Source organism: Spinacia oleracea, chromosome 6 (assembly GCF_020520425.1).
Source record: "Spinacia oleracea cultivar Varoflay chromosome 6, BTI_SOV_V1, whole genome shotgun sequence".
Taxonomy (NCBI): Eukaryota; Viridiplantae; Streptophyta; class Magnoliopsida; order Caryophyllales; family Amaranthaceae; genus Spinacia; species Spinacia oleracea.
The window spans coordinates 122327447-122593644 of NC_079492.1; the positions used below are offsets into that span (position 1 = coordinate 122327447).

General features: G+C 36.1%; 17 protein-coding genes, 4 long non-coding RNA genes and 1 pseudogene across 26 annotated transcripts; 10 read left to right on the forward strand and 12 right to left on the reverse strand.

Moving 5' to 3' along the window:
* Positions 1-3969: 3969 nt before the first annotated feature.
* On the reverse strand, positions 3970-10241 carry LOC110788856 (protein IMPAIRED IN BABA-INDUCED STERILITY 1-like; annotated as a pseudogene).
* A 6568-nt stretch (positions 10242-16809) lies between these two features.
* On the forward strand, positions 16810-23850 carry LOC110788834 (uncharacterized). Of its 2 annotated transcripts, none has more exons than XM_021993468.2 (7): positions 16810-16964; positions 17242-17468; positions 19736-19975; positions 21689-21800; positions 21925-22099; positions 22574-22814; positions 23358-23850. In XM_021993468.2, the coding sequence occupies exons 2-7, from the start codon at positions 17285-17287 to the stop codon at positions 23645-23647; spliced, it is 1242 nt and encodes a 413-aa protein (XP_021849160.1). In that variant the 5' UTR covers positions 16810-16964; positions 17242-17284; the 3' UTR covers positions 23648-23850. The 2 variants fall into 2 exon arrangements, with proteins under 2 accessions (XP_021849160.1, XP_021849161.1); XM_021993469.2 differs by having other exon boundaries at positions 16926-17135.
* A 942-nt stretch (positions 23851-24792) lies between these two features.
* Positions 24793-29930, reverse strand: LOC110788835 (BTB/POZ domain-containing protein At1g03010). Of its 2 annotated transcripts, none has more exons than XM_021993470.2 (4): positions 29568-29930; positions 27085-27151; positions 25649-26857; positions 24793-25568 (listed from the first exon to the last, which is right to left on the reverse strand). In XM_021993470.2, exons 1-4 carry the CDS (start codon positions 29657-29659, stop codon positions 25026-25028), a joined length of 1911 nt encoding a protein of 636 aa, XP_021849162.1. In that variant the 5' UTR covers positions 29660-29930; the 3' UTR covers positions 24793-25025. The 2 variants fall into 2 exon arrangements, with proteins under 2 accessions (XP_021849162.1, XP_021849163.1); XM_021993471.2 differs by lacking the exon at positions 29568-29930 and adding an exon at positions 27248-27588.
* A 4513-nt stretch (positions 29931-34443) lies between these two features.
* Positions 34444-35475, forward strand: LOC110788857 (uncharacterized). The gene has a single exon (XM_021993493.1). It carries the CDS (start codon positions 34444-34446, stop codon positions 35473-35475), a length of 1032 nt encoding a protein of 343 aa, XP_021849185.1.
* A 9325-nt stretch (positions 35476-44800) lies between these two features.
* On the reverse strand, positions 44801-49199 carry LOC130463556 (uncharacterized). Its single transcript, XM_056832720.1, has 3 exons — positions 48558-49199; positions 45051-48006; positions 44801-45009 (listed from the first exon to the last, which is right to left on the reverse strand). Exons 1-3 carry the CDS (start codon positions 49197-49199, stop codon positions 44801-44803), a joined length of 3807 nt encoding a protein of 1268 aa, XP_056688698.1.
* Positions 49200-54105: 4906 nt separating this feature from the next.
* LOC110788836 (zinc finger CCCH domain-containing protein 32) lies at positions 54106-62211 on the reverse strand. The gene is made up of 7 exons (XM_021993472.2): positions 61819-62211; positions 61513-61655; positions 60605-60670; positions 60390-60509; positions 59987-60277; positions 59579-59896; positions 54106-54927 (listed from the first exon to the last, which is right to left on the reverse strand). The coding sequence occupies exons 1-7, from the start codon at positions 61889-61891 to the stop codon at positions 54556-54558; spliced, it is 1383 nt and encodes a 460-aa protein (XP_021849164.1). The 5' UTR covers positions 61892-62211; the 3' UTR covers positions 54106-54555.
* A 7743-nt stretch (positions 62212-69954) lies between these two features.
* Positions 69955-79585, reverse strand: LOC110788837 (uncharacterized). The gene is made up of 15 exons (XM_021993473.2): positions 79179-79585; positions 76807-76879; positions 76657-76678; positions 76491-76569; positions 76343-76375; positions 75662-75810; positions 75373-75529; positions 74852-75092; positions 74397-74638; positions 73371-73634; positions 72712-72822; positions 71347-71571; positions 70883-71086; positions 70622-70798; positions 69955-70509 (listed from the first exon to the last, which is right to left on the reverse strand). Exons 1-15 carry the CDS (start codon positions 79524-79526, stop codon positions 70318-70320), a joined length of 2517 nt encoding a protein of 838 aa, XP_021849165.1. The 5' UTR covers positions 79527-79585; the 3' UTR covers positions 69955-70317.
* Positions 79586-87849: 8264 nt separating this feature from the next.
* Positions 87850-102410, reverse strand: LOC110788838 (peptide chain release factor APG3, chloroplastic). Its single transcript, XM_021993474.2, has 15 exons — positions 102131-102410; positions 101964-102020; positions 99198-99278; positions 99048-99105; positions 98818-98921; positions 98640-98691; positions 96312-96361; positions 93709-93774; positions 93472-93636; positions 91040-91112; positions 90768-90900; positions 89133-89190; positions 88548-88595; positions 88262-88345; positions 87850-88164 (listed from the first exon to the last, which is right to left on the reverse strand). The coding sequence occupies exons 1-15, from the start codon at positions 102284-102286 to the stop codon at positions 88093-88095; spliced, it is 1257 nt and encodes a 418-aa protein (XP_021849166.1). The 5' UTR covers positions 102287-102410; the 3' UTR covers positions 87850-88092.
* An 18163-nt stretch (positions 102411-120573) lies between these two features.
* Positions 120574-125319, forward strand: LOC110788839 (DEAD-box ATP-dependent RNA helicase 15). Its single transcript, XM_021993475.2, has 12 exons — positions 120574-120739; positions 120878-120999; positions 121465-121565; positions 121942-122114; positions 122224-122455; positions 122571-122689; positions 123268-123324; positions 123412-123596; positions 123985-124129; positions 124213-124296; positions 124501-124564; positions 125053-125319. Exons 2-12 carry the CDS (start codon positions 120884-120886, stop codon positions 125061-125063), a joined length of 1287 nt encoding a protein of 428 aa, XP_021849167.1. The 5' UTR covers positions 120574-120739; positions 120878-120883; the 3' UTR covers positions 125064-125319.
* A 1656-nt stretch (positions 125320-126975) lies between these two features.
* On the forward strand, positions 126976-129691 carry LOC110788828 (heavy metal-associated isoprenylated plant protein 39-like). Its single transcript, XM_021993465.2, has 3 exons — positions 126976-127058; positions 127521-127596; positions 129171-129691. Exons 1-3 carry the CDS (start codon positions 127047-127049, stop codon positions 129482-129484), a joined length of 402 nt encoding a protein of 133 aa, XP_021849157.1. The 5' UTR covers positions 126976-127046; the 3' UTR covers positions 129485-129691.
* Positions 129692-131141: 1450 nt separating this feature from the next.
* Positions 131142-140389, reverse strand: LOC130463557 (protein FAR1-RELATED SEQUENCE 5-like). Its single transcript, XM_056832721.1, has 3 exons — positions 140321-140389; positions 138414-139388; positions 131142-131495 (listed from the first exon to the last, which is right to left on the reverse strand). Exons 1-3 carry the CDS (start codon positions 140387-140389, stop codon positions 131142-131144), a joined length of 1398 nt encoding a protein of 465 aa, XP_056688699.1.
* Positions 140390-140837: 448 nt separating this feature from the next.
* Positions 140838-142948, forward strand: LOC130463724 (uncharacterized). Its single transcript, XR_008923865.1, has 3 exons — positions 140838-141574; positions 141896-141957; positions 142597-142948. It is a non-coding gene; the product is annotated as an uncharacterized lncRNA (long non-coding RNA).
* A 2608-nt stretch (positions 142949-145556) lies between these two features.
* On the forward strand, positions 145557-147668 carry LOC130463723 (uncharacterized). The gene is made up of 3 exons (XR_008923864.1): positions 145557-146293; positions 146615-146676; positions 147316-147668. It is a non-coding gene; the product is annotated as an uncharacterized lncRNA (long non-coding RNA).
* Positions 147669-150275: 2607 nt separating this feature from the next.
* LOC130463726 (uncharacterized) lies at positions 150276-152386 on the forward strand. The gene is made up of 3 exons (XR_008923869.1): positions 150276-151012; positions 151334-151395; positions 152035-152386. It is a non-coding gene; the product is annotated as an uncharacterized lncRNA (long non-coding RNA).
* A 2608-nt stretch (positions 152387-154994) lies between these two features.
* LOC130462784 (uncharacterized) lies at positions 154995-157101 on the forward strand. The gene is made up of 3 exons (XR_008923569.1): positions 154995-155731; positions 156053-156114; positions 156754-157101. It is a non-coding gene; the product is annotated as an uncharacterized lncRNA (long non-coding RNA).
* A 2406-nt stretch (positions 157102-159507) lies between these two features.
* LOC110788859 (nuclear pore complex protein NUP98B) lies at positions 159508-173389 on the reverse strand. 3 transcript variants are annotated; one of them, XR_008923567.1, is made up of 15 exons: positions 173167-173389; positions 171659-172480; positions 171195-171401; positions 170831-170947; positions 170445-170510; positions 169357-169530; positions 168064-168207; positions 167618-167958; positions 167355-167403; positions 167147-167204; positions 166872-167010; positions 166646-166762; positions 166364-166541; positions 162737-164747; positions 160018-160155 (listed from the first exon to the last, which is right to left on the reverse strand). XR_008923567.1 is itself a non-coding variant. In XM_056831696.1 (14 exons), exons 1-14 carry the CDS (start codon positions 173174-173176, stop codon positions 159614-159616), a joined length of 2964 nt encoding a protein of 987 aa, XP_056687674.1. In that variant the 5' UTR covers positions 173177-173388; the 3' UTR covers positions 159508-159613. The 3 variants fall into 3 exon arrangements, 1 of the variants encoding a protein (XP_056687674.1); XR_008923568.1 differs by having other exon boundaries at positions 160021-160155; positions 164590-164747; XM_056831696.1 differs by lacking the exon at positions 162737-164747 and having other exon boundaries at positions 159508-160155; positions 173167-173388.
* Positions 173390-176779: 3390 nt separating this feature from the next.
* Positions 176780-180381, forward strand: LOC110788841 (UPF0664 stress-induced protein C29B12.11c). Its single transcript, XM_021993476.2, has 5 exons — positions 176780-177025; positions 179046-179151; positions 179601-179672; positions 179767-179978; positions 180063-180381. The coding sequence occupies exons 1-5, from the start codon at positions 176916-176918 to the stop codon at positions 180166-180168; spliced, it is 606 nt and encodes a 201-aa protein (XP_021849168.1). The 5' UTR covers positions 176780-176915; the 3' UTR covers positions 180169-180381.
* Positions 180382-187706: 7325 nt separating this feature from the next.
* LOC110788842 (cysteine-tryptophan domain-containing zinc finger protein 3) lies at positions 187707-202289 on the forward strand. Of its 2 annotated transcripts, none has more exons than XM_056831740.1 (14): positions 187707-188346; positions 191356-191428; positions 191533-191663; positions 191830-192210; positions 192317-193608; positions 193798-194138; positions 194228-195903; positions 196020-196177; positions 196951-197111; positions 198009-198169; positions 199979-200650; positions 200731-200810; positions 201023-201133; positions 201924-202289. In XM_056831740.1, exons 1-11 carry the CDS (start codon positions 188182-188184, stop codon positions 200171-200173), a joined length of 4734 nt encoding a protein of 1577 aa, XP_056687718.1. In that variant the 5' UTR covers positions 187707-188181; the 3' UTR covers positions 200174-200650; positions 200731-200810; positions 201023-201133; positions 201924-202289. The 2 variants fall into 2 exon arrangements, with proteins under 2 accessions (XP_056687718.1, XP_021849169.1); XM_021993477.2 differs by having other exon boundaries at positions 200748-200810.
* Positions 202290-210537: 8248 nt separating this feature from the next.
* On the reverse strand, positions 210538-211695 carry LOC110788845 (mannose/glucose-specific lectin-like). Its single transcript, XM_021993481.2, has 4 exons — positions 211543-211695; positions 211207-211413; positions 210853-211116; positions 210538-210757 (listed from the first exon to the last, which is right to left on the reverse strand). Exons 1-4 carry the CDS (start codon positions 211561-211563, stop codon positions 210740-210742), a joined length of 510 nt encoding a protein of 169 aa, XP_021849173.1. The 5' UTR covers positions 211564-211695; the 3' UTR covers positions 210538-210739.
* Positions 211696-215347: 3652 nt separating this feature from the next.
* LOC110788844 (mannose/glucose-specific lectin) lies at positions 215348-216564 on the reverse strand. Its single transcript, XM_021993480.2, has 4 exons — positions 216406-216564; positions 216054-216257; positions 215650-215913; positions 215348-215559 (listed from the first exon to the last, which is right to left on the reverse strand). The coding sequence occupies exons 1-4, from the start codon at positions 216454-216456 to the stop codon at positions 215542-215544; spliced, it is 537 nt and encodes a 178-aa protein (XP_021849172.1). The 5' UTR covers positions 216457-216564; the 3' UTR covers positions 215348-215541.
* A 9366-nt stretch (positions 216565-225930) lies between these two features.
* LOC110788843 (mannose/glucose-specific lectin-like) lies at positions 225931-227670 on the reverse strand. The gene is made up of 4 exons (XM_021993478.2): positions 227513-227670; positions 227160-227366; positions 226221-226484; positions 225931-226125 (listed from the first exon to the last, which is right to left on the reverse strand). The coding sequence occupies exons 1-4, from the start codon at positions 227639-227641 to the stop codon at positions 226108-226110; spliced, it is 618 nt and encodes a 205-aa protein (XP_021849170.2). The 5' UTR covers positions 227642-227670; the 3' UTR covers positions 225931-226107.
* A 4426-nt stretch (positions 227671-232096) lies between these two features.
* LOC110788860 (uncharacterized) lies at positions 232097-233122 on the reverse strand. The gene has a single exon (XM_021993495.1). It carries the CDS (start codon positions 233120-233122, stop codon positions 232097-232099), a length of 1026 nt encoding a protein of 341 aa, XP_021849187.1.
* Positions 233123-266198: the final 33076 nt, after the last annotated feature.

The window sequence follows — 266198 nt, forward strand, 5'->3', positions numbered from 1 at the left end:
GATTCCGGAATTTATTTCCGATTTCGACAATATTTCCGATTCCGGTAATATTTCCGTTTCCGGCAATATTTCCGATTCCGGCAATATTTCTATTTCCGATAATATTTTCCGATACGTACCATATTTCCGTTTCCGGCAACATCTACGACTTGGATAATATTTATATTTCCGATACGATCCATATTTCCGTTTCCGGCGATATCATCGTTTCCGGAGTATTCATAATTTGCCTTTTGACGATTTCAGCTCCCACTGGAACCGAGATCCGTCGATTCCGAATATCCATAAATGGAGTATTTAATTCACTTAAATACTTGATCCGTTCACGTACTATTTGTGTGACCCTATGGGTTCAGTCAAGAGTAAGTTGTGGATTAATATTATTAATTCCACTTGAACTGAAGCGGCCTCTAGCTAGGCATACAGTTCACTTGACCTCACTGAATTATTAACTTGCATAATTAATTAATACTGAACCGCATTTATTAGACTTATCATTGAATGCATACTTGGACCAAGGGCATTATTTCCTTCACATTTTTCTTCCATTGAGCTTTCTCTGACGGTCATGGCTAGGAAATTCAACCAAGAGAAGATGATTTGTCGCAAGTAAGTCTCTTGATTTTTTAACAAGCTTCTATGGTGATCGACATTGAGATTATCTATTGTGCATAGTTTTTTTGGTTCTCAGATGGAAATTCTCTCTTTACTAAAGACTCTATTTCTCTTGCAGAAGGGTAACATCGAATTACAAGTGTTATCCGTAGTATGATCATGCAGGCATTGTTATTCAAAGTCAACATCTTTAAGAGTAATAAGACATAAGAGATAAAACAATAAAACTAAGTATAGATGCACTAGAAAATCCATTCATAGTAATCCTTTCAGAAATTGAGACCTAGCAGTTGTACGACAGTTACTTTTATCTCCTTCTTTCTTTATCTTTGGGATGGAGAGAGAGACTACCTCACACAAAAACTTCCTCTCTTTATAGAAAGGATTTCTCTAATTAATTACCTGTTCACCATTCACATTTTGTTCCAATTTTTATCAAAGATGGTAGTGTAGGGCATAGTTGATACTCTTCACAAGCAGGCCCGCATTGAGTAAGAGAGAGAAAAGGGGGAAAAAGAAAACCTAAGGGAGTAAGGCATGGTTGAACTCTTCACACGAGCATTTCTTCTTATTCAGGTCTAGAATCCAGACTATTAACACATCGGAATATGTAAATTCTAGTGTAAGGTCACATCTACACTGTCCTCGATTCCCCATACTGTCATACATTTCTAACTTTTTATGAAAGTTTGTATTTGGGGTTATTCTCACATATAATCTCTTGATGCTTATAGTTGGATTGTTCTTTTGCACCTTGTTGCAGGCCAAACAACATGGCTTCCTTGGGTTTAGTTTGTATCTGTATAATTTTTGTTTAACCAATTTTTTATGATTGCTTTATTTAGTCCAAGAGTTTAGATAATTTCATTACCTCTCTTACACCTGTGTTGGAAAACATCTTTGATGAATATTATGTCTAACACGGTTGTAATCGCTCATTATTGAGTTTTCTCTTACATCCAAAGAGAACTTAGTTCCCTCAGTTCACGAGGTAAGATGTTTGCAAACTTTTATATGAAGTACTTTTTTGTTTCAGGAAAACTGGAGAACATACCAGAAATTTTCATGGTGAGATTATGTGAAACTTAACTATTTACTGTTTAAGTGATATACTACCTTTGTTTTCATGGTTCTGTTGGTTTGCTATTGAAAATTGTGTTGTTGGTTTGCAGTTGAGAATAAGTAGAGCGACCAATTGTTTTGAAGCTGATGTTCGGGCAACATTTTCTGTGAAGTTGATGTTTGAAAGAAGCTTTTTTACTATGGCAAGCAGCCAAGCACTAGTCTGGTTTTAAGCTCATGGTTTATTGGGTGAGAAGTAGGTAAGTTTTACTATTTTAGAAGTTAAAGGGTATGGAATATATGTTGCAGGTATAAAGGGTATGAGAGTAAAATGTTGCAATACGTTATTATAGGTTAGTTTAGTACGTTTAAGTATAAATACCTTTTTTTCTGAAGGGAACTGAATTAGTATCATTCTGAAGGTTGCAGCTTGTACAAACGTTATTTCTTGATTTATATATTTAATGTTTATTTATCCAATAAATAATACTCCCTCCGTCCCAGATTAGTTGTTACACTTTCCTTTTTCGTCCGTCCCAGATTAGTTGTTACACTTCTAAATTAGGAATGACCCTACAATTATTATATTGTCTCTCTCTTCCCACTAAATTATTTTTTGTCCCCACACCCTCTCTCATTCAATTAAAAAAATACCCCACTAACTCTTATCACATCTACTTTTTCAATAAAATAACAATTGATAACCACACTACTACTTATCGCATTAAACTGTGTGCCCAGGAGAGTGTAACAACTATTTTGGGACGGAGGGAGTATATGTTTTATTTTTTGAAAAAAAGGGGGAAATAAAGGATGGTTATCTAAGAAAACCGTCCTCTATTTTAATGTACAAGAGGAAGAATAGAGTACGCCTATCCAAGCAAGCTGTCCTTTATTTTATTTCTTTTTTGATATACCTGGACTTATTTTTTTTATATTTGGTGTACGGTTAACTTGTTTCAGTTGATGGATTCTGCAATCCTGTTAAGATGTTGCTCATAGCTGCAAGTTTAGTTCTCCTGCGATTACTTTCTAGATATGTCTAACAAGTAACAATTTAACTTACTCTTTTTCTGGCATTCTTCCACTATCTTTTCCTCTTTATGCTATTAAGTTGCTCTTTTCTTGTCACTTCAGAAACCAACAAAGAACTGATTATGGCCCAAGGAGGTGTCAGTTTACTATCAGAAGATGGTACTAATGTAACTGCTACTAATGCAGAGGATACCCAAACCTTTTGTATGATTGCTGGAGCGGTCCCTAATCTTTGTGGCAATGGTAAACCATGAATTTCATAAATGTTTGAGTTCCGAAGTGTCTTAATTGAGATTTATATATTGTTTTTTCTTCTTGTACTGGAGGACATTGGGGTCATAGATGTTGGATCTCAAGTAGTTTCAACTGTAATTCCAGCTTGTCTAGGTCTGCTAGTTCTTGTTTGCAGGCTAGGTTGAGGTGTTGTTGTTGCTTTGATGTTGTTGGTGAGGTAGATGTAGTTTTAATTGGATTAGCATTGTTTGAATGTTGAAATTCGGACATAGATGTGGTATCTTTGTTATCTGCGGTTGGATGTAGTTTCGAGATACTACAGTCGCGTTTTGTGAATATCTTTGGTTCATTTATTTGCAGCTGCGTCAAATATCAGTGAACTGCTGGATATGATGGTTATTGGTTGTGGTCCAGCTGGTCTAACTTTGGCGTCAGAATCGACTAAACTTGGATTAAAAGTTGGCCTTGTTGGTCTTGGTCTTACTTTCACGAATAACTACGAAATTCAGAGGTACTACTTCCATCTATATTGCATTGTAAAGAAATTCTTGATATTGTTTCATTGAAGTAGAGATTTGTTCTGTTTTTTCCATCGGCTAATACATATTGGTCATCTGATAATGTGATATTAGTAAAATAATGTAACATGACTGTCTTCGTTTTTGTTTTCACGAAACCGGTTGTCTGGTATTTCCCAAATTTAATTTAGTTATGCTAGCCAATGTTGTTCCTGGTAAGGTATGTTCCCTATCAAGTTTGAATGTGTATCAATACATCCTATTTCAGCATTGGGACTTGGAGGTTGTATCGAGCACGTTTGGCGTGATACTATTGTGTATATTGATGATGACAACCCTATATATATATATTGGTCGATTTTATGGAAAAGTCAGCCGACAATTACTTCACAAGGAACTAGTGCAAAGGTAAAAATCGCATCTGGTTATTTCATTTTCTGCTTGTTGGTCTTGATTTTTTTTTTCTTGCCTGTTATGGTTTTCCAGATTTAAGTAGTTATGTAATTCATACTGTTTGAAATGTTTTTAATCTCTCACGGAGTGAACTTTGTTAAGGAGTTTGAGGTTTAAACCTAGAGGCATGAGGCAACTTAGATTTATTCCAATATTCTTCTGGTGGTGACCCTGAAAGTTTGAAGATTTTATGCAATTGCTCAACCTCGGTTTTACCCTTAAGAATAGGCTTCCCAACGAGAAGTTCTGCAAAAGCACAACCCGCACTACACATGTCTACATACGATCCATAATTAGTAGACCCGAGTAACAATTCAGGAGGTCGATACCATAATGTTACTACACGACTGGTATTATTCAACAAGTTTTCCAACCCAAAATCAGCCAATTTCAAAATTCCATCATTATTTAGCAATATATTTGAGGTTTTTATGTCTCGATGCATTACACCTTTTCCATGGCAATAGTTTAGCCCGTAAAATACTTGTTACATAAAGCACTTATCTGCATATAATTATAAATACAATATTTGAGTATATATACTTTATTAGCTCTAGCTGGAACTTGGAAGTAGTTAAAGAAAACTGACATGTGGCTCGGTGAAGGTTATATCAGGGCAAGAGAGCAAACCAGAAAGATAATGCTCCATGTATTCGAACACAAGGTATATACTACAAGACACTTTCGAGGTTATTAAATCATGTAGCTTTATTATATTTGGATGATCAAGCTTTCGTAAAATTGTGATTTCTCTTGCCATAAACCGGACGCTTTCTGGGTGATAATTGTCGAATCTCACCTTCGTAGAATTATAATTTCTCTTGCCATATTCTTCTGAATGTTTTGAGCTCAGTTTCTTAATTTTCTCTCTCGTTTTAGGTCCTAAGTTCCTGACTCGTTGCTGCAATCAGATGATTTTGATGGATCATTTATTCATGGGACAATGAAAGTACAGCTGATGGGCCTGATGATGGTTATAATCACAATGATGCCGAGGAGGACATAGCTGTCATTGCTGCTGTAGCTGCTACTGTCACTGCTGCTGTAGCTGTTGCTTTCACTGTTGTTACCGATGTTGCCTTCTTCTGTTACTGCTGTTGTAGCTTTGATGTCACTATTGTTACCGTTGCTGCCTGCTCCTGTTACTGCTATTGTCGGCTGTTACTGAAGTCTGTTTGCTACTTGCTACGGTTCGTTGTTGCCTGTTTGCTAGTGCACTGAGTGTTATTGTTTTTTTCGGTTTTGAAATTTGGTGGTCTAAAGACCAAAGTTGACTTTCTTTTTATTTTCATTATTAGATTGTTTAGCAAACAAAAAAAATTGGTGTTTGTGGATGTTTTTTTTTTAAGAAACTACAAAATTATATCAATTCAAATTATTGTGTATCGTACATGTTAATTTCTAGTAGTAGTAGCAGTAGCAGTAGCAGTAGCAGTAGTAGTAGCAGTAGCAGTAAAAAAAAAAAAAAAAAACGTTACCTATTAATTAACAAGGTGTTACATTAGTTTGCAAAAGGTAATCCATAATGTCAAATGAAGTGTTACTTTATGTCAAAAGATGATTGAAAAATGATACATAATAATCAACAAGGTGTTACATTAGTTCGCAAACGTGATACATAATGTCGGATAAAGTGTTACTATATGATTGAAAAATGTTACTATAGATAAGTAAGTGTTACATAAGAAATAAAAAGTAACACTTTAAAAATGAGACGATCTATAGTAACACTTTTAAAAGTGTTACCATACGTTACCCAAAGTGTTACATTAACCTTAGGGAAAATGGGCGGATATATCACCCACTAAAGTGTTACCTATTGTCTATAGTAACATTTCTAACACTTTATGTATCACTCTTTGGGTGTTACTTAAGGTTAATTATGTACTAGTGTATTATTTTTTTATTTTTTTTGTTAGAGAACATTATAATTAGAGAATTTTGAATAGACAAGCTACACTAGTACATAATTAATTTTAGGTAACACCGAAAAACTGTTACATAAAGGGGGTAAAGTGTTCCCATAGATAATAGATAACACTTTATGGGTGATACATCTGCTCGTGCTACATATTCTATTAGGTAACACTTTTAATAACATATGATAACACTTTTACTAGTGTTACCAAAAATAATTTTATGTAACACTTTTCTATTCCTATTGTAGCACTTTAAAAGTATTACTCGTAATATCTTAGGTAACACTTTTTAACCATTAGTATCACTTTTTTACATCATCTTTTGATTTACAGTAACACTTTATTGAATCGTAGGTATCACTTTTCACCATATAACGTAACACCTTGTTCATTATTTAGGAATAACCAAACCAAAACACACACTCACACTCAACCACCAAGACCAGACCAAAATTTACAGAGTACCGAATAAAAAAATCAAACAAATTACCACTGCATAATAAACGTTCACAATCCAATCAAAAAAAAATTAAACAATATAATCTGTATTGCAACGATTCATAGAAATCTTGAAAATCAAATATTAAACAAACAAAAAAATTAAGAACTGCAACCACAACAAATAACAAAATACCTGAAATTGGAAGCGCGGATTCGATAAAGCCTGATCAAGAACAAGCTCAAACGATGATTAAGACGACGAAATAAAAGCGCTAATCCGATGAAACCAGAAATTGGAAGTGTGAATTCGATGATTGGAACCGTGATTTCCTGATTTTTGTTCGATTTTTGTTCGTGATTTCCAAAATACTCTGCGATTTTTGTTCGTGATTTCCTGATGAATTGGAAGAGGAAATTTTTTGGAGAGATTCCAGACAATTAAACCTAGGATTGACTTTTTCTTTGTTTGGCGGTTTCAAAATATTTTAGAAAATAAAAACGAAATATGAAATTTTGTCCTTGGCGGCACTTCCATCAAAATGGGACTTTGGGATTTGCGCTTTTTTTTTAAGTGTAAATTTTTTATTTTTGTTTTAAAAAAAAGGTAACACATTTTAGTGATATCATAAATGTTACTTATTTATTTTTTAATTGTAAATTTTTAAATTCTCTTTTTTAAAAAGGTAACCCCTTTTAATGTTACCATAAAACTGTTACCTATTTTAAAAGTGTTACCATAAAATGTTACCTACGTTAAAAGTGTTACCTTGAGTGTTACATTTTAGAAAAACTGTTACCAAAGTGTTACTTAAATATCTAGTGATTTTGCATTTCAAAAAGTGTTACCAACACGTGTTACATAAGCTCAATTATGTACTAGTGAAGCATATGTCCTTGCTCACTATTCCATTTCAACATCGTAATTAGTAATTAGACTAGCTTAGTACTCGTGCAACGCACGATTACTACTCCGTAAATATTTTTATGTAATACTTTGAATAATTTAATAATCATTTACAGAAAAGTTAATAAAATAAAATATATTTCGTAAATGAGTTCATCAACACCAAATGATTTAATTTTCCCTAAATAAATAATTAAAAAAAAATTAATTTTTTCAGACATTTTAACACACAAATAAGTTTATTTCAGTCAAAATAAGTTTTTTTCAGATAAAATAAGTTGAGATAATATAAGTTCAGGCAAAATAAGTCAAATAAAACAAAGCCTTAAGTTCACTAAATTTATCTAAACTTATATTCTTTGAAATAAGTGTTACAAAAAACTTTAAAATGTTGTTAAAATTTTTTGAAAACTATTTCTTATTTAAGTTAATCAATACGGAGTACTTTCTTTTTCAAATAATAATTTATATAATGCATATGAGAGATATGGACTACAATTAACTTTCTACAATAAGAATTGATAGTTATTACAAATTATTTTCTCCATTTTAATAAGCTTTATTAAAAAACATTTTTAAAAAAAAAAAAAAAACCTAAAGACTCACCAGGAGATGACACGTGGCATTTCTAATGTGTCTTTTAGTATACAGTTATTGATTATTGATGATTGAGGCTTAATTATGGCAAAATTTTAAGCCTTAATAGACTTTTATGTAATTTTTTTCCTAATGTAGATTATTTTTTTTTCTTTCCACATAAATATCCTTATCATATATTTTTAATTAAAAATATACAGAACGCACCAGGAGATGACGTGCATTGTTTTGCGTGTCTTTTTTTGAGGGAGTTTTGCGTGTATTTAAGTATATAGTAATTGATGGATTGATTGATAGTTATAGTTATTAATAATGCTAGTTAAAAATGTGCCACAAACATTCTCGCAAAGAAGAAACACGTAATATTTTGGTATTATTTAAAATAAAGTAGTTTAATTATTATTTTATTGATTGTTCAGAAATGAAATTGTAAAAAAATAATATTACGTAGTACAAAAGATGTATGTTGCTATATTAATATATTTTGAAAAGAATATACTCCGTAATATAAAGATATTTATAACATGCATTACAAATAAAAAAATTGATAAAAGATATCAATTAGATAAGGAATGATTTTCTATATAAAAAAAATAGAATGATGAGATTCTTTAAAATATGGTGAAAATTTTTCGGCAAAACAGAGAAAAAAATACAAAAGACTCATCAGGACGTGACACGTGTCATTCATGGTGTGTCTTTTAGTATATACTCCGTAGTAATAGATAGATTAATTCATAAATGGATTTCAACACAAAATTAATATACAAACTAAGTTGATCTCACAATTGTATTTTAGATATTAGTAAGAGAATATATATGAGAACACTTCTTATGCTGAGAACACTTTTACACTCTCTATGTTCTATATTTGTTCAACAATGTTCTAAATTTTCAAACTCATGTTCTAAATTTATTCAACCATGTTCTAAACTTATTTAACCATATTCTAAATTGGTTCAGCCATGTTCTAAATTTATTCAAGCATGTTTTAATTTTATTCAACCATGTTCTAAATTTGTAAGCTCATGTTCTAAATTTATTTAAGCATGTTCTAAATTTATTCAAGCATGTTCTAAATTTATTCAAACATGTTCTAAATTTATTCAACGATGTTCTAAATTTTCAAACTCATGCTCTAAATTTATTCAACCATGTTCTAAATTTATTTAACAATGTTCTAAATTGGTTCAGCCATGTTCTAAATTTATTCAAGCATGTTTTAATTTTATTCAACCATGTTCTAAATTTTTAACCTCATGTTCTAGATTAATTCAAGCATGTTCTAAAATTATTCAACCATGTTCTAAATTTGTAAGCTCATGTTCTAAATTTATTCAAGCATGCTCTAAATTTATTCAACGATGTTCTAAATTTGTTCAACCATGTTCTAAATTTGTTCAACCATGTTCTAAATTTGTAAGCTCATGTTCTAAATTTATTCAAGCATGTTCTAAATTTATTCAAGCATGTTCTAAATTTATTCAATCATGTTCTAAATTTATTCAACGATGTTCTAAATTTGTTCAACCATGTTCTAAATTTGTTCAACCATGTTCTAAATTTGTAAGCTCATGTTCTAAAATTATTCAATCATGTTCTAAATTTATTCAAGCATGTTCTAAATTTATTCAAGCATGTTCTAAATTTATTCGAGCATGTTCTAAGTTTATTCAAACATGTTCTAAATTTATATTTCGCAGCCACCAAATTGAACTTGATTTTAATTTTTGGAATTGAGAAATCAATTGAAATCGATTTTAATTGTTGAATTCAGATTTCAAAAATCGATTGAGAATTCCGATTAAAATTCGATTTTGAAACCTCCTAACAATCAATTGACTGATATTAGAATCAAAGAAATCAATTTAGAACATGAAACTGGATAAATTTCGGATTAATTTAGAACATGAATTCGGATAAATTTACTGATATTAGAATCAAAGAAATCAATTGATTTAGAATCTCAGAAAAACGAAATCGATTGATTTAAAATCGAAATCGAAATCGAAGAATCAAAGAAACCTAAATCGAAGAATCAAAGAAACCTGAGAGTTCGAACTCCGATTCGCGAACCACAACCACCGCGATCGGTGACGAATTTCTGCGAGCAGCGGCGAGCGGCGTGAGGAGAGAAGAAGCGGCGGCGTAGAGGAGAGAAGAAGCGGCGAGAGATGAGCAGCAACGGCGAGTGGCGATTGGCGAGTAGCGATTGGCGAGCTGCGGCGAGACGCGAGAGATGAGCGGCGGCGAGCTGCAACGAGAGGTGAGAGATGAGCAGCGGCGGTGATCAGCGGCGGCGATCAGCGGCAGTAGCGTTCGAAAAGGGAAGAGAGAGAGAGTAATTGAAGAGAGAGAGAGTAACTGAGGAGAGAGAGAGGAATTGAAGAGAGAGAGAGAGGAATTGACGGCGATGATTTCATAAATTAGGGTATTTGTTTATAAAAATTACGAAAATGCCATTATAGAAAGTGTTCTCACCGTAAGGAAGTGTTCTCACCGTAAGGGAGTGTTCTCACGATATATATATATATATATATATATATATATATATATATATATATATATATATATATATATATATATATATATATATATATATATATATATATTGAATGTAATTTATTTATTTGCACAAACATGTACAAATTATTTTTGCAAAATATTGTTTAACTAGTATTGAAGCCCGTGTGATGCACGGATTTGTCAATTTTTTTACATCTTTGTCTTATTATATTATCGTATACAAATAGGTATTTTATAAATTAAATTATACCTATAATACAAAGTTAAAATAGGTCATTTTAAAAGTTGGAGTACAAAGTGTTCTTAATATTTAAAATGCATAAGACAGTCATAGAAAACCCGAGTTATAAAATGGTTAGTTCAATAATAGAAAAACTCGAGTTCGTATATTATGCGTATGTTATTGTATAGAAAGAAACCTCTATACTATCAATTAGACTATTCTATCTATTTTTCTAGAAATCCATATAAATCAAAGTACTTTGTAACAAAAGATACAGAGCACTTTTTTCTTTTTGAGAATAAAAAACTTTAAATTTTGCATTTGAGATAACTCCCAATTTGTAATTTCATCTTATTTTTTTAAAGGGATTTTTTTTGAGTGAATTTTCTTAAAGGGGATAATTGTATATTAGTAGTAAATAAATAATACGACATATATATTATCGGACTCCAATTACGAAACTGCTATTCAACTACGTAGTCATGAGTACCAAATATCCAAAGTATGACCCCCAATTAAACCAATAAAAATAAAATAAGCGATTGTTGAAATTATAAGTCTCAGTTTTATACTTCTAAGCTATATGTTCCAACGTAAAATCACCATGTATTATCAAAATTATAATGGGCTTGCTTAAAAGAACATCAAATAACATCTAACTATCCAAGTAAAATCCTTCTTAAAATGAATATCGCTAACTGCTATACCCGGGTACAGCCAGCTCTGGCTGTACCCCCCAAAAACAACGCGCTCATATTGTTTGTTTATTCTTGTCGACTGTTTGTTCTTTTTTATTATACTGTTTGTTCATTTTTATTGTACTGTTTGTTCTTTCTTGTTGTACTGTTTGTTCTTTCATGTTGTTTTATAAATTCATCATCAAATTTTCATAATTGTTGTATTTTTTGTTCTTTCTTCTGGAATTTTATGTTCTTTTTTATATTGTTTGTTCTTTCTTATTTATTTGTTTGTTTATAATAATCATATGGTTAATGTTCATAATTAAACTCTTCATTAATCTTTTATTCTTTCTTTTTGTATTGTTTGTTTTTTCTTGTTGTATTGTTTGTTTTTTCTTGTTGTTTTTTAAATTCATTCATCAAACTTATTGTTGTATTGTTTGTTCTTTCATGTTGGTTTTAAAATTCATCATAAAATTATTCATAATTGTTGTATTGTTTGTTCTTTTTTCTAGAATTTTATGTTCTTTTTTATATTGTTTGTTCTTTTTTGTTGAATTATTTGTTCTTTCTTGTTTATTTGTTTGTTCATAATAATTATTTGCTTTATTGTTTGTTCTTTCATGTTGGCTTTAAAATTCATCATAAAATTGTTCATAATTGTTGTATTGTTTGTTCTTTTTTCTGGAATTTTATGTTCTTTTTTATATTGTTTGTTCTTTTTTGTTGAATTATTTGTTCTTTCTTGTTTATTTTTTTGTTCACAATAAATATATGGTTAATGCATGTTCATAATGAAATTGTTCACTTCATTGGTCTTTTATGTTTTTATAAGCGCCTTATAAATAAATAAATGTTCATTTCCAAAATAGTAAATATTCATTCCAAATAAATAAATAAATGTTCATTTCCGAAATAGTAAATGTTCATTTTTGTACCAGTATTTGTTCTTTCTTGTTGTATTGTTTGTTCTTTCATGTTGGCTTTAAAATTCATCATAAAATTGTTCATAATTGTTGTATTGGTTGTTCTTTTTTCTGGAATTTTATGTTCTTTTTTATATTGTTTGTTCTTTTTTGTTGAATTATTTGTTCTTTCTTGTTTATTTGTTTGTTCACAATAAATATATGTTTAATGTTCATAATGAAATTGTTAACTTCATTGGTCTTTTATGTTTTTACAAGCGCTTATATTGTTTATTTCCAAATAAATAAATAAATGTTCATTTCCAAAATAGTAAATGTTCATTCCAAATAAATAAATAAATGTTCATTTCCGAAATAGTAAATGTTCATTTTTGTAGTTTATTTCCACATGTTTGTTCATTTTTATTGTACTGTTTGTTCTTTCTTGTTGTACTGTTTGTTCTTTCTTGATGCACGACGATCTTAGGCTTTTGTCTATTTCTACATCTGGTCATCTCGGATTTGCGGTGAATGTTATGGTCACATGTGGACTTGAAACCCCCGGTTGTGTGTAGGTTATGATTGTATATCCTATGTCGATGTAATTTTTACACCTAAATTGTGATTCGTTGTGCCGGCTAATTACTACCGTGCTTTCTGTTGTCTACTCTGCTGTTCGTGCTGGTTCATTTCCGAAATAGTAAATATAATAGTAAATGTTCATTCCAAATAAATAAATAAATGTTCATTTCCGAAATAGTAAATGTTCATTTTTGTAGTTTATTTCCAAATAAATAAATAAATGTTCATTTCCAAAATAGTAAATGTTCATTCCAAATAAATAAATAAACGTTCATTTCCGAAATAGTAAATGTTCATTTTTGTACCAGTATATTAATGTTCATTTTAAACAACACAAAACGACATCGTTTTGGATGGGGGTACAGCCAAAAATTTGCGTTAAAAAATGATATATCGCTAACTGCTATACCCGGGTACAGCCAGCTCTGGCTGTACCCCCCAAAAACAACGCGCTCATATTGTTTGTTCATTCTTGTCGACTGTTTGTTCTTTTTTATTATACTGTTTGTTCATTTTTATTGTACTGTTTGTTCTTTCTTGTTGTACTGTTTGTTCTTTCTTGATGCACGACGATCTTAGGCTTTTGTCTATTTCTACATCTGGTCATCTCGGATTTGCGGTGAATGTTATGGTCACATGTGGACTTGAAACCCCCGGTTGTGTGTAGGTTATGATTGTATATCCTATGTCGATGTAATTTTTACACCTAAATTGTGATTCGTTGTGCCGGATAAAAAACAATCGTTTGTCCTCAATTACACAGTATGAGTCTACTATCATTTGTTGCAGCAATTACCCTCCTTAAACAATATCCTAACAATATACTCCGTATGCCCCTAAAAAAACCAACATATATATGGACACAAACTACACAACTCAATCACACAACTTTATGAAAGATGATATACATGCATATAATATATAGACACAAACTACACAACTCAATCACACAACTCAATCACACAACTCTATGAAAGATGATATACATGCATATAATTATATCTTCGTATATCGTTGGGTGCTTGATAAGGGTTGAGAACTTTGTGGAAGTTAAAGGCTTATACATACAAAAAGGTAGAAGAGAAATAGGATAAATTTTTATTGGAATCTATCTTTATCATATTATCTACCAATTTAATCATGGCAAGACTCTAATATTATTTTTTATTTTTTAATTAACCTAAAATATTAGTTAATTATATTCGATGACGTGGAAATCCTATGTGGACGCTCTAAATGCTCTCCAAAAAAACTCCCGACAACCTAATTACGACGGGTCAAAAATCCCGTCGCAAAAGCCTTTTGCGACGGGACTAACAACCAAACAATGACGGGAATAACCGTCGCAAATGTCTTTCACGACGGGTTTATGACGGATTTACGACGGAATTTCTATTAACGACGGCCCCCTTTTATGACGGGTTCACGACAGGAAATCCCGTCGTTAATTAACGATTATTGGCCTTTCGCGACGGGATTTCCCGTCGTTAATAGTACAATTTTTTGTAGTATATATATATATATATATATATATATATATATATATATATATATATATATATATATATATATATATATTTCTGAAAAATAAACATAAGGAGTATTTAAATCATAATAACTACAGGGAAAAAAGAAAATTAAATATAATAAAAGAAGAGTATAGGTTTATAAATTTACGCAGCCATGATCACAAAAAGTTGAAATTTTATGTTGACAATTACATATGGGATGAACATATAAAGCCATATATTTATAACAAAAAAAATATAACTTAATGTAAGTAAAATTCTAATGTAAATGTCGTAGGATAACATTTGCACACGTAGAATTAGAGTTCGACGTCTAAGTAAACGTCCTAAGATATTGCTACGTTTCAAACTGTTAATACGGAGTAATTGCGATTTGGATAGCAAGAGTGTTTACGTCTATCTTGGGTTTTAATTGATTATGTCTATCTTTTAAAAGGAGTGTTTATGTCTATAAGGGGTTTTCAATTTTTCATTGTTTAGGTCTATCTTTTAAAAGGGGATTTTCATGTACGGTAATCTATTTTTTATAATTTTTATTTTATTAATTAATTAATTTAATTATACTCGATGACGTGGAAATCCTACGTGGCGCTCCGAAAACTCTTGAAAAAACTCCCCTTTATATATATACTAGGTTAGGTCCCGTGCAACGCACGGATGAGACTAAATATTATTTTTCTGTTCTGAATACTTTATTTAAACGAAGTTCTTAATAAAATAAAATCAATTATTATCAATCGTTGTTGGGAAAATCAAAGAAAATTATTATTCCTTTGGATTGTAAAGTGATTAGTGCGATTTTAGGAGTTTAGCATTTCGACATAAATACTTAAGTTGGGAAAATATAAGGGAAAAAAAAACTTATCAGACAATTATTAGATATCATTTTCTTTTGGAAAATAATATCCGTAACCGTAACCGTACCCGTAACCTCAATCTATCCAAATTTTTGGATATGGTATTGATTTGATAACCATATCAGTTATAATACCGTATTTTTTAAAACTGGCTATATAACAGGATTTCAAGTTTATAAGTAATTTTGTTGGACCCACTTTTTAACACTTATTTTACATAAAATATAAAATAAATAATTATTTTTTGTTTGGGTATGGTCGTATAATAACACATTCCAGTGTAATTTGTTTATTTATTTATTAACTATTGTAGGTTAAGTGTATAATGCATTTTTTTGAAAATTTTATACGAAAATCAAAAAAATATTTTGCTATTTTGCTTTTACGGAGTTTCGGTAATAGCTCACTAAGTTTATTATATAAATAGTAATATAAAAAAACTAATCCAATCAGCTAGTCAAAACTGCTAATTCAACCAGCTAATCAAAACTGCTAATTCAATCCGCTGCAGCTAACCGCTAATTACCACACGGGGCCTTTATTTAGTCAATGTTAATTAGAAAAATATAAAGAGAAAAAAAATCTAAGACTATAAACTATTTGTCTAATCTAATCTAATATACATATATAAAGGAGGCATATTTGCTGAATTATTAGAGCGCCACCTAGGATTACTAATGGTTTCGGCCAATGAAAAATAAGATTTCTAATTTATTTTTGAATTAAAAAAATCGAGTGCCACGTAGATAATTAATTAGGTGCCACGTAGATATTTAAATTAATTAATTAATTACTAATATATACAATTCCATCCAAAATCAAACGCTCTAATAATTAAAAAATAAATCTAAAATAAAATTCATCCAAAATCAAACACTAATCTAAAATAAAATTCAATCCAAAATCAAACATTAATCCAATATTAGAGCGCCACGTAGGAAATCTAATGGTTTCGGCCAATGAAAAATAAGACTTCAAAATTATTTTTTAATTAAAAAGTCGAATGCCACGTAGATAAATAATTAGGTGTCACGTAAATATTTATTAAATAATTATTAATATTTCTTATATACAATTTCATCCAAAATCAAACACTATAATAATTCAAAAATAAATCTAAAATGAAATTCAATCCAAAATTAAAAAAATTAATTTAATCTAATTTATAAAATATAGCAGTTGATATGTATAGGAGTTTTATTTTAACGTAAAAATTTAATAGAAACCGTGCAACGCACGGGCTAAAATCTAGTATTAATAAGAAACAAAGTATATCAATGTCCTCAATGGTCATTTTACATATTAAACAGCTAACAACTATCAGCTAATTTACCAAACACTTTTACACAAACATCTAATACAACCAGCTAATCGCTAACAGCTAGTCAAACCAGCTATCAGCTAACATCTAACAGCTCCTAAACAAACAGGGCCAATATCTACCTGCTATTCAACCGCTAACCCCTGCCCAAATTAGCGGACAAGGCCTACTCCGTATATTAATTAACGTAGGCATTGCGTGTAGACAAGTAGAGTAGTAGGATTATAACAGCTCTTCCAAACCGCTAATTTGACCCCAAACCTCTCTTCAACGGAATACATTTGGCCCCTTCAACAATCTTGCTCCTATAGTGTTTCCACAACCGGGGCCAATATCTACCTGCTATTCAACCGCTAATGGACAAGGCCTACTCCGTATATTAATTAACGTAGGCATCGCGTGTAGACTAATAGAGTAGTAGAATTATAACAGCTCTTCCAAACCGCTAATTTGACCCCAAACCTCTCTTCAACGGAATATATTTGGCCCCTTCAATAATCTTGCTCCTATAGTGTTTCCAGAACCAACTTTACCCTTTAACGCTTAATCACAATCCCACGAAGGTTACTCTCCTCTCTCTCTTCAATTTGAAATTGCAACTTCTTGATCTTTTTGAGAAACGCGTTTTCATGCTTCGTAATTGAATTATTCAAAGTTGGTCAATCCCCAAAACAAAAGATATTGACGGATTTCCCCCCAAAATTAGGGTTTTGTTTGTTGATCAAAATTTTTAGGTTTTTCTTTTCTCATATTAATTTCAATTAGCGAGTTTACAATTAGTTTATCAATTTATAGACTGTGACTTGTATTCCGGATTTACATAATTCTGTAAATTTACAGGTTTTGCATTATTAATTTTGGCGCCGGAAAAGTATAAGAGAGGATGTGGGCAGCTTCGTGTTTAGCATCATGCTGCGCTGCGTGCGCATGTGATGCTTGTAGAACTGTGGTATCCAGTATCAGCCGTCGGTCGGCTCGGATTGCGTACTGCGGTCTCTTTGCGTTGTCATTGATTGTTGCCTGGATTCTTCGTGAGGTTGCGGCTCCACTTATGGAGAAGATCCCTTGTAAGTTCTCGTCTTTCACCTTCTTATGTGTTTTTTCTGTATTTGATCTTTAATAAGTTTTGAGTTATTTGAATTTGTGGGATTGTGTAATTAGCTTGTTGCTAGTTTACTAGAGGAGTTTCATGTAGAAAGTGAAAATCATTTTAGATGAATAATTTCTAAAGCTGGCCTGCTAGGTGCAAAGTGTTGATAGCCTACTTTCTTCAAGTGGCCCTAGTCATAACTATCAGAAAGTTTATGTAGGTGTGCCTATCGCACACGTCCTATGGAGTAGTCAGTGCACCACATTTTCTCATTGTTGTCCAAGATAGAGCTAGGAAGAATAAAGTGAAATTATGACTGAACTTTTCTTTTGTAATCAAATACTATGTAGTTCACTATGAGATGCAAATTCGAGCAAAAGTGATCACTTAATTTATTTGTATGAAACTGCTTAATTCAATTCTATCCAATCCGTAAATGAAAGCCCCGACCTTGCATAACTCCTTATTTGCTAGTATCTCCCTAAGTTAGAGTTGGAGGTTACCCTTCATTCTATTCCAGTCACAGTTCACTGGCGAGAGTTTTCGAATTCCTGTTTCCCATCGCTCATTAAAGCGCAACTATGCATAAGTTCTAATTTGCGAACGTCATGTCAAGTCAAAATTGGAAGTTGCCTGTTGTTCTGTTCCAGACACAGATCATTCATGAAAGATCTTTAGTGCTCCCCATTTCCTATAAGCCTCTGATTGATGTCATTGTGACACCAGTCATCCTTTTCATGTTCCCAATTCCTCCCTTTCTCTACCTCTTCACCCATTACCTGCCTCTCTCCCTCGTGTTTTTCTCAAGCTGTGGGAGATTACTTACTACTGTAGAATCAATTAAATGATCTCGTGTTCTTTTCTCTGATTGCTGACCCATTTTATACCAGTGGCCTTTAGGGTTCAGGGTTTTTGGACATCAGGGATTTTTTTAGGGATGTAAGATGAACCAGTTGTGTTATCTGCCATCTAGAGGTGGTCACTACATCAGCGGTGTTAAAAATTACCTTTTCCCCAAAGTCCAAAAGTAGATGACCTGTTTTAGATGGATGCCAGAAGATAAACAAGCTTACGTTTAAAGCATTCCTAGTCCTTATTACCCTCACCCATACTTAGGGCATGCCTGGATAGTCAGGAATGGGGGTGAAAAATTAGGGGAGTAAAAAGTCTAATGTCTTTAGAGGCCTAGAATGGGTATGAAGTTTTTCAGGGGGTAATATTTATCCAGGCACCAGGGTAATCTTCCTCCTTTATCGATTTCTTCTCAGCCCTCACTTCCTCCCTCTTCTTTCCCATCTTACCTCTACCACCATACATTTTTCCTACCACCACCGCTTCATCTCGATTACCGAAAAGCTAGCCACCTTCATGAAATGACAACTTGGTGTTTCTATCTCTTCCATTGTCATGAATAAGTGAAAATTTTCCAACCTTGACGCTTGAGGAGGTTTCACACAATATTGCGTGAAATTGGTGTTTCTCTCTCTTCCATCTTTGTGCATTTTTTTTTCAAAATTTGAGGAGCTAGATATTGATGCTGGTTTGCGAGGTGGCGGGTCAGGTTTTGAAATAGTGTTTGCAAGGTTGGGATGGGTTGTGGTCTTCTGTGAGGTGGTGTACTGGTGGGTTTGTGTTGTTAGTGGTGTGTTGTGTGAAGTTGAAAAATATCTTGCTAGGGAGGCTGCTGCTTGAACAGGGCCGTCGATGAGGGCGTGCAAGGAGCCCAACTGCATTGGACCCCAAAATTTTGAAATGGCCTTAAAATAAAAATAGAACGGTTGTCTTCCTTTCTTGTTGGACTTAGTAAATCACGCTGAATGCATGTTTTATTTTTATTTTTATTTTTGGGCCTTTCTAAATTCTGGGACCCTGTGTCTTACGCCTGCTTTTAGCATCTAGGCTCTAGGACCCTTATCTCCTTAGTGTGCCTTAAGGCTTTTCAAACACCGTGGTCGCATTAACTCTGTTCAAATGTCTCAAGCACTCTGGTTTTTAGCTCAAGTTCTATGTTTTAATCTTTTTTGTCATTTTTATGTGATATTTTGCTATTTGATTATTATTCAGCCTTTTGATACTTCAGTATGATTATTACATTGATCGTGTGTTGTTTCCATGTTCATTTAGCTGTATTGTTGATAAAACATTGTTGACCATTCATCTTAACTTTGCTATTTCAATCCTGTCGTTCCTGCCGGCATTGTGGTAAGCATAATGGGGCAACTGACACCTTCATTGTTTTTACAGGGATCAATTATTTTCAACAAACACCCGACAAGGAATGGTTCCAAACAGATGCCGTGCTGCGAGTTAGTTTGGGAAATTTTCTATTTTTCACCATTTTAGCTGTTTTCATGATTGGTGTGAAGAACCAAAAGGATCCTCGTGATAGCTTGCATCATGGTGGATGGATGATGAAAGTAATATGTTGGTGTCTTCTTGTAATCTTGATGTTTTTCCTTCCAAATGGAATTATCAGCCTCTATGGTACGAGTCTATTTATTTGTCCGTTTATTTCCCCTATCAGATGTATGCTGTTTGCGTTTGTTGTTCCTTTTCTTATGTTCAGTTATTCTCCTCCCCCTTTTCCTCTTTAAGCCTTTCAGTTTTTCTTCTTTGCACCAAAACATGCTGATGAAGAGTTGTATTTACAATTCTTTTCCAACAAAGATTTGAAAATTTGGGCCACAATTACAATTCTTTATGTTGCATGCACTATTATCTTAGACTACTTTTTTCTGTTCCTAAGTGCTGTCAACTTGAGATGTGATACCTGCCGTAAAATTTTGTGCTATTGTGAATCGTTCTGTAGTTGTCTTATATCAGCAAACAACTGGACTCTCTTTAAGCTCATGCATAGTTCTTGAATTTATTTTGTTTGGTCTTAAATTGAATCTACTATTGTTTTTGCTATGACTGGCAAGTTCTAGTTCATATGAAAGACTTAAAGGCCCATATGGTTTAGGCAAAAAAAGCCGAAGTTGAATAGATTTAAATAAGTGAAAGAACTAATTCCTTTATTTGTTACCACATGTTTGGTTTATTTTGTCGAATCATTGTTTATCTCTCCGTGCTCCAACCCTCCCCTTCACATCCTCCTGTGTCCTCCATTCTCTCTCCAGACCATCCTTGCTGATGCACACCCTGCTGCGGTGCCTTACCTTATTGCTACTCTTCAAACCAAGTTGAATCCTCCTTTTTCATCAAGTGCACTCCTTCTCCCAGTTTGCTTCCATTTTCAGCTATTGACGGGCCATTGCGCACCACCACTGCTGGCTTACACTTTGGCTGATATGTAGTGTGTGATGTCAATTTTACTGCACCTTATTTTTTGGGTGAGCCTCTCTCTCTCTCTTGAATTGTTAGTGTTTGTAACAGCAGTGGTTAGTGTGTTTGGTAGTGGAGGTTATGTGGGTCCCCCGGGGGTTATCTAGAGGAGAGAGATGAGTGTGTGGTGGTGCTTTTGTGAGAAATAGTTATAGGTAGAGGCCATGTGAGATGAGGCTGTGGAAGATGGCGGTGGTGGGTACGATGGTGATGATTTATGGCTTACACATTTACTCCAAACAATGGAATCTGCAATCCTTGGGAATGGTAGGTTAACAAATCAGGCGATTGTGATTAGGCCTCTATTGAAAATGAGGCAGAGTTATTTGAACCAAGCATTTGGTAAGGGAGCTGTCTTTTCAATTTGTTAAGTTTATTTCTGATTAGGAGTATGGGTAGGCAAACTCTAGCCTAAAGTGATTGCTAGACTAGGATAAATGACTATTAGTTTATTTTCCTAATTATAATGCCTTGGAATATAGCTTATGTTGTGTAAGACTGTAAGTATTAATGTGGTCTTAGGTAAACTTCCTTAGAACTGGATGCTTATAATTGCTAGTAATTCTTTGGTATTAATCTGAATTCCAATACTTAGCTATACCTGTGTCCAATATGAATCCAACACCTTAAATGGACTTGTAACTTGGTTGTGAGCCTTCTTTCAAGAAGTCTGAGGAACGCGTTGTTGCTGCTTTTCTGGAGAGTTCCATATACCTGTGTTCCCAACATTTGGGAGAGGTTACTTTGGGCTACTACAAGCCAACTTCAACTATCTGTGTCGTTGTGTTTATTGATCTAGCTTTGTCTGTCTTTTCATTTTATTTTCGTATTATTTTGTGTAAATTAATCTATGTTCATGATCTGTTCTTGCAGAGGCAACCTCGAAGTTTGGTGCCGGATTGTTTCTCTTTGTTCAAGTTGTGCTGTTGCTTGATTTTGTTCATGGGTGGAATGACAAATGGGTTGGATACAATGAGCAGTTCTGGTAGTTAGCCTTTACGTTTTTTATTGAAATCTTAATTGGTGAAAAGTTGCTTCTCTTGACAAGAATTTATAATTTTTTATGGATTTTCTTGACTTATGTATTGTGAATCTCTGTGTAATTTAAGGTACACTGCTCTGTTTGTCGTTTCACTCATTTGTTATTTGGCAACCTTGTCCTTCTCGGCTGTTCTGTTCCATTGGTTTACTCCGTCTGGACAAGATTGTGGGCTCAACACCTTTTTCATCGTGACAACCCTTATATTCGCATTTTTATTTGCAATAGTGGCTCTACACCCATCGGTGAGTTATTCTATGACCAAATTTTCTGTTTACAGCTATTTATGGATCTAGTGTAGGCAGTGTAGCATAAATTTCATTTACAAAAGGTAGATTCTTTAGTGGATGTCAGGACAAGGATTTGTTTCATCTCTCTACTTCCGTTTTCTCCTTTTTGTGTTTATTCTTTTGGTCCGGTGTTTTGGGTCTTTCATCAACAATTTATTTCATACATTGTTTTGTTCGTTATGCTGCTGAATGAGGATATAAAATTACTATTTCAAAAGTAATTGCTCCAGACACCATATTTTCTTGTTAGGGGGAAGGGCCAAAGGGGATTAGGGAAGGGCTGGGTGAAAAATGCGTAAAAAATAGCTTTTTATCAACTAAATTCACTTATGAATTAAATGTTTAATAGTGTTTCCAGGATCATTTTCATGTGGTGTAAACAGTTTGGATTCTGATTACAGTTTACTTGCGTTATGAACTATGTTGCAGGTCAATGGTAGCATTTTGCCAGCGTCAGTGATATCACTTTATTGTATGTACCTCTGTTATAATGGACTTGCTAGTGAGCCCCGGGATTATCAATGTAATGGCCTTCATAAGCATTCTCAAGCTGTTTCAACAACTTCACTTACCATTGGGCTAATTACTACCGTGCTTTCTGTTGTCTACTCTGCTGTTCGTGCTGGTTCTTCTACAACTCTTCTCTCCGCTCCTAGTTCACCCCGTGCAGGTAAACTTATGTGCATTTTCAGTTTGGCATTTCAAGCGTATTTTCTTCGTTTTCTTGGCTCTATATAATTTGGATTTTCTCATCATGCTGCATTTTTGTATCTCACATTTATTGCCTGTTGTTTGAGGGTTTATGTTAACAAAAGTAAATGTGTGACTTATTTCTGCAACAATTGTTTAGATGGGATGATATATATGTATTCTTTTGTATAATGAATTTGTACTGACGTCTTTGCTCAACTCTAGATTGCTGTTCCATTTCCAAACTCCAATTGAGCTAGTGATTTACTATTATTTGCTTTTGCATTACGGTGAATCAAACCACATTTGCTTGTTAAAATATTGCACTTTGTATTCATGTCGATGTAATGGGTAGTTGTTGCATCTTGTGTTAGCCTCTGTTTGGTCATTGTGCTTCTAAATCATGTTTATAATGGAGTCATGTTTATAATGGTGTTATAACTCTATTTGCAAATCCATTATCTGTTACAGAAACTATGCCTATCAATTTAATGTTTTGACGTTCGTTTTGGTTTCTGTGAAGGTGGTGGAAGGCCCTTACTTCCTCTGGACAAAGCTGCTGAGGAAGAAGAAAAGGAAATGGCTAAACCAGTCACATACTCGTACTCTTTCTTCCATATCATATTTTCACTGGCTAGCATGTATTCAGCCATGCTTCTGACTGGGTGGACAACATCAGTGGGGGAAAGTGGTAAGTTGATAGATGTGGGCTGGTCGTCTGTTTGGGTCCGCATGGTCACTGGATGGGCAACTGCTGCTTTGTACATATGGTCCTTGGTTGCACCAGTTCTGTTCCCTGATCGAGAGTTCTAATTTTTGGCAACTTGTATGATGTTATCTGAGAAGGCACGTTTCTAGTCGTTTTTACAGTCTTATCGTTGATGTTTTTCTTACAGGTTTGCGAAGAGTGTTAAATTTGGTTGGCATGTACTGTAAAATTGTATATCACTTTATTGGTACACATCAAGTACCCTTGTAAATAAGAATGCAAAAACTTGCAATTTGCTGACTTCAAACTCTTGCTTGAAGATCGTGTTTATATATGTTGTGTATTTTGAATATTAATTTCACTTCTAGATATTTATGATCAAAGGTTGGTGAACTTGTAAAAGTAAATAATTGATAATTGTTTTTGGTTTACAATGAATTGATAAAAGTTGCTATAATGTGACATACACTTGGTATCGGATTCGGATATGATTGAGACAAAGTGGTAATCTTAGACATTGCCCTGATAACATACTAGTTTAACTTTTTAAATGGCTACATTTTGCATAACTTTTTCTTAATTATGCCTAAATTACACAATTCGAACATGCATTTTTCCCACTAAAATCATTCTATTTGCTTTTTTGGTCACGTGTACAACAAAGGAACAAGGAATTGTTACAAATTCCACGCCTGCTTATCATAAGGCCACTTTGATAAAAGTTTACCCACAAAAACTCATCAACAATATGATTGAAAGTTTTCTAATTCAATCAGTTATCATTGTGTTTTCAGCATGCTTTCATATCAATTAAAGTTGTCAACTATTGTGTTCCTTTCGATCCTTAGATGACCAGACCAGCTAACCAAATGTTGTCCTTGAGGAAAAAGTTTCTTAATATATCTACAACAAGTGGCCTTTTTGACGCTATCAAATACCGAGTAAAAAAAATCTGCGTACACTTTCTTTGTTCGGAAATAATAGTCACATTTCTTACCTTTACTTCGTATATTCAGGATAGAGTAGGTGCGACTTTTCTGTGTTTTTTCTTTTGACAAGAGTTACAACGTTTCTTACCTTTACTACGATTGAAGTAGCAGAAAGAGTGTGATAATGATCCAACAGATTGTCATATCTTCTTCAGTTCTGAATAGTTAGAGCGCTATGGCTATTAATTCCGGACAGAAGGAGAATGTATTTTGGAATTACAAAGCATGTAATTTGGCTTCTTTTTTTTGTCTTACGACACTTTTAACTATTGGAAAAAGTTTCTGAAAACGGATCAAATACAGAAACAGGGCTACAGGCAACAAGGCTTAACTGAGACTGATCAGAGTTAGTTTCAGCCAAGCCACACGAAAAGAAAATAAATACAAAATTCATGACCACAAAAAAGGAACTATTTAGACAAAAGAAACAAGACTAATTAAGTATATACTATACACTCACATATGATGGATTAATATTCACACTAAAACAATGTCATCCTACAGAATGGCGCCTTCGCCTCTGGAAGAAGAATCTCGATTCTGAATTAGCCTTAGACCCTAATGGCTTAGCACTGTTAATCCGAAAAAGGGAATTAAGCTTGCTAAGTTTCTTAGTAAATGACTTGAACAACTTATTAGCAGGATGTGATCTTACCATTTCCTGTTTCATTGAAACATGATCTTTTTCTAAATCAGTTAGTCTCATCCTCATCCTTGCTACTTCTAACTTGAGTTCGCGGTTCTCTCTTCTGACTGAGGCATAATTGTCTCTAGGAGATATAGCTCCACTTCCTGCTCCACTGCTTGATCTTTGAGGGAAATTATGTCCATTTACTGATCCAAAGAAGAACTGGTTGTGTCCTCCGTTCATTGCGTTTCTCAGTCTGATTTGTTCAAAGTAGAGTACTTGGACTGCCATCTGTACTGGTAGTCTTTCATTCTGAGCTGCATGACTGCATGCTTCTTGTGAAAGTTTCTGACAATCTATGGTTTTGCATAGCCTGTATCTTTCTGATTCCTTCATATTTGGATGAACCTGAAATTAACAGGATGTCAGACTTCACTAATATTCAACAACTTGTGTAATTGTGTTATGTAATTTGGTAAATATGTTACCTTGAGGAAGATATCTACTGCTCGATATAGGCCATCAGTGACTACGCGAGCATGATCAGGCAGTAGCTCTGCAAGAGCTATGAACTTGGAAGGTGACAAGTTTGAATCCAAAGCAACTTCTGCAATAAAATTGTCCAATAACTTTGATACCTTAATAATCGAACTTTGTTTAGGAGATCCAGGGCTATCAAAAGTATACATCATCTCACTCTCATCCCTCATGTGGTTATCATTATCATCATCATCATCTTCATCTAAGTTTAAAAAAATCGAGAAAATCCTTAACACAGAATCAATATCATACATGGGACTATGATGATTATTCCCATGAGAACTAGCAGGAATAAGTATGTCTTCCAAGATTGCTTGGTCTAATTGTAAGCCGATCCTTCTCTCTAAATCGGTTCTACAAGATGTAGAAGCCAATTGTACAATTGCACTCTTTAACAAGCTTGAAAGGAATGCCATAGGAACCAAGCTTTTCCTTGATTGTGTAGGTAACAAACTCACCATTGTTTCAATAAGTACCCTTTGTTTCTTTTGAAGTTCTAAATCCATGTAATTTCCCTTTACAAGTTGTGGATCTCTTACAACGACTACCCCTTGAAGAGAAGTTTGAGCATAGTTGATCAAAATCTTGCTTATCAAATCTTGTTTAAGACCCTTCAACTTCACTGCTGTTAAAACCCTTTGGAAGAAATCTAGATTCAGAACTGCTAGTGATTTCCCCCACCAATCTGCAGGAGTTTCTGGCTCCAAATGTGATAATACTTTTACAGGGAAATTATGTTCGAGTTTTAGTAAACCCGAACAGAGTTGCTCCTTACATGCATTATTGGCAATTGAAGTAATCATCCGGTTAACCAGGTTAATATCTTCTGCTATAGGCAAGAGTGTCTCGCATTTGTGTAAGACTGATATGGAGTTTGATATATTTGAGAGGACTATGTCTTTTAGATATACCTCAGTTCTTGTTTCAAGGCTTTTCTCTGCAAACTCCTCTGTCATTTCAAGAAAATGCGCTGCACATCGCAGCATAGCTACGTTTGAAAGTGTGATTTCAACATTGATTCCATAGCAGAACTTGGCAGCTAGCTCAAATGCCTCTGATCCGCCTGGTACAGAAGGAAGACTAATCCTTGAGACCTTTGAATCCTTTGCTTCCAGTAAGAGTTTACGGATTCTTCCACTGCGCGAAACAAGAGGAAACTGCAGCAAAATGCATACTGCAAGTGCTTAGAACAAGATCTGAATGCAAATTAAAATCTCTAAACTTTGTATAACAAATGAAACAAAATCACATAAACTAGAACAGAAACAGTAATCAGATTGAAAAAAGACAGAAGGAAGCTAAAGGCAGTCATTGATTGTTAAAGTATGAACAAGGCATATTGTGCAGAAAATACAGTAGCATTGTCAGAATGCAGAGTGCTTACTTTGTGAAGTGCAAAGGAGGAAGCGCCTACTTCGATGGCAAGATCACTAGAAACATCAGATATTGGCCTGAAAGAAACAAAACCAGATAAGAAACTGGATTTCAGATGGACAAAAACAAGAAGCCAGAACTGAATCTAAAATACAAAATTTGCACCCCATTACATGATGAATTATTTAACCAACTTCTTCGTTTTTCGTCTACTGTCACAGGCTCACAGTCAGAGCATACATCAGACCATATTATGATTCGTTCAGAAAGTTAATTAGGATTCTGATAGATAGAACTGAAAGTTCCGGTTTCATTGATTGTGAAATGTCATTGACATAAGAGGTCCACAGAAGATAAAATTTAATTTTGGAGCAGAGAATTTCGCAGTAGGGTCAAATGCAGAAAAACATGAGGCTGAAGTCAGTGATATTGTTTTTGGTTAGTAGTACTAATCAGTAATCACTAATCAGTATGAAGCTATAAGATAACAAGTTTCTCATTTCTGAATGGAATTGCATACGATTAATCCGTACAGAAGTTGGTTGGCCCGCGAAAAAGAGGTTGATGGATTAGTAATGAGGACAAAAATAATATTGAACAGCTATCTAATAATGGAATATATTCAAGGATAGTCGATGGCTCGATGCAGGTTGGTGGCTAGACAGGTCAGGCCCCAGTCGCGTGATGCAGTCATTTTCGAACACTAAATCCAGCTCCAAGGTTAAGGACTTAAGGTTGAGGTTCTATCTTCGTGGCACCTTAACATAAAAAACGAGTGTATTTTGAGGGGTGGAACCAAAGGGTACGGTCACAGGTTGTCGCTCTCCTCAGAAGCTAGAATTTAAAAATCAGTCCCGAGTACTTCTTATGGTGTAGAGAGAGCCACAAGGACAATGATATAGACAAGATTGAGTTTTTGACAGTCATATAATGAAGTCAACACTTGCATTATTGCATGGTCAATGTCAACATTTAACTTGGAAAACATTACTGTTGACTAACCTATTCTACACGAAAACAAGAATTCAATGGCAAAACATTATTTGAATACAATATTAGCATGTATTGTGTTTTTCACAACTAAGATTCAACAAATAATACTACAATATGAACTGGCAACACAGTTAATTGCCGACCAATGTATTTCATTAGTCAAGGGATACTACTTGGACACTCCGTTGTATGTTTCTCTAGGCCATTTACAAAAAAATCACTTCTTTTAAGTTATTTTTCTTATCTTATAAAAAATAAATATATGGACATATCACATAGCGCGATACATCCATACCGGTCGTTCTCTAGAATATATTAAATGTACCCACTCATACTTTCTTCTTATATATGAGGAGAAAATGTGATAGTAACTACTAATGGACATAAAAATGTTCTTGGGTACACGGTGCACCCGGATGCACCTAATAATTTTTAGTCATTCTCAAATGTTTGGAATTAAAACACATGATCAAATACACTAGTACCCTTTATTTAAGAGTTGAAATTAAAGATGACCTATTGGTTAAGATTGGGGGTATGTGTGCGGTAGGTCTTAGATTTGAGTTCTCCCGCCCCCATTTATAATTTATTTTGTCTCTATGGCTCATTTGAACCAAAAAAGCCGGGATTAAAGAACCCTACTCAAAATGAGTTATAAGAAAAATAAGTTGATGTAATTATATAAGATCGGATAATTTTAGATACTTCGTAAAATAAGTTCATAAAAAATAAGTGTTACCCAAACACATCACAACTAAAATAACTAATTTGTAATAAGAACTTCAGATAAATGAAAATCATGACCAGGTAGTGAATAGACACTCTTATCCCTCCCTATATGTACATTTTTATTTTATGTTTTTTTAAAAAGAATCTTTGTGATACGGTTGGCTAAGGTTGCATTAATTTGTCGTTGATCTTGATTTGGCATAAATTATGGAAAATCTTGTGACAAAAAAGGTCACTCTTTTTTGACTTTTATTTCCCAAAATTACCATTCCTAAATAGTCACCAGCAACAAAAATGTCTTGTATTTCACACTAGTCTAGTACAGTACGCACTCCATTATTTAGCTGTTCTTGAAAATGACTTTCTCTTCAAAAAAAAATTATATTTAATTTTTTGTATCTATTTGGCGGTTAAAAACATCATACAATGTTCTGAATATTATATTCTTAATTTCGAATTCTGTAACTAATAATTCCTTAATAAATGTGCATGATTTCAGGAAATTAAAAAAAGAATTCACAACAAAACAAATTCCCTCAAGTAAGAATTGATGATCATCTGTTTTTAGCTCTTAGACAAAACTTCCGATCGATAAAATAATAATTTAAAAATGTATTTGTATTGGCATATTGTGCAACTGTTGTATGAGAAATCTTTTATATATTCAGTATATATGAAGATCGAACATATTGCCTATAGTAACATTTTGAATAATTACTTATAAGTTAGTCAAAGAAAGTAATTAAAAGATATATGAGGAGGAATAAATACCATTCAGTGACATGCCTTGTACTGGAACTAGGCCGAAAACCTCTCTTTCCAACAATATTAGGCTTCAAATCACTCATTGTCACCACCCCCATCTCGAATGCGCCACCGTGTTTTCAAACAAACAAACCTTAATTTGAAATTTGTCTTAGACTCTTAATACTATTAGTAGTCCATCTTAAGCCACCGGTTGCCGTGCCGTGCCGTGCCGTGCCGAGCTTTCTCTGTTTCTCTTCTTAATCTATCAAGTATGAACGAAGTGTGTGTTTTGTGAGAGAGGTAAAAGTTATGAGAGCCATACTTTTAGTTTGTGTACGTTGTAATGTGCAAGTATTATGTGTGAGTGTGTTGTTTAAGGGGAGAGATGGTGTTTATAATTATTTGATTAAGGAAAATAAAGTCAAGCGAATTGAGTTAGGTTAGACACTTTTCGGTGAAAGGTAGGGTGGGATTTTTTTTATTTATTTTTTTATTTAAATAAAAATTACAAAAATAAAGAAAATAGAAATTTGGAGACACCAGCCGGATTGGTGATGAGGTGCATTGCTTTAAGGGAAATGGTAATCATGGGTTTGAGAAAGCAAGCTAACAAAATTTAATTAGTACGGAGTACTACGTAATAAATTAAGAGAAGATTATGTGTAAAGACACTAACTTTAGGTCCTTAAGCATGGTGATGGTGTTATTGGGGTATATATGTTTAATCATCAACACCATTACATAACTTATTTTTAATCAATGCCCTATGTTTCTAGGTGTATGTACCTTATGTTAAGTTACTTAAATTAGCTTCATGCTTTTCATTGTTTATTTATGCAACTTCTAATACATTTTCGATTAGCTTATGTTTTTCTTTCAATTGAATTCAAACAACTTAATTATAATTAAGGCTACTCTTAAAATGATCAATATTATCTTCATACAAAACTAAAAGTTATATATGGATATAATTTAGCCGCTAACCCGTTTTATCATGATTTATTAGAATTTCATCATCTGCAGGTAATAGTTAGGCTCTTTTTGTAACATTCGTCTCTAAACACTCCCTCCGTACGTCCTGGTGAAATAATTGAAGATATATAATAAATATAGCATGTTTAATAACAATATGCGAAGTATGTAAATCGGTAGGAGTTTCTTATGTAATTGGTGCATGTGTCGTGTGCATGTATTTCATTATCACAAATTCTTATTTATAAGTGGTGTACAATAAATATTCTTTACCGGAATAAAAGTTGACTCAAAATGCGAGTTATCTATTTTTTAATGATACATTTTTTCATTTGAATAAAAATTATTTCTTCAAAATCAATAATAATGTATAAATAAATCATCTAACCCTTTTAAATGTTTATCTAACAACTTTTTATTTTTATAATATAAAAATTACAAAAAAAAAGTAGGTTAAAGTTAAAAAATACTGCATAAAAGTTATATCTTGGTGTACAATAAATTTATTGTTTACCTTATGCGCGCAATACATCTTGTTTCATTAATGAAAAGTATGTAGTTAAGTAGTTCTAAGCTCCGTTGCGTGAACAATTACACTCCTTTAACCTTGCGGTTGATTGTTCAAATCTTCCATGTTTCAAAATTGTTCTTTCTTAAAGGTCATTAGGGTGACTACATTTTAAAATACTTCGCCTTTATATAATATTTAAATACTAACATATATCAGAACACATGAAAATTTTAATTAGTAGGCAAAAATAACTGTTCTAATACATGGATCTGAATCTCTCGATGGTCAACCTAGCGATATTGACCCTTTAGTTGCATATGGTTCTAGCTAAAACTAGTGCGTGGTCAGGTATGCCAACATAGTAATTTTGTTGGAGTTGTTTCTCCAATATAATGCTTCAAAAGAAGAGAATTTGTTTTTGTTCCACATTGATAAAAACACACTTTCTACCTCCATTGTATATACCACTTCTCTATTAGTGCTTTCTTATACTAGTTTCAACGTTTGATATTCTTTTTAAAAGGTTACTATAGGATGACTACATTTTAAAATACTTCACCTTTATAAAATATTTAAATACTACTTCCTCCGTTTCTGAAAGTTCTTTACGCTTTGGAAAATGTGTCAAAATAGTAAAAACTTTGACCGTAAATTCTCACTATTATATGCACCAAAACGTTACATATAAGATATTGTTAGATGGTCTCGGTACGTATTTTCATAATATCAAATTTCTATAATTTTTTCACATACAAAATTGGATATATTAATAGTTAAATATTGCATTGGAGTTCGTGCAAATAGTAACTGTAAAGATTTTTTTGAAACAGAGGTAGTAACGTGTGTGTGTATATATATATATATATATATATATATATATATATATATATATATATATATATATATATATATATATATATATATATATAGTAAAAGTAATTGTTCTAATGCATGGGTCAATTGCGCTGGTCAATCCCGTGAGAATGACCCTTAAGACTTAAGTTGCATATGGTTCTAGCTAAAACTAGTGCATGGTCGGGTATATATACCTGAGGTTGATACTTTTAGTCTTTTACTACAGTACGGAGTAGTTTTTAGCTAATTAATTGATTTTGATTTATTTTCTTTTAAAATCTTGAAAGTGCCTTAGAAACAGTAACAAACACCCAAAACCGTAAATTACTTTGTATGGAGTACGAATTAATGCTCTTGTTCAAACACATTTTAGGGTTTTAGAGCCAGGGAATTCGAGGGGAAGTGATAAATTCAAGGAAGAATATCATTTCTTCCAAGGAAATCAACTATGAAAAAATGTGGATTTCTTTGGCAGAAGCAAAATTTTCCTTGGATTTATCATTTCCCGAATTCGAGGGATGTACGTTGGTGATATACATATACTGACAAGGGAGGTTGAAAGCTTGTAAATAATACTTCGTATATCATTTACATCCGTTTGAGTTACTATTACTCCCTCCGTATTTCAAAAAGATATACACTTTCCTGAAACGACCGTATTTTAAAAAGAGATTACAAACTTTTAGGAAAGACGGTCTAACGGCTAGACCACTTTTATGCATGCACTTTAACTAATTAATTAACCGCTGAAATCAATTAGTTAAGTTTGAAATTCAATTAGTTAAACAATGAGACTAATTAGTTATGCAACCGAACCTATTAATTAAGCATTAACTAATTAGTTAAACAATGAAACTGATTAGTTAAGCAATGAGATCAATTATTTAAGATTTTACGAAAATAATAACTATTCGACTCATAAATTTAACTATGTGTCTTTATACCTTAACTATTTTGTTATTCAATTAGTTATGATTTTATTACTACTTATAGTTATGTTTTACACTAGTTTAATTAGTACTCCGTACCAAAAAAGTGGTCTAACCGTTAAACGGTCTTACACAAAACATTTTGAAAAGAGATACACTTTTCTTTTTTGACATATTTTGGTTCCCACTTCCAATTATATTACGGAGTAATATTTTTCTCTTTCTTGTGGTCCCCACACTTAATTACATCATTTTTTTAACTACGGAGTATAATAAATAATCCACCCACTACCCCCACTTTCATCTTATTTTAATAAATTCAACTCACTCTCCTAAAACTATGTATCGATCAAAGTGTATCTCTTTTAAAAATACGAAGGGAGTACATTTTATAGCGAATTGGTGGACTTTTAATTACGTCTTTTAATCCATGTTATTTATTGTTTTTTCTTCGTTATGCTTAAATCTCTTTGATTGTTATTAAGTATCCTTGATCATAAAGTAGTTAACACATCTCTAATTCCCGAATCCAAACACACTTACACACCCACAACACCATACGTCATATTCATTATAGAATTTTCAAATATGTATAATTTGTGAGAGACAACACAAAAGAAGTTGATGATGATATAATATGAATTTAGAATTGGCATGCTTGAACATGAATAAAAGCCTCTCTCCCTCCAACCCCAACCGGGGGGGACCAATTAGTGCCTAATCACTGTAGTATTTGTATTAAAGCAAACAATTAAAAGTTGATTTAAAGGCTATTAAAAATAATTAACTTACTAGCTAGATTCACTGTGCTAATCAATGTTTAACCATATTCTGCCTATGTTATGCCTCAGTGCCTCACGTCACGTGCAACTCTTATTGCTCTTTCGGATTTTATTCGATCTCTACATTATTCACTTCTTAATTGGTTACCATTCCAAGCTCGAGAAATACTTACACTGTTTCTCGATACATGCCACTTTTTCGGTGTTTATACTTCCTTCGTTATTATTTATACTTCCTCCGCCTTTTAATACTCGCAACGTTTGGACTTTTGCCACTATTCATATAATCTATTTTGATTATTTGTAGTGTTTTTTATATGAGATTGTTGAAAGAAGTAATGGCGCAGTCAAGGTGTATAGATGGCATAAAGCCCATCCTTAGAGCTGCAGCCCAATAGGCAAGCAAACTGCAGCAAAGAATCAGTGACAAAATAGTCACATGATCCCGGATTTTTCCTTTTGTGTAGTACTATGTTATTTTGTCTTTTTCTCAGGAAATTTCTAGGAAATTGCACTGATGATTAGCTGTCCTTTCCTAGGGTAAAATGGTGGCTGAATAACTCTAAAGGGGCACCACTATATAAGCATTGTACTACACCTTAAAATCTCATTCAGAAATAGAGAGAAAAATCTGGTTGAAAAGAATTGTGATAAGCTGTTTTATTTTGTTCTTAAACTTGAATGAAATCAGCTTAATCATCATGGTATCAGAGCTACGGTTCACAAATCTCTATCTTTTCAACTAATCTTGGTAAGGAAAACACTGAGGAATACATCAGTGCAGTGAGTTTTTTTTTAAAAAAAGTTGTTAACTTTGAATCTCAAACAGAAAGAAAACAGCAGCTATAACAATGACAGGAATAGATCCTTCAAGCCATCTCTATTTGCACCCTTCTGATGCAACTGCTTTTGCTAACATTGAAAAGCTCCAAGGATCAACAAACTTCAGATCCTGGAAACGTTCTATGGAGATCTCATTAGCTTCAAAAAGGAAGCTGGGATTTGTAACTGGTGCTTACAAAAAGGATACAGATCCAGTGAAAGCAGAACACTGGGAAACCTGTAATAACACTGTGATTTCATGGATCATTGGAACAGTGTCTGACAACATCAAAAAGTCTATCATGTTCATGACTAATTCATCCCTGATGTGGAAGCAACTGGATCAGAGGTTCTCTTTGACAAATGGGTCAAGAAAATACAAGTTAAATAGAGACTTGTATGAAACAAAGCAAATGAGTAAGTCCATTAGTGACTATTATACAGTTATGAGGGGACTATGGGAGGAACTTGAATCCCTGAATGACTTTCCTCCCATTACCACCATGACTACAGAGATCAATGCCTTTGTGCAAGCATTGAACCAACAACAAGAAGAACAAAAACTTTTTCAGTTTTTGAATGGTGTGGATGATCATTACAGTCCACAAAGAAGCCAGTTGTTGATGATGTCTCCCCTTCCTTCTTTAGAAACAGCTTGCAGCTATTTGCAACAAGAAGAATCTCAGAGAGATATTCTGAGTCATATCAAGGAGGAAGGAGAAACATTGGCAATGTACAGCAAGGGAAATGATTCAACCTGCACAGCTTGTGGAAAGCCAGGTCACACAGGTGACAAATGTTGGAGTGTAGTTGGATACCCTAGCTGGCATGCTAGGAGCAAGCAAAACACCACTGGAAAAGGAGCATACAAAGGAAAAGGAAAATCACAGTATAGTGCACAACAGAAATGGAACAAAGGGAAGCAAGGTAGTGTCAAGATTGCTGCAAATGCTCAAGGGGGTGAAAGTTGTGAAGCACCAGTGATTTCTCATCAGCAAATAGAACACTTGCTTAGAATGCTACCTATGTCATCCAAGAGTTCTAAAACAGCAGGATCATAAACTGATGATGAGATAGACAACAGCTACTCAGGTATGGTGTCATGTCTTTTTGCTGATTCTGTAGCATCAGATTGGATAATAGACTCAGGAGCCTCAAACCATATGACTGGTAGTTATAGTGTGTTGTCTAATGCTGTGAAAAGTAAAAACAATCCAGTAATAAATCTGCCTACTGGTGAAACATCAAGTATCTCTCATTTTGGAGATGTAAAACTCAAAAGTGACTTAGAATTGAAAAGAGTATTGTATGTTCCAGCTTTCAAACATAACTTGCTGTCTGTAAATAAGTTGGCTGAAGATGGAAATTGCAAAGTAAATTTTTATTCTGGATATTGTGTGATTGAAGATTGTAAAAGCAAGGCTGTGAAGGGAATTGGTAGAAGTTTGAATGGATTGTACTATCTGGTAAATGAACCACTTAAAAGGACACTTCGAAGACTCAGAGGAGGAGATTTGAATTGGTCTGATCAGAAACATGACAAAACATCTGTAATGAATGTGACTAGTCTGTCAAATGTACCTACTGTGCTTAGTGATGTGCCAAAACTAAGTGAGTCAGTGTTGTGGCATCATAGACTTGGACATGCTCCTATGAGTAAGATAGAGAAGATAGAAGAGTTAGGGAAGGTGAAAAGCAATAATAGTGAGATATGCTTGAGCTGTCCACTGGCCAAGTTTACAAAAATTCCCTACACTCACAGTGAATCAAGGGCTGAAGGACCATTTGACTTGGTCCACATTGACATATGGGGGCCATATAAGGTTCACACCAGAGAACACTATAGATACTTTCTGACCATGGTTGATGATCACACAAGAGTAACTTGGGTGCACCTACTCAAAGCAAAATCAGATGCTTTTGAAGCCATCTTTACCTTTGTGAGAATGGCAAGAACTCAATTTGACAGAAAAGTGAAAGTGATAAGATCAGACAATGCTTTGGAGTTTGATGACAAGAAATGCAAGCCTTTCTTCTCTCAACTTGGAATCATTCACCAAACATCCTGTGTGGACAGACCACAACAGAATGGTAGAGCTGAGAGAAAGCACAGGAACATACTTGAGATGTCCAGAGCTCTAAGATTTCATGCAGGTTTACCTTTGAATTTCTGGGGTGATTGTGTACTTGCAGCTGTACACATCACCAACAAACTTCCTTCTGTTGTTTTGAAGAACAAAACTCCCTATGAAGCCTTACACAAAATCAAACCCAAATACAATCACTTGAAGGCATTTGGGTGTTTGGCTCTCTCCAGTAATCCAAATGGAAGCAAGGACAAATTTAATGCAAGAGGTGTTCCATGCATATTTCTGGGATATCCTAGTACTCAAAAGGGTTATAGGCTTTACAGTCTGATAACTGGAAAAGTGTTTGTATCAAGGGATGTCAAGTTCCATGAAAATGTGTTTCCCTATCACATATTTCACTCTACATCAGCTGAGAACAAAGAAAAGACTAACATAGAAGAACAAGCATATGTATGGGGAGACACTGATGATGATTGTTCTGTAAGACAAACTGAAGAAGAAAGAACTGAAAGTGTGCAAGAACCTGAGCAGAGAAGGTCAACTAGAACACACAGAACTCCTGCATGGCATTCTGACTATAAAGTGTCAAATGTCACTGTGACAGAAGCACAAAAGGTAGCTCAAACACCTGCAACACCTCAATTTTTCTGTTTTCTGTCTCATATAATCACACCCAAAGTGCCAGATTCAAAGCACTTTAAACAAGCAGTTCAAGGGAAACAATGGAGAGAAGCAATGAATGAAGAACTAGATGCTTTAGAGAGCAACAACGCATGGGAGATAACTGTTCTCCCACCTGGAAAACAAGCCATTGGTTCCAAGTGGATATACAGAACAAAATATCATTCTGATGGTGCATTTGACAGACATAAATCAAGGCTGGTTGTGTTGGAAAATAGACAAAGGTATGGGATAGACTATGAGGAGACATTTGCCCTTGTGGCAAAGATGTCAACTGTGAGATCTCTACTTGTTGTTGCTGCAATTAAGGACTGGCATATACATCAAATGGATGTAAAAAATGCCTTTCTGCATGGTGAATTGAAGGAAACTGTGTATATGAAACTTCCTCCTGGGTATCTTGGGCATGGATTCAGATTTACAGAATCATTCCAGGAGGAGTATGTGAATCAAAATCCTAAGAAAGTGTGTAGACTGTTGAAATCTCTCTATGGACTGAAACAGGCACCAAGACAGTGGTTTGCCAAGTTAAGTTCTGCTCTTTTACAAAATGGTTTCACTCAATCTAAGAGTGATTACTCCCTGTTTCTCAAAGAAGTGAAAGAAGACTTCATGGGCATTCTTGTCTATGTTGATGATCTGATTCTTACTAGCAACAACATGGAGCTTATTGATCAAGCAAAAGCATTCCTATCATCACAGTTTCATATGAAAGACATGGGGGAATTGAGACACTTTTTGGGAATTGAGGTTGATAGAACTCAACATGGAATATTTCTTTCTCAAAAGAAATATGTGTGTGACTTGCTAACTGAATATGGAGCCACTAACTCTAGAAAACTCAGACTGCCTATGGACAGTCACTTAAAGCTCACTCCAGACAGTGGAGAACCACTTCCAGATCCTGAGATATATCAGAAACTGGTAGGAAAGCTGATTTATCTGACACTTACCAGGCCTGATATCTCGTTTACAGTCCATGTGTTGAGCCAATTTATGCACAATCCCACTTGTGTGCATCATCAAGCAGCTATGAAAGTGCTTAGATATATGTCCAATACCACTGATCAAGGTATTCTCCTTGCCTCTAAATCCAGTGCTCAATTAACTGCCTACTGTGACAGTGACTGGGCAGGCTGTCCATCAACAAGAAGATCCACTACAGGATATTGTGTCCTACTTGGTTCATCTCCTATAAGCTGGAAGTCCAAAAAGCAAACTGTGGTGGCCAGATCTACTGCTGAAGCTGAATATCGAGCCATGGCCATGACTGTATGTGAAGTGTTATGGCTCAAACAGTTACTCAAGGAACTAGGAATGAAGTCCCTTGGCTCTACATCAGTGTTGTGTGACAATCAAGCTGCACTCTCTATAGCAGCCAATCCTGTCCACCATGAAAAGACTAAACATGTAGAGATTGACTGCCATTTCATAAGAGACAAAGTGACTGAAGGTGTCATTACTCCATCTTATGTTCCTACTCACAAGCAACTGGCTGATATCTTTACAAAAATACTTCCTGTTCAGCAGCATCAGTCACTACAAACCAAGCTGGGAGTGAGATCTTCTTCTTCACTCTCAGCTTGAGGAGGAGTGTTGAAAGAAGTAATGGCGCAGCCAAGGTGTATAGATGGCATAAAGCCCATCCTTGGAGCTGCAGCCCAATAGGCAAGCAAACTGCAGCAAAGAATCAGTGACAAAATAGTCACATGATCCCAGATTTTTCCTTTTGTGTAGTACTATGTTATTTTGTCTTTTTCTTAGGAAATTTCTAGGAAATTGCACTAATGATTAGCTGTCCTTTCCTATGGTAAAATGGTGGCTGAATAACCCTAAAGGGGCACCACTATATAAGCATTGTACTACACCTTAAAATCTCATTCAGAAATAGAGAGAAAAATCTGGTTGAAAAGAATTGTGATAAGCTGTTTTATTTTGTTCTTAAACTTGAATGAAATCAGCTTAATCATCAGAGATAAAACATAGTCACGTGAAATCTTGTTAGATTCGTCTCAATGTGTATTTTCAAAATATCAACTTTTTATAATTTTTGCATAAAGATAATTTAAGATATAAATGATCAAAGTTATGCATTGGTATGCAAGTGAAACTAACAAACGTTGCGAGTATCAAAAAACGGAGGAAGTATGACATAATTAAATTTTGCATACACTATTTACAAATGTTCACTTGACTTCGTTTTGTGATTTACTTAAAAAAAATATATTCGTGTAGGGTCTTATTAGTTTCTCCTCAATAAATAGTTTTTAAATATCAACCTTTTATAATTTTTTCGTATCCATAATTGAAAATATTAGTGTTTGAAATCAGTGGCGGACCCACGTTGGGGCCAGGGGGCACGTGCCACCCCCGGAAAAGGGAAAAAAAACACTTAAAATGTTATAAAAACAATTAAAACAACAATACATAAACCTCGCGAATAAAACTCATAAACAGGTCCTATTGTAGTAGTCAGTATAGTGAATCAAAAATAGAGTATCTTGGATGTCGCGAAATCTGGTGTTCGATTCCCTTCAAATGCAATTTTTGTTTCTCCTCCATTGCACATTTTATTTGTCTCTTTTTTTCCTAATTCTTTTAATCGTTTCTAATCAAATCATTGTTTGTATTTTCCAATTTTGTTTCTCCTCCATTTGCACATTGTATTTGTCTTTCTTTTCTTTTTTTATTAATCGTTTTTTTGGATGGATTCTTCAAATTGTTTCTAATAAATTCATTGTTTGTATCTTTAATTTTTTTTATCTTCTTAAATTTTTACACAAATTAAAGCATTTTTTTCAGTCCTTCATATTCAGTTGGACTACACTTAAAGAAAATTTTGTTTCGACCAGAACAAAATAAAATCAATGAGTTACTATTCTATGATAATAATAATCCCTAAAAAAAATATTTATGATTCTTTTACTTTTTTTTAGAACTTATAGCGAAATATTTTTAAAAAAATTCTCAATTAATTTGAACTTTGAGCGATCTACCATCTATATATTGATACAAAATTAACATCGTAAAAAAAATCTTCGACTTGTAGCTACAAGTTACCCTCTCTTCGTAACTACACTCTATTCCAAAACGTACAACATTTTTTTTTTTGTATATATTCTAAAACTACGAAATACTTGTCCACTTTTGTGCCACCCCTGGCCCAAAATCCTGGGTCCGCCACTGTTTGAAATCGTGTATTGACAAACGTGCCTAAATAACTGTATCATATAAAAAAAACACAGGAAATATATTTTATTTGCACTACATTTTATTGACTAAACTTTTCACCATTGTTTTTTTTGTTCTACTACGAGGAGTTCCCACCACCTTTGACAAGTGAATAACTTTTCACAATTGTTTTTTTTTGTTCTACTACGAGGGCTGAGCACGGATCGGATATCCGATCCGAAATCAACATTCGGATCGGATATCTGTATCCGAAAATTCAGATATTTGATATCCGTATCTGATCCGAAAATTTCGGATATCCGATATTCGAATATCCGATTTTTTCGGATCGGATAATCCGGATATCAAATATCCGAAAAAAGTCCTGTTAATTTCTTTTCCTGCTCATATTATAACTCACTCATCCAGATATCAAACTGACCAAGTTTAGGCTACTAATTATTTAATTTTGATTGAATAAATTAACAAATCCCATGATTAATAAAATAAAAGACAATGAGTTAACACAAACCCACACATTACCAAGTTTAATAAGTGTAATTTTTAAAAATGGAATTCAAGTCTTTGTTTCACTGTTTGCCGATTGAACTTTGAAGATTTAAACTCTTAAACCACAATACTCCAATACAGCAAATCGGCAATAACCATAAATAATTAAATATTCTAATACGCATCAGTATATCAATATTTCGATTCCCATGTGGATCCAAATTAAAAGACCAAGCTTACCAGGGAAGTAGATGAACTAAAAGAAATACAAAGTAAAAGAGTAAGACCAATTAAATTAGCGGTGAATTGCAACGAGATTGGAAATCAGAGATTGAGACTTGAGAGCGGGCAGCCGTGAAACCAGAGATTGAGAGTGGGCTGTCGTGAAACCAGAGATGGACCCCGAGAGGCCGAGACGCTGCCGTGAAACCAGAGACTGAGACGTTGAGAGTGGGCTGCCGGTGATAGATGGGAGTGGGCGGCCGGTGAGTGTAAGTCGCCGGCGAGAGATTGAGAAAGGAGACTAAAAGGCTAAAAGAGAGAGAAAGTGAGAGAAGCGGCGGACCGCGTGAGATACTGAGATAGGATAAGAGTTTGAGTTTTAGGGCAAAAGGGTTTGCTTGTTTTGAAACCTAAAAATAAAAACTAAAAGTTTAGTAAAGGTTTCAGATCTTATTGGGTCGGATATCCGATATCCGGTATTCGATATTTGACAATTTTTCGGATATCGGATATTCGATTTTTCCAAAATCGAATATCCGTATCCGATCCGTTATCCGAAAATTTCGGATCGGATATCCGATCCGAAAATAATTTCGGATCGAGTATCCAAAAAAATCGGATCAGATGCGAATCGGGTATTTGGATTTTCGGATTTTCAGATAGTTTTGCTCAGCCCTTGTACATAATAAATGTTACGAAGTACCTGCGTGATTTTACATTCCAGTAATTTACTAAGGTTGTATGCCATTGCCAATTGTTACCTTTTTATATTCTTTCTTTCGTAATATTAATAACAAAAATTCTGACACGGCCCTTCCTAAGATTTCAAAAGAACATTTATTTATACTAGCTTAATTAATTACTCCAGTTGATAAAAATTTAAGATGGTGTTATATAAGACGTGAAATCGAATCTCGTCTTTACCATTCGTCGGTTTGCCTTCGTGACTCCCTTTACTTAAAGAAAAAATGCAACACTAAATTTGGTATAAAAAAATTGACATTTGGTGAATGGTGGCTGCCTTTCTATTTATTTTTCTTTGAAATGGGATAATTAACTTACCATAATTAATGTTATATTTCAATGGACGGTTTGGGGACCAAAGGGGCCACGGTACCAATTATATAGGGTACTACAATTCCCTTTTTATTACGGTACATGTTGGATGAAATCATGACCTATGAAGTGTGTACAGATCACTAAGCAAGTAATCATGTTTTCATTAATCACACATTGGTGTTAAAAACTTTACTAATATTAATAACTCATATAGTCATATGTATACATTTCATTCCAATCTTGAGAAGCAAAAACTTTTTTGATTAATCAAATGGTTAACATGATTTAGTTTAATTAAATAGCCTTTCCATATCCTTATTTGACTTAATACAACATAAAATAAGTTTAGATAATACCAAATAAGGCTGCGTTCTATTCACCTGATTTACACTTATTTTTCCTAAACTTATCTTATCTGAACTTATCTGAACTTAACTGAAGTTATCTGAACTTATTAGAACTTATCAAAACTTATTTTAGTTATAAATTGTACTTGGCCAACCCTTATTTTTTCCGAACTTATCTTATCTGAACTTATCTGAACTTATCTGAATTTAACTGAACTTAACTGAACTTATTTTTCCTGAAATAAGTGAAAATAAGGTGAACAGAACAGAACCTAAGATAAGTTCATGAAAAGTAGGAGTTGCACAATTATAATTTATAACTATAATAAGTTTTTATAAATTCAGAAAAATAAGTGAAAATCAGATGAATAAACGCACCATAAGTTGTGCATCATATTTAATCAAAAGGTTGCACGCACTAGGCCGAGGTGTACAATAAATTTATTGTACATCGGGATATCTTTTACCCAATTTTGGGTAAATAGTTACATATTTAGTACACTATTAGTGATTTTGAAGGGGATAATTTTTACTAAATTGAAAATTTTTATGACTAAAAAATAGATAACTTTCACATTATACCGGGGCAACTTTTAAACATTTTGACTTAATTTTTACTCCGATTTACAATATTTATTGTACACCAACTTCAGATAAAAAAAAGTTGATATTTAGAGTACCCATATTAAGGCAGCTAATACCAAAGGAATACCTTGTGCCATGGAAGGGGACCATTTATTTTGGTGCATGTTTATAGTATTATTATGGTGTATATATATCTTACTTTGTCAGTCTAATGATATAAGGAGTATATATTATACATGATGAAGGAGTACAATTATGGATTTAGCAGTCACATTATAGTCATAATCTATTCCTAATTATATGAATTCATGCTATAATGATACAGCACAGGTAGCTTAGACTAGCTAATGTGGTCCAACGTTAATTTAATTTATCTGTGTTTAAGCTAGGCTTAATGCCTTAATTTGTCGTGGAGTTGCAGGGTTTTCGGGTTTTCACCGTACAACCACGACTACTTTTATTTCTCACTTGCTCAAAGCTATGTATGAGCACAAGCCACCGGAAGTAACTTTAGGTGTACCAATTACCAAAGACAAGGCACCATTACTCCATTAGATTTAGTTATTGTATAGGATAGTTCAATGGGCAGAGAGTTAAGGTCAAGTTAATAGAAGTTTTATTGGATAAATTTTATTGAACAGGGTTAATATAAGGTCAAACTTATAAAATAATAATTTTGAAATTAAAATAGTACTCCGTACTCAATTGTATTTGCATACGGCTCATTTTTTGTATGATACTTCCTCCATTTTTTTTATAATTGCACCATCTTATATTTCACGCTTGTCAATGCACTATTTTAACCATTAATATCTCTCATTATACATTTGAAAAAATTAGAAAAATTTGATAATTTGAAAATATATTTCAAAACGAATACTCGAGTAGTTGTCAATTTGTCATGTTACATTGTTTTTTAAATGCTACCAACTTTTAGTAAGTAGGCATCATGTTACGTTGTTACCTGTGTGTCTTAAGCTCATCAATAGCAGCCGCTAATTGGTGGGAAATATGGATAATTTTCCTTGATTAGTCTATGAGAACCTAAAGTAGTTCTAACTATGGCCTTTATGGGTACTCTAAGGAGATGAATCATAAATGTAATTGGATGAAATGACTATACTTAAAGTTTGATCTCATGAAACTTTAACGATAAACAAATATTTAATTATCGGCAACTTTTGTGTAAGACCGCCTTATCGGAAAGACCACTTTTGTTGCTTAACTAATTGGTTCAATTTCTTAATTAATTGATTCAATTGCTTAACTAATTAATTCCTTTGCTTAACTAATTGGTTTCAGTGCTTAACTAATTAGTTCAAGTGCTTAACTAATTGGTTCCATTGCTTAACTTATATGATACCAACGCCTTATAGAAAAGTTTGTATTTAATTATTATCTTTTTTTACTCAAGCCGACGACATTATATTAATCACATACTAAAATGTACATAGGGAAAACCCCTGCATAGCAAGGGTAAAACTATCAAAGTTGCAAATAAAATAAGGCTTCACCTCCATGATTGGAGCAACCCCCAAAGAACCAAAAACTTGCCAAAAAGGGGCATAAAAACTTAACAAACCATAGCCTTGGTAGTCTTACGAAAATTAATAACACAAAGTTGTAGTAAAGAAGCATCAAGCAAAGGAAGCATGAATCACCATATGATCTACAAAATCTTCCACCAAAAAGCTTGATCATCCTGCTGAAAAATACACACTTCAGTTGTTGGTAATCTCCCCTTCCTCTACTTCAACAATTTCAATAGCAGTATCCATTGTTGAACCACCAACAACAAAAGGAGTGAAAGCTGTCCCTTTACCCTTATCTTGATTCCTGTTATCAACATTTTTCAACTTGTCTCTGGCTTCCTTGATGTCAGTAACAATTGAACCAAACACCAGCTGCGCCGCTCCCCCTGATGTCCCCCCTGATTTAAAGTGACTGCATTATCAATTGAAGGATTAGCACCCACAATTGAGTTTGCTTCATCCCTTGCCTTTCTTCTAATTGTTTCAACATATTCTGGATTTGCGTTTTCAAAATCAGCTTCATAATCACTTTTTGCACAGGAAGGGATAATGTAATGCAGTTTGCTTCCTACTGCCATGATGAGAGAATGGGCAGCTAGAGAATGAGCCACTTTGTTGCAAAATTTCGGAATGTGAGTGAGATTTCCCACCCAAGACTGATTGAGAAGGTTGGCAACCTCCCTCAAAATAGGACCCAGCTCATGATGATCTTGTTCCTTAATCTTTCCCAAAAGCACTTTGAGGTTTAAAGCATCCGTTTCTATCTCCAACTTCTCAAACTTGAAATCTCTAGCAATAATTAGTCCTTCTCTTAAGGCATAAAGCTCTGCAGCAAGAGGAGAGCTAACTGTGAATTTACTGGAGAATCCAACAAACCACGAGCCTGTTGACCTTCTGAAGACTCCTCCACCTCCTGCCACTGCATTTGACTTCCAAGCATCATCCACATTTAACTTCATCACTCCATCTTTTGGAGGAAACCAAGTTTTCTTAGTCAATCCTGGAACCTGATTTGCACCTAACTCCTTACCATGTGAACAATTGTTAGCAGAAGTCCAATCTACATAAAAATCATTATAAAGCGAAAATGCAGATTTCATTTTGAGGTCAAAAACCACCCTATTCCTGGATAACCAAATCTTCCATATAGCTGTTATAAACAAACTTTTCCATTTAATTGAATTATTTAGGTTAAAAGTGATCCATGCACTCCAATTAGAATTGTAAAAAGTATAAAAATCAAACTTAGAGTTAGACCAAACGCGTTGAAAAATATAAGTCCATAAAATACTGGATTGGGGGCAATCCCTAAACAGATGCAAATGATTTTCAGAATTTAAACGGCATCTGGAGCAAGTAGGAGAGATTTGAGGTAAAAACTGATGTAAGCTCTCTGCTACAGGTAAAATCTGATGGGCACAGTTCCAAAGAAGCATTTTGTATTTATAAGGTCCTGGAATTTTCCAAATTTTGCGCCAAGAAACATTATTTAAAGTAGGGCAATGAATGGTACTGAATTGGCAATGATAAGCTGACTTGATGTTAAAGCAACCATTTTTAGAATAAATCCATCTTATAAAATCTAACTCCTTACAGTTATTAGAAAGAGGATAGGAAAGGATTAAGGATTTGATGTGGGATGGGATGAGATGCTCAATATCATTAAGATGCCAAGTTTTATTTCGAATAATATGGCTAACCAACCAGTGAGCCTTAGAATCAGGAATTGTAACTCCTTCAGTTTTATACAATGGTTGAGTGCCAATCCAATGATGATACCAAAGAGAGGTAGAGTCACCATTCCCAATACCAATAATGATACCTTTTTCAAGAATAGAACGACCTTTTAGAATGTCTCTCCATAACGGAGATTGATTGTTATTTGGAACACAATTGAACAGGTTTGCATGTTTGAGATATTTTTCTTTTAAAACTTTCACCCACAATTTATCTGGGTTGGTTAAAACCGCCCAACCCAATTTGGCCATAAAAGCAAGGTTCCATTCCTTAAATCTCCTAATTCCCAGCCCACCCTCATTGATTGGTCTTGTAATCTTGTCCCAAGAAAGCCTAGACATATACCTACTTTTTTCTACCTTATTCCATAAAAATTTCCTAAAACATTTTTCCAAGGCATGGGTGATGGAAGCAGGAAGAATATTAGTTTGCATAGCATAAAGAGGATAGGAATTTAGCACAGATTTAATTAGGGTACATCTCCCTGCCATATTTAGTAGCTTAGCTTGCCAACCCCTCACCCTATCCATTGATTTATCTAAGAGACCTAAATAATTAGAAATTTTCAACTTATTAGGTCGAATGTCAACACCTAGATATTTCCCAAAAGATGAAGAAATTTTGAAACCAAAATCTCCAGCAATATCCTTTCTGATAGAATGATGAAGATTGGAAGGGAAAATAAGAGTTGACTTAGTCATGCTAATTTTTAATCCAGACTTTTCTCCAAAGTAAGTTAAAGCATCCATAATATTACTTAAAGATTCTTTGTTAGCTGTACTAAACAGGAACACATCATCGGCGTAAAAAACATGTGAAATTTTTATGTTTCTAGTAATAGCAATGGGGCTCCAACTATGGGAGTTAACCTTTTGCTCAATGATAGTAGATAATCTATCAAGACATAACACAAAAATGTAAGAGGAAAGAGGATCACCCTGACGAATTCCCCTAGATGGTTTGAAAGCATTACAGATTTCTCCATTCCACAGAATAGAGATGGAAGGAGTTGAAATGCAAGACATAATGAGGCTAATCAGATTTGGAGGGAAGTTAAAGAATAGAAGAGTTTCTCTAACAAAATCCCATTCAATACTATCATAAGCCTTGGTGATGTCTAATTTCAAAGCCATAATCTTATTTCTTTTTTTAACCTTATGGAAATGATGAGCCATTTCTTTAACAAGGATAACATTATCCTCTATACCCCGACCATGAATGAAACTAGATTGGAACGGACTTATAATACGACCTAAAATATTTTTTAGTCTAGAAGAAATAATTTTAGTGACAAGCTTGTAAATAGTATTACATAATCCTATCGGTCTAAACTCCGCAATGGTAGCGGGGCATGGATTTTTAGGAATAAGGGTAATATAAGACTGATTAATATCTTCCGGAATTGTACCATTAAGAAAACAATCATTGCAAAAATCAAAAATAATAGTTCCTAGTTGAACCCAATGCTTTTGAAAAAAGATTGGTTGGATCCCATCAGGGCCTGGAGCCTTTATAGGATCCATTGCAAAAAGATTGTTACGAACTTCATCTATAGAAACAGGAGAATTCAACATGTCAAATTCCTCCACATTAACGGCCAAATTACTATGAGTATCACAATTTAGATTGCCATACAAACGAGTCGTGGTAAACAGATTCTGAAAATAAGTAGTAGCTATATTTTTCAATTGATTTTGATCGTAATCCAAACATCATTACTGTTTTTTAAAGCTTGAATTTTCCCTCTTGATTTTTTAATATTAGCTATCATATGAAAATACTTAGTATTAAAATCCCCATATTTTCTCCAATTCATGCCAGATTTTTGAGCCCAAATCAACCGCTCCTTATTTAGAATATCATTTAATTGTTGTATGAGTATTTTTTCCAAATTGATTAAATACTGTGAGTAATACCTACTTAAAGCAATCTGAATTCCATCAATTCTCGCTAGAAGGTTTTTCTTTTGGTTTTTTAAATTTCCGAATATATTATGATTCCACATAGGGATAGAATTAAGAAATTCGTTTCTTCCTTGTAAAAAAGAATTGTGAGGAAAGTTCCAATTACTAATAAAGTAATTAGTAAAATCTGGGTGAGTTAACCAGACTTCCTTACATCTGAAAGGAAATGGCCCAGTAGCAGTAATATTAGATAAAGTAATTAAAATAGGCGAATGATCAGAGAAGGTACGAGGTAAGTGATGAACCTTAGTATGAGGATAAGCTTCCATCCAAGGAGAGTTGGCTAACGCACGATCTAGCCTTTCCTGAATGAGATGATGCGCATCTCTGGCGTTAGTCCAAGTAAAAGGACAACCACTGAACCCCAAATCTACTAAACCAGCTTCGTCCATAAAATTGACCATTTCCTTTCCTTGATTGACACGAAAGGGTCTTCCTCCCTGTTTTTCAGATTGGCTGGTAATTTCGTTCATATCTCCCACCACAAGCCAAGGAGTATTCTTAGGAGGTAAGTTGGATTGGAGAGAATTCCAGTGATTGGATTTTTCACGAGAAGAACTTGGTGCATGCATGGCGGTGACAAGGCCCTCTTTTCCCAGATTTTTAAAATGAAAGAGAGAGTGAAAATATGTGTTTTCAGCATCAAAAAGAACCAAATCAACAGTTTTTTTCCAAAACAACCAAATTCCCCCTCTTGTTCCAACTGGTCTAACCACCCTAAAATCCGAAAATTTTAAACTTATCATTGTTTCCCTTGCCCTGGAACCATCAGCCTTAGTTTCTAAAAAAATGAAAATATCCGGGTTTTGATTAAAAACAACTTCCTTTGCATGAGGTAAAAACAAGTTTCTATTCGCCCCCCTCACATTCCACATGCAAATTTTCATTTGTAAATCGGGTTTAGATAAAGATGAGTTAACCTTAAACAAACCTTGCAAATTAGCTGGCTGTTTGATCAGATAACTCTCCCAATCCTTCCAGAATTGTGGAGCTCCTAGCTTGGGGATGTCCTCCAATCGAATCGGTGTTAGATATGTGAATATCTGGCGCTGGGCAAGGGGTGGGTTCCAATAACGGCCCTGAATCTGAAGACCCACCGCCTCCTCCCCTGACATGTACATTGCTGTAAGGCGTTCGTGGTGCCCCATGTCTTGACCTAGTGTTTCGAACCGTAAGGGCATTATTGGTACCCCTCTTGGCAGTGGTGGAAGAGGTTGTCTTTGTAACACCGGGCCGTGGACTGGTGGTGAGAATTCCCAATTTTTCGGGCTGTATAAATGTCGAGGACCCACTGCTATCGTTGATTTGGGTCCGAAGTTCCTGTTGGAAGGCTGAAAGTGGCGGTGTGCATGGAATGGTCGGGCTTGGTAATTGAGAGTATTCAACTTGGTCAGACTGCCCTTTAGCTCCTCCAGTGAATCCGTCTTCGATTCCGTAGTCTTGCATGTCATGATCGGAGATGTTGGAAACAGATTCATAGTTTTTGGAAGTTTCATTCCCCATGGATCCTCCGGCAAAGATGGTGTGACATTGACTGGGATTTGTGAGTGATCTTTCCGCTTCCGTAGTTCTACTGGTCTTCGTTGGTAAGTTATGGGTGGTGGTGAATTGAGAATCTCCGGCGTCTGTTTTTGATATTCCGGTTCCATGGGGGATAGAGAGAGAAAGAGGTTGAAGAATTGAAGAAGGCGAGTGTTTAGAAGAGTTGGGAATAGTAGAAAGTGAAGTAGAGGAGAGAGACTGAGGAAGTTGGTGGTTTGCAGCGGTATTTAAAACCGAGGCAGAATGGGAAGTCGGAGAGTTTAAAGAGGATTCCACCAATGGAGAAACTACCAATTGAGGAGAACTCTTCGCCACGTGTTGGTGAAGTTCTTCAGCTTCCTTTCCGCAGTTCTTAGTTAAGTTATCTTGTAAATCTTTATCATTATTGCTCTGTAAATGTAAAAGATTTGTTTTCCTGCTCTCCATTGATTGGCTAAAACTATTTATTGAATTGCCTTTCCCAGACAAAGAAGAAGAAGGGTTACTTGCTCCGGTATTTAAAGCAGCAGGTTTATGTTTTCCATACTCATTAATTCTCGAATTAGAGACCCTATTTCTAGAATTCTCCAATCTGTTTTTATTGTTGCTTTTCCTATTTGTGACAAGGGTCCAAGGCCCATAATTCCGATGCTCTAAACCTAAACCCTTCTCCCCACTTTCCAAAACCTTATCATTGTTTTGGTTTATATTATTAGATAAACCTGGATCAGATTGTTTTCCTAGGGTATGAGTGATATTATTAATGTTATTATTCGTATTTTGCATGTTGGTATCCCGTTCACCCGTATTGTGCTTAGTTGGACAATTAAAATGCGTATGGCCTATTATACCGCAATGAAAACAAAGCGTATCTATATTCTCGTAAAGAATATTCTGCCAATCTCCTCCTACCCAAACTTTAGTTACTAGAGGTTTTTGAAGATCAATCTCAATACAAACTCGAGCATATCTGGCCCTTGTTAATTTATCTGTAGAATAATCCACCCTTATCGGTTTTCCTGCAATCTTTGCTATGTTAAAAAGAGCCTCTTTATCATAATATTCAACTGGTAATTCCGTAAATCTAACCCAAACAGTCATTTTATCAAATTCATTAATAGATGGTCTAAAATTTGGCCTCCAAGTGGTAATCATAATATAATGATCTAGGATAAACCATGGCCCTCCAAAGAGGGCTCGCTCGTAATCCTCCTCCATGGAAAATCTATAGAAAAAAATCCCTTTTCCTACATCGATAGTTTCTAAAGATCCTTTGATTCTCCACATAGATCGAACTCTAGCATCCATAAAAGATTGTTTTGGATTAATTCCTAAACACTTGCCCATTAAAGTGAGCTTCCATGATGATCTTAACCTGCTCAAAGTGTTCTTATCGAATTGAACTACAAATTCACCTGGAGGAGCCATAGTTTCCTCGTCATCATTCCATTCTTTTGAGGCAACAACAATCTTTTTGGCTTCTTCAAACCATTGTGTAGATTTAGAAACAACTTCTCTAAAGGAAATTGAACTTACCTTGTTTGATAGCCGAACAATAGGACCCTCGTCTGACAATCCACTATTTTGCATGGTAGATTGTGTTGTAAATTTTGCTTGTTGAGTATTAATCCCTTCATGATTATCATCTTGCATCTCTACATCTTTAGGAATTGGCAAAGGAGGAGGAGGCGGTTCCTCCTCCATTGTCACTAGGGTTGAAAGAATTCAAATTGGACTTTGCTACTTTTCTCTCTAAACTTTTCTCTCTCTAAACGTATTTTTGTATTGTTCTTTAAAACAAATCCTTTTCTATTTAATTATTATCTAAACACTTGAATGATGCCATGACAAACGGTGAAACGGAGGGCAGTGTTGGACCTTTTAGTACAGTGTTTGGACCTTTTGGTAACACTGTTGGCTTAGCTTGATTTACGAGATTTATTCTGCTCATATTGTAATGTCTCGATACGATCACCATCAAGAAACACAACAAGAATAGATTTTGACAAAGGTATTTCACACTATTTGACTCGCCCTTCTCAAAAAGTATCCTTTGATAGTATTTCTTTTGATAATGTGTAGAGTATTTGAAGTTGCTATACCTTGTACTGATCCTCCCATGAAACTTGAGATTTACATTAGGAATGATGGGCTTTAATGTAAACCCCAATTCAGCTGCTGCAAAATGTCATAGTCCAAGACTCTGTCAAATATAACATATTTTTCATCATCATCAAAAGCTGATATTTTGCCATTGAGTTACAGATCGAGGAGAATCATCACAACCATAGGAACAGATAGAGATTGAAAAAATCTCCATACATGGAACGCGGTTACCGGCAACAGACACGTCCCTGAATAATCAAAACTTAGTTTCACACATTAAACTGCAATTATAAACTATACTCACAAATGAGAGCTTACAACTAGATATTACAATACAAGTGTCAAACTACATGTTTATGTAATTCTAACTTACTTGTAGAAAACTGAATCAATTTTAGATATGAGATAGCCAAGGTAATTAATTAGTAGTCATCCTAGTTTACTTGTAGCCTAATTATTAGGTTACTATTGTTTAATTAGTTTAATTCAGAAACCTACATGAACTAATATCATATTAGGGTTTTGGTGGAACGATCTTAAATTTATGTTGGTGCTCATTTCTTTGTTAGATATCTTTAATCTAGTATGTTCTCTGTTTCTCTTCTTAATCTATCAACGAATGTGTGTGTTTTAGTATATAGTAATAGATATTCAACTCACTATCCTAGAACTATGTGACACTCAAAGTGTATCTCTTTTTAATATATGGAGGGAGTAGCAAAACTTGTTGGGACTTTAAACAACCGAAGCAAATGTTTTTTTTTTTATGCAATCAAGGAACTTAGATAACAAAAAGAGCTTAAGGAATACAAACACAAGTTCAGGTAGCTAGGTCTATCCTCCAGTAAAACATCCACAATAAACTCAGGAGGTTGTTCAAAAAAACACCGACTATAATTAGCTATTACATCCGACATCCGTCCTACAGATTTTAGCTAGCCTATCCGCCACTTTGTTAGCATTCCGTAGCTCAAAATCAAGCTTGATCCCATTTATCCGCAAAATCAGAGCCTTACATCGATTAACGATAGTGAAATTCGCATCCCTAATAGGTTCCTCTTGCAAGAGCCCTGTTTATAGTCATTTGATAGTCCGAGGCTTAAAATCAAATTTTCTATTAACAGAGAACCAAGAGAAGATGAAATCTGGGGCATTAACATTCTGATTAGGCAATTTAATCTGTACTAAATTTTTTTAAGGATCCAATTTTTCCGTAGCATTATTTCTTGCCTGCCAAAAAAAAAAAAAAAATCCGTAGCAAAAAAAAGAAAGGAAAAAGAGATAGTTGTTGCCTCCTAATTTATGATTCTTTTAGCACAACAAAAAAAAAAAATACAATTGGTGTTGCATTTACAGCTCAATCAGAACTAAAACATCAATGCGAATGGAAGTTTTTATGTAGTAGCTAAAGATTAATTGATTGTATTACACAATAGAATGTGTAGCATAATTGCAAAATATGATCAACATTATTTCAATTATACACAAAAGTCATCCTTTCTAACAAGAGATGATCACAAAAGCCATCCTTTCTAGCAAGACGATTATTAGCACAAAAAAGATAAAAACTTGAATGAATAATGATTTCAGTATTAGAAACCATTGAATCGGAAGAAAAAAAATATCATTGAACTAATTTTTTCTGAACTGAACTTATCTGAACTTAACTAAACTTATCTTAACTTAACTTAACTTATTTTGTCTGACATAATTCAAAATAAGTGACACAAAACAGAGCCTAATTTACTTTACACAAAGAACAAGTTTTTTTTTTTTTTTTTCAGACAATACCCACAAATGAGCTTATTGAACACATAATAAGTTTATTTCGCACAACATTTTAAGTTGTACCAAAAAAAAAATCCAAATAAAGAAAGTTAAAACAAAAAAGTTCCCTTTGACACAAGTTCAGATAAGTTCAAAAGAGTATTGCATAAGTTTTGACAACATAAGACAATACGTCCTCAAAAGGGTTTCAAAGAAAGAAGTTACAAAATGGCAATGCACAAATATAGATCGTACATAGAGTAACCCGTATAAATATAAGGTAATGAACCTTCATTCACAAACTAGAATTTATCTTTATGTGTTTACCTTTGACACATGGGGCTTGGCATATCATGCAAAACTACACACAAAATACTTAAAACATAAAGTGCTTAAACGTACACAACCAGATCCAAATATAACTTCACAAGAGTTGCCAAAAGATACAGAAAATGTCTGGTAAATGAGTACTTATACATACAGTGTCTCAAACTCAGAGAAGCTCAGCTGAAAGGGCACGCTTCCGTTGAATTATTACCAAATAGCAATGACATGAGTCTAACTCTACAAAGCTATTTGCTACCATAATTTATTATGCATTCTGATCATCTATGAAGCTATTATTAACAGTAAGGATTATATTTCAGTCCTGAAGTGGGGAAGTATTCGATAGGGCTGTAGGTACTTGAACTGGATAACAATAGAAGTCACTTTGGACAGGTGACTTGCAAGCTATATATACGATATATATATTTATATTATATAACAGAAACAATGGGGGATTGGTAGCGTGGCACAGGCAGTTTTAGGGCAGGGCGATAAAGAGAAGACATCGGTCAAGAATGTACTTTAGCTTGATTGATGAACTTCATCATCTTCTCCCATGCTTCTGCTACTGCTTAATTGTGCAGGACTTTGACCAGATCGTTGGATGTTGTTAACAGAAGTTGTCGGTATGAGAGTCAAACCAGAGGACAGAGTTCTATTTGATTGATTATCCCTCTGTGGCCCTAAAACATATTCTGGAACGAGCTCTGTGGAAGATGGTGAAGGAGGCATAGTAACTAATGAAGATGCACCCATATAGGGCGCAACTGGTGTCTCAGCCAGAGATGAAGCTGATGGACTGTATTTCATCATACCCACTGGGTGATCAAACTTACATGTGGGCCCGAATTTGCAGTATCCATTTTGCATATAGAAAGTGCAAGGTTGTGTTCCCTGCTCAAATAAAAGGTAACGAGTCATCTTTTAATTGTAAATTGAAAAAGAAAAACACACTTGAATCAGACACATATTACATAGAAGGTGCATGTTCAAATAGAAGTGAAAAAGTTGTAATAGAATGAAAGGATGCAACTTCAATTGGAAATTTCAAGTCAAATTGAACAGATCAATGATAACAGAACTTCAGAGACATAGTTTACTTTTTCTGGATGTGTGTGTGTGAATGTCTGTGTTTGTTGGGAACGGGAGAGGGGCTGACTTGAACAGCAGTTAGCCTACCAAACTTCTGTACACAAATGCCTAGGAGTTGGAATGTTAGGGAAGATAACTACAAATCCATGAAGTCCTAGCAACAAGGTTGGCATGGGGGCTTAAATAAATTAACTACATGTCAATGTTAAACAAAACATATGCAAATAATAGTATCAAGTTTATAAGAATGATGTCTAGTGCTACTCCTCTCTTTAAGCCGTTTAGTAGGACAACTCTTATAAGAGATCTTTTTTCCTTGTATCATTCTGAGAGGGAAAAACTAAAAAGTATGCTAATGAATGTGACCGGTCGGATTTGTTTAACCACAAATAATTGGAAGTCATCTCACACATGGCAACATTATATTTGCATTACAATTCACTTTGTAGACAATGATTGGAAATTACACAAACGAATTCTTAGGTTTAGGGATTTGATACCCCCTTATGACGGAGTAAGCATTTCAGAAGACATATTGTTGTTTCTAAGTCAATGGAAGCTAGAAAACGAAGTGCTTAGTGTTACCGTTGATAATACTTCATATAATGATGCTATGATTGCACACTTGAAGAATCGTCTTGTGACAAAGGGGTTGTTAGTGAGTAATGGATGTATGTTTCATATTCGATGTTGTGCTCACATCATAAATTTGATTGTTCAATCCGGATTGAAGCATATTGAAGACATTTTGGATGATATTAGGAAGTTGGTGAGATTAATTACAAGATCTTCTTATAGAAGTAAGGATTTTTGTGACACCGCCGAAAAGAATTTCAATTTGGTGAAAAGAAAACTCCATTTAGATATGAAAATTCGTTGGAATTCAACATTTACCATGCGTTGATAATGTGTTGTATTATAGGGAAGTGTTTGTTTATTTGGGGTCCGTGAACCATTATAAGTCTTTTGTGCCTACGGATTTCGAATGGAGTAAATTGGTTGTTCTTCACAAATTTTTAAACATCTTTTATGACGTAACATGTATGTATTCGGCTTCTAAGACTCCCACTTCTAATTTATACTTTAAGGGTGCTTGGATGGTTCATCGTCACTTGTCGGATACTTTTAAATCTAATGATGTGTTGTTGGCTAATATGGTAGAGCCAATGTTAAGCAAATTTGATGAATATTGGTCCGAGTATAATGTTTATTTATCTTGTGCGGCTATTATTGATCCAAGATTTAAAGTTAAGATGGTTGAATATTGCTTGGACAAATTATTTGGGACGGATTTGGCTATGGAAAAGGTGGAAGTGGTGTTGAGCACATTAAGGTCTTTGTATAATGATTATAAGTTGCAATCATCAACTTCATCTATTGTTGTTCCCTCTCCTCTTAATATTGAATTTGGACATCATAATTTATTTGATGATTATCATAGTTATAGTCCAAAAAGTACTATGAGCCAAGTTGGAAAACCACAACTTGAAGTTTATTTAGAAGAGGAGTCTCTTGATATGAATTTGGAATTGGATGTGTTAGAGTATTGGCATCAAAATGCAATAAGGTTTCCGGAGCTCTCAAAAGTGGCTAGGGATTTACTAACTATTCCGGTTAATACGGTAGCTTCGGAGTCGGCTTTTAGCATTGGAGGGAAAGATTATTTTCCCAAATCGTAGCTCATTAAATCCAAAAACCGTGCAAGCATTAGTGTGTGTTCAAGATTGGGGAAGTAATGAAAATGGCGTTGCATTAGACTTGGAAAATGAAAATGACGAGGACGATGAAGAAATAATTGAAAATGATGAAGACAATGAGAGTGATACTTCCTTTCCCTTATAGGTAATTCGACCTATTACTCTCACATTTATTCATGAACTAATTTTTTTTTTACTATGTTTCTTATACTTATCTTTGTGTTGTTTCACATAATGAAGGCCAGCTCTGATCATGGGTTCTGCTGTAAGTTTCTGGTCATGGGTTCTGCTGTAAGCTTCTGATCAGTTAGACGATATACTGATTACTTCATTGGAATGACAATTTTACAGTGTTGAAAATGTAAGATGACAGATTACATAGTGTGATAATCTAGTTTGAGCTGCCATTTCAGACTTTTCAGTTACCAGGCTGGTCTGCTCATGTATTATTTTCATTTTGAATGTATGTCAAAAGAGATTACATAGTGTGATCTTTCAGTACATGGAATCTCAAACAATTTTGGTTAAAGTAGCTTATTTTGGAATATATTCAGCACTTCAGAAGCCAGCCCGTTTAATATACGGCCCGGCCTGAAAATATTACAAGCTACGCCCGGCCCGTTTAGTTCTGGCCCGACCCGGCCCTAACCCGGCCCGTTGAACAGATCTAGTATCAAAACTAACCACAACAGGGGCTCAGGGGATGGTAACTGGTGAGTGGTGGTGACTGGCAAGAAGAGTGATTGGAGAATTGTAATGGACGTTGGTGATTTTGGGTGTTTATAGGTTTCTAAAATCTAAATACTCCGTAGCTTTTGAAATTTATTTATTCTTTTATTTACTTTGCATAAAATGAATGATAGAAGAGTTAAAAGAAAACAAAAAGTAGAAAAAAAAAGGGGGCAACTGAGAAGGGAGTACAAGTTTCTAATGCCAGCAACAAACATATTTGAAACACTTAATAGGGAGTTGGAGTTAGTTCACAAGGGAAATTACTTCCAAGAGAAAAAACATTTCCCATTGAGCATATTTTTCAAATAAGACAAACGGCACATTATCAGCAAATAAAACCCTGTGATTTGGTTCAAGTTCAACAATGTCCTCATCAGTCAGTTATGATGGTATCTATAGTCACATCCCCACAGCTATCAACATTGTTTGCATCTTGCTGATAATTCTGGCAATCACCGAGGTTTTAAGACATGGATGGGGCATCAAGACAACTTTGGACATAGATCAATAGAGACACGTGATGCATGCGTCATGCTATAATAAAGGAGAATTTGAAAAGGCTTTTTGCACTGTGAGACTAATTTGACCATGGCATTAGCATTTTGGCAGTGAAATGGGAAGAGCACCATGTTGTGCAGGCACATTAGCAAAATACTTTGGTGTTAGGTGTTAGGTGTTAGGTGTTAGGATAAATAATATTTAAAATGTGCACTTGGCTATTCGCGGCTTGTGGTTATCTAAAAGGAAGGATGGTAGCTTCCAATATAGATACACTGATAAAGTTCTCCTATTGCATGCAGGAAAGGGGAAATAAGTTTGTTAAAAGTACCAACACTAACAAAAGAGAAGTATTATTAGACTCTATCGTTCAATCAGTGTATGCTTGTAATTAGGGGCGGACCTACATGGTCCTCAAAGGGACCAAAGGGAACCCCATTATTTTTGGAAAAAAACAACTGATTAAATAAATACTTTTAGTTTATGTCCATTTACGTGCACTAAAACCTGGCGTAGCTCAGTGGTTTGGCAGTCCGCATAAATCCTTTGATTTATAAGGATGGTGTCGTGTTCGAATCCAGACCACAATACTTTTTAAAGTTTTTTTTTTCCTGTTTTACGTAGCTTTGAATCCGTCTTTATTCTTTCGTGGTTTCTTTATTTTTTTCATGTCTTTTTTTTTTTTCTTTTACTTCCCCTCACTGATCTTTTCATTCTACTCTCCTTTTTTGTAGAGGCCTAATTACATAATACATTAATATCCCAATGCCCATAACTCCATAAGTGTTGAAAAAGATGTGAACTTCATTTTATTAGTCTCTTTTTTATTAGTTCAAAGACAATTGCACCAAGAAGAATTTCTTTAAAAGCATAAAGTATATATGAAAACAAATGTTAGTATATAATATATTGTTGGTTGAACTCTTAATAAATATTTTCATAATATTAATATTTTTATAAGTTTTTATAGTATGTAGTTAAAGAAATTAGTGGTCAAAGTTGTGCATTGGCAAACGTGTCCGGTCAAAATAGGTCGAGTATTAAGGGACGGAGGGAGTACTCCATTCAAATTTTTTTGGACCCCCATCTCTAAATTTCTGGCTCCGCCACTGCTTGTAGTCACAACCTTATAAAAGAACATAGCCTGGAAGTTGCATTTTAAATATAAGCAGTGGTAAACATGGGGCGATCTCACACAGAAAACTCACAGAGAATGATCGAATAAACTAAAGGAGAGGGTTTTACATGTTCCTAGTCCGGAATGATGGTAGCTTTTAACTATCATATCATGCAACCATAACGAAAGTTCTTGTACACAATGTCAACACTGTTTTCTAAGTAACTTGCCATGTGTAACTACCAATAGTCCTCAACAATACCAATTGATAAGCACCAAAATTAACAATGTTACTGATAAACTAAATATTTTTTTTGAAAAAGACAGGAAAAAGGCCTAGTACAAATTATCATCCTCTGTACAACAGAAATATTAAACAAATGTAAAAGAAGTTCAAGATCAAGCTTACCGGACGTAGAGGCAGACCTAGAGGTCCAAGAAAACATGCTGTAGCAGATGCACCTCGGTCTGGTGGGTGGTGATATCTACAAGAGGCACCAAATTTGCAATTCCCTGTTTTCAAATAGTATTGACACTCAGGTTCACCTGGCCTCTCTGGAAACTTATGGTCTGCAGTACCAGTGACTGACTTCCCAGCAGAATATGGCAGAGGAGCATAAGATCCAGCTAGACCAGGTGTAGAAGGTGATAGTGATGTCACTCCATATACAGAACCTCCTGCAGCAGCAGGTTGACCACCAGGCGATAAAACAGGACTTATAGGTCCCTGCAGGAATCAAGCAAACGGATCACGTCACCCAAGAGTTGAGTAACTCCAGCCAGTAACCCATACAACTATACAGTATTAATAACTTACTGAATAAGAACCCCAGCCTGCCATGGGAACAACTCCAGGAGAAAGAAGCACAGGACCATAAGACCCTGAAACATAAGAACCAGGTACAAGAGGTGGCCTAGCTACCCTATAGCCGGGGGACGACCCAGCTGCTGATTCATGTAAGGGAACTGAAGGTGACTGCACCGTCGGATAAAATGGAGGTGCAGCTGCAGGCATTGACATGCCAGCTGGTTGAGGATGATGGAATTTACAAGTTATTCCAAATTTGCACTGCCCCGTTTTCAAATAGTAGGAGCATTCTTTCTCACCCTATCCAGAAAATAAACGCATCATGAGCGCTACTTCTCAACTATGTAAAGCAGACTTGAAGAATAAAACAATGAATACGGTTTGATTGAAAGCAGGACAGATAAGTACGAACCGGTCGTAGTGGGCAGCCATTAATATTTAGTGGTGCATTAGTCAATGATCCACCAGCATTTCGTGGATGATTAAACTTGCAAGTAGTACCAAATTTACAAGTTCCAGTCTTTAGATAATACTGCACAAAAGGATATACTAGTAGATTATTATATGAAGCATTAAGAAACTCTATGTTTGACAACATTGAATAAAAGTAACAAAACTACATCTCACCTGACATATGGGTTCACCGGGACGTTCAGGGTACTCCCCTCCAACTAATCTAGCAGCCGCTACAGCCTGAACAGAATGGAACACCGGTTACTTGAAGAAAGAACAACATGATTTACCCCTTTAACACAATAATTTCACACCATAGTTTTCTAATTATATGCTCCGTAATGAGTTCAACAAACAAAAAGATAATCAAGCTATGCATTACCCCTGTACCTCCATTAAAACTCCACCTATGGTCAGGTAAAGACATGTCAAATATGAACAAAAGGTCAAAACCTCAACTGAAAAGATGCCCTGTGTAGCAGCGGCCGGTCCACATGTAAACAAGTGGGTGCACGTAAACCAACTTGAATAATTATTCAAATTAAACAACCAATTGAGATCACATTGACCGTTAGTAGCCTAAAGATTAGTATAAAAATTTGAAACGTTAAGGTCACAAGTCCAAATCTTGTGTATCCCGTTACTCTATTTCCACACGAAACAACCAAACTAAAACCCCAATTTCACCCCTCGTTTTACTTATATACAAAAATATAGTTCACCCACTAAGAAAATTTCCTCAACCCACTACTGCTTCTTAGATAGAACCTTGACCGCAAAGACATTGTCTTTCCCAACACAAACAAGAACTCCTCCGCCATTTGATGTAGTCTATGGTGTTCTCAGGCAGAAAATTTTCCTTGATTCTCTCTCAGTATCCAATACTACACTCTCAAATCCCCATTATAATTACATTCAAGCACTCAAAAAGCTCGAATTTCATAAGTTCCATACAAACTTAGGCCACAACTCAACGACACTGCGGTTATAAAATGACATTTCCCAAATCATAACATATAATGCAGCTCAAATTGAACACAAAACTCAAAAACATAAACAATTACAGAGATAGAGGCTCTCACCGCGGCACGATCACGAGGGTGGTTGTAACGACAACGGGTACCGAAACCACAGAATCCAGTACGCATGTAATAGACACAATCAGACACCCCAGGCCGCTCCGGGTACGTCTCCGGCCCCGAAAGACCCAATCTCCACATGGACTCTACATTTTACCAACAACCCAACCAACAAAATTCATTCAATTAATCAACCACATTACAGAAACCCTAAAAAAGTTGCAATCTTTTTTCCTTTTTTTTTTGGGAAAATCAAAAATAAAAATTTAGGGAATCAAAAACTGAAAACAAGGAGTGAGAAGTTGTTACCTTCGAGTCCAGTTTCCCCCCATTCAGCTGGCGGATCCACCTCCGAACCCTGATTTCTTCCATACAATTCCATTTTTCTTCACTCCTTTTCACTGAAAAATCGAGAATAAAAAAAAACCTCCTTTTTTTGTTCACAAATGATTCTACACAAAAGTTGATAATAAAAAGTGGTAATTTACAAATTCTGGAAGAATTGAAGAAAAATAGTATGAAATTAAAGAGGAAATTAGAGAAACAATGGCAGTTTTGCTACTGTCAGAGTGATCAAGAGAGAGATGCGGGAAATGGAAATGCCGTCCCTTTTTTTCCCTTTTTAATTTTTAATTTTTAATTTTTAATTTTTAATTTTGTGAGTTATTGCAGTTTGTGTTCCTTTTCTCTCTCTCTGTGAGAAGTGTGAGATCAGTGCAGTACGGACTAATTTTGTAGAGAGTGGGAGTGTGTAAGCTATTTGGTCCCCCCTTTATTAATTCCATTTCTTTTTCTTTTTCTTTTTCTTTTTTCCTTTATCGAACCTTTTATCGGGCTACATTTCAGCCTATGCTTTTAATTCATTTCTTAATATGGTATTTCCTCTCTTTTTTAAAATTTATTTTGTCCCAGGAGCCACAAAAACATTACAAGTGAGGATTAAAAAAATAAAAACCACACACACATTGCTAATCGGTCTAGTGGAGTTGAACCTCTAATGTCATAAACAAAGTCTTTGTCAAAAGGCCAAAGCCTTATTGTTTCTGATTCTTAGTTGTCAGTTTTTTGTTTGGTTTACATGGAAAATCATCCTAATATCTTCCTACAAAGTGAAAATTTACATTCATGTTTGATTGATAAAAATATGGGAAATCACACTTCTTATAATATGGAGGAAATTATTTACCTAGCCTCCCTAAATTAGTTCTCACGAGAATTTACTTTCTAGGTTTTCATGTTTAACCAAACAACATTTCATACTTCATACTCCATAGTTCATATGAAATGCTTATATATAGAATAAAGCTTCTTCCTAGCTATTTATACTTTTTGTGATTAACCAAATGACCCTGTTAATTGTTTCTCTTTTTTTTTTGCAATCCATATTTGCTTGTCTTATTTTGATTATATTGTTCTAATGTAAAATATTTTGCAATGTCTCACACAAAGTGTATTACGTATATCTTCAAAATAGCAACACTTCTATAAAAAAAAAATGGAGAGATCTCAAAAATAAAAAGTAAAAGATGAGTGTGTATTGGGCAATGTTTGGTTTAACTTATTTTTGTTTAAAACCTCGTCTAATCTGAACTTATACAAATTTATATTGTTATGAAATTATCTTACTTAAATGAATGGGGAAGTAGATTTTCTCACGATCTTACCTAATTTAAAAATAAAATGATTAACTGGATACACTTTCTATTTCTGAACAAGTATAAAAAAAACAATAATAAATTATACTAATAGACTATTAATGGTCAGAAATATGTATTAACACTATAGGTGATCATTTGTGGGCTTGAACATGTAGCGGTTGAGCTTAGCTTACTTTTTGGTCTTATAGGCGTGGAATGGAAAACCAAGCCATTTTTTACGAGCTTGACTTCTTGTCCATATCCGCCTAATAAACGGATTGGGCTTGTTTGCGGGCTTACGGGCCTAAAAATATTTTAACTTTATTTACTAAATATAATTACTCTTTTTTTATGTTTGTGATTTAAATTTTTGTTTTGCTTAAATTGTACGTCTCTAAATTTCCGTGTTCCATCTTATAAAACAAAGGTGAAAAATTAAAATAATGGGATATTCTTGTAAGAATGTGGGAAAGAATCACGTTATTTATCTTAAATAGATAAGTTAATAATGAAAGTGAGAATCTCTACCCACTAAAAAGTCGAGAATCCAAAAATTATCTATTACTTACAAAATAAATAAAAAATACAAGTATAACCGACTAACAAAATAATTATAAATTGAATTTGCTTTTTTTAATAAACGGGCATGGCGACATATATTTTCTCGCCCATGTTCGTCAATAAACATTAACAGGCCGGTCTCTGGCCCAAAATTTTATTTTATCCAAAATTGTTGTCTAAGCCCGCTATTTAAACGGGCCGGATGATCAGCTCTAATTCACACATATGTCGGTCAAATTCATTGCACTTATTAAAAAAACAGAAGGAACCAATGATGTCTTGGCCTAGTGGTTAAGATTGAGGGTTGTATACAATAGGTGTCAGGTTCGAATCTCCTTATCCTTATTTGTAATTTATATTGACCCTGTGGCTCATACGCATACAAAAAAAATAAAAAAAACAGAAGAATATTATTTTCTGTTAAATAAAAATCAATATGAATAACTAGTTCATGCATGATGAGCCCTCAAAACTTGGGCACCACACATAAGCAGTGTAGCTACAGTATCATATTCCTTTCTTTGTTGTGACAAAAGCTTGTAAAACGAAACTACGTGATACTATTCCGATATTATGTACATTCATTTCTGGCTATCCTCATCCTCATCCTCATGTGCCCTTTAAACTCATTTTCAATCCACCTCAAAAATTATGCATTGTTGACCGTCTTGATTTCTCCTAAGGTTCAGATAATAGGAACATTTAGACCCGATCCTTATTATAGGCTTGTTACGAGAATTGTCGAATATTTTCAGATCCTTACATCCCTGACGTTCCTACTAGCCGGCCACTAGGGGTGTAAATGAGCCGAGCCGGTCAATAAACTACTCGGGTTCGGGCTCGTTTATGTTCGTTCATTTATTAAACGAGCCGAGCTTGAACAACTTTTGAAGCTCGCTTAATAAACGAGCTTGAACATGAACATAGGTATGCTCGTTCATTTATGTTCGTGAACAAGTTCGTCTAATTATGTTATGTATCATATTTTACCATATATACGTTTTTCAAATTAAATAAAAATCATGTTTTTGACTTTTGAAATCTATAATAGAATAAAAATACTTTGAAATAAAATTTTAATTGCTAAATTAGTGCTCTTTGACTCTTTCTAAATTATTAGTTTGTTTATCAAATAAAGTAATGTACTTTAATTTTTATTATTAGATATGATTATAATTTGTTAGATTTTCAAGTGGTTGTACTCTAAAGCTCGTTTAAGAATACTCGTTCATGAAAAAAGCTCGTTTATAAACTCGGATCGATTAATAAATGAGCCGTTCACGAACAGTTCGCGAACACAAAATCTTTTAAACGAACCGAGCTTGAACAGATTTTTGAGCTCGGTTAAAAGCTCGGGCTCGAGCTCGAGCTCGCATAAGTTAAATGAACTTGAACATGAACAGGGTAAAGCTCGGCTCGGCTCGGCTCGTTTACACCCCTACCGGCCACCTAAGAGCTTCAAGTTTTCACCATTGTCAAAGTTTTTGCACTCTCCCCTCCCCATCTTGCCTTACATAAATTCAAATTGTTACCTTTGTTTTTTCTTATTAGTCCAATTTTTAGTCTGGAACCATTTTTAAATTGGACAACATCTCACATGAATATGTATTCCATTTTCTTCTTCTTATTAGTTCCATATGTATGATAAAAAGTTGATATTGTGAATGAATATTTATTGCGAAACGGAAAAAATAAGATATCAAAAAAATCTGTTTGAAAATATATACTCCCTCCATATTTTAATATGAGTTACACTTTTTAAAAATGACCAATTTTAATACTTCATCCGTCTTTTAATACTCGCAACGTTTGTTAGTTTCACGCATGCCGATGCACAACTTTGATCATTTATATCTTAAATACTCTTTATGCAAAAATTATAAAAAGTTGATATTTTGAAAATACACATTGAGACGAATCTAACAAGATCCCACATGACTATGTTTTATCTTATATAAAAAACACTACAAATAGTCAAAGTAGATTATATGAATAGTGACAAAAGTCCAAACGTTGCGAGTATTAAAAGACGGAGGAAGTATGAGTTATACTTTCTATTTTTTACTCCCTCCGTCCCGGAATACTTGATCTGTTTTCCTTATCGGGCCGTCCCTTAATACTTGACCTGTTTCTAAAAATGGAAATATTCTAACAATATTATATTATTTCTCACTCCACCCCTATTAACCCACCTACCCCCTACTCCATACAAAAAATAATTAAAAATTCAACCCCTACTCTCTCCCAACCCCACCCCTTCACACATTTCCCACTAACTACATTAAAATAATACCCCACTATCAACTACTACCTATTAAATTAAATAAGTCAATTCAAGTCCCTTAAACTCTGTGCCGGTCAAACCGGGTCGAGTATTCCGGGACGGAGGGAGTATATGTGATGGTCTTCATTCTTAATTATATTAATCTTTCTCTCCCTTCTATGGTCTCACATTTACTCGCATCATCTTTTTCTCAATAAATAATTCATCCACTATTAATTTCTTACAATAAATAATTATCCATTATCTCACTTCCATGTTTTTAATAAAATCAACTCACACTCCTAAACCACGTGTCGTTCAAACTGTATTCATATTAAAATACGAGGAAGTATTATTTGACAAAGTATATTTTATTTTCATTAGAATTCTAAAGATTTCAAATGAGACTAATTAAAGAAAAGAAAGCAATATTTTAATCGTTTTTGGTGTAATGAAAATGTGTCATGAAACATGACATGACAAGTTTAAAATAATGATTCCAAAGAAATGAATAAAATCGTTGAGATTGTTTGTTTGTTTGTTTGTTGACAATAGAAAATAGAATAGATACCCGCCAAAGCGTGGGAAGAGAAAAGGATTGTTTTTCTTCGAGCATTTATTATAACGCGCACCTCAAATTACCAGATTTAAATAATCTAACGTACCAAATTATAGTTTGAGATTCGTAGTACCGACGATTGTGTGAATTTATGTAATTGCCCCTCATTCTTTCTGTTAGGTGACAACTTTAGAGGGGTAAAAGTGTAAAAGCTTGTGTTTATGTTGGGCGCATTTAATGTGAAGTCTATGAGCTAGACCGGCTCACTGTTTTGGTTTCAAAATAATTCCGACAAAATAATTCAATATTCAGGGTTTGCCTGGAATTACTTCATTTAGGCGTTGTTCTCCTAATTTTATTTTGATTTAATAATACCACTTTTTCACGAAATGTCCCTAAAGTTACCCATAATTCACCAGCTATCCATCGGAATAACACATAAAACATCACTAAAACAAAAATTAATACCCCAAATACTCATACTTTTATCGCCCCTCAGTGCCCGTTAGCCTAAATTCACCAAATAACTCTATTTTTAGACCCTATTCTGTTCACCTTATTTCCACTTATTTCAGAAAAAATAAGTTCAGATAAGTTCAGTTAAATTCAGATAAGTTCAGATAAGATAAGTTCAGGAAAAATAAGGGTTGATCAAGTACAATTTATAACTAAAATAAGTTTTGATAAGTTCTAATAAGTTCAGGTAAGTTCAGATAAGTTCAGTTAAGTTCAGATAAGTTCAGATAAGATAAGTTCAGGAAAAATAAGTGGAAATCAGGTGAATAGAACGCAACCTTAAACTTATTTCACCAAAATCATATTCGAAAACTTAATTGACCAAATACTCATATCTTTAAAGTATCCATTTTGATGCTCAACAGCTAGTTTGTGTTTGAAAAAAGAGTCACATGTGCTATTTGCACTTACATACTCCGTATTGGCACTTGAAATGTTGTATCAGGTGACCAATTTGGTCACAAGCCACTTGACCAAAATGTTTACACAAATCTATACTAATATATTAAAAATCGTTGTGAAAAACGTCTAGCACGTAGTACTCTCCTCTTTAAGTCACATCATCCACTCACCAAGTGTTATGTCACGTTATAGACAACCAAAAATTAATATAGTGAAGTTATAGCATCCACTCACCAAGTGTTATGTCACATTATAGGCAACCAAAAATGAATATAGACCTCTTGTGCAGATGATAACTCTCATTACCATCCTAACCAATCACCAGTTGTGGTTTATCTCTGCACATTTATTTATAAACAAATGTTAACAAGAAGTCTAAACAGCTAAATGTTTATGTGCCGTTTTATTTTCCATGGACTATTTGGAAAAAAATAATTAAAGCAACAAGACAAACATGAAAACACATGTTGTCGCAAGTCTCATAAACATCAACTATTGAAGATTATTTGATATGATAAATGACGCATTGTGTCTGTATAGTTGACGAACTTAATAGATTTTTTCACCTTATGAAATATATGTATTTTGGTTAAATATTAAGCTCAAGAAAATTCTAATATTTAATGTAGTAACCGGGCCATTGCCCGTGCCACCCACTAGTTCTTGTTTAAAAGTTATGTACGATATTTATAAATATCATACTTTAGAGTAAAAGTTAACTCAAAATGATTAAAAATTAAACCAAGATATTATAAGAAGCTATCTATCATTAGTGAGAAATATATTCATTTAAAAAAAAGTATTCTTCAAAATCACGAATAATGTATAGAAGTAAACATTCAATCAAGTTTTTGTTTCAAACTATAAACTTTAATCAAAATAATGTAAAAATTACATAAAAGTAAATATAAATTAATTTATTATACATCTTATACATGCAATATCTTTGATTGCGATTAATTACTACGAAGTACGGAGTACCATATTAACATTTGTTGTTTGATACTTGGTACTACGTACTCACTTGCAAAGGCGGTGCTGGACCAGCCCAACGTGGGCGACCACAATACAGGCCCCTAAATAAAGGGCCCCAGAATACTTGATTTTCTTTTTATTTCGCCTTAATTACACAAAGAATGCAAGTGGATAAATGGCCAAAGCTTTGGGCCTTTGTAGTGGGAGCGGGGTTACCCTAACAGTTGCGTTCAAATGTGACCGTTGGACACAAACAGCCAAACACATTACGCTCGTATATCATTGAGAAAGGTAACAAATGGTCTTGCGCGCACTAGGTGTATAATAAATTTATTGTACACCAAGATAACTTTTACCTATTTTTTTTGTAACTTTAACCTAGTTTTGATTAACTTTTATATTAGTAAAAAAATGTTAATAGATAAACATTTTAAAGAGTTAAATGATTAATTTTATATATTATTAGTGATTTTGAAGAAACAATTTTTATTAAAATGAATAAATTTATCATTAAAAAATGGATAACTTTTACATATATAAGTTTAACTTTTAGACATTTTGAGTTAACTTTTACTTTGGTGTACAATATTTATTATACAACCATTGTAAATAAGAATTTGTGAAAACAGCTGCTCTCAAGAAATGGATTTTATAACCACACCTACATGGGCGTTACCTACATCTCCCTGGCACACAAGTTTTTCTTTATTTTTTTGATAAAACCTAAATGTATCTCTATTACTCATTCCGTCCCATAATTATCGTCTTGTTTGACCAAAAACACGAATTTTAATAAAAATGGAATATAGTATATGAAAAAGTAGAATAAATTACAGACGATGATTGAGTTGTATGGAAAAGTGGAATAAAACACATGTGGAAGAGAAAATAGTACATAGAAAAGTGGAATATAGTACATGGTGGGATTTTCAATTTATTTTCAATTAATATAATACATGAGAAAGTGGGGACCTTAGTCGCCAAAATTAGAAACAAGACTATAATTTTAGGACGCCCGATTTAGAAAACAGGATAATAATTTTGGGACAAAGGGAGTATATAAGTGAAGAGGTGAGGTTATATTAGTAAATCCACTTTTAGTGTCCCCTTATATTCCTAAAATACTCTCTACCTTCATAGAATAGGAAAAACCCAAAGAAATTTTTTAATCAATCTACCCCCTTAAATAAATTCTTACTATTTAAATCAATATGTTTATATGTCGGCTCTATCTACCTTATACTTTCTCCGTCTTTTAATACTCGCAACGTTTGTTAATTCCACGCATGCCAATGCATAACTTTGATCATTTATATCTTAAATTCTCTTTATGCAAAAATTATAAAAAGTTGATATTTTGAAAATACACATTGAGACGAATCTAACAAGATCCCACATGACTATGTTTTATCTTATATAAAAAACACTACATATAGTCAAAGTAGATTATATGAATAGTGTCAAAAGTCCAAACGTTGCGAGTATTAAAAGACGGAGAAAGTATATTTCTTATATATATTCGCACGCATCCATACATATAAGACTAGTTAATAAGAGAACAGATGAATACAACATGAAATATTCTTCTACAATTGCGTCACTCTCATAGTCTCATCAAAAGATTCAGAAGACCATATCAAAAGGGATGAGGAAGTACGATCAAAAGCACCAGACACATGATGCATGTACACTGTACACAAACCCACACCCAACCAACCACTAAAACTAAATCTGACATCTCCAAACCGAAAGCAAAGCATCATTAACACACGTTCGAACACCATAAACAACATAATTAATCTGATCTCCTGTTATCTGTGAAACACACTTATTTACACCACAAACTTGGAAAAACTAGAAACCCCTATTTCTTTAAAGACATATAAGTTGGAACTTTATATTTCCTTCAATAGAAGAGCTTGAAGAGAGGCAGGATCATATACAGGAGGCTTGCAGGTGAAGTTTTGGCATAGAAGACCAACAACTTTATCCTCCGAGAAGCTACCTTTTGCCATACCTGCAATCTTCTTATTGTTCGCTTCCCAGAAATTCATCTCATCTGAATTGCTTGGATCAATGTGGATCACCTGCAAGCATTCCACCATTGCAAGAAAGGGTCGCTTAATAGTTAATATCGACCGAAAACAGCAAAAGCTGGAAGGAATCAAGAACATGGATTCATATTGGATATATACATACTGTTTTGTTTTGATCATAAGCTGCATGAGCAGCAACCAACATGCTATCAAACTGTGTTGAAGACTTGTGTCCAACCAAAACCACCTGTTTTCTAGAAGGTGTGGCAAGCATGTCAGCTGCACAACACATCAATGGCACTGCCATTGGTACATCTTTCAGTCTAGTTTGGAATGTTGCCTGAAACCAGAAATTACCTGAATTAAAAAATTTGATCAGCGAAAATTATATACGACTTAAATAAGGGGAGTATAAGGTTTTTACCAGAAGTAGATCAGCGTTCTTTATGTAAAGATCAGATTGGCTGTCAGAAAAAATTGAGGCCAACCTGACAAGGTTGATTGCTGCAACTGAGTTTCCGGAAGGCTCCGCACCATCATGATCTTCTTTTACACGCAAAAGAACAGAAGGGTCTTCCCCCGGGGTATTGAAATACCCTCCACCTTCCTTGTCCATGAATAACTCATCCTGAGATACAAAATTCATGATTAACAATAATAACTTACCAAAGAATCCATGTAAAGCATTGGCATTGAATCCTTAAGATAGAACTGAATTCAGATTTTTTGTTTTTGATAACTTGTAATTTATCTAGTTTGGCTGAAACACCTAAGTTAAAGAAAGATTTCCCCCCCTTCCCCCGTGGAAGTATTATTGAAGGCATTTTTTCTGACATGACTATGTCAGCATTGATATTGGTAATACTCGTGAACTTATGTTGTACTCACCTGGGTGTTTTGCAACTCAGCTGCCCATTCAAGCCACTTGGTCCTGCCGCCACACTCATAAAGATCTAGCAGTCCTGATATAAGGAAGGCATAATCGTCAAGAAAACCAGGAGCTTTAGCCGGCCCATTCCTGAAGCTGTGTTGTAGTCTATTCGTTTCTTCATTGTATAAATTCTTCCGAATGAAAGATGCCGCCTTCTCAGCTACTTCAATGTATTCCCTGGGCTGAATAAATTTTAAAAAACTATAAGGTTACTTCAGGAAATAAAATCTGAGCATGCAAAAGCTCATTAATCAGTCACTAGGCAATGCAGCAGAGTCGCAGACAGCATGTAGGATATATTATCATCTATAGAGTATTAACACTATCTAATAACCACACTTAGACAAGCTCACAAGCATCTAGACATATCCATGACAGTGCTCATTCCTATGTTGACTCAAACACATCAAGAACGCACTGTTTTTAAAACAAAAAAATTAACCGCTTGAAAGTTGACACGCAAAAGAACAGAAGGATGCTGTTTATGTATCCACAAGATGCTGGGTTTTTCTAAAAAAAATGTGTCCGACAATTTTTCCTTTCTTATAGTAAAAGAACAGTCAAGATGATGCATATATTCTGTGTGTCCCCCCCCCCCCCCCCCCCCCCCCAATGTTGCAACTACAAGTATATGTGGAAATATGTCTTAGGGTTACTAACATTTTTTATTAACTATGAAACAGACGCCCCAATGTTGCAACTACAAGTATATGTGGAAATATGTCTTAGGGTTACTAAATTTTTTTATTAACTATGAAACAGACGCACAAAAGATAAATCAATCAGTTCACATTCAGGTGATGAATAATTTGAAATTTGTTTGAAGAGAAAAAATGGGTGTGGGGGGGGGGGGAGTGGGATACATATTCATTGTCGATATGTCTTCTAGTCCAATTCCAACTATGCTCAACACCATTCCTAGAGTTGAACTTTCAGCAATCTACTCCTTTTTTTTCCCTGCATCTAGTGGACCTGTCCCTCCCCATATATTTACTCAGGGAATGTAAATTTGTACAACATTCATTTATGATCATCAGGTTCACCCAAAGTGACGAAGAACAACAAAATTATCAATCCACTTTTCTTTTACAAAAGATAGGAAGGTATAGAATCCCAATTTCTTTTAATGTAACAACGCTAAAATATCAACATTTGTCCTTCAAGAAAGAGTAAAGACAATTATGTGACATTTGAAAAGCTATTACAGAGAAAATAAAATAACAATGGATTAACTCACCGTAGACGAATGAAACAAAACAAATTAAGTGTTTTCAATAAGATGATAAAAAGACAAGTTAAGAAGTTATTGAAAGAGTTCTTACATCACTGCCAGCAACAGGGAAGTAATATTTGAGTCTATCAGGTTCTCCCTTGAGAATTTTAGAAGCTCTTGCAAAAGATGAAATAGTGAGTCCATTCCACGACACTATCACCTGCAAGAAGTGGCATACTACTACATGGTAAAGGAAAATAACAGCAGTGTCATATTTGTGAAAACTGGAAACTGTGACACACAGGTATTCCATGTTCTTGAATTCTAAGTCTGTGTTGACACCTGTTTTGGTGCGTCAATGTGTCTGATACAAGAGGTTGCGGGAAAATAGATAATCAGAACAATACATGCAGACTTACAATTATGCTGATATACCGTGAAATCGTGAATAAAGGGACAGTTATTCTATTTCAATTCCGAAGAAATTAATATTCAAGGACCATGCTTTAAAGAAGATTAAAAAGAACACAGCTCTGAACACTGTCGGAGACAATGTTACTTGGACTCAGGTATCCAAGTCGGACCGGTATGTATCCAAACGTCCAACTCAACTATTTTGTGAAAAAAATCATAATTTTGGCCCAAAATTAAGTGTCAAAGTGTCCTTACCTATGTCCTAGTGTCAATTGTCAAGAATCCGACACGGGTACTTGAGGTAAATTGAAGTCCAAGTACATAGGTCAGAATTCTATGAAATTAGAGAAGTACCTTGTCGTCCAGATGTGGACGCGGTCGCTTACATCTCACATCAAAAAGTTTTTTCCTGCACATCCCTAGGATATCAAGATACTGCTCAATAGCCATGCTTTGTTTCTTTGCCAATGCTTCCGTGCTGCTCCTCTCAATAAGCACATTCTTGCCCTTAAATTCATTGTGTGGGTCACTCATTGTAGATAGATCACAGTTCCCAGTAGGTTTTACATAGTAATGCTCCTTGAATAGGGTAGCATGCTCTCCAAGGATATCGTCAATCTGAAAATATTGTATAAAAAGTAGGTGCATCAAACACTAAGGAAAAAAAAGAAATTGTCACTACCAGATATTGTCACTGTATCAAGGTACACATATTTCAAAGTCAAGAGAACAAGCTCTAAAGTTAAAGTCAGAAATTTTGAACTCTAGAAGTCACAGTTTCTCAACGTAACAGAAACCGAAAGGTGAACTAATACATGAAAATGGTTCATCTCTGGCCTAATTTACAAACTAGGTAACAAATGGCATTCCTATACCCAATCTTTTAGTAGCAAATTAAGTAACACTGCCATAACCAGCTTCCTATCAGAACATCGCCTACAGCCCCTTAGCATTAGTTTACATCAAACTCAAGAGTCCCTGTTATTCCCCAGCTACTTCACTTGTTACTTTTCCTATATATATATATATATATATATATATATATATATATATATATATATATATATATATATATATATATATATATATATATATATAAATCCTTAAAGTAGTAGCTTTTTTGTTATTACAACGAGAAAAAATGCTTATACCCAACCCCCACATCCCTAGACCGCACCCATTATAAACTGTAAAAGCCATTTTGAAGTTTTAGGGTACATCTATGTATTCCTAAAAAGCACTTCCACATTGGAGCCACATGGGAGATTTTGCCTCCCTCAAAAATTCCAAATAGACATTTTACCAGCAGGTTGTTACCTGTTCACGTAAACAAATGACAAACTTTGAAACGGAGCACAAGATATCAACAAATTCACCTACCTCCCCACTGGACCAAACATAGAAAGCACCTTCTGTCTTCCTTCCTGCACCCTCTGCCTCAGAACTATCAGCATCCTCTGCAGAGAAAATTTCTCCTTCTTTTCCTATCATGTCTCTCCTTAAGTAATCAAGAACATCCCTTGCGATATCCGAGTACTGAGAGTCTCTTGTGATTGCAAATGTATCAAGATACACATTTACTAACTGCCCTTGGTCATACAACATTTTCTCAAAATGTGGAACTGCAAGTGAAAACCTTTATTTTATCAAATAAACATTTGTTGATTGCAAAACTACACATAATTAAGTAAACAAAAAGGAACAACATAGCTATAGATTTGCACACTATTCTGTACAATACCAATTATAAAGTTGTTAACAATCACATTCTCTAAAACTTGAGCAACAAAAGAAGAAAGTGATACTGTATTGAAGCAAGTTATTGCAGATCTAACCATGCCAATACTCATCCACGCTATATCTGTGAAAGCCACCCCCAACATGGTCATGGACGCCTCCCCTAGCCATAGATTGCAGGGTATGATACACCATTTGAAAACCTTTATTTGCTTGACTAGATTTTCCAGAATTTTTCATCTTTTTGGAATGATAAAGTATCAGTTGGATCTCTACAGGTCTTGGGAATTTTGGAGCAGAACCAAACCCACCATTCTCTGAATCATAGGTTCCAGAAAGCTACAAAAATGCAATCATATTTCAGACAACGGTAAGTTTGTTGGCATGTTCAATGAGCTCGTTATGATGTTATACACTTTCTTCGGTTAAGGGGTTCTTATTACTTTTGAAAACAAGTGATAGAAGAGGTTTTAAGATATTCAGAACGGAATCATCACGAAACAGATGACAACTTTGGTCTTGGACTATAATTGCTTAACTTCCTACTCGATCTGTCGATCAGTTTCTGAGCTATGAATATGGTCATCAACATAACTGACAAGTTCAATAAACTGCGTACCTGCTCTGCACACAGATCCAAGGATTCTTGTGGTTGACCATCTGGTAACTTATCCAAACTAGCTTTGGTAGATAAAGCTTCTGATAATTGTTCAATAGCAAAAGATCCACTTTTCACAAGCACATCCCTTTTACTGCCCCAAGCTTCTTTAACTTTTCTGACAGAAGTAGACAACTGGTAAATGGTTGGACGAGGAATAACAAAGTAGGGCTTTTGTATAAGATATCTTCTAAATAAAATCACTTCTGAAACCATGATTACAAAATTGCTGCAAGTGTTCAAATTTTACCTAAGCACTGTTTTAAACCCAGGTCTCCCATACTTGTCATCTGGTGGGAAATATGTTCCACCCATCAGTGGCTTAAGATCTGGTGAAAGGAAGACATTCAATGGCCATCCTCCACCACCATATAAAGCTTGAACATATGTCATATATACCTGGAAGCAGGATACATTCTTTAAGAAGCACATCACACCTCCATACCAATGATACTATAAACGAGTAAAGCAGGTGTTCTACAGGTGTTTTACATAGATGATGCCTGTTACTATTTGTTGGTGATATTACCAAGGTTATATATACACACATGAGTTGATTTCAGTGTAGTTGACACGACAAAGCTTTATAACTTGTAGAGGTAAAGAAAATACAAAGTTATCTACATGACATAAATTACTCATGATGTTCCAAAGGAAACTAACAATGATCTATATATATTACAATAAAGTAGTAGCCACTGCTACAAATCAGTCTCGTGGAGGCTCGTAATAACATGTTGCATTACTAATGCTAAATAATTACTCCCTACCAATTATTAGAGATCATATAAGACCTTTTTTAATTAATCTCAGTAGAGGGTCTGAGGAGGTCCACATGCATGCAACCTTGCCACTACTAGTTAAAGACTGCCAGTTTATACTATCTTTCTTCAGACGGTCTTACATATGCCGGAGAAAGGTTTTCACATACCTTGTCAACATCCGGCCTTTCCTCCCTGTCAACCTGGTATGAAGACAATATATCGTTAAACAGATATAGTTCCAAGGATCTCAATGCCTCCAGCAAAACAAATAGGAATCTACAGAAACAAAAGACTTGAATCAACAATCAAGCCGACCTTGATACTAATAAACGAATCATTTAGCAGCTTTGCAACTTCTTCACTCTCAAAGGATTCCACCTCCATCACATGACACCTTCAGCAGAAAAAACAAATTACCATCTCAGAAACAAGTTCTACACTTGTTGAATCAAATTCAGAGGTAGATAGACTGATGTCTCACCAGTGACAGGTGCTGTAACCAACTTCAGTCAACAAAAATGTCACGCCAACGATGAAACGTTATCAGTGCAACATACATTTGGTAATCCAGAAAAGTAAGATCAAAGAAAATATGAAATACAATAGTTGCTATTTTAATTAGTGGATTTACTTGATAAGAAAATAGGCACATCCCTTCTTCTAGCTTCCTGAAATGCTTCGTCACCCCAGGGGTACCAGTTAACCTATAACCACAATGATTGAATCACTTTCCAAGGTTTAGGAGGGAGATTGATAGATATAAATTTAAATAAGCATCAACGAATACTGCAACCATCCCTGCTACTTTGCACATAAACCACATACTGTAGCAACCTATCTGTACATTGAAAGTTTTGCAACCCAATAATTTTGGGTCCAAAATAGAGAAAGGAAAACAAAGAAAAAAGGAAATGGACTCCCGCAGTCCTTGGAATGTTTTACGAGGGGGCCAGTAGAATAACTAAGCAATATAGTATGGAATTTACACGATTATATATATATATTTTTTGGGGGGGGGGGGGGGGGGGGGGGGAACTAAAAATGCACTACAGAATTTTTCGCCTGGGGCCGGTCCTACCTAGGCCAGAATAAGAATCGCCACTGGACGCCTAAAGTAGATGCAATGCGGATAAAAGCAGACGGAAATAATAGATGTTGTTGAACATAGTTGCTACTTTTTCATGCAATCCTTGAGGGTTTCATGTCTAGCTTAGGGTACATACAGAAATTAAACAGGAAAATTTTGCACTAAAGGGCTAAGTGGTCACCAGTCACCACATAGAGACACTCCTAAAGATTTCATTTTCGGTGATCCTTCTAGTGCACTCTCCCCGTCTTTGTATCGCTACAGATCCTAATTAATATAATCCTTCTATGCGGATATAATATTTCTCCTAAAGATTGAGGACTTCATCATACATTCTAACCATGATGCTTTAAAGCAATAGTCATCAACCAATATAGGGACATTTTTCCAAACATGTCAAACGCAAAACTAGATTTGTATCACTATCTCTAATTGCAGGCTCCTTTAGCCTGTAAAATTTTTCCGATTTTCTTAGCCTGTAATGTTTGTGCCAATTATTCTCTTTTTGTTCTTCCTAGACTGACTCTAAGCTAACTAACCATTAGTCTAAAGTGCATCCAGGACAACAATAAGAATCAAACATTTAACCCTATTCCTGGTCGAACAAGAAAAGGAAACTGAAGAAGATAAATGAAGAAAGAAACATCTACGAAAATCAATCAGTTTATTTTATCGTTTTGAGCTTCTAATCGATCATTTGTTTTCAACTCTCAAAACTTATCGTCAATTACTAATTCTCTTTGAAATGGCACATATTCTATTGTAAGATGTTGCAATGTAAGAAAGTTACTCAATTTCACCTCATGAGCCATGAGTCTATCACCCTATTATTGAGTAAAATCACCATGACTGATAGCAATAAATAGTCATCCTATGAACGAGTAAAACTCACTCTTGGACTTCATAAAAAGTTACCCGGGATAAACTTCATGATTCTGTGTTTGAAACCGCTACCTACCTCTTGTATATGGATCACAATAATCTTCACGTATACATCTAATGAACGACACCCTACTAAACCTATAAAAATGGCAACTGACAGCCAAAAAAACCAAAACAACAAAACATGATTCCAAAAATCAGGTTCTAGTTTAAAAAAAACAAAATTTGTGAGCTCCTAGCTATAACAAATACTCCTAGTTAAAATATTATGGATGCTTCCCAATTACATGGATTTCTTTAAGCTAATAAACACTCCCTCAGTCTGTATGAGTGTATGTAGTTGTCACATTATTAGTTCAAAACTTCAAATTACACTATCCAATTGACATTGAATATCTCTACGGGTAGAGCTGATCATCATCCCCCCCCCCCCCACTGGCCCGGCCCGGCCCGAAAATTTACGGGTTTGGACTGAATATTCCAAACCGCTTTCCGGGCCCAGCCCGAGCTTTTAAAAAAAATTGCGGGCTTTAGACAACGCAAAAATAACAATTTTAGTTATAAATTTGACCCAGCCCGAAAATGGCCCGAAAGCACGCTAATTTTGGCCCGAAATAGCGGGTTGTGGCACAAAAAGTAACCTGAAGCTTGGCCCGACCCGCCCACCCAACACATATTTTTATTCGCTCGGCTCGGCCCGCCTTTTGATCAGGTCTATCTACGGGTAATATTTGAACTAAACTTAGTACTTGTGTAATTAAGCATAACTATTTCCCAGAAAATTAAAAAAAAATGGGTCAAGATAAAATAATTGCTCCCTCCACCACAAAGCGAAGCTGACATATGGATTGGTCTCTCGGTAACAATTTATTTGTCGCGTTACTAGTTCAAATTACGCGTCACTAGTTCAATTTATGCTATCGAACAATTCCAAATTTTTATTAATTCCGAACCCAAAGAATACTACCATTTCGATAAGTTTTTCCCGACATATGGAATTGATTGAATTAACATAATTAAAAGACGAAACATACAGGGTTATGAGCGTGCTGAAGAAGGTAAGGGCTATGCTCCGAAGCGAGACGATTAGTGTTTTTTTGCAAAATACTGGAAGCGGAGGAAGCAGAATTTGAGGAGGAGCGGTCCGCCATACAAACCACCTTGTCGGATGAAATGGATCTTCGACACTTTACGCTTGAGGAGAGAGAAGATGGGAAAACTTGAGCAGAAAAAGGTAATTTGGGGGAATTTCGGTGTTGGTGAGAAATGAAACGGTGGAGTGAGAGGGAGACCCGCCTGTGCATGGAGTTGTTGACGGTGGAGAGAGAAGGAAGAATGTAAAGAGCGGCGGGAGGTGGAGATATTTGGAGGAGGATTGACATTTGGAACAGGAATTTGTTGAATTGTATGCCACGTGGATGATCTGTGGTTCGACTTGTGATTTATGTCTAGCCACGTGGTCGTGATTTTAGTGTTATTCACGGGTATTTTAGAACGATTTTCCTAAAAATACAGTAAATTGAAAACTAATTCCCAATTTACATTGCTTTAAAAATTAATTCTCATGGTACTGTTCATGTATGATCGGGGTAAAAGCTTTGTATATTTTTTTTTAAAAAAATTTAACATAAAATCGCTAACGGTATTAGCGGTTCATATATTAGAACTGCTAACACCATTAGCGGTTTATTCTAAAAGACCACTAACAGTGATAGCGTTTCTTTATAATAAACCGCTACCCACATAATAATATGAACCGCTAACAGTGGTAGCGGTTCTTTAGAATAAACCGCTACTAGTGTTAGCGGTTCTAATATATGAACCGCTAACACCTTCAGCGGTTTTATGTTAAATTAAAAAAAAAAAAAATATATACGAAGCTCTTACCCGATCCTACGTGGACGGTACTATGGAAATTAGTTTTTAAACCAATGCAAATTGGGAATTAGTTTTTGATTTAGCTATTTCTAGGGAAATCGTTCGGTATTGTACGCAGTTGTTATAATTCTTCTGTTTCGAAAATATTGCACCATGGTTGACTTTTACTCTCATAACCATTATTTTTACTCTTAATATCTCAAATCGATCGTATGAAAGTAAAAATTATAAAATAATATTGTGTAGAAAACATATATCGATACGGATCTAAGATGACCCCACATAAATTTTCTTTACGTACGAATCACAAAAAATGGTCAAAGTCGTAGTATGAATAGTGTCAAAAACACATGGTGCGATATTTTCAGAACGGAGGAAGTATTTTTTTACGCAAAATAGACGAACTTATCTCTTACGGAATACGGAGTATTGTATAAGTGAAGAGATGAGTTTATTTCCGTAAAAAAACCACTTTTAGTATCCCTTTTGAAACAATCAATTATACCCTTGGTAATTGAAAAACAAATTACTTTAAAATATATATAAAAAAAAAACGGCTATCCTAATTAACCCAAAACCTTCGGATCTCCGCAAACCCAATCTCTCTCTCTCTTCATAAAACCCTCTCTCAAACAACCCTCAATCTATCTCTCCTCCACACCCACCAGCAATGCTGATCTCAGAAGCTCTGTTTTTACTGGATGTTCGGGGATTTGCAGAAATTTGCATCCCCCATAAATCAAAGTTTTGTTCTTGGAGGAGGGTTTCATTATATTTTATGAGGAATTTTGTTATTTTAGGAAAAAAGGGGAAAATTCAAAAAATGGGGAATGAGGAATCATTAACGCCTAAAAATGGAGAAATTGAAATCGAGGTGAGTGATGAATGTTTATGACCTCACCCCTCTTAATCAATACACCTACTGGTTTGCTTTTAATCAATTTTTTGTCTATTCATTAGTTTTAATAATCTGAGAATTTGTAGGTATAATTATATTTTATTTTTTGATGATTTTGGCAGCTTATTTGGATGATCAGTTCAACCAATGGCAGAAATTAGCTGACGTGAGTAGCCCAAATTTTGTTGTTGAAGTTATAACCCTTTTCTTTCAAGATTCTGAACTTTAAGGGTTAATCTAGCGCTTGGTTTTGATTCTCACTGAAATTCAAACTCTTCAAATCCTATCTTATGGTGCGCTAGAAATTTCTAGCGCTACAATTTCCAGCGCTCGCGATGCGAGTGAGACTTTTTTCTGGCGCTCGAACTCTTCAAATATCTATCTTATTTCGACTGCCTACACTATAAATACAGCCCTTCTGCACCTCATTTTCAATCATCAATTCAGTCTCACTCCTCTGATATTCTGAATTCTCTCTTCCCTCTCTGGTATACTAAAATTCTGTTGACGTCCCGCCCCGCATTCGTAATAGTTCTGCCGTATTAACTCTTATTAAGCAGAATATTGTCCTACAAGTATTCAAACCATCCCAATTAATACCAATGTTCTAGAGCCAAAACCAAGGAATCTAAGAGGAAACTTTGCCGGAATTAAAGGAAGGATAAGGATCTAAAAGTCAGTATAAAGGTTGTTCTAAAGCTAAAAAGAGGCTTTGAAGCTCATTCGGGTTACACTTTACGTTGATTAATATGTTATGTTCAAGGCGACTCAAGACTCAACACAAAGCATAACATACTAGCAATTAAGCAATGACACTTTATTTTAATCCTTTAGGACTTGTGATCAAACATAGGACTCAAGTGATATTACTCCCATTGTTCCTTCTCAAAACACTATTGAGATAACCCGACAATGCCAGTTAACAAGCGGGGTGTGCCCATAGCACAAATAGTCTTTAGTTCAATTCACATAAATTCTCAAACATATTCTACTCGGCAGTAGAATAAATAATGCACTGGGGCATATCCACTAGGCTCAAAGTATGCTAGACATCCCGTACAATAGCATAACCATAACAACTTGCATGTGAAATACTCATACATGCATATAAACTTGAACAACATGCTTGAAATAATTCAACGATTATAAAAGATCACAACATGATTGTTCACAAAAGCTTCATAAAGCAATAAGAGATCATAACATGCTTGTTCACACATCAAACATGAATTCTCAACACTTCAAGTTCACATGATTCACAATTAATAAACATCACATAATCCTCATGGAAAAGGTGGTCACCCTAGTCATGTACGTACCTTGAATACCTAAGTACGGGGGCCACTTTGCGAATCACGACTCAAAGCTAGAAATCACCTCCTATAATTAAAATAAGGAAACTTAATTATTATCCATGTTTACTAAATTTCCAGTAACTATTATAGATTCTAAAACCTTTTTTTTGATTAGTAATTAATCGTTCATTAATAAATCAATAGTCTCAATTGGTCAATTAAAGTCCTAATACAAAAACATTGACTTTTGGCGTTTAAAATCATTAAAAACAACACTTTAAGGCTCTACATTAAATCTGAAAATTAAGTTTGATTCCCATAATTTAAATCATCATTAAATTATGTAAATAGATTGCCTAATACGTTGGGATTAAAACCCTAGTAATAAACAACCATAAAAACCATGTTTTGATAATAAAAATTGACACTTTATTATTTTATTAAATCTGAAAATGATAACTCTTTTAATTAAAAACATCCTCATGAATTCAAATACGAAAAACATCACAACACAGTCTTCATAACCGTTCCCGGCAATTTAAATAATCAAAATCAATAATAATAATATAATTTGAAATATGGAATTGAAATGGAATAGGTAAGGAAGAAGAGAATTATACCAAACCGACCTATAACTAGGGATGTCAATGGGGCGGGGCGGATGCGGATGTAGGTCCCTCCATCCCCATCCCCACCTAAAATTTTCATCCCCATCCCCGCCCCATCACCCATGGCGGGTACAAAATTCATCCCCATCCCCGCCCAAACGGGTGTAAGCTAAAATCCATCCCCGCCCCACCACCCAACTGGGTATCCATCCCCGTCTTATCCCCGCTTCATACCCGCCTAATTTTTATTATTTAGCAAACATTTGCTATATATACGGAGTAATCAAAGTTAACTATAGAAAAAAAATACCTTATGACTAAAGTAACCTATATAATCGTAAAAAATACTCGTCATAACAAAAAAATCCAAACAAAAAACATAAAAATCTCACCTAAATTTATACGGATTTTTCATGAAATACCCCTCAATTTTCACGAAATTCACCAAATGCCCCTCAACTTTCAGAAATTCACCAAATGCCCCTCACCTTTAATATAATACCCAAACTACCCTTACTAATGACGCGCCGTTAGTCCGCCGTTAGTCCGCCGTTAGCCTACTTTTCTAATTCACCAAATGCCCCTACAATGTAACTTATTTCACCAAATACCCCTATTTTAAAATATAATTTACCAAATGCCCAAATGTAAAAATTACCTTTTTAAAGCCCAATGGCTAGTTTTTTGGGATTGAAAAATAGCCGTAGCTTATTGTTTTAGTCACCAAAACTTTCCAGTCATTTGAGAGTTGAGACTATGGAAGATATAAGGCAGTGTGATGATAGATACTGTGGCAATGGTATGTTACAGTTTAGAACTATTCGGCCCGAGTTAATAAGTAAGCCCCTTGAGTATAAGAGGATACTCAAGGGAAGGGAATCCTCACCCCCAAAATACAACTTTGAGGTTGTAAGATACAATCTCAACAACTAGGTTAGGCCAAGTACTACTTGGTACTTTGTATATGCAAGCAATACACTTGATACAAATATATAATGCCTCAATTTACTTATTTACATTTCTTATAGAGTGGCATATGAAAAGAGCGATACAATTAAGAGAATGTCTCTAAAATAAAAGACCAACCAAATGAAACTCTACTCAAAAGACTAACACCACTTAATGAGTTTGATGCGTGTTTGGTTCACGGTTATTTGAGGCCACGAAACGAAATTAAGAACATGACTTTCTTCCCACTTATGTGCTTGGATAACAGGAATATGATACTCCATTACTAGAGGTAATAGAGTGTAATATCAATTGGTTATCTGCAATATGGAGGCCCTTTTTTCCTTTCCTTTCCTTTCCTTTCCTTGAGTAGTGATTTTAACTTATATTCATGCAAAACAAGAGGTAATAGACTCATTATGTGTGGATGATGATTTTGAATGATAACTCATGACACAAAACTGAGATGAAACTACAACAAAACAATTTGGTGACTAAATAAACCCTCAGAACAGGGTTATTTATACTAAAACAATAAGCTACGGCTATTTTTCAATCCCAAAAAACTAGCCGTTGGGCTTTAAAAAGGTAATTTTTACATTTGGGAATTTGGTGAATTATATTTTAAAATAGGGGTATTTGGTGAAATAAGTTACATTGTAGGGGCATTTGGTGAATTAGAAAAGTAGGCTAACGGCGGACTAACGGCGTGTCATTAGTAAGGGTAGTTTGGGTATTATATTAAAGGTGAGGGGTATTTGGTGAATTTTTGAAAGTTGAGGGGCATTTGGTGAATTTCGTGAAAATTGAGGGGTATTTCATGAAAAATCCGAAATTTATATTATCACCTAAAGATGCAAATAAATCCAAACTCACCCCATGACCCATGGCGGGTATGAAGCGGGGCGAGTGGGGATGGAGCGGGGCGAGTGGGGATGAGGCGGGGCGGGCGGGGATGGGGCGGGTTCAACACAAAATCCACACCCGCCCCATCATCCATGGCGGGTACGATTTTTATACCCATCCCCGCCCCATCACCCGCCAAACCTACCTCCAACCCCGCCTACTTGGGGCGGATGCGGGGCGGGTCTCCCTCGAAACCCGCCCCACTGACATCCCTACCTATAACACGGTACAATCACGAATTTGATGTTATTGGGCGAAAAAGGGACAAAATATACGGAGTATACGGAACACAACAACACACACGAGGGTGTGTTGCGTGTGCGGACAGCAACAGCGACAAGCAGGGGCGCGGGCAAGGGCTCGCGAGGAGCAGCGACGAGGGGCGAGCGAAGGCGAGGGCCTCGGCTGGCGCTAGCGAGCGCTCGTCGTAGCAACAATGCGCAGCACAGCAACAACCGAGGGTTGTGCTTGTGCGACTAGGAGACGAGCGAGGCAAGAGAAAAGGAGAGAGAGGGTGAGCGAGTGGTGTTGTGCGAGCACACATGAGCACACACACGAGTACGGAGTGTGCGGGCTGACGAGGCAAGGCACGAATGCTCGTGCTTGCTTGCGGGTGAAGGCACACGGACGAAGGAGAAAGAAAAGAGAGGAGAGGGAGATTTCTGGATTTTTGTGAGGGGATCAAGAAAAGGAAGGGTTATATTTATAGGTTTCAAATCCTCATGGGCTTAGGGTTTGGGGATTTGAGTTGGGCTTGCAATTGGGCTTGATTAGAATTAATTACTAGCAAGCCTAGTTGGGTTTAACAACGGAATTGGATTGGGTTCGAAATATAATTAAAATAGTTTTGAAATACGACCCAAAATTCCCAAATAAATAAATTCATTTAATTTATTTAATAAAAATTCGGTTTTCGTAAATAATCAATAATTAAATTATTTAAAATAAAATACATTTAAATCGCATTAAATGTAATTAAATTCATAAAATCCTTTATAAATTTCGAAAAATACGAGGTAATACAGCAGCCCCATACCCAATCATTTTCTCCCCCTTCCGACTTGGCCCAAGATACCCCACTCAATTCCATTTTGGGAAGCCACGCATGTCAGGAGCAAATTAGCCCAATTCAATTTACTTTGGAAGGCCATAACCCCACATCACCTCAATTTAGGTACACTCCTCCACCCTTGCGTGGCACAACACCCATACGGCCCACCCGCCCTCCCCCGCCCTCACCAAGTATCACGCGTAGTCAACATGGAATTTTCAAACCCAATCCCAAGTACGGCTTAACAGTTTCCCCTACTGGCCCCATTCTAACTCGTTCCCCCATTCCTAAAAATCACAAGCAAGCCTTGTCTGACCATAATTGGAATGCGGCGATGCAAGATGAATATGGTGCTTTAATTAATACTAGGACATAAACCTGCGGGGGAAAATATTGTTAATTGCGGCACAAAGCTAGACTTGTTTGTGATGGCAGGTCGCGGGAAAAGGGAGTTGATTGTGATGAGACATTTAGCCCAGTGGTCAAACCGCCTACCATTCGCACATTTTGGGTCTAGTTATGGCTAGGCATTGGTCTATTCACCAACTTGATGTAAAAAATGCTTTCTTACATGGTGATCTCCAGGAGCAAGTTTATATGCATCAACCTCCAGATTTTGTTGACAGACGTGTTCCCAATTATGTCCGCTTACTCCGTAAGGAACTATCTGGCCTTAAACAGGTTCCTCGTGCATGGTACCAACGGTTTGCTCAGTTTTTATTACAAATGGGTTTTGACTCATCCTTGTTTACTTTTAAGCATGGGGATGACATGACTTATCTTCTACTTTATGTTGATGATCTTATTGTATGCACATCATCTGATGCTTTGCGTGATAGATTAATCTCTCATTTGAAAACAGAATTCCTGATGTCTGATTTGGGGCCCCTGAATTACTTTTGGGGAATTTATGCCTCCCGTACTCCTTCTTATATGCTTCCTTCTCGGCAAAAGTATGCATAAGAAATTTTGGAACGTGTAGGCATGGGGACTTGTAAGCCTACTGCCACTCTTGTTGACACTAATGCAAAACTTAGTGCAGATTCAGGTCCTCTTGTGGCGGACCCAACTCAATACCGCAGTCTGGCAGGTGCTCTACGGTACCTTACATTTACTCGTCCTGACATTGCCTATGCGGTGCAACAGGTGTGTCTTTTTATGCATGATCCACGGAAGCCTCATTTGAATGCATATAAAGCGCATCCTACGTTATATTCAGGGCACCATTGATCACGGATTACACTTATATCCTACATCTACTTTGCGCTTGATTACATATACTGATGCAGATTGGGGTGGGTGTCCTGACACCCGCCGTTCAACTTCAGGATATTGTTGTTTCTTAGGTGACAATCTTATTTCTTGGTCTTCTAAGCATCAGCCTATTCTTTCTAGATCAAGTGGAGAGGCGGAATATAGAGGCGTTGCAAACGTCGTTGCAGAGGCGTGTTGGCTACGTAACCTTCTTCTAGAGTTACATTGCCCTCTACGTCAAGCCACCATTGTTTATTGTGATAATGTCAGTGCTATTTATTTATCCAGCCACCCCGTCCAACATCAGCGGACCAAACATGTGGAGATAGACATCCATTTTGTTCGCGAGAAAGTGGCGTTGGGTCAGGTACGAGTGTTGCACGTTCCTTCGCGATATCAGTTTGCAGACATTTTCACTAAGGGTCTTCCTCGACAATTATTTTTGGAGTTCAGATTCAGTCTTAACGTACGACCTCCTCCCGCTACGACTGCGAGATCAATGAAATACACTCCAATTCAAGGAGTTTATCATAATCTAACAGGGTCGTGTACTTTGATGTGCTTCCATGACTTCACATGAGATTACAAATTCTCCACGAAGGCATTCTTGGCGTTACAATGCCGTGTTTTATTGCTTAATTTAATTTCTTGTACGAGGCTACCACTTTAGCGTCAAAAAAAATTAGCGTTAAACGCCGTCTTTGATTTAATAATAAAGTACTACGTATACATTATGAAGCAAGAACACATGAAATACTCGTATCAATCTTATCAAAAATGGTACTTTCAGACTTTTTATGCCCTTTTTCATTTTAGGAAGATCAAGCAATACAATGATGTAAAATTGCTGGCAGAAGTGAGTAGATGTGACAACAATACTTGCAGCATTAAAGCTAACACTACAATTGGAGAGATTGGTAAAATTGCACATAGACTATTGTAAATTCAAAGATTGGTCAAGATAAAACAAGCAAAACTTACAAGAGATTATGTTTTAATCAACAGAATTACTATCTTTCATCCTATAACAGCGGCTTCAACCTTTGTTAAGCACATATCACATGTATAATCAAGCAGATTCACCAAAAGTGCTCATCGGACTCGACCTTTTTAGCTGGCTGTTGCACCTACTGATGCAGCAAGTTCTTCCAATAACTCTTTTTGTTCCATAGTTGTGCAGGACTGCAGGAGAAGAACCAGAATGCAAATTAACAATCACTTTTCCAAATGATTTCTAAATTTTTGCAATCAATAAGCTCCCAGCAAGAAGATGCTTTACCTGGACAGCTGTCTCTATGTCGCCATCCAGAAAAGAAGTGAGCTCAAAGTTCATTTTTAACCGGTGATCTGTCACCCTATTGTCCTGAAGAAATTTAGATTCGGTAACGTTAAATGAGATCCAAATGCAACTCCTAGGAATATTTCGAGCTCTTCTCTTATCTTTTAACATACTCATATTGAAGAATATTTACAATGTGTCTCAGCTAAGCTTGACAAGGAAAAGTTAATATGTGCCTAGAAAAACAGAGCTATATACGGTAGCTAACATCAAACTTGATTCATACCTTGTAATTGTACGTTCGGATTTTTTCAGCACGAGCACCAGTGCCAATCTAGCATGCAGCAAAGTCACATGAGCATTCCGAAAGAAAAGATGATGTGAGTAAACTGTTACCGGTTAATCTATGACGTCTAACTAGAATACCATCTACTCAATTCAGGAGATTCAACATTTAGGGTAACTGTTACAGGTTTGTTCCCCAGTTCAAACCGCAAACACAGATAATAATGGCGACAATAAACACAATGCATGACCTATATGCTGAATATCCTTCCATTTTAAGATAAATATTAAGGTCTTGAGCAGCTTTCCAGACTACTAAATTTGTCAGTGACTAAAGTGTGTACTTGACTAGCTATCAGTAAACCAATCCTTAGTAAACTTAAATTAACCTGGAAGACATCACGTAAGTTTCATATAGAGATTGTCATATTCAAAGGATTCAATCCATGCTAACTTTATGCAAATAAAACTCAAGCACATTTTACAATGTCGTATCAGTGCCAGTAGTCTATATACAATTTCGCATTCACATGTCAACCAAGCATAAGAAATTCCAACTTGCCAGGCAGTGATTCAGATATCAAACCTGTAACTTGCGCTGATTCCTTATCTCTTCTTGCCGCTCACGCGCCTTGATTTCATACCTGCAACATTATTGCGTCAGTATGCACACCAGCCTAAGAAATAGGCGTTAGACAGCATGCCTTAGAACACTTGAACAGAATATTAAGTGATGTCAAAATCTTGGGTTTCAACAATTCTACACAAGCATAGATGATGGGCGTGCTCCTTGAGAAAACAATGCATATAACGTAAGATGGTAACGACTTAATCATATTCTTCTTTATGATGAAAGAGTAGAATACATCTAGAAATTCTTTAAACAGTCACAGACAAGGATAACCTCTTATTGAGGTGATGATAACAATCTACTTAAACAATTGCTTTTCCGACTCAAACTTCTGTTAATCTGTAGGATCCTAGAACAAAACAATAATACTTGGGAACTTGGGGTGCTATTAACAGATCAATTTGACCAACTATGTCCCTGTGATTTTCAATTTACCATAAATGAGAATTACAGTTCCTACTGTATTTCCATGAGTGCCTTTTAAGATATGCAGGAAAAAGTTATATTCTCGCCTTTTCAAGACCTTCTGATCCTCAGATACATTGGAAAAATCATGTATGGAATATGGTCCTTTCATTCGCAAAGAAATACAATGTTAACTTACTAACGAAAAAGCAGAAAGTAGAAACTCAAGGTTGATGGATGAAGGAGGTAAAGGAATCGGTTGGAGAAACAGGGTCTATCCATGCAATACACAAAGAAAATTCTAAAACCAAATCTTTCCTATGCAATTTTTATCAAGTATTCGGACTGGATATTCAGCATCTTCGGTCACCATCCTAGAGTACATGTAATAAAGGGGTCTTCTAGATAAGTCAAAGGATATCCAGTTGCCCTTCCCCGCAGTGTTACTTAAAACTTATCCAAGTGTCAGACTCAGTCATCGAAGGAAATGTCCACCATACTCACGACGGATTATGGGAGTATCTAATGGGTACTTAAGGTGAAATAACAAGTCCAAGTAACATATCGTGCATACACAAGGTATGGAGGGGAGGAATCTATACAGAAATTTAGCAGCAGTCAATTCATTTGTAAGATAAAGCTAATGTTAATAAGCTGCTGCACCGGTAGTTAGTACTAAAAGCAGAGCCATTTTCCATCAGACAACAGGCCACAGGCTGGCTACTTGATTTCTGTAACTTGACAAATAATGAGTCACTCAAACCAGCAAAATGGTCCAATAATTCCTATCCTTTTCTTACAATGGTAACCAAAAGTTGGCTTTACAGCCAGCACTAAGAAACTGATAATTAATATGATTAAGATCATCACATGGTCCATTCACATTTGCATTTCTATTCAATTCGACATATCCTAACTATCAATACTATGATCCTATAAACCCAAAACTCAAAGCCTGCAGAAGTACATGGCAGTCTGCTGCTAACAATACTTGTAAAAAAGTAATCAAAATCTTTCACCTTCTACCAATAAGATCCCAGCACAAACATCTCATGTTTTAGAGTACATTCGCACAAATAAAAGGTAAGAAACAATAAGGTAACTGAACACTAGGTGCAGTGCATGTATAATTTAATACTTCTATATTCTTCCATGACAGAAAACATCAGTAGTTATGTCTCTTACAACTTTGCTCGCAATAATTGCAATGCACGACTTCTGTTTCGAAGTTGTGTCCTTTCTTCTGTACAGAAAATACGGATTCCAGTGGGTTTGTGGAAAAGATCCACAGCTGTTTCAACCTTGTTTACATTCTGACCTGAACAATAAATTAATGCATGAGAATAGACTTCAGAGTTAAGAGCATAAACTCTGCTTAGGCAATTAAGCAAGAATACACTTCTAAAATTGCAACAACATTACTGACTGTGTGTCTGTTTCTACTTTAAGATCCATACCTCCAGCACCTCCAGATCTTGCAGTGGTAAGTTCAATTTCTTTGGGATCAATAACCACCTCGACTTCATCAACCTGAACACCGCACAAATATAATGAGACACGACTAAAATCTCAAGGAAATATGGTTTACAAGAGAGAAGACTGAAGAGTGTTAAAATTCTGTGACTGACTAATGTGTTGTGTCGCATGGAAAAGGAAACAGAAATCAAATCGAAAAGGAAAAGGAAACGAGAAAACAGAAATTCTCACCCCAAAGAAAAAGTTAAAATGGGAAGGCTCAAGTAAAAAAAGCAACATATAACAAAGGGCTCGTGTGCATTGCACGACATAATATTTTTTTCTGGAAGATGTCAGTCATTACTCTATACTTGGGAAACATGTAGTAATAATTTCATTATTTTTCTAATGAAGCACTTTCTCAATCTTGGAACTTGGAATGACACACACAAAAAAAAAAAGATGATATCATAAGTAGTTTAGGCAGGAAAAGATTTCACGAGAAATTGGCATGTGTACAACAATGATATAAGCATGCCCTGTATTAGTTATAGCTATATATAAGTATGGAAAAGCTTAAGAAACCTGGCCTATACACCAAAGCCCACGAATTTGAGTAATGTGAACCCCAGAGGCCCAGATTGAAAGTGATACCTACTAACAACCCCCCCTCCCCTCTCTCACGTCCACTTATTCAACAATTCCCCACCATCGTCATTTTTTTTTCAGGTAACGGAGGCAACCACCTCCTACTACACCCTCTCTGCCCCATGTTTCTTATTTTCTAAGAAACATGGCAGTAGCCACTCAACCGGTTCCATATTCCACAGTGTCCAAGGCTTATAACATCTTTAGACTAACTTCGCGATCATCAACCCTGCATGTGCACGAGCAAACATGGGGTATGGGAAATAATGTTTACCCAACCCATGAACCCAAAGTCCAAACCTTAGTGGAGAACGAAAATCATGCCCATCAGTTTGTAGTTCCCGAGAACCCTCAATATCAAATCCAACGGGGTGCCACCATCATGTCATTAACTGTAGTCATTGAACGGGTGCACACCACCAATCCTTGCACATGCATTTGACATTACTTGCTCTCTAGCCATCTCTAAGTACTTGATTGGTTGCAACTTGCAAGCAAATAGATGGGAAAGTGTGAGTTCCTAGGAAGCGCATATATGATAGGTTGTTTGGTTGGCATGAAATGGATGAAATGGGGGCAGTTGAACTTCCTTTGGATGTTGAAATTCCAATGGAACCTGTAAAGTGTCTTGACCTGCCCTCCCCTTGGTAAGTCACAATTCTCATGTCAATTCCAACGAAGTACAAATGCCAAAGTGTCAACAAAAATTATCAAGCTATTTCCTACGAAGTTCACAAGGGAAGTAACTTCCCATGAAATGAAACCTCCGATCGGAAGTTAATATCCATGTGAACCAAACAAGCGCTAAGTGTGTCTACGCACTAGGCTCATTTCAACATTGTCCCACCATTGTCCAAAAGGTTCTCAAGGCTCACAAAGTCCCCGTGGTTTTAACCATGTCCAAGGACTTGCTTTTACACTTTTAAGGTATGTGACAGTGTGATCACAAACACTTTTAGTGCAACATATTTTTTTCAAGGTGGATTTGAACTCAACCAAAGTCGTGAACATCATCCTCTCCAAGGCGCTCTCAAAGGCATAACCTCACGATGCTTGTGGTCTCTCCAAGACACACATGTGGACATTGTGTCATAGACACCTTGTCATGTGAAAATGATGTTTGCTAAAGACTCGTACATGGGTTGGACAATTGGTACAATACCCAGTAGCATGGTTACCACTAGACAAGAAGTTCTGACCTAGTCACGGCAGTGACAGACTATTTTTGATGTTTTGATAGCTCAAAACATCTTTTCGGCCGCCAAGATGGTGTAGTAGGACGTTTTCTACCATTTCTTGACGTTTAGAAATGTTTACATTTAGGACACCTCCAAAAGGAGACTGTAATAGTTCTGTGCTTCATAGGTGATAAGTAGCAAGAAAATTTGATGATTGAAAAAAGTATGACACTGCACACAGGAGATGACTGACACAAGTCAATGAAAAATGTTTAAATCTACAATTATGGGTGTAGTTGAACAAGATAAGACATTTTCAATTTGGATGATGGAAGTTGAAAGAGCAATGTTCAACGAAAAGACTAAGGCATTTGAAGCATGGTGTATTGAGCATCAGAAAAGACATAGCATATTTTAGATGCCAGAGCTCTCGCCAAAATGCTTCATGACATGCCTAATACAATGGTCAAAATATGCAGACAAAGCAATTTTAGGCATACCAGCTTAACAAACTTTGCACGTCATGAATAGCTGTCCAGTTGTCCAGTAAATAACATTATGGAACAAGGACAAAATCCCTCGTAGTTGTAAGATGATAAAGAGTATACCTCAGGCATTATGGCTACAGTTGCAGTAGATGTGTGCACACGGCCCTGAGTTTCTGTCAGAGGAACACGTTGAACCCGGTGTACGCCAGACTCGTATTTCAATTTGCTATACACACGTTTTCCTTTTATCTCCATCACAAACGTTTTGAATCCTCCTTTTTCAGCCTTTAGATAATCAAAACTTTGTTAATGTGCATCAAAAACTATATTGTAATTTGGCATGTAACAACAAAATACCTCTGCACTTGATATTGGGGTAAACTTCCATGAATTCCGCTCACTGTACTTTTGATACATGCGCACCTACAGATTACAACAAAATATGCTAACTAAGATAACAACAAAAGACATTATATCCGCACGCCATAGTGAGTTACGACAACTACAGCAAGTTGTTGATTGTGCGTGCTTGAGGCGGCGGGGGAGGGGGGGGGTGGTCACCGGATGACTTCAGAAGTACGTTATAGTAAAAGAAACTGATTTACAGCAACGAATCTGATTTTCTTTTTTAGTCCAGATTTAAACAGGGGAAACTCAGGGGTTTTAATTAATTCAAAATAAAAAAGAATGAGTAGTACTCCCTCTATCTTCAATTAGTAGTCTTATTAGGCTTTGGCATGCATATTAAGGAAAATAGTAGCAGAGTGTAGTCTTTTTAGGAAGATAGAGTAAAAGTAAGAATTAAAAATTGATTTGGAGTGAGAGTTAGTGGGAGCTCCATATCACATGGGGTAGAGAGAGAGAGAGAGAGAGAGAGAGGGGGGGGGGGGGGGGGGGGGGGGAGGTCATCACATGAATTGAAAGGGTTGGGTGAGGTAGACTGTCTACTTCAGGTAACAAGACAATTACTTAAGGGTTAACGAAAATAGTTCATTGGATAGACAGAGGAGTATGATAATATAAAAATTGTAGAAGTAAATTTTGCAGAATTCTACTTGTATGTAAAACTTATGTTATTATGTTTTATTTTAGTTTCAGGGAATAAAATAAAAAATAAAAAACAAAAAAGGGAGAATAATTAAACTTCATTAACATCTAAAATTCTTAATTCTTAATCATTTTAGTATTTGAATACTTGTTTAGCCATTGGTAATTTAATGGTTGAGCATAATTATAATGTGATACATAGTACTCGCTATCTTTTTTAGTTTTCATTCTTTTGAACTTCTGATCTATTGATTTTAATCCAAGAAATTGGCTAAAAGTCTAAAACTAATACAAATTACGAGCAATACATGCGAAATAATAACGAGCAGGAGAAATTTCTGTCGACATCGACTTCACTTGTTCCTTGAAGATCTTCTGGTTATTGTAGCCACAGAAACCAAGGAAGGGAAGTGAGACAGCGTGAAAGTATGTCCTAAATTGCTGTTTGGGTAGAACAGAGAATAAACACATAACAGAATGAACGCAATAACCTTTCAATTGAAAAACATTTGAATGATAATAAAAAGTCATTTCTAATGTAAAAGGGAAAAAAGTCCCATTCCCACAATCCCACCTTCGCGCCACTCGCCCACCAAGTCAAATCATTAAGTATTCATGGTCGAGAAAAGCTTAACCTTCTTAAAGTTGACTAACTTATCGGTATGTTATGTATGCAATTTGATGGCAACATGTGCCTAGCATAGCATGTCAATTATTTTAAAAAAAAGATGATTGTACAAACAAAAACAAAAAAAATCTAAAGAGGTACTTCGAGAAGTTCAGAGAATTTGCAGAGTTTTTTCTCTGGAATGGAGACTCGGATGCTCCTAAGAAGGCCGCTGTTTATTGGGATTTTATGTCCTTACCTAAGAGTGCTAGTGGCTGAGATTTGAAGAATATGGAACTGAAGAATAGAGCAGCTATTTCTCTAAACACTTCTGGGCTGTTTCAATGAAGCAAGATAAAATGTGGGTTACATGGCTACATGCCTGTCATATTAAGAAATAATGTGGGAGATGGCTGTCCCCAAAGGCATCTCTTGGACTCTAAGGAAGGTTATGGAGGGGAGGAGTGCTTTGGAGCCTTCATCAGGTTTCTAAAGAGTTTGTTAAACGTGACAAATTCAAAATTGTTGTTCTGTACAAGCATCTAGGAGTTGATACTACTCAGGTGAGCTAAAAATGATTAATTTGCAACGATTTGGCTAGTCCAAGGAGCATATTAATTGCATGGCTTGCTATTCTCAATAGGCTTACTACTAAAGACAGATCAAGGAAGTGGAACATGATGACTGATGGTAAATGTGTCCTATGTGATTAAGTCAATGAGACTGTTCCTCGTCTGTTTTGTGTGTGCTTTTTATTCTGCTTCTATTTGGAGTATTCCTACAACTGCTAAGCTGTTCTAGGGAAATCGCTCCACGCAGACATTCAGTGGGCTGCTAAACGTTGCAGAAGTAAGAATCCAGATCAGAAGCTGTTGAAGCCATTTATAATATATGGCTGAAAAGAAATCATCAGGTCTCGCCTAGCTGACAGTAGTAATTTGTTTCGGTCTATTATTTTTAAAGTAGCTTGCAGGAGTTCTGAGGAGATGAAACAGTTGCTAAATGTATAAATTTAGTTGCTGCATATGAAAGGTTAATCTGCTCACCCTTCCTAGAAGATGGTTCACTTTAAACTCCGATGCTTTGAGCAACTAGATTTGTAGATTTCCATTAGCTTCTAGCTTTGTTGCTTTGTGGTTTGGGGGGTTGATGTTGTAACCTTTCTTTGGTAACAAAATATGTATTTGCCGAAAAAGAAATGATGGTTTTTATTCTAAGACAAACATAATCTCTATCATTAGGTGCTCAATATCGTGTTTTGTAACATGTGATGATTCAAAAAGCAGGAAAAGAGATATGTACCTACAAGATCACCAACCCAGATTCCTGCCTCGTCGCCTCCTGTACCAGCCCTAACTGCAAAAACACGACACATTACAGTCTCAGTATTTTATTTTATTTTTTTGAGGAAACACGTAATAGTGTCATTATGAATAAAGATAGGATGTTAATTTTATATGGGAATTATAAATGGTAAGTCCTTATTTCAATCAACTCTATATGACAGCCAAAATAACTAAATTCACATGGCAACCCCAAGGTATACAATACATACTCAGTCCGTCCCTTTTTGTTTTCCCCATTTTCCTCTTTGGGGTGTCCCTCTGAGATTGCTCTGTACCTTAAATGGAAAATTTCCCACTTGCTCTCTCTCTATCTCTCTTCTCATGGGCCACTTTACCAACCCATATGCTCAATATACACCCAATACTTAATAAAGTGAATATTTGCTATGGGGCAATAAAAAGTAGCGGAGGGAGTACAATGTTGACCAGTTGACCACACAATTCAATTCCATAAGAAACTTAGGTTTGACAAACTTAAACCTTCGTTGTTTTGTATTTATAAGAACTTAACACAAACAAATAGAAGAATGTAGTATTTGGAACTCTGACTCATTTCCCCGCCCCTTTTCGCACCACACTACCAGATGCACAACAACCAACTAGGTAGCGACCATCAATCCATTGTAATCCTTTGCTGAGCGTCATATGTTCTCAAATCCAAATGTAGAGTGGTTACATATTCACAAAGTCCATTATCAGCTAATGCTTGGACACAATTAATGGATTTCTCCAAAAAAATCTGTTAATTGAGTGGCGTAAAGGGACAATCACCCCTTCAAAAGGCAGCATCTTTGTCGAATTCTAATTCAAGCTATAACAATATATAGTATGCTCCATTAATTCACCGATTTCACCCTTATCAGAACAGAGGGTAAGAGGTTAGAGGAACCATGAAGAAACAAAGGTACGAAGGGGCCAAGAGATTGAGGGGGAAATTTCAGGAAAAAGGATAGTAATTCCTCCACCCCCCTGAATTTATGGTACAAGAATAGTAAAATGAATAGCAAAATTTATGACTGAAAGAGCATGGAAAAAGAAAGAGAGATGATCAGAAGCACAGCAGTAGCAGCAGCAAACATCAACTCCCTATTTTCTTTCCACCCAATACTCTCAGTCCTGACTCCTGAGATAATAGAAGAAGCCTAAAATTCTTTAAATTTTTTATCAGAATATGGTCACTATTTCTCAAATTAAGGGAAAAACAAAAGAGAAAGAAAAGAACGGAAAGCAGTGATACTGTGCTGGAGTGGAAGGGATGAAAAACTACCGTCATCCGCTTTAATTGCTTAGCGGACATCAATAGCTACCAGCACAGTTCTCACGCAACACGGCAACACAAAATTGAGAAAAAAGAAAAGGGAAATTGGATTTTAAAAGAAAGCAGCTTGTTTCTAGGATGATTAATTGGCTTGAAGATGGAGATAGCAATCAAAAAATTAATACAAAGTTGATGCGCAAGGTTGGAGTGGTTCAAGATTTTCTTTGGCTTTTTCCTTTTCTGATCGGTGATTTTCTTTCTCTTTTTTTTCAAAGCAATAACAAAAGATCCAAGTTTCATTTTATCTTACATCAAAACAGAAAAGTAAATGCCACATGAACAATTAATGGAAATCTAGCAGAATGGCATAGGCTAAACCTAGGCTAAAATCAGAGGTTACCATGGGAATTTCAATTTTTTGACCATATGGGAAATATGGAATTGATCAAAAGTCAGAACAGGTGAATACTCAAATGGAATATCTCTTTTTGAACAACCATTTAAACAATAACTGAGATTGCGAAACGCATAAAATGGTCAACCTACTGACTTTTAGAATTCAAAGTACAAATTTCCTTCTCCAAGCATAAGCATGTACTAAATCTATGAAGCAGTTTCATACTTCCATACTCTCAACAATTTTGAACAAAATCGTCAGTAGTCCAATGCATTTTTCTTCCTGTTTCATTTGTCTTCACAGTATTACAGCCACTTCAATCTCATTGTTCATTCCCTCACCATGAAATTATAAGCTTCTAAAGTTCTAGCACATGACAAAAATAACCTAGCTTGAAGTTCAATCTACTGGGCTATACAATTTCAAATTCTCAATTAAAGGAGCATGTTTAAGTGAAAGCTGACACAAGATTTTTTGACAAATGAAGGAAGGTATCTCGTCAATGACTAATGGTTATCTCGTCAAAAAGTTCTTCCACTTGCCCTTTCCCAAAGTCCAGTATCTCCTCTGGACAGCAGGGACTACTGTACAAAAACATTTTAGGGTAGTAACTGGAAATAGATCATTTTTTACCTTCAAGCAATATATTCCGAGCATCAAGAGGATCAGCAGGAAGAAGCAGCATCTGTCCATATTGGAATTAAATTAAGGTTCCCAGTGAAACCAAATGTGTGTGTGTCTTCTAAATAAATTAAGGAAAATAGAAGTAGACACGTCGTGGAAGAGATGGGGCTAGGGAAGAAAGATTTACCTTTATACTCTCCTCAAGCCCTTTAAGATTGTTGGTCAAAGTTTCAACTTCACTTGCAATCATCTGCTCCATATCCTCATCCATGCCTTCCTCTTTTGCTAATGCTGGCAGAAAAAAAAATTATAGACCTTTTAGCATTGTACTCAATGCAAGGACAAGTCCATAAGAAAATAAACTTTTTCAAGGTATCTGACAGAAAGTATTATACAAGAGAAAGGAAAAGAATCAACTTTTTGCTTCTTCTAATTGCTTCTCACACTCCTTAAATCTTCTATAAGTTGAGACCACCTAATAAATCATTCAATTCAAAAAAGAGAAGTCAACAACCTATTATATCACATGCCAGAATTAGGAAGGGCAGCATTACGAATCAGGAATACCTCATTAAGCTCTGACACAGACTGTGCCAGTTTTTGGTATTCACTCGGATTTGAGACAACATCTGGATCACCAAGCTTGACCTATCACCAAAATAGAAATTTCATCACAACGAGAGATTTACAACTTAATAGCATTAAGCAAACTAATAGGATACACCATGCTAAACCCTGCATCACTCCTTCTTTCAATCAATTTTAACTTGTTCGGTTTTCGCACGTTGTAAATTTGTAATTACGGTGTCAAGACAACAACAAAAATCAATAAGTTTTTTACACTTTCACAGAAAAAAGAAGGTATAATCACTATGTCTCAAAAGTCAAGACATGAAAAATGTCTTAAAATAAGCACACATGTATGAGCGCATACATAGTATTACATATTCTAAATTGATTCATCAAGCACTAATGCTTTGTTTGGTTCACCTGATTTTGACTTAAATTAACATATCCAAACTTATTTTTCCTAATTTATTGCCGAGAACACTTTTTGTGTGTTAAATTGTCTGGAAAAAAAACTTATCTTCACAGAAAAGTACTTATTTTTGCTGAACTTTATATGAACTTATTTCGTCTGAAAATATCTTAATTTATTTTTTCTGAAATAAGTCAGTTAAAATAAGTTGAAACAAACAGACCCTAAGTGATGGAACTCACCCTTCTGGATTCTTGACGCATGATTAAAAGAAGAATAAACAACCAAATTTGAAATCCCCACTCACTCCTGAATATGGTTGGGCTTGTTCAAATTATTAATTTAAAGTTTCCTAACAGTTAATTGTTTAGCTTCACTCACTAAACAATTGGATAAACTCTTAAATTAACAGAACCATGTAAAGTCCTTTGAAAAGGAATCTTCTGAAATATATTTCTACCATCAAAAATCTCTATAAAAAATTTACAAATTTGAGGAATAGAAGCGCCTAAAATCAATAAAATTTTAAGCATTAAATGAAATCTAATTCTGAAATCATGAAGTGCTAACGTTCCTTGAATATGCGCTCACATTTTTCCTACGAAAATCTAGGATAACATAAAAACTAACTAAACCCTAGCTAGACCGAAGCAGAATACAATTGGGGATGTCTCATTGGCATGTGATAAGATACATTTTTATGCAAAACAACTCTTATATGAACTAACCTAACCATATCTGATTAATCTCTAAAATGACAACCTAACCATAAAGAAAAACAAGCAAGACAAAGGCTGGGCGCACGGTGCTTGACAGAAATTATTGGAAACACTGCATATCTCTTCCATCCAATGCACATCCATACATTTGTCCAAAACCATGTAAATGCCATGTACACATACAAAATCCAAACAAATGCTTCCACCTCACACCCCAATAGCAATAGAGTCACTAAGGTACACAAGGGATGAGTCGGATGACTCAAACTAACATCCCAAAACACGACCTTATTCGACTACTTACAAGCTCGAATAAGGTTTCATCCCAAAACCAAATAGCAATAGAAGGAGAAAATTCCAAAGTGTATAAGGTGGTATGTCTCTCTTTGTCACTAATATGAAACGACAAACATTAACACATGCATATATGGAGCACAACAACCCCTTCAGTTCAGAGTCCCATATACTATAAACTTGAGCAAACATGAAGGTAAACAACAATCTTCACCGGGGAGAGGGATATCCTGTAGGAGACAAATCCTTCTACTAATGGTTAATGGTCTAGATTTTGTTGTAAACAAAAACACAAGTCTTGGCTTTAATACCATGTTACTTGTTCGAGGAAATTCTGAAGTGAAAATTTATGGGTTTCACCCATAAAATAAGAGGGGTGATGATAAAGGTCGCAAGTTGCGACAACATTTAGTTGTCGCAATCTTACGTGTCGCAGTTTAATTGGTACACATAGGCGCCACGTAGGCTATGCGTCATCAGAATATTTTTACTATCAATTCAATATTTTTACTATAAAATTATATAAATAAGGTAATCAATTTAAAGAAGGAAACAAATTAGAATATTAAGATTTTCCTACCTTTTTTTGAAAGGTATATAATAGATTATATAAGTTAAATATTTTAATTTCCAATTTAAATCATGACACATAAGCATGCCATGTCATCATTGTGACACGGCTTAAAGGTCGCATGTTGCAACCTTTATCATTTTCGAAATAAGAGATAGAAAAACCACTTAAAAGCCCAAGATACCATTCAAAACCAACAAACAATGAAAGGACAAACTCCCTTGGTATATGAAGTAGTTATTTTCTCCATAATTCTAAATTGCGGGACACCTAACATGGGCACATACATATATGGGATATGAACAAATCCTTTTATGTCTAGAAAGAGCTCCTGAATTTCATTGTGCACCCATTTTTTTTCAAATTCCTAAGTTTTGAGGTTCTATTGCATTACCAAAATGTCTAATTATCCTTTGCACAATAAACGCCCACTTTCCGGTCATAGCAAAGTGAAACTCTCTTTCAAGAGCATATATCTTCTTATTCACCTCATTAAGGAACATGGAAACTCTCAACATTAGTGGAAAATGTTATCTTAGAATGATAAGCATGTTTTTCATCCCCAATTATCTTTAGACCTTCGAATTGTTTGTCAGAAACTACTTATTAGTTTTGGAAATAACTGGAGTACTTCTAAACACCAAAACCTTTTTTAGTATTATTCAGCACACTTATCCACAGCCAAATTCCACCAATAATTTCCAACATTTCAAATCAACAAGACAACAAACTGGCTCAAACTAATCGATGATTAACTACGGAATACTTACAGACAATTCTTTCCACGTTTTCTCAGCGGATTCAAGTTTAGCAATCAGATAAGGTTCCTGCAAAACACAGCCGGAAAAGAAACACAGTTAAATTTCAGAAATATCTCCGAAAACTGCAAATTAATTAAATTGAGGAAAAGTGGAGAAAACGGAAAGAAGTGTCATACAGCCATGCAAACAATGCCGGAGCTACGGCGAAGCTTCGGAGTCGGCCATAGAAGATAATTAGGTGTTCGCCGCCGGTGAGCGGAATCCTGCGTAGAAAGGAAGTGATTTGAAGGTGCGGAGACCCGAATATTGAAGTTCGCCATTAGGCCATTCATGGCTGTTAAGAGTGAGTGAAAGAGATAGAGAGAGTAAACTGAGGAGGATAGGGAAGTTCTATGGCGCGGAATGTGAAAGTGTGGATAAAGGGTTGGAAAAAGAAAGAATACCAACCCGAATATGATGTTTTTAGTTTTCAAGATTACAGTTTGGTACTTTCTTTGTAAATTTGTTTTGAAGGAATCCATTAGAACCGACAAATTTCAAAACAATCCTCTTCATTGGTATATTAAGTGGTATTTTTGTAATTATAGGAAATAATTATACAATTAAAAAATTGCAATGTACAGTCCGTTTGATCATTTTAAAAATAAAAATAAAAGAAAATAATTTTAATATAAAAAGAGATTGTATATTTAAATATGTAGATTGTATATTTTGACAATTTATTTATGAAAATACCCTTTGATATGTTTTGCTCGCCAATCATGGAGATTGACTAGGCGGAGCTCCATTAGAACCTGTTCTTCTAAGCCTTTTTTTGTTTTAAAAAAAAAGAGTATCAACTCAAATAAGGAATATGTTGTTTTTAGTTTTCAAGACTACGGTTTGGTAAATTCTTTGTAAATTTGTTTTGAAGGAACCCATTAGGCCCTGTTCTTTTGAGTTTTGTTTGGCTGAACTGAACTGAACTTATTTGAATGGAGCTGAAATGAACTGAACTGAAATGAACTAAACTGAATGGAAGTGTGCAGACGCCTACATTTGGTTTCCGGCTAGAAGCGATAAGTTCAATGATGAAACTATAACCCATTTGTCAACAATGCACTCTGATTAGCTGAAAAACGACCCTCGGCTGACTGCAGAGACCATCTGGAGTAGAACTTGTTAAATGTAGTGTAACACCCCAACAATTCTCTCTTTTCTAAAGTACCCTTTTAATATAAAACATAGAGAATTATCAAGGCATTATCGGCCATGTGAAAACGTCCCGGCTTATTCAGAATTTTGCAGCGGAAAACATAATAATAATTTTATAGATAAAATAGTCAATCATAATTCAACTCCAGAACCAACCAATAAAATCCAAAGTCAACTTAACAAACCAATGTCAACTTAAAACAAACCAAGGTCAACTTAAATAAATCAAAACCAAAGTCAACTTAATATAGTAAGGGGCCGTTTGGTTCACACGGGGTAAAGGGAATGGAATCATAAAATGGTATGGAATAGAATAGAAAGCACAACCCTTTCCTTTCCCAACTTGTTTGGTTTACAAAAGATAAAAGGAATGCCCATCATCCACAGACACCCCTCTTCCCTTTGATCTACAACCACCACTCCTCCTTCAATCTAAAACCCCCACTACCCCCCCCCCCCTCGTCCGCAGGAACGTCGTCCCTCCTCCTCGCTTCTCCGTCGTTGTTGCTCCGATCCCCTTCCCCGCCGTTGCGCCTCCACGTTATCTCTTTCCTTTGTTTTTCTCTCTCTTCTCCTTTATCTCCATCTCTTAGATCTAGTGACTTTGTAGGTTTTTATTTGCAATTGATGTTGTTTTTAGGGTAGGAGACATGATTTTTAAGTGGTTGAAGTTATTTTTGGAGAGAGTGGAGTTGTTTTGGGGGGAGGTTAGAGTTTAATACGGGTGGTTGAAGTGGTTTTTGGTGGTGGCTTGGTGGCATTCGTTGGTGGGTTGGTAGTTTCGTGGTGATATGCTAGATTTTCGGTGATAAAAGGGGTGAATTCGTGGTGGTAGGTGAGTGTCTGGTGGAGGTTGGGTGGTTTTGAGGGAATTAGAGTAGGTTTTTGGTGGTGGTTGTGTAGTGTTTGAGGTGGCTGGGTGGTTGTCGGAGTGGTGCTAGCCGGGAATGTGGTCGGAGTGGTGTTAGCGGGCCGGTGGTTGACGAATGTTGTGGTGCCATGAATAGTCAAAGGTGGTTAAAGTGGTAGTTAAGGTAGTTGGGTGAAGAGGACTTTGGGGGTAAGGATGATTCCTTGGGGGGTGTGGGGAATCATAGGGGTAAAGGGAATGATTGATTTGGCCTAACAAACAACTTAAAAGGGAATCAAGGTAGTTGATTCCCTTTCCCTTTGATAAAGACCACGAACCAAACCCCCCCTAAATAAACTACACAAGCTCTCCATTCCCGAACCCAATGATGCATCATCTTCAAACTTATAAATGGACAACGCTTATTGATCCCTAGAGACTGCTCACCAAAATGGGTCATCACATAATCAACAAGGGCATAGCCATGATCAACATACACAAATAAAAGCACGTAATCAGCAAATCTGAGTACTACATACTAAATAATTAACCATCCTAACATGATACTAATAAAGAATAAACAATAATAAGTAACAACATAAAGACTCACATATAACTTTTACTAGACTAACTTTGAATAACAATTCATTTAAATGGATTAGTCAATGGACTGAGTTGTCTAACTGAAATAGTCTTCCTTTTGTAAGACAGAATACAGGCGCGACTAAGTATTCCTATGACCTACGATATCAAGGAACCTTTTAATTAAAATAGAACACGGTGATCAATCCGATCCCAGAAAAAGTCATGGGCTACCACCATGAACTCCAACTCCTAATTGTCCATCACTTCAGACGTGCATAGTCTAAAGGTATTAATATCCGGTTTCAATTTACATGATTTACCAATTATTATGGTTATGATTCACCAACAACATAAATAGTGTAATCAACAAATTATCACAACTTCTTTTTATTTTGGAATTAAATAAATGATCACACAACTTTCAATCTAGATTTAATTCCAATTTATTCAATCTTTCCTTTACCAATGATCAACTACCTTTCATATGTATAAAATATCAACTTACTAAACAAGGTCCACGGTCCTCATAAAGCAGTGAAATACTAAAAAGGAAACAACAATCAATCACGATCCATGCCAATATATAAATAATATAAAGTTCCCAACCAACATGCTTCTTGCATTAATCAATCATGCCAACATAATATAATTCTCATGCTCAACATGTTTGTACAACATCGTCAAACATGCAAATTCCAACATAACCAAGTCATACATAAATTCAACATGGTTTCCATTCATAGTACCACATCCATCAAGACATATGTATGTACGCACCTTGTGTAAACAAATTGAGAGACCACTTTAACAATCTCAAAAGTCGCCTACAGAGAACTCTCCACCTAAAAACAACCAATATAAGTTCATATCAAACCTACTTGAATTTACATCAATATTAGAGTACTTCAAACTCAGCCTAGACATATTTGGAACATTCTCCAATATTAAAACTTAATTACTTAACCTCCTAGCAGTACTTACTACTCTAATGACCACAAATCATCATTAACTCCATAAAACATCCCCTTTAAAATTTCCAGCAATATAAAATAATTTAAAACCTCTAATTCACATGCTTAAAATCATAAAACAATAACTTTCATAATTTATAATGATCCTACTATGATTTTATAACTATTAAAACCCTAAAAATTAATGCTTTGATAATTAAAACCCTTATTTAAACAAAATTATAGAATCTGAAAATGAATAACTTTATTATGCAAAACATATACTCTGAAATTTGTAATTAAATCATAAAAAACTATAAATTTAACTCAAAAAAACATAAATTAAATTGGTAGCATAATTAGAACATTAAATAGTTTAAGGATTAAGAAATAACCAAAGGGGAGAGAAAGAGAGGCGTTGGCCGGAAGGGCAGGGACGGCGACCAGCTGCAGGCGGTCGACGGCACAACGCAGCGCTAGGTGGTGGCGCAGGGGCGGCGCCGGAACTGTGGTGGTGGCGTGCGAGAGAAGAAAGAAGAGAGGAAGGAGGGAGTTGTACGTGGAAGATGACGAGAGGAAAATAAGAGAGAGTACCGTGAGTTTGAGTGAGGGGGGAAAGATAAATAATTGTGTGGGTAAGTTTGGGGTTAGGGGGTTTATTGGGACTTATTTATTTTATGGGCTTAGGAAATATAACTGGGCTAGGATTAGAATTATTTTTCCAATTGAGAGTGTTTCCAAATTCAAAAGTATTTCTATTTTTCAAATCCTTTTCAAAGTATGATTCTAATAATTATTTGATTTGCATAAGTCATTAAAATACTTAAGATATATTTAAATAAAATTAAATATACATTATATATATTTATATATATATATATATATATACATATATATACATATATATATATATATATATATATATATATATAGAATTCATAAATTTTATTTAAATATAAATAACTATACGCTAAAATACATTAATAAAATTTACAAATTTACGGACATATAGTAACTTCCATAAATAGAAAGCATCCTAAAAATACACTGGACATGTACTTAGTCGCATTCGCGTCCAGGTACGATTTAATATGTGGTTACATCGATAGAAAGATAGAATATAGTTTACAATACACATGTGCGCACCATGACAATCTAGTGCTGTAATACCCCGAATTTTTTAAAACTCGATTAATATGCTTAATTATTATTATTATTTTAGCTTAAAATCGTTTTAAATCCTAAAATTCGAACTTTATTTTTTTTAGTTAATTAACGAAGTTTTATTTCGCTTGAATTTTTAATATTATTACACGATTTATTAATTTTTAGATTCTATGATTAAATTTCAAATTTTATGAGCTTAAGCTACTTTTTAAAAATCTAAATTATTCCGTGATTTATTTCGGATTTTTAATAATTTCGGAACGTTCTTATTCGAAAACTAAATTTATTTTTCGTTAACGATATTTTTATAAATAATTATTTTAAAACTTGGTTTTAATTAAACTTTTCTATTCCGATTAGTTTCCTAAAAATAGAGATCAATTTTCTGAATTTTGGCCTAATAATGTGAAATTACGAAAATGCCCTTGAAGAGCAAGATTCCATTTCACCTCTTCTCCTTGCTCTCCACGTACAAGCAAGAAGGAGCATTTTTCATTTCTTTCTTCCTTTCCCTTGAAATCAGTCCAAATGCATGCCTTAGAGACCAAGGACTTCTCCTTGTTCATCACTCTTCCTATTTACAAATTCAACATTTCAGAATTGGAATTCTAACATGGAAAACCAAAACCAATTTCAATATTTCCTCCTCTTTTCTCTTTTCTGATTCGAACCATCAACACTCACCACCACCATTCTCTTCCACCACCATCTTCATCCATCTCCGCCACCATTACCCGCCTCACCAACCTCCCAGCACCACCACGCACTCCCTTCGCCACCCCCACACCACCTCCCCTGCCTTTCCCCTTCTCGGCCTCCTCTCTCCCCTACCTTTCTCCCTCCCTGCCTCTCTTTTCGCTGCAGCACCACGCCCACCATCGTCAAATTCGCCCCCTTTTTGTCCCCTTCCATTTGTCTCACCGCCGACCAACCACCCAGAACCACCGCAGACATTTCCCCCCCCCTCGCCGTCCTTTTCTCCTCCTCTCTCGCACTGCCTTGCCTCCCTCTCTCCTCCGCGTTCGAGCAGCAGCCCAGCCACCAGAACCACCCTTCTGGCGTGCTCCACCTCCCTGCCCAGCATCGCGCCGGTGCGCCGCCCTCCTTCAGTCACGGACCGCCGCCCAACCGCCGCTCGCTTTCCTTCTTCCTCTCTCCTCCTTCGTACCCTGCTCTCCTTTCTCTGTTTCTCGCTCGTAACTCCCAGGAACAAAATCCCCACTTGTTACTTTGCTGCTTTTAATTCCTTAGCCCACTATCTAAAGCAAGCCCATTTCTATTTGTAAGTAAGCCCAATTCTATTTGTAAGTTGCACCTTTCATTCAAATTCAGATTTTTGCAATTGTTATTTTATGATAATAATCGTGTTTTATAAAAGTAAATAAATAAATAATTTTTAAGTATGTGCTCCTATCATATTACGAATATTACCAACTATTTATCACTTTTGGAAAAATGTATTATTAAGTTTGTTTTTAAATAAGTTACTAGCTTGATTTAAAATAGAATTTAATAATATTTCAAGAAAATCGATTTAAGAAAATTATAAAAGATTATTAGAAAATATTGTTTTTATAATCGTTTTAATAACTAATTCAATAATTTGATACCTTGAAAGAAATCGAACTCGGAGCTCAGGACGAACGAACCAAGGAAAAAGGCCTGGCAAATCATGGAATTGAGGTAACGGTTATTGCTAGTACCCGCAATCCCTTCGAAATGTATTTATGACTGATGTTATGAATGATTGATGTTTTATAATGATGTTTTATGATTTGCGGGATTACAAGTATGATTTGATTGAATTATTTTATGATAATGCAGCTTTATGCAAAGTATTGATTTCATGAATTATTATTCCTGAAAGAAATGATTTTACGAAATAACGAGATTTAATGATTTTACTGAAATATCCTGAATGAATGAGATTTTCCTGATTGATGTTCTATTAAAAGAAATGTAAACATGATAAATGAAAGTGTAAGAACTGGTCAAGTTCCCTTGTTATGGAGCCCAGGCTCCCCCTGATAAGAAGCATTGGCTTCCCCTGATATGGAACCAAGGTTCCCCCTGATAAGAAGCACTGGCTTCCCCTGATATGGAACCAAGGTTCCCCCTGAAATGAAGCACTGGCTTCCCCTGTTATGGAGCATTGACTCCCCCTGTTATGAAGCACTGGCTTCCCCTGTTCGTAGAATACGTCCTACCATGTTTTCCTGTAAAATCCTGACGACCAGAATAATACTGTTAAAAGGAAAATGTTAAAGAAATGATATTCCTGAAATGATGTTTCTGAAATGACGTTTCTAAAATTATGTTTCTGAAATGATGATGCTTCTGAAATGATGATTTATTAAATGTTTTACTATATTCTATTCTCCCTGTTTATTAAATAAAATGAATTGAAATGATGTTACGATGCTAGGGTAACTCGTTAATGAGTCTTCGGCTCACCGTTTTGTTTTCCGTTTTAGGTACTGCTGGGGACCACGGAAACGAGTAGTGGCGAGGATTTCACTATTACCAAGTTCACCTAAGTTAATGTTAAGTTGTAACAAGTTTAAGTAAAGATTCTTGATTAAGTTACGTACTTTTGTTAAGGAATTATAAAGGATTTATTATGTTAATTTTGGAGTTTAATAGCTTATGATTGATGGTTGCCTGGTAACTCCCAAGAGGGAGTTACGGCAGTAATGTCCCGACCGAATTAGGTTATTTTCGCTGCTAATTATGCTGTAATAAGTGATTTAGAGGTCGGGGTGTTACAAGTGCTTGCCTTCAGGCTCTAAATAACGTAGCTTTACTGATAACACTTCCCGAATTCATGTTTTTTGGGCACAACACATGTAAATGTTAACCCATATTACTTAAAGTCTTAAACATGCTCAGAGTGCATAGAATACGCTTGTTAGCTTGTTAGCAAATGATATGTCCTTATAAATTCAAAGTTAGTCTTATAAATTATGATTTGGATCATGCACACTATATGGTTGTATAGGTCTTGGAATAAGATTTCTATAGACTTATCATAAGCCCAAATCCGATTTAAAATGAATAAGTTATAAGACGTTTACTTGGACTTTGCCAAAACGGACAAACCTCCACTTTTTGGGCCATAACTCGAGATTTACGAATCCTATTGATGCAAGACCGGTGGTATTGGAAAGCTGGTCTCCGTAGCTTTCCAACAAGATATTATTTTCTAGAATCCAAGTTTGCATGAAAAATTTATGAGCCATTAAAGATCGAAATATATGGAAAATGCGAATCTGGGCAGCGCAAGAATATTCTTGCGCCCAAAGACCAGCGCGAAAATATTCTGGCGCCGAAAGACATGCGCGAGATTTTCTTGACAGTTTCTGATGGATACAAATGGGATTTAATGGTTTAGGGTCGTTCGATATCATTTTTTGTTTCCATTTTCCTATTTTTTTATAAAACTAAAAAACAAAATATGAAAACCACAAAAAGTAGTTTCCAGTTTTTTGTTGTCAGTTTTCAAAATCAACCTAATTACTATAGGTGTGACTATTTTTTGGTTCATGATTCAATCTAAATCATATGACTTTCAAAATAAAAAAACCAACAACAAAAAACCGGCAGTGATACCGAACGAGCCCTTAGCGATCCTAATTTTATCGGAATTCTACCGGTCTCCACTATAAATACAACCCATCTGCACCCTAATTATAATCGTCAATTCAGTCTCACTCCTTTGATATTCTGAATTCTCTCTCCTCTATGGTATACTAAATCTCTCCTAAAGTCTCATCCCGCATTCATAATAGTTGTAACACCCTAATAATTCCTTGTCTTTATAAAACATTTTCCAACTTAAAATAAAAGAATTACTAAAGTATTACCGCCACCGTTATAACGGTTAAGGCTAGTACCAGAATTACGAAGCGGAAATAACTAACTTTCAAAACAATAAATAATAGTTAATGGTCTTACTACAAGTTGGAACCATAACGGCCCACCAAAATACTTTAAATCAAATCCATTAACTAACTTGAAATCATTATAGTCTAGACTAAATAAAATAAATAGAGTTTTAAACATCGCAAGTAAAGAAACTCTCTCATTCAACCCCTTGAAAGATTACTTGGCCTACAAGTCACCTCTAGAAACCTGCTTATTAATATTCTAGTCCCCAACAATGCAAGTGCAAATGATGGATCATCATAGGGTCATTACGGCAAAGCCATGACCAAAACACAAAGCACGTAATCAGCGAAAGCTGAGTACAAACAAGCTAGAATGAAATCCTAGTCTAACATGGTTCACTCACAATAATTAATCCACATGCAAAAGCCATGTAAATAAACCATTAAATCCATATAAGTAAATGATTAATCATGGAGACAAGACTCGACTCTTGGCACAACTCTTGACTCATAGATTAATTAAGAATAAGCTTCGAACGGGCCCAAAAGAAATATCCATAAAAGGAAGGGTGTTGGGAGTCAACCAAACACCAAAATAAATAAAAGTAAATAATTGTCGGACCTTGCCGACTGACGCACCATACCGACCGAATTCCAGCGCATAAAAATAAAGAATGAAACAACGTCTTGTATCATTCGTAGGAGTACAAGTTTTTCGGAAAGACTCCCCCCATTGTTCATACTCAAGGTATATACGTTCCAACAGTTTTGAAGCTTGTTCTGTTTGCACTTTACGTTAATTAATATTTTATTCACAAGGTGAACTCAAGACACAACAACATGACATCAAATAAAGCAACCAAACAACACTCTTTTTAATTCGTTAGGACTTGTGATTAACATATATACAAGACTCAAATGATATTACTCCCATTTTTCCTTCTCAATAACTATTGAGATAACCCGACAATGCCAGTTAACAAGCGGGGTGTGCACAAAGCACGAAAAATCCTAAGTTCAATTTACATAAACTTCCCAAACATACCCTACAGACGGGGTAGAATAAATAGTGCAACGAGGCACGAATACTTGGCTCAAAATATGCTAGACATTACGTACAATAGCATAATAATCATCCCTTGCATGTGAAACACCCATACATGCATAATAATACTTGAACAAAATGCTTGACATTAAATTTCACGACTATAAATAATCACAACATGCTTGTTCACATATAATTCATAAATTCAATAATAATCCATAACATGTTTGTTCACAAGATCAAACATGAATCCATAATAATTCAAGTCACATGATTCACAATAATAAAGTAACACGGATGTCCTCATGTAAACGGTGGTCACCCTAGACATGTACGTACCTCGAATATCTAAGTACGGGGGCCACTTTGCGAATCAAGGATCTAGATTAGAAATCACCTGTTCATTAAATTTCTAGCAACTTAATTAATATTTAAATACTTGAATTCATTAGAAATTGTTCATTATTAATAAAGTAATAGTCTCGTTTGAACGACTAAAACCCTAGCATGAAATTAAATTATTTTCGTGCATAAAACCACTCAAAATCGCCAATTTAAGACTTTAAAATATTCTGAAAAATATAATTGATTATCATAATTAAATTAGTCATCTAATTATGCTAATCAATTAGTCATTAGTCTTAGACCAATCATAGTTTGTAATTAAAACCATTAAAAGTAATAAACATTGAAGCTTTACTATATATTTCAAATCTGAAAATTATAATAATCAAACCAAAATATCCTTCAATAATTCAAACATAAAAATCATCAAAATTCGGTGTTCATAACCGATCCCAATATTTTAATTAATAAAAAACCAATAATAATAATAATAATATAATTTAAAATACGGAATTTAAATAGAATAGGCAAAGAAGAAGAGAATTATACCAAACCGGCCTATAGCACGGTACAATCACGAATTGAATGTGATTGGGCGCAAAAAGATCAAAGGAAAACGGAGTATAACACTCAGCAACACACACGACATGTGTGCATGTGGGTGTGGTGCGACGCGGGCAACAAAGGCAGGGGCGAGGGTTGCTTGCGCGCGAGAGGGAGCACGGAGTGTGCGAGTGTGGTTGGCGTCGAGGGCAAAAAAGCAACAACAACAACAGCAACAACACTCGGCGAAGGCACGAGTGTTGTGCGGGGATGCAGCGACGAAGCAGCGAGAGAGGGAGTGAGGGTGTGCGAGCGCTGCAACGACGAGAGGAGGGAGTGAGGGAGTGCGTGTTGTGCGGGTGATACATGAGCACCGGGCACGAGCAACGGCGAGTGCACGAGCAAGGTGCTCGTGGGCACGGGGCTGTGAGGACGAGAGCAAAGAGAGGGAGAAGTAAAAAGTGAAATATTGCTGCATGATTTTAAAACAGCCATAACTCCTAATCTATAACTCTAAATCAATAAATTCTTGAGGCAAAGTATAAATCAATCAATTCTTGAGGAAAAGTTCAAGATCTTTTCGAGATCTACAACTTTGAATAAGAAACTTTTGTCTGAAAATGGACGAAAGTAGGAGAAAAACGGCTAAACTGAAGTTTGACGAAAGAAAAAGGGATTTAGGGTTAGGGTTTTACACTTTTACTTTTAGGTTTAATGAATAATAGTGAGGGATTTTGAGGATGATCGCCTATATTTATAGGTTTAGGAAACTCCAAGATGGGCTAGGCTTTAGGATTCCCTTTCGGGGATTCATTAAACATAAGATGGGTTTTCTTAATTTGTTTGGACTTGAACTTTGAATTGGAATGAGCTAGATTAATTTAAAATCGTTTTACTTTTGAAACCCAATTAAATTTTCAACTTGAAATTTAAATTCATTTCATAAATAATTAAAATAATAAATATTCTTAATTAATAAAATACATTTAAATAATATTTAAATGCGATTTAAATTCTAAAAATCATAAAAATGCTTTATACAAATAATAAAAATATATTTATAAATACAGAAAAATACGAGGTATTACAATAGTTATGCTGTACTAACTCTTGTTAAGTAGAACTCTACCCGTATAAGCATCCAAACCATAACCACTTCATAAGCCTAAACCAAGGAATCTAAGGGGAATCTCTGCCGGAACTGAAGGAAGGATAAAGATCTAAAAGTCAGTACAAAGGTCGTTCTAAAGCTAAAGGAGGCTCGTCTAAGGCGAGTGGTAAGTGCTCGTGCTAACCGCAATATAGCCAAAACTATATTGTAACGTGCCATAACCTGTTTTATTTCTTTAATCACCATTATAAATCTGTCAAACTTAATCTGATTATTTATAACGCCTAAAAAGATATTATTTGGATACTACAGATTATTGTTAGGTACCTTAAATCAATCTAAATCACCCTTTGATGATTATTAGTTAATATTTTTGCATTAAAAGAAACTCAAATTAGTAATGTAGTCTTACGCATGCATTGAACTAGTAAGGACCGCTTCATGGGCTAATGCGTGGCACTCCCCGTATTAGTAAATGTCACTCGAAACCTCAATCTCTACTCCGTTGGATGTATGTTGAGCGATTCCCACACCAGGAATCACAAGGGAAACTAAGGCCGTTGTGGTCAAATACGTTGAGCCTGGGTCTCACAAGCTTGCACTCACGTATCACAATAATCGGGTTTTGTCAGTTTTGTAAAACTAAATGGCACTCCATAAACTAGTAGAAAGAGACCAATTAGTCAATTACCCACAGTTAGTCTGATTTTACTTAATATTGCTTGCCACACATCCACGGGGGAAGAAGTAAGGAAATGCCCTAAACCCGTCTTTTCCGACCCCCCTCACAGTGGCGACTCCACTGAGTAGTTTATTGAAATACTCGCGCAAGTAGTAAGGGGACCTAGCCTAAGGGAAAAATCTACCGTTATCCCGCTTTTATTTCCGTATTAAGTTGGGACGATATGAAATTTCAATGTATACGATTAAACCGGACAGACCGACACTGAATTCTAACTTCCTTGGCATGTTTCATCTCAGAAGTTGGGACTAAGGACACCTACTAGCACCGGGGATGCACGCGCGTCGTATGTCGTCCACTCGGCACTCCATATCGTAGCACATCCACCCAAATCAAATCGCTTATATCATAGGTCTATTCTCAACACGCGCCACTCCAACGTTTATCGGATAGGCCTTGATAAATTTCGTCATAACCCGACTACTTTGACAAAGATCCTGTCGGGGAATTGGCGATAGGTTTGGTACCTTTTTGACACCCAAACCTATTATTGACCATAGATACTTACATAAAACTAAACACGCATATTTAAATTCCGCAAAATTATGCTCGTTGTTAGTTTCATGTAGAAATTATGTGTTATGTGTTAAAGTAACTAGCTCTTGAGCCCGTTCAAAGAACGGGCCGTTATATAGTAGTAGTTGTTTATTGGCCTTTTAAAGTCCTAATGCTATTGGAGGTTTTTAATTTTAGTAGAAAAATATGATTTAAATATTATAGGTGGAATTTGAAGGTTGAAATTTCAATATATAAAAATTAAATGGAATATTGATATTGATTGAGATGAAGTGGAAAAGATTGAATGAATATACATAAATTAAATGATGAATTGATGTTGAATGAGAAATATGAGTAGAAGAGGCGTTAGAAATATAACAAACAACAAAAAAAACCAAAATGATGGATGAGTTGAGGGAGGCATGACACATGTCATATTATTAGCTATGGTTTTGCTTTTTATAGACTAGGTATAGATTAATCGAAAACAAAGTTTTGAAGTAAACGATATTAAAACGTTGAAAAGCAAATAATTAGCCACAAATCGATTAAAAACAAAATTAATAAGCCTAAGGTCGGAATTGAGCGCAAGAAATCTTCCACGCCATTCCGGTCAGCGCAAAAGAATTCCAACGCGCACACCTCAACGCAAGAATCCTTTCACCGCAGGAAAATAATCTTCTCGTACATAAAAAATAAAGTAATCCTGTAATTGGACATGAAAAATCACTCGCGTCAGCAGGCAAGCGCAACATCCTTCTTGCGCCCAACTTTGTGTGCGAAAAATCTCTAACGCACAGTGATTTGTGCAAGAAATTAATAATGCGTACTTTACTCTACCAGAATTAATTTCGTATGTTTGAGAAGTCAAAAAAAAATATATGTGTGTTCGTGCAACTAATTCAAACGACCAAAACACATTCGTGCTAAACGACTCGTTGGTTTACTTAAAAATGTCCATAAAAAAAAGGTGCAAATTCAAAATTGTACCAAAGACATTTTCATGGAATTACGTTAATTGAACAAGTCATAAATTGATCCAAATAACATTTACAAACTACCCCAAGGCTAATACGCACAAATTATACTTTTGTGTCGGAACACTGAATGTTTGAGTGCATGTACGCTCAAGAAAAAGACCTAATTCAGTAAAATATAAGCTATGGAGAAATTGGAATGACAAAAATAAAACTCGTACAAATTGACTTCTTAAAACATACACAATAACTAAAATCGATTCGTAAGTCATTATTAGCTTCTTAATAACACCAACTAGTCTTTGGGCCCGTTCGTCGAACATGCTTGTTGTATGTTGGTTGATCTTGGTGTGTTATTTTGAAGTTTGATCTATTGGAAATACAAAAATGCAAATTTTGTTTTTTTTGGTGTTGGCCATATTAGTAGTTGTGTAACTTTTGTTGTTTAAAATAAATTTATTTGTAACTAATTGGAATGTTTAAAGTCATTGGTCTAACTTGCAGAATTGCAAAATTTCCTTGATAAACCAGAACATATAATCCACCAAATCCCAACATATAGTTTGAGAGAAATAGTTATTATTAAAATCCCTAAATAACCCATCCTTCGCATGTGTGGTTGGTTTTTTTCTTTGGCTCGTGTTTCAGGTAGTTGGTACATCGTCCGATAGCTGTATTGGGTCTTGATTTGTAGTTCTTGGTTTGCTTGTTGTCGGTATCTCCTCTATTATTATTGTCCTGTTGTATTTTACTAACATGTTAGTATAACATTATCTAAATAATAATTTATTTATAGTAATTAGTATGTATTTGTTGTTTTGGTTTGTGTATAATTTGGGTCTTGATAAGGACATTACCTACTGATTCTGAGTGTTTTGTTTGGTTCACCCTCCTTTTTGAATTCTTTTAGTATCTCCTTCATTTGTGTTTTGTTGCTTTGTTTTCATCTTCTTCAACATGGAAGACCTTAATAGCAGTTAGCTCTTGTATGTATCCTTTGTTGTTGACCTGTAGCTTGAGTGTACATTTCTTTCCAATGCATTGTTGCAGCTCATCTGAGACTTTCTTTTAGCTTTGTAGTACTGTCTATAAAGGGGGTCTAGGAAGACCATACCTATCAACAATATGTTTAAGCAACGTTGTGAAGCTGATACTGAAAAGAGTTTCCTGCCATGCTTCATTTTCCTTTTTTTTTTTAAATGTGGAAAAGCTTACACAATCAATATAATAAAAAAAATTAAGTAATATTTACAAAATTTTCAATCCTAATCTTTTTAACTCAACAAATGAAATCAACTGATTTTAGAATTAATTAAGATTTACCCGAACCATAATATTCTTTCTTTGTGGGGTCCCAACAACCCAACTATATCCAACTTTACCACTCAGGAATCAGGATCATCCACATTAGAGGGGGTTGATCGATGGTCTTTCTGAGTGTAAATCAATAATATAAAACATAGTGTTCATGTATTCCCGATCAAAATGTAACATAGACCATCCCCCCATGTCAATATAGATGGTTGTTAGTCTTGTTAGAACAGAATGTCAGCTCACTTCTTGATGTAATATAAAGAATTCACTATGCCTAGGTGGAATCATGACCATAATTTAAGAGTTCACTTATTTAGTCTCACAGAGCAGATACAGTAATCAAGGAGATGCAATTTAGTTGAAGGGTATTGCTCGTAGTTGTTTTGTGTCACAGGCAGGATATTTATCGATTCAAACAATTACGACGTGTCCCATTCCCCAAAACTAAAGTTATTAAAGCAATACACCGAAAAAAGTCAATAACTTGCTATATTTAGCCTAGTCTCCAAGTGTAACTAATTAGTAATATGGACATCCCAATGCATGACTAATATTGCAAAGGGTGTCATCAGGCTTGAAAATTACATACCAGCACAAAAGCTATTGTATCACTGTTATGGGTTTAATGGATGCTAGTACATAATATTGTTGTTATTAATCATCCTTTAAATTCTCTTTCTTTACATGGTAGCACTACTACTAATCCTTCAATTCTACCCATTCATTTTTTCAATATAATTCCACTATGGCAGAGATATTTTAATGTAACCAGCTTAATTTTCTTCCTTTTTCCTTGACTAATACTGCCAGGAACATGAACTTGGGAGGACTTGCAAGTCATAAGATCCATTTTTCTTTTTGAATATTTGTTTTATGAGTCAAAATTGATTTTGTTGTGATTTAAATAGTTGATGTAAGTTAGATACACCACACATACTAAAACGTTTAGCATGAAAGTGATTTGACTAAAGTTGCTTAAATTGTTCCACTGTTGAGTATGGGTCTTTGAGATTAAGAGAAAAGGGTGGTGGGGACAGACTATTATCATGGGAAAATAATCAGCTTCCTAATACATAGGCAACAAATTTGATGAATTAGAATTAGAGATATCTGTAAGTCTGGCCTCTAGAATAAATGCAGGTGACCATTTCATTACTGTGTTCAACTTCTCCCATCTCCGTCACATAAGCTTGTTCAACATCTGATAGCGAGGTTGATAAATGCAGGTCTACCCCTATGCCTAAAGATGATTGTACTCCTAGTCTTAACTCCATCATAGGTTCTATTCTGTTATGTACACTAAAAAAACAATTATCTCCTACAAATTAAACACCTAAGCAAACCCATACAGTAAACACTCCTGAAGACTATTTATACCCACTGGACCACTCATCTTCCCTTCAATCAACCACCTTCATATCAACATTCTTCTACTAAAAACCACATCTTTATATCATAAGAATTTTTATATTTATTTTACTTGGATGATTTTATATTAAGTTGCTTATTTGTAATCAAGGACTTACTCGTTGATGATATTATAAGCCTTAAGGCTTTGAGCTTATCTAACAATATTATCCCAAATGACAATACCATGCTGTTGTGTGGTTGCTGAACTATATTAATACTCCTTCCCAGCAACATTGATAAACCAACTACTACTACTCCTTCCATTGTACCCATCCCCACACTATAATTCTGTAATCAATATGCATGATGAGCCAACCAGAAGTTAGTTCAGAAACCCATCAGAAATACAAACCAAGACCAACACCCTTGATGTAATATAAATAGTTCTCTCCCTTTCAATTTCTTATTCAGTCAGTTTATGTAAGATAACTCTCACTGTAAACTTTCTCTGACATGAAGCTTTATTCAATTATATAGTTTTATGCTTGAATCCAAAAAAGTAGGACAATCAAGGCAGAAATCTGTTGCGTTTTTTAGTTCTTCAATACATAGAGGCATCATTATTAAAATACAACAGTATATTAAACACATCAATTTGGTACAAATCAAGTGGAAATCTATACCTATTAACAAAGGCACAACAACTCAAAACTGTAAATTAAACCAATTTTAATCAGGCATTAAAAAAACGGGAACATACCTGTCTGTAGCTATGGGGCATATCATTACTCATGGAAAATCTAACTGTGCTAAATAGACTTAGGATAAGATTAACATATGAGAGATGGAATGTCAATGATTGCTCGTGCAAACAAACCGTAACCGACACGAGTTAAGAAATTGGAAACATTTTTGGGGGAAAGTAATTTGTGTATGAAGGCTATAAAGTTAGGGAGAAGATGGTGGGATCGAATTGAAGGTGAAATTGGAGTTTGATTCTGTTTCGAGGACCAATTGAAGGGTTTTGGGAGGATTTTAGCGATGGTGGGATCAAATTGAAGCTAGCATTGAAGACGGTAGATTGTCAATGCTCGTAATTTGTAAGGAGACCTCATCAATTTGCAATGAATGATGATTAATGCCGAGGAGGATGAAGCGGAGCTGCAGAGCTGATAATAACAGTAATGGGGGATAAAAGAAAGACGATGAATGATACCAAGATGGGCTTGTTTTGGGTGTTTTATTTTTATTTTTAAAAGGAATATATGCTTGGCCACGTGTCTTTTAAGTGGTGATGTGGTCGCCATGTGTCTTCAAAATAGTGTTGCTTATGTGTCTTTAAAATAGAGCTGGTTTTCTTTTTTAAATACTAGGTATTGATGTGCGGTCTAATACCGTCATGCTAACGAAATAATCTTAACGTTCACAAAGCAAAAAAGAGAGAAAAGGAAAAGAGTATGTTTTCTAAAACCACTTAAAAAAAAGTAGGTTTACACCAAATTACTCGTTATAATCGCTTAATAATGTTCGAGGCAAAGGACGAGTCGAGTCAAATCAAAAATCCTGGTCGAGTCTGTCACCCTTCATGTGAGTCATACCTTGATTCCATCATGTCCATTAAAGCCAAAGTCAACCTAGCCTAAATCCACCTAGAGTCTTAAACAAAATTGTCCCTTATGAGTTTAAACCAAGTTAAAGTCTACCAACTGAGTCATCATTCACACATGATTACCTTCTAGAGAGTCTTCACACACTTAGGTCATGTTATCTTAATTCACCTTGTCATTGTCACTTATTAGACCAGATCTTATTAAATCAGACCAGACCAACAACATTCAGAGCAGATCAGACAAGATCATGACTTTTTAATTATTTATTATCATTCTTATTTTAATAATAATTTTAATTTTAATTATAATAATAAGAATAATTATAATAATTAATTATTAATTATTAATTATGACGGAGTAAATTTTAGTTTTTTTAAAAAATTTTGTGGATATTTTGATCATTTTAATTTTTTTTTATTAGAAAATTAATTTCTGCATTAAGCAACACCTGTTTGCGGTGCTATTTGGTCTACCTATAGCGGCTATTGATTAGTAGTTCCCCTCTTTCTCACTCCCCTCGTTATCTCTCTCCCCGATATCCCCTTTTTCGTCTAACCTTTTCCTCTGCAGACATTCGTATAAACCCTAACCCTAGCTCTCGATTTCTACTCTCGAAGGTGAATTTTGTCTTCGATTTTGTTGCTTGAATCTCCATTCTTTGCGTTATTGCGTTGGATCTTGTGTAATTATTATTCGATTTTGATTTCAAGAAAAACCCTAATTTGGTTTATGATTTGAATTTGTTGTGTGTATAGGAAACTATGGGAGAAACCAGAGAAAACGATGCTTACGAAGAGGAGCTTCTCGATTACGACGAGGAGGAAGAGAAAGTTCCAGATCCCGCTGTCACCAAAACCAACGGCGAAGCCGCTAAAAAGTACGTTTTTATCATTGTTATTTCTGATTTAATTGTTTTTATGCGAAATCTGCTGCTTGTTTTATTCTTGGATTGATTGAGTATTTTAATTTGTGATATTTAGTAGATCTTATGAGGTTTGTGATACAAAAGGCGAGTGTACTATGATGATTAAAAACAATTTCAGTAACGGTTTATGGTTTTAATCTTACGATTAAGTTGTTGAAATCATAGTTGATTATGTTGTCGAGTATTGATTTGGTGAACTTGGTGTTTCGATTGTGAACTTAAGCCAGCACTATATTGTTGTTCATGTAATTCAATTGTTTTGAAAGAATTGTAGTTTCAATAATTGTTTTTGGATTTTGTGCACAATATGTTAATTCATGCTTTGGGGGTTTCTGTGAAGATTGTTCTTTTACTTCGGCTGTATGATGGTTCAGAATTTTAGGAGTTGTTTTGCTGATTGAGTGTTCGTTTTCACAGGGGTTACAGTGGCATCTACAGTTCGGGATTCAGAGACTTCCTTTTGAAGCCAGAGTTATTGCGTTCAATTGTCGACTGTGGGTTTGAGCATCCATCAGAAGGCAAGGGTTCCATTATGACTTTGTATTGCTAATATTCAGTTGATTCTTTTGTATCACTGAATGGAAGTGCATTAGTGTTTTTATACTGAGTATTTATTTTTGAACTTTGTTGGAAGGGTGATAGTTAGTTGTTACCAGCGTTGGCTTCTGGCTAGTTAGGCTATATGCCATGTGGTGTTGCTTTCTGCTTCTAATCGCATTTTGTTTTTTTGGGATGTTACTAAATTTTGTTATGGATTGATTTACCAGGTAATTCACTTATTCACTCAACTTGGAGATGTAAAATGGTCTGGTAAACCTTAAAATTACAAGGAACAGGAGGTCATATTTTACTCACTGCGGGTTCCCTCGCTCCAATTTTTTGGTATTTCCTCAGTGCAACACGAGTGTATTCCTCAAGCAATTTTGGGAATGGATGTCATATGCCAAGCCAAATCTGGTATGGGGAAGACCGCTGTTTTTGTTCTTTCAACTTTACAACAGATTGATCCTGTGGCTGGGCAAGTTGCTGCACTTGTTCTCTGTCACACCAGGGAATTGGCTTATCAGGTTCGTATATTTTGAGCATTTTTCAAAGTATTGAACAGAAATTTGAATTTCAAAGCTTGCTATAAAATTTGGCAACAACAGACTAATCACTGATTTGTTGTTGCTGTAGATTTGTCATGAGTTCGAGAGGTTCAGCACATATCTGCCTGGTGTGAAGGTGGCTGTCTTCTATGGAGGTGTTAATATCAAAATCCACAAGGACCTGCTTAAAAATGAATGCCCTCACATTGTTGTCGGTACTCCTGGAAGGATACTTGCATTGTCAAGAGACAAAGATCTGTCATTAAAGAATGTTCGACATTTTATTCTTGATGAATGTGACAAGATGCTCGAATCCCTTGGTATGAGTTTTATGCACGTTCGTTTTTGTAGTTCCTACTAACCCAAGTTGCTGCTTTTATGTTTTATTAGTTTACTTGTACTAAGGGTTTGATTTTTTTCTCTTTTTAATTGTAGACATGAGGAGAGATGTGCAAGAGATCTTCAAAATGACTCCCCATGACAAGCAAGTGATGATGTTCTCTGCAACTCTAAGCAAGGCCATCCGTCCGGTTTGCAAGAAATTTATGCAAGATGTAATGTCCCGTGGCCAGTTCTTATTGAATTTGAAGTCTTCCATTTTCCAAGCTTTCTTCAGACGATATCTACTTAGGTTCATAGATGTTATGGTCTTAGAAGTTATGTTTCTGTCTCTCAGATGTACCTCTCAAGTACAAGATAGGATCGGGTAGGCTAGTCTGAGCGCTGTCTAGGCTTTATTGGGTTGTTCTCTGTTTCGTGGTTTGGTATTACTCCATCAGTTCAGTCCAGTTTCTTTTCATTCAGTCTTGTGTTGTTTTGCGGGTGCTCAGGTGTCTTTGAGTTTGATTGGTACTTAGTAACTGAGTTTGTTTAGAGTATAGTGGCGGTGTGGTTCTATGGATTTCCTGTACTAATGCCATACCTGGGGAAAAAAAATTCTAGTTTTATAGATGATATGATCCAAGATGAGTTAGTGATTGGTTGTAAAGCGATCGTAGCTTTGTGATAACAAGTATCTTCAAGGAGACATCTGTGGATATGAGAGGGATCTTCAACCATCTTCATATTGATATGGATTCCTTTCGATTGGAGATGCCCTAATATGCTTTACTATGCCATTTCTTCATTTCAGCCGATGGAAATATATGTGGATGATGAAGCCAAGTTGACCCTTCACGGTCTTGTACAGGTATTTAAAACTACTAATTGGATTATTGTTTGGAATGAACTGTGATTATTTTTCATTATATCTTAATTCTGTTGGTTTGCATTGTAGCACTTCATCAAATTGTCTGAGTTGGAGAAGAATCGCAAGTTGAATGATTTGTTGGACGCTCTGGATTTCAATCAAGTTGTCATCTTCGTCAAGAGTGTCAGTAGAGCTGCTGAGTTGAACAAGCTTCTTGTGGAGTGCAACTTCCCTTCAATTTGCATCCATTCTGGCATGTCCCAGGAAGAAAGGTCTCTGTTTTTTTACTTTGTTTTTTACAGCCAGATTATGCTGTGGTGTTGCAGCTTAGCTTCAGAATCATGTTGGGCTTATTTATGTTTTTGTATGAAGCTTTTCTGTCTGCTGATATACAGAGATACACTTGCTGCATGTTTAATTGAGTTGAGATCTGTGGTTGTCTTTCTTATGTTGTTGGTATTTGAAACTAGTTTCTTACAAAGGCATTGACTCCCATTTTGTTAACTCCTTTTTAATTTTTTTTTTCTTCTCTGATAATTGATAATTGTAACTCGCCTTCCCGGTGCACTTTTTTGCGCCTCTTGTATTTTGTGAGCTCGGCAGTTAGTTGTTACTTTTGGTTTTCTTGCTGTGTCTCATTTAGAATTGTAATTTGTGTAGATTGGCTCGATACAAGGGTTTCAAAGATGGAAAGCAAAGAATCCTTGTCGCTACTGATTTAGTTGGTAGAGGAATTGACATTGAAAGAGTTAACATTGTTATCAATTATGACATGCCAGATTCAGCTGACACTTACCTACATAGGGTATGGAATTCTTTATACCTTTATTTACTCAAATAGCTTATGCAGGTATGCATTTTTTATACCTTTATTTTATACCTTGTTAGGTTGGCAGAGCTGGAAGGTTTGGGACAAAGGGGCTGGCCATTACGTTTGTCTCTTCTGCCTCCGACTCTGATGTTCTTAATCAGGTGAACCTTGTATATTAAATAGTGTAACATGTGGATTTTTTTTAATCTTTTTGCGACTTCTACATTATATTTTGTTTATTTTTCTTTGAATTTGTAGTAATTTAGAAGTTGGATATTGCATTTTATATTTTGTCAATGTTGATCATGCACTCTAAGGTCTTTATCTTTTCTAATCTAGCATGGAAACGTTTATTGACTGTATAGGTTCAAGAGAGGTTCGAGGTTGATATCAAGGAGCTTCCTGAGCAGATCGATACCTCCACATACAGTATGTATCTTTACTTTATCGCCTGAGTGTTCTTTCTGGGTGTTCTTTTTGTTTATTTGGTGACATTTCATACGGAGTAGTATTTAGTCTTTGTGTTTCTTTCATTGTGCTCTTGCTTGCATTGTGTTTTTTTCTCATCCTAAAACAATATGGTATTTTTTGCTTGGTGTGACTTTTGGTTTGAAACTTTCTGGGTATGTTTGGTCAGTATATAGTCACTCTTCCATATATGGATTATTGTGATTTTCTTTGGCATAGTGTTAGTACCTCTCCAGTGTCCGAAATCTTTACCTGGCCTAATATTTTTGATCCCTTTTTGTGGTATTTTCTTTGTATTTCCTTTCTGATTGGGTGGTAGGTTGTTTTGCATTTTATCTTCGTTTACAGATAATCTCCTTCTATGCATGATTTTGAATTTGAGGTTTCAAATTTTAATGTAGTACTCCGTAGTGTGAGTAATGCTAATTTTCTTATTTCTTGTGTTGCAGTGCCATCATAGGATATTGCTTCAATGCGCAAGCTTTTGATCCATTTGGTGGATGTGTTTGTGATCATGTGGTGGATGTGTTAGTGAGAATGCCAATGATAGAATTACAAATCTGAAGAACCTTGCGGTTGTTTTGGTTGAATCTTGGACGTCAGATTTCATTGTACTTTTACATTATGTGCGCAGTACTCAAATCACTTCTATTTGTAGCGTCTCTTGCTCACAAGTTATGAGGATATTACACTTTTTATTGTGGTACTTCATAGAATTTTGTTAGCAGCAAGCATGTTTACTTCTGTGGATGAATTAGTAAGGAAATTTTTGGCCATTGTTGTAGTTACTAGGTGATTCAATGAGCTCCGGTGGAGAAAAATTAACCGCTAAATCCAAAGAACTACGACGGTCCAAATCTTTATCGAGTTTCTAATTGAATAGTTCACGGAAGTTGGGCATATACTTGAAATGAGATCTCAAATTGAAAATGCATTTCAATAGAACTGACTATTGAATCTGTTTGCATTGTAAGTCTTAATTCTGTTGGTTTGCATTGTAAGTCTCGACATTGGAATTAACTCTGGTACAAGAATGATCACTGCATAATTGTGCATTTGAATCACTTGAATTTCTTTTTCTTCCGTGTTTATTGTGCTTGTTTTTTACCCGAGGTTGGCAAAGTACAGAGATAAAATACCATTTTTTTTAAAAAAAAGATCTATTTTTTTTCAAAAAAAATACCATTGTTTCTTTTTTTTAGTACCAGTATTTCATTTTTCAGTCCCTTTACTTAACTAAAACAGTAAACATAAATTATTAAAGTGAGGTAGTGAGTGAATTATTCATTATACGGAATATTTTACATCTTACTTGATTCTATTAAAGTGAGGTAGTGAGTGATTTATTCATTGTACGGAATTCTTTACTTCTTCACTCGATTCTTGCTTATCTATTACTCTATTCTTTATAGTACGAATATTTCCTATCTTCACTTGATTCTTGTAGAATGTTTCCTATCTATATAGACGATTATTACAAAGTATAATACATTGGAATATGTACATTGTAACGTCATCTTATACCTATACAAAAATGATAGGAATATTTTTTCTATATTTTATTTTTCTTGCGAATGAGCTATCAAAACAACATAAATTATAAATGGAGGAGCAGATCAAATTCGAATATGTTACGACCTCATTGATAAACAATGAGAGATGTATTATTCTTGTTAAACATAGTAATAATAGTAAGATATATAGGGGCACTTAACACGTACAATGTATATGCTACTCCGTAAATCCATTAACGTCACACACTCGCACACAGTGTACATATACTACTCCGTGTTTGAATTGTTGTTGCTAGCTTATACATAGTACAAGTATTTATATTCATCATCTCATCAACAATTCATAAACTTCTAATTTACACGAAATATGTCTTTTAAAATATTGCACTCATAGATTGATATATATTCTTTAATTAATAAGAATGATTAACGTTGCTAATTTCGATTATGAAAGTCCAATGTAGCCTATTAAATTTCCCCGGCGTTTTTGATTTAATCAAGGAGCTAGTAAGGAAGTTACGTACATGTAGTACAAAAATTGCAAAGACTATGTAAGCCAAGTCAATCGTTTAGTCAAATGACCTCATAATCACATAATTAACTTAAAATTTCACCAAAATAAAAATAATTAACATAAAAGTTAATCTAAATTAATAACACTTGTTAGAAGAAGTAATTGAACAACTTGTAATAAATGTTATAGTAAGTAATAATTTTACGTGTTAGAGAAAGCATCTTGTGGAAAAGTCAATGCAGTCAACGGGTCGTTGCATTAAACTTTACATGCATTATATTAATATACCACATTGTTCAATTTTGATATTGGTTTCTATTTATAAATACCTTCCTAATTATTTCACTTACTCAAACCAACACATTCTACTTTTGTTTCCTACTCAGGCTGCAACTTCGATCCTTATACTCAAACAATGGCTAAGAAGGTACAAATTTAATACTGTGTATAATACTTCGTATATTTATATTTCTTTTGGTTGATAAGATTACGAAGCTCGCCTTGAGGGGAATAAAGGGAAAACCCCCCGCCCTCAAAGTAAGCTCGGTAGGAACCAGCGCATGCAACTCTAGTCTTCGGGCGTACGCCTAAAAGTTTAGAGAGTTTACTAATTGCCTGTTGGTTCAGTGGTGATTGAGACTGAACTTGGTAGGGAGGACCCCGTGTTCGATCCCCAACAATAATTGGGAGGGGAATGAAAACTATCCACTCAAAACTCGCTCCGAATCCGGATTAGCCCTAAAGCTGAACCGGGTGGTGCACCAAAAAAGAAAAAAGAGTTTGCTAATTGCGCGCCCAACTTCAATTCCTTTTTTCTTTTTTTTCTTGTGAATGTAACTAATGTTTGATGCTCTTAATTCATGTTTACTAACCAGATATTATAACGCAGAAAACCGTTATAAAGGTCGTCATTACATGCCAGAAATGTCAAACCGATATTATGAAAGCTGTGGCAAAAATTAACGGTACATACTTTTTTCTTTGAAATGCTACTCACCTTTAGTAAATGGGTTATTTTAAATTATATATTTTTTTATTAACGTAAGCAACTTTTTCATTCATGTTAATTATTGCATGGGCTTCAAGAGTTGGAAACTTTTGATATGGAGAAATGAGATGGTTAGGATGCATGGATTTCCCAATTCTCTTTATGACTCAATTTCCTCATATTCACCGAGGAGTACGTAGTAGTGTAGTACGAAGTAGTATGTGTGAAAAACTAACTAAATTTTGCCTAAGTGTTGTGAAATAAGCAAGTATTGAACGAACTCTTATCTAACTTGTACTTCGTAGGATTTTTTTTTCCCTCGAGACTTGTATTTACGTACAAGGGGAACTAGGAAGATAGGCCTAAGTATTTGGGCGAGGATGGTTAATACTACGTATATCATGATCTAAACTGCAAACTGTATAATAAATATACAACTGCAAACTGTATAATGAATATACACAACCAATCTGGTTTGTGGTAATTTCCATTACACAATAGGGTATATCGTATACTTAATGATATCATTTGCACATTTTCTCGTACGTACGGGGAGAGCTTAAAATGATCCAATGAGGAAAAATGAGTGTGGATTACTGGATCGCAATGATACATCCTACTCCGTATTAATTACTATTACTATTACTATTACTATTATTATTACTATTATTATTATTATTATTATTATTTAATTACACCCTGATTTAATTTTGTGTAGCATATTTGTGTTTAATTAATAATTATACATTATGGTTGTATTTTAACTTAAAGCTTGAAAACAAGATTTAAGATTTTAATTACAACTTTAATAAATTGCAATTTGCAAAATCTTGTTTTGGTAGGTATACCCAAAACAAAAACTTTAAACCAAAATCAACCCATAAATCATAACATATTAACATGTGGTTTAAGCAAATTATATTCAAGTACGATGTATGAAAGAGACCTAGCTTATTGTTGGTTTATTTAAAGGCAAATTTGCCAAAAAGGACCTTTTATAACTCAAATTTTGCAAGAAAGGACCTTATATAATTTTTTTTGTGAAAACACACCTTAAAGTAATTTTTTTTGCGAGAAAGGACCTAAGGAAAGTTTCTAGCATTGACTGAGCTTTTCCGGCAATTAACTTGCACGTGAGCAGCACGTGTGGCTTACGTTAGCTAAAGACAATGATTTTCCCGACTCTTGAATTTTCAAACTTGATTTTATTTCGGTTTTTTTTTTCAACTTTAGGTTTTAAAGCTTAGAATTTTGGAGGAAAATTGGGTGTGATAAGCAAAATAATGCCACACGTGCTTCTCACGTGCAAGTCAATGGCCGGAAAAGCTCAGTCAATGCCGGAAATTTACTTTTGGTTGTCTTTCGCAAAAAAAAATTACATTAACGTGTGATTTCACAAAAAATAAATTATATAAGGTCTTTTCTCGCAAAAATATTTACATTAAGGTGTTATTTCACAAAAAAAATTATATAAGGTCATTTCTCGCAAAATTTGGGTTATAAAAGGTCCTTTTTAACAAATTTGCCTTATTTAAATGGTTACACTTATAGGTGTAGAGAAGTTGGAAGTAGATGCAAGCAAAGGCACATTGACCATAATTGGAGAAGTTGAGCCAGTTCCAATATTCAAGAAGCTCAAGAAGATTGGCAAACAACCTGAAATCATTAGCGTCGGACCACCTCGCCCCAAATATTGTCCACCACATTGCATTTGTAACTTTTGCCGTCCTTATTATCTTCAATGTTCCGAACCTCTTCCGTACCACACCGTCCCCTCCTATAGCAACAACCATTGTCAGTTCGTCGCGGTTCAATACCCTTCTTGTTCCTATGATGATGGTCCGGGCCAGTGTACCATCATTTAAAATATCGGTGATATCATGTTATGTACTTTATTTGGATTCAGTTGTCACATTACTACTTCTCGTTTTCATGTTAATTTTTCTTCAGAAACAAGCGTGTTGATAAAGATTCTACGTTGTAATGTAAAATATTCATTATTATAAGTTTTAAGTATAATTTTGTACGTGTAATATAATCTAAAATATTCATTATTATAAGTTTCAAGTGTATAATCCGGAGTACTACGTAGTAAATAGTTATTATGGTTAGCAAACTCTTATTCAAAGTCATGGAGAAGTAGTAAGTTGCAAGTGAAAGCAACGGTTAGCAGAATTAGTTGAAAGTTTCGCTTTCGAGGTCGGGCGAAATTTCTTACTCTTTTACTCCCTACTAACTACCAAGCTGCCAAGCTCGACCATGGGAATTAAGAATGTGTTATAAGTTATAACAGATGTAAGAAAAAATAATTACGAACGTAAATTAAGAATACAAAATTTAACATGGTTCACTATCTAGCTAACGTACGTATTAGTTACATACACAGGCAGATGAGAATTTTTTTTTATCGATCTCGAGAAATACAGGTTATTAAAATACAAACCCAGGATTACTTCCTTCACTACAAGAATTTGTATCTTTAACGACAACCTAATTACGACGGGTCAAAAATACCGTCGCAAAAGGCTTTTGCGACGGGGCTAACAACCAAACAATGACGGACATAACCGTCGCAAATTTTTTTTACGACGGGTTTATGACGGATTTACGACGGGATTTCTATTAACGACGGCCCCCTTTTATGACGGGTTTGCGACAGGAAATCCCGTCGTTAATGAACGATTATTGGCCTTTCGCGACGGGATTTCCCGTCGTTAATAGTACAATTTCTTGTAGTGCTTGTTCTGGAAATATATATAGCAAGCTTAGTCACATACTCCCTCCGTCCCGGAATACTCGACCCGGTTTGACCGGCACAGAGTTTAAGGGACTTGAATTGACTTATTTAATTTAATAGGTAGTAGTTGATAGTGGGGTATTATTTTAATGTAGTTAGTGGGAAATGTGTAAAGGGGTGGGGTTGGGTGAGAGTAGGGGTTGAATTTTTAATTATTTTTTGTATGGAGTAGGGGGTAGGTGGGTTAATAGGGGTGGAGTGAGAAATAATATAATATTGTTAGAATATTTCCATTTTTAGAAACAGGTCAAGTATTAAGGGACGGCCCGATAAGAAAAACAGGTCAAGTATTCCGGGACGGAGGGAGTATATTAGTTCAGGATGTACCGGAAAACGATCACATTTCAACGTAACTTTAGAACTTGAGAAGTAAAAAATGGTTAAATAGAGTGTGTAAAGTAAAATAATAGTGATTGAAAAGAGGTTAATACAACATGGCAATTTATTTTGGACGAAAAAAATTAGTTTTGTGAAATCACTTTTAGTATTTATTTACACTATACTAAACCGGGTCCATGCTATGGACCAGGGTATTATAGTCTTTGTGGTTTCGTGTGTGAGAAGTTGCGTGTTGCTATTTCTGTAACTGCCACGTGATTTCGTAATTATATATATTTTTTTTTTTAATTTCCTTTTTCCCGGCTTTTGAACTTCTCACTCAACTTCTTTCTCTAAACTGCTTTCGAACTTCTCTCTGAATTTCTCTCTCCATTTCAAATTTAATTTCAGTGATTATTTTCATCCATTTGCATCAAATTACTCTTCCGATCTTCTTTTTCGTAAAAAATGGTGAAGAAAGCGGCACCGAAGAATCCGGCAGCGAAGAAACCTGAAATACAATCTGTACACCATTTTTCTTTAAGACCATACAATCTATTGGACCAGTCATCCTTTTCCAGCTTAAAAGTGTTGATCATAGATTTCCAAGTTTCTTCAAAATCATTTGGTGTTATACACCCACTTAAACACTTGTAGAATGCGTTTTTGAAGTTTTTATCAGACTTCAATAAACCAAACCTACTGTTTGCATTTTTACTCAAGTGCCACAAGCATAACCTGTGTCTTGAAGAAGGAAAAACCTGAAAAACAATAATGAATATATATAGTTCCACAAAATAGTAACTATATTTTATAAAGAGTTACTATATTGTCAAGTATATTGTATTAAGAGTTACTCCCTCCATTCCTTTTTGTTGTACCCATAAGGAATGTTGGGGGTATTTTAAGAAAATTGAATCTTGGGTTGTATTGGGATATGGGTAATGATTGGGTGTAAGAATAATGATTGTGTATAAGAAAAAGAATAAAGTAAAGAGAGAGAAAGTATTAAATTAATTGGGGAAAAAGTAGATATTTATTAAAGTATTGAAATAAATCAGCAAATAAATTCAGTCACATGGGGCCATGGGACCCATCTGAGATTACATGGACCAATAAGAAAGCATCAAACAATGAATCACGTTTTTTTGGCTGGAAATTTTGGCCAAACTGTTGACTTTCACGTTTCCCTCCAAAATTTTCCCAAAATAAAAAAACAGGGGATTACATTTTTCCCTCCAAATTTTTGAGGGGTTGTAAAAGTGAATTCCCTTTATAAATAGGGTCACTTTCTCCCACAAAAGAACAAAATCTGACTAAAACCAAGTTCAATAAATACACCAAAAATTCTTCCTCAATTCAGCATTAAAGAGCAAAAAAACAGGGGACTTAATGGCTTCAGATCAAGAGGATGACGATTTCCTCGGTTTTTCTGATGATGAAGGCGACGACATTAACTCCGATTCTGACTCGGAGGAAGGTGATGATGCTGCTGACTTGGTACAAGCTTCTCAAAATACTGCTGCTGAATTTGGGGACATTGGGTTTAATGAAGATGTACCAAACAGCACTGAATATGTACAGCAAGTACCAGAAGTAGAAGGGGAAGGGCAGCAGCAAACTACCAACTTTCAAGAGGTACCCTTTCTTTTTGATTTGAACTTTCCACCACCATCAGAAAATGCATCACCTCATCATCATCAAACAGCAACACACACAACAGATCATCACAAGCCAAGGACTCCAAGAATAAATAATGAATTGAGGCTAGAAATATTGGTGTTCCTGCTCAATAGAAAGATTCCAGATTCAGAAACTTTGTTGTATGGGGCAATAAGGGATGCAGTCATAGAATATGATTACACCAGAAAAACCATAGGCAAAATATGGGACAAAGCAAAGAAACAGAAGGCAGCAATGAATTCATATATTGTGCAAAGCCAATATCACAGATGTGGAAGGAAAAAGGTTCAAGTCTCCTATGACTCAATTGCAAAAATAGGCATGGGGGACAGAACATGCATCGTAGATCTTGCAAGAATGCTGAATTTGGGACCAACAACAGTATGGAGGCTCATCAAGAGGAAAATTATAAAGCCACACTCAAGTCCCTTGCATCCAGGCATTTCAGAAGCATGCAAAATGGCAAGGATAAGGTGGGCAATCAGACTGATAATGGACTACACTATACCACAAGAACCAACATATTACAGCATGTATGACTTCATTCATATTGATGAGAAGTGGTTTTATTTGACTCAAAAAAACCAGAGAGTTTATCTTGCAAACAATGAACCCTATCCACACAGAAGTGCAAGTTCAAGAACCAAGATACCAAAATTCATGTTCATGGCAGCAGTAGCCAGACCAAGGTGGGGTGAAAATGGGGAATGTGAATTTGATGGTAAAATAGGCATATTTCCATTCACAAATGCAATTGCAGCCAAGAGGACATCAAAAAACAGACTCAAGGGGACCATTGAAACAAAGCCAGTGAAGTCTGTAAATCAAATAGAGACAAGGGCAATGATGATCAACAACCTACTTCCAGCAATCAAGGCCAAGTGGCCACCACATGAAGGGGAAAAGGTCATCTATATTATTCAAGATAATGCAAAGGCACATATATTGCAAAGTGATCCTGAATGGCAACTACACTACAAACAAGATGGGTTCACTTTTGTGTTGACTCAACAGCCAGCAAACAGTCCAGATTGCAACATCTTGGACTTGGGATTTTTCAGGTCAATACAATCACTTATGCACAAGAAAATGCCTAAAACTGTGGAGGACTTAAGTGGAGCAGTGTATGATTCTTTTAATGAGTTGCATCCTAAGACATTGTCTAATGTGTGGATGACATTACAGTTTGTTTCTAATGAGATTCTAAAACACAAAGGCAACAATGATTACCAACTTCCACACAACAAGAAGAAGATTTTAGAAGATGAAGGCAGACTGCCAGAGCAAGTCAAAGCACCTATATGGGCAGTTAATGAATGCATGCAACTCTATGATGAATGGAAAGCAAACCAGTGAAGCAAAGTGAAAACAATTAGATAACTTTTTGTGTTTTGGGGACATGTTTTTAAATTGACAAGTAAAACCAATGTGTCACTTTTGTAAGCTTAAATGCAAGCATAACATGTAGGCAAAACATTTTGTAAGCATATCTTTTGGAAGCATCAATGAATGAATCTCATGTTTAAGTTTAGTAAAGTTTTTTTTCTTCATTCTTATTCACATCAATATAGAGTAATCAAGGCAAGGCAATAAACAAGGCAGCATTGGCAGAAAAAGTACAAGGCACAAGAGGTAAGGCAGCATTGGCAACACTATAAACAAGGCAGCATTGGGTTCTTAAGAACAAGGCAGCATTTGCAATATCACAACTCTAAACACATCGGCTTTAAAATGGAAATAAATAATAATATCACATCATTTTCAGATGGAAATTATTCCCATTTTGAAACCGATGCGTCAAAAGATGTAATTTTGACAAAAACAATCAATTCATCATTGATAACACATGGAATATGCCTCACATAAACAGAGATTCATAAATATCTCAGAATGTCCCCAAAAATCATTGAATCAAACCCTTTCCAATTAAACTTAGCTCCTGAAAAACATCATGGATGCTAATGGTGCATGAGTTTGATTGAAAAACAAAGGGTTTGACACTCATAAAATGAAGACTCATCACAGATCACAAGGCATAAGTACAAAAATTTTATCACATCACATCTCTAAACACATCGGCATCCAAATGGAAAGAATGCATATCACATCATTTTCAGATGGAAATTCTTCCCAATTGGATGCCGATGTGCCAAAAGATGTAATGGACAAGGAAACAAGAACAAAGCAGCAAAAACAAGGAACCAATGAACAAGGCAACATCATTGAATCTCAGTTAAGTTGTTTTACATCATTGACAGATTTGTTTCTAAATGATTTACAACCTCACCACCAATTCACCAAAGGGGATACTAGATCAATCAATGATGTGACATGATCTGTATTCCCTTTGGTGATTGGTGGTGAGGGACATGTTTAGAATCAAATATCTCAGGTTATCAACACATACATCACAGAATATCAACACTAACATCATTGAATATCAGAAACACATTATACATGTTTTGCAATACATGAATTGCCTCTCCTGTCTAACCTGACATAAGATCTCAGAATGTCCCCAAGCATCATTGACACAAACCCTATCCCCTAACACTTAGCTCCGGAAGAGCATCAATGATGCTAATGGTGCACAAGTGTTATTGGAACATTGGGTTTGAGTCTCAGCAAATGAAAGACTCATCACAGATCAAGCATAACAATAACAATCAACAATGCATCAGATCACCATGAACTGATCAAAACATAGGGTTTGAACCTCATCAAATGAAAGACTCATCACAGACCTCCACTGATTCATGGGACATGAAGCATTAAACAGATCATTAACATGTAGGGTTTCATTTCTCAGACATATTGACACACATCATTGATCAAGTAGTTTCAATACTATCATATCTTTAACATTCTTCTGCCGAACGGAATGATTGATATTCACATTCCATTGTGTGAAATGACATTCACTCCGTTCGACAAAAGAAGTTAAAGGACAATTATCAAAACAAAGATCTCAGAATATCAACAATCACATCATTGAAGATCACAAACCTCCTAATATTGATCTCAGAATGTCCCCAAGCATCATTAAAACAACTCCAAACCACAAACACTTAGCGCCCGAGAAATATCATTACTGATACTAATGGCAGCACGAGCATTTGTGGTTAGTTGGACTTGTTCCTCAGCAAAAAAAAGACTCATCATCGATCACAACAAATAAAGGGACATTATTGTATCCTAAAGGGACATGCTTGGACATTAAGCATTCAACACCAGGCCACACTGAGAGGACTGAAATAACCCAAACCCTATCCCCAAATTATGTTCATTTCATGCCTTTACTAATCCAAAACATAGTTATACTGATCAAATCTCATACTCACCAAAGCATCATATTTATCATACACAAAACATACCATAAAACAGGGGACATTAAGCCATCAAATCATGTTCATCACACAGACAACATTCCACAAAATTTCATAACCATATGGAAACACCATCATCCAATCATCATTATCAATATCAATTTCATAACATCATTATCTAACATCAACATCCATACAACTAATCACAACATCATCATCCAAACAACAACACCCCTGGCCAACAACAGATCACAGTTGTTGGCATCCACCTTATGACTCCACAGCTAGCCAGCATTCAATAAAATGAAAAAAGGGAGAAAGGAGACAGACTTATCTAAGCATCATCAGACGCTGAAGCCGATTTTTTTCCCTTTTCTCCTTTCTTTGAGGAGGGATAACCAGATGAAAGTTGTCCTGGAGACCCAACAACATCACCATTCTCATTTTCACACTCTCCAACATACACCAGATCAAATGAATCAGATCCACTTGGTTCCTTGCAATCAATAGGGGACAAACAACATGATTAGTGCCCTCATAAAATAACAGGGGACCATGAATTAAAATCAGATTTAATCAAACAACTCAAAATAAAGTTCCAAATAATTTCAGATCACCATGGTTACCACATGCAATGAGATAAATGAGAGCAAATCACACAATAATTCCATTAAAATCCAAATAATTATCCGAATACATCCAGATCCCATTTTTACCCAAAAAATGTGAAATAATATCCCAAATACATCCAGATCCCATTTTTAACCACATGCAATGGGAAATCAGATCAACAAAACACATGAATATTCCGATTTTCTTCAAATAATTTCCAAATAGCTCCAAATAAAATCAGAACTCAATTTTAACAACATGCAATGAAAAAACAGAGCACAAAATACAATCAGAACTCAATTTTAACAACATGCAATGAGAAAACAGAGCAAAGAATAACATAAAAAGCCCGAATGAATCCAACAGATCTCCAAAAAATTCCCAAAAATTTCGAAATAATACCAGATCTGCATTTTTAACACATGCAATGGGAAATCAGACCAACTTATCCAAAAAATAATCCGAGTTTAATGAACAATACTCCAAATAAATCCAACATTAATCAAATCCCACTTTTTTAGACATGCAAACAATCATCAAACCATTTTAATAAAACCGACATCAATAACCCTAAATAAATCGCAAAAAATCAAAAGTAATACCTCATCGGAATCTCCTTCACCGAAAAAACGCAGATCTGAGGGAGTGGGTTTCCGATCGTCATATTTTGACTCAACCTCCTCTCCTGGCTCCACTTCCCTCTTCCGAAACCAATCTTCCAAATAGTTTCGAGTACTCGTATTTTCTTTTTGGGCCAAATACAGATTGTTTTTATATTCGGCGGAGTAGGAATGCTCGTTATTGGGACAGTTGCACTTGGATCCCCAATCACAGTTGGAATCGGGGATTCTTTGACCAGAAGTTCCCACCCCAGAATCACCTCGAGTTCTAGACAAAGAAGAACCCATAAAGTACCAGAAAAACAGAGATCAGCGACGATTAGGGACCAAAAAGGGGACAAAAATAGAGGGGATCTGATCGGAAAATGAATCCGAGTAATTTTTATGAACGTTTTTCGGCGAAAACGTTTCAGATTTGTGAGATTTGGAGAGGAAAACCCAGATCAGAGGCGGAAAACCTAGGGTTTTCTCAAGAACAGGGGAGGGATTTTAAGAGAGAGAGAGAGTGAAATAAGAGAGAGAGAGAGATCCGAAGAGGTGAGAGAGAGAAATCAGAATGAGAGGTGAGAGAGGGATTGTGAGATAGGGACGGGTTATAAAGGGAGGGGGGTGGGGTTAGGTTAATTAATTAAATAAGGTGGGTGGGGTAAAAGTGGGTGGGAAAGGGTAGAATCTTAGGGTATTTTTTGTAAATAGTGGGGAATCTTAGGGTAAATTGGTAAAAAAACTATGGCCAAAAATAGTAAAGATTCAGTAGGGGAACAACAAAAAGAAACGCCAAAAAAGGAAATGGGAACAACAAAAAGGAATGGAGGGAGTACTATATTGTCAAAACAGTTACTATATTTTATAAAGAGTTACTATAATTTCAGAATAGTAACTATATTGTATTAAGAGTTAATATATTGTCAAAATAGTAACTAAATTTTATAAAGAGTTACTATATTGTCAAAATAGTAACTATAGTTTATAAAGAGTTACTATAATTTCAGAATAGTAACTATATTGAATTAAGAGTTACTATATTGTCAAAATAGTAACTATATTTTATAAAGAGTTACTATACTTGCTCTCAAATTAAGATATAGTATTTTCTGAAAGAGTAACTATATTACATTAAGAGTTACTATATGTAAAGAAGGGTAACTATAAACAATAAATAGTAATTTTATGTAAAGTTATAGTTATAGTTATTCTCGATCAATATATATATATATATATATATATATATATATATATATATATATATATATATATATATATATATATATATATATTAATGTTTTTAATTGTACTCAGTAACTATATTATATAAAGAGTTACTATTTTCAAAAAAGGGAAACTATAAATTATAAAGAGTTATTATATGTAAAAGTTATAGTAATTACAAATAGTTACTATATGTAATAGACAGTAACTATAATATATGAAGAGGTACCTGTTCTATTCCAGCAGCAATAGCTGCATCTTGATCAGTGAAAATTGATATAGGGTGCTTTCCTCCCATAGCCTTCAGAAAAGTTTCAAACACCCAAACAAAAGATTCTGTGGTTTCATCCCCAATGAAAGCACAAGCAAACATTGTGTTTTTCCAATGGTTATTGATACCAACAAATGGAGCACATATGAGATTGTACTTATTTGTTCTGAATGTAGTATCAAAAACTAGAACATCTCCATATATTTTGTAATCTTCTCTCATCATAGAATCCCTCCAAAATAGACACTCAACTTTTCCTTCATCATTGAGTCTTACTCGGAAAAAGAACTCAAGATCTATTGATTTTAAGTCATACAGTTTGTTCACTAGTGTTTGTGAATCCTTGCCATCAATTTGCTTCATTTTTAACTTGTAGCAGTAGTTTAGATGATCAATCATTGTATGACCTACACAGTCGTCTCCACCAGTTTCTGTTGACATATATCTATAAGACTCCATTGGTCTTAGACCACATTCTGACATTGCCTCAATAGCTTCTTTTTTGGGCTCTGTCATTTGTCGTTCCGATCGGTGGAGATAATTACTTATTTCTCTTGTCAATGGGTGATTGTGTACCACTACATGCTTTTCTATTTCAAAATCTCCATTTTGGTTCATCTTTGCAAATATTTGAGCTTCACATTTTGTTCTTGTTATCATAACTCTCTTTCTCCTTTCTTTCTTCTTTGCATCTGATTGATCATCTTCATTTTTGAGTTCTTTGTTTTTAGGAGGGTCTCTTATTCCAGCAGCAGAGCAGTAGAAGTACTTTCCATTAACAATTGTGGTTCCTTCTTTATATCTATTCTTCCCTTTTCGTACACTAAAACCAATAATAGCAGCATGTTTGCAATATAGATCATAAATCTCATCGGTTGTTTTCCTTGCTTCTCCAATTAAATTGCCATCTAATTCTTTATCAATGTTTTGTTCCTACTCATTATTTGGATTTTCAAAGATGCTGTGGTTTGTATCAATTGAATGTATTATTGAACCTGTACAAATACCAATATTAGCTTAGTAATTCTTTATAAGTTATAGTTACTGTACTATAAATATAGTTATTATTATATGTGATAGTTACTCTTCATTTTATATAGTTACTCTTTATATGTTATAGTTACTCTACAGTTAGTAAAGTTCCTCAGGATCTATTGATGGTAAATAAAGTTACTATTTATATGTTATAGTTACTCTACAATTAATAAAGTTTCTCAGGATCTATTGATTGTTATAGTTACTCTACATTTAATATAGTTACTCTTTATATGTTATAGTTACTCTATATTTAACATAGTTACTCAGGATCTATTGATTGTAAATAAAGTTCCTATTTATATGTTATAGTTACTCTACATTTAATATAGTTACTCTTTATATGTCATAGTTACTATAGTTTATTTCTTATATAGATTATTTCTTTATGTGAAGTTACTCTATAATTAATATAGTTACCTTTTATAAATTATAGTTACTTTACTGTAAATATAGTTATCATTATATGTGATAGTTACTCTTCATTTTATATAGTTACTGTTTATATATTATAGTTGCTCACAGTTAATATAACTCCTGTTTATATGTCATAGTTACTCTACAGTATATAGTTCCTCTTTATATGTGATAGTTACTCTTCATTTTATATAGTTAGTCTCTATATTTTATAGTTACTCTACAGTTACTATAAATCCTGTCTATATGAGATAGTTACTCTACAGTAAACATAGTTTCTCTTTATATGGTATAGTTACTCTACGATAAATATAATTCCTCTTTATATGTTAGTTACACTACTGCAATTATAATATGTTAACTTTATCAAAATAACAGTTACTATATATTTATTAAGAGATACTATATCATACCTTCTTCAATACAATGATTTGCAACCATAACTTGCTGAGATGTGCCTTCAACTTCATCTTCAACTTCATCTTCAACGTCGTATAGTTCTCTATGATTCTCTAAATTTTCTAAAATATTAATAATTACTCAATGAGTATGAAAGTGTAATACCCCGAAATTTTTAAACTCGATTTATTAAAATTAATAATATTGTATTAACGTAATTTCGTTTTAATTATTAGAAATAATTTAAAAATTTCGTTATTTTAAACGATTTTACGATTTATTTTAAACGATAAATTTATAAACGAAAATTTATTTATTTTTCGTTAACGATATATTTTACGAGACTTTGTTTTAATTAAACATTTCTATTTTTAGTAATTTCCAAAAATAGAAACAGAATTTCTGAATTTTAGCCAACCATGTGAAATTACGAAAATGCCCTTGGAGCACCAAGATTCCATTTCCCTTTCTTCTCTTCCTTGCTCCCCACGTACAAAGTAAGGAGGAAATTTCCTTCCTTCCTTCTTCCTTCATTTCAGTCTCCATTCAAAACAAAAATCAAGTTTGCTTCTTCCACTTCAATCCTTTACAAATTCAACAATTTCAGAATTTCCATTTGCAAAAACAAGAGACCAATTCCACTTCTTTTTCTCTCTTCTCTGATTCAAGCAATCAATCACCACCATCACTGAAACCACCGTGACAACCACCGTCCACCACCACCATTATCTGCTGCCCAGCACCACCATCTCAACCACGCACCAACCACCATCCCCTCCGCCCTCTTCGCTCTCCCCTGTCCCTCTTTGCTCACTCCCCTTCTCTTCCCTCTCACGCACACCTCTGCCTCCCTCTTTCTTCGCCGCTGCCGCACCACCCAGCCACGAAACCACCACACCCAGGCCACCGCACCACTTTCTATACCCACCTCCGCCTCACAAGACCCGGCAGCTGCTGCTGCGCCGCCCAGAATCGACCGGGAAACACCCCTCCCCTGTTTCTCTCCCCTGTCTCGCCCTGTTCGTGCTCCCCCTTCCTTTCTCTCGCTGTCGCAGCACCCACAACCACCATCACCGGCGCACTTTCGCGCCTCCGTATCGCCCAGGCATCAGCCATCCAGCCGCCACCTCCCTTCTCTCCGCCCTTCCTCTTCGTCCGTCCCCTGTTCCTTCGTGTTCTGTTTCCCTCAAAGGAAACGAGTTCCAGTAATTGGAACTTTGTTTTGTTGCTCAAGTTAAGCCCACATTCCCTTGGCCCAAATTCCCAAAGTGAGTTTTGTTATTTTGCCCAATTATTTACCAATCTAATTATTTTGTAAAAATAAACGGTTACTTAAACATTTCAATTAAATAAATTCTTAATGATAATATTATAAATATATTTCGGCAGAGTTTTGGTTTAAATAATATTCGTATAAAATCGATTTATGAAATATGAATTTAGATTGAAATTTTGATTAATAATAACATTTTCGTTAAAACTATGAAATTATAATTCGTAAATTCAATTATTTATAAACTTATTATAAATTATTAATTTTAAAATATTAATCGTTTAATAACTAATTGAATGATTTAATATTGTGAAAGAAATCGAACTCGGAGCTCAGGAATAACGATCCATCGAACAGGAAGTATAAACTACGGTTGAGGTAACATCTATTGCTAACACCCACAATCCCCTTATAAAATGTGTTTATGTGATTATGAAATATGTTTATAATGATGTGTTTTTATTGGACTGTGGGATATGAAATGTATTTATGAAGTGTGTTTTATGAATGATGATATTTAAATATGTTTATGAATGATTTTATAAGATGATGTTTATGAGTTACGAATAAGATACGAAACATGATAAATAAAAGTGTAACAGGTTCTGGCAGTTAGTGGGGTTACTATTTCTAGGTCGTGCACGTACCGCCGTACCGCGGGACACCCAACAAGGGAGAGTGCTCCTTGAGGGTTACCGCAAGCTAAAAAAAAAAAAGAAACTAATTAGGTACGGGCGTATGTCCAACAAGGGAGAGTGCTCCTTGAGGACTATCGCAAGGTGGGAGACGTCCCGCAAGGCTAACTTGTCAGTTACCAAGTAAAAAGAAGGTTTTAAGAAAGATAATGGGAACTATCAAAGTTTCAAGTTATAAATGATGTTTTATTGCATTTATGAAAATGTTTTACTATGTTCTATTCTCCCTGATTGCAAAGTAAATAAAATGAATTGAAATGAGTTTACGCTGTTAGGGTAGTATGTTACTGGGCCTCGGCTCACGATGTTGCTTTTGTTTTAGGTACGAAGAAGATCATGGGATGCCTTAGAGTGAGGATGCAACCATCAAATTCACGATCGATGTTTAGCAGAGACAATTATGTCATTAGTAATAAAGGGATGTATTAATTAAACTCTAAGTTTGATCTCATGATTTGAGTTAGATTTTAATACTAATATTAACCAAATGCTAAAAGTATTTATTATTAAAGTATATTTAGTAATTGAAAAAGGTTATGTCGCCTTGTATTTTCCACGAGGGAAATACGGCAAGTGACGCTCCGACTAAATTAGGGTTTCCGCTGCAAATTAAAGATAATTAACCTAATTAATGGTGTTTAGAAGTCGGGGCGTTACAGTTTGGTATTCAGAGCCAAGGTTCTGCGACCATAAGTGCTAAACTTTACGGGTTTTGCACGAAATAAAATTTATTAGGTTTTAAGCAAGAATTTTAAGGAATGAGTAAAAAGAATAAGTTAAAATCATGCTAAGTTAAAATGAAATGAGTGTGAGTGATAGGACGGGGAACGCAACGGGAATGTTTTCTTTATTATGATTTGCCGGATTTCTTAGTCTAATTTCAAGAAGAAAAGATTATCTGAAGTGTTGTATCCTTGCGATCAGATCGGCGATGACTTCAAGCGGAAATATTCCTATTGACGGCACTAGAAACGATAACGATGTTAACGATGGCAATGGTAATCACAAATCTGCATTAGCGCTGGAAGGAATGCAAGAAAGAATTGAAGAATTGCGCAAGGATCCCATTTTCGGGGACACTCCAGGAGAAACAAGCGATAATCGAATGGATTTGATGAGATTGATAATGTCGGAACTTCTGCAAGGAAATCGTCAAAAGCCAAGGTCAGAGCAAGAAGAATGCTCCAACATGTTCAAGAAGTTCGCTTCTCATAAACCCCCTACTTATGATGGCAAGCCAGACCCTACTGAATTTGAAGAATGGATTAGCGATATGGAGAAGTTATTTGACGCAACTCAATGCCCCGAGAAATGGAAGGTCAACTACGCCGTCTTTTACTTGAAAGGACAAGCCAACCTGTGGTGGAAAAGTGTTAAAGGAATCCAAAACGAGCCTGGTTTTGGTTGGGAAAAACTGACAGAAGCTATGCGGGAACAATTTTATCCCTATTCTCTGCAACTGCAAATGGAATCGGAATTTATCAAATTGAGTCAAGGAAAGAAGAATGTTCTGGAATATGCAGTGAAATTCAATGAGCTTGCTCGATTTGCCCCTGACCTGGTGACTACTGATAGGCAAAGGATGAATCGATTTGAAGGAGGATTAAACATTGAGATCCGTGATCGTCTTTCGAGTTCTAGAATTTCCACTTTCCAAGAGTTGTACGATCGAGCAATTAACGTCGAAAGAATTATCAAGCTTCGAGAAGAAACATATGGAAAACGAAAAGGGAGCTTCGAAGAAAATCAACCGAACAATAAGAAACAAAATGTCAATATCAGCTATCAAGGAGGGAATAACGGAAACCAAAGCTTCAACAAGAATCGTGGATGCGCCAAGTGTGGAAGATGGAACCATACTGAGAAAGAATGTCGAATTGGTACGCGAGATTGCTTCAAATGTGGTAGCAAAGATCACCAAATCAGAGATTGTCCTCAAATACATCGAGAGCAAGGTGATAGGAGAAACGATGAAAACAAAGGAAATGGTGGCACTACAAATTTCAACCGTAATCCCCCACGTGGAGCAACTTCGAATGGAAGAGTGTTTTTAATGCAAGGAAAAGGCGATGACGCAAATGACAATGACGACTTCGCTACTATGGAGTAAAGAATGAATGATCTTTTGAAAACGCGTGATCGAACATCTAGAAGAAATAGTCTAAACTAAATGATGGAAATTTTGAAAGTAATATGCGTTAATCAAGTATCAAACTAAGATGTATTACCATCATTAGTTATATGAATGTTATGCTTATGTATGAAATTTTCAATTAAAGAATTATGTGTTTAAGATATGCTTTATGAATTATGTTTATGCTGACATGATTGTATTGGTAGTAACAAATCGTTACGTATGAAAGTCGTCTTCGATGGAGGTTCTCCTGAGCTCAGAGTATGAGATTGTTATAATAAATGACTTTTACAAATTATTTGAGTATTTGTTAGATAAATATTTATTCTCATTTTCAAAGTCATAAATTTTGCATTAAATATTACTATTTTTGGTAAGAAAAATATTTTCAAACAAGATATCACAAAGTAAAATGGGAGCCTAGTCTAAGCTAACAAGTTTGCCCCTTTTATGTTCTTTGCTCCTCGATCCTATTTTATGAAGTAAAGTGGAGGTACGAAAGATGCTGGCAGAATGTAATTGACCTTAATGACGATTAAGGGTCGATATATAATTTTGCCCCTTTTGTATTCTTTACTCTTCGATTCTAGGTCTTGAGTTGAAGCGGAGTCATTAAAGAAGATGGCGGAATGTAAGCTAGACATTGTCGGAACTGGAATGAAATCGTGAGATCTTGGTTTTAAAATAAAATCTCGTACTTTTATTCAAATATATTCGACTTTCAACAATCAATTCAAGTTTCGAGGACGAAACTTTTTTCTAAGGGGGTAAGAATGTAATACCCCGAAATTTTTAAACTCGATTTATTAAAATTAATAATATTGTATTAACGTAATTTCGTTTTAATTATTAGAAATAATTTAAAAATTTCGTTATTTTAAACGATTTTACGATTTATTTTAAACGATAAATTTATAAACGAAAATTTATTTATTTTTCGTTAACGATATATTTTACGAGACTTTGTTTTAATTAAACATTTCTATTTTTAGTAATTTCCAAAAATAGAAACAGAATTTCTGAATTTTAGCCAACCATGTGAAATTACGAAAATGCCCTTGGAGCACCAAGATTCCATTTCCCTTTCTTCTCTTCCTTGCTCCCCACGTACAAAGTAAGGAGGAAATTTCCTTCCTTCCTTCTTCCTTCATTTCAGTCTCCATTCAAAACAAAAATCAAGTTTGCTTCTTCCACTTCAATCCTTTACAAATTCAACAATTTCAGAATTTCCATTTGCAAAAACAAGAGACCAATTCCACTTCTTTTTCTCTCTTCTCTGATTCAAGCAATCAATCACCACCATCACTGAAACCACCGTGACAACCACCGTCCACCACCACCATTATCTGCTGCCCAGCACCACCATCTCAACCACGCACCAACCACCATCCCCTCCGCCCTCTTCGCTCTCCCCTGTCCCTCTTTGCTCACTCCCCTTCTCTTCCCTCTCACGCACACCTCTGCCTCCCTCTTTCTTCGCCGCTGCCGCACCACCCAGCCACGAAACCACCACACCCAGGCCACCGCACCACTTTCTATACCCACCTCCGCCTCACAAGACCCGGCAGCTGCTGCTGCGCCGCCCAGAATCGACCGGGAAACACCCCTCCCCTGTTTCTCTCCCCTGTCTCGCCCTGTTCGTGCTCCCCCTTCCTTTCTCTCGCTGTCGCAGCACCCACAACCACCATCACCGGCGCACTTTCGCGCCTCCGTATCGCCCAGGCATCAGCCATCCAGCCGCCACCTCCCTTCTCTCCGCCCTTCCTCTTCGTCCGTCCCCTGTTCCTTCGTGTTCTGTTTCCCTCAAAGGAAACGAGTTCCAGTAATTGGAACTTTGTTTTGTTGCTCAAGTTAAGCCCACATTCCCTTGGCCCAAATTCCCAAAGTGAGTTTTGTTATTTTGCCCAATTATTTACCAATCTAATTATTTTGTAAAAATAAACGGTTACTTAAACATTTCAATTAAATAAATTCTTAATGATAATATTATAAATATATTTCGGCAGAGTTTTGGTTTAAATAATATTCGTATAAAATCGATTTATGAAATATGAATTTAGATTGAAATTTTGATTAATAATAACATTTTCGTTAAAACTATGAAATTATAATTCGTAAATTCAATTATTTATAAACTTATTATAAATTATTAATTTTAAAATATTAATCGTTTAATAACTAATTGAATGATTTAATATTGTGAAAGAAATCGAACTCGGAGCTCAGGAATAACGATCCATCGAACAGGAAGTATAAACTACGGTTGAGGTAACATCTATTGCTAACACCCACAATCCCCTTATAAAATGTGTTTATGTGATTATGAAATATGTTTATAATGATGTGTTTTTATTGGACTGTGGGATATGAAATGTATTTATGAAGTGTGTTTTATGAATGATGATATTTAAATATGTTTATGAATGATTTTATAAGATGATGTTTATGAGTTACGAATAAGATACGAAACATGATAAATAAAAGTGTAACAGGTTCTGGCAGTTAGTGGGGTTACTATTTCTAGGTCGTGCACGTACCGCCGTACCGCGGGACACCCAACAAGGGAGAGTGCTCCTTGAGGGTTACCGCAAGCTAAAAAAAAAAAAGAAACTAATTAGGTACGGGCGTATGTCCAACAAGGGAGAGTGCTCCTTGAGGACTATCGCAAGGTGGGAGACGTCCCGCAAGGCTAACTTGTCAGTTACCAAGTAAAAAGAAGGTTTTAAGAAAGATAATGGGAACTATCAAAGTTTCAAGTTATAAATGATGTTTTATTGCATTTATGAAAATGTTTTACTATGTTCTATTCTCCCTGATTGCAAAGTAAATAAAATGAATTGAAATGAGTTTACGCTGTTAGGGTAGTATGTTACTGGGCCTCGGCTCACGATGTTGCTTTTGTTTTAGGTACGAAGAAGATCATGGGATGCCTTAGAGTGAGGATGCAACCATCAAATTCACGATCGATGTTTAGCAGAGACAATTATGTCATTAGTAATAAAGGGATGTATTAATTAAACTCTAAGTTTGATCTCATGATTTGAGTTAGATTTTAATACTAATATTAACCAAATGCTAAAAGTATTTATTATTAAAGTATATTTAGTAATTGAAAAAGGTTATGTCGCCTTGTATTTTCCACGAGGGAAATACGGCAAGTGACGCTCCGACTAAATTAGGGTTTCCGCTGCAAATTAAAGATAATTAACCTAATTAATGGTGTTTAGAAGTCGGGGCGTTACAGTTTGGTATTCAGAGCCAAGGTTCTGCGACCATAAGTGCTAAACTTTACGGGTTTTGCACGAAATAAAATTTATTAGGTTTTAAGCAAGAATTTTAAGGAATGAGTAAAAAGAATAAGTTAAAATCATGCTAAGTTAAAATGAAATGAGTGTGAGTGATAGGACGGGGAACGCAACGGGAATGTTTTCTTTATTATGATTTGCCGGATTTCTTAGTCTAATTTCAAGAAGAAAAGATTATCTGAAGTGTTGTATCCTTGCGATCAGATCGGCGATGACTTCAAGCGGAAATATTCCTATTGACGGCACTAGAAACGATAACGATGTTAACGATGGCAATGGTAATCACAAATCTGCATTAGCGCTGGAAGGAATGCAAGAAAGAATTGAAGAATTGCGCAAGGATCCCATTTTCGGGGACACTCCAGGAGAAACAAGCGATAATCGAATGGATTTGATGAGATTGATAATGTCGGAACTTCTGCAAGGAAATCGTCAAAAGCCAAGGTCAGAGCAAGAAGAATGCTCCAACATGTTCAAGAAGTTCGCTTCTCATAAACCCCCTACTTATGATGGCAAGCCAGACCCTACTGAATTTGAAGAATGGATTAGCGATATGGAGAAGTTATTTGACGCAACTCAATGCCCCGAGAAATGGAAGGTCAACTACGCCGTCTTTTACTTGAAAGGACAAGCCAACCTGTGGTGGAAAAGTGTTAAAGGAATCCAAAACGAGCCTGGTTTTGGTTGGGAAAAACTGACAGAAGCTATGCGGGAACAATTTTATCCCTATTCTCTGCAACTGCAAATGGAATCGGAATTTATCAAATTGAGTCAAGGAAAGAAGAATGTTCTGGAATATGCAGTGAAATTCAATGAGCTTGCTCGATTTGCCCCTGACCTGGTGACTACTGATAGGCAAAGGATGAATCGATTTGAAGGAGGATTAAACATTGAGATCCGTGATCGTCTTTCGAGTTCTAGAATTTCCACTTTCCAAGAGTTGTACGATCGAGCAATTAACGTCGAAAGAATTATCAAGCTTCGAGAAGAAACATATGGAAAACGAAAAGGGAGCTTCGAAGAAAATCAACCGAACAATAAGAAACAAAATGTCAATATCAGCTATCAAGGAGGGAATAACGGAAACCAAAGCTTCAACAAGAATCGTGGATGCGCCAAGTGTGGAAGATGGAACCATACTGAGAAAGAATGTCGAATTGGTACGCGAGATTGCTTCAAATGTGGTAGCAAAGATCACCAAATCAGAGATTGTCCTCAAATACATCGAGAGCAAGGTGATAGGAGAAACGATGAAAACAAAGGAAATGGTGGCACTACAAATTTCAACCGTAATCCCCCACGTGGAGCAACTTCGAATGGAAGAGTGTTTTTAATGCAAGGAAAAGGCGATGACGCAAATGACAATGACGACTTCGCTACTATGGAGTAAAGAATGAATGATCTTTTGAAAACGCGTGATCGAACATCTAGAAGAAATAGTCTAAACTAAATGATGGAAATTTTGAAAGTAATATGCGTTAATCAAGTATCAAACTAAGATGTATTACCATCATTAGTTATATGAATGTTATGCTTATGTATGAAATTTTCAATTAAAGAATTATGTGTTTAAGATATGCTTTATGAATTATGTTTATGCTGACATGATTGTATTGGTAGTAACAAATCGTTACGTATGAAAGTCGTCTTCGATGGAGGTTCTCCTGAGCTCAGAGTATGAGATTGTTATAATAAATGACTTTTACAAATTATTTGAGTATTTGTTAGATAAATATTTATTCTCATTTTCAAAGTCATAAATTTTGCATTAAATATTACTATTTTTGGTAAGAAAAATATTTTCAAACAAGATATCACAAAGTAAAATGGGAGCCTAGTCTAAGCTAACAAGTTTGCCCCTTTTATGTTCTTTGCTCCTCGATCCTATTTTATGAAGTAAAGTGGAGGTACGAAAGATGCTGGCAGAATGTAATTGACCTTAATGACGATTAAGGGTCGATATATAATTTTGCCCCTTTTGTATTCTTTACTCTTCGATTCTAGGTCTTGAGTTGAAGCGGAGTCATTAAAGAAGATGGCGGAATGTAAGCTAGACATTGTCGGAACTGGAATGAAATCGTGAGATCTTGGTTTTAAAATAAAATCTCGTACTTTTATTCAAATATATTCGACTTTCAACAATCAATTCAAGTTTCGAGGACGAAACTTTTTTCTAAGGGGGTAAGAATGTAATACCCCGAAATTTTTAAACTCGATTTATTAAAATTAATAATATTGTATTAACGTAATTTCGTTTTAATTATTAGAAATAATTTAAAAATTTCGTTATTTTAAACGATTTTACGATTTATTTTAAACGATAAATTTATAAACGAAAATTTATTTATTTTTCGTTAACGATATATTTTACGAGACTTTGTTTTAATTAAACATTTCTATTTTTAGTAATTTCCAAAAATAGAAACAGAATTTCTGAATTTTAGCCAACCATGTGAAATTACGAAAATGCCCTTGGAGCACCAAGATTCCATTTCCCTTTCTTCTCTTCCTTGCTCCCCACGTACAAAGTAAGGAGGAAATTTCCTTCCTTCCTTCTTCCTTCATTTCAGTCTCCATTCAAAACAAAAATCAAGTTTGCTTCTTCCACTTCAATCCTTTACAAATTCAACAATTTCAGAATTTCCATTTGCAAAAACAAGAGACCAATTCCACTTCTTTTTCTCTCTTCTCTGATTCAAGCAATCAATCACCACCATCACTGAAACCACCGTGACAACCACCGTCCACCACCACCATTATCTGCTGCCCAGCACCACCATCTCAACCACGCACCAACCACCATCCCCTCCGCCCTCTTCGCTCTCCCCTGTCCCTCTTTGCTCACTCCCCTTCTCTTCCCTCTCACGCACACCTCTGCCTCCCTCTTTCTTCGCCGCTGCCGCACCACCCAGCCACGAAACCACCACACCCAGGCCACCGCACCACTTTCTATACCCACCTCCGCCTCACAAGACCCGGCAGCTGCTGCTGCGCCGCCCAGAATCGACCGGGAAACACCCCTCCCCTGTTTCTCTCCCCTGTCTCGCCCTGTTCGTGCTCCCCCTTCCTTTCTCTCGCTGTCGCAGCACCCACAACCACCATCACCGGCGCACTTTCGCGCCTCCGTATCGCCCAGGCATCAGCCATCCAGCCGCCACCTCCCTTCTCTCCGCCCTTCCTCTTCGTCCGTCCCCTGTTCCTTCGTGTTCTGTTTCCCTCAAAGGAAACGAGTTCCAGTAATTGGAACTTTGTTTTGTTGCTCAAGTTAAGCCCACATTCCCTTGGCCCAAATTCCCAAAGTGAGTTTTGTTATTTTGCCCAATTATTTACCAATCTAATTATTTTGTAAAAATAAACGGTTACTTAAACATTTCAATTAAATAAATTCTTAATGATAATATTATAAATATATTTCGGCAGAGTTTTGGTTTAAATAATATTCGTATAAAATCGATTTATGAAATATGAATTTAGATTGAAATTTTGATTAATAATAACATTTTCGTTAAAACTATGAAATTATAATTCGTAAATTCAATTATTTATAAACTTATTATAAATTATTAATTTTAAAATATTAATCGTTTAATAACTAATTGAATGATTTAATATTGTGAAAGAAATCGAACTCGGAGCTCAGGAATAACGATCCATCGAACAGGAAGTATAAACTACGGTTGAGGTAACATCTATTGCTAACACCCACAATCCCCTTATAAAATGTGTTTATGTGATTATGAAATATGTTTATAATGATGTGTTTTTATTGGACTGTGGGATATGAAATGTATTTATGAAGTGTGTTTTATGAATGATGATATTTAAATATGTTTATGAATGATTTTATAAGATGATGTTTATGAGTTACGAATAAGATACGAAACATGATAAATAAAAGTGTAACAGGTTCTGGCAGTTAGTGGGGTTACTATTTCTAGGTCGTGCACGTACCGCCGTACCGCGGGACACCCAACAAGGGAGAGTGCTCCTTGAGGGTTACCGCAAGCTAAAAAAAAAAAAGAAACTAATTAGGTACGGGCGTATGTCCAACAAGGGAGAGTGCTCCTTGAGGACTATCGCAAGGTGGGAGACGTCCCGCAAGGCTAACTTGTCAGTTACCAAGTAAAAAGAAGGTTTTAAGAAAGATAATGGGAACTATCAAAGTTTCAAGTTATAAATGATGTTTTATTGCATTTATGAAAATGTTTTACTATGTTCTATTCTCCCTGATTGCAAAGTAAATAAAATGAATTGAAATGAGTTTACGCTGTTAGGGTAGTATGTTACTGGGCCTCGGCTCACGATGTTGCTTTTGTTTTAGGTACGAAGAAGATCATGGGATGCCTTAGAGTGAGGATGCAACCATCAAATTCACGATCGATGTTTAGCAGAGACAATTATGTCATTAGTAATAAAGGGATGTATTAATTAAACTCTAAGTTTGATCTCATGATTTGAGTTAGATTTTAATACTAATATTAACCAAATGCTAAAAGTATTTATTATTAAAGTATATTTAGTAATTGAAAAAGGTTATGTCGCCTTGTATTTTCCACGAGGGAAATACGGCAAGTGACGCTCCGACTAAATTAGGGTTTCCGCTGCAAATTAAAGATAATTAACCTAATTAATGGTGTTTAGAAGTCGGGGCGTTACAGTTTGGTATTCAGAGCCAAGGTTCTGCGACCATAAGTGCTAAACTTTACGGGTTTTGCACGAAATAAAATTTATTAGGTTTTAAGCAAGAATTTTAAGGAATGAGTAAAAAGAATAAGTTAAAATCATGCTAAGTTAAAATGAAATGAGTGTGAGTGATAGGACGGGGAACGCAACGGGAATGTTTTCTTTATTATGATTTGCCGGATTTCTTAGTCTAATTTCAAGAAGAAAAGATTATCTGAAGTGTTGTATCCTTGCGATCAGATCGGCGATGACTTCAAGCGGAAATATTCCTATTGACGGCACTAGAAACGATAACGATGTTAACGATGGCAATGGTAATCACAAATCTGCATTAGCGCTGGAAGGAATGCAAGAAAGAATTGAAGAATTGCGCAAGGATCCCATTTTCGGGGACACTCCAGGAGAAACAAGCGATAATCGAATGGATTTGATGAGATTGATAATGTCGGAACTTCTGCAAGGAAATCGTCAAAAGCCAAGGTCAGAGCAAGAAGAATGCTCCAACATGTTCAAGAAGTTCGCTTCTCATAAACCCCCTACTTATGATGGCAAGCCAGACCCTACTGAATTTGAAGAATGGATTAGCGATATGGAGAAGTTATTTGACGCAACTCAATGCCCCGAGAAATGGAAGGTCAACTACGCCGTCTTTTACTTGAAAGGACAAGCCAACCTGTGGTGGAAAAGTGTTAAAGGAATCCAAAACGAGCCTGGTTTTGGTTGGGAAAAACTGACAGAAGCTATGCGGGAACAATTTTATCCCTATTCTCTGCAACTGCAAATGGAATCGGAATTTATCAAATTGAGTCAAGGAAAGAAGAATGTTCTGGAATATGCAGTGAAATTCAATGAGCTTGCTCGATTTGCCCCTGACCTGGTGACTACTGATAGGCAAAGGATGAATCGATTTGAAGGAGGATTAAACATTGAGATCCGTGATCGTCTTTCGAGTTCTAGAATTTCCACTTTCCAAGAGTTGTACGATCGAGCAATTAACGTCGAAAGAATTATCAAGCTTCGAGAAGAAACATATGGAAAACGAAAAGGGAGCTTCGAAGAAAATCAACCGAACAATAAGAAACAAAATGTCAATATCAGCTATCAAGGAGGGAATAACGGAAACCAAAGCTTCAACAAGAATCGTGGATGCGCCAAGTGTGGAAGATGGAACCATACTGAGAAAGAATGTCGAATTGGTACGCGAGATTGCTTCAAATGTGGTAGCAAAGATCACCAAATCAGAGATTGTCCTCAAATACATCGAGAGCAAGGTGATAGGAGAAACGATGAAAACAAAGGAAATGGTGGCACTACAAATTTCAACCGTAATCCCCCACGTGGAGCAACTTCGAATGGAAGAGTGTTTTTAATGCAAGGAAAAGGCGATGACGCAAATGACAATGACGACTTCGCTACTATGGAGTAAAGAATGAATGATCTTTTGAAAACGCGTGATCGAACATCTAGAAGAAATAGTCTAAACTAAATGATGGAAATTTTGAAAGTAATATGCGTTAATCAAGTATCAAACTAAGATGTATTACCATCATTAGTTATATGAATGTTATGCTTATGTATGAAATTTTCAATTAAAGAATTATGTGTTTAAGATATGCTTTATGAATTATGTTTATGCTGACATGATTGTATTGGTAGTAACAAATCGTTACGTATGAAAGTCGTCTTCGATGGAGGTTCTCCTGAGCTCAGAGTATGAGATTGTTATAATAAATGACTTTTACAAATTATTTGAGTATTTGTTAGATAAATATTTATTCTCATTTTCAAAGTCATAAATTTTGCATTAAATATTACTATTTTTGGTAAGAAAAATATTTTCAAACAAGATATCACAAAGTAAAATGGGAGCCTAGTCTAAGCTAACAAGTTTGCCCCTTTTATGTTCTTTGCTCCTCGATCCTATTTTATGAAGTAAAGTGGAGGTACGAAAGATGCTGGCAGAATGTAATTGACCTTAATGACGATTAAGGGTCGATATATAATTTTGCCCCTTTTGTATTCTTTACTCTTCGATTCTAGGTCTTGAGTTGAAGCGGAGTCATTAAAGAAGATGGCGGAATGTAAGCTAGACATTGTCGGAACTGGAATGAAATCGTGAGATCTTGGTTTTAAAATAAAATCTCGTACTTTTATTCAAATATATTCGACTTTCAACAATCAATTCAAGTTTCGAGGACGAAACTTTTTTCTAAGGGGGTAAGAATGTAATACCCCGAAATTTTTAAACTCGATTTATTAAAATTAATAATATTGTATTAACGTAATTTCGTTTTAATTATTAGAAATAATTTAAAAATTTCGTTATTTTAAACGATTTTACGATTTATTTTAAACGATAAATTTATAAACGAAAATTTATTTATTTTTCGTTAACGATATATTTTACGAGACTTTGTTTTAATTAAACATTTCTATTTTTAGTAATTTCCAAAAATAGAAACAGAATTTCTGAATTTTAGCCAACCATGTGAAATTACGAAAATGCCCTTGGAGCACCAAGATTCCATTTCCCTTTCTTCTCTTCCTTGCTCCCCACGTACAAAGTAAGGAGGAAATTTCCTTCCTTCCTTCTTCCTTCATTTCAGTCTCCATTCAAAACAAAAATCAAGTTTGCTTCTTCCACTTCAATCCTTTACAAATTCAACAATTTCAGAATTTCCATTTGCAAAAACAAGAGACCAATTCCACTTCTTTTTCTCTCTTCTCTGATTCAAGCAATCAATCACCACCATCACTGAAACCACCGTGACAACCACCGTCCACCACCACCATTATCTGCTGCCCAGCACCACCATCTCAACCACGCACCAACCACCATCCCCTCCGCCCTCTTCGCTCTCCCCTGTCCCTCTTTGCTCACTCCCCTTCTCTTCCCTCTCACGCACACCTCTGCCTCCCTCTTTCTTCGCCGCTGCCGCACCACCCAGCCACGAAACCACCACACCCAGGCCACCGCACCACTTTCTATACCCACCTCCGCCTCACAAGACCCGGCAGCTGCTGCTGCGCCGCCCAGAATCGACCGGGAAACACCCCTCCCCTGTTTCTCTCCCCTGTCTCGCCCTGTTCGTGCTCCCCCTTCCTTTCTCTCGCTGTCGCAGCACCCACAACCACCATCACCGGCGCACTTTCGCGCCTCCGTATCGCCCAGGCATCAGCCATCCAGCCGCCACCTCCCTTCTCTCCGCCCTTCCTCTTCGTCCGTCCCCTGTTCCTTCGTGTTCTGTTTCCCTCAAAGGAAACGAGTTCCAGTAATTGGAACTTTGTTTTGTTGCTCAAGTTAAGCCCACATTCCCTTGGCCCAAATTCCCAAAGTGAGTTTTGTTATTTTGCCCAATTATTTACCAATCTAATTATTTTGTAAAAATAAACGGTTACTTAAACATTTCAATTAAATAAATTCTTAATGATAATATTATAAATATATTTCGGCAGAGTTTTGGTTTAAATAATATTCGTATAAAATCGATTTATGAAATATGAATTTAGATTGAAATTTTGATTAATAATAACATTTTCGTTAAAACTATGAAATTATAATTCGTAAATTCAATTATTTATAAACTTATTATAAATTATTAATTTTAAAATATTAATCGTTTAATAACTAATTGAATGATTTAATATTGTGAAAGAAATCGAACTCGGAGCTCAGGAATAACGATCCATCGAACAGGAAGTATAAACTACGGTTGAGGTAACATCTATTGCTAACACCCACAATCCCCTTATAAAATGTGTTTATGTGATTATGAAATATGTTTATAATGATGTGTTTTTATTGGACTGTGGGATATGAAATGTATTTATGAAGTGTGTTTTATGAATGATGATATTTAAATATGTTTATGAATGATTTTATAAGATGATGTTTATGAGTTACGAATAAGATACGAAACATGATAAATAAAAGTGTAACAGGTTCTGGCAGTTAGTGGGGTTACTATTTCTAGGTCGTGCACGTACCGCCGTACCGCGGGACACCCAACAAGGGAGAGTGCTCCTTGAGGGTTACCGCAAGCTAAAAAAAAAAAAGAAACTATTTAGGTACGGGCGTATGTCCAACAAGGGAGAGTGCTCCTTGAGGACTATCGCAAGGTGGGAGACGTCCCGCAAGGCTAACTTGTCAGTTACCAAGTAAAAAGAAGGTTTTAAGAAAGATAATGGGAACTATCAAAGTTTCAAGTTATAAATGATGTTTTATTGCATTTATGAAAATGTTTTACTATGTTCTATTCTCCCTGATTGCAAAGTAAATAAAATGAATTGAAATGAGTTTACGCTGTTAGGGTAGTATGTTACTGGGCCTCGGCTCACGATGTTGCTTTTGTTTTAGGTACGAAGAAGATCATGGGATGCCTTAGAGTGAGGATGCAACCATCAAATTCACGATCGATGTTTAGCAGAGACAATTATGTCATTAGTAATAAAGGGATGTATTAATTAAACTCTAAGTTTGATCTCATGATTTGAGTTAGATTTTAATACTAATATTAACCAAATGCTAAAAGTATTTATTATTAAAGTATATTTAGTAATTGAAAAAGGTTATGTCGCCTTGTATTTTCCACGAGGGAAATACGGCAAGTGACGCTCCGACTAAATTAGGGTTTCCGCTGCAAATTAAAGATAATTAACCTAATTAATGGTGTTTAGAAGTCGGGGCATTACAGTTTAGATGTAACACCCCGTATTTTCAAGCCTATTTTATTATTCTGTAATTACGATTGTTAACGTAATTACGTCCCAAATTTTTTTTCCGATCTATTTTAATTATCTTATTATGTCTACTTTTTTTGTGACATAATAATAGAAGCCCAATCTCTTTTTCATGTGTGAGTTATCTTTCAAGCCCATCTATTCCCAAAAATCTGATTTTTATTATGGGGTTTGGAAATTTCATTTTGACTTTAAGTCAATTAAAGACCAAACACCATCTTTTTCTTTGTCTGCCTTCTTCTTCCTCCTTTACACGTATGAGAACTTTCTCATCAAGCTTCTTGACTTTTCATTCTTCAGTCCAAGAACAAAGCAAAACTCATTTCTCATTCTTTCTCCTTTATGCGTGGCAAAACCTTGTTAATTTGAAATGCCAAATGTCCAATTTATTTATCAATTTCATGACTCACCATGTCAAGAAAGCTTATAAATAGCCATTAAAGTTTCTGTCATCTTCAAGCTTACAAATCCAACTCAAATTTGAGTAATCAAATTAAAAACACCATTGTTAAAGGTTGGAACTTTTTACCCCATTAATTTTGACCACCATTTTTCTCTCTCCTCCGTTGACCACCGCGGCACCACCCCTTGACCGCCGCCGCTGCCACCACCATATTCCAGCAACTCCTTCCTTCGTTGCCCAGAACCAAGACCCGGCGTCACTGCCCGTCGTCGGCGTCCACCGCAACCCTGCTGCACCGTGCTTGCTCCCCCTGTTCTTTGTTGTTGTTGCTTCGTTATTTCCTTTCTACTGCTTATGTTTCTTTTTTTTGTCCAAAGCCCAAAAAGATTAAAGGGGATTGTTATTTAGTGGGTTATGATTGGGTAATTATGGAGCAATTATTATGGGTTTTGGTGAGTGGGCCGCAAGCTTCAAGGAAAAATGCAGCATGGTTTTGAGATTTTCCAGTTGTTGGAGTTCAACTACGATGATTCGGGATTATGGGTTTGAAAGCAAGAATTCGACATTAAGTTAAGCATTCGGATTTTTACGACCGAGGTAACTATTATGTCTAGCAATTATGTTTATATGTCCGTATATAAAAGTATTATATTATGTTACTGTAATTATTATGTCTAGCATTTTATTCTACATGTCCGTATACGTTATGTAATACTTATGTCCAGTAATTATGTTTATGTCCGTATGTGTACTATGTGAGACTACATGATTTTTATGTGATTTATGTGCTAAATGATATGATATATGTTTATATTTATGATTATGATCATGATGATATGTTAAAGTATTTTATTATTTTATGATGTTAAAGACGTTGTTCGGAAATAATTATGATATTTAAAGACGATGTTGCTTTTGTCGGCCTGGAAAAGTGAACTGAACTAGTAAATGGGCAAGTTACAGGTGGAGGTAAGTTAAAGTCAAAGTTAAAGTTAAAGGGAAACAGTTCCCCCCTGAAAAGATGTAAGAAAAGTCCCGCCAAAGCCTGTACTTGCCAATGAGTTGTAAAGGAAATGATTCCTTGCCGACACAGTTTTCAAGATAACGAGATTGAGTTAGTTATTTCCGAACAATAAATGTTAATGATTGATATGTGCCAAATGATTTTCAAAATAAAACCGTTTTGACGGGCTGGAGTAATATTACTGAGTTTTCCACTCATTTTTGTATTTTCTGTGTTTTTCCTGTTTTCTATTTTTTCGATGATGTACAGGTTCGATTAAGGAACTCAAGTTGCTCAAATGAGAGTTATTACTGGAGTTGGTTATTTATTATGGAGATATCGAGACGAGAATTTATTTATTATGGAAATCATGTTACTGAGGTTGTTATAAGAATAATGATTTATATTAATTTTTGGGAAAGTTGTATTATTTATGGAATGTTATTAAGGATTATTTTATTTGTGGGCCCATACCCACAGGTCCCAGGATTAATTAGGCCTAATTCCGCTGCTAATGATCAATTAAGTGCGGTTTATTACCGATAATTAAGGAGCCGAAAAGTCGGGGCGTTACAGAAAGTTACTATAATTCTTCGTAGTTATTAGGATTCGAATATTACCGTCATGATTATACAATTTCTCTTCTATTGCGCGATTTAAATCGATATTCAAATCGATTAAATCGTCCTCCATTGTTGAAGCTCGAAGAGAGAGAAGCTGTTGGAGGAGAGAGAAGCTGCTGGAGGAGAGAGAAGCTGCTGCTGGAGGAGAGAGATTTCAATTTTAGGGTTTCTCGCATTCTGTTATTTTGGATCACGTGATTTCAAACGGTACATCCTAATCAGCGCTGCAAAATTACTTAATTACCCTGGTCCATGGTAACCTTATGGTGGGCCGGGTCCATACAAGCGGAATTGTTTAGTATTTGATCGCTCGTGTTTGACACATCATCAACTTTCAAGACCTTTGAAAAAAAAACCATACTTATTATTAATTAACCTATAAACAACCAGTTAAGGTAGTCGAAATTCTGAAACTAAGAAAATTAAATACTGGTAATTTATACTGTGACTAAAAATGCTGTACGCAAAACTTCCACTCTCCTTTAACAGGATCGTAGGAGACAAACTCAGCACCTTGCTTCTGAGCCACCTGCTTCAGCTTCTCAATGTATTTTTCAACCATTTTCCCACTGGTATACTCTTTTCCAGTCTTGTCAACGCATTTAACGTTTAGGAGAGTAACTTCAGCTGACTTGTTAAGGCCTTGTCCAACTGGAGGCTTCTCATCTTCATCAGCATACACTATCACCTCTCTATAATTGAACTCAACGAGTGAGTCAAGGTTTAGTCTAACTACATTTGTCTCCCCATGAAACTTCACCCAACCATAGTCATTTCGTCCCACTACGAAGTCCTTTACACGGCAGCAAAATCCTGGATTAGATATTTCAATTGATGCTAACATCTCAATTTTGGGCTCTGTGTAATAATCAGCGCGTTGAAGCTTTGGAATCAACAACTCGTTCATCTCTTTTGCATTGTCAGAAAAATCATCTTTGTGAGAGTTGAGTGCGGAACTGCTGATTTGTGCTTTCTTAGCATTGTCTCTACCTGAAACAAATGAAACAAACATCACTAAACTAAGTGAAATGATTACAGGTAACAGGAAAAATATTGAAAAACAGAAAATCCATAATACTAGAAATAAATTTATTGTGACACGTAACAAATAAGTCACCCCTAGAAATAAAACAAGTCAAAATCAGCAGTAAACAACCAATCTTGTGTTGATTTTACTCGAAACTGTTTTCCCCGTCTTTAGAATTACCTTTCTTGTTCCAATTTTCCATGGGACTATCAATAGGTAGTTTCTGAACTATTGTTAATTCCCGTTTATACCTTGGTTTCGTATATAGTGGACATGTATGATGCATCAAAAGATTGAGGAGATATATATGTACATATATCTGCGAATGACATTCTGGCATGTCATTCTTCTAAAGATCTAAGAACAAGGTAGACAAAAACTCGGGAAAGCTCCTAAAGAAAGAGAACAAGGTAGGCCGAAGTACCAGTACTTGATTGTGCAATGCAAAATGTTAGGAAAGTGTTTTCCCTTGCCTTGTATTTCTGTTTAGGGGTGTATATATACACGTAATTACAATATACTAGGCCTATTCATTAGGCCCATCTAACTACATATTTTATGGCCTAACACCCCTCCTCAAGTTGGAGCATGCAAATCACAAATGCCCAACTTGGCTAGCAAATACAAAAATTGTCGCTTTCCCAAGGCTTTAGTGAAAATATCAGCAAGTTGTTCGCCCGTCGTCACATGAGTAGTGTCAATAATCCCTTCCTGTATAGCGTCCCGAACGTAGTGACAATCAATCTCGATATGTTTCGTACGTTCGTGGAAAACCGGATTCTGGGCAATATGCAAAGCGGATTTGCTGTCGCAGAACAATGACATTGCGCGGGGATGCGCGACCCCTAAGCCTTCGAGTAGAGCTTTGAGCCACTTTAATTCGGACGTAACCGCAACCATGGACCTATACTCGGCTTCCGCAGACGATCGAGAGACGGTGTGTTGTTTCTTAGTTTTCCAAGAGATCGGAGAAGAGCCGAGAAACACTAACCAACCTGTAAGCGAACGTCTGGTTAAAGGACAACTGGCCCAATCCGAATCACACCAACCCGTTAGCTGTAAGTTACAGTCTGCACGTAATAAGATACCCTGACCCGGACACCCCTTCAAATAGCGAACAGTACGAAGAGCCGCATCCCAATGCTCCTGCCGGGGATTTTGCATAAATTGTGCCAAAATATGCACAGTGTAGGCCAAATCCGGGCGGGTAAAGGAGAGATATATTAGGCGACCCACAAGCCGTCTATACATTTCTGGGTCGTCGATAGTCGGACCAACCGCAAGAGCCAGAGTATGGTTTTGCTCGATGGGAAACCCAGCCGGACGTGCCCCTAGCATACCTGCTTCAGCAATAATATCAAGAGTATACTTCCGTTGGCATAGAAAAAGACCTTCCGGACTCCGGGCAACCTCAATACCAAGAAAGTATTTCAACAACCCCAAGTCTTTCATGTGAAAACAATCACCCAGATACTTCTTAAAAGCTGTAATTGCGGAAGAATCATTCCCCGAAATAATCAAGTCGTCCACATAGACCAGCACACTAAGTTGTATTGCGCCGTGAGACAAAGTAAAGAGTGAGTAACATAGATTGAAAATGCGGTATCGGTCGCGGTTGCGGTATCGTCGCGGTGATGCGGTAACGGAACGGTTGCGGTTGTCGCGTATCGGATAACGGACGAAATTTAATTTTGAAAAAAATTCTGGAAAAGAAAAATTGATAAAGAAAAAAACAAAGAAAGAAATATATGGTACTTCTCTTATTTTTTATATAACGAAATACATACCCTACTAAAAAAAACAGCTAGTTTTACACAAATATAATAAATAAAAGAAAAATATAATATTAAAAGATTAATATAAGGGGAAAGGTCACCAAACGTTCTGTTACTAACACTCTAGTACTCTACAGCTTAACAGTTGTAACCTTTCCTGCCAAAAAAACAGCTGTAACCTTTTTTTAAAAGACTCTAACAGCTGTCAGCTGGTCTCATAAATAAATAAATAAATTTGACCAAAAAAGTTAAAAGAAAAAAAAATAAAGACTCAGCCAGTGGAGAGAGACGCATGTGAGAAATACAAAAATAACATGCCTTCTTCTGTTCTTCATCTTCTTCAAAACGCGGTCTCCATTATCGAAGAAGCTTCAAGTTTCAAGTTTTCAACCTCATAGAAACCAAAAACTAAATCAAGCAGTACTCAATAAATACAAACTCTTTAGGTTCTCAGATAGTCCGATCTACCATCTAGTTCATCACGTTCGATCGTGAATTTGGTTCTTCTTCTTATTCGTTTTATTTTTCCTTTTATCTACTAATTCTCTAGGATGCGGTCGACTCGTGAGTGATATCGCTTGTCTCGGCCGATTTTTGACCGTATCGGTCGAATCGGGCGAAATATCGCTCTTTTGTAAAAGGGCGTGATAAATCGGCATATCTCGGATCGGCAAACTCAAAATCCGAGTTAACTCGGGCGATACGAGTTAACTCGGGCGAGTTTTTATACCATGGTGAGTAATCGAAATATGATTGAGAGAAACCGTACCGTTTGAGAGAGCCTGCTAGCTTGGCAAACCAACACCTAGGAGCTTGACGGAGGCCATATAAAGACTTTTTCAGACGACACACCATCCCTTCTTTATTACCACGGTAGCCGGGGGGAGGTTTCATGTAGACCTCCTCATCAAGGTCCCCATGTAAGAAGGCGTTGTGGACGTCCATCTGATGAAGTTCCCAGTTCTTGGCGGCCGCCACGCCCAAGAAAGCACGAACGGTGACCATCTTTGCTACGGGGGAAACGTCTCATTATAATCAATCCCCTCAACTTGATGGTTCCCAAAGATGACTAGGCGTGCTTTAAGCCGTTCTATCTTCCCATCAGCATGAAATTTAATTTTATAGACCCAACGACACCCAAGAGCCTTCTTACCCAGAGGTAGTTCTTCCATTACCCAGGTTTCATTATCTTCCAACGCATCAACCTCCTTTTCCATAGCTTCCCTCCAACCTGGATGCTTCATGGCCTCATTAAAAGTACGGGGTTCAAGACCTGCCATTACAGCTGCAAGAAAAGTACGGTGTCGCATTGAAAAATTATTACAATTCACAAAGTGTGCTATAGGATAGGGAATACCTGAGGAGCTAGGAGGCAACAATGAACTGCTACATGGACTTGTGGGTACAGTATGTGCAACATAATCTCGGTGCCAACCAGGGGGTTTACGTTCCCGAAGACCACAACCTAAGGCAATAGTTGCGGGCGAGCTGCTGCCCGGAGCACACTCAGGGGACGGTAGAACAGGAGTAGCAGTAGGCGTGGCCACTATACTACCCGTAGGCGTAGTGTGGCCAGAGGAGCAGGAAGACGCTGGGCTAGGCATGGTGGTCGTGTGAGAGGGTGATGCAGACATGGGAGTGTGCGGCACCTCATTGGTACGGACCTGGTCTTCCTCGTCGCGGCTGGCAGCGATGTCCTCATGGACGTCCAAAACAGATTCTAAGTCCAACAAAAAATCCATATCCACCCCAACATTATTCTCACTTCCCATATTAGGAGTTGCTGCATTTGTAAGTAACTCATCATTGAGAAATGGAAATTCGGTTTCATGAAACACAACATCCCGAGACACGAAGATTTCACCCGTTACAAGATCGTACATTTTCCACCCCTTTTTTCCATGAGGGTAACCCACAAAAACACATTTCCGACTCCGTGAAGCAAATTTGTCACCATTTGTTTTTTGATTATGAGCATACCCAAGACACCCAAAGACGTTCAAATTATCAAACTAGGTTCTTTTCCAAACAACAGTTCGTAAGGAGTTTTATTTTTCAACAATCGAGATGGAGTACGGTTAATCAAGTAGACTGCACCAAGAACACATTCACCCCAAAACCGAACAGGAAGGTTCCCTTGGAACATTAGAGCACGAGCAACATTTAAGATATGTTGGTGTTTCCGCTCAACTCGACCATTCTGTTGCGGAGTACCAACACAAGATGTTTCAAAAATAATTCCAGACTTATCAAAATAAGGAAGCATGCATTTGAATTCGGTTCCGTTATCACTCCGGACAATCTTAACAGATGTCTCAAATTGCCGTTCAATCATGGAAAAAAAAAGAACAGAATGCGGAATAAACCTCAGTTTTAGATTTCAATAAATAAACCCAAACTCCACGTGAAAAATCATCAACCAATGTTAAGAAATATTGTGCACCACAACTAGAAGGAGTTCGATACGACCCCCATAAATCACAATGAATCATTTCAAAATTACGACTAGCTCTACTATCACTATTAGGAAATGAAAGACGAGATTGTTTCGCTTGAGGACAAACATCACAAGCTTTATTCAAACTTTTACGACCAACACTATCACTAACTGCAGGTACTAACTTGACAACACGATCAGACGGATGTCCCATTCTCCTATGCCAAAGCTCAAAATCTGAAACTCCCGGTACCGTCACCGCACATACTGTAGGGATCCTCCGAAAGTAGTAAAGTCCATCCAAACGTTCACCGGCTCCAATCAGGCTCCCCGATCGTTGGTCCTGTATAGCACATAAAGTGTTAGTGAATTGTACAGTACAATGCGAGTCATCAATCATTTGCGACACCGAAAGTAAATTGCAATGTAAGGAAGGAACAAATAAAACATGTTCCAAGACTAGAGCGTCTGACAGGACAACTCGGCCCTCCTTGGTGGCGAAAGCCTGTGAGCCGTTAGGAAGCCCAACGGGGTGGGGTGCAATAGATATAGCATCAAGTAAACAGGAGTCATTGCCAGTAACGTGGTTTGAAGCACCGGTGTCAAGAATCCATGACATAGTAGAAGACTCACCAATCATCGTGTCCTGTGGAGACTTATTTACCAAATTGAGCAGGAGCTGAATGTGTTCGGGCTTGAGATCGGCTAGTGTAGCCGAAGGTACGCTGCTACTGCCATCCCCGCTGCTGGTGTTCGCACTTGTCAAGCCAGCCCCAGCCAAGTCCCCTACACCGTGGCCGACAGCATTAGCTCGCACAGGTGGTCGGCTACGGTCAAGTACAACACCTCCCTCCGAACCATTCCCCTTGCCAACACGAGTCTTATCCGGCCACCACTCCGGATAACCATGAAGTTTGAAGCACGAGGAGTTATCGTGACCCGTTTTCTGACAATAGGAACAATGCAACTTTGATTTATCACGCCGCTCCACACTTCCTTTCCACCGTTCAGTCTGTACAGCAAAAACATGAGTGCCTTCAAGACTTGACTGAGCTGGACCACGCGAGTCCTCCTCTTGAAGCAATGTCGCATAAGCATGGTCAAGATCAGCCGGAGGTTGTTGAGACAAGAGGTTGGAGCGAACAACCGCATATAGGTCGTCGTCCACTCCTGTTAAGAATTGATGCAACCTTTCTTCTTCCTTGTCAGCCGCGTATTTCCCGACTACTCCGCACTTGCATTCGCCACACTCACAGCCATGTGGGGGCTTGAGTTGGTTAAGATCATCGAACAACCCCATTAAGGTCGCATAATACTCCGCAAGACCCATCCCCTTCGTTTGCTTGCAAGCAATAATGGCGGCACGCAATTGCTGAAGGCGTGGGCCATTAGCCTTGCGGTATCGCTTCGTCAAATATTCCCACAGTTTTCGGGCTTCATCAAAATACGGAATTGTCGAGGCTACGTTCGCATCCACGGTCTTCAAAATCCATGAAACGAACATGGAGTTAACCGCGACCCAATCTAGTAGCTTTTTCTTGTCTGTAGGTTTGGTAATGGTGCCATCAACAAACCCAATTTTCCGGCGAGAACCTAGGGACAGAGTGATCGCCCTAGACCAAGCAAGGTAATTCTTATTGCCCTTCAAAACTACGTGAGTAATTAGGTTCCTGATCACCCGCGCCCAGGTAAAACGGAGATGAGGGATCAATTTTGCCGTCGTCCATAATAGCAGCAGTACGTGAGATGTGAGAGAGAGAGAGAGAAAAAAATGGGTTTTAGGTTTAGGGTTTTAATTTTGCTCCGATACCATGTTAGGAAAGTGTTTTCCCTTGCCTTGTATTTCTGTTTAGGGGTGTATATATACACGTAATTACAATATACTAGGCCTATTCATTAGGCCCATCTAACTACATATTTTATGGCCTAACACAAAAGGATCAAGAATATATGACTTACACTCCTCATAATCCACAGCAGATGAATGATTCAGCGGAGATGCCTCGTTTTCGGGAGCACTGACATGGGTCGGGCCAGTGGAAGCAGCAATTACTGACCTGGGATTCTCCCTCGGAACTATATAACTATATGCCTTGCTTGTATATTGAATATCATCAGCCGGATCAAAGAATGGCACCTAGATTAGATAATCAACAGAAACTAAGACTTTGACAGGGGAACGGAAAAGGAAAAAAACAGAGACAATAAATTAAAACCATTCTAACATAACATCTCCCTCACCTTTGGACCATCAGTGCTAGGATGATATTTCCTGACATGCAATGCCAACGGCTTGAGTGAATGGTGCCTTGATGTAAAATAAGATGAGCCTCTAGTTTTTGCAGGTTTATTAGACACCTATTTGGCATGATAATGAAGCTCGTGAAACATCTAAGAGAAAATCTTGCAATATAAAGAGAATCACAAAGTCACTTGTTTCCAATGTGAATTGCGTGGAAATACTCACAGGCATGCTCGAGATTCCAGGATGAGCGAATGGCAAACAGGCAGAGTGTCCAAAAAATGGCCAGGATCTTGCAGGTTCAGATCCGAAAGGATCTTTCACCGCTATAATGCTGTCCATGACCTTGCCTGGCGCAGTCAACCTGTAGGTTTATTAGATGATTGCCACCAGGATAGTCAACTAATCTTTTTTTAACTGCATGCAGCATAATGCATGAAAGGAAATCATGATTCTATTTAACAGATTTTGTGAGAGGTGAAAGTAAGACATGAACTTACTGTTGTTGAAGACCGATCCGGGGTAAACCAGCATCAAGTGAAGCGCCCCCATTATTCCCTGAAGGTAACAACAAAGGACGATAAATGATACGCAGGAAATACTTGTTACTAATATACGTAGTATAACAGATGTTGGCTGTTGCAAACAGAAACAAAAGATATACGAAGTATTTGCATTTGGATCATATTGTCAGCATTTGCAGACTACCTGTTGAGGCAGGACTCACAGGAGGTACTGTCCAGAGAGATGGTGCTTGCTGATGAGGGACGAAGAAAGGAGGTTATTAAACAAGAAACTATTACAAACGAGGAATTAAGACATCTGAGAGACAAGTATAAAACTATTAACATAATCCAACACACAAGGAAATCGTGTATCCAAATTTTAACTAGATTGGATGAAAAATGCCTGATGAGCAGCACAAAGAAAGCAGAGATAAAAGATTCAGAAAAGTACAGGGTATTACTTACAATCGTATGGCTCGCTGAATTTCCATTGTACGGTGAGTGGGTTTTTAGTACCGATTCTAATAAGTGATTAGGCTGCAGTCCTACATCTTGAGTTGGTAACTGAGGATTCTGTAGCGGCTGTTTATTTAAAACACTTGCAGTGATTTGGTGACATCCATGAAATGCAGATAGATTTGGTGATGGGTCTGGACTAGGTAGACAAGGGAATGAGAAAGTAGAAGTACTCATATTTGTGGGGGATGGACTAAGGATATCCAAGGAGCTAGTAGCTGAAGGAAGACAGAAGTCTAATTTCTGGTTGTTAATCTCTTGTGCCTGGTTACCAACTGAATTCCACTGGCCTGGACCAAAACAAAATCAAAAAGTATTTGATCGCAACATGTGACAAGGAATGCAGAAGAGAACAAAAGGTAGAAAAAAACTTGTAACAAATGAAGGATGCATACTTCCATATTTCAGCTCATAGTCCTCCCATCTCAATTCTTCATGGCTTTTACTTTCATAAAAAGGCATGCCTGATACTGACATTAGTTTGTAACTTTTGGAATCTTCCTTTATAATAGTATGCTTATACTGTTTATTTCTGTATCCTGTATTTCGACCAGAAAAAGGTTGCAGGAATACATCACAAAAAAAAGTTAACATAATTTAACATTACAAAGCTGTAACAGGAAAATAGTATAAGAACATTAACTACTAAGAATTATGCATCTGGAGAGGTTGTACAAGGTACAATTGTTTGAAATGGCTTATTACTACCTGACCTAAATGTAGAAGCAGTTGCATGTGTCCCCAAGGCAGAAGGACCAAAAAAATGATGCATGAGATACATACTTGCAAATAAAAGGACCAATTAAATTACTTTATTCTTCGTCGTGCCCTCATTTTCTTGTTGAAGGCAATGAGGTAATGATATACATGATGGGTAGAAAGAAACTAAGAATTTGTACAACTTATTGGAACGTCTTCCTGCTTATTTATAGGTTGATGATTGGAAAACAACTTCAATTAGGCAGCAGATTTACTAATTATCAAAAAAAAAAAAAAGGCAGTAGATTTACTATCACTGCAATCCTTCACTAATCTGGCATTGTCTCCAAAGTTTCCAGCATACTTGGTTCATGCATGAGAGAACTTTATTGCCTCACACCCCAAGTACAAAAGTGTTGAATGATAATTTTGATTAATCCAAATTTCTATTTAAAGTTTAGAAGTTGTATTGCTTTATAATACAAATCAGATATTCAGCATATCAGGAATTCAGGACCAATGGATTATTCAGGTTGTAAAGATTTTTAGCTAAATGCTGGTTATTCTACATTACTGTATCGCGAGTTCCTGAAGGATCACCAAAACCAACCACAAGTATCTCACCCAAAATCTATATTTCATCTTCTCACTTGCCATTAATTAGAATTTTGAAACAATAATGTACGTCAGTCAGTCAATCAAAAGGAAATTTTATAAGGACTCTAATAAGTCACAAAATGTATTCCAGAAATTCTTTAATTTTACAAATTAGTACTCCAAGTTATAGCCATACTGATTTGTTTATTCACGTAAATGAATACTCCGTATGATTTTTTTTTTTTTTTTTTTTTTTGAAGCTAAAAATGATGAATATGAAATTGGAGCTAAAGAACCAAACATAGGTGCAGGAGTTCCAACAGTTTAAGGACAAAGTACTCAATACTGAAAATTAATGCAGACAACAAAATAACAATAATAAAATTTACTACCGTCTCCTGCTGGTAATGATGAGGAAGCTGCAGAACTGGAAGTTGAAAATAGATTGGCATGCGTTGTTCCAGGGAAATTTGAAGTTAACGGCATAACCGCAACATTGTTACTCTTATTACTGGTAAACCCAACCTCTGCAGATGGTCCGGAAGTACCTGCTTTATTCCCAAACCCTAAAGCATAATCGTATATATTGAAGATTATATTGTTTGCGTCAGTTGTAAGATGTTTGAAATGGGAGAAAAAACTGTACAAATTGAAACACTGAAATGAAACTTATGATCATGGAAATATCCAGAGAAAGTAGATACAAGTAAAGTAATTACGAGGATCTGAAGCAGAAGCATGAAAATTTATAGTATCCATAGTGAAAAGAAAAGGCAGATATGTGTCACCCAAAGGGGTACAGAAAACATGCAAGACACAAGAGCCAGCAGAAAACTACAACTTCTTTAATAATCTTGAGCGAATAGCGGGAATCGAACCCGCATCTTCTCCTGGGAAGGAGAAGACTTACCATTTTTTATATCCGCAAGTATACAGTATCTATGTTAAAAGGCAACAGCATATTTCCCAGACAAAAGATGCAAAAAATAAGCAAAGCACAGGTACCAGCAGAAAATAATAACTTATGTAGTAATCTAGAACGGACAGCCGGAATTGAACCTGCATCTTCTCCTTGGGGGGAAAAGATTTACCATATAGTTAAACCCGCAGCCGCAGTATTTTACCATTTTGTCAAACCCGCATCATCCAATAGAGAAGACGGATTACCAAAATTGGTATTAGTAAAATACGAAGTATGAAATTGCAAAGTGCCTAAAGGACCATATGACCATCAAATACAAATTCATGAAATCCTCAGCAAAACAACACATTAAACTAATAGACTCATTTTAACAATAATTGCCCTCTTTCCAGACATTCGTCTTCAGATTAGGCTGCATACAGCATAAAGCTATGATAAAGAGCATTAATTCAATACCAAATAAGTAAAACTATCTTCACCTGTATAAAAAAAAAAAAAATCCAACTCAAAAAGAGGAAAGGGGAGACAATCAGATGAAAGTGGACATGATACACTTACAGAAGGGGGCAGGAGAAGTCAGAAATGAAGTTGATGATGCAGAGGAACCAGAACCTTGTCCAAACACTGCCACATTAAAGAAGAAAAAAGGAACATTGAACAGGTATTATACCAGGAAAATCTTCGTTGAAAAAAAACGACAGATAATGAGAGCGCAATCAAAGATATGCACTAACAGTTGCTATACTAAAAGGACCAAGTAAGATAGGAGTATTTTCAATAATGTGGATGCAGATAGAAGATGTCTTAGTTATCAAACATGGGAAATACTTAAAAACACTAACTACTAAAATTTAAAACCAACTCCTCATGGAAACAGATTCTACAAGTATGTTATTCAAACAAAACAAAATAATGCTTCACTGATAGATGGTACATAAACAGACATGAAGAAGATGGCCCTCTAAATGCTCCCCCTGATGTAGAGCCGTTTGGACCATGACTTCCAATGCTTGTGGTTGCAACTGTTGATGATTTAAAGATAGCAGCTGGTTTCCCAAACGCTGGCACACGAAAGTAAACAGAAAATATCAGCACAATCTCACCGGGAGCTTACAATTGACAAATATGACAATTAAAATCATTAAACATACATCAGAATTTCTTTTTGGCCCATATGCAGATAGTAAAATTCCAAACAATGGAAAACCATAGACTATTCATATGGAATTTCAAGGGAAACTGTTAAAAGATAGCAAAATGATCCTCAGATACATTAAAAAATTCCTGCATGAATCACCGAGCACTTACTGAAGGATGGGGAAGAAGCCGACCGCACACCAAATTCACCTGTTGAATTCCCACCAAAAAATGATCCGTTGCTTGTGAAACTTGGGGAAGTAGTAGTCCCGAATGTACTAGGAGCAAATGGATTGGAACTCGGACTGCTAGCAGCCCCAAATGCATTGAGAGAAGCATTATGATTTGAATTGGTAGAACCAGATGTTTGTCCAAACGCTGGCACAATAAACACAATGAGCAATAAAATAGAGAAGAAGAATTCAGTCACTGTTTCTTTCTTTTTCTATTTTCCAGCGGCAGGTAGTTTCTTTTCATAAAAGAACAATCCACAATTGTATTCAAAATTTCAAATTAAAAGACATAGTATAATACAATTGTGGATGTGTAATGAGTTATTCAAAGTATGTATTTTAATTGAAAAGCTGATTACACATAGTATAATAAAAGCTGGAGAAGGATATGCCTACACTTACAGAAGTTTGAGGAAGACGATGGTGCTCCAAATACATTGGCCGCACCACTCCAAAATGACCCCTGATTTTGAAGAGAAAACGGATTACTCGAACTGCTAGCATTTCCCTCACGTGATGTTCCCAATGAAGACGATGACACTCCAAACACACTGACTGTGCTACCCCCAAAAACTGATCTCTGGGTCGGTAAACTTGTGAAATTTGTAGTCCCTGCTGTATTAGGGGCTAACAAATTACTAGCATTGCCAAACGAACTAGATGTTGCTCCAAATACACTGGTTGTACCACTCCCAAAGCCCGACCCTTGGGTTGAAGAACTTGGGAAATTTGTAGTCCTCGTTGTATTAGGGGAAAAATGATTGCTCAAATTGCTAGCATTGAATGAACTAGATGTTGCTCCAAATACATTGGTTGTACTGCCCCCAAAAACTGGCCCTTGGGTTGAAAAACTTGTAGTCACAGTTGTATTAGGGGTAAACAAGTTAGTCGGATTGCTTGAATTCACAAAGGAACTAGATGTTGCTCCAAATACATCGGCTGTACCACCCCCAAAGCCTGACCCTTGGGTCGAAAAACTTGGGAAATTTGTAGTCCCTGATGAATTAGGGGAAAACGAGTTACTCAAATTGCTAGCATTCCCGAACAAACAAGATGTTGCACCAAATGCATTGGTTGTACAACCCCCAAAGCCTGACCCTTGGGTCGAAAAACTTGGGAAATTTGTAGTCCCTGTTGTATTAATAGCAAACGGATTGCTCGAATTACCAGCAGCATTTCCAAACTCACTTGACGCCCCAAAGGAACCAGAAACTTGCCCGAACACTGCAAAATTGAGAATTATACCTCACATGTTATCAGCCATTTGAATAGGAAGCACCACATTCACAAACAACAAACTAATGAACATGTAAAGCAAGCATGATTATTCCATAAAGTACATAGAAAAAGATTAAGCATCAGTACAAATTCTGGGTAAGTCTTCCTGCTTATTCATAATTTGATTATTGCAAAACGCCAAAAACAACATCAACTAATCCAAATTTCCATTTAATACTGAATGATAATTAAGATTAATCCAAATACTGTAATACAAAAAAAAATCCACGAAGCTTATTCTTCGACCAATTAGAGAATCAATAAAATGTTTAAGCAAGCATTATTTTAAGGCGCTTGGATTTGAATCGTACTCCGTATTTCTTAATCACAAATTCCTCAACTAAACCGCATATTATTCAAAGAATTTCCTTTTTGTTTTCTTCTCTTTTACGATTTCTCAAATGATGAGTACAAAAATTAAATTACACGAGTATGATCGAATTGATAAAACAGTTACATCCACACAAACAAAAAATCTTACAAAAAAACAACTAATTGATCAATTTCGAACCCTGGACGACGAATTGATCAATTTTGAACCCTATAAAAAGAATCGATAAATTTCGAACTAAAACTTATGAAGAAAATCAACTGATCATAAAATTTTGATAAAAAAGACATCCGAAAATTACCTCCCGCCATTAATTAGGGTTGAAATCTGGGTAGCGATTAATTAGGGTTGAAATCTGGGTAGCGAAATTCTTCAATGTATTATGATGAATGTAACGATTTTGATTTTAGGAATACGGAAGAAAGTAAGATGAAAAAGAAGGGAAATTGGAAAAATATATTTATATTGAAGAAGTTAGCTTTATAATGAAGCAGAAATAATCTCCTCGGCGTCAGAAGAACGCATATGAATTCTCCAACTCCCGCGTTTTATTCTTCTGTGCCTTATAATTAAATTAATTAGATTTTGGGCTCGGGCGATGTTCCGAAGGCCGAGTCATCACTTGAATAATTGTAACTATGCCTATTTTTCTGTAAAAAAAATAAAAACAAATCATAATTAACTCATATTTTTATTAAAATCATTTTTCTTTCTTTGCTATCACTTTATTATATATCGTTTGCAAAATATAACACGTAAATTTGCATAGCCAAGTGGATAAGTCATTAGTGGTTCCAATCACCAAGTGGAGGGCGCCATGTGGCATTGCATACTTTCTTACAAACGCCTTTTAATATATTAGTATAGATTTTGTAGGAAAGCAAAGTGTTGGACTCATTGACCTTGATATAAAAATCACTAACACGGCAAAAAGATATATAAAATAAAAATCACTAACATGGCAAAAAGATAAAATAGAGAAAGTAAAAAAAAACATTTTACTAGCAATTTTAATGGTACGTACTTTTTTTTTAAAAAAAATGGTAATTTTTAAAAAAAAATGGTACTATTAAAAGGAACAATGGTACGTTAAAAAAAATTGGTACATGAAAAACAAAAGAACAGGTATATACAAAAGAAAAATGTTACAGTACATAAATAAGAAAATGGTACATAAATAAGTAAAATGGTATATACATAACCCTGTTATTTATGACGCGGGTACCCCTGTGGTGTATTACGCTACGCCAACCTCCTTGAGATTTGAGATTTGAGATCAGGTTTCATAGCGGCCAAATAGGCCAATTTACACATAGTATGTTTCTAACGTTGAAAACCTTACGGAGTACACCAGAAGTAGGTTAGTTGCAAGCTTAGTACTTCCTACTCAGTGAAAACTTTGAGGGATAAAATGTGGTGTCCATTCATTTAGGGGTGAATACGAGTCGGGTACCTGAACCGATAGCATTATCAGATCGGATAACCGATAACCAATAATGCTAAAAATGGATATACATGAACTGAACCGTTAAGTTCGGGTACCCGTACTTTGGGTATCCAATCTTTCGAATCGGATACGGGGTAGCCGTTATGATATCCAATTGGAAAAAAATAGACTTTATAACTAGATTATTGTAATATCACTCAATACTAAACACCAACAATTAGCACATGATTTTGACTACATTACTAGTGAATCACAATTTACTCAAATTATATATTGATTTAACATTTACAATTTTGAGCTCTTGAAAAAATATTTAAATTGGAAAAAACTTAAAAACGGCTTTTCGGATTGTTATCGGGTACCCATCATTTGTAAAACGATATCCGTAACCATATCCAATACCCGAATTTCGGATTAGGTACCACAAATTCGGGTATCCACTTTTCCAAATTGGATACCGGATCGGGTTTCGGGTTTTTAAATCTTCGGATAGTTTTGCTCAGGGCTACACTCGGTTCGAATTTGGGGTCAAACTATCATCGGACTTAAATTTTGTTACCAAAATTGTCACTGAATTGTTTTTTATTTACTAATTTGTCGCTTAAACATTTATTATCACTAAATTGTCGCCCAACTACCATTTTTTTACCAAATTGGTCAATTGGTCATTTCATAGAAGAACACTTGTTTATTTCACTGGAGCCGACAAAAGTTGATATGACGCGATAATTCAATGTAAGAATTGACAATAGTTGATTTGACGCGAAAATGCAGGACACGTTTTAGATAAATAACTAGTTTTTGGGCTCGGACAATGCGCCGGATTACAACATAAATTTTATATTTTATATCGACATTTATTAGTACGTATTTTATGTTTAATGTTTAACATACAATATTGACTAGCATAAGGTTAAAGCTTTCATATTTTATTCATGATGTCTCAAGTTCAAGCCTTATGGAGAACACTTTTCAAATATTTTAAATGAAAGTTGATGGAATGAAATGATTGAGGGAGAGCACCACGTGACACGTATGCATTTTTAGAAATGTCTTTTAATATATTAGTATAGATAGACTAATGTTTGTGTTCGGATGATGCCCCACATTATTACGTGAATAACAATTAGTTATACTCCGTATATTCTTTAGTGAAATTAATGTTTGAATTATTTTCACGTACAAGTTTTTTTTTTTGTATTATATTAATATTTAATTTCGCAAAGATAACATGCGTAAACTCATAGCTCAATTATATTGTACTCCATAACACTTTAGTATTGAAACTGGAGGTAGCATGTTCGAATCGTATGCAAACCATATTTCTAATTTTTTAAATGAAAGTGGATTGATAGCATGGATTTATGGATTGTGGGAGAGCGCCACGTTGCATATAAACGTTTGTAGAAACGGTTTGAGATGGATTGGGTAGTATAGATAGATAACGGTTTGAGATGAATTTATGGATTGAATAGTATAGAATTATAGATAGATAACGGTTTGAGATGTTAATACTTTTAATAATATAGTATAGATAGATAACGGTATACGATCTTATCAAAAGATTAACTTATGGCAAGCAAGTCATTAATTTTTTTTTCACAGTTACAATTGCTTTAAGTGTCATTTCAGTGAACTTATACCTCACTAAAGTCTCATACATCTTCGCCACCATCTCATTGCATCTCCCACTATCTAGTATCTACGAGACTACAACCCTAACTAATGCCCCACCCTATTCTTCCGGACCAACCCTTAGGAGAGCCTCGGATTTATCTCTCCTAAGGGTAGCTAAAGTTTACTTAAGAAGGGATCAACTTCAAGTGTTAAAAATATGAGGTAATCTTTAAGAAACAACCCAATATTAAAAATGGGGGCGATCTTTGTAGGACAGAGGGAACATCGTATAATAGCTATTAGTGTACTCCCTCCATTCGATAAATTTTTTACTTAAGTTTCTTTGGATCAAACTTTAAAACTATTACCCTGAATTAAAAAATTTAATACAATTATTTGCAAAAAAATGTCTACCACATACCAGTATACAACACACCACACACATCCTATGTAACAGTTATATTACTGAGTACTAAGCATGTTATAACAATATGACAACTAAATATTAGACGGTCTGAAACGAGAATAGTTGGAAAAATAACATAGTAAAGCATAATATTATTAGATCGTATTTTACACGGTGTATATTTTTTCAGATTTTATGATTGGTACACATTATCAATATTTAAAACATGTATTAAAATCGTAAAGAAGTCGATTGAAACAATCTCCTATCATCTATAAACGGGTGCAATTTTTTTACTCATCCCCGCATCTATCACCCGCCAACCCGCGTACTTGGCCACTCGGCCCACTCGTGACGAATGCGGGCGACGAAACCCGCCCCACCCGGTCAAGAGTACTCCATATAAAATTATAAATACGTCTAATCAATAAAATGCGGTATTTCAAACTGCAAAGAGGTAAATTGATCTGTCCAGAAGCTGGTGGAATCTCCCCAAAACAACCCAAATTGTTCATCGAATCAACGTACTCCGTATTATCACAAGAGAGAATAATCATCAAAAAATTAGAATACAGAAAAAATGGCTCAAAACCCTCAATTGTTTCCTAATGGTATGCCTGTCCCTTTTTATGCCGAATTGTTTGTGTTGGCTAGAGATGGCGTTGAGTTTGAGGTCGATAAGATTCCTGGGTTAGCATATTCTCTCTATATTCCTTGCTTAATTTTTCGTATTTGTTGCTTTCTGACAAATTTGATTGTTTTTCTTTCGAATTTTCAGTTTTCTTCTAATTTGATTATTTGGGTTTATTTTTTTAAATTAGGGTTTGGTTTATTTGTTGCAAATTGCTGTGATTATGGCATCAAATTGAGCATTTTCATTCAAATTTTCGCTCAATTTCTTGTTTAATCGTGCGAGGTTTTGTGTTATTCTGTTTAGGTATCGGTTTTTATGTTGCGAATATGCATGATCACATTGGTTTACCCATTTTTCTTTGGTAATTTAACGGACTATATCCCCTTTCTTCTGGGTTTGGTATTGAATTGGGAGTTTGATTGGTCTCTCGTCAGCAGAGTTGTTTATTGTTTGAAGAGAATTCAAAATTTTAATTTTCTAAACAGTGGACTTTCTTCACTTTTGGAGGATCAAAATTGGATTAAGCAATAGGAGATAAAATATGATAGGTAAACAGAAGGGGTTGGATGAAGAGTTAGTCGAGTTTACTTGTGTGCTTTCAGCTCTATATTCGGGGGCGATTTTGAAGGTGATTCGCTTGAGCTCCAATGTGGCATTATTCCAAAGTCATATTTTAGGAGATATCCTTCAGAAGCATTTCTGGCTAGCAAAATATAAGTAGTACATTGGTGTTTCAGTTTGTATATGGATTTCCTTGAAAGACTTTGTGAGTTTTTGTTATTCTTAGCCTTATAAGAAGAATATTTTAGGTTCACACGTCTAAGTTCTAACTTTAGGATCTTAGTCATGTTAGTAACCAAACCATTAATGCAGTGGAGTGATAACTTAATATAGTCGTCCTGTTTGGATTGTAACCTTCTCTCCAGAACTCGTGTTTTGAGCTGTTTGTTCCACCTACAGTAGTACAGTGTACCATTATTATTATTCGACTTAGACATTTACAAACAATCATGTACCACAATCAAGTACCTAGGGGCATCCGGTAGAGCTAAAGAACAACGCACTCATTTGCATATGTGCAGGTTCATAATCAGGTGTTTGTGTCATTAGTTTCTGAGTGCCTTCGTGATATTAGTAACTAAATTTAATCTTATAATCCTGCCTTCAAACTTCTTTTCTGGACATCTGAAAGAATTTGTTATGGCTTTAAGCTATGAATCAGCATAGTTTAGACATCAAAATGAGCAGATTACAAGGAAGAAGGTGATGCTTTTGATTGATGATCTGGAATTACAGCAAAATGTAAAGATGTTCAAGCATCCGAGAGGCTTGGTTTTCTCCCAATTGAACTCTTAAAAGTTCAATACAATTCTCATTAGTATTCAACATAACTTCCCCAATTCACTCTATAATATGCTCTATATGTGTAGTGATAAACTCCATAGCTTATTCCCTTAACTATCCATAACTAAGTTATTACCTAGAGTCCCCCCTCCCCCCCCCCCCCCCCCCCCCCACACACACACAATATCAGTTCATTGCATTTTTAACGGGTGCTACTGTATGTAATAGTCTTGGCAGTTGGCTCTTAGGTACAAAAACTTATGAAGATCCCCTCACTTTATAATAGAAGATGTATCCTTCTGGCAAAAAATAATAATAATCATACTAGTGATGTCTGGAAAAAATTCATGTTTTCTAAAACTGTAGTGCATCATTTTAGTGGAAGGCACAGCTGTTAGAAAATTTTAGTAAAACCATGTTAAATCCTTCAATAATAAGGTCTAAGAAAGTGCGACAATTACTTTTAGGTGGAGGGAGTAACATTTATTCACCAAGTTTTTATCTGTACATGCACAGAACGGAAAGAGGTAGATGGAATTATATTTTGATGTTTGTTATGTAGGATTTGCTAAATTGATGGATAAACAACGAACATAGCTTTAGGGAAAAGTTATCCAGCTTTAAAATTGTAGGCTCTTTTGATTCTGCAACTATTACTCCGTGTTCATGTTGTTAACAATATTGATTATGCATTATTGTTCGTCTCACTTGTGTTGTACTCCTGGCTTCTAGGAGCGGGAAAGTGAAGGCTAAGGGGACTGTCTACTTGTCAAATGTGCGCATGGTATTTGTCGCAAGCAAGCCCGTTGGGAATTTTTATGCATTTGATATGCCTCTGGTATGCATCTTTTCCATTGTCAATTATTCGTGTTGCATTCTCCCTTTCTAGCTTCATCCGAAAAAACAACACAAACTTACTTTCTGTAAGTGTCCAGCAATGTCTCTTATCTTTCTGTAAGACATGCCAAAGCAATGTCTTGTAAGTTGTCACAGTAGACTGTCTTTGGTACAGCTTTGCTATACCAATTTCAAACCCCTTTTCTTCCGCCCCCTTAGAGATTTTTGTAGTGGATTCAGTGCCAAGTGTTTCTCCCTTGGTAAACTAAAGTAACTTATGCTATTAACGTATATGCAAAAAGAAGCATTCTCTTTTTGATTTGGCATTTAAAAGAATATGACTTATCCCACGAAAAAGCAGGAGACTTATTATTTTTTGTATTTTATACTCCGTATTTTGCTGGTTTACACTTTTACCCCATGGTGATGGTCTACATTGCCTTTCTGCAGTTGCATGTTCATAGTGAGAAATTCAACCAACCAATATTTCATTGCAACAACATTTCAGGACATGTGGAACCAGTGAGTTTTCAAACTATCAACTTCCACGATGGTTACACTCTTTGGAGTTAGGAGTTTTGGACATTCCTTGATATTTGAATGTTGAAACTTGCAGGTTATTCCTGAAAATGAGAATAGGGCTCTATACTCAACCCACTCATTCAAGATTTTGTTCAAGGAGGGCGGTTGTGGTACCTTTATCCCCCTGTTTTTTAACTTAATCAATTCTGTAAGGCGGTACAATCAACAGGCTGCACCTGCCCCAGAGCCTCGTGTTGATCCTCTACGTGCAGCACAAACTCCTGTGGATGAAATGATGAGACATGCGTAAGTATATTGTCAATTTCTAAGCTTTTAAGATAACTGAAGGACTTTGTGGTTGTTTACAAAATGGGAACTTCATTTGTGCAGGTATGTTGATCCAAATGATCCTACAAAGATCTTTTTGCAGCAACCTACACCGGAGTCAAACCTGAGGCGGCGTACATACCATTCACAAGGCGACAACACCATGTAGTACTACCTTGTTTCTTCTGTTGTGGAAATCATACCAAAGTAAAGAAAAGAACAATATGTTTTCAGTTTGTATCCATAGATAAGATGCTCTCCTGGCTTGTCAATACCTTTTTTATACATATTTTTATTTTCATCTTTTTGGTGTCTGAACCTTGTATTATACTCAGATTGTAGGCTCTAATATAATAAAAGTTGTCTTGTATATTCTGTTGTACGAGTTTTTAGTTGTTTGGATATGAACTGGTGATTCAAATAAATATGATCTTCTCTACTAATTGAAGACGCCGAGAAGTTGCGTCTGCTTGGCATCAGATAACACAAGTCTGCGCATACGCATGAGGTTGTATGCTTCTCAAACACTAAAAACAGTACTTATATTACAAATTACAAAATCCCTGAATTTGTGGCTGTACTGTAATGTTCAGTTTTTCTGTTCTACAATATTTGTTTGCTTGGCGTTGGTGTTGACCATCCTAAAATGGTATACGTTGAATTATAGAGGAGTTTGTTTGTAGTTTTGTTACGGCCTTTGATCGGCAAAATGTTTCGGCAGATTAATTGATTGGGTAGGCGTGGTGGTTTTGTTGGCATCTGCGGATCACCCATCGCCGTCTCTGGTGATTTTTGTCGCCGCTAGGGTGGTACCGCTATTTCACTGCCGTTTTCAGTTTGCCATCCAAGTTAGATTTGTTCAATTTCTCCTTGTTTTATATATGTTGTAACCTCTCTCTTTGAGGGGTTTGTTTGGGTTGTGCTTGGCTTGGGAGGGAGTCCAATTTCTGGTTTCTTTCATCTTGTCCTTGTTCTTTTGTTCCTGTTATGTTGGTTCCCTACAATGTTTGGGCTAATATGTTGTTTTTTTGCTGCCTCTGGGTGTGTTGGTTTTAGGGATTTCTTTCGTTGAATATACTTTCTGTCAAAAAATAAATACTGTAAATAAATAGAGGGAGCGTTGTTACGTATGAAGTACAATGGAAGAAAGGTACGGAGTATTAGTTGATGTGAAACACGAAGTATTAGTTTATACAAACACTGAATTCAACCTTTACATTGGCCCTAGTTCAGAACTCTCATCGTCATGATCCCACTTATATAGTCATGGAGCTTTTTGTTAGGTAGGTAAAATATGTCTCATTGTGACTGTGCTTGTACATGTATATATGACCTATGTTAGCGGATTAAGTCTTATGAGTTGGAAAAGAGTAAGGGATCTTCACATAGGTCTTAGAGATGGCAATGGATCATAGATCCGTCCGGGTCAAATGGATCCAGATCCTTTTTACAAATTTTGGATCTTCAAATTTTGGATCCTACGGATTGAATCGAATTCGAATCCATTTTTGGCGGATAAGATCTAGATGTGGATATTGTTTTTGAGAGTCGGACCCGATCCAGATCCGGTCCATGAATTCGTTGTAAAAGTAATTATATTGTTAATAAAAAAAAAGTAACATAAACTTTTAATGGTTTTTATGATTTCAATATTTTTTGTATTCCATTATATGTTGCGTCGTTTGTTGAATGTATAATTATAATTTTTTTTTTTTTAAATACGAAGTAGCATAAAATAATATTATTTGAAGGAAAAAAATTGCATATTGATCCAAATCTTGCTCGCGGATCCGTTAGATCCAAAGGGTCTGGATCAAAAATTTTGGACCCGTAAATCCGGATCTAGATCCATGTGTGAAAGACATATCTATATCTGAATATAGAAAGATACGCTCTAGATCCTATCCGTTGCCAACCGTATTAATAAGCTCATAGTTGAACCCCTAATTTGAAGGAACATATTTATGTTAAATTTAAACTAATCAAAGCTATGTCCACTCGAATGAGTCTACAGTACATGTCATGTACTACTATGTACTGCAGATGAAATATACTGATATGCACCGATAATTAGTAAAATTAATTAAAATAAATAAACTTAATTCATCCCCTTCTCTTTTCACCCTCTACGCAACGTACCTCTCTGTCATATGCCGGAGATTCAATTGATCGCAGCAGAACCATGTGAATAGGCAAGGCAATAGTCGTCATCCATCATGCCCATGCTGGTTAATTCTTTATTTAGCGGTCGATTGCTAAATAGTCTGAATCGGTATCGGAAGGAGATTTCTTTATTAAACGTGATTTATTTTTATAAATTGTTGATTCTGAAAAGGTATTCATATAATTTGTTATTAGTAATTTCAATTCGGCAATTTAATTTCTGTATTGAAGTAAAGGTAATTATGAACTCTGTTTTTTATTTTATTTTTGAGATAAATTAGCTCTGGATTTTTTTTTGGGAATCACAAATCTTTATAAATCAAAACTTTAACCTCATAATTGAATCTTATTTGCTGCAGGAATAAATAGTTTGATTGAGAAATTAGAATGGTATTTGCAGATTTTTATTTTTTTATTTTTTTAATACTTCATACGAAGTATATCATTGGGGGGAAAACTGAGATGGGTTCCTAGTTCTACACTAGCAGATTGCTCAAGGAGACAATTAAGGAGAATATGACTTCTTCCTCTGTCTCGCTGTGTGAAGTTTATGATAAAAAAAAACACATGCCTATTCATTTAGTGTAATAATGAAAGGTATTCCATAATAGAGAAATAATATAACATCAAAGAATAAACATAAGGAAAAAATGAAGCGGAGAAATACGATGGAAAAAATGAAGCAGAGAAATACAATGGAAAAAAAGTTAGATGTTCGAAAATAGGATCACAAAACCTCCAACAAACTTTATGGAGTAATTAACTTGTAAGATTAATTTTAAGATTATTGCAGAAATTTATTGCACTAATTAAGCTTATTAAAACTAATACATAGCGGTACACGTCGTTTATTTTTTTTTGGTGTACCATCCGGTTCACCCTTAGGGCTAATCCGGATTCGGGGCGAGTTCTGAGTGGATAGGTTCCATTCCCCTCCCAATTGTTGTTGCGGGGGATCGAACACGGGTCCTCCCTACCAAGTTCAGCCTCAATCACCACTGAACCAACAGTCAATTGGTGGTACACGTCGTTTATTCAATTAGTGGTAAATAGCGATACACGCCGTTTATTGTAGAATTTTCGGTCCACTCCCCGTTATTCTTATTTTTATTGTTGTTAAAATCATTCACCAAGATTTGACCAATTTGGGAAAGAAAATGGCAGTTGGGCGGAAAATTGGTAATAAATTGTAATAAGGGACAAGGGTAATAAAACATAAATTCAATGATAATTTGATAATAAAAAGTACGTCTTGCGACAATTGGGGCCACAAATTCGAATTGAGCTTGCAAAAGCTCACACGTGGACTCCCTATTTCATCAATCTTAATTTTTTTTTCCGAGTACTAAGCTTGGAACTACCATACTTTTGTTGCTTTCTTTGTGTTAGCTATTTACTTTCAAAGTTAATAACATAATACGTGTGATTAAATATTTTTTGGTGGTGCTTAAATTGATTTTATTTTCATGGCTAATATATAACATCCAGTTCTTGTATGTATTGAATGAGCCATCAACGATTATTCTGAATCATTTTATACATTTATTTACGCTCATCGAAATCAAAATTGAAAAAGGCAATGGAGGGGAGAAAGGAAAAAAGAGAACAAAATCTAAAAGTCAATAAAAAAATTATGTTAGGAAAAAAATAAAAGTGTAGTTTTAAGTCTCCATTAAAAACTTACAAACCCAATCATTTATGGCCTTATCGTAGCCATATTTATTTTATTATCAAATTGATTTTTTTTGGTGAATGAAAAATAATAGAAGAGGCAAGGGATTTTGCTTGCCGAAGTGAGGAGTCGAACCTCTATCCAAGGGTACAAAAGGATACTATCATTTATCACTGAAGCAGCTTAGGAAGTATATACGTTTATTATCAAATTGTAGCGTGTACATTTTTTATAACCACATTATCGCCAACCACCAATTTTATTCACCAATTTGTTTAATTGCCTGACAAGCATGTAAACTTTTGTAAGGTCAATTCGAATTTGAGGCACAACTGTCGTGGGATGTAATTTTTATTAAAAATTGTTACCAAATTTGGTCTTTTACGTAGTATTTACTAATTTGTTGCATGAGCAAATTTTATTACCAAATTGTCGTCCAACTCCTTCCTCTTTTTCCTTTTTTTTCTTTTTTTTTTCTTTTTATTTTTTTTATTACCGTTTCGGTCAATTGCCCTAACATGCATATCAAACTTTCTTTTTTCTGTGTGCTTGTTGCCATGGTAGTCCTATATGCAAGTGATAGATGAGTTGATGTATGAAAATCAATATTGTTAGAAAAAGTATATTTAAAGTATCAATGAATCACTAAAATAATAACATTTCAATATTATAACATATGACATAATTAGCAAACATTTTAAAAGTATATCCTTTAAAAAACATAACAAAATATTAGACTAAGAAAAAAATTAGTAAAATTATGGAGGAAATAAAATTAGTAGAATTGAAGATATGAAATGGAATTAATTGTAAAAAGGTAAAGTTACAATTTTATAATTATTTTATATATTTATGTTCTATATACCACAACATCACCTTCATTTTTTCTATCTTTCTAATGAACATCACTCATTATCCAATTGAAGACATTTAAGGATTAATTTATTTCAATTTTCGAATTTTTAATTTTGAAATTTACTAATTTGAGGGTTAGGTGTTTGGAAAATCGTTTGTAAATTTCTTGCATGAATTTTTCTCACAATACAAAGTAATCAAACCCAAAATTTTAATTTTGTTAATACTAAAGAGACTTACTCCTTCCGTTTTATAATGATTTTATAGTTCAGAATTTTGTCATTATGTTCACAGTTGAAGATATGAAAAAATATATTCATGTGAGGTTTTTTTTATTGCTCACAATGAATATTTTAAGAATATCAAAATTTTATAATTTTTAATAATGTGTAATTAAATATAAAAATGATATGAAATGTGCATTGACAAAAGTGAAAAAAGAAATTAGAACATTATTATGGAGCGGAGTGTTCTATCAATGAAATGATGTTGTGATCAATTATCTTTGATTCCCCCCTTTACGGTCCTGCAATGATTATTCAATTTTTTTTTTGTATATGTGGTAGATTCCCCCCCCCCCCCCCCCTAATTGAATAGTGTTTGAGTTTTCTTTTCCAGCTTTTTACTTGACAATTGTGCTTCATTTTTTTTCCCAAATTTATTTGTTTATGGTTGTAAATTTAAAATTTGCTCCCAAATTGTAATTATCAATTATTGTCAAGTTAGGCAATTGTTATTATTCCTTATTGTAAGCATCAAATTCCTCAATTGTTCCTTTATGTAATAGAGATGTGTTTAATTATATAACACCAAGAATAATCTAACAAGATCCATTTGATAATGTTTTTTCTTATATGTAATCATCGTACAAATATGGTCAAAGCTCAATCAAATCAGAAGATCACACTAGATCATAAAAATTCAAACAAAGTGCCACACTAGAAGATTAAGATTCGGTAAGAACTCAGAAAATTCAAATCATAACAACTTATTCCAAGTGAATAGAACAAAGTCTAAGTGGTGTCATTTGGTTGAGAATTCAACGGCTAGATAATATGTTTGTTTCTAACAATGATTATGGCCAAAGACATCAATCAATACCTAGTATTTTAAAAAGAAAACCAACTTCCTTTTTACGACACGTAAGCAATACTATTTTGAAGACACGTGGCGGACACATAATCATGACCACTTAGAAGACATATGGCCAATAATACATAATCAATTCTTCATTTAAAACATAATAAGTCACCTTCACCTCAACCTTTCATCCTTCGCTTTCCAATTTTAGACATTGATGAATACATTTGCGGTTATGGTGAATCAAGAATGAGAAACGTTTCAGATGGTTATAATTCTCTGGTTAATGAATTTGACTATTTATTAAATCTACATGTTTACAATTTTTTATAGACCGATATTCCACCCTGACTTATTTTGCTAAATTTCTTCATTTTGAAGAATTTTATTATTTTTCTATAGGTGGGTGGAAGTTAAAATTATGTTATGAACTTCTAATTCATGTCCACCCCATTGTTTTTGGGAAAAATATTTCTTCTAATGAGGTTGGTATTAGTTAAAGCTATCATTATATTCTATTTTTTAGCCCATTTAAATCAACGACGCATCTTCTTTGCATCCCGTTGCCTGACTTGCCTCAAGCGTCATCATATTTCAAGTTATTTTACAAACAACTTAAAAACCGACAAACATGGATGCATTTTTTTTTTTTTTGAAATCTGTATGACATCTACTATTACCACACCCCCAACTCTATAAGCATAATTTCGAGTTTTAAAAAAATGGTTTAATCTTTGATATTTTCCAGAATTTTGACATATCACGTGTCGTTCTTGATCACAACTCTTAATTCTTAGATCATTTTCCTTTTGGGTATTTTTCTTGATTGTGATGCAAAGGATAGGGTGCGAAACTTCATATATACTTGGCAACTGAAACATAGTTTTTAATCCAGCAAACAACAATGGTGAATTTCTTAGCATATTGAAGATTTGTTGATTTCTTTGGTTTAATTCAAAGAATACATATGCTTAACTTAGTTACTCCGTACTAGCATATTTCTCTTATTCTCATTTTTTTAAACCCGGCCCCTTGGATAAAAAGAATGTATTTGTGGTCTTGGGGAGCTCATAATATATTCCATAAAAGTAATGCTTGCACCCAATATATCTTGGGAATTTTAGTATGTCTACGTACTATCAAAATTATTAGTGAAAGTTTTTAGTGAAGTATATACATTTATACCTTTAACATTTTGGTATGTTAATTTATCATTTTTTTAAATTGAGTTTCTTAAAATATAGCTCGTGCGTAGAACGGGCCAAAAGCTATATATAGAAATAAAGAAACAGAAAGATAGGGACGCGAAAAGGTAAAAGACAACGCGCGTGTAAGAATCGTCTACCAATCCCACAATAGTTTGACGGGACATACATGTACACTTGAGAACTTTGAGATCACGTATGGACTATGAACTAGAGTTAAAATTTCATAACCCAGGGTTAACCTGATCGATTCAACCTTTATATAAACTCAAGAATTTCCCAACCAAAACTTGGTCGTTAACCAAATAACGAGTTATTATCAAACCCAACCTTGAACTCGAAACAACCGCTCAAATTCACCCATTTAACTCGAAACCAAACCGAATGACCTAAACTTGGTTTGAACCAAATCTAACCAGGACACGTAATGATAAGTTTGAATCCAAACTTAAAGAGTACATTGACTCAATTTCTGATGACACTAACCGAACCTTACTCGACTCAAAAATATATAAAATCTACAATTCGAGGTAACTCAACATGAACCTAAACCAAATACATAGCAAGTATAATGAACTTGGTAAATGCCAAAATTTAAAAGACACAAATTATGAAATGATATTATTACAGGAACCATAATTTAGTTTTCTCCTCTCTCTAGTTCAAGTTGGATCGGCCCACTTCTGACAAATAAGAAGATAGGAGGAGTAGTATTATACTTACACCTTCAAACAATTAGAAAGTGGGGCATAAAAACTAAATAAGAAAAAGGCAAAATAAAAAATAAAAAAAACGCGGCTGCTTTACACCAAAAAACCGTAGTTCATCTCTGCTAATCAAATTCCAGCTCCTACAGATCGTCAATTTTACGATCCACAACTAAAAGGGGTTTTCAAGACTCCTCAATTTTCGATCAATTATAATTTAATCACCCCTAAACTTTCCCAGATTTTTTTTTAATTCTTTCTCTTCCTAATTCAATTTTATTCATCGATTTTATTGAGTTTTTTTTTGGTTTCTTTCAATTTGGTGGGGTTTTCTGGAGTTTAGCTATTGATCTTGATCTATTTAGGTGAAATATCCAATGGGGTTTTCCAGATTTCGAAACTCTTTAATGGGTCGAAGAGAATTTGTGATTTTGTTTTCTGGGGAATTGTAAAAAAGCTGCATACTATTTTTGTGAATTGAAACGTTTCCCGTTTCGGAGATGATTTCTTTAGGAAGAAAGGGATTTGAGCACAGATTTAGCAGTAATAATAATAATAAGACAGAGATGGAAGAAGAGACTGAGCTTGAAGAAGGAGAAGCTTGTTCTTACCACGAAGATGATGATGATACAACCATTGACCCTGATGTTTCCCTTTCTTATATAGTAAGGCTCTCAGTTTTGATTTTAATTGGGTTTTGGTTTAATTTGATTTTATGGATTAATTTTGTAATTCAATTATTTGGTGTTCTTCTCTTTCAAGTTGTTTTCAGATCAGGAGTGTTTAGTAAGCATTGAAACCTTGCTTAATTGGTTCAATTTTGTTTGTATAATTGTAGCTTGGTTTGTTAGGAATCGTTTTTGTAGTGGCTAGCTAGTAATGATACTTACGTTTTCGAGTTCGAGGTGGGTGCATTTCGAATTGTGTTTTGTAAGTGGGTGAATGATGTTATATTTAGTGTCATGTGGGTAATGAAGTCAAAATTGTAGGTTTGAGATGCTAGTTTGAATATGGGTGATTGAGAACCTTTCTTTTGGATGTGAAATTCGGAACTAGCCTGTGTTATGGGGGAAGAGGTTGTGAAGTTTTGGTTTGAGATGGAATTTAATGTGAAGTTTGGGTTTTTCTCTTGTTACTCGACTGGTGTTGATGTTCGTTGTGAGAGCTGAAATACTTTCCTGAGTTTCTAAATCACTTAGAGTTGGAACTTCTCGAAGACTTACTGGAAAATAGTTGTGGACAACTGAAGAAACAACCTGAACTGTATAAGAGCTGTCCTACGTGATCCGACCACATCTGAGACTTTATGAACTCTATTGTTTAATTAGAATCCTCTTAATCTTGCTGAAAGTGTTTGGGATATCAGTATTTTCTTTTCTTGTATAGAATTGATGGAATACCTTCGGCCATTTTTCGTGCCTTGTGTGTGTGTGTGTTGGGGGGGGGGGGGATAACTCAACTTTCTAGTGATTCCCATACTAAATTTTAGAATGGAAGTAACCCTCAAGTCCAGATCTGTTATGAATGTTACTCTACATTCTAGATCTGCCTGCTGCACATTTTATGACTAACCGTTTCTTACTGTATTACCACTCTTGTTAATCACAAGAAGCAAACAGAAAGCTCTTAACTCTACTTATTAAGTTTATGGACTCGTATCAATTTTAATTTCGTCTAATACTTTTCCAACAGCTTCCTTGATCAAAGTGTCCTTTGATGATAATATGATACTTTCAGATTTGTACAATCGAAGTTTATTACTGTCTAGTAAAGTGATACCCCGCAACTCACATATCTTTGGAACTGGTGTTGCTTCGTCACACCCTACCAACCACGAAACCCTGTTTGTTGAAGGTCTCTGTTTATCAATAAACAAAGTTGTCCGGGTAATAATTATGGATTGCATATTTTCGATTCCATAAAATTTTTATAACCGACAAGTTGGACTAGATTGTATAACTGTGAAAACTTAAAAAAACTCTCATAAGAGCAAGGATGAAATGGATAGAGAATAATTCTTGCCTTGTGTGCTCAGAGTTTTTCAAGAGGTGTAATCTTTTCTCTTGAAACAACTGCATGAACTTAGTGGTAGGAAGATATATGAGATATCATCCCCATTTGGAAGGGCATTGTCTTGCCAAAACAAAGTTATCGTTCATTTCCTGAATGAATTGTAATCTGTGTAAAAGAAGGAAGATGAAGAGAGCTAACAAAATATAAATGGTACATCAAGAATGTAATCCTGATATACTATGACTATATTTGCTATCCAATGCAATTTTGTGAGTAAAATAGTAAATAGAAGGGACTTGCACATCACTTCTTCATTTCTTGATATCTCGACTGAGGAAGTTACCAAAAACTAACCAGCAACTAAGACTCTTACTACAAGTCATAGGAAACAGTACTTTTTTGCTTTCTTGAGTATTGAATTATTGTTGACTAGATAATAGTTGATCTTAGACAACCAGTGCGTTGATGCGCAACCTTTTTACCAGTTATCTGAGTCGGATACAGTAAATGATTGAATTCCTTGTCTAGATTTATTAACTGCTTTTGAAGCCTTGTTGAACATCAAAACTAGTTGTAATAGAAGAAAGTGGGTCCAAGGAATCACAATATTTGCTGAGATCATACTGTCTATTAGGCTAGTATATTGCAGAGCAATAAGTTTAATTGAGCATGAATCTAACAAGATCAGTATTCATAGCGTATCTTGTTGCTGGATAGTACAGAGTGTGATAGTTTACGGTTGCATAATCACCTCCTCTGATTCTGATAGTGCAGAACAGATAAATTGACTTGTCACTGATGATTTTCCTCCTGGATAAATTGGCACTTGAGATTGGGCTGCAAATTGAATTTAATTTTGCAGATGCAGTGGCTTTTTTTAGTTATGCATTTTGCTTTCACTGTCAGGCTGTCAAAAGCTAGTAATGTGAGAAAAGTGAACCTTTTTGGTTTATGGTCTTTCATTATGATATGTTATATACTGTGGCTGAGGTTATGATATTACTCCCCTTATGTCAGTCATGTGTCATAGTTGAATGCTTAACAGATGGTTAGTTTTTGATTTAAGTACATTCTTCAGATAGGTTGGTAAACATTTTGTTCTCGCCCAAAATACCAACTCATAACAAATGTGAGCGTGTTATTTACGATAGATGGCTTAGCAACTGTTTAATAGATATTTATTTCAGTATCCTAAAATTGCCTTCATCCCAATTGGGTTTCTACCTTTTGAGTCTGTGGCTATCACGATTGTGAGTCACAAATTCAAGAGGGGATGAATAATCTGGGACTAAACGGTACCCATTGTTTCTTTTCCTCTTCACTCCCTTCCATATTTTCATTATTTGCATATGCTTTTTCAAAACGGAAACCTCCTTTTGGCGTATGGGATGTAGATATAGCTTTAATGATCTGAAAGTTTCTTGTCCTAACTGTATCAATATGTATCAGTAGTGAATTACGGCTGTAGGATGTTTTTAAGGTGATTTTCTTTTGCAGCATTATATTGTCTCATTTAGAGTAATGATCAACTGTTGGCTTCTTTTTCTGATGCAAGTCATTTTTGTACCTGTTCCTGTAATCTATGTGGGCTCAGGTTTGTCACTTTGTTTTGGTGCTGTACACTCTATTATTGGTGACAATATTTTAATTGTCTTTTCAAGGATGAGAAAATTCAAAATGTACTGGGGCACTTTAAGAAAGATTTTGAAGGTGTTGTTTCAGCCGAGAGTCTGGGTGAGTCAATTACCATTAACCTCCTACTCTATTTTATAGTTTAAACGCCACTTGATACAACTGTTATCCTTGCATCATGATATTTCATTTTGACAATATTCCAGGGGCAAAATATGGTATATACGGTTCATTCTTGCCAGCTCATCGCCGATCACCTGTTGGGTCTCAATCTAGAAGTCCACCTAGAGTTCAAAACCATATTACTCCCCAGTCTCCAAATACATTACAAACGGAGGTATTCTTTATATTTTATGATTTATCTTTTGCCAATTTTTTGGTGGAAACATCATTGATTTGCGTGAAAGGCATTGAGTTTCTTTTTATTTGTTTACAAGTCTCTAAACCGGACATTATGGTTATATTGGGAAATTTCTTATTTGTCAGACTTATCTTGTCTTTAGGGTGGTCACCATAATTCTCTTGCTCCGGCCAACGCCCCGTATTCAATAAAACATGGATCTGCTTCTGCTGGTTCTGCTTCATCTTTTGCTCACAAGCTACCACCCCAAAATGACCTATGTAGACAAAATGGAAAGACAAAATTAATTCAGACGTCGGAAGAGTGTATACCTAAATCTGAAGTTCGTGATCAGAAAACACTGAAAGTTCGAATTAAAGTGGGTTCTGATAATTTGTCAGTGAAGAAAAATGCTGCAATCTACAGTGGTCTTGGCCTTGATGGGTCTCCAACTTCATCACTTGGTGACAGCCCAATGGAAAGTGAAGGGCTGTCTTGCAGACTGTCATTTGATGGTTTTGAGTCCCCAACAAGAATTCTTCAAGTGAGTTCATGGGTCTTTTTACTGCTGGCATTAAATTGGGTCTTTTTTCTGCTGGCGTTAATTGATCTCTCTTATTGTTATTGATCTCTTTTATATTCTTGGGCAGATGATGACGTCCTCTCTGCTATTTGGAGGTTGCTTCTTGTCTCCTCTTCCAGACCACCTGTTGTGTTTGAGTGAAAAACCAAAACACTTGCAAGATCTAATAAATGAGCCTTCCTTCAAGGAAAAACCAAAAACTTCTGTCACAGCGCATCCTACTATTCCAGTCAAAGATAAGAAGGCATTTTCTGGTGAGAACAACATGAGGTTGTTAGATAAAAAAGGGTTGTCTTCGCAAGGTAAGAGAGATGGTAAGGACGACAATACTGATTTTGATTCCCAATTGAAGGAGACAGAAGTCGATGTTATATCTTGTGAGGAGCTTGTTTCTAGTGCGTTGAAGCTTCCCCTTTTATCTAATGTTCCCGATAACATGAGGGGCTCCCCAGCAGCTTCACTGAAGGAAACGGTTTTCAGTGATGCATCAGAAAGGGAGCCTTTTGAACGAGTTTCTCTCCATGTTAGCTTAGGTGAGAAGTCGACTGGGAAGACAACTTATGCTGGCAATAGCTTGAACAACAAAGCTGCTGAAGTCCGGAACGATATGGTGATTGATTCAGAAAAAGTTGGTGATGGAAAAAGTGAAACAGTTGACAGTACTGCTAATGTCGGGATTGGCTCTTCCAAGTTTAGAAAGGCTCCAAAAATTGGACTGATAGATCCTGTGAATCAGGGGACCAACAGATCCACTTCTCGTGATGAGGTCATGGTTGTATCTCGTGAGAAAGAACAGTTCTCGCCGGGGGGTGAGAAAAAACCAAAGAAAAGTCAAGTTCATGGCTCTGCTACTGGAAAAATAGCTGTGGAAGTTAACGAAGATAGTGCTCCGGTATTGAAAGACATGAAGTTTTCTGATGCTGAGAAAAATGTTTGTAGAATTGAAGTGCGAAAGGATTCTGGAAAAGGCATGGGTCAATATGCTGATTTCTTTGGGGAGATGAATGAGTTAGACGGTGATGTAATGGATTCCCCAGATGTGCCTTCTGGAGAGATTTTGAAGATTTCTGAGGTTGTTGACAAGACCTCCTTAGCTTATGAGAACACTTCCAAGGAAAGGACAAACTCCTTGGATACACGCAAGGGAAGAACTTCAGGGGAGAAACTTAAAGGGTACTCTAACATTGATCCTGTGCCAGAGAATGGCCGACCTAGTATATCTGAGCAAGTCCCTATTAGCAATGATGCAAATGTTGATTGGGTTGGCTGTGACAAATGTCAGAAATGGCGAGTTTTTCCTCCTGGCTTCAAACCTGACAACCTTCCTGATTATTGGGACTGCAGCATGATGAACTGGCTGTAAGTTTTGTTTTAAGTTTATTTTTTTGGTTTTTAGCTTGTCAAATCACCACCACTTTTTGAACCCTTTTTTTGGTTGTGATTGCTTATGGGCTAAACATGCAGGAAAGAGTGTTTGGTGAAAAAAAATATGCTCCCTCTCTGTGAGTGTGTGAGAGTTCTTATACAACTTTGACTTTCTATTTTTAGGCCTGATATGAACCGTTGCAGCGCTAGTGAGGAGGAAACCAACAATTTCCATGTCCCTCCCCCTGGCATGACTTCAGCTGATATTTTGAGCTCTGGGAGAATCACTGGTAAAGTAAGAAGAACACCAAAGTCATCCTTCCAGAACTCTCCCAAAAAGCCTCCAAACTCCATAAAGAAGAAGCAACAGTCAGCAAAAGAAAATAGCTTGAAAGTGGGAACAAATTCTTGCCTAGTGAACGGACTAGACCTGCAGCAACAAACTAAGTCTGGTGATATATATCCAGATACAGGTCAACAGAAGAAAATAGAGAAACACAGAAGAGATTGTTACTCTGATGGAGGTATTAAATGTCAGGTGTACTTGTCTTATTGTTGTGATCAGAGAACTCTTATTTGTTATAGAGAATTGATTTCCTTGGTGTTCATACAGGTCATGCAAAGATCCCCAAAACAAAAAGTAAACGGGAATCTGATCATGAGTTCCCGGGCACTTCTAAGAAAAGCAAGTCACGAAGCATGCAAAGTGGGGATAATGATTGGGTAGCTTCCCATGATCAAGGTGGTGAGACTTTGGGTGTTAGCTCAGGCTATGGGCTGGGGGCTGGTACCGCTGGAAAGGATCAGGTGTCTAACTCAAGGATCTGTGTTTCTCGGAATCTGAAGGATGACATAGGTAACATCCCTCCAGATTATGTTGGGAAATCAAAATCCCAAGTTGAGGACCTCCCGGTGGTTGGTTCTGGCCATGTCAGCAAGTCTAGTAGTGGAAATAGGAAGAGAAAAGCTGATAAGTTTAAGGATCCTCCAAATTCTACTCCATCATCTGGCAAATTAAGGGATGATAATGATAAATCTAGCAGGAAAAGGCATAGGACATCCAAGTCTGAGGGAAAAGAATCCAGTGTAAGTAAAAGAAATGGTAAAGCAGACAAGAAAAGTAAAAGTATTCCACACCACAGATTGGATACTACTGAGTCTATGCAAAAAGATCCATTATGTGTAAATCCTGTTGTGGCAGCTACATCAAGCTCTTCGAAAATTTCTGGATCCCTTAAAGTCAAATCAAAGTTCCATGAAGTAAAAGGTTCACCTGTTGAATCAGTTTCATCTTCTCCCTTGAGAATTCCACATTCAGATAAACTCATATCTGGGTCTAAAGTAATAGGGGGGAACGATAATGTCCACGATGCTCCAAAATTGGCAACAAGCAGTCCTACAAGGTGCTCTGCTGTTGATCATGATAGCAGCGCTGATCCATCTGGGGCTATAAGGAAGGATGCAATTGCAACTGGAACACTTCATGGTATGAGTAACTTGCAAGACAAAAGTAAAGGAGGTTTACATCTGACTAACAATGGTAACAGCTGCATAGAGAAAACGAACCTGGATAATGGGTTCCCCTTGGAAGCGCAGGCTTCATATAAAGGTGTGAACGATACAGCTAGAGGTGAACTTCATGTTGATGCCAATGTGTCCAGCTCAGGAAAATCTTGGAAGGATTCTCCTTCGCTCTCCAAGGATAAGAATCAAACTTTGAAATCTAATTCTGGGAGGGGCAAAGTAAAGATGGCTGAATCTTATGACAACTCACTGAATCATAAACCCGTTCATGAAGAGAAAGAACAAGACAGGAAAGTAAAAGTTGATGAGAAATGTGGGTCAAATACTGATAAAAGTATGAGTAGTACGGTATTTCACAATAAAGAACCCTCTTTCCCAAAGTCTGAAGGGAGACAGGAATATGATGAGAGAAGATCTTCAAAGAAATTTGATGTGGAAAAATCTGAGGACTTGGTACCAACATCTGCAAAAGAGAAGCCCCGGCATTTACCGCGGTCTGATGGTGAGAAAAATGAGATGACAAATAAGGCCAGTACTTCAGCCAGTGATGCTCGTCTAGATGGTCTTCCTAGCGAGCCCAAACTAAATAAGAAAGCCGATAACCAGAATGGAACTCATATTTCATCCAAGCATTCAATATCTAATGGGCACAGGATCAAGAATCAGGATGCTCCAAGTCCTCTGAGAAGAGATTCCTCTAGTCAAGCCGCAAGCAGTGCTATTAAAGAAGCTAGAAACCTCAAACACTTAGCTGATCGTTTAAAGGTGATAGTAATATTTGTTTTCCCCTCACCTCTCCCCCACTAGAAAAAGAAACCAGAGGATAACAGAAAGGCTAAAAATCCTATCTTTCTGAATTGTTTTTTTCTTTGCTGTTGCAGAGTTCCGGTTCAACAGAGAGTATAGCAATGTACTTTGAAGCTGCACTGAAGTTTCTTCATGGAGCCTCCCTACTGGAATCTGGAAAAACTGAGAACATCAAACATGCAGATATTGTTCAATCTAAGCAAATCTATAGTAGTACTGCAAAGCTTTGCCAGTAAGTAAACAACGCAATGCACAACTTCACCCTTTAATTTTTCTTTTTTATCTACTTAATTTGTGGGTGTACAACTGCACATTACATTGAAATTGCTAAAATCCAACTTAAGTGGTAGGGATGATTTAGGATTAGTTGTGCTTTAACTCTTCTTCTCTATCTCAACGACTCACTGCAATTTCAAACAGAACTTTAACTTGTACTCCCTCCGTATTTATTTAAGAGATACACTTGGTCGGGCACGCGTATTAAGAAAAAGAATTGAATGAAATAAAGTAATAAAACAAGTGGGGTTGAGTAAATATTTTAATAAGAAAAACAAGTGGGGACCATGTCATTTTAGGGAGTGGGGGGTGGGGGTGGGGTGTAGATATATTATTTAATTAGATGGTGAGGTTGATAAGTTACTAAAAATGGCAAGTGTATCTCTTAAATAAATACGGCCGGAAAAGGCAAGTGCATCCCTTAAATAAATACAGAGGAAGTAGTTAGAAGAGCACCCGCCCACACACGCATGCCCGCACACATACAAACACACACACAGACACACACATGTGCTGCTTAAAATCATCACGAGTCAGATTATTTATTGTTTCCACTGTGAGACCTGCCCCCCTATGGGAATCTACTGGTCTAACTATTTTTGTTTTTGTTGCTTGCTATTTGTTTGAAGAGTTGCTGTAAATTGTCCACTTCAGTTAGCAGCATTATAGCCATATACTTATTTATTTATGAGGTTCTCTAACTTAAGACCCCCCCTCCCCCAAATAAAGGTTTTGTGCCCATGAATTTGAGAGGATGAAAGACATGGCTGCTGCTGCACTGGCATACAAATGTGTGGAAGTGGCATATATGAGGGTAGTTTATTCATCACATAATACTGCAAGCAGAGATAGGAATGAATTGCAGACTGCTCTGCAGATGGTTCCTCCAGGTAATGGAATTTACTCATGACCTCTTTTTTCTTTTAAAATTAACACATACTTTTGTGCATTTCTGTTTATCTGCTTCTTATATTCCGAGGCATGCAGATTTTTTAATGCACGATTGCATGCAATACGATGCAATACGAACACCAACCAGTAGTAGCAAACAAATGACTAAGGTCCTTCTTATATGTAGGATGGTCTACTTCTTATGCGTGTCACCTAAAAGGGCCCTATTTTTGGCGTGTGTTTGGGGTTAAGGATAGTGGTGGTGGTAATTGGTAAACCTGAAATATATTGTTGCTGCTTTCTAGTAGCAGCTTATAATTGATCTTTGCATAAGTTCTCTGATAGCTGAAGCTTAATGGAGTAATAATCTAGGAAATTCGCCTGCATAAGTCTTGTTTGATTCTTTTAAGGTTTAAATTCTCATAATCTCATTGTGGTTTCTTGTAGAAATGGCTATTCAATGCAGTTGCAATAGTGTTTCATAATTAAACAATATACAATTATGAGGAATTAGAAGCTGTTGCTGAAATTGTACCCTTTATGGCGAGGTGATGGATTGTATAAAAGTAATAGTTATATAATTCAGTTCATATCTTTTCCACATCTAGTTGCATACTGAAAATTGTAGGTTTCCTTTTTTTCTAAAACCTTTTCTAATTGAAATGTTGAAAAATCTTGGCTGAGTACTTACGCAACCATATTGCAAAGCTTATTATCTACTACTTTGTGTCATGCCCTGGATTCGCATCTGTTCTACTTTAAAAAAAAAAAAAAATCTGTCCTTCCTGTAAAGCTAATGGAAGCTTTCTTATCCTTGTCCATTTTTGTCCCTGATTAGCTCTTGCTACTGAAGTTAGCAAACTAAAATATGCTTATTTTGAAATTGTATTGTGTAGGAGAGTCGCCTTCTTCATCTGCCTCGGATATTGATAACTTAAACAACAATGCAAATGGGGACAAGGCTGCTCAAGCCAGAAGTAGTGGCTCACCTCAACTTGCTGCAAACCTTGTCATTACAGCCAGGAACCGTCCAAACTTTTCTAGGCTTCTCACTTTTGTAAGTTTCTCTTTCCCTTGTCTGAAATAATGACATTGTCTGCAGTCTAATTATGCGACTGACTCCTGGTGTTCCCTATAGCAGATAAATAATTAAATAAAATTATTTTTTGTACAGCATGACTTAATCAATATTAGTAATTTGAAAAGTTGGCCATTTTTCTTGCCCGAGTCCCCAACTCTGAGTTGATTCCGAATTATCCATTTTCTTTGGGGGGTGGGGGGACGTGCGGTGGAATCTTCCCAAACAATTCCTTTCGAATGGTGTTACCGCTTCTATATATGTATTGTCCCCCTTTTCCATACCACATATGGTATTGAATTATGTACAATGGCAGTAATTTTAGTACTGAATGAATCAAATTTAATGCTTGTTTCTTGGTGTTACTGATCTATGTATGTATAGTCCCCTTTCCTGTAGTATTGTGTCGAATTATGTACCACTGCAGTAATTTTAGTATTGAATGAATGGAAATTAAAGCTTGTTTCTAGCTGTTACCACTTCTATATATGTATAGTCCCCTTTTCCCATTCCACATATGGTGTCGAATTATGCACCGTTGCAGTAATTTAGTACCGAATGAATGAAAATATAATGCTTGTTTCTAAAATATTGTTTGAATTGAAGATTGGAGAGTTGGGGCAAGTATGAAGGTGGTGGTAATTATATTTTCTGAGATTTGGGGGGGGGGGGGGGGGGAGGCGAAGGGTATGAAGGGCAAAGAAAAAATGCCTGAGGAACATTTCGGACTATGCTGAGAAGATCCCCTAAAAAGTTGGGGTTATTTTTAGCAGGCCGTTCAAAGTTGGATCTATTTATATCATATACTCTGTTTTTTTTATATATGTATCCTCTTTCCGTAAAAGGGACCTTTTTTTGTTTTTACCCACTTCAACTTTATTCTATTTTTGACAAACAGATTTTACCATCGTACCCCTTTCCCCACAATATTTACACCTTTCCACAATTTCCACTACATCCCTCCTAACTTATCTACCTTTTTCTCACACTCATCCACCATTTTCCTACCCCTCTCTTACTTTATCCACCTTTTTCTTACACCCACTCCCTCATTGAAACAAGAGTCTACACCGGAGAGGGAGTACGAATTTTTAAGAGCGAGTATATCCAAAATCATGTATTAACAAAGATTGACGAGTTTGCAGACGCGCTATACGTTTTGTGTTTACTTTTACTGTCACTTGAATTTTTTAAGTGAATACCAAGGCATGTTGGACTCTTTACATTGCATAGTAAAATTTCATTTTGTCTTTGAATATAAAGACGACCATTTCATTGCAAACTTGTATTAAATACTACAAAATGACTGGTGAAAGGAGAAGGCTGCTCCAACCAAAATGTAAAGCAACCATAGTTTTTAGCTGACTCTTATGTCTCGCTAGCTTATTTTTAACAACCTTATAGTTTCTTCTAGCAAACACATCTGGTTGCTAGGTGATAATAAATCATAATGATTTGTGTAATTTTACTAAGGAAGGTCAGCCAAAGTGCAAGGTCATGCAATTCCACCCAAGTACATGTTTTTCTTCATAAATGGCCCAGCTTATCCCACTTCTTGGAATTACACTATTTGCTAATTTCCTTTAAGCTAGCTAATTAGTGAACATCAAGATTAAATGTTTGACAGCTAAACGTCAAAAACAAGCCAATTAGTTTCAAGCTATTGGAAATCCTGCTATGCTATATACCATTCCGTGCTGTGGCTTAGAGAAGTTACACTATTATATTATAAAAAGCTCTCCATGAGTTAAGATTGATGGCATGCCCTGATAGGAGTTACTTTTGCAGGCTCAGGATGTAAATTCTGCAATGGAAGCTTGTAGAAAATCACATATTGCTTTTGCAGCTGCTAATGTTAGTATGGGTCAGGCAGATTTAAAAGAGGGAATCACTTCCATTAAGAGAGCTCTGGATTTCAACTTCAATGATGTGAGTGGACTATTGCGTCTGGTACGGCTTGCAAAGGAATCAATTAGCCGTTAAGCAGTTCACGTTATCCAGAGGAAAAATATCTTTTGGAAGCGACTGTGTTATGGAGGAAAAATGAGAGTGGGTTCGGATTATTGCCCAGGCTTGATTATTACATCAATGTCACCTCATCCTTTGCTTGCATGCCGTGCAATATGGGCCAGAAATCAGCTCATGCCTTCAGCTGGTGCCTTGCATAGGCAAGCTAGAGACACATTGCATACTGTTAAGGATGGTTGATGAAAATTCTTTTTTCTACAAATTAAGGTTGGAAGGGATGGCGATGATCATATATTCTTGGTTATCTATCCTGTTGGCAAGAGAATTCCAATCCCGTTCATGTTATTTTATTTCATGTATAATGTACATAATCTAAGAGAGTAGACATGAGAAATAAGCTCATATGGAGTAACAGCCATTGGAGCTTGCTGGAAATCCCCCACTCTTGTACCTAGACAATCCCTGAAGGTTGAGGAAAAACTATAAATTGAGGTAGCTATTTTCCTGAGGCTTATTATGAAGGCTTTTCAAAGATTGTGATTCGATTGTTCTTTCATGTATTCTGATGTTAGTGTTTTCCGTATGGCAGTGCTGACATGTTCCACAATGAGAGGATGCAAGTGGGATGAAGCACCAAATACATGTATATAAGGTAAATAATGGAAGTCTTTATAGTCTGCAGTGCGTGTCATATCTCATTATTCATTAATGCTTGTCTGAGTTGCTACTTGGAGGTAGCTTTGATAGGACTTGTAAACTAATCTAGTAATCTGGTGTCGTTGCTTGTACTCTGTAATGTGTAATCATATATTTCAATATTTGTATTTAGCTATATTAATCCACTTTTTTATTTTCTACTGGCAGACAGGAAACCAATCTTCCGTGTATATTTAGGAGGAAATACTGCAGAATTTACGTAGCACGCTCCTAACAGTTTCTAACTGAGGTCACTAACATCGGGGTCGGCTCTAACAGGTAAACTTATGCTGCCTACTTGCTCTCTAAATCTGTTGTTTATAGCTTGTTTTTTAATTCTAACAATCTCAATTCTCAAATTACTGGAGGCCTATTATAACTTATAGTACTTTTTTGGATTTTCTGAATTTGTGTTGCGTATATCTTCACTGTTGACTGCATAGGCATTTATATTAGTTTGAGACTCTTACAACTTCCTTATCTATCTACCTCATCACCGACAATAATGACGTGACGTCATTTTTTATATGGAAAATCAAGATACTTGGGATTTAAGGAGACTCAAAATGAATTGATGCAACAACATATTGTCGTTATTCCTAGATTTAAGGCTTTGTAGACGACTTAACAGAGAACATTTTCCAGGAAAGTGATTTTCCCATTTCTCTCTGTTTGGTTCGTTTAAGGGGTCGAAAACAATTTTCTCGAAGGTGTAAAATAGCTCTTCAAGGGTAGAAAACATTATTTCCCTTTTCCGCTTTTCTCCATAACCTTTCTTGCAAGAAACCAAACAATTTAGGGAAACTTTTTACGATTTCCCCTTGAAAAATGTTTACCGTGGAAAATCTTTTCTGCCAAACCAAACGGAGCCTAATCGACTTCTTTAATACCTTTCCTCTAATGAATTTGTGAACGTTGATTATTTAAAGAATTTCTGTTACGTTTCTCTGCTGAATTTCTACAGACGCACTAAAGCATTAGTCATTGACATAATTGTACCTAGAATATCCTGTTAGGCTTGATATTTCCCTTGATCTAGACTGATAATAATTACTTATGATGATTTCAGGTGTATGCTGAGGCGTTATGTAAGTCTGAAAATTGTAAATACAGTAATCACCAGAGAGTAGCCGTTTATCTTTTTGAAGGCTTTTCCCCCCCTTTAGATTATTTGATTTCTTATAGTATATATTTTTATATATTTTTCTTCTGCAAGTGATGTAAAAGTTGAACATTGTCTTCTTTACCCCCAATCAGTTTAGAATTTTGTTCATCTCTAAATACTCCCATAGTAGCAGATACTGTATTCTAGTATAGTAGAAGAAATTACGCAAATTACCTCTCATATCCCTCGGAGTTGTGTCGACATGTATCAAGTTTGACTAAGTTTGTTAGCATTTAATGACTAATTAAGCAACGTACGTTGAATGGGAAACCTTTCTTATGCCCGGTGCAGAGGCGGAGATAGGGGGAGGGGGCGGCCGCCCCCTCAACAATTATAAAAATTCCTAATATATAGTACTCCCTCCATTTCTTTTTGATCTTCCTGTTTCTATAAATGTCGTTCCTATTTGATCTTCCTGTTTCTATTTTGGGACATGACTTTTTACTATAAATTTCCCCACCATCCCTTATTTAATTCATTCACATTTCCCTATTCACCCACCCAACCCCACTTTTATGATTTTTTTATTACTTTCATAAAAATATCTTATCTCTCCTTCATTTCTTTATTACTTTCTTCATTTATTTATTATTTTCTCTTACACCCAATTATTACTCTTACACCCAATCATTAAAAGATTTCAGTTTCTTAATTTCCACCCAAAACTCCAAACAGGAAGATAAAAAAGAAACGGAGGGAGTAATAAATACTAAAATATATCACTAAATACTACTTGTCTCAATGGTTACTACTTTAATATACTCCTTGATCTAGGGTTTAACTCCTTATACCATATTATTTCTTTTTAGTTTTATTTTTTTTCCTCGCCCCCCCTTATTTTTAGTTCCATTTGTTTTCTCGCCCCCCCTCAACGTTGAATTTATGGCTCCGCCACTGGCCCGGTGATAATACTGGCTAACTGATTTTTCCTGAAATAATTGAAATGAAATTAACTTATCTGAACTTAATTAAATGTAAGTTGAAACAAATAGACACTAATATGAGTAGAGCTATCAAAAATTGACCCGACCCGAGAAATCGATCTGTATTTTTAAGGATCCGGATCCGACCCGAGATTCGAAATTTTGTTAACATAGGAAACCCGTAACCCGACCGTATCTAACCCGTTAAAATTGACGATCGATTTTGACCCGTTAGTGCATGATCCGGACCCGAACCTGACACCCGACCGAAATATAACCGATAACAAAATTGAGTCAGCTTACCCGACCGAAAAATGACATGAACCCGATTCAACACCCGATCCGATGTCAACCCGAAACCGATTATAACCCGATGAAATCTGTTATTGACTCAATTCGTGACAACTCATTACCTTAATTTACGCGACCTGTTGACAAACCGATTTGTTATTGACCTAACTAAATAATAACTTAAATCAAGTTAATATTATTTTTAATAATTACCTAATCTAGAACAAGTGAAAATCGCTAAACCAAATTTAACCAAATTTATAAAAGTTAATTATAAGGATAAAACTTGACTAGACCTGATAGCTATCACCCGATTTTAACCCGTGTCCGATAGTAAACCCGACCTGAATTTTAACCGACCCGGTAATTATCCGATCTGAACTTGACCCGACTCGTTAAGACCCGAACCCGTAATTGTACCCGACTAAAAAAGACCTTACCCGAACCCGTAATTGTACCCGACTAAAAAAGACCTTACCCGAACCCGACCTATACCGAAATGGAAAAATAACCCGACTTGACCCGTCAAAAATTCACGCTGAACGAATCCTACCTGAACCTGACCTGCACCCGGTAATAAAATGACTTGACACGATCCGATCAGATCATGATCGGAGACCCGAGATGACCAAACCCTGACCCGACTCGAGTAACCGTTTTAACAGCGCTAAATATGAGTAGCTGACAGTGGGATGGCATCATTAATTCAATATCGCGGAATGGTATCTTCACATTAAATTTAAAATATGTCCTACTCCTTAATAAATTTCTTCATCAAATTTTCCCATCCGGTAGCCCAGTTGAACATGAGGGTGGAAAATTATAAATTTAAATTGACTACATATTATAAATTTGAACAAATTTATAAAGTATGTGCAAATGGGATGTTAGAACAGTTTCCGTCTATAATGCTAAAAGATTACCGAATATCATAAGTGTATTGTACATTCCTTAATAAGAAAAATCTACGCTAAAAAATAATAAAATAAGTAGAGAGATGAGAGAGAAAGGAAGAGAGTGTAATCATTTAAGAATCTATACCTAGTATTTAAAAAGGAAAACCATAGGTTATTAGAAGTCATGTGGCATCTCATTCTTAGAAGCCATGTGACATCTCTCATTTCATCCATCATTTTGTTTTGTTTTTTTTTTCAATTTTTCTTTATTGTTTATATGTTTTACAACTTCTAATGCATCTTCCACTCCATTTTCTTTATTCAACATCAAGTTATTAATAGTCTACTATACTCATTAGTCTTTTCCACTCCACCACTTTAACATCCAATATATATTCATCATTATAATTTTTACCATAGGTTATTATTAGCCATGTGGCATCTCTCCTTTCAATCCATCAATTTTTTTTTTCTCAATTTTTCTTTACTGTTTTTATGTTTTACAACTTCTAATGCCTCTTCCACTCCATTTTCCTTATTCAACATCAAGTTATTAATAGTCTACTATATGTATTAGTCTCTTCCACTCCACCACTTTAACATCCAATATTTATTCATCATTATAATTTTTATATTTTTCCAACCTTTAAATTACACCTCTATTTAATTCATATGTTACCAAAAAATCACAAGTACTCACTAATTAAAACTTCAAAAGACATCTGAACAACCAATATACAACCGCCCGTTCTTTGAACGGGCTCAAAAGCTAGTTGGTATTCATAAACATGAAATGAACAACCAATTTCATGCATGGAGAGCTTGACATGTGAAGTATGGCCATATGGGGTAACCAAACAATATTGTTTATTTTTTTAATTGCAAAGTTTTTTTTTGGTGTGAATGAGCCACAATGGCAAATATAAATTACAAATGGGGGCGGGGGGATTCGAACCTGAGACCTATTGTACACAGGCCCTCAGTGTTAACCACTAAGCCAAGACATCATTGGTTTTTTAATTACAAAGTGGCATTTTAGAAATAGTGGGAAAATGATGCATATTTGTAAAATTATGAGAAACGTTGGATTAACGACAAGTGTATGTAATCTTATTTGATATTCCAATATTTTTGGTGTTCGATAAATGTTGTTGGTGCTGTGTTTGGTGTTAGGGATAGAGAAAAGATAAAATGTCATATTTTATTCCATTGAAGTCCACTTTTCAAATATAAACGACTTAGCCAAAAGTTATATATATATATATATATATATATATATATATATATATATATATATATATATATATATATATATATATATATATATATATATATATATATATATATATATATATATATATATATATATATGCACTAGGTGTACAGTAAATTTATTGTGTCGAGGTAACTTTTATCCAGTTTTAAGTAATTTTTATGTTGTAATTTTATTTTTTTGATGAATAAACATTTTTAAGGGTTATATAGTTACTTTTAACTTTATTAAATTAGTGATTTTGAAAGAATATTTTTTATCAAAGTGAAAAGTTTTATCACTAAAAAATAGATAATTTTTATATTATACCGGAGCAACTTTTAAACATTTTGATTTTAGGGTTAAGATATAGGATTTTAAAATTCAATGACATGGTCTTTTTACTGATTATTATCTTAGAAAACACAAATGATTTGACATGTTTATTAGTCTTTCAATAATATAATATAAGTTTGCATACTTTTATCTAAACTCGTGGGGTGTAGGAGTGACCAATCAATTTTAAATCTATCAATCTGCATCATAATTTCCCCTGCAACTAGATCATTCATTTTTTTTAGGAAAATTTGGTAATATTAATCCAACCTTTGACCGATTTTCTTTTATTAAGCCCACCTACGACATATTTTTTAATAATCCCACATTTATTACCCAACAACTTTTATTGGGCCCAACATGTCATAAAACTGTTGTAAGCGGCATTATTTCTCTACATGGCAGTACTCTCTCTCGATATATTCAGTCATCATCATCAATTCATCACCATCTCGTTGACTTTTTCACCGATTACCGGCCACTTAAGCCCAATAAAAGTCGTCGGGTAGTAAAGGTGGGATTATTAAAAAATATGTCGTAGGTGGGATTAATAAAAGAAAATCGGCCAAAGGTTGGATTAATATTACCAAATTTTCCTTTTTTTTTAAAAGCTGAATAAACCCTAAATTAATCATATGTGTACATAGTAGTTCTCCGTATTAAATAAAGACTATATTTAAAAAAAAAAATTTGTAAATATAGTTAGATTTATTAAGAAGTAATAATTAAAATTTTTTATTTAAGGAAGTTCGCCGCATCAATCAAACACGAAACACGAACTTTATATTCCGGTCATCCCTATTGGAATTTAAATCATGGCCGGATTAAATTGATGACCAAAACCAAAAAAGTAAAGATGTGATTGTGTATACTTATGAGTTCAACAATACCTTCAATTTATAAGACTTAATCAAACTAAATTTGAGTATGATTAGTACCTTAATCTCATAATATTTTGGAATTAACTAGGACTTTAATTCCTAAATTATAATTCAAGGACTTTAATTCCTAATCAAAAAATCAATTCTTTGCTCCATATTGTGTTATTAAATTAAATTTTGGAGAGGTATGGGTGGGGAAATTGATTATTTAATGTGGTAGTGGGGTTGGAGTTACAAAGTGTTTAATTAGATGGTGGAGTTGAAAAGTTACTAAAAATGACAAGTGTATTTCCTATTTAAATACGGCTGGAAATGATAAGTGTATCTCCTATTTAAATACGGAGGGAGTATAAATAAACGTAATTTGTCTTGTTTAAATAAAAAAATTGAGGAATCTTAATTCACATTAGTTAGTCGTTAAATAGCGTATAAAATACCAAATTTAAAGAATATTTTGGAATGGAGGGGGTATATGAGTTGATACAGTGTACCCAAGACTCCAAGCTACAAGATAAAGATAGAGAGTGATTAAGTGAGAAAGCTTTTCATTTAAGGTATTGAATAATATCAAAGGGACACCCCAGAAATGAATATGGAGCAAATAAAAAGAGACCGAGAGAGTATTACTTATTTTTCTTAAAATCCCACCAAATAAGAAATATAGACTAGCTTAAACCATACCAGAAAATATCAGACCAGACAAGACCAAAAAAAAAAAAAATTACTCACAATAAACTATCAGATCATATCGAAACAGATAAATTCTTATTAACAAGTGGTGTACAATAAATACTGTACACCGGAGTAAAAGTTAACTCAAATGCTTAAAAGTTACCCTTATATTTGTAAAAGTTATTACTCCTTCCGTCCCAAATTACTCGTTACACTTACCTTTGCATATAGTTTTAGGTAAAGATGGTTGTGGGCCGTGCCGGGCCGTGCTTCGTGCCGAGCCCACGGGCCGTGGGCCTAACCGTGCCGGGCCCACGCCAGGCCCACGTTGTTTCGTGCCGTGCCGTGCCGGGCCGAAAAGTTAAAAATAAGGCCCAGCCCAAGCCCACGTGCTTTCGTGCCGGGCCGGGCCGGGCCGTCGTGCCTAAGGATAATTTGACTAAATTTAACGTGCTTAGTCTTGTCGGGTCGAGTCGTGCCGTGCCTTGTCGTGCTTTTTCCAAAAAAGTAAGGCCCAAGCCCGCCCCACGGCCCACGACCCACGACTTCGTGCCCGTGTCTGGCCGTGCTTTTTGCGTGCTCGTGCCGGGCCGTGCTTTTTTCGTGCCGGGTCGGGTCGGACTTCGGGCCGGCCCGACCCACAACCATCTTTAGTTTTAGGTGATAAGTGGCGAGGAAGTCAAAATCGCAGGCTATTATATATGTTTTTGTAAAAACATAATAACAAAAAAGTTAATGAAATGGTACATATTATTTATTGTAATGGTACTCTGTTTAACAAAATGGTACTCTATTTTAATGAAATGACACTCTTTTTTAAATAAATGGTACATGTTTGACGTTGTGATGTGTTTGCTCACACATCACAGCATGTCGCCTCGCTGACTTCGATAAGTGGTTGTTTGGTTATCAATTGTTATTTTATTAAAAAAATACATGTGATAGGAGTTAGTGGGGGAGGAAGTCAAAATCCCAGGTTGTGATGTATCACCAAAAACATAACAGCAACAAAGAGACAAAATAGTGAAAAGACAAAACTGCTTGCAGTCATATTTTTTTGGACCGATTATGGATATGAACAAATGATGTAATGGTACAAAAAATGAAATAAAATGGTATTTTGTAAATAAAAATGGTGTTTGTTAAAAAATGGTACTTGTTTTTAAAGAAATGGTACACTTAAAAAAAAATGGTACTATTCTTTTGAGAAAATGACACTTTGTAAAAGAGAAATGGTACTTCATGTCACTTTCTCTCTCCTCTTTTTTTGTCATTCTCTTTTCTTTTGTTTATTAATTTTGTCCTTTTTTCGGTTGTCCTATTCGTTTTGTCATATTTCTAATTTGTTTGATGTTGGTGTAAATTTATGAAGATACCCTTGTGATGTGTTTGCTCACACATCACAACATGCCCCCAATCCAACCCCATTAGTGGGTATTTTTTTAATTGAATGAGAGAGGGTGTGGGGACAAAAAAATATTTAGTGGGAAGAGAGAGACAATATAATAATTGTTGGGTCATATATAATTTAGAAGTGTAATAACTAATCTGGATAGACGAAAAAGAAAAGTGTAACAAGTAATGTGGGACGGATAAAGAAATTTTTTAGTGATAAATATTTTCATTTTAATAAAGTTTTTTTTTCCAAAATCATTAATAATGTATAAAATTAATAACCATGTGAATTGGTTAAATCTCTACCATGTTGCTGACTTGCTGTTACCGAAGTGCTTGAGAGGGGAGTCTCTGATCACGTCTATCCCATTATGATTGATCTATCCACTGGAGATTCACCTAGAAAGATGCCTTTTCGTTTTCTGAGTATGTTGGTTGATCATGAGGAGTTTTCTACTATTATCGTTGATAATTGGAAACATAATACCCATAAGAATAAGCTGGTAAATATCTGGTTTAAGCTTAAACATCTTAAAGGCAAGCTTAAGGCTTTAAATTCTCAGCATTTTAAGGGTATTGTTGAAAAGATTGAAGCTGCTAGAATCTCTCCTTACAGGTATTCAACACCAGCTTAACATGGATCCTCTTAATAACGTGTTTATTGATGCAGAAAAGAAGTCCCAGATGCAGCTAGAAAAATGGAGCTGAGCACACTTGAAGAAAAAAGCTGGCAACAAAATTCTTTCATGCTTATGCAAAAGAAAGAAGATGTCAGGATAAAATCAAGTTAATAGTCAAAGATGGTGGTTCTCGGATTCAAAATCATCAACTCATAAAAGAGGAAGTGTGAAACTTCTATGTCAATTTAATGGGCGCTGCTGCTGCTGCTGCTTGCTGCTTGCTGCTTGCTGCTGACACTTTACCTATGGCGGATAAAGGCATTCTTTCTCCTCAACATTATTCTTTCCTATGTTCTACTATCACAACAGAGGAGATTCGTTTTTCTTTGTTTTGTATGGATGATCACAAATCCCCAGGTATTGACGGTTATAATGTGTTGTTTTTTAAACGCGCCTGGAATATTATAGGGCCTGATATTGTTCATGATATTCAACAATTCTTTGACTCTGGTTTCTTGGCCAAGGTTATGAATTGTACTTGTGTTACTCTGGTGCTAAAGTTTCAAATGCGTGTGATGTGAAAAATTTCACGCCCATTGCTTGTTCTTCTATTTTGTATAAAATCATCTCTAAGATCTTAACAAATATAATGCAGGGTTGTAAATGATAGTCAGTCTGCCTATTGTGAAAGACATAGTTATTTTTGACAACATTCTGATTAACCATGACTTGATAGAAATTGATATAATGCAGGGTTGTAAATGATTGTTTGGGCATTGGTGAAGGTGGTAGAAATTGGTTGGGCATTGTCGAAGGATTGGTGAAGGTGAAGTGAGGGGAATGGGGCCATGGTGGAGAGGAAGATAGTTTTTTTTTATTAATTAAATAACATAGTCCACTTAGAAAGCGACACATGGCTTGCATAATTTTTTTTTTTTATAAAAAAACTCACTTGCTATTAAGATCGTAGCCTCGTAGATAAAGTGGGTCATTTAGGGAAGATACCTCCTAAAGTGTGGATTATGTATGAATTAATCATATGTGATACTGTTTTTAGAAGATCGGACAAATATTAAATTACTCTTTGCAAATTTTTCTGGTTTTAATGATAACAAAGGTTTTGTGTCAAGATTTATTAACATATACCTCGTTGGCATTTTTACTATTTTTTTAATTAATGGTTAAAATTATGCATTAACAAATGTTAACGTCAAAGAGGAGGAATCAAAATAACAGAAGCAATACTTCGTGATGAAAAGACAACAAGCTAGACCAGATATATAAATATATTATAGTCTAGTACGTTAAACGAAGAACGATACAACACATTCACTCAAGATCATGATTATTATTACAAATCACTCTTGAGAGACCACTTTATACTTAGTAGATATAGTGGCTTATTGAAAACAAAGAAAATTCACGTTACAACTTCATATTTGTTGTCTGAGAGCTTAAGCGCATGGGCAATCCTGATCAATAATTTCACAAGAAAACAAATTAACATAGTGCATATTAATTATCTTAAACAAAATATGTTTCAAATTTTTGTAATAACATTTTATACCTTCTTCTGGACGAAAATCCCAACAGACTCGAGGTAGTTGTTGTGCCTTCCAAACACTCCAACAACAGGGCCATCAATTGGGCATGGCGATGCAAAAGCACGTGGGCAATCGACTCCATTTCCTTGTCCATATGGTCCATAACCAGTTGGGCATAAGTTGGTGTGGATCTTCAACGTAGCAATAGTGCATTGATTGTTCTGGTACTTGTAGTTTCCGTATGTGCCGGAAATCTGAGTTATCTTTTCACCACACTTGAGTGCAATCTGTATAAAGGGAAAAACATTAGAGGACCAAAATCTAAACAAGGAAGTATCACGTATGAAAATTTATGGGTGCTTAGTCATAACACTAACCCTTGACTCCTTGGCACGACAATCGTTGCCACCAAACATCTTGGTGTAGGTACCTCCACAAGGCTTGGCTACGACGAAGCCAATAGCATCAACAATGTAGCCATATCTTACGATGACTTCCTTGATAGTTTCACCTTCTTGAAGTTTAAAGCTGTAGTTTTCTGGACATTGAGAACCATAAGGTCCGTATTGTTCAACCATATGCTTCTACGAGTCGAGATAAAAGCAACGTCAATAACATTATGCATGTATCTAGACGTACTATTAGGAGTGGATGAATGAATTAAATTGTATGCATTAAGAAAGAGAAATAATAGCGTGTAAAATAATTCGAACCTGGGCGACTTGTTGAGCCATTTTGTTGCTTAGTGAGGTAGACTGATGAACTTGGAGATTACTAATTAGATAGTAGTAGGAAGTTTGCAGTGATGTTATTTGGTTGAGGAGGATGTCTATTTATACACATACTTGGATCACCAAGAACATATTCGAGTGGTCCATTGATCCATCATGCTTGCCATTTATCTTTTGTTATTCGTTTGGATGATTAAGAATAGTATACGTTTATGCAAGTGAATCAAGAAAATGAGATGGTGATAGATTCATTCAAATGAAAATTCTCCACTACAAGTTGATTTTTAATGGAGATTCGATTGCGTTCATAGTACGCAAAGTACCACGTTTTAGTTTGCTAAAAATCTGAATCCGGATCTTACAATTTACCATAGGCTACGGATTTTGCCAAGGCAAATTTTGATATATCAAAGGCAAATGAGCCACCCGATATCCGTAATCCTATACTGCCACATATGCATGTTTATAAAACTGAATCAAATCCTCCCTACCATATTTGTTGCCAAAATTATAAAACTAAAATATACCAAATCACTAGTTATTTCATTTTCTATATTAATACATGCACCACTTTGGTGATATCTCTTTCATGATTAGATTGCTTCATCTTGTTTATAGAAATTGGCGACCATTGCTCTTTTCATGGTTTTACGAAACTTTGTTTCAATTTTTTTTTGAAGTGTCATAGATCCAATAGCAAAATACACCATGGATAAAATAAAATATTTCAACATAATTAATACAAAACTTGTCAAAGAAACATAAACAAAGCTCTTATTCATAATTCTATATATAAAAAAAAATGAAATATAACAATTTCTATCAAATACTACTCGTAAGGTATAAAAGCAAAAATATTTTTTTTTGAAGTGTAGCCGTAGTACATAAACGTAATTTGTTCATGGTTCTGCATGACACATGTTAAGCTTTCAGAAGTAACACAACATTATCTTGTGTTTTAGCTTACCTTATATTCGAAACGGGCAATCTATAAGACGAGTGCTTGTTTCCCTATCTTGGTTTGTAATCAATGTTTTACGCCTATCTCGATAAACTCGCCTCTATCACAACCAAGGGTCACATAACGATCTTTGCGGGAATCCTTTATGGAGATGACATATCCTTTTGACTCATTAAACTTCTTAACCTCGTCAAGGAGTTCTTCACGAGTTTGAAATTTTCTACTGAATAATTCTTGATTATTATCTTCGGTCATGTTAAATTGATTGTTGATTTGTTGATGGAAAACTTGACAACATATTAGACTACAAGAATTTGTATCTTTAACGACAATCTAATTACGACGGATCAAAAATCCTGTCGCAAAAGCCTTTTGCGACGGGTCTTGCGACGGGTCTAACAACCAAACAAAGACGGGAACAACCGTCGCTAATGTCTTTTACGACGGATTAACGACGGGATTTTCTATTAACGACGGCCCCCTTTAATGACGGGTTCGCGACAGGAAACCCCGTCGTTAATCAACGATTATTGGCCTTCCGCGACGGGATTTCCCGTCGTTAATTGTACAATTTCTTGTAGTGTATATTATGTATAAATAATTAAAGGGAGATTTATTATGTGTTGAAATAATCTGCTAAAAAATATTCGAATGAAATTTTTTAAAACTAACTCCAAGTAACATTGTAATCTATCAGTTGCTAAAAGAATTGATGAAAAAGAGTAATGCAATTTACCTCTACAAACTTTAATGATAATATCCTTCAAAAGTACAATTCTTTTGATAATACGGGATCTTATTAATGAAAAGTTATGATTGGGTAAGGGATGACCAAGGCAACAAACTAATAGTCTAAATGATTATAACGACAATCAATTAATTACCAAAGTGGTGTATGTAATAAATAATTAAATATATATAGAAAGTGAAATAAGTGGTAATTTTGTATATTTATAATTTTATAATTTTGGCAACAAAGATAATAGGAAGGATTTGATTCAGTTTTATAAACTGGCATATATAGCACTATAAGATTAAGGATATTGGGTAGCTTCTTTGCCTTGGATATATCAAAATTTGCCTTGGCAAAATCCGTACCCTTTACCATATAATTCAATCTATTTACCGTCTAATACTATGTTACTAAATTGATTTACCATCTAAATATCTAATACGATCTTACGTTCATAATGTTTAATTTGTAGGATTTTGATCCTACTTGGATAAATATTTACAGTTCATTTAATTAGTAATCAGTCATAAACGGTGTCAATGAATGAATTTGTATGTAAATTTGTAAGTAAAATCAATATCCATTTCCATGGTAATGTTAGTTCAACCATTACTATTTAATTGGAGAGTGATATTGGGAGTGTAAACAAATGAAGAAATACACCAAGTTTGTGGTAATGTCTCATTATCAGGACATCAAGTTGATGTTAGTTTTCTTGTCAAAGATAACCCTTAGTATTATCTCATTCTCACCTTTTATTATTGGCTACTAAACGGGCTGTTAGAGTAATACTACATCAGTTTCAAAAAGATCTTTACGTACACTCTTCGTTTTAGTCAGTTTCATAATGTTCTTTACACTTTGCTTTATTCTAATTTTGAAAATGAATATTTACTATTTTACCATTTTTACCTCATAATATTTACATTTTTCCGCTTACTTTCTCTTACTTTAATTTATTCATTCCGTTCTTACATGCACCCACATTTTTACACATTTCTCTTACTTTTATCCATGTTTTATTATATTCAACTAATTTTTTCATATTTGTCTTAATATTTGTGCAAATGCCAAATAGTTACCGTAAACATATTTATAAACGGAGGTAGTAGGATCTTAATTTGCTAATCATTTTTTTTTATTCAAATGAGAAGCTTCAACTTCAAGACATACAAAAGAAAAGCAAAGAAATTAAAGACAAGCTAATGACGGAGGGGCTAATCCCGGTAAAACCACGTCTCTAGTATCCTCCTCTAAAATACGATTAAATTCTAATGGGGGTTATCTCAAACAAGAAAATAATTAGATTGAGAGACATCAAGATTAGCAAATCAATCCGCCGCTTGATTACCCTCACGATATACGTGCATGAATCACCTTGACCTTCCAATCATCTTGTTCAAGCATCTTGCGACAATACATAAGCTCGTGCACACATTCCCCTCACAAGCAGCTTAATTATTAATTATTAATTATTAATTATTAATTATTAATTATTTACTATTTACTATTTACTATTTACTATTTACTATTTACTATTTATTATAGTAACATGCAGTTCAGTTCAGTTCAGTTCAGTTCAGGAGCATTTAGTTTAGTTCAGTTCAGCTCAGCTCCAAAAAAACATGACCTTACTAAGAGACCATCTCAATAGTGGTTACCCAAGCTTCACCGGCCAAAAAACGAATGTAAATTACAGGAAATATACGTGAGGTAGGATCTCTGGCACACTAGGTTCAAGGTTGTTCTCCCGCTAAATTGGTCCAACATTCAAGGGACGGCGAGAAGATCAATTACTTTAGTTTGTGTTTTAAGGTTGTAAGAGCAAATAATGTTCGTTTTGTTTGTCTGGGTATTGTAAGGGTTTTTAAAGGCCTAGTAGTAGTTGGGTTGCAGTTGAAAGTTGAAACTCCTTATTTATGTATGTTAATATGTCAAAAAAAAGTATTCGAACAATAAGTTAAAGCCTAACAATTAATGTCGAAATTTTATTGATGGATAATTATAATTTATAAACTTTTAAAAGATAAAGTTAGTGTCTGTAAAAGTCAAACTGGAGCAATTAAAATAACAGACTGTAAAAAGACAACAAGTTAGATCAGATATATAAATATATTATAGTCTAAATAAATGAAGAACGATACAACAATCACTCAAGATAATGATTATTACAAATCACTCTTTAGAGTTGAGAGGCCACTTTATACTTAGTAGATATAATGGCTTATTGAAAACAAAGACATGTAACATTTGCATTTTGTTTGTCGAGAGCTGCAGAATATCATACTTAAGCGCATGGGCAATCCTGATAAATATTTCACATGAAAAAAAATTAGCCGAGTCATACTAGCTTTAATCAAACATATTTCAATTTTTTTGTAATAACATTTTATACCGTCTTCTTGACAAAAATCCCAACAGACTCGAGGTAGTTGTTGTGCCTTCCAAACACTCCAACAACAGGGCCGTCAAGTGGGCATGGCGATGCAAAAGCACGTGGGCAATCAACTCCCTTTCCTTGTCCATATGGTCCATATCCAGATGGGCATAAGTTGGTGTGGATTTTCAATGTAGCGATGGAGCATTGGTTGTTCTGGTACTTGTAGTTTCCGTATGTGCCGGAAATTTGGGTTATCTTTTCACCACACTTGAGTACAATCTATATGAATAAATGCACATATTGGAAAGGAAAAACATTAGGCCTAAATTGCAAAATAAGCTAAGATAATTAAGATCATTCACATCCGTATATATATAAAATAATTTGTAGGACAGGGGTGCTTAGATCATAGCATTAACCTTGGATTGATTCCCACAGCTGCCACCAAACATCTTGGTGTAGGTACCTCCACAAGGCTTAGCGACAACAAAGCCAATAGCATCAACAATGTAGCCATGCCTTATGATGACTTCCTTGATACTTTCACCTTCTTGAAGTTTAAAGCTGTAGTTTTCGGGACACTGAGAACCGTAAGGTCCGTACTGTTCAACCATCTGCGACTTCTGAGAGCCGAGATAAAAAACAAAAACAACGTTAATAACATGCATATAATTAGACTATAAGGAATTAGGAAATAGATAAAAAATAATCTACTACGTATGCATAAATATAAATACGTAGTACTAGTCAGGAAATTATGCGAGTTTGAACCTGGAAGATCACTTCCATTGCCTTCTTTTTGATGCAAAGCAGGTGAGCCATTGTCTTGCTTACGGAGGTAATCTGATGAACTTTGAAATTACTTACGAAGTAGTAGTAAGTTTGTTGTGATGTTGTTTGGTTGATCGAGGAGGATATATCATCTATTTATACACACATTCGGATCACCAAGAAAACATTCTTGTGGTCCGTTAATCAATCCTGCTAGCTTGCCACTAATTTTTTTTATTCGTTTATATGCATAACAATTGTATCCGTTTATGCATGATTTATTCTGCTAGATAGTGATAGATTTATTGAAATCATAAAATTTTTATTGAAATCATAAAATTCCCCACTACAAGAAGGAGGAAGTACAAGCGCATATCAGATATGTATGGGCAAATACATATTAGAATAAAAGACAAAATAGGAAAAATGACAAAAAAAGAAATTAAATGGTACTTTTTTAAATAAAAATAATACTTTTTTTTTTTTACAGAATAGTACTTTTTTAATATGAATGGTACTTCCTATTTTGTCTTTTAGTTGATATGTGTGTTTCCACACATACTTCCTCCGTCTTTTAATACTCGCAACGTTTGTTAGTTTCACACATGCCAATGCACAACTTTGATCATTTATATCTTAAATTCTCTTTATGCAAAAATTATAAAAATTTGATATTTTGAAAATACACATTGAGACGAATCTAACAAGATCCCAAATGACTATGTTTTATCTTATATAAAAAGCACCAAGAATAGTCAAAGTAGATTATATGAATAGTGGCAAAAGTCCAAACGTTGCGAGTAATAAAAAACGGAGGAAGTATTTAATATGCGAAAAAACAACCTCCTACAAAAAGTGTTATTTAGTTATTCGCCGCGTTCATAGTACGCAACGTACCACGTTGTAGTTATTATAATCTAGACCTGGATCTTACGACTTACGGACTTACCATCTAAAACTATATAGAGTTATAAGTAGGATCATATAAATACTTAGAGTGAAATTAATCTGAATATGTTAGTGATTTATTGAAAAAATAATATTACAAATCGATCATGTAGTAGGAGTTCAATAGCAGTCGTGCGCCGAGAGAGTTTCATTAAATAGTTATTTAATGAAGGTACTTAGGCTCTGTTCTGGTCTGGTCTGGTCTGGTGTGATTTTTCATTTTGCTGGTCTGGTCTGGTGTGATTTTTCATTTTGCTGGTCTGGTCTGGTCTGATTCATGCTGGTCTTGTCTGGTCTGATTTTTCATTTTGCTGGTCTGGTCTGGTCTGGTCTGATTCATGCTGGTCTGGTCTGGTCTGATTTTTCATTTTGCTGGTCTGGTCTGGTCTGATTCATGCTGGTCTGGTCTGGTTTGGTCTGGTCTGATTCATGCTGGTCTGGTCTGGTCTGATTTTTCATTTTGCTGGTCTGGTCTGGTCTGATTCATGCTGGTCTGGTTTGATCTATTCTGGTTTGGTCTGGTCTGAACTTTTCTAATTATTATTACAATAAATAATAAATAATAAGTAATAAGTAATAAGTAATAAGTAATGAGTAATAAGTAATGAGTACAAACTAGTTGTTGGATCGTGTGCTAGCGCGCACGATCCCCCAATGTATAAAAAAATTATTTTGTAAAGATATTATGTAATAAACGAGCATTACAAATTTATGATAAATGCTTGAAAAACAATGTTGATGTTTTATTTGCACGTAGTTGATAATACGGACCTGATTACATGTGTACTCATGCTATTATGCTTTGTACTACTTACATTACATTATCCAATAAAATCTTATTGTAATAAAACAAAAAAAATCGGATTACATTGTTTTTTTGGTTTTCCCCATTCTGGATAGCCAACCTAGATTCAAATCCACATTTATAGGCATTTGAACATGCGTTTGCCAGTGCTTCATTTTGTCTCCAAAAGCTTGCAACATCTATAACTATTACTAAAAGAAATACCGCTGACATCATCCTTCCCTCCAAACTATACACATGTCACTTTCTCCTTTAATATTTTCCCGCCTAAACTTAATCTTTACCGAGTTTTTTTCCCCCTTCTTCGTGTGTTATATGGATTGTGGAGTATTTGGCTCTCACTGGACAATATTCAAGGAGTAGAACACATCTGTTTCTTTCTTTCCTTTGGGAATTGAAGTGACCGCTCATTCCCCTTCTCCCTCTGTAATTCTCCATGTCCATTCTTTTCGCTTCCTTTTCCTCAAATATCTAATGAAAATTCAAGCTATAGTATAGGATCATATCTTACCACATCAAAATTTTCTAATTTTTTAATTAAATACTTTACAAATTATTTTGCAAATTCAAGCACAATATCCAATTTAGGGAATGAACTGATTTTTTTTTCATCTGGATAGATCAGGCACAATCTCGTTGCACCGGAGACTACAGTTCCAACGATCTTATTTTGGATTTTTTTTTTCCTTTTTTCAGTTTCTTGGTATTATTTTTGCTAAATTTTGTTTAAACTTCAATTTGGTGAATATCGCAGGTCGTGGATCCTTGAAGGTCAATTATTTCTTGACTATAATTTTTCTAGGAAAAGATTGGGTTTTGTGAGAAAATTTCCTCTCTTTTTATTTTCTAATTTAAATGTATTAGTTTTGAAGTACAGAGAAGATGTTTTGTTCCTGTAAAAAATAATGAGTTTCGTTTTAAGTTTTGCTTAATTTCAATTTTTACTTCTGTTTTAGTTTTCTTGGGAATTATTTATAGATTTCTATCTCAAATTCTCAATTTGTTATTTTTGTCGGTCTGGCTTTTTCTTTTTAATTTTTGGTTTTCTGAGGGTGATATGATGTTGCTGGACATTAAAAATCTTGATAAGAATAGTTATAATGTTGACAGCGATAAAGAGACATTACGACCTTTCTTCTTTTGTAATCTTTAGCTTGGACTGCCTCTAAATTTTGTGACGGATTTTTTTGGCTATTTTCTAATGCCTTGGTACAAATTTGGTTAATGTGAGGGTGCAACTTAACCCAGTCAAAATTATAATTTTGAAGTTAATTAGCCCGATGAAACAAGATAAACATTGTGTCTTATGGTCTAATTATAATGAACTAATGATAACGATTTTAAGGAACACGATAAAATTAATGATTGCTAAGATCAATTTGTACCTATGATCTTTGTGTTAATCCGGTAACAATTCTCTAACTACCACTCTAACAATATAACTTTTGTTACTCGCATTTTTAGACAAAACCTTTGTTTCAAATTTGTGATCAAATAATGATCACATACATGATGTCTTAATTCAAATTTCATATTATCATATAAGAAGTATATGTTTTATAAATTGCTACTATTCTTCTTTAAGTTAGAATAGCATATAGGTTAAATAAATAAAATAATCACACAGATCATGTCAAACATTTTTTTTTATCGAGAATTTATAACATTCGATTAATCTAACTTCAATAAGAATATTAACAACTAACAAGTAACAATGCATGTAGATGATATATCTTCTTATACAAATCTTAACAAAGAATTTTGGTTAAAATCGTGCATCGCACGGAAGCTAATCTAGTATAGGAATACAAGATACACTCCTTATCCTGACAGAAGCACAATAAGTACTCAAGTCTAGTAAAGTGTCTCTACCGTGACACTCTGACATGACCGTGGCCGGCAGAAAGAGCATAATATCTTCGCATAGCAAAAACCGCAACAATAAAGGCACTACGGGTCTTCTTATTCGAATACTTATAGGAAAGAAGGTAATGTCCTTCAATCTTTAACCCGAAGAAGAGTACCTGGATGTATCTGGATGTTGTTGAATCTCGTGACCAACCTACTACTACTGGGATTTGTAGGTGCATGACAACAACTAAGGTCGATCGGAAGAAAACAAAAAAAAATCCTTAAATTAAATACAAAAACTCAAGCTCCCTAAAACACAAAGAAAGAAACAAACAAATCCTTAAATTGAATAAAAAAACTCCAGATCCCTAAAACACAAATCAAAATACTATTGAAGTGCACAAAAACCAATCATATATTATATACATATAAAATCATTCCATGATTAATTTTCAAAATAAAACAGGAAGAGTTTAATATATGGAAAATCAGGATTACCGTCTTTAATTGTTATAAAAAATTCCTAGGAATTAGGTGCAACCTAGCTTCAGGATTATTGAAAATGGAACCTCTCCCCAAAAAAATATTAGCTAAAGGTTGTATCGCTAATAAAACACCTACTACAAGGCTACAATACCAAATTTCTACCGGATTTGAACACGTTTACCCAAACGAATCAAAATAGTACATAAGAAACATACACAACCTGATCATTTGGAAATAGCTCAAATGAAGGCTCTTGATTAGTAAAGGTAATGATCAGAGATTTCTAAAAAATGCAGGACTACAATAATAGAGCTTTACTGAATGACACCCAATAGGTGAACACCTGAACTGCAAGCATTCTTTACAAGAGAAATGGCAAATCATTAACAATTAAAAAATTGATATTACAACAATGTAATATGCAATTTTTCTATAGGACAACAAGAAAATATAACAAACCAAAACGAGCACAGATCATGCACGTTCATGCCAACCTACAACCTAAAAAAGAATTTTGAGTATGTAAAGTTATACAAGTGATAAACACACTGAGCTGGGATATTCTAAATCAAAAAATGAGCTAAGTTTCAGCAAGATTTGGAACTCAATCTCGAGCTTAAAGACTTAAAATCATAACTACGCTAGAAAAGCTTACGCATGAACATAATATACTCAACTCAACTCGCTTGCACACCTAGCCCCCCCCCCCCCCCCCCCCCCCCCCACATAATCACTCATGATAGGCGAGATTTAGAGATCAATATGAAACCCAAAATCAGGCTTAAAGCCTTGTACACACAACTAAATTGAATAGGCTTAAACATGAACATGATAATACTCGACTCGACCCATTTACACCCCTAATCTGTAACCAAAGGCTCCCCCTTTACAATCACTAAGAGAATCAATACTAAGGCTAACTCTTATTTGCCAACTCTTAATCTCTCTCCTTGTCCACCTCATCACCATATATCTCTTATTAAGAGTTATCTACCAACAAACCCAAGAAATAGACTAACTTTTATATACTAACTCTTAAATACTTTTTACATTTTTATCTTTTTTTTTCTAGAAAATTAGCCAAAAAGTATGCATAAATATACACCTCACCCCCACTCTTATTTTTAAGAGTTACCTCTTATTTAGAGGATGTCTTAATCAACCTCTAAATAAGAGGGAGCTAAGAGTTAGCTCTTATTTATTAAGAGTTACCTCTTATATTTTCTCTCTCCTTAAGAGGGGGCTAAGAGCTCCCTATAATTGATGCTCTAATGTTGATTCTTCCCGATCCCCGTAAAATCATCACAAGAGAGTCTTCTAGTGAAAGAACGAAGCCCAAGTCAACAACTCAACAAGAGGAAACAGAAACAATGTGGATATGTATACCTCGGGCCGAATCTTCAAGAGCTCCAAAAACCTGGGTATGCATTCTGGACGAGAGCTCATCTCTACCTTTAGACAATTCATAATTCCCCAATCTCCCCAATCTTCTACGGAGTCATGAAAAACCAACTCAGCCTGGCTAATCTAGAATTTTAGATTAGCAGAAAAAAGAGTGTTAGAGAAAATATATATATATATATATATATATATATATATATATATATATATATATATATATATATATATATATATATATATTCCTTTGGAAATTCAAGTTGAATTGGTTGATTTTTTTTATATATTTCGACGTTTGTGGTCAAACAAGTTAACTTCAATAAATATTTTGTTGAAATATATATTTATTCATATTTATGGAATAACTATTTTGGGGGAAAGAAAATAATTAAATTTAGTGTACTCCTATACAAAATAAATTATTGGTCAACGGGTTATAATGACATTTACTTTTAAGGATGGATCGAAATTTTTTCATTGATAGTACTGCACAAAAGTAATTATCATGAAAATAATGCAACTAGCTTATTCACGTAAACTTTTGTAATTTTTTCTTTCTTTACAATATTATGCACTCTACAAGTCTATATACTCCGTAAAGTATTAAGTACAACGATTATAATATTATGTATTTTACGGTGTATGTAGGAGTATAAGACTACAATTATCACTACAAGAAATTATACCATTAACGACTAGAAATTCCATCACTAAAGGTCAATAATCGTTGATTAATGACGGGATTTCTTGCCATGAACCCGTCGTAAAAGGGAGCCGTCATTAATGAAAAATTTCGTCATGTAAAAGACATTTGCGACGGTTGTTCCCGTCTTTGTTTGTTTGTTATCTCCGTCGCAAAAGGGTTTTGCGACGGGCAGGGACGAAGCCAGGAACCCATCTTGACGGAGGCCGAACAATTTAATTTGTTTTTGTAAATCGTAAATAATATAAGTAAAAATAATAAAGAAAATAAAAACGGTTTTAAAATAGATATATATTCCGTAATTTTTATAAGTTCCCTAAAAAGAAAAGTTTATTTTTCCTCAATAATTGCACAAAGAATACTTGTAAAAAATTATAGAAAAGCAAAAATGCATGACTTAGAGCTCGAACCCCTGACCTTCTGCAAAAAAAAAAAGGTGAAGATAAAAGTCCATAGTTGATGAACACATGTCAAGGAGAGGAGTAAGGGTAAAAATGGATGCACACTATTATTAAGCTAGAATAAGACAAAAAACGAAAATACACTAAAATTGGGGGCATATATGTAATATCACTATTGTGTGAATAGTAATGCGAGTATGAAGCTTTATAAGTGTTAGGATAATTATATGGGAAGTGAAAGGAAAGGAAGAGAATTGAAAGGAAAGCTCATTTATAAAAGTTTCACTTTCCTTTCATCACAAAATTGGAGGAATTTGGAAGGAAAGAAAAAATTAAAATCTGTCATTTATATTTTCTTTCTCTTCCCTTCATTACTTTCCCTTAAACCAAACACAAGAAAATAAAATCACTTTCCCTTCCCTTCTTTTCCTTTCTTTTCCCTTCCTTTCTTTTCTCTTTCTTTCCTTTACTAATAATGAACCAAATAGGACCTTAGGGGTGAGGAAGTATTTTCGGATATAAGATATGTGCTTGCAAATACATATCATAGCAAAAGACAAAATAAGAAAAATGACAAAAAAGAAATTAAATTGTACTTTTTAAAACAAAAATGGTACTTTTTTTACGTAATGGTACTATTTTTTTACAATACACACTTTTCTATAAGACAGTCTTATACAAAAGACCACATTGGTGTCATATAAGTTAAGCAATGGAACCAATTAGTTAAGCACTTGAACTAATTAGTTAAGCACTGAAACCGATTAGTTAAGCAAGAGAATTAATTAGTTAAGCAATTGAATCAATTAATTAGAAATGTAACCAATTAGTTAAGAAATGGAACCAATTAGTTAAGCAACCAAAGTGGTCTTTCCGGTAAGGCGGTTTTACACAAAAGTTGCCGTTTTTACAGAATTGTACTTTTTTTTACAGAATTGTACTTTCTATTTTGTCTTTTAACTAATTGTCTTTTAACTTATATGTGTGTTTCCACACATATCTGATATGCGAAAAAACAACCTCCCTTAGGGGTATCTTACCTAAATGCTCATTTACTTGTTGGTAACCATATTAATAAGTTCATATGATCTGTATCTCTCCCTACTTCGTCTAAATCAATTAAATTTTAATTTTATATATTTTCAATTATTTAACTTAATTTCAATATTTTTTTATAGCTTTCTTTTTCTAGATCTTCCTCTCTTACATCTTCAATGGTTGCATTCTCTTTCCTCCCATCTTCCATGGCTCCCAAAACTGTCATTCTCTCTCTTCCCCCTTCCTGCCACTTTCTTTCCCCTCTGAAATCCCACCACCAACCTCCTAGTCACACCTTGCAATTTCTAGGTCCTTGAAATTACTAAACCCAAAAACTTCTTCCGCAATATCACCAATTAAAGCACCCCGAATCCATTTCCTTCTTTGCAACACTAGGTAGTCCGACAAACGTGTTGTGAAGGTTCGCGAGAATGCGGCGGAGGACACGGAGAAGTGTGGATTAGTAGTGGTTTGTGATTAAGTTAGGGTTTAAGTTTAGGATTAGGAAGTTTAGGGCTACGGTTTAAGTGCATACTAAGATGTGAACTGTTTTTTTCCTGGAAGTGTTTCTTTTCTTAATTTAAGTAGCTTTCTGATTGATTTTTTTTAATTGACCCGTTTGTATTTTGTTGTTTTAGTATATTTAGAGCATCATTTGATTTTTAAATTTGAAAATTAGCACCATTATTTACGATAAATCATGCTTTTTGTACGGGTGTGATACTAGCATGCTGGTGGCTGGTCATATAGGTTGGGAAGGATTAACCCACAGAGGGAAAATCAACGGGTCACAATCTTATGGATATAGCCTATATAATCCTTACACCCAACCCGTCTCTATATCTATGAACCTCATTTATTGCGAAATGTACGTAATCCAATCATTCTACTTGACTTTTATCTTATAATCTCTATATTCGCTGACTTAAGCATCAAAGGGATACTCGAATCACCCTCAAGGGTAACTTAATGTTCTTACCTGTGCACAATAGTATCAAGAGGAAGATCATAAGGCGAACTGTAGGACCTTTCTACGTTCCTAATCCATACCGAAACACTTTTGGTTGCTGATGAACTGTAATAGTTTGATTTAGACTTGCTTTAATGAATAAATGTTTATTTTTCAATTGAATACAAGGACTACTAGATTATTACTTCTTGTTTTGGGTGTGTTTTATTAGAATATGATGGCACGTTGAACATCGGATGAGCTCGATTTGAGGGGGATAACTCTTCTGGTAATCGTTTTTAGACTTTAGCAGTTGTATCTGTAGTTGTTGGCCTTTTCTTGTTCTGAATTCTAGATATGTACAAAATCAAGCGGACTCATGATGAAGAAGCTAAAGTAGAATAATGACATGAATGATAACGATTGTTTGGGCATTGGTAAAGGTGGTAGAAATTGGTTGGACATTGTCGAAGGTATGGTGAAGGTGAAGTTAAATTTTCAAAAAATGTTGGTGGAGTAAGGGGGATGGACCATGGTGGAGAGGGAAATGGTTTTTCTTTAATAATTAAATAATATAGACCACTTAGAAAGCGACACATGGCATGTATAACATTTTTTTTAAAAAGCTAACCTCCTATTAAGGTCGTATGTAAAATGGGTCATCTAGGGAAGATACCCTCTAAATCTTGGATTATTCTTGAATTACTCATATGTGATACTGTTTTTAGAGGACCGGATAAATGTTAAATTACTTTTTACAAATTTTTCTAGTTTTAATGACCACAAAGGTTATGTGTCAAGATTTATTAATATGTACCTCGTTGGCATTTTTACTATTTTTTTTTTATTAATGGTTAAAACTATGCATTCAAAAATGTAAACGTCAAAGCGGAGGAAACAAAATAACAGAGGCAATACTTTGTGATGAAAAGACAACAAGCGAGGCTAGATATATAAATATATTATAGTCTAGTTAAACGAAGAACAATACAACAATCACTCAAGATAATGATTATTATTACTAATCACTCTTGAGAGGCCACTTTATACTCATTAGTAGATATAGTGGCTTATTGAAAACAAAGAACATTCACGTTACAACTTCATATTGTTTGCTGAGAGTTTAAGCGCATGGGCAATCCTGATCAATAATTTTACAAGAAAACAAATTAACATAGTGCATATTAATTATGTTAAACTAAATATGTTTCAAATTTTTGTAATAACATTTTATACCTTCTTCTGGACGAAAATTCCAACAGACTCAAGGTAGTTGTTGTGCCTTCCAAACACTCCAACAATAGGGCCATCAAGTGAGCATGGTGATGTGAAAGTACGTGGGCATTCGACTCCGTCTACTTGTCCATATGGTCCATATCCAGGTGGGCATAAGTTGGTGTGGAACTTAATTGAGGCAATAGTGCACTGATTGTCCTGGTACTTGTAATTTCCGTAGACGCCAGAAATCTTGGTAATCTTTTCACCACACTTGAGTACAATCTATATAAATGCATAGAAAAGGAAAAATGTTATAGGACCAAAATGCAAGTACTCCCTCCCTTTTTATTCACTTGCAAGGACACACAGTTTAAATGATATTAAATTATATAAGTGAGAATCGTATATTGAAAAAAAACTACAAGTGGGTTTAGTAAACACCCATTTTAGGTAAATGATGCAAAATATATTTGAAGAAAATGTAAATAATTAATAAGTAAGGACCAAAGAATGGGAGAGAAATTATAAAATAATGCAAAAGCCTTCCAAAAGAAGAAGTGATGCAAGTAAATAAAAACACCCATTTTAGGTAAGTGATGCAAGTAAATAAAAATGGAGGGAGTATAACATCTATATATCTATTAAATTATACTAAAACGGACACCAGGAATGACCCGTGTCATTTTCCGCCAAAACTTTTTTTTATTCATTTATTTGTTTCAATAATTTTTTATATGAAAGATTCAATATATTTGACTAAACATTACTCCGTATTAATCTATTGAGAATCTGTCAAAATATTTTGTGATGCATTCTACTTTATTTTAGAATAATTTTTTATTACTCAAATATTTTATAAAAAAATGGTCAAATTATAACTTTTATAATATCCGTGCTTGCACAAGATCTAATCTAGTAATACAAAATGATAGGTGCTTAATTAGTCATTAAAATTACCCTTGACTCCTTGGCACGACAATCGTTGCCACCAAACATCTTGGTGTAGGTACCTCCACAAGGCTTAGCAACGACGAAGCCAATAGCATCGACAATGTAGCCATATCTTACGATGACTTCCTTGATACTTTCACCTTCTTGAAGTTTAAAGCTGTAGTTTTCGGGACATTGAGAACCATAAGGTCCGTATTGTTCAACCATATGCTTCTACGAGTCGAGATAAAAGCAACGTTAATAACTTTATGCATGTAATTAGACGTACTATTAAGAGTGGATGAATGAAATTAAATTGTACGTAGTATATATGCATTAAAAAAGAGAAATAATAGCGCGTAAAATAAATAAGTTGGAACCTGGGCGACTTGTTGAGCCATTTTGTTGCTTAGTGAGGTAGACTGATGAACTCGGAAATTACTAAGTAGATAGTAGTAGTAAGTTCGCAGTGATGTTGTTGGTTGAGGAGGATGTCTATTTATACACATACTTGGATCACCAAGAACTTATTCGAGTGGTCCATTGATCCATCATGCTTGCCATTTATCTTTTGTTATTCGTTTGGATGATTAAGAATAGTATACGTTTATGCAAGTGAATCAAGAAAATGAGATGGTGATAGATTCATTCAAATGATAAATTCTCCACTACAAGTTGATTTATAATGGAGATTCGATTGCGTTCATAGTACGCAAAGTACCACGTTTTAGTTGCTAAAATCTGAATCTGGATCTTACAATTTACCATATAATTCAATCTATTTACCGTCTAATACTATGTTACTTAATTGAATTATAAGTAGGGTCATAATGTTTAATTTGTAGGATCTTGATCCTACTTGGATAAATATTTACAGTTCATTTAATCAGTAGTCAGTCATATTGTGTTATTGCATTTAATAATCTCAAATAATAAATAAGAAACATTGTTCATTATTATAAAAGTAGAGAGAAAGGGAGAGAGAGGAAGAGAGAAACTGTCAGTTATTCTCTTATTTCATTAGGCATACATAATATATACATATACATAGTATTATATAGGGGTAAGGGTATAATGGGCATCCACCCTAATATATATTTTATAACACTCCCCCTTGGATGTCCATTATCCAAAATAATATAATGCCTTATAATGCGCATGAAATGCTGCCTCATTAAAAACCTTACCAGGAAAACCCAGTGGGAAAAACCATGGTTAAGGGAAAAAGAGTGCAGCGCGCATTTACTCCCCCTAATGACAACATCACTAAAGATCTTTGAGACGGCGCAAACCAATGAGGTGAATCAACTTTTTAAATGTAGCAGTAGGAAGCGCCTTAGTAAACAAATCTGCCAAATTTTCACTTGAGCGAATCTGCAAGACATTTATATCGCCATTCTTCTGAAGTTCATGAGTGAAAAAGAATTTTGGTGATATGTGCTTTGTTCTATCACCTTTGATGTATCCTTCCTTGAGCTGTGCAATACATGCTGCATTATCTTCATATAAAATTGTTGTTGCCTCTTTCTCGGAGGATAAACCACAATCTTCTCTTATATGTTGAATCACAGACCGTAGCCATACACATTCACGGCTAGCCTCATGAATTGCTAATATCTCAGAATGGTTACAGGAAGTAGCTACAATAGTTTGTTTCATAGAATGCCAAGAAATGGAAGTACCTCCACATGTCAACAGATATCCAGTTTGTGATCGGCCATTATGAGGGTCAGATAAATATCCTGCATCTGCAAAACCAACTAAACCTTCTTTTGATAAATTAGGAAAGAACAAACCCATATCTTTTGTACCTTGTAGATAACGAAGTACATGTTTAATCCCATTCCAATGCCTACGGGTTGGGCATGAGCTAAACCTTGCTAACAAATTCACAGAAAATGATATGTCAGGTCTTGTATGACTAGCAAGATACATCAATGCTCCAATTGCACTTAAGTATGGTACTTCAGCACCAAGAATTTCTTCATCATTTTCCCGAGGACGGAAAGGGTCCTTATCCACTTCAAGTGATCTTACAACCATAGGGCTACTCAATGGATGTGCTTGATTCATAGAGAACCTTTTTAGCACCTTTTCTGTATATGTTGTTTGATGCACAAGGATTCCATTCTTTAGGTGCTCAATTTGTAACCCCAAACAAAATTTTGTCTTTCCAAGATCTTTCATTTCAAATTCTTTCTTTAAACATTCCACGGTCATGGAAATCTCTTCAGGAGTTCCAACAATGTTTAGATCATCAACATACACTGCAATTATAACAAATCCTGATCCAAATCTCTTTATAAAAATACATGGGCTAATAGGATCATTCTTATAGCCTTCTTTCAATAAGTACTCACTAAGGCGATTATACCACATACGCCCAGATTGTTTCAATCCATATAGAAATCTATTCAATTTGATAGAGAAATGTTCTCGAGAACTTGATTTTGTTGCTTCTGGCAACTTAAATCCTTCTGGGAGTTTCATATAGATATCATTATCCAGTGGGCCATACAAATAAGCTGTGACTACATCCATTAAGCGTAAGTCAAGTCCCTCTCTCATTGCCAGACTAATTATATATCTAAAAGTTGTTGCATCCACCACAGGAGAATACGTCTCCTCATAATCAATACCAGGTCTTTGTGAGAATCCTTGTGCAACTAATCTTGCTTTATATCTTTCAATATCACCATTTTCATTTTTCTTTCGCACAAAGACCCATTTATGTCCCACTGGCTTTACATCTTCAGGTGTACGGACTACAGGTCCAAATACTTCTCTTTTTGCAAGAGATTTCAATTATGATTCAATTGCTTCCTTCCACTTTGGCCAATCATCTCTATGTCTACATTCTTCAATAGACTTTGGTTCATGATCTTCATCATCATCCACAACATTTAATGCTACATTGCATGCAAAAACATTATCGACGTCGATTTGATTTCGGTTCCATGTAATTCCAGACATGATATAATTTATTGAAATTTCTTCATTACCAGGTACCTGAATTTTATCTTCTATCATGTCTAAAGTCTCTTCTGGAGATCCTTTAAAATTGATCGTATCCTCTATTGGACCATCATTAACCATTGCTCATTTCCTTTTTCGAGGATTCTTGTCTTTGGAACCTATTGGTCTTCCACGCTTCTGGCGTGCCTTAGACTCATTAGCAACTTCATTTTGTCCTTCTGGGACCTCAATCTTAATTGGAGCATTCACAGCTGGTATATGTGACTTAGTCACTCTCTTTGGGTCAGTAAAAGCGTCTGGCAACTGATTTGCTAAACTTTGTAAATGAATTATCTTTTGAACTTCTAGTTCACATTGCTTAGTACGAGGATCAAAATGAGATAATGATAATTCATTCCAACTAATTTCTTTATCCAGCTGTTTGTTTTCTCCCCCTAAACTTGGGAAAACTGACTCATTAAAATGACAATCAGCAAAACGAGCCTTAAATAAATCCCCTGTAGTTGGCTCAAGATATTTGATTATTGATGGGGAATCAAATCCAACATATATTCCCAACCTCCTTTGAGGACCCATGTTGGAGCGATGTGGTGGAGCTATAGGGACATAAACTGCACATCCAAAAATTTTAAGATGGGATATATTTGGTTCCTGACCAAAAACCAATTGTGAAGGAGAGAATTTATGATGATTTGTTGGCCTGATGCGAATTAATGCTGCTGCATGTAATATAGCATGTCCCCAAGCAGTAATTGGGAGTTTAGACTTCATTAGCAATGGTCTAGCAATCAACTGAATGAGTTTAATTAATGATTCAGCAAGACCGTTTTGTGTATGAACATGTGCTACAGGATGTTCAACATTTATCCCAATGGACATGCAATAATCATTGAAAGATTGTGAAGTAAATTCACCAGCATTATCAAGACGAATAGACTTAATAGGAGTATCTGGAAAATGTGCTCTTAATTTAATCAATTGAGCAAGTAATCTCGCAAACGCCAGGTTGCGAGATGATAACAAACATACATGTGACCATCTAGTCGATGCATCGATTAAAACCATAAAGTATCTAAATGGTCCACATGGGGGATGTATTGGCCCACAAATATCCCCTTGTATACGTTCCAGAAAATTGATTGATTCAAAATTTATCTTAGCTGGTGATGGTCGAATTATCAACTTTCCTTGTGAGCAAGCAACACATGAAAAATGATTAGAGAGAATCTGCTGGCTCTTTAATGAATGCCCACAAGAATTTTCAATGATTTTTCGCATCATGATTGAACCGGGATGGCCTAACCGGTCATGCCAAACTATGAAGCTATCAGTAAACTTCTAGTTTACTATAGCATGTGTTTCAATAGTATTAATTCTCGTGTAGTACAAACCAGTGGAGAATGTAGGTAATTTCTCCAAGATAGTCTTTGTGCCATTAGTTGTGCTCGTGATTTGAAGGAATTCATCATTTCCTTCACTAATAGTCTCAATATGATAACCATTACTTCGAATATCTTTAAAACTCAATAAATTTCTTTGAGACTTGGGAGAATATAATGCATCAATGATGACAAATTTAGTTCCCATATGCAACAATATATTTGCTCTTCCGGAGCCTTATATAATATTAGTACTACCCGATATAGTACTCACACTAGCTTTTCTCATCATCAATTGAGAGAAATATTTCTTATTCTTAAGTATAGTATGAGTAGTTGCACTGTCTGCAAGACACAATTCTTCATCATTTATTTCCCATTGACCTTGAGAAGTATTCATATTCTTCAAGGAAATAAAAATATGTGTCACAAAACTAAACATGTCCAAAATAACCATTATAAAATAAAACACCCAAAATAATACAATATCTTAGAAAACACACAGAATATAAAGTCATTATACAATCACAAAGTTCATAACTTAAACACATAATGTTATAATTAAAATACTACAATTCTATACCAAATCCAACACAACATATTAAAAACTTAATTATTCCCTTCAGGGGAAGTAAAGAAATCTGCAACTTCTAGGTGAGTTGTATCACCAGACTCAAAATCACCTTCGCCATCTTCAAATACAAGATTGGTCTCAACATTCTTTCCTTTCTTCTTCAATGATGATTGATAAAGGTCAACAAGGTGTTTTAGAGTGCGACATACGCGTGACCAATGGCCTTTTCCTCCACAACGATAACAAACACTAGTCACATTGTCACTTTTTCCTTTCTCACCTTTACCATCTTTGCGGTCCCACTTCTGGTGGGAATGTGAGCTCTTGTAATAACCTCCACGACCTCTACCATAGCCACCAAAATCACGTCCACGCCCACAGCCTCGCCATTGGCCACGACCACGACCACTGGTGCTGGCATGGTCTTTATTCTTTGATATTTTCCCGCTATGGGATGTCACATTCGCTTCAGGGAATGGAGTTGAGCCAGTAGGGCGTGCTTCATGATTTTTCATTAACAGCTCATTATTTTGTTCAGCCACAAGAAGACAAGATATCAATTCAGAATATTTTTTAAAACCTTTTTCTCGATACTGTGTCTGCAGGACAACATTGTTTGCATGAAAAGTGGAGTATGTTTTTTCTAACATATCTGCATCAGTAATTTTCTCTCCACACAATTTCAATTGAGAAGTAATTTTAAACATGGCTGAATTATATTCACTCACGGATTTAAAATCCTGTAATCTTAAATGCAACCAATCATAACGAGCTTTTGGTAATATTACAGTTTTCTGGTGGTCATACCTTTCCTTTAGATTGCTCCAAAGGATTTGTGGGTCTTTAATTGTCAAATACTCAGTTTTAAGGCCCTCGTGGAGGTGATGGCGAAGAAATATCATAGCTTTAGCTTTATCTTGACATGTTGTTTTATTTCCTTCTTTTATTGTTTCACCAAGCCCTTTTGCATCAAGGTGTATTTCAGCATCTAACACCCATGACAAATAGTTTTTTCCAGTAATATCAAGGGCCACAATCTCAAGTTTTGTTAGGTTCGACATGATTCACTATACAAGATAATAATATTATAAATCAATCAAGCATATTATATACGGGTTTAGGTAATTCAATTCAAGAAATACATTATCTCAAAAAAAATACATCCATATATAACATGTTATGGACTCCATATAAATCTAAACAAATAAGATACATATATTGCCGTATATAATACTCATGCATTATGGAAGTAATTAAATGAATATGATGATTGCGACAATAAAGACATGGTTTACAAACTAATTTGCAGATTGTGGACGGTTACCTCGGTAATTAATCAAATCACGTGCATTTTAGAATTATCAAACAACTTAGTAATCAATCCTAAAAGCCTAAATAATACGTAAATTAAAAATAAAATAAAATAACAATCCTAAAAGTCTCTAAAGTCTGGAATACATGCTGATAATTTGATAACAATGAAACAAACGTCATTGAAATCGATGGTCAAATCTTTTTTTTTTTCGTTGGATATTATTATCCAATTGTAGTAGTAGACGGTTATTAAAACAACTTAATTAAAAAAAATAGTCTTATAATCAAATCATGAGAATTCAATCGGTATCATGTGCAAGATCTAATAACTACTTTAAAAGCAAATCATGAACATGAGATAAACTATACCAAATAATATAGTACACCGTAAGTTATAAAAATAATTCAATAATCCTAAAATATATAATTAACAATAACAATCCTAAAATCCCATAAACTCTAGAATACTTATAATTATTTGATAACAAGAATAAAAGGAAACAAACATCATTCAAGTATGATTAAAACAGTGGTCTGAGCCCTCCTCTCCCTCTCTCAAACCCTAGCCTCCATTAGTGAATTCTCTCAAACCCCTAGCCTCCATTAGTGAATTTTGAAGGGGCTTTCATCGATTTTATCGGTGGAAAGCCCCAATCTTTTTATTTTGTTTGTTCTTTTTCTAATTTTGTTTGAGTTTTAGGGTTTTAATAATACTTCCTCCTTGTGCGAGGAATTGTTCTCCCTCGAAAGATAGAGTTTTTCTTCTCCTTTTAGGGAGAATTTTCTTAGGTTAGAGGATCCTAAATTTCTGGTGTACGAGGGAGAATATTATTTAATTTCGCAGGAGAAATTGATTCAACGATGAAGATTTGTGCGGTGTCGCAGCAGATGTCGGTTCTACATGTACAATCAATTGAATCAGATTTAATTCAATATCAAAATTACAACAGATCAAAAGACCCCCTCGTTGAAGGTTGTATCAAACAACGATGTGTTAGAGGGTATACAAGATGTTCGATGCGCGATGATCGTAGTTTTGCAGAAAACGAGTTTTATTTGATTCGATTTGTTATGTATTTGATAGATTCAGATTTCTTTTGTAGATGTCGTATGACTTTTTATTAATGAATTAATTTTATTTCAAAAAAAAAAAAAAAAAAAACATCATTCAAGTATTCAACCTATGTAGTTCCGCACTTTCGCTAGTCAAACTACCACTTTGTATATCAACCGACAACATCAGGATGTAACATGCTATTTTTTATTTTACAAAAAATGGATATAAGTCATATAACTAATCTATGCATTTGTGAATTCAAATTCAAAGAAAATGCAATGAACCAAGTGTAAGGGAAGGGCGTAATAGGTAGTAAGTAATATTAGGTAAAAGACAAATTAGGTAGGTGTAGTAGAATGGTTATAAATAAGGGCATATTAGGTTATGGGAGGGATGTTGAGAAATTAGTAAAGCTTAGGCTTTGGAGAGTTGTGACCTCAAGTCACTAACTTGGAGATTGGTGGCCTCAAGTCACTACCTTTTATATTCCAATTTGTGTTCTTCATCCTTCAAGCAAATTAAATATATTTTAGTCATTAATTTTCTGCTCAAATTTATCAGTTCATTACACTTGGTATCAGAGCAGTACAGTTCTGGGAGGGTTATTGATCTGATTTTCTGAGTTTCAAAAAAAAAAAAAAAAAAAAAATGGAGTTAACCAAATCTGATAAGAAATTCCAGGAGGAGTGGGATGAGATATTCCAAAAATGTAAGGAAGAATTCGTGAAAAACATTATGGAAGGTCTTTCTCCGATTTTCTCTTCGTTTCGGCAAGAATTGAAGGAAATTAAAGAGAAGTTTACTGAAATTAAGGAGGAGATTAAGGAAATGAGAGAGGATGAACATTATGTTGATCCGGAGGTGACTGATGTACAAGAGAAAAGGGAAGTGGAGAAAAATGGGGGTGAATGTTTTTCACCAAATCAGTTTGGAGGATGGAGTTCAAATTGTGTAAAATATGCTAGGAGGGCTGGTGATTTTGCAGGTAGAGGTGGCGATGGTTTCAGAGGTGAATCAGGTGGCGAACCAGACATATTCACGAAGGGTGGGGTTTTTGAGGATGGCGGTGCCAGTGGCGGATCTGGTAAAAGTCATGGTGATTTTGCTGGTGGATTCACCGGTGGTGGTCTAGGTGTTAGTGGTAGCATAAGCGGTAAATCTGGTATACCAACTGTAGTATTCGAGCGAGGCGGTGCTGGTGGTTGCGGTTGCGGATCTGGTGGTGGTCCAGGTTTTACTTATGGAGGTCAGTTGGGTTTCTTGGCAGAAAAGTCTCGAGGAAGGGTTTGGGGCAGTGGTCTTACTGGTGGTCGGAGAGGGTCGGTGGAGTTGGCCAAAAGTGTTGTCAACGGTGGTGGAGGATATTTCACCAATAGATCTTGTGGAGCATCTGGGAGCCACTTGTTGGTGGTCAACCTCCACCTGGAACCGACGGTGAAAGAGAAAGAAGATTCAGAGAAAAGGATGGAGGACACTAAAGTCGTGGTCTTTGGTGATTACTCCGGCCAAGGCGGTGGAGCAGTTGAGGGTGGTGCTGATATATTTGAGTGCAGAAGATTGAGAAATGATACAGTCAATGTATTCAATGTACCACCAAGAGGAGTGTTTGAGAAAGGTGACGCTATTGGCGGTGGATCCGGTGGTGGGCCTGGCTATTTTGCCGGAAAATGTAACAGGGATGAATTAGGGAAGCAGTTTGCTGCTTGGGAGGAGTTTTTAGAAGGAACTGATGGTCAGGGTAAAGTGCTAAATGAGTCTACTGTTAACCTAAACAAATTAAATGGAGACAAGGGAGTTGATGGTGGGACCATGCTTGCTCACCACTCATTGTTAGGGAAGATTTCAGAGAAATTCAAAGAAAAGGGTGAGTTGGAGTTGAATAAACGTCAGATTTCTTATGGAGAATCTTTAATAATGAATGTATTGTATTGGCCCATGTTATCAAATTATCAATTCAAAGCCCATCTCTTCCCAACAATTTCTAAACCCATTTTACTCCACCCATATTTACAAGAAAAGCCTTATTACTTCCCCAATCCTCTCACTTACAACCCATTCAGAACAGGAGCATTACAGCCCACACATGCTAATTCTAAACCCAACCATCCTGATCCCACCAATTCCCCCAAATCCACGTTTTACTGCCCTCACTCAAGACCCAGGTTCTCAACCTATAATCAGTTCAAACCACCTTCAAAACCAGACCTCCCTCACTTCCTGACTATTTACCACAATTTTCATATTGATTTTACCTTACCCCTAGACCTTGAGCCCCAGCGGAAAGCAAACAATAGACGCCAGAACTATAAAAATAATTACTATCAAGGTCTGGAATTCAATGCTTATTACTACCCACCTTGAGGACAAGGTGGAAGTTTAGGAGGCCGGTATTGCAATGAACCAAGTGTAAGGGAAGGGCGTAATAGGTAGTAAGTAATATTAGGTAAAAGACAAATTAGGTAGGTGTAGTAGAATGGTTATAAATAAGGGCATATTAGGTTATGGGAGGGATGTTGAGAAATTAGTAAAGCTTAGGCTTTGGAGAGTTGTGACCTCAAGTCACTAACTTGGAGATTGGTGGCCTCAAGTCACTACCTTTTATATTCCAATTTGTGTTCTTCATCCTTCAAGCAAATTAAATATATTTTATTCATTAATTTTCTGCTCAAATTTATCAGTTCATTACAGAAAAAGTGTAACATAGCAAATCATATGAAACAGTTGACTAACCGATATAATTAAAATCACTATCAGATTAAAATGCTTGTAAAACAAATCGATGAATATAAATTAACATTCAAAATATTTGACTAACCGATAATGATGTTCTTCGCCCGGTAATTGGATTTAATTCTTGTTGTTGTACTCCCGTTTGTTCAATCTCGATTTTCTTTGATTTCCATCAACGGTTAGCAATGGTGCTGATAACGTATTATAAAAGTAGAGAGAAAGGGAGAGAGAGGAAGAGAGAAACTGTCAGTTATTCTCTTATTTCATTAGGCATACATAATATATACATATACATAGTATTATATAGGGGTAAGGGTATAATGGGCATCCACCCTAATATATATTTTATAACATTCATAAAGTTTTTCTAAAGAAATATTTCTTATTGTAAGTACTGTGATTGTATTTTTTTTATGCGCATATAACATGAGGCCACTAATTATATAATAAATAAAGTAGGGAAATTATTATGTCCATTTTTATTAATCTCAATAAACCATCCAAATTAATTATATTCCCGACAATCCACATTCACCTCAACTCGTAGGCACTAATCTCCGATATATGTCAACTTTAAAAATAAAAAGAAATTTAAAACCCCAAATTAACATGTTTAAATTTGTTTGCTTTTGAATATGTATTGTTGTTCACTGGTAGACCCAAGGGAAAAAAATATAGGACTTAAAATAGTAGTGTTTTTAGTCCTTTGTTTCTGGCAATCAACAATATAGTATGTTTGGGCTCCCAATTCAATACCAATTGGGCCATTAAGTCCAAAGCCGAAGGGCTCACAACAACAACATCAAACCCACTAAAGTCCAAAAGGCTATTCAGCCGCCAACCAAGGCCCAAGGCCCACTTGCAATAAATAACCTAAGGGGATTTATTGTACAAACACTATAAATAAGCCGCCAGGGCTCACTTACCAAGGTACGTCCATTTCACGACTTAAGACTACTCTTCTAGAGAACTTCTCTCTCTAGAATCCGAGCATTGTTCTTACTTAGGCATCGGAGGGACTTTCCTCGGAAACACCCCCGAGGCTAGTAACTTGTTTATTGTGCAGGTTGACTTGGACGCGACACATTCGAGCTAGCAAGATCTTCAACACACACAAAAGGGCCTTCATTTGAATCCCATTGTTTCATCCACTTCAACACCGGAACAATTTGGCGCCGTCTGTGGGGACGAACACTTGAAAGCTCCGAAAAACACTTCACTTTCCACGTAAAAGATGGAAATTCCCAACAATGACAACCAGGTGGGAGATGTCCTTGTCCAAACGGATTCAGAATCCGATGGAGGGGAGCAACTGCACTCAGTGGCGCGATCGCAACCAACAAGGGCCACCGCCACAACCAGCAGACCACTCCCTTCTCGAGAAGAGCTCGCTGCGGCCATGACCATCATGTAGAACTTCCTCTTCAACGAGAAAGAACAAGCCCAGGTAGCAGCACGGCGAGAAGCGAGGAGAGCTAGGCGACAGGTATTGCTGAACATGCCCTCGACTGACGAGGACAATGTGAGGCCCGAGCAAGATCTCTCCACAATGTCAGGAACGCACCTAATGACAAGATGGAGAGAGAGCACGTGGAATACGCAGCAGAGAGCTGCACAACAGCCAGAGTGGTTTGCAACACCGTCTCCAACACCGCAAGCTCTCCAAAGCGGGGCAAGTGATCACACTCGGATTCGAAGCTCGGTCCATAGCAGGCTGCGACCTTCGATTCATTATAGGTTGGGTAGCCCCTGTGGGTCCAGTAGACAACCCGAAGGCAGTGGCCAGTCGAGAAGAAGAAGGAGAAGTGACCGAACTCCTAGCCCCCTACACGCCCCCGAAAAATCCCTTAGAGGGAACTCGAAGAGCGAAGGTATCAGGGCGAGGCTAGGAAAGAGGATCATGACTCCAGCATCGTCCCCATTCTCGGATGACATTGTCATGGAAACAATCCCCAAAGTGAGGCTGCCAGCACACTTGACATACAGCGGGATTACGGATCCGAGGGATCACGTCATATCCTATGAACAACAGATGTTTCTAAGTCCCTACTCCGAAGCCTGTTGGTGCAAATACTTCCCAACCACGCTGACAGGAGTTGCGGGAGAATGGTTTAGATCGCTGCCGAAAGGATCGATCAAAAGTTGGAAGAAGCTGAAGAAAAGGTTCTGTGTGCAGTTCGTGAGCAACAATCGCCCAGAACGAACCACTGCCGAGCTAACTTCCATACAGCAAGAAAGGGACGAGAGCCTGTGAGACTTCATGGCCAGATTCATGAAGGAATCCACCAACATTCCGAACCTGCAGCCAGACGTGGCAATCTTCGCTTTGAAGCACGCGCTACGGGAGGGAAAATTCCGAGACAAACTGATAATGAAAAACCCCTCCAAGATAGCAGACGTGCTCCAAATGGAAGATGCGTTCATCAGAACAGAAGAGTTCAACAAGGCCGCGGCAAGCTAAGAGGATCCTCGGATCCGAAAGACAACAAAGAAAATCAGAGTAAGCCCGAGGGCAACTCGAGAAAGGGGAAAGAGAAGGTGGGTGCGAGAGAGGCGAGCCCAAAGAAGGATGGGAAAAAGGGTGAATTTCAACCCAAATACACCAACTACACTCCACTCGCCATACCCCGAAGAGAAATTTTCAATCTCCACAAAGATGATGAAAAGTGGAAGCTACCAGACAAGCTCAGATCCAACCCCCTCCGTAGGAACAAGAAAAAGTGGTGTGAGTTCCACGATGACTTCGGCCACACCACTGAGGAATGCAACTCGCTGAAGGACAACATCGAGGACCTCATCCGCCGAAGCAATACTTGCTCGACCGTAGAACGGAGAGGGAAGAAAAAGAAAAAGCAACATCTGGAAAGCTACAAGAGCAAGCCCAGAGAAGAGTCCATGAGACCGAGGGGCAAAAGAAGAAACCAATTCTCGTGGTGTTCGGAGGACAAAGGTCCGGCCACGCCAGCAAGAAGCACTTAAGAGCTCTCTCCCACCGAGTCAACTTCAACAATGTTGGGGAGAACCAGCCTACCCCCTCGAACATGACCTTCACTGCTGATGACTGCCTCGGGACCCAGTACAAACATGACGACCCGTTAGTGATCGAAATGGATCTCAAATACCACAATGTCCACAGAGTACTAGTTGATGGAGGAAGCGCCGTCAACATCATCTTCAGGAGTTGTTTCGAGCAGCTCATCCTCGAAGAGGGAGAAGAGTCACTGACCAAGGTCAGCTACCCATTGATCGGATTCAACGGATCCGCAGCTATTCCCCGAGGAAAGATCACCCTACGTGTCACAATCGGCCAAGGCCTGGCGGCGAGAAACGTCCGAGAAGAATTCCTGGTGATGGACTGCGACTCAGTGTATAACGTCATCATGGGACGAACCATGATCCACAAAATACAAGCAGTCCCATCCACATACCATCAGATGATGATGTAAGTCTCGGATGCAGGCTTCGCCGAGCGGATAAAAGGCGACCATGAGGTGGCAAGGTCAACCTGTCACACTGCCATCCGAAAGCCGAAGCTAGGAGACAGTCCTGAGGACGAAGATGAGAAGAGCCCTCCCCCAGGTGGAGAAAAAGATGCCAAGAGGAGAAAGGCAGAGCCGAGCAGTCTGGTAAAGCCCGCAGAGGTTGATGCTCGACCAGAGACCCTTTCCCCCGAACCAGACCAAGAAATGGAAGACATTCCACTAGAGGATGATTCAGACAGAAGTGTTCGAATAGGTAGAGGCCTAGGCTCGGGACTTCGAATAGAGTTGATCCAGTTGCTGAGGGATCACAAAGACATCTTCGCGTGGTCGGGGGCTGACATGCCAGGGATAGATCCGAAGATGATCTGTCACAAGCTGGATGTCAGTCAAGAAGCCCGGCCAATCAAACAGAAGAAAAGAAACTACTCCTCGGAGAAAAACAAAGCTATCGCCGAAGAGGTGAAGAAACTACAAGAGGCAGGCTTCATCGAACCATGCATGTATCCCAAGTGGTTGGCCAACGTGGTCATGGTCAAAAAAGCGAATGGCTCATGGCGCATGTGCGTCGATTTCACTGACCTGAACCGAGCCTGCCCAAAAGATTGATATCCCCTCCCGAGGATAGATCAGCTAGTGGACTCAACCAGTGGCCATGCATTGTTGAGCTTCATGGACGCCTTTTTAGGGTACCACCAAGTGTTCATGCACCCCGACGATAGAGCGAAGACCGCCTTCATCACAAGCGCGGGAGTGTTCAATTACAGAATGATGCCCTTCGGATTGAAAAATGCCGGAGCCACCTACCAAAGACTAGTTGATCACGTCTTCGCCGATCAAAAGGGAAGGAACGTCGAGGTTTATGTGGACGACTCCATAGTAAAAAGCGTGAAGGAAGAAGATCACATCAAAGACTTGGCTGAGACCTTCGCCAACCTGAGGAAATACAACATGAAATTGAACCCGAAGAAATGTGTCTTCGGGGTAAAGTCAGGGAAATTCCTCGGATTCATGGTGAGCGAAAGGGGAATAGACGCGAACCCGGACAAGGTCCAGGCTGCGCTAGATTTACCCGAGCCGAAGACAAAGAGAGACTTGCAAAGGCTAACAGGCAGGTTAGCCGCACTGTCGAGATTCATATCGAAAGCTTCGGATAAAGGGGCACCCTTCTTCAAAGCTCTCAAACCTAAGACCCTCCCAGGAGGAGAAGCAGAACCCATCAAAAAGAAAGGCGTCCCGAGGAAAGTGGACCCCGAGTTGACATGGGAACAAGAGCAAAGAGACGCATTCCAGCAACTCAGGGCTCACTTAGCTCAACTGCCGACGCTAGCCAGGCCAAAAGAAGGGGAAAATCTGTACTTGTACGTCGCAGTCAGCCCTGGAACTGTAAGCGCAGTGCTCCTCCGAGAGGAGGAAAAGAAACAACAACCAATCTATTTTACCAGCCGAACCTTGACAGACGCCGAAACTCGGTACCCGCTCATTGAGAAAGTAGCATACGCGGTGGTGGTAGCAGCTCGGAAACTGAGACCCTATTTCGATTCCCATCAAATAGTGGTGCTAACTGACCAACCACTGGAGAAAGTGCTAGACAAAATAGAGAGATCGGGAAGATTGGCTGCATGGGCCTTCGAGCTATCTGAGTTCGGGATCAAGTATCAACCAAGGACGGCCATTAAAGCGCAAGCGCTCGCAGACTTCTTGGCCGAATGCTCATATCAGGAAATGCTAGATGACACCAAAAGGACATGGGAGGTCTACACTGACGGATCTTCCACTGTGAACGGCTCGGGAGCAGGAGTAGTACTGATACGCCTGAACATGTTTGTCTCAAGACTGATTCTCAGCTCGTAGCCAACCAGATCCGAGGGGAGTATGAGACCAAATGGCAAAGCATGACAGCTTACCTGGCAAAAATCAAATCCTTAAAGTCAAAGTTAAGATCCTTCGAAGTCATACTCATCCCGCGAGGTCAGAACGCACAAGCAGATGCACTATCCAAACTTGCAAGCTCAACGCTCACCGACCTAAACAGGTCAGTCCATGTGGAAGTACACCAAGAAAGAAGCATTGACATGCCACCCCCCACAGTGAGCAATGTGCGTCCAGAACCGAGCTGGATGGACGCAGTCATTGCGTACAAAGAGAGGGGAGAACTTCCCGAAGACAAGCTGCAAGCAAGAAAGCTGAAAAGGTTCAACCAATGGTTCATCATTGACGCCAACGGAGAGCTCATGAGGAAGTCATTCTCAGCCCCACTGCTGAAGTGTGTAGGCCTAACCGATGCCGATTATATCCTCAGGGAAATCCACCTCGGCATATGTGGAAATCACATCAGAGGCAGGGCACTGGCACACAAGGCACTAAGGGCCGGATTCTGGTGGCCCACCATGGTCTCCGAAGCAAAGGCGTTGACAAGGAAATGCGAGAAATGCCAAAAGTTCGCACCTGCAATCCACCAGACAGCCCAAACCCTGCAAGCAACACTCTACCCCTTACCATTTGCACAATGGGGTTTGGATATCATCGGTCCATTCTCTTCGGCTGTGAATCAGAAAAAGTGGCTGATTGTAGGGGTCGACTACTTCAGTAAGTGGATTGAGGCAAAGGCAGTCGCATCCATCACGGAGCAACAGGTCCGCAAGTTCATTTGGAAAAATATCATCACAAGGTTCGGGATACCGAGGCTAATGGTCTTTGACCATGGGAAGCAATTCGAAAACACACCACTGCAAAGATGGTGCAAACAGTTCGGTATCCACCTCGCCTACTCAGCAGTGTGCCATCCTCAGAGCAATCGCCAAGCCGAAGCCGCAAACAAACTAATCCTCAATGCACTCAAGAAGAGAGTTGAGAACGAAAAGAGTAAATGGCTAGAGGAGCTCCCTGGAACACTCTGGTCCCTTCGGACCACTGAGAAGGAAGCCACGGGACAGACCCCCTTCCACTTGGTTTATGGTTCTGAAGTTGTCATCCCTGTAGAGATCGGAACAGAAAGCCTAAGGGTCCAAGCATACAACAAGTATGATGGAATCCATGGGCAGAGCAACAATCAACTTCTGTCTGAATCCTTTGATCTACTAGATGAGGCTCGGGACGAAGCCAGAACCCTCAACGCAGCCTATCAGCAAAGAGTCAGCAAGCACTACAACCGGAGAGTCAATGCCAGACCTCTAAAGGTCGGTGACCTAGTGCTCAGAAATGCTGCTGCAGTTCGGAAGGGAAAGATCCACAGTAAACTCTCGGCAACATGGGAAGGACCATACATCATCCACTCTGAAAAGAGGACTGGCACCTTTATGCTTAAACAGTTAGACGGAACAATCTTGAAGAACCATTGGAATGCCGATGTTCTCAAGAAATATTTTGTATGATCTCACCCCTCCTTTTGTACTTCAAGTAAGTCGTTTAATGACAAGAGGAAAGCCACTGGCACCATGTGTTTCATTAAACATATCCCTATGTCCTTTTTATTTTTCTATCACTATGTTTTTATACGAATACATGCAACTTTGGATCTGATCAATCCGAAGCTAAAATCAACCCGAAGTAGCCATTTCCTGGGGTCAAAAGGCCCAAGAAATAGCTAATTCGAACCAACCCACAAGGTACCGTCCAGAATCCTCGGATTCGCGGTACCCAGGGACATTCCGTTCGCAAAAAAGTCTCGAACAGTTATAAAGAGCTCGGCGGAGATCCACGGATCCTTGAAACTCATAACTAAATCAGACTTGCAATTTCTTGCCCAGGTTTCCGAACCACAAGAAATCAGAAGAACAGAAGTAGGCATTAAAAGAGCTCAAAAGCAGACTCAACAGATCCACGGATCTGAAGAGCTCAGAAGCAGACTCTAAACATGTCTACAAACATTAAAAGAGCTCAAAAGCAGACTCAACAGATCCACGGATCTGAAGAGCTCAGAAGCAGACTCTAAACATGTCTACAAACATTAAAAGAGCTCAAAAGCAGACTCAACAGATCCACGGATCTGAAGAGCTCAGAAGCATACTCTAAACACGTCAACAAGTGTTAAAGAGCTCAAAAGCAGACTCAACAGATCCACGGATCTAAAGAGCTCAGAAGCATACTCTAAACACGCCAACAAGTGTTAAAAAGCTCAGAGTAGCCTCCTAACAGATCCTCGAATCTGAAGAGCTCGGAAGTGAAACTCCAAGGAAATCAAAGACTAAAGTCCAAAGCTACCGAATCCACCCGCAGAACCTAAGCAAGACTCGAAACGAGTCTTAGAAAACCTACGGATTGGGAGAGCTCGCAAACGAGGAAACAACTTAGGCTCGATTGGTTTCAAAAGCAAAAAACAGATACTTCGGTAATGTACGAAACGGCAAAGTCATTTTTCATTCAATATTTGGGGGAACAAGTACAATCATACCAACTAAAGCTCGGCACAGCCCGAGGAGTCCTCAAAAATTGAAAACAAAATGACCAAAAGAAAAAGCTAAATTCGGCAGCCATCAACAGACAAAACATTGGCCTATCGAAGTACTAAAGGAAAGAAAAAAATTATTAAAGTACAACGCAGCACCGAGGCAAAAAGGGAGAAAATAAAGCGCAAGTTCGGAGGCCCTCAACTGGAACCGACCGACTCTGAGGAAGACGACTGCCCGAGTTCCTAAGGGACATCACCAACGCGTCCCTGAGGAGCAGACCGCGAAGAGGCGCCGGCAGTGGTATCACCTTCCGAGCTTGTTGCGCCTTAGCAGCTTCTTCGCGCTCCTTGGCAGCATCGTCTCTGTCAGCCTGACATTCCACCAAGTTGTCCTCGGCCTCGAGCCACTGAGGCACATGCTCAGTCCACTTGAAGTCAGGCATATTCTTGGCGAACATCCGACGAGCACCAAGGATCCCCTCCCAGTATTGGTCTCGACACTGGTCGGCGGTGTACAGCAAGGCTTTCTCCGCTTCGAGCTGACGAACCTTGGCCTTAAGCTCATCAGCTTCGTGCTCAAGCACGGGGATCCATTCAAGAGCAGCCGTAAACTTCTGAGCGCTCTCGCGAAGGTTCAGGATGACAGCATCCTTGCTCTGCAGCGCAGCATCAAAGCGAGCCTTCTCCCTAGCTTTCTCCGTCTTCAAGACCTCGTGCTCCCGAGCATCAGCCTCCATCTTCGACTTCAGATCATGAATCCCCTTGCCGAGCAGCTGGAGTGTGCCCGTCTGTTCCCGAGTAAACTCGGCAACGAAGCCCTTTGCTTCTTCAAGCTCGGCAAGGAGAGTGTTCGCCTTCTCATCCAGAAGAGCAACATCATGATCATAGCGCTCCTCAAATCTGGCCAGCCTCACTTCGTCAATGTACTGACATTCCGCAGCGAAGGAAGACCAGAAGTGCGCCTACGAGGATGAGAAAAAGAACAGTGAATACAAAAAAAAGAGTAAAAGCAAAAAAAAAAAAAATCACAAGAAAGAAATGATGCTTACCTCGTTCAAATGGAATTGAGCCATTTGAGTAGGGTGGTTCGCCTCCTGCCCAGGGACACGCCAGTCAGGGATGCCCCGAAGCATGTTCTCCCTGGCGGCGCTAGGGCCAATCATGGACTCGGGGTGTGCCTCGGGGTCTTCACCCAGAACAGAAGCACGAGCAAACCGAGCCATGGTGTCCCTCACCTTCCGAGGAACCCTCCTGATCGGCACGTCGAAGGAAGGGTAGGCAAGACGCTCCAACACCGAAGTAGATGTGGAGCCCAAAGTCTCGCGGAACTTCCTTTTTAGTCCGCGTTGAGGGCCGACCTCCCCACCTTCGGGAACCGCAAAATCAGCGCCCTTGGCTGCCGAAGGACCACCTTCCTCAGCACCCGAAGAGGTAAGGTCGACAACCACCTTCGGGGGATCTTGTAGATCATCCCCCTGCCCAGCCGGAGCAGCGTCCTCGGACCCAGCAGCCTCAGCAGAGCCAAAAGGGGGATCCATCTCAAACATCTCCACCATCGGAGTGAGATCAGCGACAGTCCCCCCCACTGGAGTGAACTCAGGCTTCAGAGGCGAAGGCGTAGTAAACTCTTCGCCCATGGGCTGGTTCACAGGCTCGTCCTGTACCAGAATCGCCACGCTTTTCAGCTTCTGGCCAGGGAGCGGAAGCTTACTCCTGAGGCTGTTAGGTTATGATACATATGACAATTCATAAATCATGCGGAAAAACCATAAAGCCAGGAAAACATATTATTTACACATAATCATTTAGCATAGTTTAGATGCATACTCTTTGTTGCGTGCCTTCCCTAGCTGCGCCCGAACCGAACAAGAACAAGTCTTTAGGACTCCAAGTGTCGTCCCTCCGTAGATAGTCCACAGCACGTCCGGATCCGCCTTAAGATTGACCAACTAGAATCGCCCTTAAGGTACTATTATTTTCGACACTTTATAGGCAATTGTGTAATTGAATTTTGCTCTCAAAAACTCACTTTGAATACTTGAATGCTCGATGTAAATATGTGACCCTAGGCACGTATTTATAGAGTTATGGAAAAGGATTTGGAATCCTATTAGGATACTAATTTATTTAATTATAATCCTACTAGGACTCTAATTAAATAAACTAAATCTTTTAGGATTAGATTTAATCATATGACAAATCCCGGTAGCTTTAGGATTCGAGTAGCACACAAACACACACGCACGCACAGAAGCCCACGAGGGGCGCCATGCGCGCGCGCGCAGCCCGCGAGCTCGCAGCCCACTGCCGCAAGCCCACACGCTGCCGTGGACTTGGCGCGCGCTGGGTCTGCCTTGCGGTGGGCCTGGCGCAGCCTTGGCTGGTGCGTTTGTGGCGCGCTGGCTTGCTGGGCGATGGCCCGGCTTCGTGCTGGGCCTTCGTCTGGCAGGCCTCGTCCGATGCTAATTCGTACGATACGCTTCCGATTAATTTCCCGATTCCGGAATTCATTTCCGATACGAACAATATTCAATATTTCCGATTCCGGGATCAATTTTCGTTTCGAACAAATATTTAATATTTCCGTTTCTGGCAATATTTCCGATTCCGGCAATATTTCCATTTCCGATAATATTTTCCGATACGTACCATGTTTCCGTTTCCGGCAACATCTACGACTTGGATAATATTTATATTTCCGATACGATCCATATTTCCGTTTCCGGCAATATCATCGTTTCCGGAGTATTCATTTCTTGCCTGTGACGATCTCAGCTCCCACTAAAACCAAGATCCGTCGATTCCGAATATCCATAGATGGAGTATTTAATGCCATTAAATACTTGATCCGTTTACGTACTATTTGTGTGACCCTACGGGTTCAGTCAAGAGTAAGCTGTGGATTAATATCATTAATTCCACTTGAACTGAAGCGGCCTCTAGCTAGGCATTCAGCTCACTTGGTCTCACTGAATTATTAACTTGTTAATTAATACTGAACCGCATTTATTAGACTTAACCTTGAATGCATACTTGGACCAAGGGCATTATTTCCTTCAGTCTCCCACTTGTCCTTAGGGACAAGTGTGCATTTCCTAATTCCTTTGTCGCTCGATGCTTGCTCTTGAACATAAGGTAAGAGTTGTCATCCTTATTATGTCCAGAGGTGTTTCTCGGTTTCAGAGTTCAACTGATCAAATAAACAGATAATCATATCCTATGATTTATCCGAGCACGGCCATGCATTTCACAGTTTCTAGCTCTCCGAGTGGCCTTGTACAACTTTTAAGCATCTTATCCCGATTTATGGGAGGACAATCCCAATCTTGCGATCTTGAGATTAGACTTCGTTTGATAGGTGATTACCTGAGCGTTGCCTTTATAGCCTCCTTTTACGGTGCGACGGTTGGTCAACGTCAAAGCAACCAGTTCTCAAACAAGTAATCTCAAATCACTCAGGTATTGAGGATTTAGTGTCTAATAATTTTAATGAAATTTACTTATGACAGATTTTCATCTCTTACAGTAAAGTTTCATAGGTCTTGTCCGATACTAGTCTTCCCAAAGTAAGTATCTATGCAAATGATTATGACATTGCCATGTCCACATAGTTCAAGAAACAGAACTACTATTCATCTTGCATTCTAATCGTCTAACGTTTTCTATGCGTCCAATTTTATAGAAAACTCCGACTAGGGACCATTTTCGACCTTTGACATTCAAGTTCACTTGATAGACATTTCTTAGTCACAGGACTGGTCTTGACAGTCTATCTTGAATATATTGTCAAATTGAAGGGACTCATCATTTAATAAACCACAAATTAAATGGAAAAATGAATTCTTTTCATTTATTGTGAATGATTAACCAATAATGTTTTACAAAGATTTAAACTCTAAAACTTTAAAACATTAAACAGGGATATCAAAGCCATTCTCCAATATGCTTGATTCCCATAGCTGCAGTGTGCGAGTTGTGCTTCGCCTGCGGCAGAGGTTTAGTCAATGGATCTGATATGTTGTCATCAGTTCCAATCTTGTTTATCTCGACTTCTTTTCTTTCAACGAACTCTCGTAGAAGGTGAAATCTACGAAGTACATGCTTGACTCTCTGGTGGTGTCTAGGCTCCTTTGCCTGTGCAATAGCTCCGTTATTATCACAATACAGGGCTATTGGTCCTTTAATGGAGGGGACTACACCAAGTTCACCTATGAACTTCCTGAGCCATATAGCGTCCTTTGCTGCTTCATGTGCAGTAATGTACTCCGCTTCAGTTGTAGAATCCGCAATGGTGCTTTGCTTAGCACTTTTCCAGCTTACTGCACCCCCGTTGAGGAAGAAGACAAACCCAGACTGTGATCTGAAATCATCTTTGTCGGTTTGGAAACTTGCGTCCGTATAGCCTTTAACAATTAATTCATCATCTCCACCATAGACCAGGAAGTCATCTTTGTGCCTTTTCAGCTACTTCAGAATATTCTTGGCAGCAGTCCAATGCGCCTCTCCTGGGTCTGACTGGTATCTGCTCGTAGCACTGAGTGCGTACGCAACATCCGGGCGTGTACATATCATAGCATACATTATTGAACCAATCAATGATGCATATGGAATCCCATTCATTCGTCTACGCTCATCAAGTCTTTTTGGGCACTGATTCTTGCTTAGAGTCATTCCATGAGACATGGGTAGGTAGCCTCGCTTGGAGTCCGCCATCTTGAACCTATCAAGCACCTTATTGATATAAGTGCTTTGACTAAGTCCAATCATCCTTTTAGATCTATCTCTGTAAATCTTGATGCCCAATATGTACTGTGCTTCTCCTAGATCTTTCATCGAAAAACATTTCCCAAGCCAAATCTTGACAGAGTTCAACATAGGAATGTCATTTCCGATAAGTAATATGTCGTCGACATATAATACTAGGAAAGCAATTTTGCTCCCACTGACCTTCTTGTATACACAAGATTCGTCTGCGTTCTTGATGAAACCAAAGTCACTGACTGCTTCATCAAAACGTATATTCCAGCTCCTGGATGCCTGCTTCAATCCGTAGATTGACTTCTTTAGCTTGCATACCTTTTTAGCATTCTTTGGATCCTCAAAACCTTCAGGCTGTGTCATAAACACAGTTTCTGTTAAAACGCCGTTTAAGAAAGCAGTTTTGACATCCATCTGCCATATTTCGTAATCGAAATATGCAGCGATTGCTAACATTATCCGAATAGACTTTAGCATTGCAACTGGCGAAAAGGTTTCATCGTAATCCACACCGTGGACTTGCCTGTAACCTTTTGCAACCAATCTAGCTTTGAAAACTTCAAGTTTCCCATCTTTGTCCTTTTTCAGTTTGAAAACCCATTTGCTTCCAATGGCTTGGTAGCCATCTGGCAAATCGACCAAATCCCATACTTGGTTTTCAGACATGGAGTCTAATTCAGATTGCATGTCTTCTTGCCATTGCTTGGAGCTAGGGCTCGTCATAGCTTGTTTGTAAGTCGCAGGTTCATCACTTTCAAGTAATAGAACGTCATAGCTCTCGTTCGTCAAAATACCTAAGTACCTTTCCGGTTGAGATCTATATCTTTGCGATCTACGCGGGGTAACATTTCTAGATTGACCATGATTCTCACCAGATTCTTCTAAATATCTCTGAGTTTCATCCTGAATGTCATCTTGAGCATTCTCTAGAGTTTGTTGTTCGACTCGAATTTCTTCGAGGTCTACTTTTCTCCCACTTGTCATTTTGGAAATGTGATCTTTCTCCAAAAAGACACCATCTTGAGCAACAAACACCTTGTTCTCAGATGTATTGTAGAAGTAATACCCCTTTGTTTCCTTTGGATAGCCCACAAGGATACATTTGTCAGATTTTGGATGAAGTTTGTCTGAAATCAATCGTTTGACGTATACTTCACATCCCCAAATCTTTAGAAAAGACACATTTGGAGGCTTTCCAAACCATAATTCGTATGGAGTCTTTTCGACAGCTTTAGACGGAGCTCTATTTATAGTGAGTGCAGCTGTATTTAGTGCATGTCCCCAAAATTCTAATGGAAGTTTGGCCTGACCCATCATTGACCTGACCATGTCTAGCAAGGTTCTGTTCCTCCGTTCCGACACACCGTTCCATTGTGGTGTTCCAGGAGGAGTCAATTCTGATAGAATTCCACATTCTTTCAAATGGTCATCAAATTCATAGCTCAGATATTCACCGCCTCTATCAGACCGCAGTGCCTTAATCTTCTTGCCTAATTGATTCTCTACTTCACTCTGAAATTCCTTGAATTTGTCAAAGGATTCAGACTTATGCTTCATTAGGTAGACATAACCATATCTACTGAAGTCATCAGTGAAAGTGATAAAGCAGCTGAAACCACCTCTAGCATTTGTACTCATTGGTCCACATACATCTGTATGGATTAAACCCAATAGTTCATTTGCTCTTTCTCCAACTTTAGAGAAAGGTTGCTTTGTCATTTTGCCAAGTAAACATGATTCGCATTTACCATAATCCTCTAAGTCAAATGGTTCTAGAATTCCTTCCTTTTGAAGTCTTTCTAAGCGTTTCAAGTTTATATGGCCTAATCGACAATGCCACAGATAGGTGAGATCTGAATCATCCTTTTTGGCCTTTTTGGTATTTATGTTATATACTTGTTTGTCGTGATCTAATAAATAAAGTCCATTGACTAATCTAGCAGATCCATAAAACATCTCTTTAAAATAAAACGAACAACTATTGTCTTTTATTAAAAAGGAAAATCCCTTAGCATCTAAGCAAGAAACTGAAATGATGTTTTTAGTAAGACTTGGAACATGGAAACACTCTTCCAGTTCCAAAACTAGCCCGGAGGGCAACGACAAATAGTAAGTTCCTACAGCTAATGCAGCAATCCGTGCTCCATTTCCCACTCGTAGGTCGACTTCACCCTTGCTTAACTTTCTACTTCTTCTTAGTCCCTGTGGATTGGAACATAAGTGTGAGCCACAACCTGTATCTAATACCCAAGAAGTTGAATTAGCAAGTATACAGTCTATAACGAAAATACCTGAAGATGGAACGACTGTTCCGTTCTTCTGATCTTCCTTTAGCTTTGGACATTCTCTTTTGTAATGGCCTATTCCATCACAATAAAGACAGCTTGATGTGGACTTGTCCTGCTTTGATTTAGCATTGCCCTTGGACTTTCCACCTTTCTTGAACGGTCTCCTTCTAGCCTTGAGTAAATCTTTGGCTTCACAGTCCAGTATTATTTCAGCCTTTCTGACAAGGTGAACAAATTCTGCAACTGTTTCTTCTCTTGGTTCACTTAGGTATAGTTGCTTGAAGCGACCAAACCCACTGTGTAGTGAATTGAGCAAGATAGAGACTGCCATCCTTTCGCTTATTGGTGTTCCTAGTAGACTTAGGCGATCAAAGTATGAACGCATAAGATCCACATGGAACCTCAGTGGGACGCCTACCCTCTGTTTAGTGCGAAGGAGCTGAACATGTGTTTCTTGGACCTCCATCCTATAACACCTGTTGGGAGAACTAACCTTTAGACCAGACATTGATTCAATCAACTCATGGACGTTCAGGTCCCTGTCCTCCGTGCTTCCACGACAGGTCCCTGTCCTCGCGTAAAAGGTTCATAGGCTACAAACCTTCTAGCCCAATCATCAGGGATATTGTTCAGCATGAGACTCATAACATTTTTGAGATCCGCATCCCAGGCGTAAAATCTCTCAGGGGTCATGTCTCTGGCATAGTAGCTTGGCATGGGGTGTGACAGTACATACTCAAGTCCATTGAGTTTGACTATTTCAACTAGGTTAGCTTCCCATTCAAGAAAATTTGCCAGGTTCAGCTTGACCATAAGCTCAGAACCTATGATGATGTTTTGATTGTTGTTTGCCATATTTAAAAACTACAATTGAAAAGAATAAACAAATAAATAACCATTCACAGTTTCTCTTAATAAACTTAAATTCTAGCATACATGCATAATTCAATGTTTATTAAGCATTTTATTCAAGTTATGTGTTCCGGCAGGTGTGAATAAAATGATTCCAAGATCCTAAAATCATTGAAGAACTAAGCACAGTTTGTCGACTTAATCCTAAAACATCTTAGGTAAGCAAAAGCCTTTTGCTAATAGTCTAGAAACTATTCTTGGTTGATAGGTACGTCTAAGAACTTATTAGGTAAACCTATCGATTTTGCCACGACATAAAAGGACTCCTTACTTATATCGTTGAGTTTCACCAAAACTAACATGTACTCACAATTTTTTGTGTACCTTGCCCCTTTAGGACCAATAAGTAACACCTCGCTGAGCGAAAACTATTACTAGATTGATGTAAAGGATATCCAAGCAAGTGTATATTCTGGCATGACACCTTTTAACTCAATTTTTAAGTTTGGAACTTAAGGCTCTTACTATGTTGGTTAGATTTTAAGTGAACTAAAATCCTTAATCATGCAACATAATCAAGCTTTTGATCTTATGCATTTTAAGACATATTTAAAAGCAATAAATAACTTAAAACATGCATAAGATAAATGTGATCTAGTATGGCCCGACTTCATCTTGAAGCTTTAACTTCAAAGTCCGTCTTGAAAATCTCCGTGGGAGGCACCATTTTCTTCAAATAGGATAAGCTATAATTAAAACTAATTACAACTATTTGATGGTACGCAGACCATATTTGAATTGAAAAACAACTTTGGTACTTTAGACCAATTACATTCAAATTAATGGTACGCAGACCATATTTTCTATCCTATTTGGGCCATACTAGTCACTTCATAACCTGCAAAACAGTACATATACAATATATACCATTCACCCATTCATTATCATGAATGGCCCACATAGCTGGTTAGTAAAACACATTATGCATCACGTAAACATTTGCAGCAATTAATCAAGGGCACCAATAATCTACCAATTATTCAGTCCTTATTAATTCTAATCAAGTTGTTTTAACCTTAAGGATTTGTAGACCTAATCAAGAGTTTATGACTAAAAGGGCTCCCACTTAAACCAATAAATTCATATGCTTTACTAATTTTAAACATAAAAATGTATTTCTAGTCTAACCGGAAACATACAAATTTAATTAAAATTTAAAGCTCATATAAATTTATAATTGAATCCAAAAAGTTTCATTTAATTTTAGTCGTATTTAAATTAATTCATGATTTTAATTTTAGTAAAATAATTAGAATAAATAAAATTTATTATAATTACAATAATTAAAATTAAAATCCAAGAAAATAATTTAAATTATTAATTTTAAAATTAATTAAAATTACGTAAACTGAAAATTTCAAATTAAAATTTCAAAACGATCTAATCGCAACGCAACAACCCCACGCAACGTACGCCCATGGGCCACACGCACACAGCCATCGCTGGCCATGTGCGCGCAGCCCATGCGCTGCGTCGCATCGCTGCTGCTGCTCTCCTTCGCAAGACATCACGCGAGCTGGTGCTCGCTGCGCGCGCCAGCACTCGATGCACGCGAGCCATCGCTCGCTGCGTTCGCTCGCCAGCGCTCGCTTCATGCGAGCCAGCGCTCGCTGCGCGCGCTCGCCAGCGCTCGCTTTATGCGAGCCAGCGCTCGCTGCTCGCGCTTGCCAGCGCTCGCTTTGTGCGGGCCATTGCTCGCTGCGCGCGCTCGCCAGCACTTGCTGCGCGCGCTTGCCAGCGCTCGATCCTGCGAGCCATCGCTCGCTGCGCGAGGCATCGACGCTGGGCGTAGCACTCGTGGCACGCGAGCTTGCGCTCGCTGCGCGCGAGGCTCCGCACGCTTGCGCGAGGCAGTGCGCGTTGTGGCGCAGCTCGCTTGCTGCCCACACGCGACTGCTGTGCCTGCTTTCGCCCTTGCCCATTCGTCCATTGCTCACAGCCCACGACACAAGGCAGGGCTGCTGCCTTGTGCTCGTGCACCATGGCCTTGCTCATTGCATTCGTTCCGTATGGGCGACGAGCTCCCTTGCTCGTCGTCACATGCCCGCATTATACAACACCCCCTTAAGGGTAACACGTAGCGTCCATTGCTTTGTGCGTGCAAGTTATATGAGCGAATCGCATAAAATTTAAAAAATTTATATTTAAAATTAATGACAAATTAATAAATAAATATTAATTTCATAATTTTAGGGCGAAAAATCGAAAATTTATTATTCAATTGATTTCCGATTAACATGGATTCAAGCCTAGGTCATAAAAAAATTAAAATTTATCATAAATTTACAATTTTTATGGTGGTTTTTAATCATAGGTATCTAATTAAATTATAATTAATTATGAAAATCAAATTAATTCTAAATTATTCTAATTTTCAACAAATTAATCATAATTACAAATTAGATTGCATAATTAACAAGGCTAGGCATTCAAACTTGTTAAACATATACAGTAGGTCAATCAAAAATTCAAGATTTATCAACAAGAATCGCAAATATTTAATTTAACATCTTAAATTTACGAAATTTTGCATTCGAAAAACTAAAACCTCCGAAAAGTCATAGTTAGGCTTCGAATTTGAGAATTCTGGGTTCGGCAGAAAAATTGACATGCGGAATTGACACAAAAATCACTCGATTTGGATAAGTAACGAAGAAACTGCCGAAAAACTGCGTACGTATAATTAAATAAACGCAATTTGCAATTAATTAACAATTACGAAAATTAATCACCCCTTTTAATTCTTGCAAATTTGTAATATTTAACCATGTTCATGCAATTTAGATTATGAAAATAATAAGAGGCTCGTGATACCACTGTTAGGTTATGATACATATGACAATTCATAAATCATGCGGAAAAACCATAAAGCCAGGAAAACATATTATTTACACATAATCATTTAGCATAGTTTAGATGCATACTCTTTGTTGCGTGCCTTCCCTAGCTGCGCCCGAACCGAACAAGAACAAGTCTTTAGGACTCCAAGTGTCGTCCCTCCGTAGATAGTCCACAGCACGTCCGGATCCGCCTTAAGATTGACCAACTAGAATCGCCCTTAAGGTACTATTATTTTCGGCACTTTATAGGCAATTGTGTAATTGAATTTTGCTCTCAAAAACTCACTTTGAATACTTGAATGCTCGATGTAAGTATGTGACCCTAGGCACGTATTTATAGAGTTATGGAAAAGGATTTGGAATCCTATTAGGATACTAATTTATTTAATTATAATCCTACTAGGACTTTAATTAAATAAACTAAATCTTTTAGGATTAGATTTAATCATATGACAAATCCCGGTAGCTTTAGGATTCGAGTAGCACACAAACACACACGCACGCACAGCAGCCCACGAAGGGCGCCATGCGCGCGCGCGCAGCCCGCGAGCTCGCAGCCCACTGCCGCAAGCCCACACGCTGCCGTGGCCTTGGCGCGCGCTGGGCCTGCCTTGCGATGGGCCTGGCGCAGCCTTGGCTGGTGCGTTTGTGGCGCGCTGGCTTGCTGGGCGATGGCCCGGCTTCGTGCTGGGCCTTCGTCTGGCAGGCCTCGTCCGATGCTAATTCGTACGATACGCTTCCGATTAATTTCTCGATTCCGGAATTCATTTCCGATACGAACAATATTCAATATTTCCGATTTCGGGGTCAATTTCCGTTTCGAACAAATATTTAATATTTCCGTTTCCGGCAATACTTCCGATTCCGGGAATATTTCCATTTCTGATAATATTTTCCAATACGTACCATGTTTCCGTTTCCGGCAACATCTACGACTTGGATAATATTTATATTTCCGATACGATCCATATTTCCGTTTCCGGCAATATCATCGTTTCCGGAGTATTCATTTCTTGCCTGTGACGATCTCAGCTCCCACTGAAACCAAGATCCGTCGATTCCGAATATCCATAGATGGAGTATTTAATGCCATTAAATACTTGATCCGTTTACGTACTATTTGTGTGACCCTACGGGTTCAGTCAAGAGTAAGATGTGGATTAATATCATTAATTCCACTTGAACTGAAGCGGCCTCTAGCTAGGCATTCAGCTCACTTGATCTCACTGAATTATTAACTTGTTAATTAATACTGAACCGCATTTATTAGACTTAACATTGAATGCATACTTGGACCAAGGGCATTATTTCCTTCAGAGGCTTGGCGGCGGACCCATCTCTTTCTTTTGCCGAGCAAGGTAGCGTTCGACCGCCTCAGCTAGACTTGGATCCGCAGCAACAACCTGCCGAATTCTTTCCTTAGTCAGATAAGGGCAACGGCTCAAAAACTCGAGAACTTCGGGACTTGGGGTTACCTTCGACGAAGAAGCAACTTTCTTCTTCAACTTCGAAGGAGACCTCTCCTTTCTGTGCTTCTTAGGAGAAGTCTCTTTCTCCGAAGCTTCCCTCTTCTTTAGCTTCTTCGACGCCTACAAAAAGAGGGGGCGGATGAGAAACGACCAAAACGCCGAAGAAAGTAAACAGAGTACGAATGTAAGATCGCTTACTTTGGGAGCGCCGAAAGATGGAGGAGACGAAGCGGAGGAAATGACAGGCGCAGCGGCTGTTACCTCTGGTCCCTAAGAAAAACAGACACCGAAGATAGGGTCAAAATCGAGACCACAGGAATCCATAGAGCCTAAGTCTAAACAAAATGAACGAACTAATCAGCGTTACCGGATCAGAGGTAGTTACCAATTCATGAAGCACTGTCCGCCTCGGAACAGCATCTCCAGGGTTCTGAGAATCCCAAGGGTTGGCTCGAACGTCTTCCAGATGCGCAAGAGCGTGATCCGAGAACTTGTGATCCTCGAGTTTCGGCTGCCGAGGATTATGCGCTTTGAAATCGTAGGGAGGGCAACGAACGAGAACCCCTTCGCCGTTGAGCTAGTAACCGAGCACCGCGGGGTCAACAGCTTTCTCGCCTTGATCTACACAAAAAAGAAGAGATAGAAAAGATGAGATTCAAAGGGGTAAAGAAAGGGGAGGCCAACACCCCAACTGAAGCACGATCTCAGCAAAGAAAACCTCACCCCTGTCATATATCCTACTGAGACCAGCAGCAGCGAGGATGACCTCCCGTGTGATATAGTGCAGGTTCGGAAGCCAATACATCGGCTCCCGAGCCGTCTTGGCTTTAAACCACTCCAGCTGCATGGCGTGATCATGATTCTCTCGATCAACAGGGCCAACCCGCGACATCGAGGGGTCCGGCTTCACGAACCACTTCGGCGGCGAGAAATACTGAGGATGCCTCGGATCAACGGGGACACGGACCATTGAATACCAATTGGGCCATTAAGTCCAAAGCCCAAGGGCTCACAACAACAACATCAAACCCACTACAGTCCAAAAGGCTATTCAGCCGCCAACCAAGGCCCAAGGCCGACTTGCAATAAATAACCTAAGGGGATTTATTGTACAAACACTGTAAATAAGCCGCCAGGGCTCACTTACCAAGGTACGTCCATTTCACGACTTAAGACTACTCTTCTAGAGAACTTCTCTCTCTAGAATCCGAGCATTGTTCTTATTTAGGCATCGGAGGGGCTTTCCTCGGAAACACCCCCGAGGCTAGTAACTTGTTTATTGTGCAGGTTGACTTGGACACGACACATTCGAGCTAGCAAGATCTTCAACACACACAAAAGGGCCTTCATTCGAAGCCCATTGTTTCATCCACTTCAACACCGGAACATAGTATATATGATAATATGCTAATATAAAGCAATATAAAAGACTAGTAATCTTGCTCATAACGTGATTGCACACATTGAAGGAAATAATGCCCTTGGTCCAAGTATGCATATAATATTAAGTCTAATAAATGCGGTTCAGTATTAATTAACAAGTTAATAATTCAGTGAGATCAAGTGAGCTGAATGCCTAACTAGAGGCCGCTTCAGTTCAAGTGGAATTAATGATATTAATCCACAGCTTACTCTTGACTGAACCCGTAGGGTCACACAAATAGTACGTAAACGGATCAAGTATTTAATGGCATTAAATACTCCATCTATGGATATTCGGAATCGACGGATCTTGTTTTCAGTGGGAGCTGAGATGGTCACAAGCAAGAAATGAATACTCCGGAAACGATGATATTGCCGGAAACGGAAATATGGATCGTATCGGAAATATAAATATTATCCAAGTCGTAGATGTTGCCGGAAACGGAAACATGGTACGTATCGGAAAATATTGATGGAAATGGAAATATTGCCGGAAACGGAAATATTGTCTGAATCGGAAATATTATCGGAATCGGAAAATAAATTCCGGAAACGGAAATATTAAATATTTGTTCGAAACGGAAATTAATTCCGGAATCGGAAATATTAAATATTGTTCTTATCGGAAATGAATTCCGGAATCGGGAAATTAATCGGAAGCGTATCGTACGAATTAGCATCGGACGAGGCCTGCCAGACGAAGGCCCAGCACGAAGCCGGGCCATCGCCCAGCAAGCCAGCGCGCCACAACGCACCAGCCAAGGCTGCGCCAGGCCCACCGCAAGGCAGGCCCAGCGCGCGCCAAGGCTGCGGCAGCGTGTGGGCCTCGTGGCAATGGGCTGCGAGCTCGCGGGCTGCGCGCGCGCGCATGGCGCCCCTCGTGGGCTGCTGTGCATGCGTGTGTGTGTTTGTGTTCATATACGAATCCTAAAGCTGTCAGGATTCGATATATGATTAAATTCCTAATCCTAAAAGGATAAATTAATTAAATAAGAGTTCTACTAGGATTCTAGTTTAATTAATTCGTATCCTAGTAGGATTCCAGTTCCTTTTCCATACCTCTATAAATAGGTTTCTAGGGTCATAATTTATAGGAACAATTGAAGTATTCTAAAGGTAAGATTTTGAAGAAAAATCAGCCATACACTTGCACCTAAATAGCCGAAATTCCTAAGCAACCTTAAGGGCGATTCTAGTTGGTCAAGCTTAAGGCAGATCCGGACGTGTTGTGGACTATCTACGGAGGGACGACACTTGGAGTCCTAAAGACTTGTTCTTGTTTGGTTCGGGCGCACCTAGGGAGGGCACGCAACAAAGTGTATGCATCTAAACTATGCTAAATGATTATGTGTAAATAATATGCTTTCCTGGCTTTATGGTTTTTCCGCATGATTTATGATTAATTTGTTGAAATTCGAATAATTTAGAATTAATTTGATTTTCATAATTAATTAATAATTTATTTAGGTACCAATGATTAAAAACCACCATAAAAATTGTTAATTTGTGTTAAATTTTAAATTTTTATGACCTAGATTTGAATCCAAGTTAATCGGAAATTAATTGATTAATAAATTTTCGATTTTTCGCCCTAAAATTATGAAATTAATATGATTTATTAATTTGTCATTAATTTTGGAAATAAAAGTTTTAATTTTTATGCAATTCGCTCATAAAACTTGCACGCACAAAGCAATGGACGCTACGTGTTACCCTTAAGGGGTGTTGTATAGTGCGGGCATGCGACGACGAGCAAGGGAGCTCGTCGCCCATGCGGTACGAATGCAGCGAGCAAGGCAAGTAGCACGCATGCACAAGGCAGCAGCCCTGCCTTGCGTCGAGTTCTGCGATGATGCATGGGCGGATGGGCGAAGAAGCAAGGCGTGCGAGCATGGCAGGCGCGCGCGCGGGCAGCGAGGGGTGCCTCGCAGCACGAGCGCTGCCTTGCCCAGCCTCGCCAAGCAATTGCTGCGCTACGAAGCAGCGAGCGATGCTGCGTGCAAGCGTGGCTCGGCTTGCTGCGCGTGGCAGCTGCTCGTGCCTTGCTGTGCGATCACTCGTGAGGGGAGATGCTGCCTCGTGGACACGACGGGGCATGGGCGCAAGCCCTCTTCTGTAGATACGCTATCCTTTCTGGCTATGGGGGTATGAAGTCGCTAAAGCGGCCTCGTCTTGACCCGATTGATGCGTTTTGAATTTAATTTTTAATTTTCAGTTCGGAAACGATTTTAATTAAATTTAAAATTCGTAATTTAAATTGTTTTCTTGGATTTTAATTTTGAATATTATAATTATTATAAATTTTATTTATACTAATTATTTTACTAAAATTAAATCTTGAATTAATTTAAATTCGTTTAATTCAACTGAAATAAATTAAATTAATGGATTCGATTATAAATTTATATGAGCTTTAAATTTTAATTAAATTTGTATGTTTCCGGTTAGACTAGAAATACATTTTTATGTTTAAAATTAGTAAAGCATATGAATTTATTGGTTTAAGTGGGAGCATTTTTAGTCATAAACTCTTGATTAGGTCTACAAATCCTTTAAGGTTAAACAACTTGATTAGAATTAATAAGGACTGAATAATTGCTAGATTATTGATGCCCTTAATTAATTGCTGCAAATATTTATGTGATGCATAACGTGTTTTACTAACCAGCTATGTGGGCCATTCATGATAATGAATGGGTGAATGGTATATATTGTATATGTACTGTTTTGCAGGTTATGGAGTGACTAGTATAGCCCAAATAGGATAGAAAATATGGTCTGCGTACCATTAATTTGAATGTAATTGGTCTAATGCACCAAATTAGTTTTTCAATTTAAATATGGTCTGCGTACCATCAAATAGTTGTAATTAGTTTAATTATAGCTTATCCTATTTGAAGAAAATGGCGCCTCCCACGGTAAAATTCAAGACGAAGTTACCATTTTCGAGACGGACTTTGAAGTTGAAGCTTCAAGATGAAGTCGGGCCATACTAGATCACATTTATCTTATGCATGCTTTAAGTTATTTATTGCTTTAAATATGTCTTAATTATGCATGAGATTGTGGCTTGATTATGTTGCATGATTAAGGATTTTAGTTCACTTAAAATCTAACCAACATAGTAAGAGCCTTAAGTTCCAAACTTAAAAATTGAGTTAAAAGGTGCCATGCCAAAATAAACACTTACTTGGATATCCTTTACATCAATCTAGTAATAGTTTTCGCTCAGCGAGGTGTTACTTATTGGTCCTAAAGGGGTAAGGTACACAAATAATTGTGAGTACAAGTTAGTTTTGGTGAAACTCAACGATATAAGTAAGGAGTCCTTTTATGTCGTGGCAAAATCGATAGGTTTACTAATAAGTTATTAGACGTACCTATCAACCAAGAGTAGTTTCTAGACTATAAGCAAAAGGCTTTTGCTTACCAAAAAGATTTTAGAATCGAGTCTAAATACATAATGTGCTTAATTCTTCAATGGTTTTTAGGATCTTGTAATCATTTTATTCACACCTGCCGGAACAATAAATTCGAATAAAATGCTAATAACTTGTTTAAATTGCATGATTGCTTTAATTTTCAAGTTATTATTCATGATAAATGTTTAGACTTTGCATGCTTCAATGTATGTTTTAATTATTGTTTATAATTAAATATCTCGCACTGCAGTAAACCCTTTTAGAAAGGTAACAGTAAATTTCATCGATTGGTATTGAATCCATGAACGATTCATGGAAATGAGAGAAAATGAGCAATTTAAAATATACGTTTCTTATAGCGACTTTTATGGTTGTTTTCGAGTATCAAAATCGAATGGCAAACCAATTGGTGCTTGTGAATTCAAAATACAATGTAGTTTTGAGATCATAAAGCATTGAGTTTAAACGCTCAGCTTTACCAATGGTTAACAACCTAAAATATTTTTCCATTTAATTCTCGAATGAGTCTAGTCCCTAGACATTCGAATAGATCGATGCTTAGAGAACTTTAGAAGCTTCTGGTAAGATCATCTAGTTGAAACAGAATATTCAACATAAATGGTAAGAACTTTGTTGGAGTAACATTGGACATGTCTAAACAAAGTATAAAAGTCAACACTGGAGAATTCAATTCTTAAGGCTATTAGAAAGGGTACAAGAAATAGGAAAACAAAGGAACAAATGAAAGGAACTTACAATTCCGTTTCTACCTATAAGTTTATGTTTAAAGAGAAGTGACCTAGCAATCAAACTTCCTTGGTATCATATACCGCTTGAGGTTTTTACTTCGGTAATAACTCAAACAATGGAAGCTAGGCTACACTATTGACCTACAAGTGGGAAATAAAGCATGGCAATGCTACATTAGTTGTAGGGTCATCTAGTTTATTTTAAGTCCTTTCAAGGCTGGAACTTAATGGCTATTTTGTTCCATAATCAGCATACCTAAATTTCTGTTTCAAACACAGAAGAACTCACATTCAGAAGAACAAAAACAATGTTTGTTTGTTTATTTGAATGAAATGGTCATTTACGGGTTGAGTCAATATGCTTGATTAAAACAAACAACTCTTTAACAATAAAAACCTTACTAGGTTCAAATCAAACCCTTGATTTGAGTTCCACTAATCTTTGGTATTGTTGCTTAGACCATATCAACAAGTTAACATTCATAAGCTCTATTTTGATGGACTTTTGAAAGTTGATTGATTTCTAGATCAATTCAAGACAAGCTAGTCTTACTTGTTGAAAGTAACAAAAGATATGAACTATTGTTAAAACGCCTAGACAATAGAGTTCAAAGCTAAAGAAAGATTGTATGACTTTATTATTTCACATGGTTTTGAGTGCATATTGGTTTATTTACTCAAAGTGATATAAGTTTGAATCTGTTTGGCTAGTTCAAAGATTCAGAAGTATAAAATCCACTTGGAAAGAAATCATAAAGATCTAGGTTAGATCATGTTAATGATTGCTTGAGACCAAATATGATCATCAATGATTGTGTAATGTAATTTCACGATCTAGCTCCATAAGATATGGCATATCTAAGTTGGAATGATCGAAGTCAATTAGTACTTGATTCGATCAATGATGAATCATAAAGAATTTTCCTATAATTTCTAAAACAAAATGCTCAACTACCACCAAACTAAATCAAATTCGTCAAAGCTATTGAAAAGTAATTTCAGAATATCTTTTCATAAATATATATCTAAAGAGTTGCTAAACTCAGTGGGAGCTTAGTGTTTGTTATTCACAAACTAAGGCCCATGTTTAGATATATGTTTCATTGTGATTTATTCAAATGAGACAAAGGGTATTGTTTCTATCACGAATTTTGAGAACATAATGTTTGTTTGCTCGAAATAATGTCCTTTTGGAGATTCGTTTCCAAAATGACAAGTGGGAGAAAATAGACCTCGAAAGGTCTTCGAGGCGAACAACAAACATAAACGGACATTCCGGAGGCTTTTCGAAGTGCTTCAGAAAATCCGAACTTATTCTTTAAGGACTTTAGAAGTGGCTTTAAAGAATAGACATCTCTTAGAAGACTTTACAAGTGCTTCAAGGAGAACAGAATATTCAAAGGACTTTCAAGTGGCTATTGATATTCTATTTGTTTGATGTTCTATACCCAAGTAGGCATAGAGTTCAAGTCACTGGAACTATGATATTCTTCTATTAGATAGTGAAAAAACCTACAACTTGCAGTCAAACTATTATCATGTAGATGAATGAGTTTATGACCTGTAAGAAAGCTATGACGAAACCCAAATTCCCTAAAATGGTTAGAGGCCATATATAGACTCAAATGTTTTAAATGGTTAGAGGCCATAAAACATAACCAATGTTTTGATGACAAAATTGAAATTTTGTTGATTTGCAAGAATGGGTTAACACCTATTGGTTGCAAATTGGTTTTAAGGATAAAAACCATCAAACATGAAATTGTGTTCACACACAAAGCTAGATTAGTTTCTAAAGGTTACAAGCAAATTCACAGCGTGGATTGTGTTGAAACCTCATGCATAATCGTAATGCTCAAGTCTATAATTCAAGCAATGATTGCATATTGATACATATGGCAACTGGATGACAAAACGTATTCCTCGATCAAATGTTGGAAGAAACTATGTACATGGTATGTCATAGGATTTGTGGATCCAAATAAATGCTTGAAAAAGAATGCTAGCTTATGAAATCTAAGTACAGATTTAAGCAAGCAATTGGGAATTGGAACTGTATTTTAGTGAAGCTAATAAGCATTTTAGTTTCATAAAATGTACATGATTCTTATAGATGTATAAGAAGTTTAGTGGGAGTACATAAAAACTTAATTGGTCCTATGTGTATCACACACATATCTCTCTATTGTGAAATAACATTCAAATGCTAATGACTTAGATTTGAAATTATTCATCAATGATGGACCAAGGCGAAACTTAGTATATACTGGGTATTAAGATCTATTTACAAAGATCTTATATTAATGTTTTGGATTAAGTAATGGCATTTACTAAATCAAACACGAAAGACTCCATTGGAGATATTCGACCCATGTGAATAAATCTAAGTAAAGAATGTTTGAACTATGCATAAGCATTTACTAAGTTAAACATCAAAGGATCTAAGTAAGATTCTTAACCTATATTATATGTCAAAGAATTTAGCTGGATTCAGTATCTACTGAAATTGAATGAGCTAAAGTTACATGAATAGAATTCAATTGGAATTATTCTGCAAAAGAATTTATCATGTATGATATAATATGAGGATCGCCAAAAACGTCTCGTAGGACTTTAGGCATGACGAACATATACCAATCTCTATTGATCTAAGTGAAGATTAACTAGATTGAGATCAAGAATACTTATGGTACTTGAAAAGGTACATAGGAATAGTTCTTGATTCAAGGAAATAAAGATATGCTAAATATTGATGCTACACACATAAACACTGGTAAAGGATCAAGCAAGACCCTTTGGAGTTAACCATTGATAAGGACGAGCTATAGAGCATCGTGTTTTGAAATGGCAACATGGATTGGAGAACATGAGTTGTTGCGTGGGAAATTAAAATATTAATTTCTATGTTCTAAGATACAGATGGAAAGTATTCCACATATCTGTGAACTGCTTGGATAAGTAAATCCAAACAAAGCATCACTAGCAACCTAAACAGTTGAAGTAAAAGTACTTATTGCCTAAGAAGCAATAAAACAGAGTTGTTTGTATTAATAAGTTCTTCATTGAACTTAGGTAGATCACATGTCTGCTGACTTGATGATTCTTCATTGCAAAATGCGTAGAACCACTATTGTAGCAAGAAAGACTAGATCACAAAATAAACATACTCAAAATATCTTATAATCTATCTCGAAGAACATTCGATGAAAAGGATATTAAGATTGGCAAAGCATGATAACTAAACCTATGCAACAAGTGAGAAACAACACTCACATTGTGGCACTGGAAAGCATAGCTTTGAATTCCA

What these genes read in the sequence shown, in the direction of transcription:
- LOC110788860 (XM_021993495.1), bottom strand. Translation starts at nt 233,122, where the DNA reads ATGTCGAACCTAACAAAACTTGAGATTGTGGCCCTTGATATTACTGGA.
- LOC130463556 (XM_056832720.1), bottom strand. Translation starts at nt 49,199, where the DNA reads ATGAAAATTTGCATGTGGAATGTGAGGGGGGCGAATAGAAACTTGTTT. An exon ending in AAGCTTATCCTCATACTAAG is followed by an intron (nt 48,007 to 48,557) that starts GTTCATCACTTA and finishes ACTTATTTTCAG; the next exon opens with AATCTGTTTACCACGACTCG. An exon ending in TGAAGCAAACTCAATTGTGG is followed by an intron (nt 45,010 to 45,050) that starts GTGCTAATCCTT and finishes ACTTTAAATCAG; the next exon opens with GGGGGACATCAGGGGGAGCG.
- LOC110788845 (XM_021993481.2), bottom strand. Translation starts at nt 211,563, where the DNA reads ATGGCTCAACAAGTCGCCCAG. An exon ending in TGGCTCAACAAGTCGCCCAG is followed by an intron (nt 211,414 to 211,542) that starts GTTCGAATTATT and finishes CTCGACTCGTAG; the next exon opens with AAGCATATGGTTGAACAATA. An exon ending in GTCGTGCCAAGGAGTCAAGG is followed by an intron (nt 211,117 to 211,206) that starts GTTAGTGTTATG and finishes CCCTTTATACAG; the next exon opens with ATTGCACTCAAGTGTGGTGA.
- LOC110788836 (XM_021993472.2), bottom strand. Translation starts at nt 61,891, where the DNA reads ATGGAATTGTATGGAAGAAATCAGGGTTCGGAGGTGGATCCGCCAGCT. An exon ending in GGGGGAAACTGGACTCGAAG is followed by an intron (nt 61,656 to 61,818) that starts GTAACAACTTCT and finishes GGTAAAATGTAG; the next exon opens with AGTCCATGTGGAGATTGGGT. An exon ending in CCGGTGAACCCATATGTCAG is followed by an intron (nt 60,510 to 60,604) that starts GTGAGATGTAGT and finishes CCTTTTGTGCAG; the next exon opens with TATTATCTAAAGACTGGAAC.
- LOC110788857 (XM_021993493.1), top strand. Translation starts at nt 34,444, where the DNA reads ATGACAGGAATAGATCCTTCAAGCCATCTCTATTTGCACCCTTCTGAT.
- LOC110788838 (XM_021993474.2), bottom strand. Translation starts at nt 102,286, where the DNA reads ATGAATGGCCTAATGGCGAACTTCAATATTCGGGTCTCCGCACCTTCA. An exon ending in AAACGTGGAAAGAATTGTCT is followed by an intron (nt 99,279 to 101,963) that starts GTAAGTATTCCG and finishes TTTTGGTGATAG; the next exon opens with GTCAAGCTTGGTGATCCAGA. An exon ending in CTGTAGCCATAATGCCTGAG is followed by an intron (nt 91,113 to 93,471) that starts GTATACTCTTTA and finishes TGCGGTGTTCAG; the next exon opens with GTTGATGAAGTCGAGGTGGT.
- LOC110788828 (XM_021993465.2), top strand. An exon ending in AGCTGTGGCAAAAATTAACG is followed by an intron (nt 127,597 to 129,170) that starts GTACATACTTTT and finishes TTACACTTATAG; the next exon opens with GTGTAGAGAAGTTGGAAGTA.
- LOC110788834 (XM_021993468.2), top strand. Translation starts at nt 17,285, where the DNA reads ATGTGGGCAGCTTCGTGTTTAGCATCATGCTGCGCTGCGTGCGCATGT. An exon ending in ACTTATGGAGAAGATCCCTT is followed by an intron (nt 17,469 to 19,735) that starts GTAAGTTCTCGT and finishes TTGTTTTTACAG; the next exon opens with GGATCAATTATTTTCAACAA. An exon ending in TGGAATTATCAGCCTCTATG is followed by an intron (nt 19,976 to 21,688) that starts GTACGAGTCTAT and finishes CTGTTCTTGCAG; the next exon opens with AGGCAACCTCGAAGTTTGGT.
- LOC110788859 (XM_056831696.1), bottom strand. An exon ending in GGCTTCTTCCCCATCCTTCA is followed by an intron (nt 170,948 to 171,194) that starts GTAAGTGCTCGG and finishes TTCGTGTGCCAG; the next exon opens with CGTTTGGGAAACCAGCTGCT. An exon ending in CTAGCACTGATGGTCCAAAG is followed by an intron (nt 166,542 to 166,645) that starts GTGAGGGAGATG and finishes TATCTAATCTAG; the next exon opens with GTGCCATTCTTTGATCCGGC.
- LOC110788843 (XM_021993478.2), bottom strand. Translation starts at nt 227,641, where the DNA reads ATGTGTATAAATAGACATCCTCCTCAACCAACAACATCACTGCGAACT. An exon ending in TGGCTCAACAAGTCGCCCAG is followed by an intron (nt 227,367 to 227,512) that starts GTTCCAACTTAT and finishes CTCGACTCGTAG; the next exon opens with AAGCATATGGTTGAACAATA. An exon ending in GTCGTGCCAAGGAGTCAAGG is followed by an intron (nt 226,485 to 227,159) that starts GTAATTTTAATG and finishes GCATTTATATAG; the next exon opens with ATTGTACTCAAGTGTGGTGA.
- LOC110788835 (XM_021993470.2), bottom strand. Translation starts at nt 29,659, where the DNA reads ATGGGGGTGGTGACAATGAGTGATTTGAAGCCTAATATTGTTGGAAAG. An exon ending in CCTCCTTTGCACTTCACAAA is followed by an intron (nt 26,858 to 27,084) that starts GTAAGCACTCTG and finishes ATTTTGCTGCAG; the next exon opens with TTTCCTCTTGTTTCGCGCAG. An exon ending in CAGTAGATATCTTCCTCAAG is followed by an intron (nt 25,569 to 25,648) that starts GTAACATATTTA and finishes TGTTAATTTCAG; the next exon opens with GTTCATCCAAATATGAAGGA.
- LOC110788844 (XM_021993480.2), bottom strand. Translation starts at nt 216,456, where the DNA reads ATGGCTCACCTGCTTTGCATCAAAAAGAAGGCAATGGAAGTGATCTTC. An exon ending in CAATGGAAGTGATCTTCCAG is followed by an intron (nt 216,258 to 216,405) that starts GTTCAAACTCGC and finishes CTCGGCTCTCAG; the next exon opens with AAGTCGCAGATGGTTGAACA. An exon ending in GCTGTGGGAATCAATCCAAG is followed by an intron (nt 215,914 to 216,053) that starts GTTAATGCTATG and finishes TTATTCATATAG; the next exon opens with ATTGTACTCAAGTGTGGTGA.
- LOC110788842 (XM_056831740.1), top strand. Translation starts at nt 188,182, where the DNA reads ATGATTTCTTTAGGAAGAAAGGGATTTGAGCACAGATTTAGCAGTAAT. An exon ending in CAAATACATTACAAACGGAG is followed by an intron (nt 191,664 to 191,829) that starts GTATTCTTTATA and finishes TCTTGTCTTTAG; the next exon opens with GGTGGTCACCATAATTCTCT. An exon ending in TTTCTAGGCTTCTCACTTTT is followed by an intron (nt 198,170 to 199,978) that starts GTAAGTTTCTCT and finishes TTACTTTTGCAG; the next exon opens with GCTCAGGATGTAAATTCTGC.
- LOC130463557 (XM_056832721.1), bottom strand. Translation starts at nt 140,389, where the DNA reads ATGAAGTTGAAGATGAAGTTGAAGGCACATCTCAGCAAGTTATGGTTG. An exon ending in AAATCATTGTATTGAAGAAG is followed by an intron (nt 139,389 to 140,320) that starts GTATGATATAGT and finishes AATAATGAGTAG; the next exon opens with GAACAAAACATTGATAAAGA. An exon ending in TTGCTGCTGGAATAGAACAG is followed by an intron (nt 131,496 to 138,413) that starts GTACCTCTTCAT and finishes ATTGTTTTTCAG; the next exon opens with GTTTTTCCTTCTTCAAGACA.
- LOC110788837 (XM_021993473.2), bottom strand. Translation starts at nt 79,526, where the DNA reads ATGTCAATCCTCCTCCAAATATCTCCACCTCCCGCCGCTCTTTACATT. An exon ending in ATGTTTGGTCCAGTGGGGAG is followed by an intron (nt 73,635 to 74,396) that starts GTAGGTGAATTT and finishes CAATATTTTCAG; the next exon opens with ATTGACGATATCCTTGGAGA. An exon ending in GTCCACATCTGGACGACAAG is followed by an intron (nt 72,823 to 73,370) that starts GTACTTCTCTAA and finishes CACTTCTTGCAG; the next exon opens with GTGATAGTGTCGTGGAATGG.
- LOC110788839 (XM_021993475.2), top strand. Translation starts at nt 120,884, where the DNA reads ATGGGAGAAACCAGAGAAAACGATGCTTACGAAGAGGAGCTTCTCGAT. An exon ending in AACGGCGAAGCCGCTAAAAA is followed by an intron (nt 121,000 to 121,464) that starts GTACGTTTTTAT and finishes TCGTTTTCACAG; the next exon opens with GGGTTACAGTGGCATCTACA. An exon ending in CTGACACTTACCTACATAGG is followed by an intron (nt 124,130 to 124,212) that starts GTATGGAATTCT and finishes ATACCTTGTTAG; the next exon opens with GTTGGCAGAGCTGGAAGGTT.
- LOC110788841 (XM_021993476.2), top strand. Translation starts at nt 176,916, where the DNA reads ATGGCTCAAAACCCTCAATTGTTTCCTAATGGTATGCCTGTCCCTTTT. An exon ending in ATGCATTTGATATGCCTCTG is followed by an intron (nt 179,152 to 179,600) that starts GTATGCATCTTT and finishes GCCTTTCTGCAG; the next exon opens with TTGCATGTTCATAGTGAGAA. An exon ending in GATGAAATGATGAGACATGC is followed by an intron (nt 179,979 to 180,062) that starts GTAAGTATATTG and finishes TCATTTGTGCAG; the next exon opens with GTATGTTGATCCAAATGATC.